At 38.4% G+C, this 288,358-nt stretch overlaps 6 protein-coding genes, 1 long non-coding RNA gene and 3 pseudogenes across 8 annotated transcripts in view; 2 read left to right on the top strand and 8 right to left on the bottom strand.

The window, feature by feature from the left end:
- The window catches only part of LOC103001112 (olfactory receptor 10AD1-like), a 10,159-nt gene extending 3,793 nt beyond the window's left edge, over positions 1-6,366 (bottom strand). The window contains exon 1 of the mRNA XM_057557547.1: positions 6,349-6,366. Coding sequence (XP_057413530.1) covers positions 6,349-6,366 — 18 coding nt within the window. The remainder of the gene's footprint in view (positions 1-6,348) is intronic.
- Positions 6,367-26,520: 20,154 nt separating this feature from the next.
- LOC103001397 (olfactory receptor 10AD1) lies at positions 26,521-27,477 on the bottom strand. Its single transcript, XM_007179786.2, has one exon. It carries the CDS (start codon positions 27,475-27,477, stop codon positions 26,521-26,523), a length of 957 nt encoding a protein of 318 aa, XP_007179848.2.
- Positions 27,478-87,263: 59,786 nt separating this feature from the next.
- LOC103001668 (olfactory receptor 10AD1-like) lies at positions 87,264-142,177 on the bottom strand (annotated as a pseudogene).
- Positions 142,178-144,054: 1,877 nt separating this feature from the next.
- Positions 144,055-145,278, top strand: LOC103001926 (testis-specific H1 histone). Its single transcript, XM_007179787.2, has 2 exons — positions 144,055-144,175; positions 144,260-145,278. The coding sequence occupies exons 1-2, from the start codon at positions 144,055-144,057 to the stop codon at positions 145,276-145,278; spliced, it is 1,140 nt and encodes a 379-aa protein (XP_007179849.2).
- A 7,150-nt stretch (positions 145,279-152,428) lies between these two features.
- ZNF641 (zinc finger protein 641) lies at positions 152,429-162,957 on the bottom strand. Of its 2 annotated transcripts, none has more exons than XM_057557389.1 (6): positions 162,829-162,957; positions 159,953-160,161; positions 159,233-159,324; positions 157,913-158,042; positions 157,004-157,117; positions 152,429-156,133 (listed from the first exon to the last, which is right to left on the bottom strand). In XM_057557389.1, exons 2-6 carry the CDS (start codon positions 160,134-160,136, stop codon positions 155,379-155,381), a joined length of 1,275 nt encoding a protein of 424 aa, XP_057413372.1. In that variant the 5' UTR covers positions 160,137-160,161; positions 162,829-162,957; the 3' UTR covers positions 152,429-155,378. The 2 variants fall into 2 exon arrangements, with proteins under 2 accessions (XP_057413372.1, XP_057413373.1); XM_057557390.1 differs by lacking the exon at positions 162,829-162,957 and adding an exon at positions 162,767-162,817.
- A 19,948-nt stretch (positions 162,958-182,905) lies between these two features.
- Positions 182,906-235,942, top strand: LOC130709256 (uncharacterized). Its single transcript, XR_009009772.1, has 3 exons — positions 182,906-182,985; positions 220,392-220,478; positions 235,805-235,942. It is a non-coding gene; the product is annotated as an uncharacterized LOC130709256 (long non-coding RNA).
- LOC130709255 (olfactory receptor 8S1-like) lies at positions 184,537-185,466 on the bottom strand. Its single transcript, XM_057557211.1, is given in 1 exon segment — positions 184,537-185,466. A coding segment is annotated over 1 exon segment (930 nt).
- A 3,376-nt stretch (positions 235,943-239,318) lies between the features above and the next one.
- Positions 239,319-241,502, bottom strand: LOC114237624 (olfactory receptor 8S1-like; annotated as a pseudogene).
- A 19,165-nt stretch (positions 241,503-260,667) lies between these two features.
- Positions 260,668-261,519, bottom strand: LOC103002203 (olfactory receptor 8S1-like; annotated as a pseudogene).
- Positions 261,520-275,612: 14,093 nt separating this feature from the next.
- LOC103002470 (olfactory receptor 8S1-like) lies at positions 275,613-276,626 on the bottom strand. The gene is given in 1 exon segment (XM_028165808.2): positions 275,613-276,626. A coding segment is annotated over 1 exon segment (1,014 nt).
- Positions 276,627-288,358: the final 11,732 nt, after the last annotated feature.

Here is a 288,358-nt window from a genome sequence, read left to right as displayed (position 1 = left end):
TGGTAAGGAGAAAAGAATAGGGAATGAATTTTCAGCTGTGCTCTAGACTGACTTCAGATTTCATTTAATTAACTTACTGTTCTGATCCATTTTAGAACTGTTTGCAAGCAAAATAGAACTGCTGAAAAGCTCCAAGAGCCTTTCAACAGAGCAATGATTTGTATTGGAGGAGCAGCCACATGAAGGCTGAAGTAGGACTGTCTTGATACACCACACCCCTGGTTAACCAAAGACTCAATGGGGCAAGAGAACATAATGTTAGATATGGTTAGAGGTGGGTAGGGTGGGGAATAACTTCTTCTATATTCCTGATGTTTCCTTCCACGTGAAAGGAACTATAGTAGCACCATACTCCTGACCCTTCCCTTCTCCTTCATTCACACCATCTCCTGGGAGATGGAGTGGTTACCTGATTTTAGAAGGAAAACCGACCACATGTATCTGTCTCTTTCCTCCAACCTTCCCCTTGGGGGTGAGTGGCATTCTTAAGGGCAGGCCCTACCCCTGTTTGGGGAGGCAATGTTCCTATAGCTGCCAGCTACAGGGAAATAAGTCTGTTTAACTCTGTGTTTTGGCATTAGGAAGTCCAATTGCTCAAATTTCTGCATTGGTATTAATAAAGTTGATATTTTACCCTCCATTTGCAGACTCTACCTTATTTCTCAGTTGATTAAGAAGTGAAGGGAGGAGTAGTGTTATTTACTGGACCCATCAAAGTCCCAATAATTAGTAATATTATCACATACATGGAAATAAAATTGTAAACAAAGAAATATGATAGAGCTTTGGGTATAAAAAAAGAAACTGTGAGTCACAATGATGTCTGGCAGATCCTGAGAGGGAAGAATTCTGCTTATACACATATACTGAATTCTCAAATAACAGTGCTGGTGAGTTGAGAGAAGTCTACATTACATGACCACAGGAGCACCAATGAACAGAGTGTGCTACTGTAGACTAGACTGATGGGAAAATGTCTCATTATAAAGTAAGACTCTGACTCCTGTCATATTTACCAAAGGGGCCAGGACACTTTTGAATAATTCAACAGTTAGCCACTATGTTTCTGTTGCCTTCCTAGCATGCTATGACCACAGGAAAGAAAATATACTTAGCATCGTATTGCTTATTTATTTTGTAGAGTACGTTTGTTTTAGGGATGAGGTTAGTTCACTCATGTTGTAAGGGAACTCACCAGACTTGTTTAAAATCATGTAAGTTCTTCTCTTAGAAAGTTTCAGCCTCTGTGAGGCTTGAATATCCTCTTACAGGTCTGCTTTAAATAAAACGGGCTTCTAGTAATTTCAAATCTTACCAGCTTGAAATCTGGTTCCTCTTCTGTATACTCTAATTCTTTACTTTTTGGATTAAATACTCATTTCATGGGCTTCCCTTGTGGTGCAGTGGTTAAGAATCCGCCTGCCAATACAGGGGACACGGGATTGAGCCCTGGTCCGGGGAGATCCCACATGCCGCGGAGTAACTAAGCCCATGCACCACAACTACTGAGCCTGCGCTCTGGAGCCCACAAGCCACAACTACTGAGCCCGTGCGCCACAACTACTGAAGCCTGTGCGCCTAGAGCCTGTGCTCCACAACAAGAGAGGCCACCGCAATGAGAAGCCCGCGCACCGCAATGAGGAGTAGCCCCCACTTGCCGCAGCTAGAGAAAAGCCCGTGCGCAGCAAAAAAGACCCAGTGCAGCCAAAAATAAAATAAATAAAACAAATAAATTAAAAAAACAAACACCATTCACTTACAAAAAAAAAAAAACTCATTTCATGACCTTAAAGCAGAAAAGCATCATTTTTCTGGGTGAAAAACCTTATGGTAGATATATTCATACTTGGGTTCATGGACCCAAGGGAATCAATAGATATGTTTCAGAATGTCCACTCATGCATCTCTGAAAGGTTATAGGAAATGTTGTGTGTGTGAGAACTATTTTCTTGCAAAGTCCACCGTTTAATCAACTTCTAAAAGGCAGCTGGAACTCACAAAGGGTGAAAAAACTTGTGATTTAGAGATTTAAAGTCACTGAAGTCCCATAGACTTCTCTTCTTTAGACTGAACATGAAAGCACTCTTTCATCTCGCAGAACTGTTTGTTTCCTCAAAAGTGTCTTCTGGGGCTTCCCTGGTGGCACAGTGGTTGAGAATTTGCCTGCCAATGCAGGGGACACGGGTTCGAGCCCTGGTCTGGGAAGATCCCACATGCCGCGGAGCGACTAGGCCTGTGAGCCACATTTGCTGAGCCTGCGCATCTGGAGCCTGTGCTTCGCAACAAGAGAGGCCGCGACAGTGAGAGGCCCGCGCACCGCGATGAAGAGTGGCCCCCACTTGCCGCAACTAGAGAAAGCCCTCGCACAGAAATGAAGACCCAACACAGCCATAAATAAATAAATAAATAAATAAATGAAATTTATAAATAAATAAATAAAGCAAATAATTAAAAAAAAAAAAAAGTGCCTCCTGTGCAGAGTGATTGAGTGATGGTTGAGCACCCAATTCCACTGCCAATAACCTCTTGAGACTATAGCTACCTCCAAGATGTCTTAAAGAAGTCCAGGCAAACAGTTTGTTACTGGCTGGGGCTTTGGCTCCCAACCATCTGTTGAGGTACCCTAGCTGTCATGTTTGAGGGGGACCACTTGGTAAGCTTTTTTTCCTGGGCCACTCGGTAGCCTAAGGCCTACAATGCCTAAAGTAGCTGAGAAGCCTCCTTGTTGCTCTTCTCCAGACCTATACTGCAATCTTGCTTTCACAATTAAAAGGAGACTAAAATGACCTACGAGCATAGAGAACTGAGTTGAGGTGGTGAGGAGAATGCAATAAGATGAGTAATTAAATAGCATATTTATTACATAAGTTCAGAAAATGACATTCTAAATCACCACGGAGGCAGTGCCTCTGGCCATATGAGTAACCAGATCTTACCCAGAGAGAATATTAATATTTTTAATTGGGAGTAGAAGTGGGAGGAGGTGATGGAAGGAAAAAAGCACTAAAATGGAGCTTCAAGGCACTTAAGGAAGTTCATCCTGGGGAATCCCTCTATGGTGGCCAGTGGTTTCCCATTTCTTTCAAGGTTAGGGCATGCAGATATGGTAGCTAGAGGAACTTCCTGTCCCAAAAGTGCTTTTAAACAATAATATGACTAGCTAAGGGGCGTAATTTCCTGCTCTGTAGGTTTTTGAGAATATTTCTATAAAAGTTTCAGTGTGTCAAGTCTGGTTTAGATTTGGTCTAGTAAAAGACTAAGGACAGATAGCAGTCTGCACAGTTATCAGTGCACCTAGGAGCATGGATGGCTCTTTGTATTAATCTCCTCCTTAGTTAACAGTATTAACTGAACCCTTAGTAACCTAAATCAAAAACCATGAAGTCACTTTCCACTCCCCTCTTTCTAACCTCTGTATTATATTGCTATTAAGTGCTGATAAATACTCTTTATCTTCCCCTACTCTCCCACAGACACCCTATACCCCAGCTACAACTTTTGTTTCCCAAATACACTGTAGTTTCCTAAGCCTCCAAGTCCCAGCTAGTCTTCTTTCTGGAATTCAGTCTTTATATATTTTCTCCATTTCACAAACTCTTGCTTCTACAAGACCAATCTCAAGTCTTGCAACCATAGTGAAATCTTCAGTAACTCTTCCCATGTCAGCCTATTTGAAGTTGCACTTGTTCCTGAGCTCCTTAACTGTAGAGATTTTACATCCCTATCTCCTGGCACACTGCCTAAGACATAGTAGTTGTTCAATATATTGAATATGTATGCTGAAGGAATAGTGGAGTAAATGACCATCTGAGCTCCAATTTTCTACATTATTTAATGTTGTCCATGACAAAACCTTAAAAATCAACTCCTACAAACCCGTTTTGTCATCTGTAAAATGAAGAAAACTATATTTGTCTGTGTAGTTGTTGTGAAGATTAGGAGGAAATTATTCACTCAATCAAAAGATATATTTATATAAAAATATACGTGTAAACCACACAGAACAATATCTACAATAGGAAAAGTGCTCAACAAATTTTAATCTACTGTTCCCTTTTGTAGGTCACTGATTAAATGAAAAATATTAATTAGGGCATTCATGTTTTTAAATGTCTGTAATCCTCAAATTCCTAAAGCCTTTTAAAAACTGAATCTGCATATTAAAAATGCGTTTCTCAAATACTGTTAAGTTCTGGCAGAGCATGCAGTACAGTTGAGGGCAGGGATGTTTTACAAATTAAATGTAATATGATATGGTTAAGAGCTCTAATAGGGCTTCAATAAAATATTGGGGGATCTGAAGAATAATGAAATAATAAAGTACTCAGGAAAAAATGTGCACAAGAAGAAAAAATATCAGATGCAAAAAAAATATTTGCTAATGACTGACAGATTAAAAAAGGCTGTTCTTGGAAAAAGGCATCTTTGTAAAAGAAAAAATGATCACTCTAAGTGAGAACCTGAGTTAAGCCCAAAATGTTTCAAATTAGGTATAAAACTGAAATTACATCTAAATTTTGAAAAGACTTTAAGAGGCAGAAAGTAGCCATAAAAAGATGTTCTTTTAGTAAATTGAATTGTTAGTGGATATAAAGCAGTTTCTCTTCAATCTTTATTAGGGAAGATAGAAATTCCTGCTCCCAATTCGACAATGTGTGAATAGATTATAGGTTCCAAATTCCATAATGGCCAATATGCAATAATTTTGAAATCAAATACATACAATAAAAAGTGTAAACTAATTGGGGCTTATTTGAGGATTGAGTGAAGATTGCCCTTGCTTCTCAAGGCTGGGAACTAAAAGCCTGCTCTTAGTACTTATAAGGCTTGTATTCCCTCTTCCAACTCTGAAAATTCTCCTAATCAAATAGGAGTAGATCAACAGGCAACCTGCAGGAAGAAGGCAAAGGCATCCACCCATCTGATTCCAGCTCAGAGAATGGGTAGTTCACCCTAAAGTGGCTAATCAATTTCTCTTTGTTAACTAAGAGTGAGAGAACATAACTTTTTACTAAATAGGAAAACTAAGAGAATTTAGAAATCAGATTTAAAAATGTAATATAGGGCCATTCATCATTTAAAAATACAGACATGATGATAAGCCCCAGAAATCAATGAGGGATGAGCCCTGAATTAGCCCTGTTAAAATAGAAGGGCAACCAGGATCTACAGAGATCCTTGTTAGTGAGATCCCAGTCGTCCACAACCAGAGATCAGAGAGAATGCACAATTGCAGGGCTGTTTGGAAGATTTTGGTAAGTGCACAGGAAGAGAACCAAATAGTTGTCGCACAGCAGGAATGTCAGAAAGAGAGGAAACTACAGTGGGTCCTTTCACTAGGAGCAAAAAGGAGAGAAATTAGAAAGACCTTGTGAGACCAGATCCCTTGTTCTCCAGGCCTCTCTGACCCTGCATCCTATTGCACTAACCCCATCATTATAAAGACAGGCCAGGCTCTTACCAAATCCTTAAATGGTCGGAAAAGAATAATTGTTTTCCCTGCTTATTTCACATATTATTCATAATGCCCTGGAATTATGGCATTTTTAAAGGTTTTAAAATGTGACATGTAACTTTGGAACTCAATGATTTTCACTAACACATCTACATGAACTTTGAGGAATTTAGGAATCATATTGGGAGGTAATAGGAAATAAAATTTTGCCACGTATTACTTAACAAAGTTGTGTAGACAAAATCATATGGATCCATGATGGAAAGATATTTTGAGGACAGATGTAAATGACTTTTAAGGAAGGACAACTAATTGTTAGTGTGAGTCCCTGGAGGCCTCTGCTGGTAACTCTGTTACAACTTAGCAAGCTATCCCAATGTCTTAACGAATTTACTTAGAAGTATTTCTATAGGCCTATCTGTTTCCTCTCTTTTCTATATTAACTTTATTCCCATTTCCCTTTTCTTAAGCAAGATGGACAATGCTCTTTTTGCTCCTCATAGTGCCTTGCTAATAATCGGCTTGCAACAGAGATTAATCCAATTGAGTTAAATTGTAGAAATCTTCTAAGTTCTCTTGTCTCTCTCAGTCTTCTGCCTTCTTTTTGCTTCATCCTCCTCCTTGCTACTGGATCCACTTCAGTTTCTCTATTTCTTTCTGAAACAGGATCTCTGAAGTACCTGAACGCCCTGATGATGGCCTGGCCAGGACTAAGTGTTATAAATGCACCACAGCTGGGCATTTCAGATGCCTGTGATGACCAGATCCCTATGATGTCCAAAGGTCCATGTAGGTCACAAATTCTCCCAGAAGACCATTCATGTAGATCTGCACTAATGGGAGATACCATAAATAATGGAAATACTGAAAATAACCTCAATTTCATTTTATACCTGAGGTTTTAACTCCATATTGTACCTCCTTCCATCTCTTGAAACTTGATCTCCTTCCATCATCCCTGTTCATTCTCCAGCTGACCCCTAAAGTGAATTCACTATTCCAGTAGAAGCTGTAATGAAACCAGACTAGATCTGTTGCTCCTCTCCCTTCTCACAGTCACCTTCAACATGGAGACTTAAACAAAGAGTAAAACAACTAGATAACCAAGGAAAAGAGACAGGAAATGATACACAGAAGTATCCATAATGATGTTCCTATGAATATTCAGAGCCTGTGTATAAGTCCAAAGATGTATTAATAAGAAATCTGGGAGGAGGGACTTCCCTGGTGGTGCAGTGGTTAAGACTCCATGCTCCCAATGCAGGGGGCCCGGGTTTGATTCCTGGTCAGGGAGCTGGATCCCACGTGCATGCCACAACTAGGGGTTCATGTGCCACAACTAAGGAGCCCATGAGCCACAACTAAGGAGCCCACCTGCCGCAACTAAGGAGCCCACGTGCTGCAACTAAGGAGCTGGCAAGCCGCAATTAAGGAGCCCTCAAGCTGCAACTAAGGAGCCTGCTTGCTGCAACTAAGACCCAGCACAACCAAATAAATCAAGGAGGAGAACTTAGTAATCAAGGAGAATTATTGAACATCAGTGGATTGGATAACTTCAGCTATTCCATGTCATTGGTTAATCTCAGCTATTTTGGTACTTAAAGTGTGTGAAAAAAAATTTGCAATGACTCTAATTAGCTTCGAGAAGGGAATAAAGAGAGAGAAAAAGTGAGGGATAATGAGAGAGAGAGAGAAGGAAAGGGAGAGGGAGAGAGTGAGATGTGTACCAACACAATAGAAGAGAAAAAAGCTGAAACTCAGAAAGATTCTTAGACTAAGAAATAAATGATTTTGAGAGGTGAACAGATATATTTAGAGATTAAAAAACATGATCTTGGGGGAGCTTCAAGATGGCGGAAGAGTAAGGCATGGAGATCACCTTCCTCCCCACAAATACATCAGAAATACATCTACATGTGGAACAACTCCTACAGAACACCTACTGAACGCTGGCAGAAGACCTCAGACCTCCCAAAAGGCAAGAAACTCCCCACGTACCTGGGAGGGCAAAAGAAAAAAGAAAAAACAGAGACAAAAGAATAGGGATGGGACCTGCACCAGTGGGAGGGAGCTGTGAAGGAGGAAAGGTTTCCACACACTATGAAGCCCTTTCGCTAGACTGCGGGTGGCAGAGGGGGGGAGCTTCGGAGCCACGGAGGAGAGCGCAGCAACAGGGGTGCGGAGGGCAAAGGAGAGAGATTCCTGCACAGATGATGGGTGCTGACCTGCACTCACCAGCCCGAAAGGCTTGTCTGCTCACCCGCCACGGCGGGCGGGGGCTGGGAGCTGAGGCTCGGTCTTCGGTGGGATCCCAGAGAGAGGACTGGGGTTGGCTGCGTGAACACAGCCTGAAGGGGACTAGTGCACCACAGCTAGCCGGGAGGGAGTCTGGGAAAAAGTCTGGACCTGCCTAAGAGGCAAGAGACTTTTTCTTGCCTCTTTGTTTCCTGGTGCGTGAGGAGAGGGGATTAAGAGCGCTGCATAAAGGAGCTCCAGAGATGGGCGCAAGCTGCGGCTATCAGCACGGACCCCAGAGACGGGCATGAGACGCTAAGGCTGCTGCTGCAGCTACCAAGAAGCCTGTGTGCAAGCACAGGTCACTATCCACACCGCCCCTCCTGGGAGCCTGTGCAGCCCGCCACTGCCAGGGTCCCGTGATCCAGGGACAACTTCCCCGGAAGAACGCACGGCGCGCCTCAGGCTGGTGCAATGTCACACCAGCCTCTGCCGCCACAGGCTCGCCCCGCACTCTGTACCCCTCCCGCCCCCCAGCCTGAGTGAGCCAGAGCCCCCGAATCAGCTTCTCCTTTAACCCCATCCTGTCTGAGCGAAGAACAGACACCCTCAGGTGACCTACATGCAGAGGCGGGGCCATATCCAAAGCTGAACCCCAGGAGCTGTGCGAACAAAGAAGAGAAAGGGAAATCTCTCCCAGCAGCCTCAGGAGCAGCGGATTAAATCTCCACAATCAACTTGATGTACCCTGCATCTGTGGAATACCTGAATAGACAACGAATTATCCCAAATTGAGGAGGTGGACTTTGGCAACAACGATATACATATATTTTTCCCTTTTTCTCTTTTTGTGAGTGTGTATGTGTATGCTTCTGTGTGTGATTTTGTCTGTATAGCTTTGTTTTTACCATTTGTCCTGGGGTTCTGTCTGTCCTTTTTTTTTTTTAGTATAGTTTTTAGCACTTATTATTGGTGGATTTGTTTTTTGGTTTGGTTGCTCTCTTCTTTCTTTTTTTTAATTACTTAAAACAATTTTTTTAATAATTAGTTTTTATTTTAATAACTTTATTTTATTTTATTTTACTTTATTTTATTTTATCTTCTTCTTTCTTTCTTTCTTTTTTTCGCCCTTTTATTCTGAGCCGTGTGGATGACAGGCTCTTGGTGTTCCAGCCAGACATCAGGGCTGTATCTCTGAGGTGGGAGAGCCAAGTTCAGGACACTGGTCCACAAGAGACCTCCCAGCTCCATGTAATATCAAACAGCAAAAATCTCCCAGAGATCTCCATCTCAACACCAAGACCCAGCTGCACTCAACGACAAGCAAGTTACAGTGCTGGACACCCTATGCCAAACAACTGGCAAGAAAGGAAACACAACCCCATCCATTAGCAGAGAGGCTGCCTAAAATCATAATAAGGCCACAGACACCCCAAAACACACCACCACACGTGGACCTGCCCACCAGAAAGACAAGACCCAGCCTCATCCACCAGAACACAGGAACTAGTCCCCTCCACTAGGAAGCACACACAACCCATTGAACCAACCTTAGCCACTGGGGACAGACACCAAAAACAACAGGAACTACCAACATGCAGCCTGCGAAAAGGAGACCTCCAAAACAGTAAGTTAAACAAAATAAGACAGAGAAACACACAGCAGATGAGGGAGCAAGGCAAAAACCCACCAGACCTAACAAATGAAGAGGAAATAGGCAGTCTACCTGAAAAAGAATTCAGAATAATGATAGTAAAGATGATCCAAAATCTAGGAAATAGAATGGAGAAAATACAAGAAACGTTTAACAAGGACCTAGAAGAACTAAAGAGCAAACAAACAGTGATGAGCAACACAATAAATGAAATAAAAAATTCTCTAGAAGGGATCAATAGCAGAATAACTGAGGCAGAAGAACGGATAAGTGACCTGGAAGGTAAAATAGTGGAAATAACTACTGCAGAGCAGAATAAAGAAAAAAGAATGAAAAGAATTGAGGACAGTCTCAGAGACCTCTGGGACAACATTAAACCCACCAACATTCGAATTACAGGGGTCCCAGAAGAAGAAGAGAAAAAGAAAGGGACTGAGAAAAAATTTGAAGAGATTATAGTCGAAAACTTCCCTAATATGGGAAAGGAAATAGTTAATCAAGTCCAGGAAGCACAGAGAGTCCCATAGAGGATAAATCCAAGGAGAAACACACCAAGACACATATTAATCAAACTGTCAAAAATTAAATATAAAGAAAACATATTAAAAGCAGCAAGGGAGAGGGGCTTCCCTGGTGGCGCAGTGGTTGAGAACCTGCCTGCTAATGCAGGAGACACAGGTTCGGGCCCTGGCCTGGGAGGATCCCACGTGCCGCGGAGCGGCTGGGCCCGTGAGCCACAGTTGCTGAGCCTGCGCGTCTGGAGCCTGTGCTCCGCAGCGGGAGAGGCCGCGATGGTGAGAGGCCTGCACAGTGCGATGAAGAGTGGCCCCCGCTTGCCACAACTGGAGGAAGCCCTCGCACAGAAACGAAGACCCAACACAGCAAAAATAAATAAATAAATAAATCTTCTAAAAAAAAAAAAAAAAAAAGCAGCAAGGGAAAAACAACAAATAACACACAAGGGAATCCCCATAAGGTTAACAGCTGATCTTTCAGCAGAAACTCTGCAAGCCAGAAGGGAGTGGCAGGACATATTTAAAGTGATGAAGGAGAAAAACCTACAACCAAGATTACTCTACTCAGCAAGGATCTCATTCAGATTTGACGGAGATGAATGGATAAGGAAGATGTGGCACATATATACAGTAGAATATTACTTAGCCATAAAAAGAAACGAAATTGAGTTATTTGTAGTGAGGTGGATGGACCTAGAGTCTGTCATACAGAGTGAAGTAAGTCAGAAAGAGAAAAACAAATACCGTATGCCAACACATATATATGGAATCTAAGAAAAAAAAAAAAGTCATGAAGAACCCAGGGGCAAGACGGGAATTAAGACACAGACCCACTACAGAATGGACTTGAGGATATAGGGAGGGGGAAGGGTAAGCTGGACAACGTGAGAGAGTGGCATGGACATATATACACTACCAAACATAAAATAGATAGCTAGTGGGAAGCAGCCACATAGCACAGGGAGATCAGCTCGGTGCTTTGTGAGCACTTTGAGGGGTGGGATAGGGAGGATGGGAGAGAGGGAGACGCAAGAGGGAAGAGATATGGGGACATTATAAGTATAACTGATTCACTTTGTTATAAAGCAGAAACTAACACACCATTGTAAAGCAATTATACTCCAATAAAGATGTTTAAAAAATAAATAAATAAATAAGAGTTCCATTTCTACTTCTCAAAAAAAAAAAAATCTTTACAGACAAGCAAAAGCTAAGAGAATTCAGAACCACCAAACCAGCTTTACAACAAATGCTAAAGGAATTTCTCTAGGCAGGAAACACAAGAGAAAGAAAAGACCTACAATAACAAACCCAAAACAATTAAGGAAATGGTAATAGGAATGTACATATTGATAATTACCTTAAATGTAAATGGATTAAATGCTTCAACAAAAAGACATAGACTGGTTGAATGGATACAAAAACAAGACCCCTTCAAAAAGAGTCATGTACCAAAATGTTCATTGCAGCTCTATTTACAATAGCCAGGACATGGAAGCAACCAAAGTGTCCATCATGAGATGAATGGATAAAGAAGATGTGGCACATATATACAATGGAATATTACTCAGCCATAAAAAGAAATGAAATGGAGGTATTTGTAGTGAGGTGGATGGAGTTAGAGTCTGTCATACAGAGTGAAGTAAGTCAGAAAGAGAAAAACAAATACAGTATGCTAACACATATATATGGAATCTAAGGAAAAAAAAAAGGTCATGAAGAACCTAGTGGCAAGATGGGAATAAAGACACAGATCTACTAAAGAATGGATTTGAGGATATGGGGAGGGGGAGGGGTAAGATGTGACAGGGTGAGAGAGTGTCATGGACATATATACACTACCAAATGTAAAATAGCTAGCTAGTGGGAAGCAGCCGCATAGCACAGGGAGATCGGCTCGGTGCTTTGTGACCACCTAGAGGGGTGGGATAGGGAGGGTGGGAGGGAGGGAGATGCAAGAGGGAAGAGATACGGGAACATATGTATATGTATAACTGATTCACTTTGTTTTAAAGCAGAAACTAACACACCATTGTAAAGCAATTATACTTCAATAAAGATGCTAAAAAAAACCCAAACAAACATAAAAAAACAAGACCCGTATATATGCTGTCTACAAGAGACCCACTTCAGACCTAGGGACACATACAGACTGAAAGTGAGGGGATGGAAAAAGATATTCCATGCATATGGAAATCAAAAGAAAGCTGGAGTAGCAATTCTCATATCAGACAAAATAGACTATAAAACAAAGATTGTTACAAGAGACAAAGAAGGACATTACATAATGATAAAGGGATCAATCCAAGAAGAAGATATAACAATTGTAAATATTTATGCACCCAACATAGGAGCACCTCAATACATAAGGCAAATACTAACAGCCATAAAAGGGGAAATCGACAGTAACACAATCATAGTAGGGGACTTTAACACCCCACTTTCACCAATGGACAGATCATCCAAAATGAAAATAAATAAGGAAACACAAGCTTTAAATAATACATTAAACAAGATAGACTTAATTGATATTTATAGGACATTCCATCCAAAAACAACAGAATACACATTCTTCTCAAGTGCTCATGGAACATTCTCCAGGATACAGCATATCTTGGGTCACAAATCAAGCCTCAGTAAATTTAAGAAAATTGAAATCGTATCAAGTATCTTTTCCGACCACAATGCTATGAGACTAGATATCAATTACAGGAAAAAATCTGTAAAAAATACAAACACATGGAGGCTAAACAATACACTACTTAATAACCAAGAGATCAATGAAGAAATCAAAGAGGAAATCAAAAAACACCTAGAAACAAATGACAATGAAAACACGATGACCCAAAACCTATGGGATGCAGCAAAAGTAGTTCTAAGAGGGAAGTTTATAGCAATACAATCCTACCTCAAGAAACAAGAAACATCTCAAATAAACAACCTAACCTTACACCTAAAGCAATTAGAGAAAGAAGAACAAAAAACCTCAAAGTTAGCAGAAGGAAGGAAATCATAAAGATCAGATCAGAAATAAATGAAAAAGAAATGAAGGAAACAATAGCAAAGATCAATAAAACTAAAAGCTGGTTCTTTGAGAAGATAAATGAAATAGATAAACCATTAGCCAGACTCATCAAGAAAAAAAGGGAGAGGACTCAAACCAATAGAATTAGCAATGAAAAAGGAGAAGTAACAACGGACACTGCAGAAATACAAAGGATCATGAGAGATTACTACAATCAACTATATGCCAATAAAATGGACAACCTGGAAGAAACGGACAAATTGTTAGAAATGCACAACCTTCCGAGACTGAACCAGGAAGAAATAGAAAATATGAACAGACCAATCACAAGCACTGAAATAGAAACTGTGATTAAAAATCTTCTAACAAACAAAAGCCCAGGACCAGATGGCTTCACAGGCGAATTCTGTCAAACATTTAGAGAAGAGGTAACACCTATACTTCTCAAACTCTTCCAAAATATAGCAGAGGGAGGAACACGCCCAAACTCATTCTACGAGGCCACCATCACCCTGATACCAAAACCAGACAAAGATGTCACAAAGAAAGAAAACTACAGGCCAATATCACTGATGAACAGAAATGCAAAAATCCTCAACAAAATACTAGCAAACAGAATCCAACAGCACATTAAAAGGATCATACACCATGATCAAGTGGGGTTTATCCCAGGAATGCAAGGATTCTTCAATATACGCAAATCAATCAACGTGATACACCATATTAACAAATTGAAGGAGAAAAACCATATGATCATATCAATAGATGCAGAGAAAGCTTTTGACAAAATTCAACACCCATTTATGATAAAAGCCCTGCAGAAAGTAGGCATAGAGGGAACTTTCCTCAACATAATAAAGGCCATATATGACAAACCCACAGCCAACATCGTCCTCAATGGTGAAACACTGAAACCATTTCCACTAAGATCAGGAACAAGACAAGGTTGCCCACTCTCACCACTATTATTCAACATAGTTTTGGAAGTTTTAGCCAGTTTCTTCAGAGAAGAAAAAGAAATAAAAGGAATCCAAATCAGAAAAAAAGAAGTAAAGCTGTTACTGTTTGCAGATGATATGATATTATACATAGAGAATCCTAAAGATGCTACCAGAAAACTACTAGAGCTAATCAATGAATTTGGTAAAATAGCAGGATACAAAATTAATGCACAGAAATCTCTTGCATTCCTATACACTAATGATGAAAAATCTGAAAGTGAAATTAAGAAAACACTCCCATTTACCATTGCAACAAAAAGAATAAAATATCTAGGAATAAACCTACCTAAGGAGACAAAAGACCTGTATGCAGAAAATTATAGGACACTGATGAAAGAAATTAAAGATGATACAAATAGATGGAGAGATATACCATGTTCTTGGATTGGAAGAATCAACATTGTGAAAATGACTATACTACCCAAAGCAATCTACAGATTCAATGCAATCCCTATCAAACTACCACTGGCGTTTCTTACAGAACTAGAACAAAAAATTTCACAATTTGTATGGAAACACAAAAGACCCCAAATAGCCAAAGCAATCTTGAGAACGAAAAACAGAGCTGGAGGAATCAGGCTCCTTACCTTCAGACTATACTACAAAGCTACAGTAATCAAGACAGTATGGTACTGGCACAAAAACAGAAATATAGATCAATGGAACAGGATAGAAAGCCCAGAGATAAACCCACGCACATATGGTCACCTTATCTTTGATAAAGGAGGCAAGAATATATAGTGGAGAAAAGACAGCATCTTCAATAAGTGGTGCTGGGAAAACTGGACAGCTACATGTAAAAGAATGAAATTAGAACCCTCCCTAACACCATACACAAAAATAAACTCAAAATGAATTAAAGACCTAAATGTAAGGTCAGACACTGTCAAACTCTTAGAGGAAAACATAGGCAGAACACTCTATGACATAAATCACAGCAAGATCCTTTTTGACCCACCTCCTAGAGAAATGGAAATAAAAACAAAAATAAACAAATGGGACCTAATGAAACTTAAAAGCTTTTGCACAGCAAAGGAAACCATAAACAAGACGAAAAGACCACCCTCAGATGGGAGAAAATATTTGCAAACGAATCAACAGACAAAGGATTAATCTCCAAAATTTACAAGCAGCTCATGCAGCTCAATATCAAAAAAACAAACAACCCAATCCAAAAATTGGTAAAAGTCCTAAATAGACATTTCTCCTAAGAAGATATACGGATTGCCAAGAAACACATGAAAGAATGCTCAAAATCATTAATCATTAGAGAAGTGCAAATCAAAACTACAATGAGATATCATCTCACACCAGTCAGAATTGCCATCAACAAAAAATCTACAAACAATAAATGCTGGAGAGGGTGTGGAGAAAAGGGAACCCTCTTGCACTGTTGGTGGGAATGTAAATTGATACAGCCACTATGGAGAACAGTATGGAGGTTCCTTAAAAAGCTAAAAATAGAGCTACCATATGATCCAGCAATCCCACTACTGGGCATATACCCTGAGAAAACCATAATTCAAAAAGAGTCATGTACCAAAATGTTCATTGCAGCTCTAATTACAATAGCCAGGACATGGAAGCAACCTAAGGGTCCATCGACAGATGAATGGATAAAGAAGATGTGGCACATATATACAATGGAATACTACTCAGCCCTAAAAAGAAACGAAACTGAGTTATTTGTAGTGAGGTGGATGGACCTAGAGACTGTCATACAGAGTGAAGTAAGTCAGAAAGAGAAAAACAAATACCGTATGCTGACACACATATATGGAATAAAAAAAAAAAGTTCTGAAGAACCTAGGGGCAAGATGGGAATAAAGACACAGACCTACTAGAGAATGGACTTGAGGATACGGGGAGGGGGAAGGGTAAGCTGGAACAAAGTGAGAGAGTGGCATGGACATATATACACTACCAAAGGTAAAATAGATAGCTAATGGGAAGCAGCCGCATAGCACAGGGAGATCAGCTTGGTGCTTTGTGACCACCTAGAGGGGTGGGATAGGGAGGGTGGGAGGGAGGGAGATGCAAGAGGGAAGAGATATGGGGACATATGTATATGTATAACTGATTCACTTTGTTATAAAGCAGAGACTAACACACCATTGTGAAGCAATTATACTCCAATACGGATGTTAAAAAAAAATCTGGGGACAATTAAAAAATGGGCAGAAAATCTGAATAGACATTTTTCCAAAGAAGACATACAGCTGGCCAACAGGCACATGAAAACATCCTCAACACCACTAATCATCAGGGAAAAGAAAATCAAAACCACAATGAGATATCACCCTTATACCTGTCAGAATGGCAATTATCAAAAAGAGAACAAATAACAAATGCTGGGGAAGATGTGGAGAAAAGGGAACCCTCACACACTGTTGGTGGGAATGTAAATTGGAACAGCCACTATGGAAAACAGTATGGAGGTTCTTCAAAAAACTGAAAATGGAACTACCATGCGACCCAGCAATTCCACTCCTGGGTATTTATGCAAAGAAAATAAAAACACTAATTAGAAAAGATATATGAACCCCTATGTTCATTTCAGTATTATCTACAATAGCCAATATATGGAAGCAGCCTAAGTGCCCATCAATAGATAAATGGATGGAGAAGATGTGGTACACACACACACACACGAAAACCTGATCTCATCACTTTATAAGGAGGCAGTGAAGCACGGGGTAAAGTACAGGGACTTTGGAGGCAGGCGTACCTGAAATTCAGCCTTGATGTTGTCACTTACTATAATGTGGAGTTTGCTAACTGATTCTCAAGTTTTTTCTACTATAAAATGAGGATTAATTAAAATAAGATATAATTAGTGCTGGTACAGATTGGACAATAAATAAACATTAGTTGTGATTTCTGTTTTCTCTCCCTCTCCCTGTGGTTTCACTTCACTTGTGAAAGAAATACTGTAAAGACTTGGCCAGTGTCCCAGTTGGAAGCCAAACTGGCCCTGCAGAAACCTGAAGAGAGGAGAAGATCTCATTCACAGTTTATAATCCGTCTTAATGGTTTCTGCTTCTCCCTGTCAGGAGGGTCATTCCATTTAACACAGGTTTTCCCCCTGATATTAAAGTCCCACTTTCTCTTAATCTTGCTCCTCAAAACACTGCAAAAAATATGGACCTCAGCTCTGTATCACAACCTCTGAAAGAGAATCATCCTAGAGTCACTTCTAAGCTTCCTTTTCTCCAGGGAATAAGAAAGAAAAATGTTAGATAACTAGAAAATGCCAACATGCACAAACATGAAGAGGAAGGTTGAAAAAGAAAGAAATGAAAAAAAGTACTCCTAGAGATAGGATTTTCTCCTTCTCTGCAGCAATGGGTGACAGGCCTTTGTCACTGTCATGAGCATGAAAGAAAGCTCAAAATCATTAATCATTAGAGAAATGCAAATCAAAACTACAATGAGATATCATCTCACACCAGTCAGAATTGTCATCAACAAAAAATCTACAAACAATAAATGCTGGAGAGGGTGTGGAGAAAAGGGAACTGTTAACCAGAAGGGCCCAGTCAGACACACCCAAGCCATCTGCCCCTCAGCCAGAGCTGGGAGGGCCGGTGGGCAGTCTCTGAGAGCCTGATGGAAACTTGGAGGGGAGATCTAGAGAACAGACTAGCTGGAGAGAGTTGGAAAAGCAGAGACAGGTGTCTAGAGAGGGAGAAAGGAGCAAGGTGGAGGTTAATGGAGTCAAGATCTGTGACATCTCCTCCATGGCCACTGTGTGCAGAGTCCTGGTGTGATCTAAACACAGGTGGTCACTGAGGAACCCAGGGATGTTTATCTCTGATGGATGCCAACAGAGTCAGGGTCAGCTTTCACTGGAGAAGTGAACACATTTACCGACCTTCTGCATTGACTTCGGCATACCCTGCTGATGACATTGGCTATGCTGATCTCAGGCCCAGAGGAGGGATCAATAGGCATAGAGTGAGGGTGCAGTGAGTTCTGCTGCAAACCAGCTGCTCATTTATAGGGTAGGGAGTATGGGCTCCTTGCACACACACACACACACACACACACACACTCAGGCAGGCATGAGCTTCTACCTGGTTACTGTTGGGAGCCAAGCGTAATAAGGCCAACTATCTCATCTTGAAGTCTTACCATTTTAACTGGACCCCTGGTCTCACAAGGGTATGAGACTATGTCCATGGTAAGTGGCCTGGAAGGTCTAGAATGGTCTCAGGGTTTCCCAGGAAAGTTCTGTTCCGGTTATAAGACGAGCTGATATTTAAGGGGCCCTGGCAAGTGTCATTATCCTGTGTCCTTAGCTTCAAATCTTGGAGCCCTTTAACTCTTGACCACCTATTTCGCAATTTTATTTTGAATTAATTTTTTAGTTAGGGTTTCTTATGACTTAGATATCATTCCTTGTGCCCCCAATTCAATATTTTTTCATATCATTATACTATGTTCAACACAACAATAAATATTGGCTGAACACACAAATGAAGCAGTCACCTTATTAAATGCTGCCGATAGGGTGATAGACAGTCAAAAGTGCTCCCTGGTGGAGCACACATATTTGATAACATGCTCCCCTCCAAACCTCCATCCTCTACCTTTTCATTATCACAATTCTATTCTTCAAATCTCAAATAACCTTCTTCCCCTTAATTCACCCACTGTTCTCCCCAAATCCTGCCTGATACTGAATTAGATTATGCATAACTCCAAGAACTTCTCTCACTCCTTCAATCCTCTGCAGCACCGGTCTCCAACATTTTTGGCACCAGGGACCGGTTTTGTGGAAGACAATTTTTCCATGGACTGGGGTGGGGGATGGTTTTGGGATGATTCAAGCGCATTACATTTATTGTGCACTTTATTTCTATTATTATTACATTGTAATATATAATGAAATAATTATACAACTCACCATAATGTTGACAGGAGGCGGCGCTCAGGCAGTAATGCAAATGATGCAGAGCTGCTGTAAATACAGATGGAGCTTTGCTCGCTCGCCCGCCGCTCGCCTCCTGCTGTGCGGCCTGGTTCCTAACAGGCCACGGACCAGTACCGGTCTGTGGCCCGGGTGTTGGGGACCCCTGCTCTGCAGCTCCTCTTACTACTTTTGGAGCACTTGGATTCCTATAAAGTTGAAGTTTATGCTGCTTGTGCCCTGACTCATTCTAATTGTGTAGGATGGTTTCACCCCCAGCTTCACCCTATAACATATATCTCAAGCACCATCTCCAAGTGTGGGTCTTGGGGAAATCTAATACAATTGGAGTATTTTTGTAACATAAATGAGTTTGGAGGAAAGTTCAATGTTTAAGCATAACGCACAAAAGTTAAGCTTCAGGAAACTGACCTCTGCAGTAAAGATTTTTGATGATCCTTCAGATATCTACTCAGAAACGTCTGAAAAAAAGTGAACTTGTCAAGCTCTTTTAAAGCACCTATTTCTACATCATTCATTGGCATGCTAAGAAGGAAGCTCATTGGTCTCCTCACTTCCTTATCACAACTGGTCCATAGTATTTATTGACACAATTCCAACCCAAACATGATGTGCAATTCAAATGTGGGTGGAAAAATAATTATACCAAAAATGAGCAGTCCAAAAGTGGTATAACTTCAAGAGTCATTAGGACAAAGAGTATATCTATCGATGTTATGTGTTAAGTCTCTATATATTTCCATTTATTTAGATTTTCCCTAGTGACAGTCCATAAATTTACATGCATCTTTCCATGAAGGATTGCCCTATTTCATTATGGTTATTCCCAAGTACTTTTACATTTTGGATATTATTTAAAATGGTCTTAAAATTTATTTTTCTATTTTGTTTGCTGGAATATAGAAATGCAATTTGATCTTTGCATATTGATTTTGTATCTAGTAAACTTGTTAAATTCTATTAATTTAAATAAATTATCTCTGCCTTCTTTTAGTTTTTCTATGAAGATAATCATGCCATCCCTAAATACAGTTTTCCTTTTTCATTGCTAGTTCTTATACCATTTATCTACTTCCCTTGCTTTATTGTACTGTCTAGGATTGTCAATACAATCTTGAATAAAAGTAGGGATAATGGTTACCCTAGGTTTGTTTATAATCTAAAAGTAATTTTAATGTTTCACTATTAAGGATGATGCTTGCAGAGATTTGGTATATGATCACTTTAATAGCTTAAGGAAGTACATATCTATTCCTGGTTGGCTGAGATTTTTTTTTTTAATATTATAAACAGGTGTGAATTTTCAGTAAAATCGATGCCTTTCCTGCATCTACTAAGATTATCATGTGGTTTTTCTTCATTTGTCTGTTAATGTAGTGATTTATATTAATTCATTTTCTTATGTTAAATAAACTTTGAATGTACTGGGACAGACTCAATTTTGTTCATGATATAAGGTATTATCTTTTTAACACATTGTAGGAGACAATTCTGTTTAGGAATTTTGCAACTCTGTTCATGAGTGAGATTAGATTATTTTGTCTTTGTCAAGTTTTGGTTTCAAAGTTATTTAAAAAGTTGAGGTCTTCCCTTTTTTGTTTGTTATATTCACTAGTTTATTTTTTAGATTCCACGTGTAAGTAATATCACAGAGTATATATTTTTCTCTGTCTAACTTATTTCGCTTAGCATAATACACTTCAAGTCCATCCATGTTGTTGCAAATAGCAAAATTTCATTTTTTTTATGCCTGAGTAGTATTCTACTGTTTTTAAATATACCATATCTTCTTTATTCATTCATCTGTTGATGGACACTTAGGTTGCTTTCCTATCTTGGTTATTGTAAATAATGCTGCTATAAACATTGAGATGCATCTATCTTTTTGAATTAGTGTTTTCTTTTTCTTTCGGACATATATCCCAGAGTGGAATTGCTGAGTCATTTGGTAGCTCTATTTTCATTTTTTTTTTGAGGTCTTTCCTTCTTTTCTAGTATACAGGCATACCTCCATAATATTGCGTGTTCCATTCCAGACTACCACAATAAAGCGAATATTGCAATAAAGCAAGTCACACAAATTTTTTGTTTCCCAGTGCATATAAAAGTTATGTTTACACTATTCTGTAGTCTATTAAGTGTGCAATAACATTATGTCTAAAATACAGTGTACATATTCAATTAAATAAACTTTATTGCTAAAAAACGCTAACCATCATCTGAGTCTTCAGAGAGTCATGGTAGTAACATCAAAGATCACTGACCACAGATCACCATAACAAATATAATACTAACTAAATATTGCAAGGATTACCATAATGTGACACAGAGACACAAAGTAAGCAAATGCTATTGGAAAAAATGTGCAGATAGACTTGCTCAATGCAGAGTTACCACAAACTTTCAATTTATAAAAATCGCAATATCAATTGGGAGATTGGGATTGACACATATACACTACTATACATAAAATAGCTAGCTAATGAGAACCTACTGTATAGCACAGGAAACTCTACTCAGTGCTCTGTGGTGACCTAGATGGGAAGGGAATCTAAAAAAGAGTGGATACCAGGCACCCTAGAGCCCGTGCTCTGCAAGAGAAAGCCACTGCAATGAAAAGCCTGTGCACTGCAACGAAGAGTAGCCCCTGCTCACCACAACTAGAGAAAGCCCACACACAGCAACAAAGACCCAACCTAGCCAAAAATAAATAAAATTAATTAATTAAAAAAAATTTTGGTGCTACACTGGTATGATTAGATAAATATTTAAAGTGGATCTTATAAAATGTGATGGCTTATTTTCTTTCTTATAAGCTTGTTTTATTCCTACATTAAAAACAGCCTTCTTTAAAAAGAAAAACAGAGTGGATATATGTGTATGTATAACTGTTTCACTTTGCTGTACAGCTGAAACTAACACAACATTGTAAAGCAACTATACTCCAATAAAAATTAATTAAAAATCGCAGTATCTGTGAAGCACAATAAAACAAGGAATACCTCCATCTAAAATTAGAATTTTTTGTTGTTGTTGGCAGTATTTGCCTTAAAAGCATATGTCTGGCTCTTTATAGAGAAAAAATTTTAACTACTGATTTAAATTCGAGCATATAGGTGTGTTCAAGTTTTCTATTTTTTCCTCTGTCAGTTTTGGAAAATAATATTTTTCTAGTGATTTTCCATTCATCTAAGTTAGCAGATTTAATGTCATAAATTTTTCCATAGTATTCTCTTAGAATTTTAAAGACTTGTATTAGTTTTCTATTGCTGTGTAACAAACTACCACAAGTTCAGTGGCTTAAAGTAAAACAAACTTATTATCCTTACAATTTCCTTGGGTCAGGAGCCTGGGTATGATTAGCTGAGTCTTCTGCTCAGGACCTCACCAGGCTGAAATCAAGGTGTCAACCAGGCTATGATTCTCATCTGTGGTTCAGGGTCCTCTTCCATGCTCACTGGTTATTAGAAAAATCCATTTCTTTGAAGTTGTACTACTGAGGTACCTGTCTACTTACTAGCCATCAGCCAGGTACTGCTCTCAGCTCCTAGAGGCTGCCCACGGTTCCTTGACACATGGCCCCATAGGTGGTTCACAGCATGAATGTTTGCTCTCTGCCCCACCATCTGGAGCATTTGTTTTGACTTCCAACTATCTCTAGTCTGCTATGATGTAGTTTTATATGAGATAAACTTTATACCTTGACTTTCATTGTTGAGAAGAGAGCTTTCAGTCTAATTGTGATTCCTTTGAAAAGACCCTCTCTTTTTATTTAGGTGGCTATTGTTCTTTTTTCTTTGTCTTTCATTTTCAGAAGTTTTAATGGTGTGACCAGGTGTGTTTTTCTTTTTATAAATATATTTTGGGGGTACTTAGGACCTCTGTAATCTGTGGACTGATGTCGTTTTTTTTTTTTTTTTTTTTGACTTTGGAAAATTCTTGGCTATTTTCTCTTCAAATTATTGTCATTGCTGTAACCATTCTTTCTTTCATCTTCTTTATGACATATCTCCCACTTTACCAGTTCTGTAAACACACATTAAATGTTCCTGTATCTTGGCCCAGAAAGTCTTCACAGAATTTTTAGTGCTTTAATGCATTCAAGAAGATCTTTTAAAATAAGTGTCCAGCTTTTGATTGTTCTTAGTGAGATAGTTGTTCCAAATTACCTAGTCCATCTGCATTAGAAGCAGAGGAAAATTTTATAATTCAGTCTGCAACATCTGTAATCATGTGCTCCTTTCATTCTTAGTATAGTTTGTTTGTTTATTTTTGGTCAGTCACAAATTATCAATCCCTTCTAACTCTATTAATTTAATCAAGCTTTGGATTGGTTGAACAAATCATATGCATTTTCTCCTGCTTTCCTGTGTAATCTATTAATCTGTGATTAAATTGGTAGTTTACTACATTTTAACTTTTTTTTCTAATAAAAGAAAGTGCTGCTCTAGCTACATCCTACAAAATTGTATGTAGATCCATCACTATTTTGGGGTTTGTGAAATTTTCTATTTTTTATCATAATTGGCTCTTTTGTTAAAAACTAGACACAAGATATCAGGTAAAAGGAACTGAGGTAGATAGGCCTTTAGTGGGGGGTTTATGTTGATCTTGTTAGGTGTTAGGTGGTGTTTAATGTTTGCTGTAGCTGTGGTGTCAGAGGCTAATATTTCCTCTGCTGTCCTTGTTTTTGTCTCCTCTGTTGTCTTTTTGTTTCCTTAGAGACGCCTTCCTAAATAGGGACTGAGGGTCACAGGTCTTTCAGCTGTAATCCTTGAAATCCTCCAGCCCTACTGAGGTGGTGGTAAGGTGTGGGGGGATTCTATGTTCCTATGATTAGATCTCAGTCTTCTAGTGAGCCTGTGTCCTTGGGCTGTGACTTTCACAAGTGCTTCTCAGATTTTCTTTTTCTTGGATCCTTCCCCAGGTTGGTTAGGTTCTCATATGATAGATTTCCATGAAAATAGTCTGTTAAGGAGAACAGAGCTCTCTGGGCTTATTTCAGAATGGTTATTTTCTTTTCCCACTGCTGAAGTATAAGAGGATTTTTTTTCTGATCTTTATCATGAGAATCTGGTGGGGATGCTGGAGATAAAACTCACGGAACTATGAAGACTTCCCTAAGGGTGAGCCTCCAGGAGTTTTTTTCTATGAAGCTAGTCCATGCTCAGTCTTCAGTAACTAGTCAATTTTCCTTTAAGTGTTCTGACCAGGCTCTAGCTGCAGCTTCTGTTCCTAAGGAAGCTGTGATTCTCTGTGTTCACCTGTCTTCCAGTTTTTGGGGTGGTGGTTTGCCCTGTGACTTCAATTTGCTGATGGATCTAAGAAGTGTTGTTGATTTTCAGTTTGTTCATTTTTTTTTTCTTTTTCACTGATGAGGGTGGAAGTGACAAGTTCCAAGCCCTATACTCTTTCCATGTTAGACTAGACTTATAATTCATTCTTTGCTTTGCAGGAAAAAAGAATTATGTTTCTTAATTTCCAAACATATGTGTTTCTTTCCAGTTACCTTTTTGATACTGATTTCTAAGTGAACCACATTATGATTGTAATAGAGCGCTGCAGTGCACAGCACTTAGCACTCGGCCATTGCTGTGCACCGTTACCCCTCAACCCATTACCAGGCAATGGTTACCGGGTGGGACGGTTAGAGCAGCGTTGGAGACAGGAAAGTAAACACACTCACTCACTCTCTTCCTGCCTTCCTCTATCCTACTAAGACACTCATATTAGTTGAACCCAACCAGAGCCTAGAAGGTAATGAAGCCCATTGAGGCAGTCAACAAAGGTTTTTCTACCAGGACCCAGATCAGGTGGAGAAGGTGTATATTTAGTTCTAGAGGGGCAAAAAAAAAATCCAGCATACATGAAAGGTAGAGAAGACCCTTCAGGATGGGTGGAGTATACGGGTGGGGAAATATAAGCATTGATAAAAGAAGGAGATTGGTAAAGGGGATGAGAAAAGTGTCAAAATTCTAGGGAGTATTTCCATAAGAGGTTACATGGCTTCCACAGGTTGCACTAAATGGCATTTGTAAGAGTCCCACTGCAAACAAGCAGAAGTGATGAAGGGTAAGACTGAGCTAGGCAAGAATGTGAGATTGGTGGGAACAAGGAAAGGATGGATGTTGGGTGGATGAAGTTTGGTTGGAAGTAACTAACAGAGGAAAAGGGCAGAATTTAAGTAGGAGTCCACACTAGCGATAGACAGAAGGGCATGATTGAATAGGAAATTCCTATAACTTGAAAAAACTTGGGGGGATGGATGGGGGTAAGCTCAAATAGAGACAAACACAGAGGTTTTAGGGAAGGTTTTATTACAAGTACTTACATAGCCTGTTACCATGGCAGTGCCAGCAGAAATCCTGCCCACAGTCCAGCAGTAAATGACTTTGCAGATAGAATTCTGTGTTCTAAATTTTCCTTGGTTTCCTCCTCTCTCTTCACTCCCCAGATCAATAACTCTCGTCTTTATGATTCTGCCCTTTTAATACCTCATCTCTAGATCAGGAATACTCAACCTTGGCGTTATTGACATCTTGGGCCACACAATTCTTTATTTTAGGGGCTGTCCTGTGTATTGTAGAATGTTCAGCAGCATCTTTGGCCTCTACCTACTAGATGCCAGCAGCATACTCTTTCTCCAGTAGTGACAAGCAAAAAATGTCTTCAGATAATGCTAAATACCCCTGGGGGGAAAATCATCCCCACTTAGAACCCCTGCTCTAGACTTTCGGTAATGGAATAGTGGTGCAGAAGAAAGAAGGTAGAGGTGGCAGTAGAGTCTCAGGAAATAGAGTATATTATAGGTAAAGCAAGAGATAGGAAGGGATCTTCATGAAAAAAAAAGGATACATTTAAACTGCACAAACTGCATCCAGGCTGGTGACAAAATTTACAAGTGGAAGCAAATAAATGTGCAAATAGGTCAAAGTGCACTTTTTATATTCTTGTACAATGCAGATGTCACTCAAACCTTCCCTGACCCTAGGAGATTTTGACCTATAGCTCCCACCCCCAGTTTACAACCTGGGGAAGTGGGTGCTCTCCTCAGACTTTGTTCTTGCTTTTGCCCTTCCTCCTCCCCATCAATAATCCACATGTATTTGGCATACAGCTCCTCCTCTTGCTACCTCTGAGAAGTAATCCTATTAATCAGTTCTTATATGGGGGTACAAATTTCATGGGGAATGTTGAGGCCACCATACAGGGATGGTGTCACACACCTTATGGCATATTTCTCCCACTCATTGCCTTTTTCCTATCTTCCACACATCCTTTTGTTTCCCTGGTGGCTCTCAGTCTGCTCCTTTCCCAATCCTAAGTCTCCTACCAATTGACTTTGCCCTGGAAAGAACTGCTCTGGGAAGAATGGACTGGTCATCCTCTTCACCGACTTTCTCTAGAGGACCATACCACCTTTCCCCAAATTTTGGAATACACTTCTCCATTTCATTACACTTGCCCCTCCAATCATGAAAATGAATAACTAAGAGAAGTTTGAAAGGATCAATCTACGGTGGAAGTGAAATCAGATAGATGAGCATTATTAGACATCAACAGGATCTTCCAGGTCTGATACTAGTAGAAAGGAAGCCACGAGTATGCTTTCCTGGAGACTGTCAGCTAGTGAATCTCCTACCTGTGTGGGCTGAGGGAGGGGAAGTCAGGGGAAGTAGCTGCCCCGCCAGGAGTCTTCCCACTAGACAGACTCTGCCTGGAAAAGGCTGCTCCTCCCAAGGGCCCTCACCACGGCCCCTTTCATTTCTTTATTTCGAAAACTGTAGATGATGGGGTTGCACATGGGGGCGATGAGGGTGTAGAGGAGAGAGAAAGGCTTGTCTTTGTCAGGACCGTGTGTGCTGCGGGGGTTCATGTAAGAGAACATGGCTGAGGTGTAGAGAAAAATGACCACAGTCAGATGGGAGGCACAAGTAGAGAAGGTCTTCCTCCAACCAGAGGAGGAGGATCTGCCCAGGATGGAGGCCAGGATGCGGGCATAAGAGATGACAATGAGCACCATGGGGCTGAGCAGCACCACGATGGCATCGGCAAAGATGACTCTCAGACTAAACTGGGGGTCTCCACAAGAGAGGGTGATCACTATGGGGGCCTCACAGAAGAAGTTTTCTATGTGGTTGTCTCTGCAGAAGGGATTCCGGAATGACATATACTCAAGAAAGATGCCGTTGATCAGCCCGAAGAACCAGGCAGTACTCACCAGCCTCACACAGACCTGCTGGCTCATGATCTGGGCATAGCTAAGTGGGTGGCAGATAGCAACATAACGGTCATAGGCCATGAAAGCCAAGAGGATGCACTGAGCCACACCCACACAGAAGACCAAGTACATCTGGGTCACGCAAGAGACAAAGGAGACAATATGGTTCTTCACCATCAGGTGGATCAGCATCTGTGGGATGGTGGTGGTGATGAAGCAGACATCCAGGAAGGACAGGTGGCCGAGGAAGAAGTACATAGGGCTGTTGAGCCTGGGGTCTGTCCAGGTGATGAAGATGATGAGGCCATTCATGGCCATGGCAAGGCTGTAGAGGGCTAGGAAGAGGACAAAGAGCAATGCCCGAGTGGAAGGGGAGCTCTGCTCAAAGCCCACGAGGATAAACTCTGTCACTATGCTCTCATTCCTTGTGTCTACCATCTGGGGCCTGCTTGAGAAAAGAGGACAGATAAAGCACAGATAAGATAGTTGTGTATAGGTTTTACCCACTTGTATAAAAATAGATTAAGGGAAAATGCATGAAAAAGATGGGAATTTCAGTAAACTCGATGCGAGTCAGCAGTGTCATGGGCACTGAAAATGTAATACTATTGTAGGCAGCAATAATGGAACCATATATGAAACAAGGGAGACTCTATTGTTCTTTGTGTGAATCAGGCTGTACCTGAAATACTGTATCCTCTTCTGACCTCTATTTTAAATGATTATCCACCAAAGGGATTATGTTCAGAGACAGAAAAGATGGTGAATGATCTAGGAACCACGTGACAAACTTTTAAAGGAAACTTTAAAGGGAAGACTTAGGGAAACTCTGAGAGGTCCCTTTAAATGTAGATAGGTTTTTCATGTAGAAGAGAGAATTTACTCTTTCTGTGTAACCTCAATGAGTAGGACTCAAGCCAGAGAGTAGAAATATTAGAGAAGAAAACGACTGTTATTTCTAATTACAATTTTTTTTGTTCTTTTAACTATAAAACTAATGCTTGCTCATTGTAGAACATCTGGAAAATACCAAAAAGCAAAAGCAAAATAAATAAATAAAAAGAATCAACCAGAGGGAAACCACATCTATACTTTAGTTCATGTCTTTTCAGTAGTTTCTTTTTTTCTATGTTTATATATTAAAATCTTTTAAGACCAACACAAAGCCTGAGTAGAACCTTCCAGAGCAACTTAAGTGAGGGGGAGAAGTATATTTTCAAGAAGAAATGCAGTATTTACAGTTGATTCCAGGTTGGGGGATGCAATACAAGTCGAATAGGGAGAAACTAAAAAAGGATAAGAATTCATTCTTCATTTGAATGGGGGAACTGGGAACAATTGCACTCCGCTTCACTTTACAGTCAAAAATGTTTTATTCATTTAATAAATGAAAGCCTACTGTATTCAGACATTGAGCTAGGTGCCAAGGATATTCAATCATGCATGAGAACTTCCTCACTGACCTCATGGAGATTATACTATATCTTAAGACATTAGGTCAAGGGGTAAGAGTATAGATAATCCATATAAAATACGGATAATATTAACCAAAAAGCACACATTTATAAGTAGATATATTTCAAACTTCATTGCCTCCATACAGGGAATATACCTTTTTGAAGGGTCATGGAACACTTGCAACATATTATTGGTATATTAGAGTATAAAAAACTCTTAAACGAATTCCAAAGATCCAAAACAGTTCAGACCATATTCACTACACTAAAACTAGGTACTGAAATCCTTAAATTTCCATATAGAGGCGACTTTTTAAAATTCTATTTATTTTCTCCCCTTGATGAGAGAAAAAGAGCACAGGTGTCAGCTTGTGTATGGGGATTTCCTTAGGAATATTGTTTATCATCACACTGCACACTTTAAATATCATAGATTTTTTTCAATTATACCTCAATGAAGATGAAAAAAACCCTGTCAAATCCAAGTGGGAAAAAAAAGGAATGTTTTTTGCTTATTATTTTTTTACTTCAAGAAAAGAAGTAAACTCTTACTGAATATTTAAATTAAAAAGAATTTTTTTTTTGGCTTCATTGGGTCTTTGTTGCTGCGCATGGGCTTTTCTCTAGCTGTGGCAAGTGGGGGCTACTCTTCGCTGCCCTGCATGGGCTTCTCATTGCGGTGGCTTCTCTTGTTGCGGAGCACGGGCTCTAGGCGTGCGGGCTTCAGTAGTTGCAGCACACAGGCTCAGTAGTTGTGGCATGCAGGCTCTAGGACGTGCGGGCTTCAGTAGTTGTAGTGCGGCGGCTCAGTATCTGTGGCTCACGGCTCTAGCACACAGGCTCAGCAGCTGTGGCACACAGGCTTAGTTGTTCTGCAGCAAGTGGGATCTTTCCGGACCAGGGATTGAACCCATGTCCCCTGCATTGGCAGGCAGATTCTTAACCACTGCACCACCAGGGAAGTCCTGAATATTTAAATTTGGAATGTATTGCTTTGATAAATTGTAGATAACATTCTTTTGATCAGCAGGGCTGCCAGGAGTGTTGTACCATTGTGCACTGTACAAAGGCTCCTGAAGGGAAGAGTGGATGCTGAAGTCCAGCCTTTGCTCAACTTACCATGCTGTGCACCCTGGTGAGGGGCTGTGTGAATTCAGAGGAAGTGGTGCCTGTCTTCTAATCCTTCCCTGAGAGGGAGTGACTTTTTTAAATTAACCCAAATGTACCAGATATGTTAGGTAGGAAGATCTGGCCATGTGAATATTTAAATTTCACCACTGAATTTTTTTCGTGCCACTTGTTTTTCTGTTTATTAAACTTATACCAGTTGCTTTTCCTTTTTAAGTGCCTGGTGTTATACATGTTCAATTAAGATCAAGCAGATGTTTTAGAAGGATTGTCTAACTAATTCAGAAGGGATTTTGTGACAACAATAAAACTAGACATGATTATGAAAAACACCCCACCTACTTGAAAATTGGAAAAGAAAAAGTCCTCTGAAAACAACTCTTAGATCAAACAGGAAATCAAAACAGTAATTGCAGACAATCTAAAAAATGATAATAAAAGGTAGCATATATTAATAAATATATACACAGATATTTGTTAAAGGAAAAGTTAATAGCCTGAAATACTTGTATTAAGAAAAAGAAATAGAGATAAATGAAATGAAATAAAATGAAACGAAATGAAATAGCTCAAGAGATTAGAAGCAAATAAACAAAATTAACATAAGGAAGACCAGAAAGGGAATATATGGAAAGATCAAAGGAGAAATTATTGAATACCAAAACAGAAAAAAATAGAGTTAATAAATAAATTCAGGAATTGGTCCTTTGAAAAAACCAATAAAATAGACAAACTATTATTTATGTAATAACAACAACAAAAATGAGATGGGAGGAAGAAAGCATAAATATACAAATTATAAACAGAAAAGTTGAAATAATAACAGCCACAAAGGAAATAAAAATAATTATGCAACAATACTTTGCTAAACACTATGACAATCTGTTTGAAAGCCTGGAAGAAAAGATAACTTTCTAGGTAAATGTCAATCACTAAAATTCATTAAAGAAAATACAGAAACCAAATTAAATTAACATCCTGAATGAAACGCAGCAGTTCTGAACTTTGGCTTCACATTATAGTCACTTGAAGAAAATGTCCCCATGCCCAGGCTGCATACCAGACATAATTAAAACAGAATGTACTGAGAGGGACTCAGGCCTCAGTGTTTTTAAAAGCTTCCCAGGTGATTCCAATGTTGTAGCCAAGTTTGAGAACTACTATTGATAAAATAGAGAAAGTTGACAAAGAGCTATGCCCCAAATAGCTCCAGGCCCTGATAGCTCCCTAAGTGAGTTGTTTCTAATCTTGCAGCAATCAGATATATGTGAAGGCTACTGAAACTGTTTACAAGGACAGAAAAAATAATGGCTCCCTGGTTACTTTTACAAAGTCATCAAACCATTGATACCAAAACCTGAAAAAAATACACAAAAGAAAATTGTAACTAAGATAATTTATTAATAATGATGAAATAGGCAAAGTTAACTATTAGTAAATGGAATTAATCAGTGCATTCAAAGAATACTGCACCATGACCAAGTGAAATCCATTCCAATGATTTAAGGATCTGCTTATATTAGGAATTTTAGTACTGTAACTACCATAGTAATATGTCAAAGGTGAGAAAATTCTGATCAATGAGATATTAAGGCATTTGATAAAATTCAGTAGTGACACCTGATTTTTAAAATTTCTTAGTATTATAAAATAGTACTTTAAAGAGGATTCCATGTCATAATTTTAAAATTTATCTAAAGTAAAATAATTGATATGTACTATGTGTTATGTCTTGTTTGTTCTGATGTGTTATAGGTAGTAAGTTTTTAAAGTTTCAAAACCATACATGGAGAAGGTAGTCTTTCTTTTATCCTCATTTTACAAATACACAGAAAAGGTCAGTAGTTTGCCCAATGTCACACAGGGAGTAAGTAGTGAAGCTTGAATTCAAATCTGAGGAGTCTGATTACACAAGCTGCACTGTCAACTATCCCCACAGCTTCAGGCTTTTGGATGCCCTACAATTACTAGCCAAAGCATTCGACAAATGAATTAAAGGAGTAGTAAGTTGGTACGTGTTTAACAGATGGCTCCAATAGGGTCACCTGATTTGTAGCATTTGCCAATCTCCATGGTATAAATACTCCCACTATGACCTATTTCACTAGAAATGTGATACCACTAAACGTGGAGTTAGGAAGGGATGCACATTAGGTCACTATTGTATGGTTTTCCAACCATATAGACACAATAGATGTAAATATATAACCTTGAGAACATAGATAATAGTAAAATGTAGTGAAAAACTTAGGAAGTGATGAATTTTGAGCATTACCTTTGTTTTATATTTAGTAGTTAATTAAAATTTGTTTATAATGTCTGTGTTTAACAACCAGTTCTTGAAATTCCTCAAAATTTAACACTTGGTTCTTCAGAGCTGGTACCAAATGGGTTCGGCATACCACCGGAATGAAAAGGAATGGGCAGAATTATTTGCAGAAGGTATTTTAGGATTAGGGTGAATTTCTTCCTCTCTCTTTATGTTTCTGCCACAACCTATAGGGAGGCCAGATTTTCTACTTAGGAGGGAATAGAATAATGTTACAGAAAACACTTATGACCCCACTGTTCATCTTTGCTCTAGAAATAACTTAAATATCCCTCAATTGGGCACTGGTTATATATATTATGGTACAAACATAAAATGCGAAAATCTTACCTCATTCTGCTGCTATAGCTGGAAATGGAAGTCATGTCTTACCTCATTCTGTTGCTATAGCTGGAAATGGTCTGTTTGTCATCAAGTCACTTCAACAGGTAAGAAAGATAGTCTCATGGAGGCTGCGGATGAGCTGGCCCAGGGAGGACATCTGACGTTGGGGTCCTCTCTGGAAGAGATGGTACCCCGTTAGCTTATATCCCTTACATGAAATTTCTCAAATCATTACAGATGAATGTCTACTCAGATAAAATTTCTTTACTCATTTACAGCAATTTACAGCTTACAAATCATATTCACATATATTATCCCATTTAACTCTTACAAAAACCTATGAAGTAGATACTATCTCTATTTTACAGATGAGGAAAACTGAAGCTCAGAGAGCTAAAGTAACTTGCCCAAGGTCATACAGCTAGTAAATGAAAGTAATGAGATTTAGACCAGGCCTTTTAAGTTCTTAGACTACCTTTTCCACCAGATACCAAGGTGCCTAGGGCAGAGATGTCACTACCTCCTGTACGTTATACAATTGATTAATGTCCCATTTCAGTCAGGAATACACACACACTATGCACACCCACATATGTTATAATCCATATTTCATTATAGTTATAGGCTTCATTCTTTGAAATTAGTCCCTAATATTATGAGGGGGGAATTCCCTTTGAGATTTGGGTATAGTGATTAACCATTTTAGCCTTTTTTCCTTAGGCTAAACATTCACAGGCCCTTTTACCATGCCTTGCTATCCTTATTTCCTCATTACCTTTAAAGTTTCCAGAAATAAGGAAAGAAACAACTAAAGAAGACATGATTGGAGGCATGGAGGAAAGTATAAGAACTAAAGAAGTGCATAAACTTTGTATTAAAAAAATACAATGTATATGATACCCTTGGCCAACCGGCTGATCAGATCATCCTTGAAAAAGATGGCCAACTGGCTGATCAGATCATCCTTGAAAAAGAATATATTATGGAGGGCGTTAAATCAGAAGAACACTGAAAAGAAAGATTTAAGAGGTTAAGAAGGAACATTCTGGGAGATACCCCTATTCAAATATGGTGACCAGCTCTTCTCCAACTCTTGCAAGACAGAACAATAGGAAATGGAGGTAAGTACAACAAGAGTATTAGGTTAGACTAAAGGAATATTTTACTGATTTTAATGAGGAATTTGAAAGCATCAAAGTGACTGACCAAGGAGTAATGAGAGATCTTTTCTGTGGTCTTTGCAAAAAAGACAGATTCCAGTGCATCAGGTCTCATTTCGGGTCAAAATGGTGCAAAAGCAGAGTGGACTGGAGCCTGTGCTTCCTTCTGTGTTTGCTTCTGTATTTAATAGCATCAAGATTCAGCCACTGAGGGTGGGAGGGAGACGCAAGAGGGAGGAGATATGGGGATATATGTATATGTATAGCTGATTCACTTTGTTATAAAGCAGAAACTAACACACCATTGTAAAGCAATTATACTCCAATAAAGATGCTAAAAAAAAAAAAGATACAGCCACTAATTTAAGTGGGACACGGAGTGATCTCTTTCACTTCTCCGTCACTCATCTCCATACCCAATTAGCATTTCGTTCTCTCATTTCAACCTCCTCTACCTGTTTTATGCACCCTACACTCCATTTACTATTTACCATACACAAACCCATTTATTTATTCATTCAGTTTTTATTTGGTGCCTACCATGCACACACTCCACTCCTTGACTCCACACTTTTACACATACTGGTCGTTTTCTATGTAATGCCCTTCACCCCTATTGGCATCTGGTGAATTCTTTCTCATCTTTTGTGATGCAAATCATACACTGCCTCCGCAGCGAAGCCTTCCCCAAACCTATCATCTCCTCCCCACCTTTCTTTTAGTGAAAAATCACTTAATTTTTTTAGAAGTAAGCTTTTTTGATCCCATTAGTTGCTCTTTCAGCCACAATTGTTGTGAACAGTTTATACAAGGGTCCCAAAATAATCAGAAGAATTAAATTAGCTTTATAACAGACAATTCTGGCAATAGACCGATACTGAGATATTTAACAATTTTATCATGGATTAGCTAAGAAATAAATACCAAATATAACTGAGAGAAATAATCAATACAAAATAAAACTGAAAATGGGTAAAACTGTATGTGGTAAGATTTAGATCTATAAATTTTGACTTGGGAAAATGGGACTGGATAAAAATAATGCCCACAAAACAAATCTCATAGTAGCAGAAGCTATTATGGTAAAATTGATTTGGACAAAAGACTGATAGAACTGTGTTAATAAGTTAAACATAAATGAATTAGTCTGGATCAAAATAATTTCAGTATTTTTATTCACATGACAAAATTGTAAATATTTTAAGTACTATACTAGACAACTGATCAAAGAATTAATTTGGGTTAATGGAATTATTAAGAGTAATTCATGTCAATAATTCATTGGTGCTGGTATAATTCTGACTTAAATGCTTTTATTCACTAACATAAAATCAATCCCAGGGCCAAAACAGTGAGAGAAAAATAACTATAGAATCATAATAGTGGAACAAAAATATCTACTGGTTCTCCAGCACAAAGTAAGCTCTCGATTAATGGTTTTTGAACAAATAAATGAATATTTAAACAGCATGATTTTTGTTGATCACTTTCTAACTATGTAACCCACTAACTGAAATCTCTCTGAAATTCATATTTATCAAATTTGCAATATTTAGTACATAATTAGATTGTTTTAATCTGAAAAATTTGCATTACTTTGTGTACTTCTCCCTTTCTATTTAGCTTTCTTTTGAGCATATCAAGGAGTTTTAAATTCCAATTGATCTATGTATCCTCCTGCCTTAATTTTAAACAAACAAAAACATATTCTATTAATCAGGAAATGAGAACATTCAATATAAGTCCATCATATAGAGAAAAAGGGACAACTGTTCCTTTAAATTAGAGAAACCACCATAATAATGTTTAATATTTCTTCATTACTTCATTGATCCTTCTGCTTTCGAAGAACAAAAGAGAGAAACTTGAGGGCAAGGGAACAGGACTGAGAAATGTAAATTAATCTTTTCTTTAGTTTGTTTTAAGCTTCACACCACAACTTAATTATAGCTGTATAAAATTTTGAATATATTTCAAAAGCTCACAGAAAACTGGAAGAAAATAGAACTGAATTTTGAATGAAGGGGAACTTCTGTGCCAAAGGTGATAAATCATCAGTCTTCTGGCTCACACAGATGTGTTTTATTAAGCCACAGCTTCCCTCTGAAGGACATCGCACATAAAACTCTAGATGCTAACTTCTAAGGGAAAAACAATCAGAAGATCTTGCTGCACTGTGCCTATTCTCATCAACAACTAGTGGAGTTCAGTGATGGTCTCCCTGTTTGGACAAGCCTCTAGTCCTTCCCAGTCCCAAGACTCCTAATTGTCACTCAATTGCAGTATCTGACTCCTATAGGAATTCAGGCTTTTCCTAAGTCACACAAAAAATCATGAAGAATCAAACAGAACACTTTGGTAGAACAACAAAAACAAAAAAAGCAAATATAAGAGGCAATAATATATTAAATTTATTTTTAAAGAGCTTATCAAAACACCAAAATCTTAAGAGATAAAAAGACAAGCACTAATAATTCATAAAAGTGGAAAACCATCCAAAAGTGTTCAAACTCATTAATAACAAACAACAGTTTTAAAACAATTAGGTACCATTTCTGATCCATTAAATTAAAGAAATTTTAAAATTATAACATCAGTGCTGGTTAAATGGTATTCCATTCTTGGCTGGAAAGCAGTTTGGCAAGATGTACCAAAAGCTTTAAAAATGTTCATTCCTTTTAATGTAAGGTCTTTTTAATAATACAGACCCCAGAGTCCAATTATCTGGATTAAAATTCTGGCTTCAACACTTACCAACTGTGTAAACTTAGGTGACTTAAATGAACATGGCTCAGCTTCCTCATCTCTAAGATAAGAATTATAATGACAGTACCTACATTATTGGATCATTATGAGGATTAAATGGATCAATACATGTGAAGTTTTTGGTCTAGTGCCTGGCACATAGTGCTAAATAAGTTTTCTAAATGTGAATAGGATCAACTATTTAAAAAATTTACTCCAAAAAATTAATTACCAGAGCTTTATACACAAAATTGCAAATCATAGCATTATTTATAACAGCAAAAAATAACAAGCTATAATAGAGAAATGGTTAACTATACCATAGAAAATTAAAGTAATGAAATATGCAGTCATTAAAATTATGTTTTGTAATTACATTACAACTCTGTGTAATGATGTTGAAATACTTATAATTTTAAGTGAAACAAAAAGCAAAATATAAATCAGCATATTTGGTATACTCATGACTGCATTAATTAAAAAGAAATTTCCTTTGCATTGATAAAAGATCAAAGGAAATTCACCAAAATGTTAAAAGTGGTTCCTTGTACTTTTATATGTTGCTTGATACACATTTTTAAGGTATAAAGTGATATTATGCATAATAATATTATTTCGCTATGACTTATAAAGTGCACCAAAGATAAACAGACTTCTCATTTACCCATTGCATCTTCTTACTCTTAGTGTTTAAAATACCCTTCTTAAACTGAATAAATATTGTGTATAACTAGTTTGTTAATAAATAAATAGTTACATGTGTATGTAATTAAAATATATTAGATATATTAAAAAGGAATAAACAACTTAATAAATATCTAATTTATTCATTCACTCAACAAATATTTATTAAGAACTTATTGTGAGCCAGGCCCCGTTTTAGACACTCGGGAAATAGCAAGTGATCAAGATTATTGTCCTCATGATGCTTCCATTCTATTGGAACTAAGAAAATAAAGTGGGAATGGCTTTGCTAAAAGAATCTTGAAGTGTCTAAAAATACACATCTCAAAGGACCAAAAAGGATTTAGAAGGGTTAAACTCACGGTATTATTAACCAAAGTCTATCAAATTTAATAATTCCTAGACATATGAACTTCAGACAATCATATTCTGCGATGATTTCCTTGGATGTTAAAATTAAGAGAAATACAGACCCCTAAGCAGATGCAAAACTAGAAAACTCTTAAAGAGCCGAGATCATTTAACTACATACAAGCTGTTATGAATTTATTAAATGTGAATTTTAGGTGAATCTGTCATTGTGAAAATTAATCATTAAGCTTACAGGAGGATTGGTTTTAGGACACTTAGTTTACTCCCTTTAGGCTATGGTGGAATTAATATCTAAATAGCTTCTGTGATTTTTATGGGAATTAAAAGGAATATTGCTATCAAATACCTGGCTAGGTCTAACCTACAACTATTATAGAGCAATTTATGTTGTCATAGCCTCAGCAAAAAATAAGGTTTATGTTCAATCTTTTCTTTACCATGTAGCATACAAATATTACAAATTTGTTAAATTATAATATTTTCTATTATGTTATCTAGACATTTTTCAAGGTAAATGTGGCTTATCCCCCTTACTCTGTCTCTTCTAGATTTATAGTTAGATCCACTGCAAAGTCTCCACATTTCTGCAATTGAGGGACCCTGAACTATGCTTCATATCTCATGTTGGTCTGATTGACATTGTGAGGGCCCTTGCTTGGTATGACAGATCTTTACTACTATGGACAAGATGGAAGCACAGGCTGCATTCACAAGGAAACTTCTGGCATCCACGAGTGAGATGTGATTTTAGATCTTTCTCTCAATCTACTTTCTTAATTCTAGATGGATCTCAAATCCACTTATCCTTTCCACTTGATAGTTGTTCATCGTTTCCTCTACAGAGACACAATCTAAGCTATAAAGCAAAAATCAAATAAAACCTCCTGACAATAGCCACCCTGGAATGGGGTTTAAATAATTTGGAAAAAAGTCCACCCATGAAAAAAACCCCTCCTTCCAACCATCTAAAAGGTAGAGGGAAAACAAGATGAAAAGGTGACCAGTTAATCCACTTTTAGAATGATTAGTCCCTGAATATTAAGGGTTTGGCTATTTGCACAAGATGAGGTTGCTGGAAATTATACAGAGGTACTTTGTGATTGATGAGGTCAAAACTGAGCAGTAGATTGGCTCTTTTCTGCATTTTTAGGGCCACAGTTAATGTAACTACAGTGTCATTTCTGCTGTCTTCAAAAATTGTACTGATTGTAAAAAGAACCAGAAATACAAAGATAGGGAGATTAGGCAGTTACATCTGAAAGTCTTGGAAAGAACTAGAGAGTTATCTGGTCAATGACATACATAGTATTTAGGGGTGACATAGCTACGTTTTTGAAATCTAACATCCACATGTGAAATACACACATATATGGCAGATGTATAGAAAAAGCTTAGGGTTTGGAATTAGGTAAACTTACTAATAGCATTTTGTCGATTGGTGTAAAGATTAATTGATAAGGAAAATACTATACTCAATGTGACTGACAAACAGTAATTGCTTAGTACACATAGATTACCTTCTTCACTTTTGTTCTCCCTTCTTTTCTTCTTTGCACTTCATATGTTGGAAGAGATCTTTTAAGGTCTTGAACCAATATTCCACTGCCATGGAAAATTCCTGGGTAGAAACTATGGTTTTTAAAAAATCACTGTTCTGGATGAGGAAATTCTTTTGTATATCAGATTAAACTCCTGTCCTATCTTGACTCCTTGCCCTACCTCCTTTTAAATTTATTTATTTTGTATATCTTAGAAAAAATGGGAAAAGGCAAATTTTCATATTATTTGTCTTATTTTGTAATACATTCACAAACCTCTTTGAGAGCCCTCAGCCATCTTTTCTCAAAGGAGCAGGAAAGAAAAATGCACAGATAAACAGGAAAACTATTCATGCAGGCAAATGAATTGAGAGAAAAGCACAAATGAGAAAGGAGGAAGAGAAATACATTGTGAGGCAGATAAAAGAAAAAAGGTGGATGGACAGAAAACAGAAGATGAAGTCAAATTGGGGAATAAAGTGAAAATTAGAAATAAGACAAGAAAAGATTGTGAAAACATAATTGCAACAATCCCTTCCACTTCTGTGACTCTCCATGGTTTGGATTCTCTCACATATGCCTCACAACAACCTGGGAGGAACTTCATGCTCTAAAAAGGTGTCACTAACAGGACTTTAAAGTGGGGAAATGGAACCTCAGGAGAGTAAGTGACCTGACTTGTCAAGTAGCTAGAGAGAGATAGAGGCAAGACTCTAATTGTGGCCTTTTAGTACTCAAAACCCCTGTGGATCAAGGCCATTTATCAATAAAATATGAATACCAAAAGAAAATTTCTGGTCCTGGGACAGTGCCCTTTCTGCTACTCATGCTGAAAGAGAATGGAAAAATTACTAAAGATGGGGATCGAGAGAGAAGGAGATGAAGGACATGGTGAAGGCAGACAGAAGCGAGAAAAAGACAGAAAAAACTCTCAGAAAGATGAAAAGCCAAATAGGAAACAGATGGAGAGGCCCACATAAGCATAATGGTATATGTCCTTGGATGGTATAGAACCGAACCCTTAATCTAGGAGTTTGGAACCCTCTCACTTCAACCAGGTGACTCAGAAGAACTGGGGTCTCTGGGCTCTTTCTGCCTTGCAGATAAGTCACCTCAAAACCAGACCAGCCCTCTCATCCAAGCCATCTGCCCCTCAGCCAGAGCCAGAAGGGCAGGTGGGCAGACTCAGAGAGCTGATGGAAACATGGAGGGGAGATACAGAGGAAGAAGCAACTAACCGGAGAGAGTTGGGAAAGCAGACATAGCTAGGCATCTAGAGAGGGAGAAACAGAGCAAGGGGTTAACTGAGTCAAGATCTGTGACATCTCATCTATGGCCACTGTGTGCTGAGCCCTGGTGTGATCTGAACACAGGTGGTTTCTGAGGGAGACATATAGTGTTCATCTCTGATGAATACCAACAGAAGCAGAGTCAGTTTTCAGAAGCGAATACATTCACTGACCTTCTCCATTGGCTTTGGCATACGCAGGTGAGGACATTGGCTGTGCTGATATCAGGCCCAGAGTGAAGGTGCTGTGAGTTCTGCTGTAAACCAGCTGCTCATTTATAGAATGTGAGCTTCTGAGTCTCTACTCCCTCTGACAGTACGGTACTCTCCATGCTGTCTCTCTCTCTCTCTCATCACACACACGCACACTGATGTAGCAGGACATCCAACAGGCTCTCAACATCAGGGAGGTAGAGGTTGCTTCTCACTGGCTACTGATAGGAAACTTACTGTAACAGATAAAGAATCCATTTTTGAAGTCTGTCTTCATCTGACCAGGTCTCAGGAGTTTAAGCAGATCAGAGCAGTCCTAGGATCCTCAGGGAGACTTCTCCACTGGCAAACGGCCCTGGAATTTCTGGGTGAGTTTCAGATTTCCCAGGCAGAATCTTTTTTTCCCCACCCAATTCTGCTGTTTGGAAGAACATGATATTTGGAAGGTCATGATATTTCTGTGTTTCTTGTCCCCTTATGCCAGACATAGAATCCCCATCCCCAGAGGTAGAACCTACTTAGAGCGTGTCACCATCACACCCAACCCTAGGGATTTAGGAAGATCCAGTCCAATGTGGGATGCAACGAAATGAAGAGGTTAGTATGTTTTCTTTGGAAAAATGTTTATTCAGAGTAGTTCCTAAGTGGAATCAATTATCTAGTCATGTTTGAAATTTCCTTCTTGTCTTGTATACTCTTTTTTTAATAGTTGGTTTGTTAGAATGAGAATCCAAACAAGACCTAGTACTTATAAGCAGCACAGCACAGGACAGAGTGGGCCATGTCAATAAGACTAATTTTGCATACCTCTGCTGGCAGAGGGGAGGTTCTAATTTCCTCCCTTGCCTTGTTCAGATGGGCTTAGCAACTGCACACACATACACACACACACATACACACACACACACGTATATATAATGGAATATTAGCGACAAAGCCAAATGAAATTCTGCCATTTGCAGCAACATGGATGGACCTAGAGAATATCATGTTTAGTGAAATAAGTCAAAGATAAATACTATATGAATCACTTATCTGTGGAATATAAAATATAATACAAATGAGTGTATATGGAAAACAGAAACAGATTCACAGAAAAAGAAAACAAACGTGGTTATCAAAGGGGAAAGGGAAGGAGGAGAGACAAATTTGGGGTATGGGATTTACAGGGACAAACTACTATATATAAAATAGATAAGCAAAAAGGATATATTTTATAGCATAGGGAATTATACCCATTATCCTGTAATAACCTATAATAGAATATAATCTGCAAGAATACTGAATCACTATGCTGTATACCTGAAACTAACACAATATTGTAAATCAACTATACTTCAATTTTTAAAAGTCTACAAATAACAAATATTGGTGAGGATGTAGAGAAAAGGGAACTCTGATACACTGTTGGTGGGAATGTAAACTGGTGCAGCCACTCTTGAAAACGGTGTGAAGGTTTCTCAAAAAACTAAAAATAAAATTACCATATGATCCAGCAATTCCAATTCTGGGTACATATCTGGAAAAAATGAAAATACTAATTCAAAAATATACACACACCCCAATGTTCATAGCAGTACTATTTACAATAGCCAATATATGGAAGTCACTCAAGTATCCATCAACAGACAAATGGATAAAGAAGATGTGGTATTAGATATGGAATGGAATACTACTGAGTCATAAAGAAGAATGAAATTCTACCATTGGCAGCAATATGGATGAACCTAGAGAATATTATGCTTAGTGAAATAAGTCAGACAGAGAAAGAAAAATACTGTGTAAGATCACATATGTGGAATCTATGTGTGTGTGTATATATATACATGCTACGTGTGTATATGTATACACACACACACACACCCCACTTAATCCAATCATCTGTTTTTGTCGTTGTTTTTTGGCCATGCTGTGTGGCTTGTGGGATCTTAGCTCTCCAACCAGAGGTTGAACCCAGTCCCAGGGCAGTGAAAGCACAAAGTCTTAACCACTGGACCACCAAGGAATTCCCCCGATCATCTGTTGATGGGCACTTTGGTTGCTTCCATATCTTGGCTATTGTAAATAATGTTACTATAAACATTGGGGTGCATGTATACTTTCAAATTAGTGTTTTCATTTTTTCTGGATATATACCCTGGAATGGAATTGCTGGATCATATGGTAGTCCTATTTTTAGTTTCTGAGGAAATTCCATACTGTTTTCTATAGTGGATGCACCAATTTACATTCCTATCAACATTATATGAGGGTTCCATTTTCTCCACATCCCCTCCAACTGTTGTTACTTGTACACTTTTTGAGGATAGGCTTTCTGACAGGTGTGAAGTGATACCTCATTGTGGTTTTGATTTGCATTTCTCTAATAATTTGTGATGTTGAGCATCTTTTCATGTGCCTGTTAGCCATCTGTATATCTTCTTTGGAAAAGAAGGTCTTCTGCCCAGTTTTTGATTGGATTGTTGCTGTTGTTGTCTTGATATTGGGGTGTATGAACTCTTTGTATATTTTGGATATTAACCCTTTGTCGGTCACATCATTTGCAAATATTTTCTCCCATTCCATAGGTTGTCTTTTCATTTTGTTGATGGTTTCCTTTGCTGTGCAAAAGCTTTTAAGTTTAATTAGGTCCCACTTTTTTAGTTTTGCTTTTATTTCTTATATTTGCTTTTATTTCTTCTGCCTTAGAAGAATGATCCAAGAAAATATTGCTATGATTTATGTTAGCATTTTGCCTATGTTCTCTCCTAGGGTTTTTATGGTTTCATGTCTTATATTTAGACCTTAAGTTTTAAGATTATTTTTGTATATGTTGTAATGGAATGTTCTACTTTCATTGTTCTACATGTGGCTGTTCAGTTTTCCCAGCATGACCTGTTGAAGAGACTGTCTTTTCTCCATTGTATAGTCTTGTCTCCCTTATCATAGATTAATTGACTGTAAGTGTGTGGGTTTATTTCTGGGCCCTCTCTTCTGTCCCAATGATCTATGTGTCTGTTTTTCTGCCAATACCATGCTGTTTTTATTTATTTTTATTATTTTTTTTTCAGAGCTGCACTTTCTGGAGACTTTAATAAGGATATAACATGCTGTTTTTATTACTATAGCTTTGTAGTATAGTCTGAAGCCTACTCGGATGATACCACCAGCTTTGTTCTTTTTCTCAGGATTGTTTTGGCAATTTGGGGTCTTTTATGATTCCATATGAATTTTTGGATTATTCATTTAGTTCTGTGAAAAATGTCATGAGTATTTTGATAGGAATTGTATTAAATCTATATACTACTTTGGGTAGTATGGCCATTTTAATAATATTAATTCTCCCAATCCAAGAGCATAGGATACCTTTCGGTTTCTTTGTATCATCTTCAGTTTCCTTCATCAATGTTTTATAGTTTTCAGCGTATAAGTATTTCACTTCCTTGGTGAAGTTTATTCCTAGGTATTTTTTTTTTCAGTTTTAAATGGCATTTATTTTTTTTACTTTCTCTTTCTGATATTTCATTATTAGTGTAAAGAAACACGATTTTTGTATGTTAATCCTGTATCCTGCAACCTTGCTGAATTCATTTATTAATTCTAATAGTTTTTGCATGGAGACTTTAGGATTCTCTATACAGAGTGTCATGTCATCCCCAAGTAGGGATAGTTTTACTTCTTCCATTCCAATTTGGATACCTTTAATTTCTTTTTCTTATCTGATTGTTGTGGCTAGGGCTTCCAATACTATGTTAAATAAAGGTATCGAGAGTGGGCATCCTTGTGTTGTTCCTGAATTTAGTGGGAAGGCTTTCAGATTTTCACCACTGAGTATGATGTTGGCTGTGGGTTTGTCATAAATGGCCATTATTATGTTGACATATGTTCCCTCTATACTCACTTCGTTGAGAGTTTTTATCATGAATGGATATTGAATTTTGTCAAAAGCTTTTTCTGCATCTATTGAGATGATCATGTGGTTTTTGTCTTTCCTTTTATTAATGTGGTGTATCACAACTTGATCATGGTGTAGAATCCTTTTTATGTTTCATTGGATTATGTTTGCTAATATCAATAATTTGTTGAGGATTTTTGCATCTATATTCATCAAAGATATTGGCCTCTAATTTTCTTTTTTGGTAGTGTCTTTGTCTGGTTTTGGTATCAGGGTAATGGCCCAATAGAATGAATTTGGGAGTGTTCTCTCTTCTTCAATTTTTGGGAATAGTTTGGGAAGGATAGGTATAAGTTCTTATTTACATGTTTGGTAGAATTTCCCTGTGAAGCCATTCTGTCTGGGGCTTTTGTTTGCTGGGAGCTTTTTAAATTAAAGATTCAATTTCACTTCTAGTGATTGGTCTGTTCAAATTACCTGTTTCTTCATGACTCGGTCTTGGCAGCCTATATGTTTCTAGAAATTTGTCCATTTCTTCTAGATTATCCCATTTGTTGGCATATAACTGTTCATGGTACTCTCTTACAATTTTTTGTGTCTCTGTGGTAGTGGTTGTAATTTCCCCTTTCATTTCTTATTTTGTTTATTTGGGTCATCTCTCTTTTCTTCTTGGTGAGCCTAGCTAAAGGCTTCTCAATTTTGTTTATCTTTTCAAAAATCCAGCTCTTGGTTTCATTGATATTTTCTATATTTTAATCTCTATTTTATTTATTTCCTCCCTGATCCTTATTATTTCCTTCCTTCTTCTGACTTTGGGCTTTATTTGTTCTTATTTTTCTAATTCTTTCAGGTGGTAGGTTAGGTTGTTTATTTCAGATTTTTCTTGTTTCTTGAGGAAGGCCTGTATTGCTATGAACCTCCATCTAAGAAATGCTCTCGGTGCATCCCATAGATTTTGGAAAGTTATGTTTTTATTTTCATTTGTCACAAGGTATTTTCTGATTTCCTTATTGATTTTATCATTGACCCATTGGTTTTTTAGTAGCATGTTGTTTAGTCTCCACGTTTTTGTTCTTTTCCCATTTTTCTTTCTGTAGTTGATTTCTAGTTTAATACCATTGTGGTTGGAAAAGATGCTTGATATAATTTCTATCCTCTTAGAAATTTGTTGTGGCTTGTTTTGTGAACTAGTATGTGATCTATCCTGGAGAATGTTCCATGTGCACTTGAAAAGAATGTGTATTCTACTTATTTTTGGATGTAGTGTCCTGAATTATCAAATAATTCCACCAGTTTATTGTGTTATTTAGGACCTCTGTTGCCTTACTGATTTTATGTCTGGATGATCTGTCCATTGATGCCAGTGGGGGGTTAAAGTCTCCTACTATTATTGTATTACTGTCAGTTTCTCCTTTTATGTCTGTTACTATTTTTTTATATATATTTAGGTGCTCCTGTATGAGTGTGTATATGTTAATGAGTGTAATAGCCTCTTCTTTGATCCCTTTATTATTATATAATAGTCTTCTTTGTCTTTTGTTATAGCCTTTATTTTAAAGGCTGTTTTGTCTAATATGGGTATTGCTATCACCACTTTCTTGTCATTTCCATTTGTGCGAGATATCTTTTTCCATACCCTCACTTTCCTCACTTTCCATCTGTGTGTGTCTTTGGTTCTGAAGTGAATCTCTCATAGGCAGCATATAGATGGTTGTTGTTGTTGTTATCCAATCAGCCACTCTATGTCCTTTGATTGGAGGATTTAGTCCATTGACATTTAAAGTAATTATTGTTAGTTTTGTACCTATTGCCATTTCACTATGTGTTTTCCAGTTGTTTTTGTAGTTCTTCTCTGTTCATTTCTCTTCCTTTTTGTGTCTTCCCTTGTGGCTTGATGATTTTCTTTAGTAGTATGCTTGTGTTCCTTTCTTTTTACTTTTTGTGTATCTCTTGAAGGTTTTTTATTTATGGTTACCATGGGCTTCATATATGTTGACCTATAACTATATCTATTTGTTTTAAACTGGCAGTCATTTAAGTTCAAACACTCTCTAAATGATCTACAATTTTTACTCCCCTTGTCCTCATTTTGTGTTTTTGATGTCATATTTTACATCTTTATCTTTACCTCTTAACTGTTTATTGTAGTTATAGCTGCTTTTACAATTTTTTTTGTCTTTTATTCTTGTACTGGCTTATTTGAGTAGTTGATTCTCAGTCCTTCCTATATATTTGCCTTTCCTAGTGTGATTTTCCCCTTCCTATAGATTTTTGCTTCTTTTCCACTTAGTGAAGATCTTTTAACATTTTTTGGAGGGTAGGTTTAGTATTGGTGAACTCTTTTAGTTTTCCTTGTCTGAAAAGTTATTTACCTCTCCTTTGATTCTAAATGATAATCTTGCTGGGTAGAGTATCCTAGGTTCCAGGTTTTCCCCTTTTAGCACTTTGAATATATCATGCCACTCCCTTCTGGCCTGTAAAGTTTTTGCAGGGAAATCAGCTGATAGCCTTATGGGGATTCTCTTGTGTATGACTCGTTGTTTTTCTCTTGCTGCCTTTAGAATTCTCTCTTACTCTGCCATCATGATCAATCTCTCCTTCCTTCATTAATTATTTTTTAACATCTTTATTGGAGTATAATTGCTTTACAATGTTGTGTTAGCTTCTGCCGTATAACAAAGTGAATCAGCTATATGCATACATATATCCCCATATCCCCTCCCTCTTGCGTCTCCCTCCCACCCTCCTTTTCCCACCCCTCTAGGTGGTCACAACGCATTGAACTGATCTCCCTGTGCTATGCAGCTGCTTCCCACTAGCTTTCTATTTTAAATATATATGTCAATACTACTCTCTCACTTCGTCGCAGGTAACCCTTCCCCCTCCCGGTGTCCTCAAGTCCATTATCTGCGTCAGTGTCTTTATTCCTTTCCTGGCCCTAAGTTCAGCAGAACCTTTTTTTTTTTTAGATTCCATATATGTGTGTTAGCATATGGTACTTGTTTTTCTCTTTCTGACTTACTTCACTTTGTATGACAGACTCTAGATCCATCCACCTCACTACAAATAACATGATTTCATTTCTTTTTATGGTTGAGTAATATTCCATTTTTCATATGGGGCACATCTTCTTTATCCATTCATCTGTCAATGGACACTTAAGTTGCTTCCATGTCCTGGCTATTGTAATTAGAGCTGCAATGAACATTGTGGTACATGACTCTTTTTGAATTATGGTTTTCTCAGGGTATATGCCCAGTAGTGGGATTGCTGGGTTGTATGGTAGTTCTATTTTTAGTTCTTAAGGGACCTCCATACTGCTCTCCATAGTGGCTGTATCAATTTACATTCCCACCAACACTGCAAGAGGGTGCCCTTTTCTCCACATCCTCTCCAGCATTTACTGTTTGTAGATTTTTTTTTAAACATCTTTATTGAAGTATAATTGCCTTACAATAGTGTGTTAGCATCTGCTTTATAACAAAGTGAATCAGTTATACATATACAATATGTTCCCATTTCTCTTCCCTCTTGCATCTCCCTCCCTCCCACCCTCCCCATCCCACCCCTCTAGGTGGTCACAAAGCACCGAGCTGATCTCCCTGTGCTATGCAGCTGCTTCCCACTAGTTATCTATTTTACATTTGGTAGTGTATATATGTCCATGACACTCTCTTACCCTGTCACATCTCACCCCACCCCCTCCCCATATCCTCAAGTCCATTCTCTAGTAGGTCTGTGTCTTTATTCCCATCTTGCCACTAGGTTCTTCATGGCCTTTTTTTTTTCCCCTTAGATTCCGTATATATGTGTTAGCATACTGTATTTGTTTTTCTCTTTCTGACTTACTTCACTCTGTATGACAGACTCTAACTCCATCCACCTCATTACAAATACCTCCATTTCATTTCTTTTTATGGCTGAGTAATATTCCATTGTATATATGTGCCACATCTTCTTTATCCATTCATCTGTCGATGGACATTTAGGTTGCTTCCATGTCCTGGCTATTGTGAATAGAGCTGCAATGAACATTTTGGTACATGACTCTTTTTGACCTATGGTTTTCTCAGGGTATATGCCCAGTAGTGGGATTACTGGGTCGTATGGTAGTTCTATTTGTAGTTTTTTAAGGAACCTCCATACTGTTCTCCATAGTGGCTGTATCAATTTACAGTCCCACCAACACTGCAAGAGGGTGCCCTTTTCTCCACACCCTCTCCAGCATTTACTGTTTGTAGATTTTTTAATGATGGACATTCTGACCAGTGTGAGGTGATACCTCATTGTAGTTTTGACTTTCATTTCTCTAATGATTAGTGATGTTGAGCATCTTTTCATGTGTTTGTTGGCAATCTGTATTATCTTCTTTGGAGAAATGTGTATTTAGGTCTTCTGCCCATTTTGGATTGGGTTGATTTTTTTTTTGATATTGAGCTGCATGAGCTGCTTGGATGTTTTGGACATTAATCCTTTGTCAGTTGCTTAATTTGCAAATATTTTCTCCTATTCTGAGGGTTGTCTTTTCATCTTGTTTATGGTTTCCTTTGCTGTGAAAAAGCTGTAAAGTTTCATTAAGTCCCATTTGTTTATTTTTGTTTTCATTTCCATTTCTCTAGAAGGTGGTTCAAAAAGGATCTTGTTGTGATTTATGTCATAGAGTGCTCTGCCTATGTTTTTCTCTAAGAGTTTTAGAGTGTCTGGCCTTACATTTAAGTCTTTAATCCATTTTGAGTTTATTTTTGTGTATGGTGTTAGGAAGTGTTCTAATCTCATTCTTTTACATGTAGCTGTCCAGTTTTCCCAGCACCACTTATTGAAGATGATGTTTTTTCTCCACTGTATACGCTTGCCTCCTTTATCAAAGATAACGTGACCACATGGGCATGGGTTTATCCCTGGGTTTTCTATCCTGTTCCATTGAACTATATTTCTGATTTTGTGCCAGTACCATACTGTCTTGATTACTGTAGCTTGTAGTATAGTCTGAAGTCAGGGGGCCTGATTCCTCCAGCTCCGTTTTTCTTTCTCAAGATTGCTTTGGCTATTCGGGGTCTTCTGTGTTTCCATACAAATTGTGAAAATTTTCATTATAGTTCTGTGAAAAATGCCATTTGTAGTTTGATAGGGATTGCATAGAACCTGTAGATTGCTTTGGGTAGTATAGTCATTTTCACAATATTGATTCTTCCAATCCAAGAACATGGTATATCTCTCCATCTGTTTGTATCATCTTTGATTTCTTTCATCAGTGTCTTATAGTTTTCTGCATACAGGTCTTTTGTCTCCTTAGGTAGGTTTATTCCTAGGTATTTTATACTTTTTGTTGCACTGGTAAATGAGTGTGTTTCCTTAATTTCTCTTTCAGATTTTTCATCATTAGTGTATAGGAATGCAAGAGATTTCTGTGCATTAATTTTGTATCCTGCTACTCTACCAAATTCATTGATTAGCTCTAGTAGTTTTCTGGTAGCATCTTTAGGATTCTCTATGTATAGCATCATGTCATCTGCAAACAGTGACACTTTTACTTCTTCTTTTCTGATTTGGATTCCTTTTATTTCTTTTCTTCTCTGATTGCTGTGGCTAAAACTTCCAAAACTATGTTGAATAATAGTTGTGAGAGTGGGCAACCTTGTCTTGTTCCTGATCTTAGTGGAAATGGTTTCAGTTTTTCACCATTGAGAACGATGTTGGCTGTGGGTTTGTCATATATGGCCTTTATTATGTTGAGATAAGTTCCCTCTATGCCTACTCTCTGGAGGGTTTTTATCATAAATGGGTGTTGAATATTGTCAAAAGCTTCGTCTGCATCTGTTGAGATTATCATATGGTTTTTATCCTTCAATTTGTTAATATGGTGTACCACATTGATTGATTTGCGTATATTGAAGAATCTTTGCATTCCTGGGATAAACCCCAGTTGATCATGGTGTATGATCCTTTTAATGTGCTGTTGGATTCTTTTTGCTAGTATTTTGTTGAGGATTTTTGCATCTATGTTCATCACAGATATTGGCCTGTAGTTTTCTTTGTTTGTGAATCTTTGGTTTTGGTATTAGGGTGATGGTGGCCTCGTAGAATGAGTTTGGGAGTGTTCTTTCCTCTGCTATATTTTAGAATAGTTTGAGAAGGATAGGTGTTAGCTCTTCTCTAAATGTTTGATCGAATTCACCTGTGAAGCCATCTGGTCCTGGGCTTCTGTTTGTTGGAAGATTTTAAATCACAGTTTCTATTTCAGTGCTTGTGATTGTTCTGTTCATATTTTCTATTTCTTCCTGGTTCAGTCTTGGAAGGTTGTGCTTTTCAAAGAATTTGTGCATTTCTTCCGGGTTGTCCACTTTATTGGCATATAGTTGCTTGTAGTAATCTCTCATGATCCTTTGTATTTCTGCAGTGTCCGTTGTTACTTCTCCTTTTTCATTGCTAATTCTGTTGATTTGAGTCTTCTCCCTTTTTTTCTTGATGAGTCTGGCTAATGGTTTCTCAGTTTTGCTTATCTTCTCAAAGATCCAGCTTTTAGTTTTATTGATCTTTGCTATTGTTTCCTTCATTTCTTTTTCATTTATTTCTGATCTGATCTTTATGATTTCCTTCCTTCTGCTAACTTTGGGGTTTTTTGTTCTTCTTTCTCTAATTGCTTTAGGTGTAAGGTTAGATTGTTTATTTGAGATGTTTCTTGTTTCTTAAGGTAGGATTGTATTGCTATAAACTTCCCTCTTAGAACGGCTTTTGCTGCATCCTATAGGTTTGGGTCATCCTGTTTTCATTATCATTTGTTTCTAGGTATTTTTTGATTTCCTCTTTTATTTCTTCAGTGATTTCTTGGTTATTTAGTAGCATATTGTTTAGCCTCCATTTGTTTGTATTTTTTACAGACTTTTTCCTGTAATTGATATCTAGTCTCATAGCATTGTGGTAGGAAAAGGTACTTGATACAATTTCAATTTCCTTAAATTTACCAAGGCTTGATTTGTGACCCAAGATATGGTCTATCCTGGAGAACGTTCCATGAGCACTTGAGAAGAAAGTGTATTCTGTTGTTTTTGGATGGAATGGCCTATAAATATCAATTAAGTCCATCTTGTTTAACGTGTCACTTAAAGCTTCTGTTTCCTTAGTTATTTTCATTTTGGATGACCTGTCCATTGGTGAAAGTGGGGTGTTAAAATCCCCTCCTATGTTTGTGTTACTGTCAATTTCCCCTTTTATGACCATTAGCATTTGCCTTATGTACTGAGGTGCTCCTATGTTGGATGCATAAATATTTACAATTGTTATATCTTCTTCTTGGATTGATCCCTTGATCATTATGTAATGTCCTTCTTTGTCTCTTGTAACAATCTTTGTTTTAAAGTCTATTTTGTGTGATATGAGAATTCCTACTCCAGCTTTCTTTTGATTTCCATTTGCATGGAATATCTTTTTCCATCCCCTCACCTTCAGTCTGTATGTGTCCCTGGGTTTGAAGTGGGTCTCTTGTAGACAGCATATATGTGGGTCTTGTTTTTGTATTCATTCAGCCAGTTTATGTCTTTTGGTTGGAGCAGTTAATCCGTTTACATTTAAGGCAATTATCGATATGCATGTTCCTATTACCATTTTCTTAATTGTTTTAGGTTTGTTTTTGTAGGTCTTTTCCTTCTCTTGTGTTTCCTGCCTAGAAAAGTTCCTTTAATATTTGTTGTAAAGCTGGTTTTGTGGTGCTGAATTCTCTTAACTTTTGCTTGTCTGTAAAGGTTTTAATTTCTCCATCAAATCTGAATGAGATTCTTGCTGGGTAGAATAATCTTCACTGTAGGTTTTTCCCTTTCATCAGTTTAAATATGTCTTGCCACTCCCTTCTGGCATGCAGATTTTCTGCTGAAAGGTCAGCTGTTAACCTTATGGGTATTCCCTTGTATGTTATTTGTTTTTTTTCCCTTGCTGCTTTTAATATTTTTCTTTGTATTTAATTTTTGATAGTTTGATTAATATGTGTCTCAGCGTGTTTCTCTTTGGGTTTATCCTGTATGGGACTCTCTGCTCTTCTGGGATTTGATTGACTATTTCCTTTCCCATATTAGGGAAGTTTTTGAGTATAATCTCTTCAAATATTTTCTCAGACCCTTTCTTTTTCTCTTCTTCTTCTGGGACCCCTATACTTTGAATGTTGGTGTGTTTAATGTTGTCCCTTAGGGGACAGGTCTCAGGTCTCTGAGACTGTCCTCAATTCTTTTCATTCTTTTTTCTTTATTCTGCTCCCTGGCAGTTATTTCCACCATTTTATCTTCTAGCTCACTTATCCATTCTTCTGCCTCAGTTATTCTGCTATTGATTCCTTCTAGAGTATTTTTAATTTCAGTTATTGTGTTGTTCCTCACTGTTTGTTTGGTCTTTAGTTCTTCTGGATCCTTGTTAAATGTTTCTTGTATTTTCTCCATTCTGTTTCCAAGATTTTGGATCATCTTTATTATTACTACTCTGAATTCTTTTTCAGGTAGGTTGCCTATTTCATCTTCATTTATTTCATCTTGTAGGTTTTTACCATGCTCCTTCGTCTGTAACATATTTTTTTTGTCATTTCATGTTTTTTGTTTTTTGGGTTTTTTTGTGATGGTGAGGCTGAATTCCTGTCTTACTGGTTGTTTGGCCTGAGGTGTCCAGCACTGGAATTTGCATGCAGTTGGTTAGAGCCTGGTCTTTGTGGTGAGATGAGGACGTCCAGGAGGCCTTACTCCAATTAATATTCCCTGGGGTCTGAGTTTCTCTGTCAGTCCAGCAGTTTGGACTCGGAGCTCCCGCCACAGGAGCTCGGGCCCGACCTCCAGCCTGGGAACCAAGATCCCACAAGCTGCGTGGCATGGCAAAAGAAAAATAAGAAGAAGAAGAAAGAAAAAAGGAGTACAATATCAAAGAATAAAAAACAAAATAAAATTAGAAAAAGAAAAAATATAATAGGAAAAATAAATATATAATTGGAACAACTGGTCGCTGGGTGTTCCTCCTGTCTCCTTAGGTGTCTATGGTCCCCCACCGGTGCCTGGTAGGTGCCTTAGTTGTGTGGAGATGCGAATTCTGTGTCCTCCTAGTCTGCTATCTTGACTCCCTTGTTCATTAATTTTTACTTTTATCTTTATCCTGTATTCCTTATGCTTTTTTTTTCTTTTACTTTGTTGTTTTAGTTCTTTAAGTTAGGAATTTAATTGATTTTTTCATTCTTTCATTATTTTTGATTTGTGGTTAAGGCCATGAAGTTTTCTTTGATCACTGCTTTAAATGTACTCTATAAGTTCTCAAATGTATGGTTTTCATTACAATTACTTTTTAGAAATTCTATCATTTCGTTGTATCTAAGTCACTTGTCATTTAGGAGTTATTTAATATAAGGTTTAAAAATTTTCTGGTGGAAAGATTTTATTAAACATTAGTTATTTCTACTTGTATTGATATCAGAGAGTACTTTTTATGTTCCTACTTTATAGTATTTTAATAATAATTTTTTGTGATCTAATATATGAACAATTTCTGTGAATTTCCCTCTGTACTTGAGAAAATGTATTCTCACTATCAGAATGTACTTCAGTGTATATACATATTATATAATTTACGTTATATAAATACATGTAAGTTGTGTAGGTCTTTTATATCCTTGTTTATTTTTTGTCTGCCTGAGAAGAGTGTTAAAATCTTCTCTTATTATGGGTTTCTATGTTTCCTGTAGTTTTTATAAGGGTGGTTGCTATGTTATTTGTTCCATAGATATTTATAATTGTCATATTTACACACAAATCGTAGCTTTGCTGTTAAAGAACATCTTTCTTTTTCACATTTAATGCCTTCTGGTTTGAATTATATAATTATATATCAGGAACACAATATTGCTTTCTTCTTTTTTCTACTTGCTTGGCATATATTTTATATCCCTTTATTTTTATCCTTTCTAAAACATTTTGTTTTAGGTAGGTCTCTTATATACAGCATGGAATGAGGTCTTGTTTTGTGATACAATTTTAAAATATTTCCTTTTAATAGATGATTTAAGCCCATTCACATTTATTAACAAGGTTGATAAGGAAATTATTTGTGTCATTAATGAGTATTGTTTCTTTTCCTACATACTGTGTTTTCTTTGCTATTATTTGAAAAAAATTATTTAACCTTTATTATACATATATATTTTTTTCAGTTTTTAATGGCATTATTTGACTCTTAACTATTACCTGTGCAATTATCAATGAACTTATTTTACTGCCTTTTATCTTTTATCTTTCTCCTTCTCCTCTCATATCTTAGCATTATTCTTCTACCTTCGTCCTTCCCTTGTTTTGTCCTTAGTTTTACAATTAAATATATTAAAAGCTCATCATCAATTATTTTGCTGATACTTTACCATTCATCTTTGGTTGTACAAATCCATCTTCTAGTAGATTTCTCACAAAGTACTTTTGTATAGTACCACCTGAGGTTTTTGCATGTTCAAAGTATTTTTTTGATTGATACTTAGTACTTGAAGCATAACTTGGTTGGATATAAATATTAGCTCACAGTTTCTTTTTTGAGTTTTTTTTGAAAATGCTGCTCAATTTTTGCTTTTATTTGTATGTTGCTCTTGAGAAATGTGACGCCAGTCTAATTTTCTTCCCTTTACAGGTTTTTTGGTCTTCTGTCCCTTCTAGAGACACTGAGTATTCTTCATTGACCTTTAAGTTTGCAGTAGGTAACCATTTGGTTGCTTTATTTTTAGGTACTCTATAGGTTCTTTTATCATGTAAATTCAAGCTTAAAAAATCTAATATGTTTTCTTGGACTATAGTTTAAACTAAGTGTTCTATTTAAATAATTTGTTTTTGCTTTCAGACTCCATTATATGAATGTTGAATCATCTTTGCCTGTATTTCATTTCAATCGTTTTCTAGTTCTATTGAATTTTTTCTTTAATTAATTTTTATTCTCTTGGCTGTTTCTTTGATTTGTCCCTTATTTTTTCATTTATTCTTTTATTTTTTAAATTCCACATATAAGTGAAAACATACAATATTTGTCTTTGCATGATTTACTTCACTAAGCATACCCTCCAAGTCCATCCATGATGTTCCACGTTTTTGTGGCTGAGTAGTATTCCATTATGTATACGTACCATGTCCTCTTTAAATATTAATCTGTTGACGGGCACTTGGATTGCTTTCATATCTTGAGTATTATAAACAATACTGCTATTGAACTTTGGGCTGCATGTATCTTTTTGAATTAGTGCTTTTGCATGTTTCAGATATATACCCAAAATTTGAATTGCTGGATCATATAGTAGTTCTATTGAATATTTTGAGTTTTTTTGAAGTACTCCAATTTCCACATTGACTGTACCAATTAACATTCCCATCAACAGTGTTCCAGAGTTCCCTTTTCTCCACATCCTCACCAACGTTTATTATTTGTTGCTTTTTGACCATTCTGACAGGTGTGAGGTGATATCTCATTGTGGTTTTGAATTGCATTTCCCTGATGATTAGTGATGTTATCATCTTTTCATGTGCTTGTGTCCATTTGTATGTCCTCTTTATTCAGGTCTTTTGCCCATTTTAAATCAGGTTGTATGATTTTTTTCATACTGAGTTGTATGAACTCTTCATATATTTTAGATATTAACACCTCATCAGACATAACATTAGCAAAAATTTCTCCCATTCAGTAGGCTGTCTTTTGTTTTGTCAGTGGTTTCCTTCGATGTGCAAAAGCTTTTAAGTTTAATTAGGCTCCATTTGTTTATTTTTCCTTTTATTTCTTTTGCCTTAGGAGACAGATCCAAAAAAATATGTCTATGATTTATGTAAAAGAGTGTTCTGCCTATGTTTTCCTCTAGGAGTTTTATTGTATCTGGTCTTACCTTTAAGTCTTTAAACCATTTTGAGTTTACTTTTGTATATGGTGTTGAGAATGTTCTAATTTCATTCTTTTACATGTAGCTGTCCAGTTTTCCCAGCACCAATGTCTTTTCTCCATTGTATATTCTTGCCTCCTTTGTCCTAGATTAATTGACTGTAGGTACATGGGTTTAATTTCTGGGGTTTAATTTCTGGGCATTCTATACTGTTTCACTGATCTTTAAGTCTGTTTTTGTGCCAGTACTATGCTGTTGTGGTTACTGTAGCTTTGTAGGATAAAAGCTGGGAGGGCGAAACCACCAGATTTGTTCTTTTTTTTTCAAGATTGCTTTGGCAATTTGGATTCTTTTGTAATCCCATATGAATTTTAGGATTATTTTTTCTAGTTCTGTGAAAAATATCATGAGTATTTTGATAGGGATTGCATTAAATCTGTAGACTGTTTTGGGTAGTATGGACATTTTAACAATATTAATTCTTATAATCCAAGAGCATGGGATTTCTTTCCATTTCTTTGTATCATCTTCAGTTTCCTACATCAATGTCTTAAAATTTTAAGTGTACAGGCCTTTCACCTATCTGGTTTAGTTTATTCCTAAGTATTTTATTCCCTTGGTGCAATTGTAAACGGGATTGTTTTCTTGCTTTCTCCTTCTGATAGTTCATTATTAGTGTATAGAAAGATTTCTATATTTTAATATTGTATCCTGCAACCTTGTTGAATTCATTTATTAGTTCTAATAGTTTTTGGGTGGAGACTTTAGGGTTTTCTATATATAGTATCATGTCATCTGCAAATAGTGACAGTATTACCTCTTCCATTCCAAGTTCAATGACATTTCTTTTCTTGCCTACTTTCTCTGGACAGGACCACCAGTACTATGTTAAATAGAAGTGGCATCAGTGGGCATCTTTCTCATGTTCCAGAATTTAGAGGAAAGGCTTTAAGTTTTTCAACATTGAATATGATATTAGCTTTGGGTCTGTCTTGAATGGCCTTAATTATGTAGAGATATCTTCCTTCTATACCAACTTTGTTGAGAATTTTTATCACAAATGGTTGATGAATTTTGTCAAATGTTAGTTTTCTGCATCTATAGGGATAATTATGTGATTTTTCTTTTTTTGTTTTGTTAATATGGTGTATTATATCGATTGATTTGTGGATATTGAACCATCCCTGCACCCCTGAAATAAATCCCACTTTTTCCATGCTGTCTGATCCTTTTTATATGTTGTTGAATTAAATTTGCTAATATTTTGCTGAGAATTTTTGCATCTATATTCATTAGGAATATTGACCTGTGATTTTCTTTCTTTTTGGTGGTTTTGTCTGGTTTCAGTATCATGGTAATTGTAGTCTCATAGAATAAATTTGGCAGTATTCCCTTCTCTTCAATTTTTTGGAATAGTTTAAGAAGAATAGGTATTAACTCTTCCTATGTTTGGTAGAACTTCCCTGTGAAGTTATCTGGTCCTGGATGCTTGTTTGTTGAGAGCTTTTTGATTACTGATTTAATTTCAATACCAGTACTCAGTCTTTTCAGATTATCTATTTCTTCCTGATTCATGATTGCAAGATTGTATTTTTCTAGGAATTTATCCATATCTCCTAGGTTGTCCAATTTGTTAGCATATAACTATTCACATAATCTATAGGGTTGGCCAAAAAGTTCCTTCAGTTTTTAAGTAAAAATAAAAGACACATTTTTCATTTTCACCGGGAACTTTATTGAACAACGTGTTCATCCTTTTGTTCCACTACCTTCTGCCATTTTTCAGGCAACTTCATAATTCCATCTTCCCCAAACTTTATCTTTTTGAGCAAAGAACTCTTCCAGGTGTCTTTTACAGTATTCCAGGGAATTGAAATTTTTTCCATTAAGAGAATTTTGTAAAGACTGAAATAAGTGGAAATCTGAAAGTGTAATATCTGGTGATTATGGCAGAGGAAACAGAATTTCCCAGCCAAGCTGTAACAGTTTTTGCCTGGTCATCAAAGAAACAAGCGGTCTTGCATTATCTTGATGGAAGAATATGAGTTTTCTGTTGACTAATTCTGGACGCTTTTCATCAAGTGCCATTATCAGTTGGTCTAATTGGGAGCAGTACTTGTTGGAATTAATCGTTTGGTTTTCTGGAAGGAGCTCATAATAGAGGACTCCCTTCCAATCCCATCATATACACAACATCACCTTCTTTGGATGAAGACTGGCCTTTAGTGTGGTTGGTGGTGGCTCATTTCAATTGCCCCATGATCTCTTCTGTTCCACACTATTGTACAGTATCCACTTTTCATCGTCCACCACAATTTGTTTTAAAAACGGAATGCTTTCATTACATTTAAGTAGAGAATGGCATGTGGAAATACGATCAAGAAGGTTTCTTTTCACTTATGTGGAACCCAAACATCAAAGCAATTAACATAACCAAGCTGGTGCAAATGATTTTCAACGCTTGATTTGGATATTTTGAGTATGTTGGCTATCTCCCGTGTGGTATAATGTTGATTGTTCTCAATGTCTCGATTTGATCACTATCAACTTCAACTGGTCTACCTGACCATGAAGCATCACCCAGTGAGAAATCTCCAGCATGAAACTTCACAAACCACATTTGATCAGTCACAGCACCTTCTCCATACACTGCACAAACCTTTTGTGTGTGTGTGTTTCAGTTGCATTTTTACCTTTCTTGAAATAATAAAGCATAATATGTTGAAAATATTGCTTTTTCTTCCATCTTCAATATTAAAATGGCTACACAAAAATTCACCATTTTTGATAAGTTTTTTTTCTTAAATGCAGGCTGATATGATGGCTGTCACAATACAATCTAACAAAATTGTTTTGAGTGAAGTTAAAGACAATTAAGTGCTACTAGGGCCATCTTACGGAAAAAACTGAATGAACTCTTTGGCCAACCCAATATTATTGTTTGTATTTCTGTGATATTGGTTGTAATATCTCCTTTCCTTTCTTATTTTGCTTACTTGGGTCCTCTCTCTTTCCTTCTTGGTGAAACTAGCTAAAGGCTTATCAATTTTGTTTATCTTTTTAAAAAACCCACTCTTGGTTTCAATGATGTTCTCTCTCTCTCTCTCTCTCTCTCTCCTTCTCTCTCTTTTTGGTCTCTATTTTATTTATTTCCTTTGATCTTTATTATTTCCTTTCTTCTGCTGACTTTGGCCTCTGTTTTTTTTTTAATGAATTTATTTATTTATCCTTGGCTGTGTTGGGTCTTCATTGCTGCATGCAGGCTTTCTCTAGGTGCAGCAAGTGGGGGCTACTCTTCGTTGCGGTGCGTGGGCTTCTCAATGCAGTGGCTTCTCTTGTTGTGGAGCACAGGCTCTAGGAGCATGGACTTTGGTAGTTGTGGCATGTGGGCTCAGTAGTTGTGGCTCACAGGCTCTAGAGTGCAGGCTCAGTAGTTGTGGCACACGGGCTTAGTTGCTCCACGGCATGTGGGATCTTCCTGGACCAGGGCTTGAACCTGTGTCCCCTGCACTGGCAGGCAGATTCTTAACCACTGCGCCACCAGGGAAGTCCCAGCTTCTGTTTGTTTTTCTTTTTCTAATTCCTTTACATTATAGGTTAGATTGTTTATTGAGATTTTTATTATTTCTTGAGGTATTCCTGTATTGCTATAAAATACCCTCTTAGAAATGCTTTTGTAGTGTCCCATAGATTTTGCAAAGTTGTGTTTTTTTCATTTTTCTCAAGGAAATTTCTTATTTCTTCTTTGATTTCATAGTTGATCCACTGCTTTTTTTATTATTAGCAAGTTGTTTATTCTCCACTTGTTTGTGTTTTTCCAATTTTCTTCTTGTAATTGAATTCTATTTTCATACCATTGTGGCTGGAAAAGATGCTTGTATACTTTCTACTCTCTTAACCTTGTTGAGAATCGTTTTGTGGCCTAACGTGTGATCTATCCAGGAGAATGTTCCCTGTGCACTAGAAAAGAATGTGTATTCTGCTGTTTCTGGATGGAATTTCCTGTAGATATCTATTAAATCCAACTGGTCTAATGTGTCATTTAAGGCCACTCTTTTACTCATTAATTTTTTGTCTGGATTATCTGTCCATTGTTGTAAGTGGTGTTAAAGACCCTACTATTATTGTATTATTGTCAATTTCTCCCTTTATATCTGTTAATAATTACTTTCATATTTATTGTTTCTACATTAGATGCATTTATGTTTACAAACATTATATCCTCTTTTGTACTGATCCCTTAATCATTATACAATGCCCTTTTTTTGTCTTTTATTAATAGACTTTGTTCTAAAGTCTACTTTGTCTAACATGAGTATTGCTACCCCAGCTTTCTTTTCATTTCCGTTTGCATGGAATATCTTTTTCCATCCTGTATCTTTCAGTCTCTGTGTGTCTTTAGTTCTGAAGTGAGTCTCTTATAGATAGCATGTAGATGGGTCTTGTTTTTTCATCCAATCAGCACCCTGCATGTTTTGATTGAAGCACTTAGTCCATTGACAGTTAACTTGATTGTTAATAGGTATTTACTTATTGCTATTTTGTAATTTGTTTTCTGGTAGTTTTTGTGGTTCTTCTCTGTTCTTTCCTTCTGTTTTTAGTCTCTGTGCTTATTGTTTGATGATTTTATTTTGTGTTATGTTTATATTCCTTTCTCTCTAGTTTTTGTATATCTACTGTAATTTTTTGATTTGTGGTTACTATGTAGTCCATATATGTTGGCCTATATCTACTTGTTTTAAACTGGTAATTGTTTAAGTTCACATTCTAAAGTCTCTACTTTTTTACTCCCCCAACTACATTTTGTGGTTTTGATGTCATATTTTACGTCTTCATGGTTTTTTAAAATTAATTACTTAATTTATTTATTTTTGGTTGCATTGAGTTTTCGTTGCTGTGCATGGGCTTTCTCTAGTTGCAGCGAGAAGGGGTTACTCTTCGTTGTGGTGCATGGGCTTCTCATTGCAGTGGCTTCTCTTGTTGTGGACCATGGGCTCTAGGTGCATGGGTTTCAGTAGTTGTGGCATGTGGGCTCAATAGTTGTGGCTCGTGGCCACTAGAGCACAGGCTCAGTAGTTGTAGTGCACGGGCTTATTTGCTCTGTAGCATGTGGGATCTTCCCGGACCAGGGCTCGAACCCGTGTCCCCTGCATTGGCAGGTGGATTCTTAACCACTGCACCACGAGGGAAGTCCCTTCTTCATGCTTTTCCCTTAACTGTTCACTGTAGTTATACTTGGTTTTACAATTTTTGTCTTCTATCCTTGGTACTAGTTTATTTAAGTGGTTCATCCACAGCCTTTGCTATATATTTTCCTTTCCCAGTGTGAGTTTTCCTCTTCCTATAATTTCTTATTTCTTATTGGAGCCTTTTATTTTTAACTTAAAGAAAGGCCTTTAACATTTCTTATAAGGTTGGTTCAGTGTTGTGAACTTTTATTTTTTGCTTGTCTGAGAAGCTCTTTATCTCTCCTTCAATGCTGAATAATAATCTTGCTGGATAGAGTATCCTAGTTTGTAGTTTTTTCCCCTTTAAGCACATTAAATATATCATGCCACTCCCTTCTGGCCTGCAAAGTTTCTGTTGAAAAATCAGCTGATAGACTTCTGGGGGCTCCCTTGTGTGTGTCTCTGTTTTTTGTTTTTTTCTTGCTGCCTTAAGAATTCTCTCTTTATCTTTAACTTTTGCCATTTTAATTATGATATGTCTTGTTTTTGGTTTGTTTGGGTTCATCTTATTTGAGACTCTCTGTGCTTCCTGTATCTGGATATCTGTCTCCCTCTTCAGGTTCAGTAAGTATTCAGCCAGAATTTCATCAAATATATTTTTACCCCTTTCTCTGTCTTTTCTCCTTCTGAGACCCCTATCATGTGAATGTTAGTATTCTTAATGTTGCCTCAGAAGTCTCTTAAACTATGCTCATTTTTAAAAATTTGGTTTTCATTTTGCTGTTTTGATTGGGTTATTTCCAATATTCTATCTTCCAGATCGTTTATGTGTTTTTCTATATCACTTATATCTGCTGTTAATTCCCTCTAATATATTTTTTATTTCAGTTATTACATTCCTTAGCTCTGACTGGTTCTTTTTATATTTTGTAGTCTTTGTTAAAATTTTCACTGTGTTCATCTAGTCTTTTCCCCCATTCAGTAAGCATTCTTATTACTATTGCTTTGTACTCTTTATCTGTTTCATTAGGGTTTTTTTCAGGTTTCTTTTCTTGTTCTTTCATTTGAAACATATTCCTCTGTCTTCTTGTTTTGTTTAACTTTCTATGAAATTAGTTATAACACTTATCTATCCAGGTCTTGAATGCTAGTTCTTGTGTTGGAGCATGCCTATGCAGTGTGTATGTGCACATTGGTTTTTAGGGAGAGCTGCATCTTCCCCTGGGGTATGTTAGCAGCCACCACTATGGTCATAGCTTGGGCTGGAGTTGGAAGGGCTAGAGTCATGGTGGTGTGAGCCAGGGCTTCTCCTTTGTTCAGTGGCCAGCACCACCCTACTGGGGGTACTAACACATGCTCTGGCAATGGCTGCCTGTGTCTTGGTGAAGCAGTCTGGGTCCAAGCTGGCCTTGTTCCCGCCAAGTGTGTGCACTGTTGACAACAGCTGCTTCTGCTTAGTGTGGAGCAATGCTGGAGTAAGAGGGTTTGGAGCATGAGTCAGGTTCAAGCTGGGGAGCATGCTGGGGAAGTCCTGGCAAGCTGTTCAGAGATCTAGGCAGTTTTCAACCCACTGCTTCCATGATGTGACTGGGAATAAGCAAGTCTCTTCACACACTCTTTTTTTTTTAATTTTTGAACTTTATTTATTTTTTTTACAGCAGGTTCTTATTAGTTATCTATCTTATATATATTAGTGTATAATGTCAATCCCAATCTCCCAATTCATCCCACCACCATCACTCCACCCCCACTACTTTCCCCTCTTGGTGTTCATACGTTTGTTCTCTACATCTGTGTTGCTATTTCTGCCCTGCAAACCAGTTCATCTGTTTCATTTTTCTAGGTTCCACATACATGCGTTAATATACGATATTTGTTTTTCTCTTTCTGACTTATTTCACTCTGTATGACAGTCTCTAGATCCATCCACGTCTCTACAAGTGACCCAATTTTGTTCCTTTTTATGGCCGAGTAATATTCCATTGTATATATGTACCACATCTTCTTTATCCATTCATCTGTCGATGGGCTTTTAGGTTGCTTCCATGACCTGGCTATTGTAAATAGTGCTGCAATGAACATTCGGGTGCATGTGTCTTTTTGAATTATGGTTTTCTCTGGGTATATGCCCAGTAGTGGGATTGCTGGGTCATATGGTAATTCTATTTTTAGTTTTTTAAGGAACCTCCATACTGTTCTCCATAGTGGCTGTACCAATTTACATTCCCACCAACAGTGCAAGAGGGTTCCCTTTTCTCCACACCCTCTCCAGCATTTGTTGTTTGTAGATTTTCTGATGATGCCCATTCTAACTGGTAGGAGGTGATACCTCATTGTAGTTTTGATTTGCATTTCTCTAATAATTAGTGATGTTGAGCAGCTTTTCTTGTGCTTCTTGCCCATCTGTATGTCTTCTTTGGAAATATCTATTTAGGTCTTCTGCCCATTTTTTGATTGTGTTGTTTGTTTTTTTAATATTGAGCTGCATGAGCTGTTTATATATTTTGGAGATTAATCCTTTGTCCATTGATTTGTTTGCAAATATTTTCTTCCATTCTGAGGGTTGTCTTTTCATCTTGTTTGTAGTTTCCTTTGCTTTGCAAAAGCTTTTAAGTTTCATTAGGTCCCATTTGTTTATTTTTGTTTTTATTTCCATTACTCTAGGAGGTGGATCAAAAAAGATCTTGCTGTGATTTATGTCAAAGAGTGTTCTTCCTATGTCTTTCCCTAAGAGTTTTATAGTGTCTGGTCTTATATTTAGGTCTCTAATCCATTTTGAGTTTATTTTTGTGTATGGCTTTAGGGAGTGTTCTAATTTCATTCTTTTACATGTAGCTGTTCAGTTTTCCCAGTACCACTTATTGAAGAGACTGTCTTTTCTCCATTGTATATCCTTGCCTCCTTTGCCATAGATTAGTTGACCATGTTCACGCATTCTTTAAGAACAGAGTCTTGGTTTCTTATAGGACTCTGGTAAGCCCCACTGGTTTTCCAACCAGCTAAGGGGCTCATCTTCTCAGTGCTGGACCCCAGAACTGGAGTGCCTAATATGTGAGTTGATCCCTTCACTACTCAGGGAGGATCGCTGAGGCTGTGATGTCCCCTTCCTCTTCTGTGTCTCCACTAGGGTTGTGGGTCCCAATCATATCATGTCTCCTTCCTTCCTGCCGTGCTTATTGTGGATATTTCTTTACAGGCTTGGTTGTAGAAGAGCTGTTATGTTAGTCCTCAGGTTGATTTCAGTGAGAGTCACTCTATTTGTACTTCTAGTTTTGATGTGTTTGTTAAGGGAGGTGTGTCCATTGTCCTTGTATACTGCCATTTTGATCTCTGTTTTATTTTTTTGTTTTTTTTTAATTGAGGAAGGAGAATTCAGTTAAAATTCAGTTATCAAAAGGTATACAGAACTTGGGTTTACTTCATTGTACAGGATCTGCTAGAAATGGTATCTGTTTTAGCATTAGTTAGTTGATCAAATTAGGTTTTGCAAGAGTGATAAGGAGGAGGTGATGTCAGCATCATGGAGGTGTGAGATGTGTCCTTTGTCTTTCCTCTTCAATCTACAACTAGTAATATATCCATAACTCAACGAAGATTACTCTGCCCAAAATATCAGGACTCCAGAGAGATTCACACAACTGTACATCTGAAGGTGGGTGTATGGGAACACACAGAGGAGGTGAAACCTGGGTAGGGGATCCTGTGTTTGTGAAACCAGCTACCCCTCAGCCACAGCAGGTGAGCCTACAGCCCCATCTAACCCAGTAGGCATAGTGAAGACAGCGCACATGACTCCCACCACAAAGCCACTGAGGTGTACACAGGCACAGGGAACTGGGTACAGTATTTGCAGGTCCCATTATGCCAGTACTTTCAGCTGTGATGGTGTGAATGAATCCAGTCCCCCTTCCCACAGTAGCAGTGCCCTACAACCTGACTGCCCTGGATGCAGAAGGGGCACCTGTGACTCCAGCTCCCCCTCTACCCTACACACCTCCCCCACCATGGTGGCAGTGCCTGCAACCTAGGTGACTCCAGATGTGGTGGAGGTGCCAGTCATTCCAGTACCTTTGGCAGTGACACCAGAGAGAGAAGTGACACTAGCAGCAGCAAGGCACCCGTGATTTCAGAGGCAAAAGCAATTGACACTGAGGGCACTGGTGACACCTCTGGCAGAAGCAGTGTTGGGCAGAAAGTGTTGATTCTCAAATACACCCAGAAGTAGCTCAGGTAAGAGAAACCAAAAACTTGTGCTGTAGTGTCACGTACTTAAAAACAACAGTTAGGTCTCTAAATGCCAACTTGTTGAAATATTAGAATCAAAGTAAGCAAAGCTTTACCTAAATATGAAAGGTATTTGCTACTTCAAAAGTGCTGACAGAGTAACAACTCATAAGCACCATGAAAAACCACAGTGACATTGTATCACAAAAAGAAAATGACAATTCTCCAGAAACCAAACATAGTCATGAAAGACTGTGATCTAAATGATAGAGAATTCAAAATAGCTTTCATGAAGAAACTCAGTGAGCTAAAAGAAAACTCAGAAAGGCAGTTCAATGCACTCAGGAACAAAATTTATGGAAAGAAGGAATACTGTACCAAAAAGATGGAAACTCTAAAAAAGAACCAAAGAGATTTGAGATTCTAGAGCTTCAGAACTCAAAAAATGAGATTAAAATGCATTGGAAAGCATTGGAAACAGATCAGACTACAAAGAAAAGAGAATAAATGAGCTTGAAGTTAGAAATCTAGAAATGATACAGGTAAAAGAGGAGAGGGAATGAAGTTTTCTTAAAAATGAAGAAATTCTATGAGAACTCTCCAATTCCATTAGAAAAGGCAACATAATAATAATGGATATCCCATAAGGAGAAGAGAGGGAGATGGGAGAAGAGATCTTAGTTAAAGAAATAATAGTTGAAAACATCCCAAACCTGGGGAAGGAACTGGATATACAAGTCAATGAAGCTAATAGGATGCCTAATTAATTCATCACAAAAGAACTTTTTCCAAGACACATTATATTAAAACTGTCAAAAGTCAATGGTAGGGACTTCCCTGGTGGCACAGTGGTCGAGAATCCACCTGCCAATGCAGGGGACATGGGTTCGAGCCCTGGTCTGGGAAGATCCCACATGCCGCGGAGCAACTAAGCCCATGCGTCACAACTACTGAGCCTGAGCTCTAGAGCCCACGAGCCACAACTACTGAGCCCACATGCCACAACTACTGAAGCCCACTTGCCTAGAGCCTGAGCTCCGCAACAAGAGAAGCCACCACAGTGAGAAGCTTGAGCACCACAATGAAGTGTAGCCCCCCACTCACAGCAACTAGAGAAAGCCCGTATGCAGCAACGAAGACCCAGCGCTGCCAAAAATAAATAAATTTTAAAAAAAGTCAATGGTAAAGAAAGAATTTGAAAGACAGCCATGGGAAATAATACAGTAACCTTAAAGATACCCCTGGTAGGCTATCAGCAGATTTTTCAGCAGAAACTCTACAGGTCAGATGAGACTGAAATGACATACTCAAAATATTGAAAGATTAAAAACGTCAAACAAAAATTACTCTATACAGCAAAGTTATCCTTCAGATATGAAGGATAAATAAAGGTTTTCCAATACCAACCAAAGTTGAGGGAGTTCATCACCACTTAATTACAAGAAATGTTGAAAGGAGCTCTTCTACCTTAAATGAAGAGGCAACATTATACAAAACTTTGCGTAAGGTGAGAAGCAGACAGACAGAATCAGAAAATTCCAATTCTATATCAGAATAGCTTGTTAAACATTTAATTATATCATAAAGGTTAAAGGGAAAGAAGCATTAAAAATAACTACAGTTACTTCAATTTGGTAATAAACTCACAACATAAAAAGGGATAATTTGTGACAACAATAACATAAAAGGGAAAGAGGAAAGGATAGAACCTGTAGAGGCAAATGAACATATAAGATGCTATGAGCAGAAAGAGATACCTATGAGATACTTTATACAAACCTCATGGTAACCACAAAACAAAAATCTAGAGCAGAGACGTGAAACATTAAAAAAGATGAAATTAAAAAAATCATAGAAAACCACCAAACTAAAATGACAGACAGAAACACGAGGAAAAAGAAACAATGGGGAGGGGGAGAGAAGATGGTGGAAGAGTAAGACGCGGAGATCACATTCCTTCCCACAGATACAGTAGAAATACACCTACACGTGGAACTGCTCCTACAGAACACCCACTGAACACTGGCAGAAAACGTCCGACCTCCAAAAAGGCAAGAAACTCCCCCCGTACTTGGGTAGGGCAAAAGAAAAAAGAAATAACAGAGACAAAAGAATAGGGACGGCACCTGCACCAGTGGGAGGGAGCCGTGAAGGAGGAAAGGTTTCCACGCACTAGGAGCCCCTTCGCGGGCGGAGACTGCGGGGGGCGGAGGGGGGAAGCTTCAGAGCCACGGAGGAGAGCGCAGCCACAGAGGTGCGGAGGGCAAAGCGGAGAGGTTCCCGCACAGAGGCTCGGCGCCGAGCAGCACTCACCAGCCCGAGAGGCTTGTCTGCTTAGCCGCCGGGGCGGGCGGGGCTGGGAGCTGAGGCTCGGGCTTCGGTCGGATTGCAGGGAGAGGACTGGGGCTGGCAGCGTGAACACAGCCTGAAGGGGTTAGCGCACCACAGCTAGCCGGGAGGGAGTCCGGGGAAAAAGTCTGCAGCTGCCGAAGAGGCAAGAGACTTTTTCTTGCCTCTTTGTTTCGCGGCGGGCAAGGAGAGGGGATTCAGAGCGCCGCCTAAATGAACTCCAGAGAAGGGCGCGAGCCGCGGCTATCAGCGCGGATCCCACAGCAACAGGGGCGCAGAGGGAAAATCGGAGAGACTCCCGCACAGAGGCTCGGCGCCGAGCGGCGCTCACCAGCCCGAGAGGCTTGTCTGCTCCCCCGCCGGGGCGGGCGGGGCTGGGAGCTGAGGCTCGGGCTGCGGTCGGATCGCAGGGAGAGGACTGGGGCTGGCGGCGTGAACACAGCCTGAAGGGTTTAGTGCACCACAGCTAGCCCGGAAGAAGTCCGGGAAAAAGTCTGCAGCTGCCGAAGATTCAAGAGACTTTTTCTTGCCTCTTTGATTCGCGGCGGGCAAGGAGAGGGGATTCAGAGCGCCGCCTAAACGAACTCCAGAGAAGGGCGCGAGCCGCGGCTATCAGCGCGGATCCCACAGCAACAGGGGCGCAGAGGGAAAATCGGAGAGACTCCCGCACAGAGGCTCGGCGCCGAGCGGCGCTCACCAGCCCGAGAGGCTTGTCTGCTCCCCCGCCGGGGCGGGCGGGGCTGGGAGCTGAGGCTCGGGCTGCGGTCGGATCGCAGGGAGAGGACTGGGGCTGGCGGCGTGAACACAGCCTGAAGGGGTTGGCGCACCACAGCTAGCCGGGAGGGAGACCGGGAAAAGGTCTGCAGCTGCTGAAGAGGCAAGAGACTTTTTCTTGCCTCTTTGTTTCGTGGCACGCAAGGAGAGGGGATTCAGAGCACCGCCTAAACGAACTCGAGACGGGCGCAAGCCGCGGCTATCAGCGCGGACCCCAGAGACGGGCGTGAGCCGCAGTTATCAGCGCGGACCCCAGAGACGGGCATAAGACGCTAAGGCTGCTGCTGCCGCCACCAAGAAGCCTGTGTGCGAGCACAGGTCACTCTCCACACCGCCCCTCCCGGTGGCCTGTGCAGCCCGCCACTGCCAGGGCCCCGGGATCCGGGGACAACATCACCGGGAGAACGCACTGCGCGCCTCAGGCTGGTGCAACGTCACGCCGGCCTCTGACGCTGCAGGCTCGCCCCGCCTCCTCTGTACCCCTCCCTCCCCGCGGCCTGGGTGAGCCAGAGCCCCCGAAGCAGCTGCTCCTTTAACCCCGTCCTGTCTGGGCGGGGAACAGACGCCCTCAGGCGACCTACACGCAGAGGAGGGTCCAAATCCAAAGCTGAACCCCAGGAGCTGTGCGAACAGAGAAGAGAAGGGGAAATCTCTCCCAGCAGCCTCCGAAGCAGCGGATTAAATCTCCACAAACAACTTGATGTGCCTGCATCTGTGGAACACCTGAATAGACAACGAATCATCCCAAATTCAGGAGGTGGACTCTGGGAGCAGGAGATATTAATTTTTCCCCTTTTCCTTTTTTTTGTGAGTGTATATGTATATGCTTCTGGGTGAGATTTTGTCTGTATAGCTTTGCTTTACAATAGCTTTATTTTACTTCACTATATTATAGCCTCTTTCTTTCTTTCTTTCTACTTTTTCTCCCTTTTACTCTGAGCCGTGTGGACGAAAGGCTCTTGGTGCTCCAGCCAGGCATCAGGGCCGTGCCTCTGAGGTGGGAGAGCCAACTTCAGAACACTGGTCCACAAGAGACCTCCCAGCTCCACGTAATACCAAACGGCAAAAATCTCCCAGAGATCTCCATCTCAACATCAAGACCCAGCTTCACTCAACGACCAGCAAGCTACAGTGCTGGACATCCTATGCCAAACAACTAGCTAGACAGGAACACAACCCCATCCATTGGCAGAGAGGCTGCCTAAAATCATAATAAGGCCACAGACACCCCAAAATACACCACCAGATGTGGACGTGCCCACCAGAAAGACAAGATCCAGCCTCATCCACCAGAACTCAGCCACTAGTTCCCTCTACCAGGAAGCCTACACAACCCACTGAACCAACCTTAGCCACTGGGGACAGATACCAAAAACAACGGGAACTACGAACCTGCAGCCTGTGAAAAGGAGACCCCAAACACAGTAAGATAGGCAAAATGAGACGACAGAAAAACACACAGCAGATGAAGGAGCAGGCTCAAAACACACTGGACTTAACAAATGAAGAGGAAATAGGTAGTCTACCTGAAAAAGAATTCAGAATAATGATAGTAAGGATGATCCAAAATCTTGGAAATAGAATAGACAAAATGCAAGAAACATTTAACAAGGATGTAGAAGAACTAAAGAGGAACCAAGCAATGATGAAAAACACAATAAATGAAATTAAAAATACTCTAGATAGGATCAATAGTAGAATAACTGAGGCAGAAGAAAGGATAAGTGACCTGGAAGATAAAATGGTGGAAATAACTACTACAGAGCAGGATAAAGAAAAAAGAATGAAAAGAACTGAGGACAGTCTCAGGGACCTCTGGGACAACATTAAACGTGCCAACATTCGAATTATAGGGGTGCCAGAAGAAGAAGAGAAAAAGAAAGGGACTGAGAAAATTTTTGAAGAGATTATAGTTGAAAACTTCCCTAATATGGGAAAGGAAATAGTTAATCAAGTCCTGGAAGCACAGAGAGTCCCATACAGGATAAACCCAAGGAGGAACACGCCAAGACACATATTAATCAAACTGTCAAAAATTAAATATAAGGAAAACATATTAAAGGCAGCAAGGGAAAAAAAACAAATAACACACAAGGGAATCCCCATAAGGTTAACATCTGATCTCTCAGCAGAAACTCTGCAAGCCAGAAGGGAGTGGCAGGATATACTTAAAGTCATGAAGGAGAAAAACCTACAACCAAGATTACTCTACCCAGCAAGGATCTCATTCAGATTCGATGGAGAAATTAAAACCTTTACAGACAAGCAAAAGCTGAGAGAGTTCAGCACCACCAAACCAGCTTTACAACAAATGCTAAAGGAAATTCTCTAGGCAAGAAACACAAGAGAAGGAAAACACCTACAATAACAAACCCAATACATTTAAGAAAATGGGAATAGGAACATACATATCGATAATTACCTTGAATGTAAATGGATTAAATGCTCCCACCAAAAGACACAGGCTGGCTGAATGGATACAAAAACAAGACCCATACATATGCTGTCTACAAGAGACCCACTTCAGACCTAGGGACACATACAGACTGAAAGTGAGGGGATGGAAAAAGATATTCCATGCAAATGGAAATCAAAAGAAAGCTGGAGTAGCAATTCTCATATCAGACAAAATAGACTTTAAAATAAAGACTATTACAAGAGACAAAGAAGGACACTATATAATGATCAAGGGATCGATCCAAGAGGAAGGTATAACAATTGTAAATATTTATGCACCCAACATAGGAGCACCTCAATACATAAGGCAAATACTAACAGCCATGAAAGGGGAAATTGACAGCAACACAATCATAGTAGGGGACTTTAACACCCCACTTTCACCAATGGACAGATCATCCAAAATGAAAATAAATAAGGAAACACAAGCTTTAAATGATACATTAAACAATATGGACTTAATTGATATTTATAGGACATTCCACCCAAAAACAACAGAATACACATTTTTTTCAAGTGCTCATGGAACATTCTCCAGGATAGATCATATCTTGGGTCACAAATCAAGCCTTGGTAAATTTAAGAAAATTGAAATCGTATCAAGTATCTTTTCCGACCACAATGCTATGAGACTAGATATCAATTACAGGAAAAGATCTGTAAAAAACACAAACACATGGAGGCTACACAATACATTACTTAATAACGAAGTGATTACTGAAGAAATCAAAGGGGAAATCAAAAAATACCTAGAAACAAATGACAATGGAGACACGACGACCCAAAACCTATGGGACACAGCAAAAGCAGTGCTAAGAGGGAAGTTTATAGCAATACAAGCCTACCTCAAGAAACAGGAAACATCTCGAATAAACAACCTAACCTTGCACCTAAAGCAATTAGAGAAAGAAGAACAAAAAAACCCCAAAGCCAGCAGAAGGAAAGAAATTATAAAGATCAGGTCAGAAATAAATGAAAAAGAAATGAAGGAAACAATAGCAAAAATCAATGAAACTAAAAGCTGGTTCTTTGAGAAGATAAACAAAATTGATAAACCATTAGCCAGACTCATCAAGAGAAAAAGGGAGAAGACTCAGATCAATAGAATTAGAAATGAAAAAGGAGAAGTAACCACTGACACTGCAGAAATACAAAAGATCATGAGAGATTACTACAAGCAACTATATGCCAATAAAATGGACAACCTGGAAGAAATGGACAGATTCTTAGAAATGCACAACCTGCCGAGACTGAACCAGGAAGAAATAGAAAATATGAACAGACAAATCACAAGCACTGAAATTGAAACTGTGATTAAAAACCTTCCAACAAACAAAAGCCCAGGACCAGATGGCTTCACAGGCTAATTCTATCAAACATTTAGAGAAGAGCTAACACCTATCCTTCTCAAACTCTTCCAAAATATTGCAGAGGGAGGAACACTCCCAAACTCATTCTACGAGGCCACCATCACCCTGATACCAAAACCAGACAAAGATGTCACAAAGAAAGAAAACTACAGGCCAATATCACTGATGAACAGAAATGCAAAAATCCTCAACAAAATACTAGCAAACAGAATCCAACAGCACATTAAAAGGATCATACACCATGATCAAGTGGGGTTTATCCCAGGAATGCAAGGATTCTTCAATATACGCAAATCAATCAACGTGATACACCATATTAACAAATTGAAGGAGAAAAACCATATGATCATCTCAATAGATGCAGAGAAAGCTTTTGACAAAATTCAACACCCATTTATGATAAAAGCCCTGCAGAAAGTAGGCATAGAGGGAACTTTCCTCAACATAATAAAGGCCATATATGACAAACCCACAGCCAACATTGTCCTCAATGGTGAAAAACTGAAACCATTTCCACTAAGATCAGGAACAAGACAAGGTTGCCCACTCTCACCACTATTATTCAACATAGTTCTGGAAGTCCTAGCCACAGCAATCAGAGAAGACAAAGAAATAAAAGGAATCCAAATCGGAAAAGAAGAAGTAAAGCTGTCACTATTTGCAGATGACATGATACTATACATAGAGAATCCTAAAGATGCTACCAGAAAACTCCTAGAGCTAATCAATGAATTTGGTAAAGTAGCAGGATACAAAATTAATGCACAGAAATCTCTTGCATTTCTATACACTAATGACGAAAAATCTGAAAGTGAAATTAAGAAAACACTCCCGTTTACCATTGCAACAAAAAGAATAAAATATCTAGGAATAAACCTACCTAAGGAGACAAAAGACCTGTATGCAGAAAATTATAAGACACTGATGAAAGAAATTAAAGATGATACAAATAGATGGAGAGATATACCATGTTCCTGGACTGGAAGAATCAACATTGTGAAAATGTCTCTACTACCCAAAGCAATCTACAGATTCAATGCAATCCCTATCAAACTACCACTGGCATTTTTCACAGAACTAGAACAAAAAATTTCACAATTTGTATGGAAACACAAAAGACCCCGAATAGCCAAAGCAATCTTGAGAACGAAAAATGGAGCTGGGGGAATCAGGCTCCCTGACTTCAGACTATATTACAAAGCTTCAGTAATCAAGACAGTTTGGTATTGGCACAAAAACAGAAATATAGATCAATGGAACAGGATAGAAAGCCCAGAGATAAACCCACACACATATGGTCAACTTATCTTTGATAAAGGAGGCAAGCATATACAGTGGAGAAAAGACAGCCTCTTCAATAAGTGGTGCTGGGAAAATTGGACAGGAACATGTAAAAGTATGAAATTAGAACACTCCCTGACACCATGCACAAAAATAAACTCAAAATGGATTAAAGACCTAAGTGTAAGGGCAGACACTATCAAACTCTTAGAGGAAAACATAGGCAGAACACTCTATGACATACATCACAGCAAGATTCTTTTTTACCCAGCTCCCAGAGAAATGGAAATAAGTACACAAATAAACAAATGGGACCTAATGAAACTGAAAAGCTTTTGCACAGCAAAGGAAACCATAAACAAGACCAAAAGACAACCCTCAGAATGGGAGAAAATATTTGCAAATGAAGCAACTGACAAAGGATTAATCTCCAAGATTTACAAGCAGCTCATGCAGCTCAATAACAAAAAAACGAACAACCCAATCCAAAAATGGGCAGAAGATCTAAATAGACATTTCTCCAAAGAAGATATACAGATGGCCTACAGACACATGAAAGAATGCTCAACATCATTAATCATTAGAGAAATGCAAATCAAAACTACAATGAGATATCATCTCACACCGGTCAGAATGGCCATCATCAAAAAATCTAGAAACAATAAATGCTGGAGAGGGTGTGGAGGAAAGGGAGCACTCTTGCACTGTTGGTGGGAATGTAAATTGATACAGCCACTATGGAGAACAGTATGGAGGTTCCTTAAAAAACTACAAATAGAACTACCATACGACCCAGCAATCCCACTACTGGGCATATACCCTGAGAAAACCATAGGTCAAAAAGAGTCATGTACCAAAATGTTCATTGCAGCTCTATTTACAATAGCCAGGACATGGAAGCAACCTAAATGTCCATCGACAGATGAATGGATAAAGAAGATGTGGCACATATATACAATGGAATATTACTCAGCCATAAGAAGAAATGAAATGGAGGTATTTGTAATGAGGTGGATGGAGTTAGAGTCTGTCATACAGAGTGAAGTAAGTCAGAAAGAGAAAAACAAATACAGTATGCTAACACATATATATGGAATCTAAGGGAAAAAAAAAAAAAAAAGGCCATGAAGAACCTAGTGGCAAGACGGGAATAAAGACACAGACCTACTAGAGAATGGACTTGAGGATATGGGGAGGGGGTGGGGTGAGATGTGACAGGGTAAGAGAGTGTCATGGACATATATACACTACCAAATATAAAATAGATAGCTAGTGGGAAGCAGCCGCATAGCACAGGGAGATCAGCTCGGTGCTTTGTGACCACCTAGAGGGGTGGGATGGGGAGGGTGGGAGGGAGGGAGATGCAAGAGGGAAGAGAAATGGGAACATATTGTATATGTATAACAGATTCACTTTGTTATAAAGCAGATGCTAACACACTATTGTAAGGCAATTATACTTCAATAAAGATGTTTGAAAAAAAAAAAAAAAAGAAAAAATAAATTACTTTCAATCAGAAAAAAAAAAAAAAGAAACAATGGAGATATAGAACAACCAGAAGACAAAAGATAGAATGGCAGTAATAAATCCTCATATATCAATAATCACCCTAAATGTAAAAGGATTGAATTTACCAATCAAAAGATGCAGAGTGGCTAGATGGATAAAAAAACTAGGACTAACTAAATGCTACCCCTAGAAGACTCATCTCATTTCTACAAACAAACATAGGCTCAAAGTGAAGGGATGGAAAATGATACTGCAAGCAAATGGCAGCCAAAAGAAAGCAGGTGTAGCCATACTTATATCAGACAAATGGGCTTCAAGCCAAAAAAAGGTAACAAGAGACAAAGATGGACATTATATAATGTTAAAGGGGACAATCCATCAAGAAGACATAATATTTATTAATATATATGCACCTAACATGGGAGCACCAAAATATATAAAGCAGTTATTAACAGACATAAAGGGAGAAATTGATGGCAACACAGTAATAGTAGGGGACATTAACATCCCACTTAAATCAATTGATTGATTATCCAAATAGAAAGTCAACAAGGAAACAGTGGTCTTCAATGAAACATTATACCAGATAGACTTAATAGATTTATATAAAACATTCCACTCAAATGCAGTAGAAAACACATTCATCTCAAGTGCACAAGGAACATTCTCAAGGATAGACCATATGTTGTAATGCAAAACAAGCCTCGCTAAATTTAAGAAGATTGAAATCGTATCAAGTATCTTTTCCAACCACAGTGGTATGAAACTAGAAATCAACTAGAAGAAGAATGCAGGAAAAATCACAAATATATGGAGGCTAAACAACATGCTACTGGGTCACTGGAGAAATCAAAGGTGAACTGAAAATAAAAATACCCTGATGACAAATGATATATGACATACCAAAATATGCAGGATGCAGCAAAAGAGGTACTAAGATGGAAGTTTATAGCAATACAGGTCTACCTCAAGAAACAAGAAAAATCTCAATCTATCCTTACACCTAAAGGAACTAGAAAAAGAACAAAGCCCAAAGTCAGTAGAAGGAAAAAATAATAAAAGTCAAAGTAGAAATAAAAATAAAATAGAGACTAAAAAGACAATGGAAAAGATCAATGAAGTTAAGAGTTGGTTTTTTTTGAAAAAATAAACAAAATTCATAAGCCTTTAGCTAGGCTCACCAAGAAGAAAAGAGGACCAAAATAAATAAAATAAGAAATGAAAGAGGAGAAATAACAACAATACCACAGAGATATGAAAAATCATAAGAGAATACTAAGAACAGTTATATGCCACCAAATTGGACCATCTAGAAGAAACTACTAGAAATATATAGCCTGCCAAGACCGAGTCAAGAAGAAACATAACTTGAACAGACCAATCACTAGAAGAGAAATTGAATCTTTTTTTTTTCTTTTTCTTTTTTTTGAGTGTTTGTCTAGGTGAATGTGTGTGTGTGTGTGTGTGTGTGTGTGTGTGTGTGTGTGTATTTTAATCCTCAAACTCATTTCAAGGTGCTGAAATTATTTAAAGGGTCAGTAACAGAAATTGAATTTTGCAGGCTGTAAGTTCTGTCTATACAGAGGTGAGTGTGCCTTCTGGTAATAAGTAGCCATAGATATTTACACAGTGAAGTCACTAAGCTAAACATCAGAGCTGGTTTGAAGACTAGCCAATCCATGTGGAACAAAGAAATCAAATGCCATATTTTAAAGTGCTATTGAGAGTTTTATAATCAGTATTTCACCTTTCCCTGTTTCATGTGGTTTTCCCTCTATGTTTTCCTAACATTGAAATTATGTGTGTCTTAAACCATGAGCATTTTGATCTGTGCTGCCTTGTACATGTGTGAGAATCAAAGTTTTCATAATAATAGCTTATAACACATGCCAATTGTAATCCTCAGGGACCTGTCACATGTGCTGTGTCATTTGCCTTTCACCTCCCTGAGGTATTAATGGGGAAATTGTTGGGTCCTCAGAAATTGAATCTTTAAAAAAAAAAAAACCCCAGCAAACGAAAGTCCAGGACCAGATGGCTTCACAAGGCAATTCCACCAAACACACAAAGAACTTATACCTATCCTTCTCAGACTATCCCAAACATTAAAGAGGAGGGAATACTTCCAAATTCATTCTATGAGCCTACCATTATCCTGATACCAAAACCAGACAAAGACACTACCAAAAAAGAAAATTAGAGGCCAATATCTTTGATGAATATAGATTCAAAAATCCTCAACAAAATATTAGCAAACAGAATCGAATAAAACGGGGGCTTCCCTGGTGGCGCAGTGGTTGAGAGTCTGCCTGCCAATGCAGGGAACACGGGTTCGAGCCCTGGTCTGGGAGGATCCCACATGCCACGGAGCGGCTAGGCCCGTGAGCCACAACTACGGAGCCTGCGCGTCTGGAGCCTGTGCTCCTCAACAAAAGAGGCCACGATAGTGAGAGGCCCGCGCACCGCGATGAAGAGTGGTCCCCGCTTGCCACAACTAGAGAAAGCCCTCGCACAGAAACGAAGACCCAACACAGCCAAAAATAAATAAATAAATAAATAAATAATTAAAAAAAAAAAAGAATCCAATAAAACATAAAAAGGATCCTACACCATGATCACGTTGTATTTATTCAAAGGTCATAAGAATGGTTTTACATTTGCAAATCAATCAAGGTGATACACCACATTAACAAAAGGAAAGATAAAAATCACATGATCATTTCAATAGATGCAGAAAATGCATTTCACTTAATTCAACATCCATTCATGACAAAAATTCTCGACAAAGTGAGTATAGAGGGAACATATGTCAACATAGTAAAGGCCATTTGTGAAAAACCCACAGCCAACATAATATTCAACAGTGAAAAGCCCCTTCACTGGTTTCAATATGAAATATGAACTTATCAGGCATTTAAAGTTTTTTACTGTAGATTGAATTAAAAAAAAAAAAAAGACGGGGGAGTGATCACAAGGAAAGTTCCCAGTGAGGAGTTTATGCCTTTGACAGGCTCCTCTACCCTATCCTTCCTTTACTCCCTTCCTCCTCCTTCTTGCTGCAGAATAATAAGCAAATTCTCTCATTTTGAGAAAAACAGTTTCTCTCACATTTAGACCCTTGGGTTGGGGAAATTTACCTTATTTCTACCCCAAGTACTATAAAAAAAGTGTAGTCTACTTCTAAGAGGTTTTACAGTGAATAAATATTATGTCATTGCATGTAACTAAAGAAATAGATGGGACGACATGCTCAGGTTTGCATAGTCAATGACAGCTGTAGGACCAGAACCCTATTCGTCTGAATCACAGATCAGGGATTTTTTCCTCATTAAATAGTACTGCATCTTACTCTGCTATAAGTGGTTATTATATGCTACAGGTGTACATATAATCAATACTTACAGTGGCTTGGATTCAGCTTTGAGAATAAAAAGTGGATTCAAAATTCCTTTTAGAGTAGGTGAATAATTCTTGTAAGAATGATGGAAAAAGACATCTAATAAGATCTAATAAGGGAACCATGACTGAGTCAATCTGCCAGCAAGTATTTACCAACTGCCTACTATGTCTCATGGAAGGTGATAGGCAGTGGAGCAGACTCCAAGAAGTCATGGTCCCTGCCCTTATGTTGCTCTCAGTCTAATGATGAGGGAATTAGACAGAGTGCTTCTCAAGAAGATTGAAGGGAAAAATCTGTTTTCTGTGAGCATTGTCAACTGGATTGAGTACTTCAACTTGAAAATGGGAATGGTTTGTGTCTGGTAGGAGTCAGTGGGAGGGTGGGGTTGACAAGATAAAATGGAGAGGACAACAGTGAAAAAAAGGCTGAGAAAACCCACAGAATTTTATACTACAGAGGACATAAAGTATGATATTGGAAGAAAAGCAGTAGCAGGGGTGGCATCCCATAATTCTCTGGAAACAGTAAGTGGAAAGAGGTTGGGGAAAAAAGTACTTATGCCTTCTACACTGATTCACAAAGTACAGGTAATATAAAAATAGAACTTAAGGTTTTATACAATGAGGAAAATAAAATGTCACAAATATAAAGAAGTTTGGTAGGATGGGATTCATGCCTGAATCCAAGAAGGAAACTGCAGGGCCTTCTCAGGGGCAAACTCTCTCCAGCCCCATGTCCCCTGCCTCTTGTTTAAAACAGTAGACAAGCGTTAGCCTCCTAGGCCTTCCCTGAATTCCAAAGAGCAAATTTAATTATAGAAGTGAGAAACAAAGGAAAAGAGTCAAGCAAGATAAAATAATAATAGTCTAGCCATAAAACAAAGTCAAGAACCTTTAGTTCCTCTTTAAGGGCTGTAGATGATGTCCTAAGCCATATCCTTGAGCTGTTTTAATAAAACCCCCACCAGATGGAAGAAGTTGACTGCATGCTGACCATAAGCATGTAGATTCTAGACTGGTTGGAACCAGAAGTTGATGATGTGGACTCCTGATATACCACCTGTTACCTCACAACCACCGAGTCAGAGTCAGAAGGATGTACATGAGCTAATCACGTACCTCGAGGCCCTCTCCCTCACCCTGCCTTTAAAGACCCTTCCCTGAAAGCTAAAAGGGAGTTCATATCTCTTGAGCATTAGCTTGGCACCTTACAATAAAGGCTGCACTTTCCATCACCACAACCTGGTGTCAGCAGATTGGCTTTTCTGTGCATTGGTGAGTGGATCCAAATTTGGTTCAGTAGCATGCCTGGAACATGGTAGTGAAAAAAAGGTGCAGTACATTCTTCCAAAGAAACAGAATTGGGTTCTGATGTGCAACTGGAAAGGAATTGCCAGTCACATGACATACACCAAATGATGGTGGGGAACCTGCATTTGGTACAGAAGCAGTTTCCTTGCTGTGATCTACAGAAAGACAGCCCTGGCCCTAAGCAGTTGTAAAATTCAGAAAGGAAAGGAGGAAGAAAAAGGGCAGGGTGAGAGGGAAGGAAAGAGACACAAGGAAATAAGTAGAGGGAATAAAATAAAAACAAAAGAAACTGATCGAAGGAAAGTCAAATAAATACTTTTTGTTTTTTTTACATCATGAAGATAGAGACTCGTATGGAATTTTATATCCTTGAGAGGAGAACCAAGAAAGGAATTATTCAGGTGAGGATAAAAGAGAGGAAAAACATAATATCATTATAAAAATGTGCTAGAGTCTGTCAGAACAGGTAAACTGTATTACAGGTCCCAGGACAAATCATGAAATGGCACAAAGCCAAGTTCCAGAAGTGAGGAGAATGTTGATTTAGTGTAGTCTCAACCTTCATAAGGAAGAGGTTGGCAGAGTAGAGATTGCAACTCTGGGTCTAATTTTGACCAACAAAGATGGAATTGACTAGTGGAATGGGACTGAGGAAAATCTTGAAAGACAGTAACTATGGTGATTTGGTTCTCCCTGATAGCCAAGGAGATAAGGTGAGATGTGTGTCCAGGATTATGGGGAAATTGACTTCAAATAGATAAAAGATATGTTTCATAGCCTGAGATTCTATGGAGGAAAAGGCTCAAGGAAGATGTGATTCTCTTAAGAATGAAACTCAGTCAGTGCAAATACTTTGGAGTCCAATGAAGAGGAGTAGATGCAATGACTACAGGGACCACTCCAGGAACTCAGAGTTAGAGACGCCAGGCTGAGAGTAGGCATAACTAAGAGAGTAGTCCACACATTTCAACACTGTCAAAAGCATAAACCATATGGCAAAACTGAGGAATTCGATTACAAAACAAAGATTTATGTTCTATAAACAGCACCATGGACAAAGTTAATAGGCAGATGGCAAAATGCAGAAAATATTTGTCTAAAACTGACAAGGATGTATATAATCCTAAAATATGCATGGAACTCTGGCAAATGAACAGGAAAAAGACAGCAATCCAATAGAAAAAAAGGGTACAAATAATATCAATAGGCAATGTACAGAATTGGAAAAACTAATATGGATATGGAAATTTGATCAAAACCATTATTAATCAAATGCAAATTAAACCAACGATGAGATCAGTTTATATCTATAAAAACAGCAAAAATTAGAAATCTAGATAATTACTAATGTTGTCAGGAATGTGGAAATGTAGAAACTTGCACTGCTGTAAGACTAGTTCCACCACTTCTGGAAAGCAATCTGGCAAAACTTGGATACATTAAATAGATTCATACCCTATAGCCCAGCAATTCCTCCCCTAAGAAATATAAAACAAATTCTTTACAAGTCCAGCAAGGGACTACTAGGAGGATGTTCTTTGCAGGGTTACTTGTAGTGGTATGGAGCTGGGGGCAATGTGGGTGTTCATCAATGGAGGAGTGGATAGATGCAACACTGTGAGTGAAGAGTGCACACCATGGAACAGCAGGCATCAAAGTGAAGCAACAGATTAAATGTTAGCATCTGGCAATGTGGATGGAGAAGAAAAATGGTGCTCAGTGTAAAAAGTAAGGCACAGAATGAGACATATAACAGTAGCTTTGGAGTACATTTAAGAATACATGCCTACAAAATAAAAACTATTTTTTGAGAACACACTTAAACCGAAATATAGACTTTAAGCACATTAGAAAATTGTCTATTGTTGCAGCAGGGGGAGGGGGAGTGGAGACAAAGGGTATAAAGATAGAATAAAGAAATAAATAAAGACATAAAGCAAGAGGGTCTTTCCTTGCAGGGACTAATGATGGTGTGTCAGGAAATGAAGAGTATGATTAACTCAATTCTTCCAGGAACAAAATTTTCAAAACAAAACATATCAAAACACAAACATAAATATATCAGCACACAGAACATGAACAGAACAGCATTTGAAGGAGGAAAAGGTGGAATGATGAACAACTTGCAAAAATACTGACAGAGAAATGGGCTTTTCATTCCAAATAAGAAGTACAAAAAACATATAAGTCTGATTCTCAGACACATGGGGTGCCACTTACAGTTGGAAGGGAGAAAGTAACATTTTGGAGGTGCTGATTTAGATGTTTGAAGTACTTTATCTCATTTATCATTTAGTCCTTACAGCCACATTGAGGTAGATATTATCTTAGTTAAGACTTTTTTGGTTGCAAGAAATAGAAACCCATCCATAATAGTTTTGAGGAAGAATGGAGTTTATTATAAGGATGCAAGGTTATTCACAAAACCCAACAGCAAGACTGCAGGTGGGTCTCCAAAGCTGACCAAAACCTGGACAGTCATTATCTTAGGCTCGTTGTCTGGAGACATGTTATCTTATCTCTGCCTCCCTCTGTCCTATGACTTCAACCTGTTCTCCCTGTCAATATTTTTTTTGTCTTTAGGTACATGGTAGAAGACAATTGCTCCATAGCTTGAATGTCCGCTTGTTCCAGGTCAGAAATGATTATACTTACTGCATACTATTCCAAATTCCCAGGAAAGAGGACTTAGTTGATCCAGCTTGACTGCACTGATTGTGGTGATGGTGGGGGAGGGGTGGTGTCCCATGGTAAATTGGTTGCCAGGGCTCACCCTGTGGGAGGAGAAGAGGGTTCTTGGGGAATGGGCTGTGTGCATAGAAGATACTCTCTAAAATCTCTACCACAACTAATAGGACTGAGCAACGCCTGCCAAATGAATGAATGATTGAATGACATGAAACTTAGGTTTCTCCAACTTCGAAGCCCGTGATCTTTCTAATACATTATATAGCCTTCAAATGTTTGCATGTGAGATAACTGTTCACATTACCTCAGTAAAAGAGAATGGTCTTGTATAAGGGCATACCCAGTAAATAGATGGCATACTCAGATTACAATAGTTTGAGGAGTTTAATAAAGGATTATTTACAAAGGTGTGGGCATGATGAAGAGAGAGCACAAGGGCGGTGAGCAGTTCCCAGAATCTAGTATTAGAGGGGCTGAGCCTGAAGAGGTAATGGGAGATGGTGGTTCAAACTTAGAAACAGAGAGCTAGGTAGAGGGAGTCACATGGCAGGAGTGAGATCTTAGCAAGGGGACTCAAGTGAGTCCACAAGCCTCATAGGGAAACAGTCAGAGGATTAAATACCCCAACCTCACACTCCTACTTCCCTCTGATATTCTGCCTGTGCTACTCACTGGCTGAACCTAATAGAAAGCCAGGGAAGTAAGGGAATCTGTTGATGTGGTCCATACAGGTTAGCCTCAAAGCCCAGAGCTGGGTGAAGAGGATAAGGAATTAAACCCCAAAATGAGATTTTTTAAGGGTGTTCCTACAAGCTCTATATATGTTTAATTTTCATGTCCTGGGTAAGCCATATATATTAAACTGATTACTTCAGCTGAAGTCACTAATTATGGTGCCTCAGGGGCTTCCTTGGAGGTCCAGGACTCTGGACACTCCCTCTCCACTCCTATCAGAACAGCTTTGCTTTTATTTGGTTAATACAACAGGATTCTGCTTAAGATTTCATTGAGGAAACAGCGCTATAGCACCACCTATAGTCAGGCAATGTGCTAAGGACTCGAACCACAGACTAGTGGGGAAGACAGAAAAGTAAGTAGCAGTATAGTGTTAGGAAAACGCACAGGTGATGAAGGGTTAAAGAAAGTCCAGTGAACCCAGAAGGGGCGAGGGATCAAGGAAGGCTTCCTGGAGTCGGTAACTGGAAAGGGAGTCAAGGAAGCTCAGAGAACATTGCCGTTGTCCAAAAGAGGGAAGAGGAGCCCAACAGTATGCAATTCACTGAAAGGGGGAGCTATCACCTGTAAAGAACTAGGATACAGATCCGTGAACAAGGCTAGCAGCTACCGTGACTCCACGGGATAGGCAAAGATCTCCGTTCAGACCTGCCTCCAGCTTTGCTCCGCCCCCATCCCATCCAGTCCTCCGCCAAAGGGGCGTGGCATTTCAAAAATTGCACTCCGCTGGGAGGGTATCCCAAGCCCGAGGTCCGCATCACCACCGGGGGCGGATGTCTGCAGAGTCTCTCAGAATAGCTGGTGTCTCCCAGAGTGGTCTGATTAGGGCTCTCCTGCCCGGGCTGGGCAGCCTAGGAGAAGACGCTCATTCGTTGCCATAGCGGCAATCCGAGAGGCTGGGGAAGGCTGACTGGCCGCCGGTTCTTGGAGCGGACCACGTCCACCTGCCCGGCCAGCTGTGATCCGGTCAGGGCCTGAGGCCTCCTGGGTAGTTTAGCGGTGCGGCGCAGAACCGGGCTGGGAAGCATAGCGCCGGCTTTAGACGAAAGGAGCATAGGGCCAGGGCACGGCCTGAGGTCGGGCTGAGCCCGGACTCGGGGTAGAATTACTGGGTTTCTTTCCCCCGTTTTCGGCCCCTGGGCCGGGCTGTCGTATCCCCCCCCCCCCCCCCCCCCCACACAGCCCCATGCGTCGGTTCCTGCCTGGCGCCAGGTACTCCCGGGAGCGCAGGACCTTGCAGAAGTGCGTGGCCTTGAGAAGACAGTTCTAGGTCACTCAGCCTGATTTTCCAGCATTGCCGACCATACTCGCTCTTCGCCATCTACGGTGAACGTACCGTTTTTACGATGAATCAGGCAGTTCCTCTTGCCTGGAATTACCAGTCCCTGCCAATGCCACAACTCGCCCCATTTTCTACGTTTAATTCACTGATTATTCTTTAAGGCTTAATTCCAATATCACCTCCTCAGTATAAAGCCTGCCGCATTCTTCAGGAAAGTATTCGATTACCTCTTAAGGAATGCAGGCTCTGGGCTGTTGCCCAAGTTAGAATTACATCTATGCCATTTGAAATGTGATGTGATTTTGAGCAAATTAACCTATTTGAGCCTCAGTTTTGCTTCTTAAAGTGGAGGCAGTACTAGTGCTTACAGGGTTTAGTGACGATTGAATGAAGCTGTTAGAACCTAAGTGCTTAATAAATGTGAGCGCTATTATTATGTCTTCTCATGTACCTTGTATAGGCCTGTTATGTTTGCCCTTTGTACTACCATTATTGGTTCTTATCTGCCCTATTAGACTTAGGGCTTAAAAGCTGGAACTGTGTCTTGTTTATAATGTCAGTATGCCACAGTGCTGAGGAAGTGTTAAATTATTTCTCAGAAGACTTTTTAAAAACACACTTTCCTCTCCTTTCCCTTTTCTTCTTTCTTCCTTTTTTCTCTATCCTTTACTTATTTATTTTAACTTTTAAGGCTTTTTTGAGACAGGAATTTTCAAACTTGGAGAAGGAGCTGAGATCCTGAGGCAAGAATAACCACTTCTTTGTTCTCCATGGTAACCAGGAAGGCCTTAACATTTCCCTTTCCCTTGACTACACTTAGGACAAGTTTCTTCTTGACTATTGTCCCCTGATCTCTTTTTTCTCAGAGCATTTACTTTAGAAACTTGCAATTACAAATTCTTTCTCTGCCCCTTTGAAATGTATAGACATCTCCCTAAAAGCCTCTTGCCAGTTTTAAGACCCAGGGAATGTCTTTCTCGAGGACCTGGGAGCCATCCCTTTGAAATATAATCCTCAAGGAAGATAGCACCCCTATTTCCTAGTCTCTGTGGGAGGGTAGGAGCCTAACTGTAGTGGGTGTCTTGCTCCAAATTGTAAACTACAGCATGTAAGCTGACTTTTCTTTGGGTAAGAGCAATTACCACCCACAGGTGGCCTAAGATCTCCCTACTGCAGCTCTTAAAAACTCTCCAGCCACTTGTTTCAGCAGAGTTGAATTTGGTCTCCTTCCTATTGCAGTAGCCTTAAATAAAGTCTTTCTTGCCTGCTTAACTTTGCCTTCGTGTAGTCTTTCTTTGATAATGTAAATGTTTAGGTTCTGTGCTTATTGTTTCTTCTTGATTACAGTGGTGTCTCATTTCCTCCTTGATGACTGAGTAGTGCTTCTCACATGTTCTCTGATATCTAGAGATTCACCAATTTGGACTGAAAAGAGTGAGAGCTTTGTGAAGTGAAGCTACTGCTTCAATTTACTGCAGAGGGTAGTAGGTGATGTGCAGAATGTGGAAAGGGTAGTACATCTATTTGAGGGCATCCCAAGTGAGGTGTGTTCATCTTATGGAAGTAGCACCAGAAAACAAAGCACAGGCCTATGCCCTTTCCTTTCCTGTCTATTATGAAAGGAGCATGAGAAAGATGTAATTTTCAAAAAAAGAGAACAGCTGAGAATATAATGCCCTTTCAAGGGACACTGGGTTTTGTTAAGAAGAGAAGCTAAGCCAGAGAGGAAGCGTTGCAAATAGAAAGCCTTCTGCAGTGGTGGAGGTAGTGTGGAGAGATGTTCCTTAAAGTACAGGGAATTAAGTGGACCCATTTACGATGAGGAGGTAAAGTGGAATAGGGCTGAATTGGAATGAAATGAAAGATGGTTGAGAAAAACAGGCCGTAGGGAGAGGGGAGTTAACTAGGAGTATGGGTAACAGGGAAGGAAACTGGTAGTCCGAGAAGCTTGGTAGAGGTACTTATTAGTTGGATCTGAAGGGAAATATCAAATAGTCATGTACTTAAGAAACTAGAGGACTTAGGAAGAAGGGGTTTGACACCTGGCCTCTCCCCCTTGCCCTTCCCCAACACACACAAGCATAAACATACATTGAATGCAGTGTTGATTATTTAATGCCACCACAAATTCTCCCTCGTGGCCTAGTGGAGGCAAACAAGATGAAGCTCAGGCTGCTGATCCTTAGTTTTTCTTTTTCTTCTTTTCTCTAACTGACTTTTCTTAATGTCAACACTGCTCCCTAATTCCCTTTTTCTTACTTCTTCCTCTACTGTTTCTCATATAGGAGCAGGGTGGATGAGGGCAGATTCAGGAAGTGAGAGTGAAGTGTGACAAAGAAAAACAGATTAATATGATAAGTTGAAAGAGAAAAAAGTTTACTCCTAAATGTATGTGCAGAACTCAGGCTAGGAAGAGCATGTATAGAAAGAAAATGAAATGGACTTAAGTGTGCTTATAGATCCTGTTGTGGTAACTTAGAAGAAAATCACTCAGGAAAGTCTTAAATTCTCCTGAGGAAGGTCCAAGAGAAAACAGTGCTTAAAGTTACATCAGACAGATGAGCATTAGACATCAATAGGATCTTCCAGGTCTGATGCTATTGCAAAGGAAGCTATGAATGCTCTTTCTTGGAGCCTTTCAGCACTGGAGAGTTACCCAACTGTCAGGGTTGGAGGAGGGATCTTCCTCTCCAGGAGTCTTCCTACTAGGCAGACTCTGCCTGGGAAAAGCTGCTCCTCCCAAGGGCCCTCACCATGGCCCCTTTCATTTCTTTATTTCAAAAACTGTAGATGATGGGGTCGCATATGGGGGTGATGATGGTGTAGAGGAGAGAGAAAGGCTTGTCTTTGTCAGGACCATGGGTGCTGCGTGGGTTCATGTAAGAGAACATGGCTGAGGTGTAGAAAAAGATGACCACAGTCAGATGGGAGGCACAAGTAGAGAAGGTCTTCCCCAGACCAGAGGAGGAGGCTCTGCCCAGGATGCAGGCCAGGATGCGGGCATAAGAGATGACAATGAGCACCATGGGGCTGAGCAGCACCACGATGGCATCGGCAAAGATGACTCTCAGACTAAACTGGGGGTCTCCATAGAGAGAGCAATCACTATGGGGGCCTTGCAGAAGAAGTTTTCTATGTGGTTGTCTCTGCAGAAGGGATTCTGGAATGACATATACTCAAGAAAGATGCCGTTGATCAGCCCAAAGAACCAGGCAGTACTCACCAGCCTCACACAGACCTGCTGGCTCATGGTCTGGGCATAGCTAAATGGGTGGCAGATAGCAACATAACGGTCATAGGCCATGAAAGCCAAGAGGATGCACTGAGCCACACCCACACCAAAAACCAGATACATGTGGGTCAAGCACGAGGCAAAGGAGAGAACACAGTTCTTGACCACCAGGTGGGTCAGCATCAGCATTCCACCAGGTGGAATGGTGGTAGGAACGAAGTAGATATTCAGGAAGGACAGGTGGCCAAGGAACTGCGTGGGGCTGTTAAGCCTGGGATCTCTCCAGGTGATGAAGATGATGAGGCCATTCATGGCCATGGCAAGGCTGTAGAGGGCTAGGAAGAGGACAAAGAGCAATGCCCGAGTGGAAGGGGAGCTCTGCTCAAAGCCCACAAGGATAAACTCTATCACTGTGCTCCTATTCCCTATATCCACAATCTGAGGCCTGCTTGAAGAGGGAGGACAGCAAAAGCACAGACAGGATAGCTGTGTACAGGTTTTATCCACTTGTATAAAAATAGATTAAGGGGAAAAGGGTGAAAGAGATGGGAATTTCAGTAAACTCCATGTGAGTTGGCAGTGTCACGGGCACTGAAAATACCAGTTCTACTGTAGGCAGCAATAATGGAAACATATTATGAACCAAGAGAGATTCTGTTCTACCTCGTATGAATCAAGTTGGACCTGAAATACTGTATCCAGTTCTGTGATATCTATTTCAAATGATTATATACCAATGGGATTATCTTCAGAGACAAAAAAAGATTGTGAATGATCTAGGAACCACGTGACAAACTTTTAAAGGAAACTTTAAAGGAAAGACTTAGGGCGAATCTGAGATGTCCCTTTAAAAGTCAAGTGGTTTTTCATTTGGGAGAGAAATTTACTTCTTCTGTGTAACCTCCAATGCTTAGAACTGAAACCAGAGATTATAAAAACCACAAAAAATAACAGATATTTCTAATTATAAATTTTCTTTGTTTTCCTAACTATAAATGTAATGCTTGATTATAGAACATCTGAAAAGTACCAAAAAGCAAAAGCAAAAATAAATAAATAAAAGGACACAATCAGAGAGAAACCACACCTGTGTTTTAGTTCATGTCTTTTCAGTAGTTGTTTTTCTTTGTTTATACTTTAAAAGGTTTTAAGACTAATACAAAACCTGATACAACCTTCCATAGGAACCTAAGTGACGGGGAGAAGTATATCTTCAAGAAGAAAAGCAGCAGAGGCCCTGGATACACATGGACCCGAGCTGCTCGCAGCCTCCTTGGAGGCTCCATGAGGGCCAAACCCACTTTGGGGGAGTAATCAATTAAGGGTTCACAGACAAAGGGTCCACTTATGATAGCAGGAAAAGTGACACATGGCAGCATAGAAGTGCTTGAGCTCACCACCTCCCACAAAAACACCAAAATCACAACTAACTGCTGAACAACCATCAACAAAAAAGACTGGAACCTACCAAAGAAGATATTCTACATCCAAAGATAGAGAAGTAGCCACAATGAGAAGGTAGGAGGGGCACATTTGCAAAAAACTCAAATCCCATAACCACTGGGTGGGCAACCCACAAATTGGAAAATAATTATATCTCAGAGGTACTCCCAAAGGACTGAGAGTTCTGAGCCCTGCATCAGGCTCCCCAGCCTGGTGGTCTTGCATTGGGAGGAAGAGCCCCCAGAGCATTTGATTTGAAGGCCAGTGGGCCTTGATCACAGGCACTCCACAGGACTGGAGAAGACAGAAACTCCACTCTTGGAGGGCACTCACAAGGTCTTGTGTGCACCGGGACCCAGGGGAAAAAGCACTGACTTCATAGGAGTGGGGGCCAGACCTACCTGCTGGTCTTGGAGGGACTCCTGGGGAGGCAGGGGGTGGCTGTGGCTCACTGTGGGACAAGGACACTGGTGGCAAAGATACCAGGGAGTACTCAATGTTGTGAGCTCTCCTGGAGGCTACCATTTTGACACCAAGGCCTGACCCCCCCCCAACAGCCTGTAGGCTCCACTGCTGGGACGCCTCAGGCCAAACAGCCAACAGGGTGGGAACACAGCTCCACCCATCAGCAGACAGGCTGTCTAAATCTTCCTGAGACCAAATTCACCTCTACACACACCTTTGACACGGCCCTGCCCCCCAGAGGGACAAGACCCAGCTCCACCAACCAGTGGGCATGCACCAGTCCCTCCCACCAGGACGCCTGCATAAGACTCTTAGACCAGCCTCAACCACCAGGGGGCAGACACCAGAAGCAAGAGGAACTACAATCCTGCAGCCTATAGAATGGAAATTGCAATCACAGAAAGCTAGAGAAAATGAGATAGAAGAGGAATATGTTCCAGACGAAGAAACAAGATGAAACCCCAGAAGAACAACTAAGTGAAATGGAGATAGGCAATCTACCTGAAAAAGAATTCAGAGTAATAATAGTAAAGATGATCCAGGATCTTGGAAAGAGAATGGAGGCACAGACCGAGAGGATACAAGAAATGTTTAACAAAGAGATAGAATATATAAAGAGCAAAGAGAGTTGAACAATACAGTAACTTAAATGAAAAATACACTAGAGGGAATCAATAGCAGAATAAATGAGGCAGAAGAACAGCTGGAAGACAGAATGGTGGAAATCACTGCCACAGAACAGAATAAAGAGAAGAGAATAAACAGAAAAGATGACAGTTTAAGAAACTTCTGGGAAAACATTAAACACACCACCATTCGCATTATAGGAGTCCCAGAAGGAGAAGAGAGAGAGAAAGAGCCTGAGAAAATATTTGAAGAGATAATAGCTGAAAAATTCCCTAACATGGGAAAGGAAACAGTCACCCAAGTCCAGAAAGTGCACAGTCCCATATAAGATAAACCCAAGGAGGAATACATGGAGACACATAATAATCAAAGTGAAAAAATTAAAGACAAAGAGAAAATATTAAAAGCAACAAGAGAAAAGCAACAAATAACATACAAGGGAATCCCCATAAGGTTATCAGCTGATTTTTCAGCAAAAACTCTGCAGGCCAGAAGGCAGTGGTACAATATATCTAAAGTGATGAAAGGGAAAATGTACAACAAAGAATACACTACCCAGCAAGGCTCATTCAGATTTGATGGAGAGATCAAAAGCTTTACAGACAAGCAAAAACTAAGAGACTTCAGCACCACCAAATCAGCTTTACACAAAATGCTAAAGGAACTTCGTAGGTGGAAATGAAAAGGCCATGACTGGAAACAAGAAAACTATGAATAGGCAAGCTCACCTGTAAAGGCAAACATACAGTAAAGGTATGAAATCATCCACACACAAATATGATATCAAAACAAACAACCGTGAGAAGAGGAGAGTACAAATGCTAGATATTGGAAATGCATTTGAAACTAAGTGACCAGGAAAAAACAATCTTGTGTATATATATAGACTCCTATATCAAAATCTCATGGTAACCACAAACCAAAAATCTACAATAGATACACACACACAAAAGAAAAAGGAATCCAAACACAACACTAAAGTTAGTTACCAAATAACAAGAGAAGAGAACAAAAGAGGAAGGGAAGAAAAAAGACCTACAAAACCAAATCCAAAACAATTAACAATATGGCATTAAGAACATACATAACGGGAATAGGGCAAGATGGCGGAAGAATAAGACACGGAGATCACCTTCCTTCCCACAGATACATTAGAAATACATCTACACGTGGAACTGCTCCTAGAGAACATCCACTGAACGCTGGCAGAAGACGTCAGACCTCCCAAAAGGCAAGAAACTCCCCACGTACTTGGGTAGGGCAAAAGAAAAAAGAAATAACAGAGACAAAAGAATAGGGACGGCACCTGCACCAGTGGGAGGGAGCCGTGAAGGAGGAAAGGTTTCCACGCACTAGGAAGCCCCTTCGTGGGCGGAGACAGTGGGTGGCGGAGGGGGGGAAGCTTCAGGTCCATGGAGGAGAGAGCAGCCACAGGGGTGCGGAGGGCAAAGCGGAGAGATTCCCACACAGAGGATCAGTGCCAACAGGCGCTCACCAGCCCAAGAGGCTTGTCTGCTCACCCGCCGGGGTGGGCGGGGGCTGGGAGCTGAGGCTCGAGCTTCAGTCGGTCGGTTGGATCCCAGGGAGAGGACTGGGGTTGGCGGTGTGAACACGGCCTGAAGGGGTTAGCGCACCACAGCTAGCCGGGAGGGAGTCCAGGAAAAAGTCCGGAGCTGCCGAAGAGGCAAGAGACTTCTTCTTGCCTCTTTGTTTCCTGGTGCGCAAGGAGAGGGGATTCAGAGCGCCGCTTAAAGGAGCTCCAGAGATGGGCGCAAGCTGCGGCTATCAGCGCGGACCCCAGAGACGGACATGAGACACTAAGGCTGCTGCTGCCACCACCAAAAAGCCTGTGTGCAAGCACAGGTCACTCTCCACACCACCCCTCCTGGGAGCCAGTGCAGCCTGCCACGGCCAGGCTCCCGTGATCCAGGGACAACTTCCCTGGGAGAACACACGGTGCACCTCGGGCTGGTGCAACGTCATGTTGGCCTCCGCCGCCGCAGGCTTGCCCCGCATCCATATCCTTCCCTCCCCCTCGCCTGAGTGAGCCAGAGCCCCCGAAGCAGCTGCTCCTTTAACCCCATTCTGTCTGGGGGGGGGGAACAGACGCCCTCAGGCAACCTACATGCAGAGGCGGGTCCAAATCCAAAGCTGAACCCCGGGAGCTGTGCGAACAAAGAAGAGAAAGGGAAATCTCTCCCAGCAGCCTCAGAAGCAGCGGATTAAAACTCCACAAACAACTTGAAGTGCCTGCATCTGTTGAATACCTGAATAGACAACAAATCATCCCAAATTCAGGAGGTGGACTTTGGGAGCAGGATATATTAATTTTTCCCCTTTTCCTTTTTTGTGAGTGTATATGTGTATGCTTCTGGGTGAGATTTTGTCTGTATAGCTTTGCTTTATAATAGCTGTATTTTACTTCATTATATTTTATCCTCTTTCTTTCTTTCTTTCTTTCTTTCTTTCTTTCTTTCTTTCTTTCTTTCTATTTTTTCTCCCTTTTACTCTGAGCCGTGTGGATGACAGGCTCTTGGTGCTCCAGCCAGGCATCAGGGCTATGCCTCTGAGGTGGGAGAGCCAACTTCAGGACACTGGTCCACAAGAGACCTCCCAGCTCCACGTAATACCAAACGGCGAAAATCTCTCAGAGATCTCCATCTCAACATCAAGACCCAGCTTCACTCAATGACAAGCAATCTACAGTGCAAGACACCCTATGCCAAACAACTAGCAAGAAAGGAACACAACCCCATCCATTAGCAGAGAGGCTGCCTAAAATCATAATAAGGTCACAGACACCCCAAAACACACCACCAGACGTGGACGTGCCCACCAGAAAGACAAGATCCAGCCTCATCCACCAGAACACAGGCACTAGTTCTCTCCACCAGGAAGCCTACACAACCCACTGAACCAACCTTAGCCACTGGGGACAGATACCAAAAACAACGGGAACTACAAACCTGCAGCCTGTGAAAAGGAGACCCCAAACACAGTAAGATAAGCAAAATGAGAAGACAGAAAAACACACAGCAGATGAAGGAGCAGGGTCAAAACACACCAGACCTAACAAATGAAGAGGAAATAGGTAGTCTACCTGAAAAAGAATTCAGAATAATGATAGTAAAGATGATCCAAAATCTTGGAAATAGAATAGACAAAATGCAAGAAACATTTAACAAGGACGTAGAAGAACTAAAGAGGAACCAAGCAACGATGAAAAACACAATAAATGAAATTTAAAATTCTCTAGAAGGAATCAATAGCAGAATAACTAAGGCAGAAGAATGGAAAAGTGACCTGGAAGATAAAATGGTGGAAATAACTACTGCAGAGCAGAATAAAGAAAAAAGAATGAAAAGAACTGAGGACAGTCTCAGAGATCTCTGGGGCAACATTAAACGCACCAACATTCGAATTATAGGGGTCCCAGAAGAAGAAGAGAAAAAGAAAGGGACTGAGAAAATATTTGAAGAGATTATAGTTGAAAACTTCCCTAATATGGGAAAGGAAATAGTTAATCAAGTCCTGGAAGCACAGAGAGTCCCATACAGGATAAACCCAAGGAGAAACACGCCAAGACACATATTAATCAAACTGTCAAAAATTAAATATAAAGAAAACATATTAAAAGCAGCAACGGAAAAACAACAAATAACACACAAGGGAATCCCCATAAGGTTAACAGCTGATCTTTCAGCAGAAACTCTGCAGGCCAGAAGGGAGTGGCAGGATATACTTAAAGTGATGAAGGAGAAAAACGTACAACCAAGATCACTCTACCCAGCAAGGATCTCATTCAGATTTGATGGAGAAATTAAAACCTTTAAAGACAAGCAAAAGCTGAGAGAGTTCAGCACCACCAAACCAGCTTTACAACAAATGCTAAAGGAACTTCTCTAGGCAAGAAACACAAGAGAAGGAAAACACCTACAATAACAAACCCAAAACATTAAAGAAAATGGGAATAGGAACATACATATCGATAATCACCTTAAATATAAATGGATGAAATGCTCCCACCAAAAGACACAGACTGGCTGAATGGATACAAAAACAAGACCCATATATATACTGTCTACAGGAGACCCATTTCAGACCTAGAGACACATACAGACTGAAAGTGAGGGGATGGAAAAAGACATTCCATGAAAATGGAAATCAAAAGAAAGCTGGAGTAGCAATTCTCATATCAGACAAAATAGACTTTAAAATAAAGACTATTACAAGAAACAAAGAAGGACACTATATAATGATCAAGGGATCGATCCAAGAGGAAGGTATAACAATTGTAAATATTCATGCACCTAACATAAGAGCACCTCAATACATAAGGCAAATACTAACAGCCATAAAAGGGGAAATCGACAGCAACACAATCATAGTAGGGGACTTTAACACCCCACTTTCACCAATGGACAGTTCATCCAAAATGAAAATAAATAAGGAAACACAAGCTTTAAATGATACATTAAACAAGATGGACTTAATTGATATTTATAGGACATTCCACCCAAAAACAACAGAATACACATTTTTCTCAAGTGCTCATGGAACATTCTCCAGGATAGATCATATCTTGGGTCGCAAATCAAGCCTTGGTAAATTTAAGAAAATTGAAATCGTATTAAGTATCTTTTCCGACCACAATGCTATGAGACTAAATATCAATTACAGGAAAAGATCTGTAAAAAATACAAACACATGGAGGCTACACAATACACTACTTAATAACGAAGTGATCACTGAAGAAATCAAAGGGGAAATCAAAAAATACCTAGAAACAAATGACAATGGAGACACGACGACCCAAAACCTATGGGATGCAGCAAAAGCAGTGCTAAGAGGGAAGTTTATAGCAATACAAGCCTACCTCAAAAACAGGAAACATCTCGAATAAACAACCTAACCTTGCACCTGAAGCAATTAGAGAAAGAAGAACAAAAAAACCCCAAAGATAGCAGAAGGAAAGAAATCATAAAGATCAGATCAGAAATAAATGAAAAAGAAATGAAGGAGACAATAGCAAAGATCAATAAAACTAAAAGCTGGTTCTTTGAGAAGATAAACAAAATTGATAAACCATTAGCCAGACTCATCAAGAGAAAAAGGGAGAAGACTCAAATCAATAGAATTAGAAATGAAAAAGGAGAAGTAACCACTGACACTGCAGAAATACAAAAGATCATGAGAGATTACTACAAGCAACTCTATGCCAATAAAATCGACAACCTGGAAGAAATGGACAGACTCTTAGAAATGCACAACCTGCCGAGACTGAACCAGGAAGAAATAGAAAATATGAACAGACAAATCACAAGCACTGAAATTGAAACTGTGATTAAAAATCTTCCAACAAACAAAAGCCCAGGACCAGATGGCTTCACAGGCTAATTCTATCAAACATTTAGAGAAGAGCTAACACCTATCCTCAAACGCTTCCAAAATATTGCAGAGGGAGGAACACTCCCAAACTCATTCTATGAGGCCACCATCACCCTGATACCAAAACCAGACAAAGATGTCACAAAGAAAGAAAACTACAGGCCAATATCACTGATGAACATAGATGCAAAAATCCTCAACAAAATACTAGCAAACAGAATCCAACAGCACATTAAAAGGATCATACACCATGATCAAGTGGGGTTTATTCCAGGAATGCAAGGATTCTTCAATATACGCAAATCAATCAACGTGATACACCATATTAACAAATTGAAGGAGAAAAACCATATGATCATATCAATAGATGCAGAGAAAGCTTTCGACAAAATTCAACACCCATTTATGATAAAAGCCCTGCAGAAAGTAGGCACAGAGGGAACTTTCCTCAACATAATAAAGGCCATATATGACAAACCCACAGCCAACATTGTCCTCAATGGTGAAAAACTGAAACCATTTCCACTAAGATCAGAAACAAGAGAAGGTTGCCCACTCTCACCACTATTATTCAACATAGTTTTGGAAGTGTTAGCCACAGAATTCAGAGAACAAAAAGAAATAAAAGGAATCCAAATCGGAAAAGAAGAAGTAAAGCTGTCACTATTTGCAGATGACATGATACTGTACATAGAGAATCCTAAAGACGCTACCAGAAAACTACTAGAGCCAATCAATGAATTTGGTAAAGTAGCAGGATACAAAATTAATGCACAGAAATCTCTTGCATTTCTATACACTAATGACGAAAAATCTGAAAGTGAAATTAAAAAAACACTCCCGTTTACCATTGCAACAAAAAGAATAAAATATCTAGGAATAAACCTACCTAAAGAGACAAAAGACCTGTATGCAGAAAATTATAAGACACTGATGAAAGAATTAAAGATGATACAAATCGATGGAGAGATATACCATGTTCTTGGATTGGAAGAATCAACATTGTGAAAATGACTCTACTACCCAAAGCAATCTACAGATTCAATGCAATCCCTATCAAACTACCACTGGCATTTTTCACAGAACTAGAACAAAAAATTTCACAATTTGTATGGAAACACAAAAGACCCCGAATAGCCAAAGCAATCTTGAGAACGAAAAATGGAGCTTGAGGAATCAGGCTCCCTGACTTCAGACTATATTACAAAGCTACAGTAATCAAGACAGTTTGGTACCGGCACAAAAACAGAAATATAGATCAATGGAACAGGATAGAAAGCCCAGAGATAAACCCACGCACACATGGTCACCTTATCTTTGATAAAGGAGGCAAGCATATACAGTGGAGAAAAGACAGCCTCTTCAATAAGTGGTGCTGGGAAAATTGGACAGATACATGTAAAAGTATAAAATTAGAACACTCCCTGACACCATACACAAAAATAAACTCAAAATGGATTAAAGACCTAAGTGTAAGGCCAGACACTATCAAACTCTTAGAGGAAAACATAGGCAAAACACTCTATGACATAAATCACAGCAAGATCCTTTTTGACCCAGCTCCTAGAGAAATGGAAATAAAAACACAAATAAACAAATGGGATCTAATGAAACTTAAAAGCTTTTGCACAGCAAAGGTAACCATAAACAAGACCAAAAGACAACCCTCAGAATGGGAGAAAATATTTGCAAATGAAGCAACTGACAAAGGATTAATCTCCAAGATTTACAAGCAGCTCATGCAGCTCAATAACAAAAAAACAAACAACCCAATGCAAAAATGGGCAGAAGACCTAAATAGACATTTCTCCAAAGAAGATATACAGATTGCCAACAGACACATGAAAGAATGCTCATCATCATTAACCATTAGAGAAATGCAAATCAAAACTACAATGAGATATCATCTCACACCGGTCAGAATGGCCATCATCAAAAAATCTAGAAACAATAAATGCTGGAGAGGGTGTGGAGAAAAGGGAACCCTCTTGCACTGTTGGTGGGAATGTAAATTGATACTGCCACTATGGAGAACAGTATGGAGGTTCCTTAAAAAACCAAAAATAGAACTACCATACGACCCAGCAATCCCACTACTGGGCATATACCCTGAGAAAACCATAATTCAAAAAGAGTCATGTACCAAAATGCTCATTGCAGCTCTATTTACAATAGCCAGGACATGGAAGCAACCTAAGTGTCCATCATCGGATGAATGGATAAAGAAGATGTGGCACATATATACAATGGAATATTACTCAGCCATAAAAAGAAATGAAATGGAGGTATTTGTAGTGAGGTGGATGGAGTTAGAGTCTGTCATACAGAGTGAAGTAAGTCAGAAAGAGAAAAACAAATACCGTATGCTAACACATATATATGGAATCTAAGGGAAAATAAAGGTCATGAAGAACCTAGTGGCAAGACGGGAATAAAGACACAGACCTACTAGAGAATGGACTTGAGGATATGGGGAGGGGGAGAGGTAAGATGTGACAGGGTGAGAGGGTGGCATGGACATATATACACTACCAAATGTAAAATAGATAGCTAGTGGGAAGCAGCTGCATAGCACAGGGAGATCAGCTCGGTGCTTTGTGACCACATAGAGGGGTGGGATAGGGAGGGTGTGAGGGAGGGAGATGCAAGAGGGAAGAGATATGGGAACATATGTATATGTATAACTGATTCACTTTGTTATAAAGCAGAAACTAACACACCATTGTAAAGCAATTATACTCCAATAAAGATGTTTAAAAAAAAAAATCTCCCAACAAACAAAAGCCCAAGACCAGATGGCTTCACAGGCGAATTCTATGAAACATTTAGAGAAGAGCTAACACCTATCCTTCTCAAACTCTTCCAAATTATAGCAGAGGGAGGAACACTTCCAAACTCATTATCCAAGGCCACCATCACCCTGATACCAAAACCAAAGAAGTCACAAACAAAGAAAACTACAGGCCAATATCACTGATGAACATAGATGCAAAAATCCTCAACAAAATACTAGCAAACAGAATCCAACAGCACATTAAAATGATCATACACCATGATCAAGTGGGGTTTATCCCGGAATGCAAGGATTGTTCAATATAGGCAAATCAATCAATGTGATACACCAAAAAATTGAAGGAGAGAAACCATATGATCATCTCAATAGATGCAGAAAAAGCTATCAACAAAATTTAACACCCATTTATGATAAAAACCCTCCAGAAAGCAGGCATAGAGGGAACTTTCCTCAACATAATAAAGGCCATATATGACAAACCCACAGCCAAAAACATTCTCAATGGTGAAAAGGTGAAACCATTTCCTCTAAGATCAGGAACAAGAAAAGGCTGTCCACTCTCACCACTATTATTCAACATAGTTTTGGAAGTTTTAGCCACAGCAATCAGAGAACAAAAAGAAATAAAAGGAATCCACATTGGAAAAGAAGAAGTAAAGCTGTCACTGTTTGCAGATGACATGATACTATACATAGAGAATCCTAAAGACACCACCAGAAAACTACTAGAGCTAATCAATGAATTTGGTAAAGTAGCAGGATACAAAATTAATGCACAGAAATCTCTTGCATTCCTACACACTAATGATGAAAAATCTGAAAGACAAATTAAGGAAACACTCCCATTTACGAGTGCAACAAAAAGAATAAAATACCTAGGAGAAAACCTACCTAAGGAGACAAAAGACCTGTATGCAGAAAACTATAAAACACTGATGAAAGAAATTAAAGATGATACAAATCGATGGAGAGATATACCATGTTCTTGGATTGGAAGAATCAACATTGTGAAAATGACTCTACTACCCAAAGCAATCTACAGATTCAATGCAATCCCTATAAAACAACCAATGGCATTTTTCACAGAACTAGAAGAAAAACTTTCACAATTTGTATGTAAACACAAAAGACCTTGAATAGCCAAAGCAATCTTGAGAACGGAAAATGGAGCTGGAGAAATCAGGCTCCCTGACTTCAGTCTATACTACAAAGCTACAGTAATCAAAACAGTATGGTACTGGCACAAAAACAAAAATATAGATCAATGGAACAGGATAGAAAGCCCAGAGATAAACCCACGCACATTTGGTCACCTTATCTTTGATAAAGGAGGCAAGAATATACAATGGAAAAAAGACAGCATCTTCAATAAGTGGTGCTGGACAGCACTGGGAGAACTGGACAGCTACATGTAAAAGAATGAAATTAGAACACTCCCTAACACTGTACACAAAAAAACAACTCAAAGTGGATTAAAGAACTAAATTTAAGGCCAGACACCATAAAACTTTTAGAGGAAAACATAGGCAGAACACTCTATGACATAAATCACAGCAAGATCCTTTTTGACCCACTTCCTAGAGAAATGGAAATTAAAAAAAAACAAAAAAAAATGGAACCTAATGAAACTTAAAAGCTTTTGCACAGCAAAGGAAACCATAAACAAGGCGAAAAGACAACCCTCAGAATAGGAGGAAATATTTGCAAATGAAGCAACTGACAAACGATTAATCTCCAAAATTTACAAGCAGCTCAATATCAAAAAAACAAACAACCTGGGCTTCCCTGGTGGCGCAGTGGTTAAGAATCCGCCTGCCAATGCAGGGGACACGGGTTCAAGCCCTGGGCCGGGAAGATCCGACATGCCGCGGAGCAACTATCCCCGTGTGCCACAACTACTGAGCCTGCGCTCTAGAGCCCATGAGCCACAACTACTGAGCCCACGTGCCACAACTACTGAAGCCCGCACGCCTAGAACCCGTGCTCTGTAACAAGAGAAGCCCCTGCTCGCCACAACTAGAGAAAGCCTGCACACAGGAAAGAAGACCCAACGCAGCCAAAAATAAATAAATTTATAAAATACAAACAAACAACCCAATCCAAAAATGGGCGGAAGACATAAATAGACATTTCTCCAAAAAAGATATACAGATTGCCAACAAACACATGAAAGGCTGCTTAACATCACTAATTATTAGAGAAATGCAAATCAAAACTACAGTGAAATATCACCTCACACCAGTCAGAATGGCCATCACCAAAAAATCTACAAACAATAAATGCTGGAGAGGTTGTGGAGAAATGGAATCCTCTTGCACTGTTGGTGGGAATGTAAATTGATACAGCCACTATGGAGAACAGTATGGAGATTCCTTAAAAAACTAAAACTAGAACTACCATATGACCCAGCAATCCCACTACTGGGCATATACCCTGAGAAAACCATAATTCAAAGAGTCATGTACCACAAAATTCATTGCAGCTCTATTTACAATAACCAGGACATGGAAGCAACCTAAGTGTCCATCAACAGATGAATGGATAAGGAAGGTGTGGCACATATAAAAAATGGAATATTACTCAGCCATAAAAAGAAATGAAACTGAGTCATTTGTAGTGAGGTGGATGGACCTAGAGACTGTCATACAGAGTGAAGTAAGTCAGAAAGTGAAAAATAAATACTGTATGCTAACACATATATATATAGAATCTAAAAAAAAAAAAAAGGTCTGAAGAACTTAGGGGCAGGACAGGAACAAAGATGCAGACATAGAGAATGGACTTGAGGACACGGGGAGGGGGAAGGGTAAGCTGGGACGAAGTAAGAGAGTGGCATGGGCTTATATATACTACCAAATGTAAAATAGATAGCTAGTGGGAAGCAGCTGCATAGCACAGGGAAATCAGCTTGGTGCTTTGCGACCACCTAGAGGGGTGGGATAGGGAGAGTGGGAGGGAGACGCAAGAGGGAGGGGATATGGGGATATATATGTATATATAGCTGATTCACTTTGTTATAAAGCAGAAACTAACACACCATTGTAAAGCAATTATACTCCAATAAAGATGTTAAAAATAAATAAATAAAAATTAAAAAAAAATCCTTTAGCCAGATTCACCAAGAAAAGGAGAGAGCCCAAATAAATAAAACCAGAAATTAAGGAGGAAAAAATTACAATGGACACTATAGAAATACAAAGGATTATAAGAGTATACTATGAACAATTATATGCCAACAAATTAGAAAGGCTGGAAGAAATGAATAAATTCCTAGAACCATATAATCTTTAAAGCCTGAGTCATAAAGAAATAGAAAATCTGAACAGACTGATTACTAGTAATGAAATTAAATCAGTAATAAGAAAACTTGCATCCTAAAATTCCAGGTCCAGAACACTCCACAGGTGAATTTTTGCCAAACCTATAAAGAAGATTTAATACCTATCTTTCTCAAATTATTCCAAAAAATTGAAGAAGAAACATATTCAAACTCATTTTATGAGGACAGATTACAAAACCAGACAAGGACAATGCAAAAAAAATTAACACCAAAATCCTTGATGAACTTATTTGCAAAAATTCTCAACAAAATATTAGAAAACTGAAGTTAACATTAAAAAAACCCCATACACCATGATCAAGTGGGATTCATTTCAGGGATGCAAGGATGATTTTACATCTGTAAACTGATCAATGTGATACATTATATTAACAAAACAAAGGATAAGGGCTTCCCTGGTGATGCAGTGGTTAAGAATCTGCCTGCCAATGCAGGGAAAAGGGGTTCGAGCCCTGGTCTGGGAAGATCCCACATGCCACAGAGCGGCTAGGCCCGTGAGCCACGACTACTGAGCCTGCGCATCTGTAGCCTGTGCTCCGCAATGGGAGAGGCCGCGACAGTGAGAGGCCCGTGCACCGCGATGAAGAGTGGCTCCCGCTCGCAGGAACTGGAGAAAACACAGAAATGAAGACCCAACACACCCAAAAATAAATAAATAAATAAATTTATAAAAAAAAAAAATCCCGCATGCCTCAAGGAAGATCTCACGTGCCGCAACTAAGACCCGATGCGGCCAAAACTAAATTAAATAAATAAATAATAAATAAATTAAAAAAAAAAAACAAAGGATAAAAGTCATATGATCATCTCAGTAGATGCAGCAAAAGCATCTGACAAATTCCCATTCATGTATGATAAAAACTCTCAACAAAGTGGGTGCAGAGGGAACATATATCAACATAATAAAGGCCAATATGACAAACACACAGCTAACATCATAACTTAATTCTCTAAGATTAGGAACAAGACAAGGATGCCTACTCTCACCACTTTTATTCAACATGGTATTGGAAGTTCTAGCCAGAGCAACTAGGCAAGAGAACTCAAAAATTCAACCAAACTGGAAAGGAAGGCGAAAAACCTGTCACTATTCGCTCATGACATGATACTATATATATAAAATTCTAAAGACTCCACCAGAAAACAATTAGAACTAATAAGTGAATTCAGTGGAGTTGCAGAATACAAAATTAATATACAGAAATTTGTTGCATTTCTATACACTAATAATAAACTATCAGAAAGAGCAGTGAAGAAAACAATTTCAATGACAGTTGCACCAAAAAGAATAAAATACTTAGGAATAAATTTAGCCAAGGAGATGAAAGCCCTGTACTCTGAAAAGCATAAGACACTGAGGAAAGAAACTGAAGATGACACACAAATGGAAAGATATACTGTGCTCATGGATTGGAAGAATCAATATCATTAAAATGTCCATACTACTCAAAGTAATCTACAGATTCAATGCAATCCCTATCAAAATACTAATGGCATTTTTCACAGAACTAGAACAAATAATCCTAAAATTTGTATGGAGCCACAAAAGCCAAAGCAATCTTGAGAAATAAGAACAAAGCTGGAGGTATCACATGCCCAGACTTGAAACTATACTACAAAGATATAATAATCAAAACAGTATGGTACTGGCACAAAAACAGACACATAGATCAATGGAACAGAACAGAGAGCCCAGAAATAAATCCACACTTACAGGGTCAATTAATATTTGACAAACGAGGCAAAAATATACAATGGGGAAAGGACAGTCTCTTCAATAGATGGTGTTGGGAAAACTGGACAGCTACATGCAAAAGAATGAAATTTGACCACTTTCTTACACCATGTACAAAAATGAATTCAAAATGGATTAAAGAGTGAAATGTAAGACCTGAAATCATAAAGCTCCTAGAAGAAAACATATGCAGGGCAGTCTCTGACATAGTTCTTAGCAATATTTTTTTGGATCTGTCTCTTCAGGCAAGGGAAACAAAAGCTAAAATAAACAAATGGGACTCTATCAAACTAAAATGTTTTTGCACACTGAAGGGAAACACCAACAATATATAGAAGATAGCAAATAGCAGATGTTTGCAAACTATGTATCTGATGAGTGGTTGATATCCAAAATACATAAAGAATTCATACAACTAAAAAAAATTAAAAATTGGGCAGAGGGCCTGAATAGACATCTTTCCAAAGAAGACATACAAATGCACATGAAAAGATGCTCAATATTACTAATCAAAAGGGAAATGCAAATCAAATCCACAGGGATGGACCTTTAGGGTATTATGCTAAGTGAAATAAGGCAGACAGAGAAACTCAAATACTGTACTATTTCATTCACATGTGGAATCTTAAAAATCAAAAGAAATGAGCAAACAAGACAAAACAGAAAGAGACACATAGATGGAGAGTATAAACTGATGCTGGCCAGAAGAAAGATGGGTGCAGGTGAAGGAGATTAAAAGGTACAATCTTCTAGCTATAAAATAAATAAGTCATGAGGATGTAATGTACACATAGGAAATAGAGTCAATAATATTGTAACAACTTTGCATGGTGCTTGATGGTAACTGGATTGATTGTGGTGACTATCTCATAATGTATAAAAATACTGAATATATATACTTTGTTGTACATCTGAAACAAATATAATATTGTATGTCAAGTATAACTTAGTAAAAAAACTCCAAAATAACTGAGGCAAAAGTAAATAAAACTAGGAGAAAAAGACTACAAAATTACAGAGATGTTGCAGTAATCAATTCTACAAGTAGATGAAGTCCCAAAATATAATAGATCTGAACAACTCTATCACTCATGTTAACCAAAGTGACATTTACGGAACACTGAACCTAGCATTAACAATATAAATACCATGTCCTTTCCAGATGCACAAGGAGAATTCACCAAGATAGACGTTACTCTGGGCAATAAATAAGGAATTTTAAAGAACTTAAATCATTCAAATTATGTTACTTGATAATAACAAAATTATATTAGAAATCAATAACATAAAGATAGACATTTAGGTTGCCTCCATATTTTGGCTACTGTAAACAATACTGCTATGAACATTGGGGTGCATGTATCCTTTCAAATTAGTGTTTTTGCTTTTTTCTGGATGTATACTCAGGAGTAGAATTTCTGGATCATATAGTAGTTCTAATTTTAGTTTTTTTGAGAAACCTCCATACTATTTTCCATAGTGGTTGCACCAATTTACATTCCCACCAACAGTGTACAAGGGTTTCCTTTTCTCCACACCTTTGCCAGCAGTTATTTGTATACTTTTTAATGATGACCATTCTGAAAGATGTGAGGTGATATCTCATTGTGGTTTTGATTTGCATTTCTCTAGTAATTAGAGATGTTGAGCATCTTTTCACGTGCATGTTAGCCATCTGTATGTCTTCTATGGAAAAATATCTATTCAGGTCTTCTGCCCATTTTTTGATTGGGTTCTTTGTTTTTACGATATTGAGTTAATATGAGCTGTATACATATTGACACTTTATTGGTCATATCATTTGCAAATATTTTCTCCCATTCAATAGGTTATCTTTTCATTTTGTTAATGGCTTCCTTTGCTGTGCAAAACTTTAAAATTTGGTTAGGTCCCATTTGTTTATTTTTGCTTTTAGCTATCTCGCCTTAGGAGACAGATCCAAAAAATATTGCTATGATTTATGTTGGAGGGTGTTCTGCCTATGTTCTCTTCTAGGAGTTTTATGGTTTCATGTCTTACATTTAGGTCTTTAAACAATTTTGAATTTATTTTTGTATATGGTGTGAGGAAATGTTCTAATCTCATTCTTTTACATGTTGCTGTCCAGTTTTCCCAGCACCACTTGTTGAAGAGACTGTCTTTTCTCCATTGTATATTCTTGTCTCTGGTGTCATGGATTAGTTAGCCATAGGTGTGTGAGTTTATTTCTGGGCTCTTTGTTCTGTTCCATTGATCTATGTGTCTTTTTTTTGGTGCCAGTACAATACTGTTTTGATTACTATAGCTTTGTAGTACAGTCTGAAATCTGGGAGGACTATACCACCAGCTTTGTTCTTTTTTCCCAAGATTGCTTTGGCAATTTGGGGTCTTTTGTGTTTCCATATGGATTTTAGGATTATTTGTTCTACTTCTGTGAAAAATGTCATAGGTATTTTGATAGGGATTGCATTAAATCTGTAGATTGCTTTGGGTAGTATGGATATTTTAAAGATATTAATTCTCTTTTCTTCTTGAAACAACTGACAACAAAAGTTCTTTGTGACTATGAGATGACCTCGAGGATACTAGCATTCTATCACTTCTGCCTACATTCTATTGGTCAAAGAAAGCCACTTAGTCAAGTTAGATTCAATGGGTAGAAATGTATAGTCGCATGATAATGGATAGGGATTATTATCCTATTGCAAGGAGATAGAAACTAGTCTATTAAATCAATCTATGCAATTGCCATTCCAGAAACCTAGGAGTCTCCTTTGATTCCTCCATTTTCCTCACTCCTCACATCTACTCCATCAGGACATCCTGTTGAATCTTTTGTCAACGTACATAGAGTCCATACATTTTCTTTCTGCCATGCTAATCTAAGATACCATCATCTCTTGCCTGGGCTCCAAGAGTCTCCTAATTGGTCTTCTCACTTTTACTCTTACACTTCACCTATCAATTTTCCTCACTGCAGCAAGACTGATCTTAAGATGTAAATCAGTTTGCATTGTTCACTCACTTAAAAAAAGACTTTCTATTGTACTTAGAATAAAATTTAAACTCCTAACAGCATTGGAAGCCACGTATTATCCTCCTTCTGCCTATCTCTCTAATCTCATCTCATTCTGGTTTCTTCTTTTATTCACTATATTCCAGCCACAAGAGTCTTATTTCAGAAAAAAATTTCCAAGCTCTTTCCTGTATCATTCCCTTTGCATATGCTGTTAAATCTCTCTCGAATGCTTTTTTTTTTTTTTTGCTCATCATCATCCCTTAAGTCTTAATTTATGTATCATTTTCTCAGATAGGCCTTCTGTGACCCTCCTCTCTAAAGTTTGTCCCCCTGCTATTCTCTACCTAGCTCTTTGTTTGATTCTATCATAATTCTTATTTGTTGGTTTACTTATCTCAACTAGAGTGTAAGCACAATGAAGGCAGGAACCATTTCTGTGTTGCTCACTGTTGTATCCCCACACCTGGCCTTGACCCTGGTACTTTGTAGGTTTAAAAAAAATGTTGAATAAATGAGTGTATTAATGAATAAATGAAATAATGAAGTTGTTATCCAGTGCAGTGGCCATGGGGAAAGAAAAGAAAGAATATTTGAAACTTTTTAGACCCAGGTTAAATGTCCAATCCTTTCTGAGGCCTCTCCTTATCTCTCTATTAAGAAATTGAGTATAGTGTTCCATGGCTGAACAATCTCTGATTTTTGTTTGTGCCTAATTTGTGGTACTTAACATTCTCTAACTCTTGTAGTGATTGTTTTGAACAACTACTCTCTCCTGTCAGATTTTTACCTATCTTAAAGCAAAGACTATATTTTATTCATCTATCTCCCATAATATGCAGCACCTGACTTGGCAAATAGTAGACTGAATATATGTTTTGAATGAAAGGATGAGGGGATGATCTGAACATTTTCCTGTTCTAGGATGAGGGGAGGGAGGGGCTCATGCTGCTTGAAAGTTTTCCAGTCTCATTACAAAAGTTCTTTGCCCAGGGCATGAGCTTGCCATGCTTCACTTTCTGAGGGAGACCAAAGAAAGATACAAACAATGGATTGACCTTTCTCCAGAATTAATAATCTTGAGTAAAAAGCCTGTTATTTCCCAAATGATTATAATACAGAGCATTTCCCAGCACAACCCAGTAAGGGCAATAGAAATTACTTTGAACTTGCAAACTTTTCTCCCTGGGGAAACCTGGTAATAGTCTTGAACACACTCTGAGGAGGCACTTGGGTCCCAGACAGTCTCTTTCCTCCTTTGGTGTGTGTGGGAATAGGTTTAAGGGGAAGAGAAGGTAGATTCAAACTGAGACCCTCAGGGCCTCATTAGCATTTGTTACTTAGAGATTCCCAGAGGTTCCAAGTGTGGACATCCCAACAGGCAGCTTTACTTCAGACCAGTTAAGGCCAGACTGAGTTTTGCTTTTACTCTAAATGAGTCTCAGGAGGTTAGTTAGGAAGATGCCTACAGGAACTCCCTGAGTGACAGCCTAAAGAGGATCAGGAGCAGCTGGGATTTATTAAAGGAGTGAGCAAAGGGCATACGTCCAGGAGATGTCCCTACAGATCTTGTTCTGAACATTCTGAGTAGCCTGGCAACTCCAGGGCCAACTGTCCCTGCTAAGTAACTTAAAGACTGTTCCTGGAAGACTCTCTCTACTCCCACCACAAATCTTTCCTTTGCAGTCTCTTTTGGATTAGTCAGGAAAGGCTGATCTCTGATTTTGGGACATCCCTGTTAACTGTGCATTTCTCTAATCCATCCCAATCACCAATAGACAGATTAAATTCCTTCTGGAAACAAGACTTTCATCTTATTTACCCTGTATCACAGATTGTTTGCAATAACAAAAGTATTTTGTAAAATACTTTGTAATAAATATTTTGTAAAAGCAATCCAATTATTCAACAATAGATAAACTTAAATAAAATATGGACTACCTATATAATGATATTTTATGCAGTCATAAAAATATTTATAATGAGTTGTTTACTCCATGAATACCTATTTACCTATAATTTTAAGTGAAAAGTCAGGATGAAGAATTCTATATATAATATGAAAAGGCTATATAAAATCACATTTAGGCAAGGAATAAATGGAAATATACCAAAATGAGAACAATGGAAGTATTATAGATAATATTTCCTACTTGTTATTTTTCTTTAAATGTTTCTATAATTTCAGTAGCATGTATTACTATCATAATAAGGAAAAACACATTAAAATGGTAATGGAGCCATTCAGCACAGAGTTATGATTGTCTCACATAACACCAAAGAAAAATCACTGAACAATGTATTTGTTTCCTAGAGCTGCCATAACAAATTACCACAAACTGGGTAGTTTAAAACAACAGAAATTTATTCTCTCATAGTTCTGGAAGCTAGAAGTCCAAAATCAAGGTGTTGGCAGGGTTTGTTCCTTCTGGAGGCTCTGAGGGAGAATTTGTTCCATACAGCTCTCCTTCTGGTGGTTGCTGGTAATCCCTCGCATTCTTTGGCTTGTAGAAACATTACTTCATCATCACATGGCCTTTTCCCTGTGAGTTTTTGTCCAATCTCCCTCTTATAAGGACACCAGTCATTAGATAAGGGTCCACCCTCATCCGGTATGACGTCATCTTAACTTGATTACATCTGCTAAGACCCTATTTCCAAATAAGGTCACATTCACAGAGATGTTGCTGGGAGAATAAATACCCAGACTTTACTCTGTTCTATCTCCCATCTCTAGCCAAATGGTAGAAACTAAATGGAAGCCAGAGGGCAAGGAAGCCTATGATGGAGACCGTACACATCATCCTCTGGGAGCACTGAGCAGAGTGAGGAATGGAGTTGTAAGGGCAAAAGGAAGCTATCTAGAACACTGGATATTTATTTAGTGTCATGAATGTTTGTATGTTTGACCTGAGGTCTCAGTTCCTCCCTAGTACTTGTTGGGAGGCTGTTCCTTGCCATGTGGGCCTTTTACATTTCTTCATCAAAGTAAAGACTCAAGAAGATCCAGAGAGAGAAAATCCCAGCCAGATGGAAGTTGGAATCTCTTATAACCTAATCATGGAAGTGACACACCATCACTTTTCCTGTACTGTATTCATCAGGAGCAAGTCAGTAGGTCTAGTCCACACTCAAGGGGAAAGAATTAAATAAGAATGTGAACAACACGGCCCCCTTCATTCTCTCTAATAGAGTGCTAACTTTGTTCCCCTCTTCCTAACAACCAAATGCTTCAGAGGTAGCTGGGTCCCTTCCCAGCTCCAGGGGGTCAATCTTAATTAGCCTAAACCAATCATGGTTATCCTATTTCCTTTGCCAAGGGTTACTTTAAGTATAAGTGTATGATACAATTCTGGTAAAAAATATGTGAGGCTAACCTTCTGGGAGGCTTCTGAGAAGATCACCCTCATTCTTAAAAGGGACACAAACACAGGGACACTTCCTGCTCCTCTGAATGTAGTTTTTTTGCATCTGATGACTGGAACCATGTCAGCCATCTTGGAAGCATGTGGGCATCCAGACTAAGAAGGCAAACCAACACTAAGTGAAGATGGCAGAGCAGAAAGATTTAGCAAACACCTGGGATTCTGATAATGTTGCTGAGTTGCTGAATTAACCAACCCCAGATCATCCATCTGTATAGTCCTTGTTATGTGATTTAACAATGTATTCATTATTGTGTCACTTTTGGTTGAATTTATATTAAGTTCAACTAAAAGTATCCCGACAGACAATACTGTGACTTATTTGTTAAACAGTAGCTATGCCACACTGAGTATCTAACTCTTATTAAAGTCTGTGACCTTGGGCAAGTAATTTAATCTCTCTTACTTCAGTTTTCTTATCTGCAAAATGGGACTAATAATAATACCTATGTCATATATCTCTTGTGAAGATTAAATCCATCAATGTATATAAAGTAAACAATGACTCACATATTACAAGGGTGCAATAAATGTGAGATATTATTATTACTGTTGTTATTATTTATGTCAGACATTAAACTAGGCAACTTACACAGTCATTATTTTCTTTCCAGGTAGATATTACTACTTTTATTTTACTGGTGAAAAAATGAGATCAAGCAGAGAGAAAAAATGTATTCAAAGTCACACAATAACTGTATTAGGTAGGGATTAGTGTATCTCTATTTTATAGATATGGAAATTGAGGTTTAGTCACACATCTAGTAAACAGTAGAGCAAAAATTTGAAGACAGACTTTCTAGCTCCAGAGCCCATGCTTTTAACCACTGTTCCATGTACTGCCTCCATAGATGGATCATAATTTATTGAACCATTCTCCTATTGTTGGATAATTAGTTTTCTAAACTTTCACTGTTACAAGTAAATGAACATCTTGAACACATATCCTTGACACAGTTAAACAAACAACTATTTCTGTATGATAAATTCCTAAAAGTAAAAGAGGGTCTGTTTGCCTTGCAAAATCAGAACAAAAATTCAGAAATTAATAAAAACTTTTTAACATGATCTAGAGCAAGGCATCTGAATTGGAGAGGAGAGAGATCCTTGCATATTTTTTTTTCACTTTTGAAAATCAATAATGGTTTTTATTAGGATACAAAAACTGCTGCACATGCCCATTAAAATTCCATTTAGCATCCATTTTATTCGAGATTCAATGGGGCACCATTTTATTTTATTTTTTTTAAACATCTTTATTGGAGTATAATTGCTTTACAACGGTGTGTTAGTTTCTGCTTTATAACAAAGTGAACCAGTTACACATATACATATGTCCCCATATCTCTTCCTTCTTGCATCTCCCTCCCTCCCACCCCTCTAGGTGGTCACAAAGCACCGAACTGATCTCCTTGAGCTATGTGGCTGCTTCCCACTAGCTATCGATTTTACGTTTGGTAGTGTATATATGTCCATGCCACTCTCTCACTTTGGCCCAGCTTACCCTTCCCCCTCCCCGTATCCTCAAGTCCATTCTCTAGTAGGTCTGTGTCTTTATTCCCATCTTGCCCCTAGGTTCTTCATGACCTTTTTTTTTTTTTTTTTTAGATTCCATATATATGTGTTAGCATACGGTATTTGCTTTTCTCCTTCTGACTTACTCCACTCTTTATGACAGACTTTCAGTCCATCCACCTCACTACAAATAACTCAATTTCGTTTCTTTTTATGGCTGAGTAATATTCCATTGTATATATGTGCCACAACTTCTTTATCCATCTGTTGATGGACACTTAGGTTGCTTCCATGTCCTGGCTATTGTAAATAGAGCTGCAATGAACATTTTGGTACATGACTCTTTTTGAATTATGGTTTTCTCAGGGTATATGCCCAGGCCTGGGGTTGCTTGCTCTAGTTCCTCCTCCAGCTACTCTCACCCTAAGCAGCTTCTTCTTTCTCATAGAGGACAGGGCAGCTTCCTCCACCACCACCCCAGACAAGTGAGGAGGGAGGTCCCAAGAAAACCTCCAGTTAGTTTGGGGGGCTGTATTTAGAAAAGGGAATCAGGTGTGTAAATCCCTGATTGGATGCTCACAGAATGGTGGAATTGATGAGATGCCATCAAATTTTGTAGGGATCTTGTCATATTACATGTTCCTAAAGATGTGTGCCTACATTTTACCTTGAAATGTCTGATTGTAAGAGGCTTGCTGCGGTAACCTGAGCTAGTAGGGTAATAGGGGGCAATGGAAGTATGGTTAATTTTATGTGTCAATTTGACTAGGCCACAGGATACCCAGATATTTGGTTAAATGTTATTCCTAGGTGTGTCAGTGAGGGTGTTTCCAGAAGAGATTAGCATTGGAATAAGTATGCTGAGTAAAGCAGATTGTGTTTTCCAATGTGGGTGGGCATCATTCAATCTGTTGAGGGCCTGAAAAGAATAAAAAGGCAGAGGAAAGGAGAATTTGTGCTCTCTGACTGCTTGAGTTTTGGCATTGGTCTTCTCCTGCCCTTATACTGGGACTTACATCATTGGTGCCCCAGTTCTCAGGCCCTTCGACTTGCACTAGAACTATACCACCAGCTTTCCTGGGTCTCCAGCTTGCAGATGGCAGACTGTGGGATTTTTCAGCCTTTATAATCATACAAGCCAGTTCCTCATAATAAACCTCTTGAGATATATAAAATTTATACTGTTAATCTTTCTCCCGGCCTTCCCCAAAGGGACTTATGGCCTTTTATCAGAGTTACTGTGCACTGAAGAAAATGAAATAATCAGACCTTTCAGGGACTACTGGACACTGACTCTGAACTGATACAAATTCCAGGAAACCCAAAATGTCACTGTGGTCCACCAGGCAGAATACAGGCTTATAGAGGTTAGGTGATCAATGAAGTTTTAGGTCAGATCCATCTCAGAGAGGGCACAGTGGGTCACCAAACCTATTGTGTGGTTATTTCTCCATTTCAAGAATACAGGCTTGGCAGAATCCCCACATTAGTTCTCTAACTTGCGGAGTGAGGGCTATTATGGTGGGAAAGGCAAAGTCGAAGCCACTAGAGCTGCCTCTACCTAGGAAAATCATAAACCAAAAGCACTACCATACTGCTGGAGGGATTGCAAAGATTAGTACCACCATCAAGGACTTGAGGGATGCAGGAGTGGTGAGTCCCACTACATCCCCATTCAACTCTCCTATGTGGCCTGTGCAGAAGGCAGATGGATCTTGGAGAATGAGAGTGGATTATCATAAGCTTATCAGGTGGTGACTCCAATTGCAGCTTCTGTACCAGATGTGGTTTCAATGCTTAACCAAATGCTTTTTTCTTGATACCTGTTAGTTAAGACCACAAGAAGCAGTTTGCTTTCAGTTGACAAGGCAAGCAATACACCTTCACTGTCCTACCTCAGAGATATAGCAACTCTCCAGCCCTACTTCATAATTTAGTTTACAGGGATCTTGATCACCTTTTCCTTCCACAATATATTCCACTGGTCCATTAAATGGATGCTGTTATTGCAAGTATTCATCATCAGTGAAAAAACAGCCTGTTTTCATGTTTATGCATGAAGCTTTAGAAACCGTGGAAATTATATAAGCTCTAAAGGCCCCATGCATCTTCTTGCCTTCTTGCCTCTGCTGACCTTAGTCCCTAGGGGGCAGGCCAGCTACCCTTATTAACATTTCTCTTCCACATAGAGCTAAATGCATAAGTGGACTTAGGGTTCCTCTTGGGGAGCCACACTATTTTTTTTCTCTTTGCAAGCACACCTGGGAGTATAGGTCCCAAAATTTAGAGCTGGGGATCAGAGAAAAGAGGAAGCCTTCATTTAAGGCTTGAGCCTAAGCAATACCTGCTAACTCATAATTTACCAGAAAGTCCTATACTAGGAATTTTTAGACACTGACTCAACTAATTAACGATTCCCATTCTGTCACTTCTTATTTCTGAGTCTAGGATAAGGTCAGTCATGAATAGGCCCAATGAAATTTCAGAAGGAAGAACAATATTAGATAAAGTGCCAGTCTAGTACTATCCTGCAAGATTTACCATTCATTCCCCCACATGAAGTCTGCCCATAATCTTGGTAGTATCCTATTTAAAAATTCCTCACTTTTTCTTTCCTTAGCTGGATGTTTTCTTCAAATAGTAGAAAGGCAAAAATCTATAGAAATTTTTTAAATGCACAAAGATAAGTAAATTTGAGATTTAATACTTGAGGAATGTGGTAGTATTTCCTGACTCCTGCACTGTTTAACAGAGAAACCAAATCTCTCTTTATAACCCAAGAAGTTATTGTGTAAGTGATGGAAAGGGGTCTAGTTAAAAGGAAAAGAGTAGGCAACAAGCAAAAGAGGTGAAAGCCAAATAGAAGGTAAGAAGACTTTTAAGGAAAGACAGAAGTGAGCAGAAGGGGCAGAGACTTCCTATTGGCATAGACTTCCTCTTAATGATAAATCACTGCTCAAATATTTCCAGTAAATTCTTGTAATTCCTTTTCTACTTATGGGCCATTCAATCTGATTTATATAAAATTAAAGTCAGCTCTTGCTTAATTAAAAAAAGCCAGCACAAATCATTATCCAGTGAAACAATATCTCAGCAGGTCTCCTGCTTGAGTCCCTCTTGTTCTGATTGAGAAATTTTGCTCCTCCATTCTTTCTGGAAGAAAGATACACTTAAGCCTTCACACACTGTTATATGTGTGTGTCATATGGGTTCCTCCTTTGTCCATGTATCAGGGGGCTTCTAGACCACTGTATTCTAGAACTTTAAACATTTGAGATTCAGCCTCATATTTATCGAGCATCTACTATGCTCCAGACACTCTTTCAGATGCAGGAGATGTAGCAGTGAAGAAGAAAGACAAGTCCCTTGCTCTTATGGATTGTAGATTCTAGAGGAAGAGGAAGTTAACTATCAAATCAATAAGTAAACAAACAGGATATTATTCAGATAATAATAAATGCTATACTACTTTATATTGGGTGTTCAAGGAATGACCCGAGAAAAGAATGATATGAAGGAGCAAGTATGAAGATTTTGGAACAGAGGGTTACAGGCAGAAAGAACGAAAGTGCCGAGTGTTAAGATGGAAATAAGAAAGACTAGTGTGACTGGAGCAGGGTGAGCAAAGTGGAGAGGAGTGGCACAGGTGTCCAGAGGACAGTTCATGCAGGGAGTGTAGGTCAGGGAAGGAGTCTGAATTTCATTTTACATGTATAGGGAACAAAATTCTCTATAGTAGGATTCATAAAAACTTCATCATAGAGAAAGTCAAATGAATAAGTTTCTGGCTGAACTTTTCTTTTTGCTTTCAAGATAGCTTATTATATCTAGCATCAATTATGAAATAATCTGCTGAGAAAGACTTCTTAAACAAGAATTTAAAAATGCATAAAAAATAAGGATTTCTGCCCAAAGAAGAACTTTATTGGCATTATTATATAATAATAAAACATTAATATTCTATTAATAAGAATTTTTCAACAAATACTTTTATCCTAATAAATAGAATCTACTTAAGTAATTATTAAAATATACTCATGAAAAATATATTCTTAAATAAAATCACGAGAAGTCTTCATATTCCAGAATACATTCTTATTACTCTACTATTTTTATGATCTTTAATCTCTTCCTCTATCTGTCCCTCAAAATCTAGCTATAGTAGCAAGAGATGGGGTAAAGAAAACAAAACATTATTTAAAACGCTGTTAGGCAACAAATAATTTTTGTAAAGCTTTAAATAGTAGTATATAGTTAAAATAAAGAGGTAAATTTGTTGAAATGATGAGTTGGTGAATTGACAATTTGGCAAACTGGCCATTTGCTTTTGTTGAACCGGCATTCTACATATTGTTAGTGCATTAACTGAGGGCCAACGAGAGAGGTCAAAGTTTATGGGAGCCAGAAGAGTGTAATCTGAACACAAACATCTAATTTTGCTCTCTCCTAAACCCTGCATAAACTATAGGAAAGAGGGTTTTGTTTTTTTTTTCAAAAGACACAAACCTACAGAGTAAACAAAAGATAAAACATCAGCAACAATATATTTTGGAAACTGAAGGTAGATAGATGTGTGGTATCTGATTTTGCAGAGCTAAGAAAGGTAAATTCCAGGCCAGTAGCTAGGCAGGGGTATGGAACTGAGAATAAACTGATGTGTACTGCAAAATCCTCTGGAATTGGGAATGAAAGGTATGAGGTAAAGGCTAAAATAGGAAGAACTGGTTGAAAGCTACCTTAAAAACTTTTCAATCCTTTCATCCCTTTCCCCATTGCACACTGTTGTGAGACCATCTCTCACTCACCCTAGCAGAAAATTGGGAGTTTATTCTTTGCAGAGAAGAAGCAGTGATTTGGTCTCAGACACACTAGGTCTACTTGAAAGCATTAATATTATGCTTAAAATAGGGGGGATTAAAGAAACATATGCTTCCTAAATGCTAAGAGGCCCAGATCTCTTTCCCACCTTAACTTCCAGATGCTGGCAGCCACGTCTTAAGCCTCCAGGTAGAAGACTGGAAGAGTCTTCTCTGAGGAGTCAGAGCAGCCTAAGAGGAAAGGCCTAAATGTATTGACATCAGGGCTTCCTAACCAAAGACCCAACCAAATTAAACAATAAAAAAACCCTCAAAGTCGACAAATCCCACCAAAGAACTTGGAATTTCATCCATATTTTACTCTTCCACTGTAAATGTGAACAGGCAACAAAGTATTACTAGGCAAATGAGGAAAGCTTTCAATATGAAAGATAAAGACCAAATCAAACTAATAGAAAAAAAAAAAAAGAACAGCTAGAAGAAACAGACAATATGCAGAGAGAAGAAAACCAAAAGTCAACACCCAGACAGATGAAATGCATCCATGAAGCAAGTATAAAAAGGAATATTTAGAAAACAAAGAAAGGGCTCTTAGCATTAAATATGATAACAGAAATGAAAATTTCAATAGAATTGGAAAATAAAGTTAAAGATATCTCCCAGGAAGTAAGGCAAAGAGCCAAAGAGGCTACCACGTGGGAGAAAACCATCACCATGATAATTAATATTTTTTTCTTAGAACCTAACAGTTTCTTACACTGCATGAATTTTCAGATTGAAGGGTCCAAAAATGCTCATTGTGATAAAGAAAATAAAGAAACACTGAAGTACACCACTGTAAAATTATAGTACAGTGGGACAAAGAAAATTCTATAAGCTTCCAGATAGATAGATAGAAATATGGAAAAATAGAAAGATAGAAATAATAAGGTAAAAGGAATCATAAACCAAAAACGGTTTTGTACTTCTCAAAAGTTACTCCAGAATCTAGAAAACAATGGATAAATACCAAAGAAAAATAGTATTTCCAACCTAGAATACTGTATCCTGTGAAACTACCAATCAAATGAGAGGGTATAATAAACACATTTTTGACATGCAAGTTCTTACATTTATCTTCCTTGCACTTTTTCTCAGAAGATACTAGAGGATAGTTTACTTCAAAAAAGGGGAGTAAACTAAGAGGAAGATATGGGATGCAGAAGACAGGAGATCCAGCAGAAGTGAGAGGTGAAAGAAATCCCCAATGATGAAGAGATATCCTAAAATGAGAATTATGTACCAGATTAGAGCAGTCCAACTCAAAAAAATACATATTAAGGGCTGTCATCCCCATTCCCTGTCATTATTCCATTTTTTAATCTTCACAAAGCTACTAGTAAGTGTACTTCCCCCCAAAAGACAAAGGCATGAGATCCAGGAAACAGGGAATCCAAATCAGAAGAAAGCCAAAGGGAATTCCTAGGACGGCAGTAAAAGGAAGTCCCAGGATCATAGTTTCAGAGCAAGACCAAAAAGCAATCAGGGCAGAATGAATCTCTTGGAAGAGTCTTAAGTGTCTGTCTCTCTGTCAATCCCCCATAGACTCACACACACACACACTCTGGAACTGATATATTAGCTGATAAAATTGCTCTTGTGGGAAATTATAGTGAGAGATTATTGGAAGATATGAGAAGAAATAGCAATCGGTAAAAGAAAAATTATGTAAAAACTGCAAAAAAAAAGAGTCATTATTTTTTTAACATCTTTACTGAAGTATAATTTCTTTACAATGTTGTGTTAGTCTCTGCTTAACAAAGTGAATCAGTTATATGTGTACATATATCCCCATATCTCCTCCCTCTTGCGTCTCCCTCCCACCCTCCCTATCCCACCCCTCTAGGTGGTCACAAAGCACTGAGCTGATCTCCCTGTGCTATGCAGCTGCCTCCCACTAGCTACCTATTTTACATTTGGTAGTGTATATATGTCAGTGCTACTCTCTCACTTCGTCCCAGCTTACCCTTCCCCCTCCCCGTGTACTTTAGGGAAAGATGTAAGAATGTAATCCTAGTACCTTACAATAATATGATAGAAATATCTGGACAGACAATAATCATATAAATACTAAATATTGATCAATAAAAAACTATACTATAACTCCACTGGGAGGATGGGGAAGGGAAAGCCAGAGAGGATGGAAGCACACCAGCGCTAAATCCTCTCTCTACCATTCCTATCTACCAAAATAGGATGTCAAAGAACAATGTCAAAAATAAATGAATGAACAAGATTAGAAATTTGGAGATAAGTAAATGGAGATGTATAAAAGCCAGAAGACACAGCTAGAAAAGGAGTCAGAAGTTGTTGCTTCTGAGGAGGAAGACTTGGGGAAGCAAAGAGGAGCGGGGTAGTCACTATATTTACACTAAATCTTTCAGTACTATTTGATAACTCTTTAAACTTAGTGCATGTATTATGTTAATCAAAATCAAAAGTAATATTTAAAATTCCTGGGTTCCAAGAGAGGCCATAATACCTGATTTTGGCCTATATATAAATTGGATATTCACTCTGAATATCCAGCTTGCTCTCCCCTTGTAAATGCCCACAGCTTACACTCCCCTCTTTATGTCCCAAAATGCACAAAGAAACCTCATGGACATAGAATATGGGTGGGCAAACTATACCCCTTAGGGAAAATCAGCCTGCCACCTGTTTTAGTATGACCTATGAGGTAAGAATGGCTTTTACAATTTTAAGTGGCTGAAAAAAATCAAAAGAAGAATATTTTATGACATAAAATTATATGAAATTCATATTTCGGTATTCACACACACTTGTTTATTTTTTGTCTATGGCTTTTTTTTTTTTTTTTTTTTTTTTTGCTACTAGGAGAGCTGAGTAGTTGTGACAGTGACTGTGGCCGGAAAAGTAAAGAATATTTGCTATCTGGCCCTCTACAGAAAAGGTTTGCATACTCATGACCTGGAAGCTTAGTATCACAGGATGGGTACACATAGGACCATCCTTCCTCTTTTAGCACTTTTCTGAAATCATATTCCAGAAATACATGCACATATAAGCAAACACACACTCTAAACTATCAGAAAATCATCTCCTTTAGCTTCACTACTGAAGCTTTTTGTCAAATTTCATCACCGAAATTTCATGGCAGTCCCCATTTCCCAGCACTATGATTCTGGAATCATTAACTTAGTCTGTCATCTTCTCAATTAAGAACAGAGAAAAACTGAGGACCTGACTGTAAGAAAACTAGGGATGCCATATTCCAGTCTAGTATTACTGTCAGTAGGAAGAGAGGGAAACTAGGAAGGTGGATGATCCATAAAATAATTAGAAAAAAAGCAATATTCTGATTTTTTTCATTACAAGCGGGTCTATCTCCCCAAAGGTAATACTACCAGCAAGCCTAAGAAAATGAAAACTGAAATGTAGTTTTTTTATCATTAATTTGAAATTTAGATCCACTCTCCATAAAATTGATTCTAGAAAGTTAGTTTCGTTGGTCTCAATCTGAATATGCTTCTCAGAAAGTGAGATTAAAAAGTTTTGGGTGGGGACAAAGGATAGAGGTCATAAACAGTTCTCTGTCCCGTGAGTCCATATCGGGCTTCAACTTCTGAAACTTCCACTCACTTACCTAGGCCTTCCCTCTTTCTCTAATCTGGGATACAGATGTTGTGACTCCTCTTCTTCTTCAGGTTATGGTACAGTTTTCACTACTGGGGAACTCAGTGATGCTAACTCCACCAAAATAACTCCCTGGTCCTATTTCTGGATTGTGACCTGAACACCATTCCTTGTTTGCTGTAGCATTCAGGATTGAGGCTTCTTGAAAAAAGTGGCCTGACTTTTGCATAGAATAAGAGAAGGGAAAACAGAAAATAAAGTCCTGTGTTCAGGGGTTGTTAAGGAGAATAAAGAAATTTCCAAAAACCTCTGGCCTAAAGCTTCAGCTAGGATCTACTGAGATATACGGTAATGAGAGTTAGCAGGACCTTCCAGTCACTACTCTACTTTGTTGCCCTCTAGTTTCATTCATACCTATCATGACCTCTGCTGTGCTTCAATATTTAATAACTTCAAGCAAAGAAACAAATCAATACTGGGGGTTAATGGGCCTCAGGAAAGAATCGCTAACCTCTTCTCTCAAAAGATTAGGGGGCCAAAAGAAATACAAATCTTCGTAACATGAAGGAAGGGTAGTGGCCCAAACATAAACTCCTTCCTCTCTGTTCATTGTTTTCCTTTCTGGCAGAAAATTCTCAAAAACATTTACAAGTATTCTACATACTGTATTTGTATGTGTCCTTACAGAAAACAAAGAGGCAATGAGCTCCATTCCTTTTCTCCAACTCTGCCCTTCTAGCCCCCCCCCTTAATACGAGTACCCCATTTCATCTACTGTGTGAGCCCCCAGGATTCTTTCTGCAAGTTTTCTCTTATGTCATGGTCACAAATTCTTCACCACATTTTGGATGCTGCTACTGAACCCAGGACTAGATATTCTTGGGCAGAATCTGTTCCTTGGTGTGGTTCTGACCTGAACTCCTTAAGGCATAGCTGCCAGAATCTTTTTTTTTTAATTAATTAATTATTTTTTTTTTATTTTTTGGCTGTGTTGGGTCTTCCGTTTCTGTGCGAGGGCTTTCTCTAGTTGCGGCAAGCGGGGGCCACTCTTCATCGCGGTGCGCGGGCCTCTCACTATCGCGGCCTCTCCTGTTGCGGAGCACAGGCTCCAGACGCGCAGCCTCAGTAGCTGTGGCACACAGGCCTAGTTGCTCCGTGGCATGTGGGATCTTCCCAGACCAGGGCTCGAACCCATGTCCCCTGCATTGGCAGGCAGATTCTCAACCACTGCGCCACCAGGGAAGCCCAGCTGCCAGAATTGAGTCAGAACTAATCTAAAGAAGCTATGGCAGGAAATACTGGGGCCAAAAGAGTTCCCACTTAGGCTGAACTTCTGATTCCATGGGGGCAATGTTCCTGAGTTTCACTGCAGGGTACCCTTCTGGCTCCAATGCCTGGCCCTAAAGGCATTATCTAGCTCAGAGAACAACTTCAGGCCAGGGGGAAGCCAGCTTTTTTTTAAATTTTTTTTTTTAATTAATTTTTATTGGAGTATAGTTGCTTTACAATGTTGTGTTAGTTTCTACTGTACAGCACAGTGAATCAGCTATACATATAAATGTATCCTCTCTTTTTTGGATTTCCTTCCCATTTAGGTCACCACAGAGCACTGAATAGAGCTCCCTGAGCTATACAGTGGGTTCTCATTAGTTATCTATTTTATACATAGTATCAACAGTGTATATATGTCAATCCCAATCTCCCAATTCATCCCACCCCCCCTCCCACCATGGTGTCCATACATTTGTTCTCTACTTCTATGTCTCTATTTCTGCTTTGCAAATAAGTTCATCTGTACCATTTTCTAAATTCCATATATAAGCGATTTTATATTTGTTATTCTGTCTTACTTCACTCTGTATGACAGTCTCTACATCTATCCACGTCTCTGCAAATGGCACTATTTCTTTCCTTTTTATGACTGAGTAATATTCCATTGTATATATGTACCTCATCTTCTTTATCCATTCCTCTGTTGATGGACATTTAGGTTGATTCCATGTCCTGGATATTGTAAATAGTGCTGCTATGAACATTGGGGTGCATGTGTCTTTTTGAATTATGGTTTTCTCTGGGTATATGCCCAGTAGTGGGATTGCTGGGTCATATGGTAGTTCTATTTTTAGTTTTTTAAGGAATCTCCATACTGTTCTCCATAGTGGCTGTATCAATTTACATTCCCACCAACAGTGCAAGAGGGTTCCCTTTTCTCCACACCCTCTCCAGCATTTATTGTTTGTAGATTTTTAATGATGGCCATTCTAACCAGTGTGAAGTGATACCTCACTGTAGTTTTGATTTGTATTTCTCTAATAATTAGTGATGTTGAACAGCTTTTCATGTGCTTCTCGGCCATCTGTATGTCTTCTTTGGAGAAATGTCTATTTTGGTCTTCTACCCATTTTTTGATTGGTTTGTTGTTTTTTTTTTTAATATTGAGCTGCATGGGCTGTTTGTATATTTTGTAGATTAATCCTTTGTCTGTTGTTTCATTTTCAAATATTTTCTCCCATTCTGAGGGTTGTCTCTTCGTCTTGTTTATGGTTTCCTTTGCTGTGCAAAAGCTTTTAAATTTCATTAGGTCTCATTAGTTTATTTTTGGTTTTGTTTTCATTACTCTAGGAGGTGGGTCAAAAAAGATCTTGCTGCGATTTATGTCATAGAGTGTTCTGCCTATGTTTTCCTCTAACAGTTTTATAGTGTCTGGTATTACATTTAGGTCTTTAATACATTTTGAGTTTAGTTTTGTGTATGGTGTTAGGGAGTGTTCAAATTTCATTCTTTTACATGTAGCTGTCCAGTTTTCCCAGCAACACTTATTGAAGATACTGTCTTTTCTCCATTGTATATCCTTGCCTCCTTTGTCACAGATCAGTTGACCACAGGTGCATGTGTTTATCTCTGGGCTTTCTATCCTGTTCCATTGGTTTATATTTCTGTTTTTGTGCCAGTACCATACTGTCTTGATTACTGTAGCTTTGTAATATAGTCTGAAGTTAAGGAGCCTGATTCCTCCAGCTCTGTTTTTCTTTCTCAAGATTGCTTTGGCTATTTGGGGTCTTTTGTGTTTCCATACAAATTGTAAAATTTTCTGTTCTAGTTGTGTGAAAAATGCCATTGGTAATTTGATAGGGATTGCATTGAATCTGTAGACTGCTTTGGGTAGTATATTCATTTTAACAATATTGATTCTTCCAATCCAAGAACATGGTATATCTCTCCATCTGTTTGTGTCATCTTTGATTTCTTTCATCAGTATCTTATAGTTTTCTGCATTCAGGTCTTTGGCCTCCTTAGGCCTCCTTTATTCCTAGGTGAAAAGAGGTACAGACTTCAGAAGTGCAGCCCTGTGAATACAGGAGCTATATGGAAATTGAACACTATCTCAGTCTATGTGATACCTTTCCAAATTTCTGTTATACACTGTTCCCTCAGGAAGAAAGATCTTCTCCCAGGATTTCCTCTAAAAGCTTTTATTTGTGTATCTTGCTTTTCTAGTTCTTCAACTATAATTCACGGACATTTGGGGACCAGAGAGAAGCCAAGTTCAAAACCTTTGAAACCAATGTGCTTTCCACCGTGTGTTAGTGCTTTACTCTGATAAAAATCTCATTTGTGAGGTTTTTTTTCAAGACTATCTACCACAGCCTTATGAAGTATTTGTATCCCCATTTAGTAGATGAGAAAACTCAGAGAAGTAACTTGATTATGTCAGATTTAATGATAGACCTGGAACTTGAGTCTAGGCTTTTCTAAGACCAAGGCCTCTGTTCTTTCCATTTCCCATGTTGGGGGTCATCACTCAATTAGAAATTCAATATCTAAATTTATCTAGGAAAGATAGAATGAAACTCTCTAACCCCATCATTTCAGAGGTTAATTTAGAATTGATAAGAATCATTAGGAGGAGGAAGAGACATGAAATGGAAAGGATAATCTAGTTTAGGCCAGACTGTATGATACAACTGAATATGTCCACTTTACCAATTTCATGTGTCCCAGGCTCCTTGTCACTGGGGATTCAAACAGTTAATCCTCCTGTCCTGAAGCTCAAAGCAAGGGTAAGCTCTCTTTGTAGAGCCAAGCTACACAACATATTCCCTAGGAGCAGGAGGCTTCCATTCGTCTAGGCAGAAAACCCAGATTCTAACATTACCTTTCCCTGACACTGCCTGCCTGGCCTTTATCCACCCCCAGAGGTGTGAGAAGCTGATTTCCATACTTCATTGGCTCACTTAGAGCTAAATCATTGGAGGCAGAGCCCTGGGTACTAGTTTCAATGTTTTTGCTATACAGTGGTAGAACCCTGGGCGGGGCCTTTTATCTCTGTTTTCTCTTCTGTGAAATGAGAGAGCTGGCCAAGACCTACTGTCAGTAGTCAAGTAATGGACAAGGGCAGATCCATGGAGCCTCTGACCCACACCATATATTGCTCCCTTCCAAGTTCCTAACCCATAATGGGTAATACTTTTATTCCCAGAGCCCTTTACCATATTAGATTCAACAAACACCAACATCTACTAGCTTCTTTGTGCCAAGCACTGTGCTGAGCATCTTCACATATATGGGGCTTTCCAATTGGCACTCTCGTGGAGAAACAAAAACTAAACACATCCCCAACTTCCGCACCCTAATGCTTGGGTGAACAAAATAAAAGTCCTAGTCAGATTCTGGAACACTCCGCAGTTCCAAGGCAAGAGACTGAAGGAGAGTAGGGTCTGTTCAGGAGGGTGAAATTTAGGAGGCTGCCAAATTCTACTCCAGATTGTCTATAGCTATCTTTTTACCCATTTCTTATTCTTCTATGTCTCATTAATAAGGAGCACAACAGCCTTTCTCCTTCAGAGGCAAATGACCACGACAGCATCTTGAGGCTTAGCGGCCTCTCAGGCTCCACATTAGACTCAGGACACAGGAGGATCTGAGACTACATTTCCCAGAAACCACTGTTCCGCGTGTGGTCTCAGAACAGCCTTTTGAGGGGGGCGCGCATGCTCTGACCATTAGCACCAGATTCTCCTCCACCCCCTATCTCCCCCAACCCCGCGATTGGAGTATTGACAAGTTAGACCCACCCAGCCTTCAGAGTACCGGAAAGGGGTGAGCAACAAGACCGGAGCTTTTGGCTTTCACCCACTCCAGGCACCCAGTCTTTCTCCACCTCTTGTGGTAGTCCCGGGACCCCACATCGTCCCTCTTTTCGATGCCCGTCGTCCTTTGAGGACGGGAGTCTGCTGTGTGCGTCCCCTCAGCCTTAAGACAAGAAGGAGGAGCCAAAGCCCCACAAAAGGGGCTTTGGCGAATCTTCATGGAAATTATTCCTGCAGCTTGCATAATTTTAGTTTTAAGTGTAGTAGGTGGGGAGAAAATTGTTAACAAGAATGCGATAAGCAGTCAATTTTTTATCCAATTGTAATGCACAAGTGCAGTTGCAGGCCTGAAAGGCCCGCCCCGTTACCAAGGCAACATAAATAGCCCAGGGACAAAAATTTCTCTTTTCTTTCATTCTCAGATCAACAAACACTGGTAGAGGCCCATCAAATAAGATCTGGCCCTTGTTCTCTAGGAGACGAAGTAAAGATGACAGTCAATCGATAAATATTTATTAAACTCCTATGTCGGCAACACATTAGACACGGAGGTAAAACAATAAATAAAGTGCTGCCCTTGCTCTCCTGCAAACTATTCTAAGACAGAAGCGATGATTGTTGTGATGTGTGGTATGGGAACAAAAGGCAAAGACTCCTAACCCAGACCATTAAAATGGAGGGGGAGAGAGTCAAAGAAAGCCGTTCAGAGAAAGTGATGGATGGGAATTAAGTTCTGAAGTGACCTATATTTGTAAAGAACTTCAATCCTCATTATCTGTACACAAAATTAAAGTCCAAAAAAAAAATTAAAGTCCAGATGATTAAAGAGCTAAACATTAAAAAAAAAAAGTAAAAGTATTAAAAGAAAATATAGGATACTAATACTCTTTCTATGATCTAAGGCAGGGAAACAAGTCACAAAACTAAGAAGTCATCAAGGAGAAGACTGATAAAACTGACAACATAGAACATACTGTATAGCACAGGGAACTCTACTTAATGCATGTGGTGACCAAAATGGGAAGGAAATCCAAAAAAAAGGGGATATATGTATATGTATAGCTGATTCATTTTGCTGTACAGTAGAAACTAACACAACATTGTAAAGCAACTATGTTCCAATAAAAATTAATTTAAAAAAACTGACAACATAAAATTAGAAACTTATCAATAACAGAAGATACCATAAACAAGGTTAAGAGACAAGAGAAAGACAAGGAAAAAAATATCTGTGTCATGCATGACAGCAATGAACATCCACATGTTTGTGCCCACCAGCCAAAAGTACCAGGAAACACAACAGTAGGCAAGCAGAGTTGAGTCTAATACTTACTGCAACAAGGAAGACTGCACACCATGGGCAACCAGTGGGACATTTCCGTAAGACGGGGTTAAGAGGGGATTGTTCTGTGATTTGGGCTTGTGTTACATTTGCAGAGAGTCTGTCAGAAATCGGGGCAATTCTATGATTGGATATCTTAATTTTTATCTAGGAGGTGAGAGAAACCGAATGGAGCTAAAGCTGTAATTGGTAAAGCAGCAGCAGGCCCTCCTGTTCCCTGGGAGAAGGGGATGTTTGGTCATTTTTTGCGATTTGTACAGTGTTCTTGTTTTTATCTGTGCTCAGACATTTCAGAACGGTTGTATTTTTGTCCTGCTCCATTGGCCAACACAATAAAACATTAGGGAAGGATAAGAACAATAATTCACAAAAGAAAAAATAAAAATGAATAATTAAACACATGAAAAGATGCTCAACTGCACCAATAGGAAAATGTAAATTAAAACAGTAAAACACTGTTGGTGTTAATTTAAATTGGTCCAGGCTTTTTGGATGGCAATTTGACAATATCTATCAAAATATTATATGCAAGTACCTTTCAACCAGGAATTCCATTTCTTGAAATCTCTCCTAGAGAATTATTGCACATGTACACAAAGAGGAATATAAAAGGATATTTACTGTAGCATGTTTATAATAGTAAAAACTGGAAAACCTAAATAACTGGCAAAAAGGAATAATTAAATAAACTCTAGAATATTTCACAGTAGTTTAAGTTTGATCTTATTTAACCTTCTGTTATTTAATTTAAAAAAAACACTTGAAAGTCAATATTTATGGCTCTAAGTAGCAACATAGGAACACAATTATACCATAACATTTAATAAAGAAAGCAGCATTCATAGTTATACATCAGTATGATTCTATTTTTAAAAAAACTTTCCAAAGGAAAAAAAAGATTTAGGAAATACTCCTAAATACGAATAGTATATTTAGATGGCGGGGCTATGGGAAGTTTTTTCCCTTCTTTCTAATTTTCAGTATTTCCAAACTGTGATTAATTAGTATGCACTTCTTTTAGAAATGAACAGGAACATTTAAAAAATGTAGCGGTCTACAACATGTCAGCAAGTACTAATCCAGACTAGCTGGACTGGCTAAATGACTGTCAAAAAATAGTCCCTATACAGAGAAGAGTTCACAAGGGAAAACAAGATTTTCCAAAAGTACCCAGACTCCATGACCCATTTTAAAATCTGGTTGCTCTTATGCACACGTGCTGCCATGTTCCAAACTGATTTAGTGACCCTGGTGACATGTTAATACTGCTTTATAAAGCTTTTGTTATTTTTACTTACCAAGCATCAGGCCCTCTTATTTTTATCACTGAGCCTTACCCAAATCCTTGGCTTTATTCCAATTCTGAGCTTTGCCAAATAGGGGCAAGGACTGGGTGAGATTTCAGGAATGAGGTTAGGGAAAAATGTGTAACATACTGATAGGATATATATCTATTCATGATAAAATATTTAAAACTGTTTCTATATGCTTAACTTTCACTAAAGCTTAATTTTCATATTTTCACCTTCTGGAATATCTCTTTTTATTAACTCAAATGCAAAATGCTCAAAACCAAATATATCATTTCCTCTCACCATGAGCCATTATTTAATAATTAACACAGAACTTTGAGAAGAATATGATCAAACTCCAGGCCTTTTAAAATTTTGACAAAAGTGTATCCCACGGTTGCAGATCTCATCTGAGCTTATGCAAGTAATTCCACCATAAATAAGAAGAGAATAGAAAATGTAGCCAAGAAGCAAGTCTAAGGAAGTCCAACTGGTAAAGAGGAGAAAGAGCATGGCTCACACATATTTCAGGGTTATGGTGTGGTAAGGGTCAGGCTCCAAGTGAAACTGCCACATAGACTTTGAAATGGTTTTATAGAGAGGGGTAAGAATAAGTGCTTCAGTGGGTTTGCTGAAGGAATTCACTATATAACACTGTGATGACAGGTTAAACTTGATGGTAGAAAGCTTACGAGCATAATCAAAAGTTTAGACCCAATTAGAAGATATAAGCAAAGTACAGCTGCTGTAATATGACTGGATCCAAACAGTATCATAACTACATTGCTGGTACAGCTCTAGAGAGTGAGATAAATGGGCAATTTCATTTGGGTAAAAGGATATTCTCATAGCCTCATGGGAATAATAATAGTGATAACAATAAATATAATAACCAACAGTTTTGAATGCTTAATATGTTGTAAGGCCATGATAAGTGCTTTACATTCAATCATTTAACCAATATTTATTGAGCACCTAGTATGTGCTAGTAGGCACTGTGCTAGTGAGAATAGGGTGGTTAACAACTTGGACAAGATTCTTGCTCTCATTGGGCTTATTTTCTAGCAGAGCTCATGAGTTATATAATCCTTCCAACGATGTCTCATAGGTATTATTAAACCTATTTTATAGATAAGGAAACCTGATGAACAGAGAAATTAAACAACTTTCCAAAAATCACAAAGCCAGCAAGTGTCAGAGTTGAGAAATAAACCTAGATGGCCTGACTCCAAGGTCACTTTAAAACCTTTATGTTACGATCACCATTAATTAATCAAGGGCAAAAAAATATTTCTATCTACATGTATATCAAGGAGTTCTTATACTGCTCAAAATGCAAAACTTTTGAGGGGAGAAGAAAGTTCCCAAAAGGAAAAATTTTTCTTAGGTCCAAGACCAATTAGAGAGCCCTCCAACACCTATTTGTGATAGCCTAAATCTTAGAGTTCAACAACAAGAGCAAAGCAAAATTACCTTTTATAATTTTTGAATTAGAAACATCAAATGAGGTTTTTATAAGTGAAATGTGGTGAGAAAGAAAAAAAAAACTACCCTTAATATCCAGGAACTGATTTGATACAGCTAAGCTATGTTGTCCCTGGACGTAAACAATCTCACAAGAACATCCACTTCAGATAAGATTATTCTACAACCCCACAAAATACCAAATATTTCCCTGTCACCTAAATGAATGATTGCTTCTTCTTTACCATTATAGCTTTATCTTTGCTCGAGTTTGCTCTCCCTATAGATAAAATTTATTGAGATATCCAATCATAGTGTTGTCCCTGCTTTTTGACACCACCAAATCTAGAATGTCCGCTTCCTTAGACTCTCCCCAAAATTATCAAAGTCAAAATCCCAGAATAAGTTTTTGCTAACATCCTCTTACTGAGACACCACACAGCTTCCCATGGTGTATGTTCTCCCTTTCTATAATGAGTAATAGATTCAACTAATTTAACTGCAAGTGTTCCTGTAGCTTTTGGCTGAAGAGCATAGACGGCATAAATATAAAAGTAACTGGTGATAAATTCCACTAGACATTTATTGACCCTATATTATATGCAAGGTAATGTGTTAGGTTCTAGGGAGTATTTGTGCCAAGGAGCTTATAATATACTGAGGGACAAAAGGAGCACACAAATGAGGCACAAAATGCTTGAATTTTAAGCAGAAGCAAAGGTTATATTATATTGAGGGAAATCAGAACAACTTCATGAAGAGGTATACTTTGAAACTGGTCTCAAAGTAGAGGAGGATTTATGATTTCCACATGTTGAAATGAGAAAGAGGATATTAAGAGCTAAGGTAAAAGACTACTGTATTTGCTTTCTTAAGTGATAACACTGTCTATAAAGCACTGAGTGCTCTACAACTATTAGCCTTATCTATTCCTCAAAATATCTACATTTTGTAGATGAAATTGAGAGGGGTTAAGTCACTTCGCCAAGGTCACACAGCAAATAAGTGACAGAGCTGTGATTCCAACCGAAGTCGGCCCGACTCCAAAGTCTATGCTCTTAACCATTACAACAGTGCAAGCCAGGCTTTGTGGCTGAAGTTTGTGTTCTGACTCTTTGAACTGGGCTCCAGATCCCAAGCAATGTGTTGATATAAACTGAATTTCATTTTTCTGAACTCCATTTTCACTTCTCATTCCTATTTCATCTCTGGGCCAAAGTAAAGAAACAGAGATATCTATGGAATTATCCTACAGACTCAAGCCTTGGTCAAGCCAATTATAACTGATGTAGTACAAGTTTCCATAACCTTATGTCAGCACTAAGCCTATAGGAAGCCAGACCTTCAGAGAATCATAGTATTAGGAAGAATAACCTTGAAAATCAACCATTTCTGGGATGTCAAGCCTGTGGTCTCCAAACCTGTAGGAATTCATAAGCAATTTTCAACATTTCAAATGGTCTCATAGAAATCACATAGCTACCTAAATAAAACTAAATAAAACCTTGTTTTTTGGTTTTGACTGACATAGCAACTCAGGGTGGCAATCATGTTTATCTTATGCTAATCAGAAACAAAAATGTCTTTAATTAATAAGAAATAGAAAACAAATAGTTTCTTAATAAATATGGTATGTACCTTACAAGACAGAATCTTTCAAAGCATGAGACCCAAGGAGGAAAAATAGTAACAAGTTAGGGTTCCTGATGGTCTCACTGCTGTAGTCAACCTGCCCATTTTGAGGATACCTAGGCTTGGAGAGGTGAAATAATTTGCCCAAAGCTACTCTCCTAGGGAACACAGTTCAGCAAAGATATGTAAACAAATGTTTTTTACTGTGTTAAAATATACATAACATAAAGTGTACCATCTTAACCATTTTTAAGTGTACAGTTGAGTGGTATTATATATACATTCATTCACATTATTGTGCAGCCATCACCACCATCCAACCCCATAACTTTTTCATCTTGTAAAACTGAAACTCTATCCCTGTAAACAATAACTCCTCATTCTCCCCTCCCACTCACCCCTGGCAACCACCATTCTACTTTCTGTCTCTATGCTTTTGACAACCCTAATAAGTACCTCATATAAGTGGAATCATACGGTATTTGTCTTTTTGTTACTGGCTTATTCCATTTAGCATAATGTCCTCAAGGTTCATCCATGTTGCAGCATATGTCAGAATTGCCTTCCTGCTTATGGGTGAAAAATATTCATTAGATATATATACCACATTTTGCTTATCCATTTATTCATCAATGAACATTTGGATTGCTTCCATGTTTTAGCTATTGTGAATAATGCTGCTATGAACATGGGTGTACAGCTATCTCTTTGAGACCCTGCTTTCAATTCTTTTGGAAATATACACAAAAGTGGAATTGCTGGATCATATGGTAATTCTATTTTTAATTTTTTGAAGAATGATACTGTTTTCCATAGCAGCTATACCATTTTATATTCCCACTAACAGAGCACAAGGGCTCCAATTTTTCCACATCACTTGTTTTCTGCTTGTTTGTTTGCTTGTGTTCAGCAGTAGCCATCCTACTGGGTGTGAGGCTGTATCTCATTGCAGTTTTAATTTGCATTTCCCCAATGCTTAGTGATGTTGACCATCTTTTCATGTGCTTATTGGCCATTCCTATATCTTCTATGAAGAAATGTCTATTCAAGTCCTTTGCCCATTTTTGAATCAGGCTGTTTGCTTTTTTGTTGTTGAATTTTAGGAGTTCTCTGTATATTCTGGATATTAATCCTTTATCAGATATATGATTTGAAAATATTTTCTCCCATTCTGTAGGTTGCCTTTTTACTCTGTGGATAGTGGTTTTTGATGTACAAATTTAAACAATTCTTGTAAGTCCAATTTGTCTATTTTTTCTTTTGTTATATGCCTTTGGTGTCATATCCAATAAATCATTACCAAGTCCAATGTTGTGAAGCTTTGGTCCTATGTTTTCTTCTACGAGTTTTATTATTTTAGGTCTTACATCTGGGTCCTTGATCCATTTTGAATTAATTTTTGTATATGGTATTAGGTAAAGGTCCACCTTCATTCTTTTGCATGTAGATATACAGTTTTACCAGCGCTATTTGTTTAAAGACTATCCTTCTCTAGTCAATGATCTTGGCACCCTTATTAAAAATCATTTGACTGTGTATGGGAGGGTTTATTTCTGGGCTCTCTATTCTGTCCCCGTGGTGTATATGCCTGTCTTTATCTGCACAGGTATTTTAAACCATAGGGCAATAGTGTTCTGTGACTGCTTATTCTTTAGATCAGAGAAGAATGTGAAGCTGGTGGCTGGCCTGAAGGTGGAGAGGTGTGTTTTTTGTAAACTTCAGTAGCCTTCTCTGAGAATGAATAATATCAGTCATTATGTTCAGTCAGGTTTCTTCTGCTATTAGAGAAATATTAACCCCTATCTGTTATAGTTTTGATAAGAACTGCATGTAAAATAAACCACTCATTTAGTAGAATGCCTGAAATTCAGTAAATTCTACCTATTAGATATGCTAGACAAGTAGTTCTCAAAATGTGGTCCCCAGAACAGAAACAGCATCAGCTGAGAATTTATTAAAAATGCAAATTATTAAGACATAAAGATGGCTAACAGGTACAGAAAAAAATGCCCAACATCACTAATCATCAGGGAAATACAACTCAAAACCACAATGAGCTATCACCTCACACCTGTCAGAGTGGCCATTATCAAAAACACAAGAAATAATGAGTATTGGCAAGGACATGGAGAAAAGGGAACCCTCGTGCACTGCTGTTGGGATTGTAAATTGGTGCAGCCACTATGGAAAACTGTATGGAGGTTCCTCAAAAATTACAAATAGAACTACCATATGTTCCGGCAATACCACTCCTAGAAATTAATCTGAAGAAAACAAAAACACTAATTAGAAAAGATATATGCACCTCTAATTTCATCACAGCTTTATTTACAATAGCCAAGATATGGAAGCAACCTAAGTGCCCATCAACAGGTGAATGGATAAAGAAGATGAGGTATGTACATGTGTACACACACACACACACACACACACACACACACACACACAATGGCATATTACTCAGCCATAAAAAAGAATGAAATCTTGCCATTTGTGACAAGCATGGATGTGGAAGGTATTATGCTCAGACAGAGGAAGATAAACACCATATGAGCTCACTTATCTGTGGAATCTAAAAAAAAAAGCACAAGCTCATAGCTACAGAGAACAGACTGGTGGTTGCCAGAAGTGGGGGGTGCGGGTGGGTGAAATAAGTGAAGGGGGTCAAAATGTGCAAATTTCCAGTTATAAAATAGCTAAGTCATGGGGATGTAATGTACAGCATGGTGACTAGAGTTAATTATACTGCATTGCATATTTGAAAGTTGCTAAGAGTAGATCTGAAAAGTTCTCATTATAAGAAAAAAAATTTTGTAACTATATATATAGATGGTAACTAGACAATATATACAAATATAGAATCACTATGTTGTACACCTGAAACTAATATAATGCTATATGTTAATTATATAAAAACAAACAAAATGCAAATTCTTGGGCCTAATCCTAAATGTACTAAACCAGAAACTTCTGGAGTAGGACCCAGCAATGTTTTTTTAACAGGCTTTAACAGGCTTCAAGTGATTCTAATATGTATAGCCAAAGTTTGAGAATTAGTTCCCAGCATGACAAAAGCAAACACCGAAATTCTCCTGAAGATATATTTACAAGTATCTTGTTTATCATTTATCCATTCTCAAAGGCATAAACTAGCAGTAACACTGGGAGTTAATTTTAATAACATTGCTGGTCAAAACTTGCTGATGGGCAGGAGAATGAGGTAAAAAGAAAGCCTGAGTGCTCAAGGCCACTACAAGCACGCTAAATGGAGAGCCTGTAGTGGGAAAGAACATCAAAAGGCGGAGGAAACGCAGGAAGGGAAAGGGTATTTTCGTTAATTATTCAGAAATCTCTAAGCGCTGGGGAAAGGCCGTCTCCTGGCGCTGCCCACGCCATTCATTCTGACTAAATGCCTTGTTTCCGTTTCTCTGCCCAGCCTAGCCCTTTGATAAGCAACTCTTACTCACCTCAGGAGTCTCCTCAGCGGTCCACTTGGCCAGCGTGTTCCTCTCCCCGGCCTAGCGAAGTAACCTTTGTTCTCTGCGTTCCTTTTGCTCTTTGGCCTTACCCTAATAGAGACTTTTCACGCCTTAACTGTTTGTCTTTTTTCCTCCGGGTAGCCCTCTCAGCACGTGCTCTTCGCCAGTGGTTACCAATTTCCTTCACAATTCCCGGGCTAGGCTCTGAGGAGCCTCCTCCCTCGCGCCTCGGGGCAAAGGGTGGGAACACAGCAGGGGCGGGGCCAGGGGAAATCTGCTCTCATTGGCCAACGTTTGCTTCCCCGCCCCCCCACCTCTGGGGAGGGGGGCGTTCCTGGGAGGAGAAGCACTGCCCTAATTACTGGGCTTCACTGCTATTGGGCGCATGGTTTCCCGGTCCTCAAGGCACTGGGTTACCTTCCTCTGTGGGCGGGGCAACTCTGGGAGGCTTTACCCTCTCTCTGAAGGAGGTTTTCTGGAAACCGTCGTTTTAATGTGGACTGCTCTGAGCTTCTGAGGGCCCCGCAACGTCCCTGGCAGGCCTTCTGCCTACATCACTCACAGGACTTCCTGCTGTGACCCCCTCACTTCTGGAGGTGCGAAAGATTAAGAATTTTGGAAACCGGTATTTAGAAGACCCGTTAATGGAGGTTTTCTGACGGTTTTTTGATGTTCTTTCCCACTATAGGCTCTCCATTTAGCGTGCTTGTAGTGGCCTTGAGCACTCAGGCTTTCTCTTTACCTCATTCTCCTGCCCATCAGCAAGTTTTGACCAGCAATGTTATTAAAATTAACTCCCAGTATTACTGCTAGTTTATGCCTTTCAGAATGGATAAATGATAAACACACTATGGAAGGAATGGAAGAGGCAGATGGAGATTCATTATGTAATCAGTGCGGGTAAAGTGAACAGGAGGAAGATTCACTTTTTTGAGAAAATTTCTCAAATTTTGTTTGAGAAAATTTCCCTGTCTTTTATGGATTGAAAACCCCTACATTTTTGTGACCACGGGAGGAGCAGTCCTCCTTGGAGTCTTAATTTATTTGGGCATTCTTTCCCTGTCCTTAATTTTCTCTTTCTAAAAAAGGCCTGCCCTAACTTCTTCAGAGTAGATGCTTTCATTTTTAAGGCTCCTTTAGGAATACTCTTATTTATTTATCTATTTTTATAAATTTATTTATTTTTTATTTTTATTTTTGGCTGCATTGGGTCCTCATTGCTGCGCACAGGCTTTCTCTGGTTGCGGCGAGCAGGGGCTTCTCTTGTTGCGGAGCACGGGCTCTAGGCGTGCGGGCTTCAGTAGTTGTGACACGTGGGCTCGGTAGTTGTGGCATGCGAGCTCTAGAGCACAGGCTCAGTCGTGGCGCACGGGCTTAGTTGCTCTGCAGCATGTGGGATCTTCCCAGACCAGGGCTCGAACCTGTGTCCCCTGCATTGGCAGGCGGATTCTTAACCACTGCGCCACCAGGGAAGCCCCTATTTATTTATTTATCTGTAGCATTTTTTGTATTTTCCACAGTCTTAACAATGCACCTATATGAATCAGAAAAATAGGATATAAATATTATTTGAAAAGAAAAATAACTGTTGAAGTTCAGAGGCTGCAGACAGGGCAGAATTAGTTTATCTAACATATTGTTTCAATTTTTTAGGACCCAAGGTGCCTTCTTCAACCTTATCCAACTACAGGCACAAAGAGACTTGGTACTGTATCTTAAGGATCTTAAGGCAACTGAATCCTGGCGAAAGGACCCAGGTGAGGAACATATGAAGAATGGCTAGATAAAAGCAACTAGTAGATTAGGAAAAAGGAGCAGCTGTATCTGAAAGTTCTTAAAATGCCGAAATAATAGTTCTTAGCAGACTAGGTATTTTATCTGTAGTCTGGTCCTTTTCTTCTGGAAAGTCATATTTTAGAATTCTGATATATGAAATGAATGTGATTTTACCCTCTTTTGGATAATTAAGGCCTTTGGATACTAATCCTGAAACCTAACTTTTTTTGCTGATGTTTAAACATACTATATTGACAGAGACCCTAGAGGCTTTTTCCCGATTGGTTTTAAAAATAGTTAAAAAATAAGTTTAAACCATAACTTTAATTTATTCTTTTGATGGTCGAAGGAGGAAGCATATAAGAAAGTGGGACAGGAGCTATGAAGGGGAATGTTTCCCAAGCATCCAATAAGGGAAACTGGAAATGAGTGGCAAAGAAAGAGTATCTCGGTTTTCCTGAAATCTATGAAAGGTGGAATCTGATAGGCCAACAGGAATCCAGTGTAAGAGGAAAAACTTGCCAAGTATTTTATATATGAAAACTTTGGGTTGATTTTAAGTTGGAGTTATCCTTGAGTATTGGACCATCATACCTGTTGTTTTAGAAGAGCAGTCTAGTTGTTGAAGGACAAAACTACTTCTGGTGGTGATGAGGGTGGGGATTGAAATATGTGGGATTTGTTTCCAGCACGTGCTGTTTTGTGTCAGTTTATGCTAGATAACTGATTCTCTAGCACATAATATGAAGAGTAGAATTCTATGTTTTTAATAGTATAACTTCTGAATCAGTTTAAGTGCTTTGTAAAGTTAGTTCTTTAATCTGTTAAGTTTGTAGCCGTCTTGCAGTTGTAGTATTGGTAAATAATCCAGATTTCTAGCCTAGGTCCACAGGTCCATGTATTTATTTCTTTTAGTATTTGTAGAGAAGATTGCGCCTCTTTTTGGCATATTTTTGTATATTAGTGTCAAAGGAGACTTTTTTGTATAATACTTAGCTGTAAAAATAATTTCAGAACTCTCATATATATTGATATAGAGAATTTGTCCCCAAGAGGCAGGGGGTGGTATGAGGCAAGACTATGCATGAGCTTCCAGGCTTCCAGCTCATGCTTAATTGTCCCATACAATTTCACTTACCAGACACAAACTCAAAAATAAAGTTATTAAGAATTTTAAGATAGCAACCTCAGTATTAAACTTCACGCATGGAGCCCTGTGTGACTGCACTAGTCACATGCCCAAGAACCTGGCCCTGCTAATTACATTAAAGAAATTTTCTCCAGTGTAAAAGATGAGGGATACACATTCCTTATGTATTCCTGTTGTGTTATTTACCTTGTGCAAAATAGAAGGCTCATTCACACTGATGACATTCAAGGTGTTTCTCCGTGGTGTGACTGCTCATCCATTACCTAAGGATAGAGAAATTGCCCCCTACTCATTGGTAACATTCATAAGATTTCTGTCCAGTGTGAATTCTCTTAGGTTGTCTAAGGGATGAAAGATCAATAAGTGCTTTTCAACACTCATTGCATTCATAGGAATTCTCCCCACTGAGAACTCTCTTATGCACAGTGAGCAAAGAACTTCAGTGGAAGGATTTTCTGTACTGATTACATTCACAGGGCTTTTCTCTGATGTGGTTTGTCATGTTTCCTAGGGGATGAAGTAGCACTGAAGGCTTTCCCATAGTCACTGAATTCCATTTTGTGTTCTGTTGTACACAGTAAGGGAAAAGCTACTCCTGAAGGATTTTTCATATTGATTACAAACATAGGGTTTTCTCCAGTGTGAGTTCTCATGCGTGCTTCCTGAAGATTGTTCCACAATCATGGCATTCATAGAGTTTCTCACCAGTCTTATGTGTGCAGTGCAGGTAGAATTTACACTGAAAGCCTTTCCATATCAATTACGTTTATAGGGATTGTCCCCAGTATGAATTCTCTTGTGCCCTCCAGGGACAGATCTAATGCTAAAGACTCAAAAACACTACTTATGTTCATAGTGTTCTATTCTAGTGTGAATTCTCATATGTATCCAAAGGGATGAGTGATAACTAAAGGCCTTCCTATAGTTCTTACACTCTTAGGGTTTCTCTTCATTATGTATTCCCATATGCATAGGAAGTTAAGAGTAGTACTGAAACATCTTCCACATTAATTACATTCACAACATTTCTCACCAGTAGGAATTTTTTTTTAAACATCTTTATTGGAGTATAATTGCTTTACAGTGGTGTGTTAGTTTCTGCTTTATAACAAAGTGAATCAGTTATACATATACATATGTTCCCATATCTCTTCCCTCTTGCATCTCCCTCCCAGTAGGAATTTTCTTGTGTTGAGTAAAGGAGGAAAAACCCTTTCCTCCTGCAGTGTCTCTCCAGTGCCCTCTACTGACAAGGCTTAACATCATGTCAGCTGGAAAAGGAAAAATATTTAAAAGGCCCAGATCCATTTTCACATATCCGGCAACAAAGGGTGAATTTGGTGGAGAAGCAATAAACTGGTAACTGGAATAGCTAGTATGGTAGAAATTATGGTAGGAAAAGGAGAATATGTATTGCTTGTTCAAAGCTTTGATTAGTGAGATGATATAAGAAAAGAGAGATGGTGCTGCAATTTCTCTTCCCTAGGTGGAAGAGGAAAATTTGAGATCCTTGTTGGGTTTACTTGTGAGGTGTGGAGAATTCTCATTCTGAAATTTTTCTTTTATACACCATTTACCTTCTCATCTGTAAATGTGAATAATATTATCCACTTTTCAGTGTTGTTGAAAGAATTAGTGATAATTTATAACTAATTATAATGCCTGGTCCATAGGCCTTCAATAAATAGTAGCTCTTCTTCCCTAGATGGATCAAAGGCTGACAAAAATCCATGGGAGAGTAGTTGTGTTAAAATTTTAAAATGGGTATTATTTTCCCAGGAAATGGAGAATTAAGTGTTTTTTGAACTGAAATATTTAGAACTGGAATTTTGAAGAAAAAATTGGGAGAAGTTATGCAGTATAATACAAGAACGTGTATTGTTAAATGGGAATGCAAATAAAGCCTGCTTTTGGCTGTATTCTTTAGCATGGACATTTATTTACATGGTTACTCAGTTTGGTGGAAAGCAATTTTTAATAAGTGAATTCAATTTTGTGGAATTTTAGGTGTTTAGAGATTAGGATAGAAATAAAGTTCTTCATGGTGGGATTGGTATATCAAATTGGGCATGTAGGTATGGGATGTTTTAATTCTCAGACTATAGGAGTTAACATATACATGGTAAATGATTGCTACTTTGCAAATTTCTGTTTCTGCTTTGGCTTCATTTGTACAATATTCTGGGAATTTGAAAAGGGGTGGATGGCTGGGAATTATGATAACAGAATTGAATGATGCCCAGAATGTAGTGTTATTGGGGGGCTGCAGCATGACTGTGTCTTGGGATTTCCCAAGCCTCATGTTGAAAGTATAAATCCTCAGAGAAATGGGTTTTCAGCTTGAGATTTAACTGACTGTAGTAGAACAGTTCTTAGACGTCCCATATTTTTTTTTTAAAAGGAATTCCTTTATTTTTATTTTTATTTATTTATTTATTTATGGCTGTGTTGGGTCTTCGTTTCTGTGCTAGGGCTTTCTCTAGTTGTGGCAAGCGGGGGCCACTCCTCATCGCGGTGCGCGGGCCTCTCACTATCGCGGCCTCTTCCGCTGCGGAGCACAGGCTCCAGATGCGCAGGCTCAGTAGTTGTGGCTCACGGGCCCAGCCGCTCCGCGGCATGTGGGATCTTCCCAGACCAGGGCTCGAACCCGTGTCCCCTGCATTGGCAGGCAGACTCTCAACCACTGCGCCACCAGGGAAGCCCCCGTCCCATATTTTAGACTCATGGAAAGACTTAACTATTAATAAGCCTTGGATGAAAGGCTTAATTTGTATAGCATATCTTTGTTTGGGTTAGGATTTTAGTAATACCAAAGCCCATATTTCTTTCTTGCTGTCATTTTTTGGGGGATATAGATTTTATGTATGTGGGGCTGGGTATGCTTAGAGCTTCTTGGGAGGGGTTAGGGAGACCAGATCTTCATATCTGCAGGCCAATTGCTGAGAGGTTTGCCTGGTCCTCCAGTAAGATCACCTGGATCTAGATTCTCTGTACTCCCTTCTGAACAGTTGTGCTGAGGATTAAAATGATGAATGTCCAATTGCCAGACTGTCTCCATGCTTTTGAGGAATCTTGATATTTTATCTTCACATTCCTTTTTGTGAAACCACTTTAGTCCTCCCGAAAGCCGTGAGTGGACTAGTGGGCTTATTTGCTCAGATGACTGTTGTGGGGTTATTTGCATTAAAGTGGAAGGCACAATAGTAGTTCAGGAGAGGAAAAGGGTTTTAGAATATAAAACAAAATGAGATGACAAGTTACTTTTGCAAAAAAAGAGCTAGCAGTTTAAGGTCAGTTGTAATAGATTGTTGAACAGGTTTCTGTCATTCAGTTTGGGGAGAGATAAATCAAATCAGTGCAAGATAACTGAGTCAGAAAGACCTAGCCCCTGGGAACCCCAGGCCTGTGGATCAGGGAAGGGCAGTGAGATATAGATTGAGGTTAGATCAGAGTGTGCTAGTAAATTTTGCTGTGCTCTGACATGGAGTTATCCTTGGTGAAGTTAGAGTTATATAACTCTGTATGAAGGAATGAGATTAATAAAACCTTGATGTTCTTAGAATTTAGTATAGTAATTAGAGGTTGCTTATTATCTAAATCAATGAAGATACTCTATAGACACCTCACAGAGGTATGACTACCCTAGAGGAAGTGTCTTGTTTTCAACCAAGGACAAAACGATCTTGCTCTGGAACTTGAAGCAGAAGGATTACGACCAGACATTATTCCCAAGTATGCTTTTTCCTCTCCCCCCACCCGCTGCCACCTCCAACCCCCAGGACTTCCAGAAATTAAGAGCTATTGCTCTTTCTCACAACAGGGTGGTGCTGTCCTCTCTAGGTGATAACTTCTGGTTTGTAATCATAGACTATTAAAATTGGAAGGGATAGTTCAGTCTTATATGTCTGGAGCTGGGGTTGGTATTTCCTGATTGGGGGTATGATGTTGGTTTGCACTGACTCTTTTCCTGAAGAAATCGTTTTTTCCTGAAGTATCTTTTCCTTTTGGGGTGTCAGATGATGGGGGCTGGCAAGGAGATTAAAGAGGAAGGGATTGGTGCCATGGAAAATGTCAACTGGCTTTCTTGTCCTCTGAACCAGCTGAGTGGTGGTGGGGCATTTGTCTCCTACCTCCCATTTTTGGTTATTCCGCTATTACTTACAACATATTTATACAGAAATCTATGTGAAATGAATGGTTATATATAAATCAAAATGTTTGCTCTTTTTTGCCATAGGTGTTTTTGATCTTTTTTTCATATATTTCTTTTCCTTTGATTTCAACCTCTCCCAAAGGTTTCCAATTGGCCTCCTTTCTAATCACAGGGGTATCAATAAACATGGTTGTTTGATCTGGTTCTTGTCTTTCTTTTGTGATGATACCATTATGTGCAGCCAACCTGTTTTTACCTGGAGTCAGCTGATTTGAAGGTCAGACTTCATTTATTTTCCTCCTATTCTCAAAGCAAACGCTTTTGTTTCTTTTTTTCTCTGGTGGTTGCCCCATCCTGTGACCACTGGCCTATGCAACCATGAAGAATAGCCAGACCAAGAGACTACACAGATGGGAGAAATCAGCACCATGTGGTTCTGCCTCTCCATCTGGCAACTCTTCCTTGATACACTGTCCCTGTGCTGATGTGTTAGCCCCTGCCCCTGGAGAACCTCAGCCTCACAGTACTCTGCCCTGACTGAAAGACTGGGAGAAGGTACAGTGAGTGCTTATAGATACTCTTGATTCTGAGCTGTGATTATAAACTTCCCTCTACTCTATAATGGAGATGTATAAGGGGGTAGGGAGGGTCAACCTTGGAGAAAAGGAAACCTAGCATAGTAGTTTTAAGAGCTCAGGCCTTAGAATTAAGTAGACTTAGGTTTAAATCCAAACTCTACCACTTACTACTATGTGACCACTGACATCTGTGTCATTATTATTGTATCTGTCCTTCACACCTTGGCCCTAACTCACCTTTCCAGCCTCATCTCCCGCCACTTCCCTTCTCATTGTCTACTCTCCCCCACCCCCCAACACTTGTGTTTTAACCAGGAACTACCTGGGAGCTTGTTGGAAAGGTAAAATCTCTGGATCCATCCCAGATCTAATGTATTAGAATCTGCACTTTATGAAGTAAGTGCACATTAGAGTTTAAGAAGCACTGGTCTAAGCAACTTCCTGGAACTTTGATTCCTGGAAGAAACAGTGCCACAGTCTAGCCTATGACTGCTGATTATATGTGAATGTCCTCTGGAAAAGTATGATATGCTTTGCAATTTGAGGTATTCTTTGAATTATTCCCAGCTAAACTGTGTCCAAAATAAGAGGTCCTTGAGCAACTAGCTTCCTTGGTTGCCTTCATTTCCAGTCCTTTGAAATTCATCCTGCTCTTTTCTCCTGATTTTCTGGGAGTTTCCTTCTGAATCCAGAGAAAGCCTCCTCACCAGCAAGGAACTTAAGCAGACTCAATCAAATGCCTGCTATATATAATGAAGGATAGTGTTACGTACAGCATGGGGCATAGAAATTCAAAGACTGTCTGACTCTCAGGGACCTTTTTATTTAGTTGGAAAGACATAAACATTCAGAGTAAAATAACTTTATGCTAATTTTATGCTTTATATTTGAGTAGCCCTTTGTTATCTACCATCACCTCTTTTGAATCTTTGCAATAATTCTGTGATATTGGTAGGAAGGGATTATTAAGCATTTTTATTTTTGTTTTTTAGATAAAGAAGTAGGATTAAAAAATATTAAGGGATTATTAATGTCATATGGCTATTAAAGAGCTAGGATATGTATCCATATTTTCCAGCTCCAGGTCCAGGTTTTTTTCTTTTTTTAAATATGGTGCCACATTGTACCATCTAATACCAAATTAATTTAAAATAAAGAAAAAACAGGGGCTTCCCTGGTGGCACAGTGGTTGAGAATCTGCCTGCCAATGCAGGGGACACGGGTTCGAGCCCTGGTCTGGGAAGATCCCACATGCCGCAGAGCAGCTAGGCCTGTGAGCCACAACTACTGAGCCTGCGCATCTGGAGCTGGTGCTCCGCAACAAGAGAGGCCGTGATAATGAGAGGCCCGCGCACCGCGATGAAGAGTGGCCCCCACTTGCTGCAACTAGAGAAAGCCCTCGCACAGAAACGAAGACCCAACACAGCCATAAATAAATAAATAAATAAATAAATAAATAAATAAATAAATACATACATAAATACATACATACATACAGAATCCTGGTCAAAAAAGGTGATGATTTACTTTCTTCTAGAAATAGAAAAGGAGAAATGCCAAAAGACAGTACCAGAGTAAATCATCTTTAAAAAAAAAAAAAAAGAAAAAGAAAAAGAAAAAACAGTATAGGATTGCAGAAGTAATTGTGATAGTTAAAAGGAGAGAAATTATTTGACTGAAAGAGTCTGAGGAGGCTTCAGTGACGGAAGCATTTAGTAGGACTGAAAGATGAGCAGGATTTCTGCACGGGGAAGGGATAGGCAATCCAAGAAGAGGACAAGAAGCAGAAAAGCACAGAGTCTGTTCAGAGAATAATGATTAGACCAGTGTTCTTAGGCTATTTGGAATCTGGATTGTTCCAATCCAATTGAATGAAGCATCTAACTTCCTAGGTGTGGGAATTATGTTTAGGATAGAGGGACCACAGTGGGTTCTTCCTTTGTTTCATACTCTTGCAAAAAATCCACCGTGCAGAGACTCAGGGAGATATGACTGCATATATCTATCTGGTGGGACCTAAAAATGGGAGTTTCTCGGCTGGGTTGTGTTTTATAGACTACTACACCTACTTTCTAAAGGCATCGTATTACTTGTGGATGGTTGGGAGCAACTTCTCACACTTTGGGGAATGTGGGTAGATGGCGTGCAGGACCACGGGAAAAATAGTGACCTTCAGAAAGCGGCCGAGATCAAGATCAATGAGAAGTATGAACATAAGAGCAGGAAACAAAACCCTGGACATTATGAAGGTGATTCTTTAGGTCTGCATAGGCTCTGAAAGTCCGGATTGGTTTAGACCTAGAAGGAAGTGGCGTCTGATTGGTTATTCAAAGTGAGAAAGACCGGTTACCTGGGTGGGATCTGCCGCCCTCTTACTACGACGTGCCTTACCTACCTTTGTGACGTGGCCCAGCCGGCCTCAGCCTTAGCTCACACCTTGGTGAGTGAGGTCCAAAGCCAGCGGCCCAGCGGAAGTGGGAGCGGGGCCATGGCTGAAGGGGCCGAGCCCGTGGGCCAATCCCAAGGTACTGAAGTTAAAACCCAGCAGCCCACGGAAAATGTCCTCGGGGGACCGCCGAGGCAGGGCCCGCTCTCCGTGCTCAAAGTGTCCCAGCTGTTGCTCCGAGCCATCACTTCGCACAAAGGGCTGACTCTGGCAGCTCTCAAAAAGGAGCTCAGAAATGCCGGCTACAGAGTGCTCAGGAAGTGCGGCCGCCACGCGCGCGAAGGGTCCAGGTCCCGTGTGAAGGGCGCTCTCCTCCGGGTCAGTGGCAGCGACGCCGCCGGCTACTTCAGGGTCTGGAAGATTCTGAAGTCGAAGAGAAAGCCGGGACGCTCGAGGTTGGAGGAGGGTGTCCGCTCGCCCAGGGGAACCCCTCTCGGGACGCGGAGCCCACGCAGGCGCTGCGGGAGACGCAGGGCGGCCAAGAAGGCCCGGGAAGCGTGGAGACAGAGCTCGAGGGCACACAGGAGGATGAGGAGGTTAAGGCCAAGGGCCAGGGAACCGGTGAGTTCCAGAGCCAAGGAGGAAGGGAGGACCAAGGCAGTGGACGAGGGGAGAGGACGGACCGAGAAGGAAGACATCAGGCCCAGGACCCGAGACGAGAAGAGGCCACGCTCAAAGCCCAGGGAAGAGAAGAAACAGGCCCAGGAGAAGCCAGTAAAATTGACCATCCAGAAGCCAACCTCCGTTAATACCGACGGGGCTTCGAATAGGCAGGGGAAGACTCATGACCCAAGGGCTGCTCGCACAAAGACTTCCATTCAATCTGAAGGTCCTCAGAATGCAGCCGGGAATCCACAGTGTGGGAGCAACTTCCCTTCCTCCAGGCACAGATGCCTTTCCCCATAGGCTCCAATGAGAGCAGCTCCACACTCATTGAAATGGGCAAAACTATTTACATGACCTTTCCACCACATTGTGTCTGTTTCCTCTCTGCCGCACCTGGAAGGGAAAGGGTGGTTATTGAGGTGAGACCTGTAGCAGAAGCATGACAGGTGAAGAGAGAAAAAGGAGTTGAGATTCGGTTCCTGTTGCAGGAGCCAAGAAAATGCCTTTCAGAAGGAAAGAAAACAGGTAGAAGAAAGCCAGCAACTTCATGGGATTAGATGAAGTGTTGAATTAATGTCAGATACCCTAGCAAATACATATTGAGTTCTGGGGGGACGGGCATGTAAGGAGAGAAGTGTGGGCATCACTGGGGCAAGAGAAGAATAGACAGCCTTTAGGCTAAGTGGTCCCACTGATCCAAAGTGTTCTTACCTGAAATTCCTTTTAGGAAAAAGTCCCTTCTCCCAAAATTGATTGTAATGGGTTTGTAGTTTTTGCCCTGATTTGATAATTGTTTTAACTTAGAAAATATGTCTTATATGTTAATCCTTAGTTAAATAACAGTGTGTGTGAAAGCTAGCGCAAGGCTTGACACATGGTAGGTGCTTATCACAGAGAGTTAAATATGAGTATAAATAATTCGTGATGGAGTGATAATGTGCTACAGCAGAAAACTACACTGGATCAGTACTTAATGAGACCAGGATTCTAGTCAGAGTTCTGCCACTCTGACCTTAGCTGAGTTATTCACTTAATCATTCGTGGTCTTGGTTTCCTTCTCTGTAAAAAAAGTTGGAATTGGACTAGGATTATTTTAGGTGATATTAAGTGTCAGTAAAATGATAAGAGGGACTTAGACATCATGGTATATGCTTTGATTGACAAAATTCATTAAGGGAATTATCAACTGGGAAAGTAATAGCTCCTAGAGAGGAAACTATTAAGATATACAGAATGCATATCAGCAATATAAGACGGAGAAGGCTAAATAATGAATAGCTAGGTCTTTGCTCTTCTTAAAAAAACAACATGTACTAAGCATTATATACCAAATTGGAGCAAATGTATGATTTCTTTTGGTTCTGAAAGCAGGAGGGGTTAAGCACAGTGTGAGAGTAGTTCTCAGGCCATAGGCCATGACAGGACACAGAAATGATGCCTAGGGAAGTAAACATCCGTGTTTTTTTAGAGTATACCTGACCAATCTTTTCCCAGGAATGTCTGATATCTTCTACAAGGGGGAACAGGATTTGTATTTAAAACAAACAGACTTAAGTGATGCTAATATTCACTCTCACACCCTTAAATGGGAATCACTGCTTTAAGCCTATACAGTGTAAGAGCAAAATGCTTGCAGTGTATCTCATCAATAGATGATTTGAACTTTGAAATCTGCCCCTGCTGTAATTAGGTTTATTGTGCACTTGAATTGTCTGTGAGTGGTGGAATGAAGCAAACAGTCAGAAAATAGACACCTGAAAAGAGGCAATGAGAAACATTGTCTATTGAACACAATTAGAACAAAATTAATCAAATGTTCTTACGATAGCCAGATGTATTGCTCCTTTATAGTCCCAGGATGTTTTTACCTAAAGAACAAGGTGGTCTAGAATTAGAAATCCTTTTCCCCTAAGTTAGGATGGGAAGGACACTGGCAACAATTTGTTTTCTAGATTTCCTAAGAATCTTCATGCTTCTGTTTATATTATGATGATTTCTTCATTTAAGCAAACTTCATTCACTCAGTAAACTTATCAAATCTGTTAAGTGCCAGACTTAAATAACTTACATAGCTAACAATGGTCATTTCAGATTATTTTTCATTGATAAGCTTTAGGGTGGTTCTGATGAAATATGAGAAATGACCTTAACTCATAGGTAGGCAATCCAGATTATCTAGACCATACTTCTGTGGAAGAAATTCCCAAGAATCGCTCATCTCATCCCTGTTCACAAATGACTAAGTGTCTGCAAGATTCTCAACCCTTTGCTGGGAATAAAGATGGATAAAACATAATCCCCACTTTTCAGTGCTCACATTCTAGTGGCATATTTGGGTATTTAACCTTGGTCAGAGCAAATAGAACATCCCTGACATCAATTCTTTGCTCTCCTTTTATCTCAACTGCCTAGTGTAACGATGATCAGAAAATTGTTGGACTTTAGAGTTGTAATGCCCTCTAGCATCAAATATTCAATAGTTGTTGAAAAAAAAAATACAAATGGCCTTTAAAAATATGAAAAAAGTATAACTTTACTCATACGGGAAATGCACATTAAAACAATAAGACAGCATTTTTAATCTAAAATGTTTAAGAACCTACTCCATTGGTGAGGCTGTGGGGAAACAGGCACTCACATACAGTGCTAGTGGGAGTGTAAATCTCCATGACCCCAGTGGAAGAAATTTGGCTTTCAGAATTACAAATTCAAATGTCCTTTGACCCAGTGGAACCACTTTTAGGAATTTACCTTTTAGATATTAATGCATTTGTGAAAAGACTTATGTCCAAGGTATTTAGTGCAGCATTGCACTAAATGATATTAATGGAAATATCACTAGGGGACTGGTTAAACTGTGAAACTTCAATACAGTGAAACAGCATACAGCTACAAAAAGGGGGAGATTCTCTATGTATTGTTATGACAAGCTCCCCAAGATAGATTAAGTGGAAAAAATTCAAGACATTGAGTATACCAAACTACCTTTTGTGTAAAATGAAGGAAAATATATCTCTTTGCAATTGTATAAAGAAACTCTGGAAGATTACACAAAAAAATCTAAGTGGTTCTGTATTGTGAGGGAAGGTGATGGGAATTGTAGGAAACACATAGAAATGTGTTTCATTTAACACATTTTCAGATTCGTATAAATTGTAACTTGTTCAAAAATAAGGTAGAAATTTCCACATAATTGTCAGTTATAGTTTTTTCGTTTATAAGGTGGTTTACACTTTTGCATGCACTATTTCATTTTACTTCACTATAATCTCTTAGATTTTAAATTAAAAAGCTAATGTTTAGAAAATGTACAATTTAGAAATTGACTTTTAACTGCAAATCCAGTGCTCTCTTCACTACAGTTATAGATGTTGAGTGGGGCCTCACCATCTACTCATTAACTCTACATCTTTTTTTATGTAGGGAAAGGTCAGAAGTTTAGAATTCATTTATACACTTGAGTGTTTTAATAATTTAGTGGTTTCTTGTAGGGAAAGGTGTTCTCCAACACATTGGGGGCAGTGTGTTTTCAGAACATGAAAATATTTCCGTTTGTCAGTGGTCTCAAAGCAATAGATTTCTCCTATTCTTCTTTCTCCTCTGAGGACTTCTAACATGGCAAGGCTGTCTGGTTGGGCTGCAGATCCAGCCAAAACCTAAGTGCCTAGCAAGGACAGGAAGACAGGTTGCTCGGGGAATTAATTGAGGGACACCATGCTGGAAAGGACTTTAAAAAAGCCAAAGGATTTGGAAGAGAGGAACTGAAGACTGACGGGGTGTCAGCATGAGTCCTGTCAATGCTAGAAAAGACACTGATAGGAGAGTAAGAAGAAGGAAGTCAGGATTTCAGTCGTCCACTGGAACTGGCTGAGAGAACAGGTCCATCAATGAACAGTCACAGTTGTGTTTCTCCTTCCTCTGTCAGTTCCTTCCCTCTTCCCCTTTTTGGTTAGGGGAAAGACCAGACATGTCAAAAGTTTTACTCCAAGTGCCTGGGGGGGAAGTAAGAGTGAACGCAAGAAAATTGTGAAACATATGCAGTACGAGGCAGGTGGCAAAACAGGCTGGCTGGTGTTAAGAACGCTGCAGAGGCAGATCACCCCCTAAGCAGTAGGATTGAAGCTCTTGAAGGCAACTCCCATGAAGAAGAGCAAAGCCTTTGGGCTGCACCCAGTGCCTGCAAAGTGATTCCCCCTCCCCACCCCAGTGAAGTTCCATGGGTGAGAGGCCATGTCAGTGGGTCACAGGCTGGTGGTTTTACCCAGGCCAGGTTTCCATGTTTTTTCCCCACACTGTTTCTTACCCTGTCCTCTTGATACCCTCTACCAGATGCCCATCCTCTTCACCCTCAAAGGTGAATGCATCTGGTGGACCCAGTTCCTGTCTAACCCCATCTGTGCAGGTTTCCTCTGGCTCCCCCCAAACTTCCAATAATTGCACATTTGTCTAGGGGGTCAGTTCAGTCACCACCACCACCTCAGGCTCCAGACTCAGGCTCAGCACTCTAAGGGTCTCTCAAGAGTGGATCAGCACTTAAACGACCCTGAGATGGAAGGCCTCCTTAAGTTCATGTGCTAGGCCCTCACTCACCTCACCCTTGGCCCGGCCTGCTCAGCACTCTGCTCCCTGAGTCTCCAGAACGGGTTGCCTCCCTAGCTGATGGGAGTGACATCTGGGAGCCAAGACACTAGGAGGGAGGTGGGGAGGCCTAACTTGTGGTATCTTGAGGTGTGTGTTTTGGGAGGGGCAGCGAGGGGCCCCTGCATGGCTGCATGACTCCCCCTGGAGCTGTCTGGTGTTTCCCACTCTGCTGCAGCCTTTTTATCAGGAGAGAAGAGCTGAGAATGGAGGGGAGAGGAGAGGATGGAGAAAGGCAGTCAGCGACACAGCCAATACATCCTTTATTCAACTGACAGGGATCATACTGTATTAGAGATCTCGAAAGATACAGATGAAGGTCCCTGGTGGGGTAATCCTTGGGAAGTTCACTGTCCATCAGAGGGAACCAAGTCAGACAATAGCTAGAAATCTGGCAGGCACTAGGCTGTTGGGCTGGATGGCAAGTGGGCATACACCCCCAGAGTTGCCTGGAAGAGGGTCCCTTGGCGCATAGTATCCTGAGGTGTGGCAGGAGAGTGGTGGCAGTGGAGGGGTCGGCTGAGGAACATGCTAAGTACAGGGGCCATCACCATACTCAGTCTCCCAGGCCTGGGACAGCCAGTGCCTGGGACGTAGTAAGCACGCAAAAAATGGAAACTTCATCAAGGGAAGAAGAGCCTGTAGGGAGGGAGTAAAGAGCCTGGATTTGGCAGTACAGGCAACCTTGGCCAAGTCCAGATGTGGGGAGATGTGTATGAGAGAGAGAGGCAGAGTGGGGAGATGGCAGCTGAGATGCTACAGCCAAGCCAAGAATCTGAGGGAAGAAAGTGGGAAATATGAGGAATGGACTCTGCTTAGTAGGCTTGATGACAGAAAATAAACTGGACAATAGGCAGAGGGACAGGTAGCAAGTGGGCTCACGATGGAATGGAACTGGCTAGAAACTTGAAGCGAGAAACTACAATGGAAGAAGGATAGGAATTGGGAAGAACAAATACCCTTGGAAAGGTGTGGCATTCCCCAGGCAAAACAAAACAGAAAGCCAAATCAAACCAAACCAACTGAAAAAGAGAAGTGGGAGTGAAGAGTGGAGGAAGAGCTCTGCTTACTGGACGGAGGCTGTGGCAGGAAAGGAGAGAGGGAGAGCCTGAGGCCTGGAGTTGAAGAAAGCTGTAGCCAACCTTCTCTGCCTTAGGAGACGGGTTGATTGCCTCCTCCGAAGAAACCTGGGTTCACTCTAACCTTTTGACCTTGTAGAGCGCCACAGAGGTGGCAGGTTTGCAACTGTCCTCATGGGTATGTCTAGGAGAGGGGGTGGAGGAGGTATCAGGGCCAGGGCCTGCAAGACAGATCCCTTCCTGTAGCCTGAACTGGACAGAATCTTCAAAGCAGGAGGATGCAGTTTTGACATAGGCACCATGGCTTAATTGGTTACAACCTCTACCTAGTAAACAGAGTCTAGGTTCAAATCTTGCTTGTGTCATATCTTACTAAATGAGCCTGGTTTCCTCTTATGTCCTGGGGGCTCTCTAATCCTCCTGCTGCCCTTGCCCATGATTTGGGTTGGCCAAATCACAGTTAGGAATCCTCTGCATGGCCCCTTATTGGTCTCCAGTGCAATTGTGGGGTAGGAATACTTGGGTCCTTAGGGGCTTGAGACAGATGGCCTTACTCTCTACCTTTGTGCTGAATGCCCACCCCGCCTGCCTCCAGGGCAACTTATTAGGCCTGAAAAAGGACCAGATAACTAACAAAAGAGGACCATTTCTTTGGATTTTTCAGTTTTACATTGGATTTACCTTCTTTGAGGTGTCTGCTTTTTGTCTTTTCAGATTTCTAGACCCATGAATTCTCAATACCCATTTAAGAAGCTCCAGCCCCAAACCCAACCAATTACAACAGCTTGGTGGTTACCCCACCACAGTTTCTGAAATTGGTGACTAACCCAGTTCTTTCACTGACTTAAGGGTGGGGGAATAACTTGGGACCCAAGAGGAATTGAACTGAGGAGCAACTAGCCTAGGATTTTGCAGAAAATAAATCTGAGAACAGGGGTGTGAAGATTCCATCTCTCCCTATTTGAAGATGGTGAGGAACCACTGATTAAAATGGAATTTGAATCTCGTAGCCAGTAGTTCTTAAACTTGAGCCTACATCAAATACCCTGGTAGGTATGTTAAAAGACCGATTGCTGGGTTCCATCCCCAAAGTTTCTGATGTAATAGAAGTAAACTTTGCCATCTCAGGATCTCTAAGGGGCCTAAGGGAATAGATTTCACTTTTCCGTTGTTGCCCAACCCCACTCACCCCCATCCAGTGCACTCAACTGAATAGAGATGGAAAGAACTTGTCTTCTGGAACCTCTGGTTCTGAGTCAGGGCTCACCTTGCCCTTGATGGAAATAGGAAACAGTGGTTTGATTGTAGGAGTGCTGGAAAGGGGAGGATTTTGTCCCAAATTATCACCCATTTGCTCCCTGAAGGCATAACATCACTTTAACAAGGGGAAATCTTTTCCTTTTTCCACTTCCACTATCAGAACTACAGCTTAAAATGTAGATAGCTCTGAGAAAGCTAACCCTTTGGTTACAATCTCCATTGTAACGGTTTCTTTGCAGAGATACTCTGATGGGGTGGAAAGGCAAGGATACTTGGGCTCTGAATAGGGTAGAGGCACCACACAGAGGGAAAAAGGTGACAGGTTCCTAAATATGGACTTCCCTATTTTACATTTTGCTCAGAGAGAACACGGAGATATTTTTTATTTAAAGGGGATAGGATAGGGTAGACATGTGGCAGAGGCAGTTGGGAGGAAGATGGGAGTGTTCCCTGTGGAAAAAACCACTCAAATCTCTTTGCCCAGCTGATGGCTGTTGCTTATTTTATTTTTCGTCCAAGGGAAGTGGTGTTGGACGGAGGTAGAGAAGACAGCAGTACAGTAGAAATGACCTAAAGGGATGCCCCTTCGGCAGAATGCCCTTAGATGCCATGTTGCCTTTCAGTTGGGTGCTATGAGCGCACCTACACTTCGGGGGCTTCACTTTCTCACCTTACAATTACTAAAACAGATCAAAGGCTGGAGGTTAACACCTGGTTATTAAGAGGCATGATCCGATGGTATGGACAGTCACCTCATACAAGTCTTTAAAACAAGGTTCGTGAGGAGCTGGATTTGTCAGCATGTCATATGAATTTTTTAAAAAACATAGAGTAGAATGTAAGCAATACACTTCAAGTCATTAAAGACTAGACACTCCTTATATCCTATCGCCTCTGGTATCTTAGTCCTTAAAATGTTTAGTGATCCTTGCCTTGTAATTCTTGACACAAATATATAATGACCATATTGGGTCAGGGTGACTCCTTTCTTTGACCCCCGTTTAGTGAATCCATGGATGGGCTCTGAACCTGTTAAATGTGTATGCAAAACTGAGTGAATTACTAATATCTTTTTTTCCTCAAAAGTGAGTTTATGGTTTTTTGTCAGATTCTCAAAAGGGCCTGTGATCCAAAACAGGTTCTGAACCATTGCTCACATAGAGCTGATTTGTATTAATGAATGAGGCATAGTGGGAGGGTAAAAGAAATGGCATAGTCCAGTTTTGCCAGTGGAACCCAGTATTTTCCTGTGCCCTGGGGCATCTCCTAACACTGATCCTAAAATGCTCCTGTCTCTGAGGACCTGGGACAAGGATGCCTTACAAAGAAAGGGCTGGCCATTTTGCTCTATTCATAGGAACATAAGCAAGAGAAGTACATTCTAGGCAAAGAGGGAAGGCTGCTCTGAGCAGAAGGGAGGTAGGGGCTGGGTTGCTCAAGTCATACCCACTCTAAGAAGCCCAGTGAGCAAAATGACCCTATTTTTGGCTCCATTTGGGCCCAGGACTCTAAGGAGCTATGATTCACCCACTTTTTCCTAAGCAAGTGGAACAGTCATTAAACTAGACTGTTGCAGCTAACTTCCTCTTGCCTCTCTGGTTAATTCCACCAACTGTGGTTGAGAAATGTGTGTTAAGGAAAACCCAGAATCTAAGCATTAAAGAGAAAATATCCCACTTCCATCCTCTTTGCTTTTCTCCCTCCCTAACCCCAAACTGCTCTTACATACAAGGTAATTTTTAAATGATAAGATTGGTATTAACACATCATCAACAAAGAGAAACAATGACCAACTCATCAACTAATGGATGCTAGAATACTTATGCAAGTTCTGGAGTTGGAGAGTCTTAGGGCAGACACCTTTCCAGAATTGGGAGGAAAACCAACCAGAAAGCTCATTACCCTGCATCAGCTGAATAGCTAAGCCACAGCCATTTCCCCTAAAATTCTGTTTAGGGGAATGAGATCCACAAGAATAACTCTGCCCCCTTGATGAGGCAGTCAAGGTCAAACAAGAGTGGTGATAACAACCTGCAAGCACTGTGACTCCTGCCTTAATTTCCCAGCACTTAAAACAAGACCAAAATATCCACTAAGCACAAAGCTTCTATATGTACCTTGCTTGAAATCAGTAAGAAACAGCTCACCTCACTGAGGGTGTCTCTTTCTCTCTCCACTTTGGCAAAAAGAATCTGTGGCCCACAGATTCAGACCTAGACTTAAATATCCACAGTTGTCTTGATGTCAGTGATACTGGGGAAGGCTTTATACCTCAACTCCCACAACTTGACCCTTTCCACTAGGGCTCCCTTGATCACTCAGCTTACTTACTATCTTGAAACAAAACAAAAAAACCCTTACAATCCCCACTACCCTCATCCCCAGAACATAGCCCCTAGAAAATCTAGCTTATACAGTTTGCACTTTGCATGCTCTCTTCAAAGACCCTGCCCACAGATACACAGACACATAAAGACACTGTCAAGAGGAAAGGGGTCTGTTCAAGGGGATAAAGTATTTTTCTTCTGTGTGGGCCTGGGTTACTTGGGGGTATAAGGTCCATCTCTTAGCACTGTAGTGTGGTGTCTCAGCTGGATATATGTATATGCAGTGTGAAGGGAGCAGGAACAGGGGTGAGAAGGTTATTGTTTCTGTTTTTCAGCAGGTTGGGTGAGAGGTGTGGATGTATATTCAGATGATCGGTGTAAGGATGATGGGCCCACACAAGAATGAGGTCTGCCCCTCAGCTTTCATCTGGATAAAAAAGGGGGCTCTGGGTGCCTAATCACTATCTCTTTCCTGTTTCCTCGTTACTCTCTAACCCAGTGTTCACCAGTATGTTTCATGGAGTCACCAGTTCTGTGGGATGTGAGATAAAAAGGATACTGAAGTCAAATAAATTGAGGAAACACTGCATTAAAAGAGGCTTAACCATTTGCTCTACTGCATAAATTTTCAGAGCCTTTAATATGCCAATATGGTCTTTCTCTTCATATATATATATATATAGAGAGAGAGAGAGAGAGAGAGAGAGAGAGAGAGAGGGAGAGAGAGAGAGAGAATAGTTATACTCAAAATATTTAACGACTGGTATGGCATAAGCTCCAACCAACCAATCCAAGCAGTTTGGGCCTTAGCCAAAAACTGCTGGTACCACTGTACCCTGGAGAATGGGCTCAGGCTGAATATCAGCCCATGCAGTAGGCACTGTTTCCCAAAAGTTTTGCCCAAAGAACTCTACTTTATGTGGCATCTCATAGAACTGGTGAGAAATACTCTGGCCAGTGCTGGAACCTCATCTTTCTAGGGACGGACTGGGACTCATGACTCTGGCCACGGGGGTGCAGGAGAGGGTCAGCTCTGGCAGAGACTCCTGGTAGCACCGGTTGAAAGATGTGACCACAGCTGCAACAGAAACAGATTTCAAAAGACAGATGTCCCTCTGTCCCAGCTGCTCCGGGGACTCTGTCCCTGGTGGGTCAGCAGGTGCCTGTCCAGGTGGTGTTTACGGCCGAAGCTCTTCTCACAGCGCGGGCACTGGAAGGGCTTCTCCCCGGTGTGCGTCAGCCAGTGTCTCACCAGGTGGTGCCGTCGGCCAAAGCTCTTCCCACACTCAGTGCACACGTGGCACTTTGGCACTGGCGGAGCGCGCTCCCGCTTCCGAGCCCCAGGGCTCTCTCCAACCTCTTGGCCCTTGCAGGGTTTGCCTTCTGCGTGTACTCTCTGGTGGCTGGCCAGATGGGAGTTGCATCGGAAATTCTTGCCACACTCAGAGCACTTGCTGGGCTTGTCATGTAGGTGGGTTTTCTGGTGTCGAATCAGGTGATGTCTTCTCCCAAAGCTCTTCTCACACTTGAGGCAGCTGTAGGGCCTCTCCCCAGTGTGTGTTTGCTGGTGCCTGGCAAGGTGGGAGCCCCACACAAACTGTTTCCCACACTGGGGGCATGTGTGCGGTCTTAACAGGGAATCCATTTCTGTGCTACACAGAAGGTTTGAGAAGCTATCTTCCTGAAGAAACGGTGGGCCAAGGAGCATGCCTCTGGAGCTCCTGGGCATGGAATCCCAGCTCTCATCCTGCTCTGGGTTCCAGAGAACGGTATCTTCAGACACACTAGATAACATTCTGGGAGGTTCTGCTTCTAGTTCAGGGGTATCCCCTTCGTGCTCACTTCCATCTCCTGTGGAGAAGGGAAAATACCGACCCCAAGAGGGGAGTCACAAGGGAGTACCCCAGGACCTGAGTCATAGGTGAGGTTGTATGATGCCTATTAGGGCCTAAACCTCACCCCATAAAGGCTGAGAGAACAGATTTTAATGTTGTATAAGACAGTGCAAGAGGTACAGAGGTTAAAAGCCTAGCCTTAGGAGACAGATACCCAATTTTGAATCTCAGCTTTCCCACTTAACTTCTGTAGGCTTTCCTTTCTTCTTCTGTAAAATGGGAATCATTATAAGATAGATGTTATAAGACAGATAGGATAGTACCTGCATATAGTAAGCACTAGTAAATGGTCTATGCTATTGTTGTTATTTATTACTGTTATTTATTTAGCACTTAAAAAAAAACTATTAATCACCATCTTCCTGCCTAAGCATAGATGGAGAGAGTTAAGAAATGTGCTACAATCATCACTGGCTGGGTGACCACCTGTCAGCACTAGAGACATTGTGGAAGGCATTTCCACAATGGGTGGCAGGTTGAACAACAACAACAATTAACATTTATTGAGTGCTTATTATGTGGCTGGTACTGTTCTACTATGGTTACATATTTAAATCTCACAATAATTTATAGATGAGGAACCCAAAGATAAGTTAATTACTTTTCCAAGGTTCCACAGGTATGGTCCTGGATTCAGATCCACAAAGTTTAGCTCCAGAGCCTGCCCTCTAAACCATTGTGTTACACCGTCTTGCTTTTGAAGAAAAAGATCTCTAAACCTTTCAGTACTATAACTCTCTGAGGCAGAGGAGGGATTAGAGGGACATGTAATGATGAAACTCCAAAAGGGGTGAAGGCCGTGGCTGAGTGTATTCTACGTCATTACCTGTATATGTGACCTTCAGAATGTCCCTCTCTTCTAAGTCCTGGGGGTCAGGAACCCATTGTTCTTCCCCTCCTTCTAGTTGAGAAAGCATATCCAGTTTGGGGATTGGAAATCCTGCCCATGGGAAAGGAAAACAGAGATGTCAATTAGTTCAACTGTAATTCTCATTTCTGAAAAAAGCTGTTTCCTAGATTATTCCTTGGAACTCTATAGATAGAAAAGGCCAGGGGACTTCCCTGGTGGTACGGCGGTTAAGACTCCATGCTCCCAACGCAGGGGGCCCGGGTTCGATCCCTGGTCAGGGAACTAGATCCCGCGTGCCGCAGCTAAGACCCAGCGCAACCACATCAGTAGAGAAATATTAGAAAAAAAAAAGATAGAAGGCCAGATACAAGCCTTTCCCTCTTCCCCCCTCCCGTTTCTGTTCAGTCCCTCTTCTTTCTTTCAGAAAATCATACTTTCTTCCCAATGAGTGTTCTCTTCCACTCAAAGTTCAAATACTTCCAGTCCAACTGTCTTTTCTGGTCATAACTTCACTTAATTAACCCTACTGCAGCTGTCTCACCACCTACACTCCCATCTTTCCCTAGGTGGTTTCTGAGTTTCCAAGGACTCAGTTCCATCTCTTAGGTGTCCTTCTCTCTGCTTTGAAAGAACCTCCCAATTCCCAACCACGAAGAGCCTAAAGTTCTCTTCTCTAATAATTCACATCATATTGTTGTTTTTAAAAATATGACACTTTACTTCCTTTCCCTTTGAATTAACTCTAGCGTTCTTTCTCTAGTGGAAGCCTAGACAGATTCTCTGCCTAGAAAAGAACCCCAAATAGACGCTCTCCAACAGCCCTGGAGCAGATGACTCCATTCTCCCAGAGTACAGTCATTTAGTGGCTGGGAAGGTCATGCTTACTTAGAGAGACCACTATCCCACAGTTTTCCTGCATGACGTATTCTCCATAAAAGTCTGTCTGAGAAGGGTCCAGGCTCCGCCACTCCTCCTGAGAGAAACACAGTGACACATCCTTGATGGTTACCAGGCCCTGAAACAAAATGTAGCATCATCTGTCAGTAGCTGTTCCTTAAGGAAAACGGGTTCTCAGTATAAAAGGCTGAGGTAGTAGTAGAGGGGAGAGGGCAAGAGAGTGTCTAGAAAAAGAACTGCCCAGAGGTCCCTGGGCAGGGCACATGGTTTTGGTGAAGAGGAAATGAGGAAAGGGGTAAAGGTAATGGTCCGTGAATGAGCGAGGATAACGGCTGTAGAGGAGTTTCCCAAATTGGGACCATGAGAAGTTGGAGGCACCACAAACTCTTTGGTCCCTCTGTTTAGTTATAGGTGTCTGCCCAGTCTCTTCTCACCGGCCTTATTCTTTTCCTTGTAGAAACTGTGTACTAGCTTCTCCTTTCTCCACTTGACCTTTCCTTTCCTATCAGCACAAAAGAAAATAGATAAAATATTCTTTCTTGCCCCCTTCCCCTATTATGCCATATCCTTATCTTTTAAGGCAGCATAGTGTGGCAGTTAGGAGCCCAGATTCTGGAGCCAAATGACTCCTAGCTCTGCTGCTTATTAGCAGTATGACCTTACACAAGTGCCTTAATCTTTTCCTGTCCAATTTTCTCATCTGTAAAATGGGGATAACTGAGTTTCTCTCAGGGTAAAATGAGTTAATATACATAAAGCACTCAGACAACAGCAAGCATGGTAAGCACTTTGGGAGTATGGATACTACTACTACTATTATTACTGTCTTCCCATGGCTCTCCCCTTGCCTTCTGAATCTAAACCTGTTTTCTCTCTCTGGCTCTGCCCCTTTTTACATCTTTCTATCTTCTATTCTTTTCCATAAATGCTCTATCATCCACCCAATCCTGTCTACTTTATGTTCTTCAAAGCTTCCTTCAGGTCCTCTTTTCCTAATCTTTCCAGATTTATTTCTTAAAGGACATTAATGAATTGTTCTTAAATTCCCCCTGTGGATAGCACAGCCATCCATTAAAAAACAAAACAAAACACCTAACCTCTAGGAATTCCCTTCTTCTCATCATGCCTCCATTCATTTTTTAAAAGGGTATTATGAGCCCCTTGGAAAGGGACAGAATCTGTTCAGACATAAAATGGACATATCATTAGTGGTCATGTGAAATGACAAATCAATGGAATGACGCAAAGGCTGTAGAAAGGCAGCGTTGAGAAAACCCTGAGAGAGGCCAAGGGAAGAACACAGCCCACCTGTGATCCAGCTGCAAGAAGTGCAGCAGCCATCTCCCAATCTCCAGTGCTCCCTTCCTGGGGAATGGCAGGAACCCAGGGAGCCGACTGAGCTGGTGAGGGGAGAGAGGAACCGTTAGAGATGGAGCATCCATCCTTTCCCACTTAGAGCCTGGGCCCTATTTTAGAGGGGCTTAAGGGTCACATTTTTGTTTTCTGTATTTTTACCCATTGGTAAGACTCAAATGCATAAATGTAGTAGAAAAGACTCTCCCTCAAAATATCCTGAAAGGGTACTGAGTGGTTGTTAGTAGAGCATTTATCTCATCCATTTCTACTCGACTAGCTGTGCTCTTTGAATTTATATTATTTGAATGTAATTTTCATCTTGTAAAGTGCATTTTACTGAGTGTGTTTTCCAACAGCAGTCAGTGTTTCTGTCACTTCCTTTGTCTCCCATATTTGTTACCACTAACCATGTAGCATGTGGAGGGAGTGATTATGCAAGAAACGGGAGAAGCCCAGTTACATGGTTTGCAGAATCCAGGTGTTCATTATATTAATATTTCTGTGACCAGAGCCCATAAGTTCCTTGTATTTCTGTGACCTAGTCCTGGTACTGACTATGCTGTTCAGTCAGTCCATGGCAATTTGGGGATTTTTAACTCTACTTTTTCAACAGAGATTAGAAGACTATTCTCTGCACTGTGCTTCCCACACACACCCTCTCCGGGCTCTCACCCTTCTCCTGAAGCGACTGTGGCTCCTCTTCAAGGTCACAGCACAGGTGCTCCAGTGGCCCTGGTGCTGTTCTCCATGGCCCCTCTTCCTGGCTTCCCCTTTCCACCTGGGGCTCTGCTCCATCCAGCTGAACACTCATTGATTCCCATCCTGTCCCCAGGGCTGCTGTCTGTTCTGAAAGCATTTTTGCTACAAACCCAAATTGTGACCTGGAACAAATTCATATCAGTTATGCCCATGAAAATGGAAAGGGGTGATATTCCTAAGGGAGTTATGGAGAACAGCCCAGGGAGAAAAGATGACACTGGATAGGAGGAGCTTGATGAAAGATGAACTTTAAAAGCTTGATGTGTTCCAATCAATTGAACCTGAGCCAGAAAAGAGCAGGTGCTACATAGCAAAGTCACAAATGTTTATTTTGGGGCTGGAAGAACTTCATTAAAAAAAAAAAAAAGAACAATCCTGGAAATTCAAAAGCTATCAATTAGTTTCAACAACTGAAAATACTTAACTGGAAATTTCAACCACTGAATGTAAGCAATCTGGAAATATGCAGGACGGGATGCAAACAGACTTGCACTCAACAAAAACAGATGTAATTACACATAAGATTTTCTGCCACAAATCCCATTCTCATCAGTTAGTCTAGAATGAAATGATTACTATACGTAGAAGTCCTAGTCAAAGGGTGTATTTTTTATGAGGCTGTACCAAATGGTGCCTTACTTAGGACAAGCCTCAACAAACAGACATATAACTTGTCACTCTGTTGTAGAAAAAGAGAACTGGTAGTAAATATGGTAGAAAGATCAATAACTTGGAAAGCAGGTATAAGACTCTAAAGCAACCCTAAAAGATAAGAGAAACTGTTGGTCAGTTAATGTCTGATTGAGAAAAGAAAAAAAGAACAGAAAGGGTTTGGACTAGGTAGAAAAAGGGGAAGCAGGTGCTGCTAACATGACCCTGGGGTGAATTAACAGCCCTGTGATTTAAGACACAAGAAAGAACCTGAGACACAGGATAGAACCAGTCAGATCTCATTATAAAAACGTATTCAATTTTAAAGAAGCGTATGGTGAAGCCAGAGTGTGTTCCATCAGAAGAAACAAAAGTGAAGAAAGGGATGGGAAATATGTACATTGGGGGAAAGTTGAAAACAATGGACATAGTCTTCTCTTGACTAGGGAAGAAGGCTGATGAATGATGCTGCCAATGAATAAAAAGAGAGATGTTTTCTATCTCTATGTAGATCTCTTCTCTTGATTGCAAGAGAAGAGATTTAGGTTAGATTAAAAAAAAATTCCTAATAATCCTGCAGTGCATAGGACCTGGTTGAAGGCTTTTTGCTCTGGACATCTTAGGAGCAGGACAGGTTGTATTGTGATAGCGGTCTCCCTGCCTTACAGCAGGGAAATAGTCTATGAGACTGTTAAGAGTCCCTTTTTGGTTGGCAACATCATATTTTTGATTCTTACTCAATGCCCAAGCAGTCAGAGCCAGTGAAAGTCTTCCACAAACAGGTCAGAACCTTGGTAACTGTTCTGGCTCACTCGTATCCATCCAAAAACATTTGCAAGAATCCAGGAGCCCAGGATAGGTAATGACAACTGTCAAGTTGTTCATTTTCTTGCCTATTTGTCTTCGACAAAAGAGGTAGGTGGGAACTCTAAGCTCAATGCACAGGAAGGGAACAAATTTCCCTTTCATCTCAGAAGTCCAGAGATGTCTCAGGGCCTCATGGGAGCATCCTGGACTGATTCCCAGCTTACAAGGTTTCCTTTTCAGAGACTTCTCATGAGAAAGGAAAATTCCCAATAAAGCAATAAAGGGAAAGTTCCATTTTAGCTTTTCCTCTCACTTCCAGCCCCTGTATTCACTTCACTTTTAACATGTAAAGCATGGATTCCCCCTCTTCACCAGATGTCTTCCTCATTCTCTAGCTCCGTTGGAAAGTCCTCCTTCAGGACTTTACCTCTAGGTAAATATCTGGACACCTGAGACCCACTTCTCCATCTCTCCAGCAGCAGAGTCCCTTGATAGGAAGCCTCTTTCGCAGGCCAGATGTGAGCCTCTCCAGACCACTGACAGAAAACCTGTGGAAGTGCTAGCAGAAATATCAGCAAAGGAGGGGACAGGTACTTGTCCTCAGACTGCATTTGCTAAAATATATGCTCTCTCACAGCCAGCACCTGGGCAGTTAAGGTGTCAGCCCTAACCTGGTTTCTCCCTGCTCCAGGATGATCCCAGGCCTACTGGAGTCGGGGTTCTAAGACTTTCACTTCCCGCTTTTCCTCACATATCTGGGGGGCATGGCACCTGTAGAAGTTGGTTTCTGCAGCGAATGTTGTTGGATAGAGAAAGGGCCATGCTACCGAAATGAGTAGTCCAAGGACACAGGGACAGTCGCGCTGTTAGAGAAGCCTGGCCCCTGCCCCGGGCGGGGCGTGGGCGGGACGGGCGCCCGCTCCGGAGTAAGGTTGCTTCTTCCCTCCTTGTCACAGTGCCCCTGGAGAGGGTCAGATTTCAGAGAACCCGAGAGAGGCAGAGCTGGAGCAGGGGAAGTGAGGTCAGAAAACAGGTTTCTCGTGAACTGGGGCATGAGCAAGTGAAGAAAAAGGAGCCGCGGGGTGACCTGCGCGCGGTGACAGCGGCGGGAACCCGCGGGGCCTGACAGCGACGATGTGGGGACGGGGAGACAGGAGAGGGGCAAGCACAGAATGTCAGTGTGGCCGACGCCCGCCCCCCAGAATGGCAGCGACCCAGAGGCCGCGACGACCCTCCTCCCCGCCCCCACGGGTGACCGGCCCCACTCACCGCCCCGGGAAGCCAGGCGTCCCTCCCTCCAGCCGCGACTCCCTCCGCCCGGCCCCACTCACCCCGGTCGTCTTGGCCTGCGGCCCGGTGCCTCCCTCCCGGGCGCCGCCTGCCCCTCCCCTCCGCCCTCGCTTCCTCGGAGCCGGCGGCCGCGGAGCCAGCGACAGGCGGAGACGGCGGCCCGGCGGGCGCGGGCGGGGCGGGCACAGGAAATCCCCGCCCGCTTCCGGGGCTCGGCGGCCGCGGCGGCGCCGAGGTGGGTGGGGGCCGGGGCGGGGGACGGGCTGCGGCTCCAGGGCCCCCAGGTGGCCCGGCCCCGCATCTCGGCGCCCGCCGCCCCTGGACGCCGCGGGCCCAGGCGCCAGGATCCCGGCCGACCTTGGCGGCTCGCCCCCGCCCTCTCCCTGACTGACCATCTTCCGTCCCGGCCACGCGGCCTCCCGCGGGGTCCTTTGCACACAGTTTCATTAATTACCTCGACATTTAACAACAGCTCCTCACATGCCAACGATCTCTGTGAGAGAGATTTCTCGAGACAACGGTCTGGAATTCCTCAAGGAACTCACCTTCTAGGTTTCAAGATAGCCAGGGTGATGACAAGGGACTGGAGAGAGCGTTGAGGAGGAATCACTAATTCTGAACGAGGTTGACTTCACCAAGACGTGTGTCTGAAGTCGGCCTTGCGGCTGCATTGTCCGATTTGCGGGAGCCACCAGCCTCCGGATTGAGGTGTGTTGTAACATACACACCAGATTTAGAAGACTTAATTAACAAAATGTACAATAGCTAATGAGCAATATTTTGAATATGTTCGGCTAAAATGTATTGTTGATATTCACTTCACCTACTTCTTTCAACTTTTTTTTTTGTATTTAGTAATCTTTTATTTATTTATTTTTATATTTATTCTTGGCTGTGTTGGGTCTTCGTTTCTGTGCGAGGGCCTTCTCCAGTTGCGGCAAGCGGGGGCCACTCTTCATCGCGGTGCGCGGGCCTCTTCACTATCGCGGCCTCTCGTTGCGGAGCACAGGCTCCAGACGCGCAGGCTCAGTAGTTGTGGCTCACGGGCCCAGCTGCTCCGCGGCATGTGGGATCTTCCCAGACCAGGGCCCGAACCCGTGTCCCTTACATTAGCAGGCAGATTCTCAACCACTGCGCCACCAGGGAAGCCCCAACATTTTAAATATGGGTACTAAGGTGTTTAAATTATATTTGCGGCTTACATTATATTTATACTGGACAAAGCTACCTCGAAGCATTAGACAGATTTGACTGGAAAAGATGAGAAAGGGCCTACAAAACAGAATAAACAGATTACTATTAGAATCTGTTTATAATCTACAAATCACATTCATTACTTCATCATCCGAACAATTCTGTACAATTTTATTTTATAGACTTAAAAAATAAGTGACTCACTTAAGGTCATAGGTTACAAACATTCCTTTAATATATATTTATTTTTTGCTATGTGCCAGGCACTGTAACTAAATCCTGTAAGTCAAAGGGCCCAAAGGAATTGCCTGTCTGTGGATTCAAGAACTCAGTCCGTGGAAACATATGTCAACAAATATCTGCAATAAAATGTGACAAATGCTAAAGTGGAGGAATATACTTTGCACTAGGAGCAAAGAAGTTAACATGTATGGGTGGGAGGTCAGAGAAGGCCTGACAGAAGTCTTGAGGGAGGGAAGAGTGGGGAGGGCCCCATTAATGAAAAAGAGGAGAAAGTGCTAGACATGCAGTTGAGAAAGGGTATAGACCATGTTCTAGAGCAGATCATAGGGTATTTGGGGGAGGTGGTAAAGCCAGGATTTGTATCTCAGGTCCTGGAACTAAGTCCAGGGGTTCTTTGCATTTATGTTTCCACAGGTGAGAAATACAAGGTATGTTAATCTGGGTATGTTAACAATACCGGTGTCTCAGTGGTTTAACATAATAAAAGCTTATGTTTCACATAAGTCACAGTGTGTAGCAGGCTTGTTGGAGCCAGTGGGTGGGGTGTCTGCTCCTTGCAATCATGGAAAGACCAGGTTTCTTCTATCTTGTGGTTCCACCATCCCCTGTTGCCTTGGAATCATCCAATCTGTGGGCTTCAGGTAAGGGAGGAAAGCTGCGGCTGACTTATTGGAGATATCAGGGGCCAGCCCTGGAAGTGCTGTACATCATTTTCACCCATTTCCTTAGCCAGAATTCATGACTAAGGTGCATGATCATACGGCTCCACCTAACTGCAGGGGTGGCTGTAAAGTGTGTGCACCCCAGTAGAAAAGGAAATGGGGTTTGATGAACAATTAGCATTGCCTCTGTCACACATATAATTAAATTAAATTAAATAACCAAGCTGACTTTACTTGAAAGAGAGATTTGGGGAGAGCTGCCAGATTATATCAAAAAAGGAAAGAAAAAGGAGGCAAAATAGTCATCTTTGGCCTGATGGCACAATAATGGGTCATTAATATTTAATAAACATCTACTTTATGTGAGAACTTTGTTTTTTAACATCAGAGGGAAAAAAATATAAAATACCTTTATATTTAGCTTATTAGCTTTAATGTGCCATCTCTTTAGCTTTCAATCGGCAAACTGTAGATATTATCTCAGCATGGGTTTAGGAGCATTCAGTGAGCCAAAAGGCAAAATTAGGAATTGAACCCTGGCCTTAGACTTACAATCTGGTGCACCTGTCACCAGAGTGGTACTTTACCTTTCACAGTAATATATGGACAAGTCCAAACTCCTGTGTAAGGTGGGGTAATTAAATATTCAGTGAGTAGCAGGCAGGTGATTCCATCTTTTTAAGACTTTCTGGTGGAAGAGTTTCAAGATCAGCTTTGAAGGCAAAATGTAGGAACAGCATCTTGGGCAGAATCAGAAGGCAGAAGTGTACCTGCTGTGGGGTGAAGAACACACAGGTGTGGACATGCCTATCTAGAGTAGAGAAGAAATGGGGAAATTGATAGAAAGATTAGAATAGTAGGTCAAGGATTTTTAATTTGCCATGTCAAGTAATAGAGAGTCACTATATTTAGTGTTATAAGGAAGTGATATACCTGGTGGGTCCAATTATATCATTCTAAGGAAACTTGGTCATCCAGGGCTGCCCTGTTGATAGAGTTCAGAACGACAGAATGGGATGAGTTGGACCCAAAGCCAGATTCTAGTGTGTGGAGTACAGAGTTCCTCAGGACACAGCAGTGTTCTTCCTGGGGCTCAGGGAGAGGTCACAATCATTTAAGGTTCCAAGTTCTCCACTGGACTTCAAAAGACCTTAAGAGACTCAGTCTCTTGCCTATCAGCCTTAGCTCCTTCATTTCTGAACTCTTGTTCTGCTGTGGTTTGAATAAAAACGTATAATGCAGGCGTTCACCAGTTTAGTATTGTGTTATAAGAGTTTCTTTATTAGTCAGTTGATTGCAATGAATTAGCAGCTTGGCTTACAAAAACCTTTTCCGCTATAATAAACCATACCTCCAATTGCTAATTAGAGCCTAATCACCATTTATGACACTGCTTTTCTTCCATTCAAAGTTTTGAAGCTTGATGTCAGAGATGAGTTTTCTGCCAACAGGGCAGTGCAGCTGTTTGCGTTCTCTATGTCTAGGACTATAAAAGAAAGAGGAAGGTTGAGGGAAGTGTCAGGTTAGGATTCCTGTGGAAAGAAAGGGTAAGGGTCCCCTAGTCAGTAGTCAATAATTAAAACTGGTATTTGTAGAGCACTTCACAATTTACAAAGCGCTTCTGTGTACATGTCATCTTCACAACTCAGGGAGATAGATAAATTATCTTTATCTCTAGTTTATGTTTAAGGAAATAGTGGTTCAGACATTTAAAATCGTAGAATTTCACTTTTTATTTTTATAATCCTGGGCAGATTTATATAGATATACCTGTTTCCTAATTAATAAAATGAAAATCATTATACCTACTTTGTAGGGTTGTTGTGAAGAGTAAATGAGATGATGTAAATTGCCACCTTAAAATTGTCACTCGCCATCTGCCTCTACAAGGATTAGGTCACTAGCCACTGTAGTTGCTGACCTTCAACACACCCTAAAAGGAGTTCAGGGTGGAGGTCAGGAATGAGGCACTCTGTGCTCTGGGAAAAACTGACAGAACAGGCCTTCAGTTAGTTAGATATTTTCAGGAGAAGTTTTTATGAGCCCAATTTCTTGCATCTTCTCATATCTAGGAAAGCACTAAAATCATTAATGCAGACATCTACTCCTTGTGACTATGAGCAACCTTCTTGTGACCAGCAGTAACCTTCTGCCAAAATGTGTGCTTGATTGCACGTATCGCCCTTCAACAAAATCACATATATACTGACCTCCCCCCCAACCTCTTCGAAGCAATTCCTCAGAGCTATCCGAGCGGCTGTCTCCCAGGCTATAGTCCTCATTTTGCCCCAAATAAAACTTAACTCACAACTCTCACATTGTGCATTTTTTTTCAGTTGACAGAATAGACAATTTAATACATAGTAAGAATATAGTAAATGATAAGACCTAGGAACTGAAGCTGTATAATGGGTGAAAAGAAGACTTTAGTAGGGTGGGACAGAGCAAAGATGGGATGAAAGATAAATTTTATTCCTGAGTCTCAGTGAGGTAGACAAATTGGTTGAAGCTGAAGGTGTAGGTGGCAGAGTAGGATGCTTTAACTGGAGATTAGGATGGGGGTTGCAGTTGTTGGTAATAACTAGATATAGGGTATGATTGTGAAAGTGGGTGACTGAGGTGGTGGACAAGATCATTTAAGGTAAGAAAAAGTCAAGGAACTGAGAGGCTTGGTATTAGCAGGGATAGTAATCAAAATATTTAACTGCCAGTACTAGGGTGGGCATGGATCCATCAAAATGAATGTAGCCTATTGTGCTGTGCAGGGTCTCGGAGGCACTAGTGGCTATGAAAATGTTTCAGTATTTTAATGATCATACTTGTGCAGTCGAACCCAGGCCATAAGATGGATCGTCCACATGGATATTACCAGAAATGATGATGGGGTTATGGAGAGTGAGATAGGAAGCTAGTTGAGGGAGTCTTTAATGAAAGAAGGAGAATGACCAGGACTATGGTAGGTGATAATAACAAGGAAGGGTGTGGAATGGCTTGGAATGTGTGGAATGGCTTGATGTCTCAAAGGATCAGGACATTATTTAGGGAGGAAGGAGGAAAGTGGTACTTGAGGCAGCAATGAAGAGCAAAGAGAATATTTACTCTACTTCTGACCCTAGAAGGTGTAAAGCAGTGGCTTTCAAATTTCATATATTGTATATGAAAAAATATTTGAAAAAAACATATATTTGAAAGTCATCATTTATTATAACTGAAAAAAATCTTTCATGGAACAATACTCACCTTAACCACATGCAGTATATGCTGATGTTTTCTATTACTTTATTTTTAAAGTTTTCTATTTCCTACCCACTAAATCGATTTCATAAACCATAGATGGGTTGCAGTTTACAATTTGAAAAGCATTGGTATGTAAGTTGTAGGAGAAAAAATAGCCACCCCCTTGAGAGGACTGCAAAGGAAGCATGCTTTTTCCTCAAGAGGTAGCCAGGTTTCAGTTAGATAAAGGAGGTGAAAAAAACATCTATCAAAGAGGTTGAAGGATATAGGAGTATCTTAGTCTGTTCGGGCTGTGGCAACAAAATACCATAGACTGAGTGGCTTATAAACAATGAACATTTATTTTCACATTTCTGGAGGCTGAGAAGTCTAAGATTAAGGCACTGACAGATTCAGTGTCCGGTGAAAAATGCTTTCTGGTGTCTTCTTGCTGTGTCTTCACATGACCAAAGGGATGAGGGAGCTCTCTGAGGCCTCTTTTATAAGGACATTAATCACATTTATGAGGGCTCTGCCCTCATGACCTAATCACTTCCCTGAAGGCTGCACATCCAAATGCCATCACATTGGGGATTAGGTTCCAATAAATGAATTTTGGGAGGGCACAAGCATTCAAGCTATAGCAAGGGGATTTTGTTGATGACAGATCCTGCATTCCAGAGGTCACAGTGGAAGGAGTTAGATGTTATTTTGGGGGTTAGAGTCTAATTCAAATTAGGCAGTGTAGAGGACTGTGATAGGGTAAGAATCTCTATGATGAGGAATGATCTGGAGGCCAAGGATTCTTGTGTTGTAAGCAGAGATATAGGACATGAGGGGATTAGTAGTCTCAGGGATAGGTGGATAATCAGTTCTAATTATAGCCCCCTTCTTGGGACTGGTCTAGTCATCTTGTCAGTGGTGAGGTGAGGTATAAGGGTTGGCTGGGAGTGAGTTGATGAGGTGTGTGTGGTAGAATGAGGATCTCACTAGAAGTGTGCTGCACTTGTGGACCCTCTTTCAATCCTACTGTGGACAGAGTTAAGGCTAGAGGGGCTGTCTTTCCAGAAGTGCCAGAGTTCCGAGGTCCCTTAAATCATGCTTGGCAATGGTGGTGATGGTGTCAAGGCTTAGGGAGTTCTGTGGCTTACCCTTAAGTCCTATTGTCCTTGATACTGAGGGGGAGGAAAGGAGTGGCCTTACAAGGAGTTAACAGTTTCTTGTGTACTCTTTTTTTTTTTTTAAATGGATGGCTAAATGGGTTTTTATTTATTTATTTATTTATTTTTGGCTGTGCTGGGTCTTCGTTTCTGTGCAAGGGCTTTCTCTAGTTGTGGTGAGTAGGGGCCACTCTTCATCGCAGTGCGCAGGCCTCTCACTATCGCGGCCGCTCTTGTTGCGGAGCACAGGCTCCAGACGCGCAGGCTCAGTAGTTGTGGCGCACGGGCTTAGTTGCTCCGCGGCATGTGGGATCTTCCCAGACCAGGGCTCGAACCCGTGTCCCCTGCATTGGCAGGCAGATTCTCAGCCACTGCGCCACCAGGGAAGCCCCTCTTGTGTACTCTTTAAATAGGAAAATTTTAATTTAAAAGACAGTGCTAAATTGAATGGTGCGCACGAAGTTGTGCTAGAAATAGCACTAAACTAAGAACCAGAAGATTTGTTTTTAGTTCCAGCTTTGCCTCTGCGTGACAGATCAGAACCTTAACCTCATCAGTCAAATTGGTGTAATGTCATGCCTTTTTTTCCTTAAAAGCTGTTGTGAGGACTAAATTAAGTAAAAATATAGGCATATGGTGTAAAACTTATAAAGCACTATTTAAAGGCAAGAAGTTGGCAATTGGCGCTACTTGGCAGAAATAATATGTAGTCAGTGTAAATAGTGAACCAAGTACAGGCAGCTGTCAGTTAGTGACAGCTGGTGTTGCAATCAGGGTAAGATTAGATGTTTTATAAGATTTAAATTTTTTTGATGGTGGGACACAACTCAAAGACAGATGAAAGGCAGAACTCTGTTACTTATAGCTCCAAACCAGACAAGGCTGTCACACAGGGCCACACAGGAATTTGCACCCAGGGACAGGTAACAGGAAGCTGGAACTGCAGGAAATGCTTATGTATGACAAACAGGATGCAGTAGCTAGGTTTCATAGGCTTCTAGGGTATTGGGTATTTTGAATAATTCTTCAGGCCTAAGAAAGAAGGGGCTGTCCCTTGGTATAGGTATGGAGAAGGGGGCCTCTGGCAGTTAGGTATATATGTATTATAACCCAAGAGTGGGCACTTCCCTGGTGGTCCAGTGGTAGAGAATCTGCCTTCCAATGCAGGTGATGCGGGTTCATCCCTGGTCAGGGAACTAAGATCCCGCATGCCGCGGGGCAACTAAGCCAGCGTGCCACAACTACTGAGCTCGTGCTCCTCAACGAGAGAGCCTGTGTGCTGCAAACTACAGAGCCCACGTGCTCTGGAGCCTGCATGCCACAAGCTACAGAGCCCATGCACTCTGGAGCCGATGCGTCACAACTAGAGAGAGAAAACCTGCAGGCCATAACTAGAGAGAAGCCTGCGAGCCACAAGAAGATCCCGCAGGCTGCAACAAAGACCCCTCAGGCCGCAGCTAAGACCTGACACAGTCAAAAAAATAAAGAAAAAGAAATAACCCAGGAATGTTAGAGCCTGATAAGGGAAGTAGTTGGGATGGGGGTTTGACAAATTGCAGGTTAAGTGGAATAGAGGGTTTCAGTCATGGCAGGAAGACTGGGTCAAGACAGCACTTGTTTTTTTTTTTTTGGCCATGCTGCGAGGCTTGCAAAATCTTAGTTCCCTGACCAAGGATCGAACCCAGGCCCCCTGCAGTGGAAGCACGGAGTCCTAACCACTGGATCACCAGGGAATTCTAGCACTTGTGAAATATCATGTTATAGGCAGACGGCTTCAAAGTGGTGTAATCTCAAATTGCCATTATTTTAGACTGCAAAAACTTACTCTAAGCAGATTTCTCATTGACATAGTATAGTTTCTTAATTTAGTTATTTGTTGTTTTTTCTTAAGTTGAAGTATGGTTGATTTACAATATTATATTAGTTTCAGGTATACAGCAGTGATTTAATATTTTTATAGATTATACCCCATTTAAAGTAATTATAATATATTGGCTATACTCCCTGTGCTGTACAATATATTTGTGTTGCTTATTTAGTTTATACCTACTAGTTCGTACCTCTTAATCCCTTTCCCCTATCTTGCCTCTCCCCTCACCCTTCTCCTCACTGGTAACCACTAGTTTGTTCTCTGTACCTCTGAGTATGTTTCTGTGTTGTTACATTCATTCATTTGTTTTATTTTTAACCATTCCACATATAAGTGAAAACATACGGTATTTGTCTTTCTGTCTGCCTTATGTCACCAAGCATAATACTCTTCAGGTCCATCCATGTTGTTGCAAATAGCAAATTTTCATGCTTTTTTTTATGGCTGAGTAATATGCCATTTTGTGTGTGTGTGTGTGTATGTATGATTATATATATATATATAATCACAGCTTCTTTATCCATTCATCTGTTGGTGGACACTTAGGTTGCTTCCATATCTTGGCTATTGTGAGTAATGCTGCTATGAACATTGGGGTGCATATATCTTTTCAAATTAGTGTTTTTTCGTTTTCTTTGGATGTATAACTAGGAGTGGAGTTGCTGGATAATATGATAGTTCTATTTTTATTTTTGAGGAAATGCCATACTGTTTTCCACAGGGGCTGTACCAATGTACATTCCCACCAACAGTGTACTAGGGTTCCCTTTTCTCCACATTCTCACCAACATTTATTATTTGTTGTCTTTTTGATGATAGCCATTCTGACAGGTGTGAGGTAATAACCCATTGTGGTTTTGATTTGCAGTTCCCTGATGATTAGTGATGTTGAGCATATTTGCATGTGCCTGTTGGCCATCTGTATCTCTTCTTTGGAAAAATGTCTATTCAGGCAATCTGCCCATTTTTAATCAGGTTGGTTTTTTGATATTGAGTTGTATGAGCTTTTTACATGTTTTAGATATTGCCCCTTATCAGACATACCAATGTAAATATTTTCTCCAAATTCGGTAGGTTGTCCTTTTGTTTTGTTGATGCTTTCTAAGCTTCTAAGTTTAATCAGGTCTCATTTGTTTGTTTATTTTTGCTTTTGTTTTTCTTGCCTAAGGAGACAGATCCATAAAAAATATTGCTAAGACTTATATCAAAGAGTGTACTGCCTATGTTTTCCTCTAAGAGTTTTATGGTTTCTGGTCTTACATTTAGATCTTTAATCCAAATTGAGGGGGTTTTTTGTATATGGCATGAGAAAATGTTCTAATTTCATTCTTTTACATGTAGCTGTCCAGTTTTCCTGGCACCAGCTATTGAAGAGACTTTTTCCCATTGTATGTTTTTTCCACCTTTGTCATAGATTAATTGACCACAAGTGCATGTTTATTTTTGGGCTTTCTATTCTGTTCCACTGATCTATGTTTCTGTGCTTGTGCCAGTACCATACTGTTTTGATTATTGTAGCTTTGAAGTATAATCTGAAGTCAGGGTGCATGATTCCTCCAGTTTTGTTCTTCTTTCTCAAGATTAATTTGGCTATTTTAGGGTCTTTTGTGGTTCCCTATAAATTTTAGGATTGTTTGTTCTTGTTCTGTGAAAATTGTCATGGGTATTTTGATAGGGATTGCATTACATCTGTAGATTGTTTTGGGTAGTATGGCCATTTTAACAATATTACTTTTTCTAATTGTAATTCATGAACATGGGCTGTCTTTCCATTTATTTGTATCATCTTCACTTTCCTTCATCAATGTCTTATATTTTTCAGAGTACAGGTCTTTCACCTCCTTGGTTAAGTTTATTCCTAGGTATTTTATTCTTTCTGATGTGATATTGAATGGGTTTTGTTGCTTTCTCTTTTTGATAGCTTATTATTAGTGTATAGAGAAGCAATGGATTTCTGTATATTAATTTTGTATCCTGCAACTTTCCTAAATTCATTTATTAGTTCTAAATTTTTTTGGTAGAGACTTTAGGGTTTTCTATGTATAGCATCATGTCACCTGCAAATAGTTACAGTTTTATTTCTTCCCTTCCAACTTGGATGCCATTTATTCCTTTTTCTTGTCTGATTGCTGTGGCTAGGACTTCCAATACTGTATTAAATAGAAATGGTGAGAGTGGGCATCATTGTCTTTTTCCTGATTTGAGAGGAAAAGCTTTCAGCTTTCACCATTGAGAATGATGTTAGCTTTGATTTTGTCATAAATGGACTTTGCTATTTTGAGATATGTTCCCTCTATACCAAATTTGTTGAGGTTTTTTATCATTAGGGATGTTGAATTTTGCCAGATGCCTTTTCTGTGTCAATTGATATGATCATGTGATTTTTATCCTTTGTTTTGTTAATGTGGTGTATCACATTGATTGATTTGTGAATATTAAACCATCCTTGCACCTTTGGAATAATCCCACTTCATCATGGTATATGATTCGTTTTACATATTGTTGAATTCAGCTTGCTAATATATTGTTGAGGATTTATATATATTAATCATGGATATTGGCCTATAGTTTTCTTTATTTTTGGTAGTGTCTTTGTCTGGTTGTGGTATCAGGGTAATGGTGAACTCATAGAATGAATTTGGTAGTATTCTGTCCTCTCCAGTTTTTTTGAATATTTTGCAAAGGATAGGTATTAGCTCTTCTTTATATGTTTGGTAGATTTCCCCTGTGAAGCTGTCTGGTCCTGGACTTTTGTTTCTTAGGAGTTTTTTTCATTACTGATTCAATTTCAATACTAATAATCAGTCTGTTCAGATTATCTGTTTCTTCCTGGTTAAGTTTTGGAAGATCATATGTTTCTAGGAATCTATCCATTTCTTCTAGTATGTCCAATTTGTTGGCATGTAATTGTAGTATTTTCTCATGAATACTACATTGCTTGTAGTATTTGTATCTCTGTGATATTGGTTGTAATTTCTCCTCTTTCATTTCTTATTTTATTTGGGCCCTCTCTTTTTTTTCTTGATGAGCCTGGCTAAAGGCTTATCAATTTTGTTTATCTTTCCAAAGAACCAACTCTTGGTTTAATTAATCTTTTCTATTCTTTTGGTCTCTATTTTATTTATTTCCTCTCTGATCCTTATTATTTCCTTCCTTCCCCTGACTTTGGGCTTTGTTTTTTCTCTTTTTTCTAATTTCTTTAGGTGGTAGTTTAAGTTGTTTGAGATTTTTCTTGTTTCTTAAGGTATGCCCATATCACTATAAATTTCCCTCTTAAACTGCTTTTACTGCATCCCATAGACTTGGAAAGTTGTATTTTTGTTTTCATTTGTCTCAAGCTATTTTCTAATTTCCTCTTTGATATCTTCGTTGACCCATTGGATTTTTAGTAGCATATTGTTTAGTCTTCACTTGTTTGTGTTTTTTCCATTTTTCATCCTGTGATTGATTTCTAGTTTCATGCAATTGTAGTTGGAAAATGTGCTTGATATAATTTCTATCCTGTTACATTTGTTGAGACTTGCTTTGTGATCTAGCATGTGAGGTATCCCAGAGAAAGTTCCATGTGCACTTGAAAAGAATACGTATTCTGCTGTTTTTTGATGGAATGCCCTGTGGATATCTATTAAGTCCAACTGGTCTAATGTGGCATTTAAGGCCATAGTTTTCTTATTGACTTTCTGTCTGGATGATCTGTCCATTGATGTAAGTGGGGTGTTAAAGTCTCCTCTTATTATTGTATTATTTTCAATTTCTCCCTTTATGTCTGTTAGTACTTGTTTTATATTTTAAGTGCTCTTATATTAGGTGCATATTTGTTTATGAGTGTTATATCCTCTTTTTGTATTGATGCCTTTATCATTACATGATGCCCTTCTTTGTCTTTTGTTTTAGACTTTGTTTTAAAGTCTATTTTGCCTGACATGAGTATTGCTACTCAAGCTTTCTGTTTCCATTTGCTTGGAATATATTTTTCCATCCCTGCACTTTCATTCTGTGTCTTTATCTCTGAAATAAGTCTCTTATAGCAGCATATAGATGGGTCTTGTTTTTTATACAAATAACCCATCCTGTTTCTTTTGATTGGAGCATTTAGTTCATTGACATTTAAAGTGATTATTGGTAGGTATGTACTTATTAACATTTTGTTAGTTGTTTTTTAGTTGTTTTGGTAGTTCTCCTCTGTTCTTTTCTTCTTTTAGTCTCTTCCCTTGTGGTTTGATGATTTTCTTTAGTGGTACGCTTGTATTCATTTCTCTCTAGTTTTTATGTATCTATTGGAGGTTTTTGATTTGTGGTTACCATAGAGTTCATATATGTTGACCTATTATAGCTTACCTACTCGTTTTAATCTTGTTATATCAGTTCAAACACATTCTAAAAGCTCTACATTTTACCCTCCCCCACTATGTTTTGTTTTCAATATCATGTTTTACATCTTTGTGTCTATCCTTTAACTGTTTATTGTACTTATAGTTGATTTTACAATTTGTCTTTTAATCTTTGTACTAACTTATTTGAGTGGTTGATCCACAGCCTTACCATATATTTGCCTTTACCTGTGGGATTTTTCCTTTCCTATAATTTCTTATTTTTGTTGTAGTCTTTTATTTTTCAGTTAAAGAAGACCCTTAAACACTTTGTAAGGTCAGTTTAGTTTTGATTAACTCTTTTAGATCTTGCTTGTCTGAGAAGCTCTTTATCTTTCCTTTAATTCTGAATGATAACCTTGCTGGTAGAGTATCCTAGATTGTAGGTTTTTCCCCTTCAGCACATTAAATATATTATTCCACTCCCTTTTGGCCTGCAAAATTTCTGCAGAAAAATCAGCTGATAGCCTTAAGGGGGTTCCCTTGTATGTGACCCTTTGTTTTTCTCTTGCTGCCTTTAAAATTATCTCTTTAACTTTTGGCATTTTAATTATGACATGTCTTGGTGTGGGTCTTTTTGGTTTCATCTTGTTTGGGACTCTCTTTGCTTCCTGTACCTGGACATCTATTTCTTTCTTTAGGTCCAGGAAATTTTCAACTATAATTTCATCAAATACATTTTCTACCCCCTTTTTTCTCTCTCTTCTCCTTCTTGGTGTATGTATGTTTGATGTTGTCATAGAGGTCCCTTAAACTATCCTTATTTTTTTTAATGTGTTTTTCTTTTTGCTGTTCTGATAAGGTTGTTTCCATTATTCTATCTTCCAGATCACTTGTGTGTTCTGTACCATTAAGCTGCTGTTAATTCCTTCTAGTGTAATTTTTATTTCAGTTACTGTATTCTTCAGCTCTGACTGGCTCTTTTTTTATATTTTCTAGTTCTTTTTTAAAATTCTTGCCGTGTTCATTTTTTCTTTTCCCAAGTTCAGTTAGCATTCTTATTACTATTGCTTTGAACTCTTTATCAGGTAAATTACTTATGTTTGTTTCATTAGGGTGGTTTTTTTCTTATTCTTTTGTTTGAAACATATTCCTTTGTCTTCTCATCTTGTTTTTAACTTTCTCTTTCTTTATGAAATTAGGTGAAGCAGTTACCTATCTCGGTCTTGAAGTCATTTCCTTGTGTGGGAGCATCCCTATGTAGTCTGCATGTGCCCAGTGGCTTTGGTAGGAGAGCTGGATCTGAAGTGAGCATGGGCCACATCTTACCCTGGGTTCTTCTGGCAACCACCACCTTGGTGGGAAGCAGGGATGGATTTGAAGGGCTAGAGCCAGAGCCAAGTGTGACCAGGACTTTTCCTATGCTTAATGGCTATTACCACCCTGTTGGAGGCAGGTTTGGGGCCCAAGGTGCTGGAGCAGGACCCCAGAAGCAGTTGTGTTTCTCCTGGGTGTGATGGTAGTCTTTGCCTTGGTTGGGGTTATGGCTGGGGCCTGAGGGACTGCATTTCTATGCTGGTTTCACTTTTTCCTCTGTGTACACGCCTTAGTTAGAGGCTGGGTTGGGGCCTCAGTGCCTGGTGCTACACTATTAAGCTGTTTTTTCTCCTACAGGCTTTGGTGGTCTCCACCCTGGAACTAGTTTTGCTCTTCCCAAATGTAGGCAGGGACACATACACTGGAAAGGTTGCTTCTGCCCTGGTCAGAGGCAGGTCTGGAGTTCAAGTCAGCTCTGTTCCCTATATGTGTGCACACTCTTATTGGCAATGGCAGCCTTTGCCTTAGTTTAAAAGTAAAAGGATGGGAAAGGATATATTATATACAATTATAAGAAAGCAGAAGGCGTTATAGAAATCTACGGCAAAGTATACTTCAGAACAAGCCATACTACTAGGGATAAATACAGACACTTCATAATAATAAAAAAAATCAATTTTCCAAGAAGACACAACAGAACTTCAAAATAATGAAGGAAAAACTGATGGAATTGAAAGAAAAAATAGACAAATTCACAATGATACTTGTGAATTTATTTTAACTCTCCTTTCTCAGTAATTAATACAAAAAGTAGACAGAAAATCAGTAAGGATATAGAAGACTTGAATAACATAACCATAAACTTTATCTAGTAGACATTTATAGAACACTCCATTCAACAACAGCTGAATACACATGGAACAGTCTCAAGCTAGAACTGTGATTATCCATTAAGCAAATTGATCACAATGGAACTAAATTATAAATCAATATTTGAAAGTATCTGGAAAATCCCAAAATACTTAAATGTCAAACAACACACTTTCAAATAACCTCAGAGGTCAAAGAAGAAACCACAAAGGAAATAGTAAATTATTTTTTAACTGAATGAAAATGAAAACATCAACATTTGTGGAGTACAGCTAAATTAATACTTAAAGGGAAATTAAATGCTTATATTAGAAAAGAAGAAAGGTCTAAAATCCACCTTAAGAAGTCAGAAAAAATCAACTTAGACTGAAAATAAATATAAAGAAACAATAATGAAAAGTTGAAGTCAACAAAATAAGAAACAACAAACAATAAAGAAAATGAATTAAACCAAAAACTTTTTTTTTAAATCAGTAAAGTCAGTAAATCTCCATTAGATTGATTAAAAGAGAAAAAACAAATTATCAGTATCAGGAATAAAAGAGTGTATCACTACAGATCCTTCACAGACTTAAAAGCTAATAAGAGAATGTTATGAACGATTTTATGCCAATGAATTTGACAATTTAGTTGAAGTGGACAAATTCTTTGAAAGACACAAATTACAAAATTACAAGAAAATATAGGAAACCACAGTAGTCCCATATCAACTAAATAAATTGAATTTGTAACCATAAATCAGAAGGAAACCCAAGGTCCAGGTGGTTTTACTGGTGTATTTGATCAAGCTTAAACAAAAGGATAGTAATTCTATAAAAATTTGTTTTCAGAAATTTTTATTCAGATCTTGTTTTATGACACTAAATATAGTTTTAGTCATACAAATTCTATACCTGTTTTGGTTAAATTTATTACGAGTTATTTTATGATTTTGTTGCTAATGTGAATGGATTTTCTCCTATTTTCAGTTCAAATTGATTATTAATAGGATAGTGAAAGACTATTTTTGTGTATTTATTTTTTGTGTTGCCAACTTAATCTCTCTTATTAATTCTCATTCTTCCCCCCAACCCTCAGCCTATTGATTCCAAGAATATAATCATATCATGTGCATACAAAATAAGTAATTTGATATTTTATAATTATTCTAAGTATTTCATCTTCATGTCTATTACATTAGTTATAACTTTCAAAACAATGTTAGGAAATAGTGGAGAAAACAGGCATCTCTGCCCAATATCTGGTTTTAATAGAAATTATTTTAGTATTTCACCATTTATCTTGTTGTTTACAGTTTATTCAAGAAAATAAAATATGCCATATATACTGAACAGTACACACAACATATATGTACAATTTAACAAATAATTGTAAAGCAAAAATCTATGTGACCACTGTACACGAAAAAATTTTAAAGGTTAAGAGATAGTACATTACCAGCACTGGGAATGTACACAACTCTGCTACAAGAACCCTGTTCCTTCTCCTCTTAGTGGTAACACAGGTTGCCCTAACATTCTTACTGATTTCCTTACTTTTTTAATAGTTTTATCATTTATATGTGCAACCCTAAATAATATAGTCCTGTTTGCCTTTATTTGAACTTTATATGAATGGAATAATGTTTTATGTATCATTTTGTTCAATATTATATCTAAGATTGATCCATGCTACTTCATGTGAAAAGGTTTATTCATTTTCTTTGGTTGTATTCACTTCACAGTATGGATATATCAAAATTTATCTTTTAATTTCTATTGTAGGTGTCCATGAGTTATCTCCTATATTTGGTTATTACAAACATGGATACCATGAACATTTTTGTACATTTCTTTTAGTGCAATGCGTATGAGTTTCTCTAGGATAAATCCCTAATAGTAGAATTTTGGGCCGAATTAACTTTACTACATAATGGGTAACTAAAACTTTTTCCCAAATGAGAGTTAATATTGTTCTACATTAATGCTCTAACCAAAAGACATAGACTGGCTGAATGGATACAAAAACAAGACCCATATATATGCTGTCTACAAGAGACCCACTTCAGACCTAGGGACACATACAGACTGAAAGTGAGGGGATGGAAAAAGATATTCCATGAAAATGGAAATCAAAAGAAAGCTGGAGTAGCAATTCTCATATCAGACAAAATAGACTTTAAAATAAAGACTATTACAAGAGACAAAGAAGGACACTACATAACGGTCGAGGGATCAATCCAAGAAGAAGATATAACAATCGTAAACAAATATGCACCTAATATAAGTGCTGTTTTCTACAGCTGCTGTACCAATTTACATTCCCACCAACGAGTAGACGGTTCCAATTTCTCCAGATCCTTGACAACACTTTTTATCTTTTGTTTGTTTTTGTAATAGTCATTCTAAAAGTTTGAGGTGATATCTCACTGTTTTTGATTTGCATTTCCCTGATGATTACTGATACTTAGCACTTTTTCATATACTTGTTGACCATTTGTATGTTTTCTGTGGAAAATGTCTATTCAATTCTGTTGCCCATTTTTTAATGTGGTTATTTACTTTTTCTGCTAATCTCTTTATTTATATTAGCCAGTTAAGGTTTTCTATTTCTTCTTTTGTTTTTCTGGAAGACTTTATCTTGGCTTTATTTCTAAGGGACAGTTTTACTGGGTACAGTATTCTTGGTTGTTAATTTTTTTCTTTCAGCACTTTGAATATATCATCTCAATCTTTCCTGGATTGACAGGTTTCTGCTGAGAAATCCACTGATAGCCTTATGGGGTTCCCTTATATGTGATGAATTGCTTTTCTCTTGCTGCTTTCAAAATTCTTTCTTTATCTTTGAAAATGTGATTATAATGTATCAGTATAGACTTCTTGGTTTCTTCTATTTGACATCCTTTGGCATCCTGAATATGGATGCCCATTTCTCTCTCCACATCTGGGAAGTTTTCAGCCATTAGTTCCTTAAATAAGCTTTCTGCCCCTTTCTCTATCTCTTCTATTTCAGGACTTCTAAAATGTGTATATTGGTTCAGTTGATGGAGTTCCCTGAGCCCTTTAGGCTTTCTTCACCTTTTTCATTCTTTTTTCTTTTTGATCCTCTGGCTGTATAATTTAAATACTCTGAGTTTATTGATTCCTTCTTCTGTTTTTTTTTAAGTCTGCTGTTGAATTTTTCATTGCAGTCATTGCACTCTTCAGCTCCAGTATTTTTATTTTATTTTATTAGTTTCTTTTACAGGGTATGGCAGATTCTATTTTCTAAAGATGATGCAATATCTCCTTTGACATTCTCACTGATTAGTGGATCTGCTCTTGACCTCAAATCTGAGTGGGCTTAGACTCACTTGTAATCAGAGTGAAGTAGAAGTGATGCTGGATGACTTCCTAGGTAAGGCCAGAAAAGGCCATGCTACTCTTACCTTCTTCTCTTGAACTCTCATACTCAGAGCCCAGGAATGCCATGCATAAGTCTGACTATCCTAAGGGTACCATGCAGTGATGAAGCCAAACCACTCTGATGGGCATTCTCTGTCGTCAAGTCCTCCCAGGCTATGTGTCAGATACTGTGACTGAAGGAGCACATAGGTAATCTCAGCTCCCAGCTGTTGAGTCACCCCAAGCCTTTGACTCCTCCTAGCTGAAGCCCAGATGGGGTGAAGCACATAAAAGTCATCCTTGCTGTGCCCTTTCCAATTTCTGACCCACAGAATCCCTCTTTCTGCTGTGTTGTTTCTGGGACTTGTTTCTGAATTAAAGGAGAGATAGATGCTAATGAGATTAGGTGATGGAAGAGAAGGTAAATAATAGCCACCTCTCTGGCTCAGTAGGTGTTTGTTTATGGTCAGCAAAGTACCTGCATACTGGAGTTAAATGCAGACAGTGTGGGTGGGGGATGCCAAATTTTCCCTGTGTTTTTACATCATCTGACATGTTTCAGAGGGAGGGGCTCATGGAAAGTAGTTTAAAAGTATGTTTTCAGTCCATCATCAATAAAACAGTTAGTTGAAATTCCACCTGGACTTTAGCAACTGTTCCTCTCTCATTTTAAATCCATAGTGTCATTGCCAGTTTTTCTCCTTTTCTGTATCTTTATGGTCATTTTTTAAATGATGAGGTTTGTTTTTTTTTAATTGAGATATTGACATATAACATTGTATTCGTTTTAGGTGTACGACATAATGGTTGATATATGTATATACTGTGAAATGATCACCACAATAAGTTTAGCTAGCATCCATCACCACACATACTTACGTTTTTATTTTTCTTGTGATGAGAACTTTTAAGGTTACTCTCTTAGCAACTTTCAAGTATACAATAGAGTATTGTTAACATATTCGTCATGCTGTACATTACATCCCCAGGACTTATTTATTTTATAACTGGAAGTTTGTACCTTTTGACACCATCACCCATTTTATCTAACCCCCATCCCCCACTTCTGGCAACCACCAATCTGCTTTCATCTCCAGTATTTCTGAGTGGTTCTTTTTATTGTTTCTGTCTCTTTATTGATGTTTTTCATTTTGTTCATATATCATTTTCCTGAATTCACTTAATTGGCTGAGTTCTACTGTAACTCACTGAGCTTCTTTTAGAAGATTGTTTTGAATTTTGTCAGCAAATTCATAGATCTCTATTTCTTTAGGGTCAGTTACTTGAGATTTATTTTTCTCCTTTGATTATGTTATATTTTCCTGATCAGTCGAGTCCCTTGTAGCTTTGTGCTGATGTCTGCATTTTTTGAAGACACAAACACTCTAAATTGCTCCAGATGACCAGCCTTTTTTTTTTTTTTTTTTTTTTTTTTTTAAATGGAGGCTGTAATCGCTTATTCTCTCTGGTGTCTAACTTTGCTGGTTCTGTCAGCACTTGATATGAGGCTACACAGAAGCTGGTCCCGTGGGTAGGACCCTGAAAGGTAAGGACATTGGAGGCATGCCCTACTCCTCTGCCTCCCTTCTGAGGGAGAAGCCTCAGTTCTGCACATTTTCCCAATCTTGAAGATCCCTGCTAGCTGTAGGAAGCCACCCTCTGCTTTTCCTTTGTTCTTAGCTGCCCCAGGCATCTGGACTATGCTAGTTCCTTCAGCACTTGGTGTGAAGTGAGACAGGACCTGACCCCTTGGGGAGTGAGTGCACTGAAAGGCTGGGAGGCTGAGCGCACACTCCATTCTCTTTTCCCCACCATGGGAGAAGTCATTGGCTGAGGAGATCTCTCCTGGCCCTGGGCTGTGCAGTTTGGGAGGAGGGGCTAATGCAGTTAAAGTGAAATTGCTCTTCTTACCTGTTTCAACGTGGCTGTTCTTGGTTTTTGTGCTTATCTGGGGTGCTGAAACTTCTTATTTGGAATCTGGAATTCTCATAAAGGTATTTTGGTTCATGTATAATTTTTACATCGCTGCTTCTATGGGGGAACAACGATTGAGTCTTCCTATTTCTTCATTTTGCTGATCTCACTTGCAGTTTAATCTTTAAGGAACAGATTATTTAGTGATACTGTGGTGGAATATGTGTAGTGATGAATTTAGCCAGGGTAGATACAATGACTAGTGGGACAGTGTGCATCTTCATTTAGGGGAAGGTGTAAGAACTTCTTCACTTATAATAAGAGTGGTGTTTTAAAACCTGTATGATCATGTTATAACTCTTAATATTGATGCATATAACTAGATTGATATGAAAGGTTTAGCTAATAAAATAAAGCATGGTCAACAATGTATACACATATCTGTGTGCCCATTTTATCACTGTATTTCTTGATATTTCTTTATGTTTGTTAAGATAAATATAAAAATAATGCTCTCTTGATGTTTTAATTTGCTTTAATTTACTTCTGCTTTTTTTTGTTTACAGTATGTTTATACATCAAATACAAATGCTGCATTTTATAATGTATGCCTTCAGGCAAGAGGCTGTAGCAGAATGCAAAATCAATTTTTAGCATAACAATGTGTTCAATCTTCTTATATATATATTTATTTATTTATTTTTATTGTGGTAAAAAACACAAAACATAAATTTTACCCTCTTAACAAATTTTAAGTGTACAGTATTGTTAACTATATGCATATTGCTGTGTAGAAGATCTTCAGAACTATTTTTATCTTCATGACTGAAACTCTATACCCAATGAGTAGCAACTTTCCAGTTCCCCCTTTCCTCTAGTCCCTGGCAACCACCATTCTGCTTTCTGCTTCTATGAGTTTGCTTTAGATGTCTCATATAAGTAGAACTACACAGTATTTCTCCTGTGACTGGCTTATCTCACTTAACACAATGGCCTCAAGGTTAATCTATGTTGTCACACATTGTAGAATTTCCTTCTTGTTTTAAAGCTGAATAATACTCCATTGTATGTATATATCACATTTTCTTTATCTATTAATCTGTCCATGGACATTTAACATGTTCATTCTTTGTGTTCACTATTCTTTGACTATTTGCAGGCACACATGCCATTTGATGCCTATGGTGCCACCAGGTCAGGTGAATGGAGGGTGCTGATCTGTCTTATCCTGGAGCATTGTCTGTGTCTAGTTTACTTGTTCTGTGCCCTTCTACTAATGGGCTCCTTTGTGTAACTCCACAGGTAAAAGTCCTGGGCTCAGAATCTTAGTTCTTGTCAGGGTCTTTGTTCTGGTTCAGCCTCCTCAACTGCAGTGAAGTCATTCTTTCTGGATTAGTTTCCAAAGGCTATGGTAGGAGCTGATGTCTGTGAACCTTTCCCCTAAGACCCAGGATGGGCCAAATACTTCTCTGACTATATTGCTTAGCTTTTGGAAGTTACTTAACTTTGAATAAGAAATCAATACAGTTGAATTTAATTAAAAATCAAGTTATACATGAGCTCTAAGCTTACAAAGTTTTCAGCCCTTGTAGATTGGTTCTCTTATAGAACAAACATCATGTTGCGGTTTCTTACCCTGAGACACATATTTGCTGCCTCAGCATCCTCTGCAGAGCTGCATTCACCTCCTGGTTCTTGAAGCTGTAAATGAGGGGGTTTAATAAGGAAGTGATCACACCATACTGTACAGAGACAACTCACTACAGGACTGATCCTGAAGAGGGGCTGATGTACCTGAATAGAGCGGTCCCATAGAACAAGAGCACCACAGTGAGATGGGAGTAGCAGGTGGAGAAGGCTTTGCCTTGGCTTTTAGAGGAAGAGATATTTAGAATGGCAAGAATAATTTTTGAGTAAGAGAAAAGAATCAGGGGAAGTGTCACAAGTCCTAGAAATGCAGAAAACCTAGCCAGCAGGATGGTGTTAGGTGTGGTATCACTGCAGGACACAGGGAAGTGAGAAGGCAGTTCACAACTGAAATGGGAGATGATATTGGGACCATAGAACTGTAAGTTCTGACCACAAAGATTATTCACTAGTGAGTTCAGAAACCCCATCACCCATGCTGTACCGACCACTGCAGTGCAGAGAGGTCTATTCATGACCACGGTGTAGAGCAGAGGGTGACACATGGCAGCATAGCGGTCATAGGCCATAGCAGAGAGCAAGCAACTCTCAGTGACTCCAGAAATCATGAAAAAGAAACTCTGGGTAATGCCGCCCCACACCAAAATGGTTTTCTTCTGAGACAGGAAATTATGCAGCATCTTGGGCACAGTGACTAAAGAGTAGCATATGTCTAGGAAAGATAAATGTCCAAGGAAGAAGTACATGGGCATGTGGAGGTGAGAATCAGCCCTGATCACCAGGATCATCATCAGGTTCCCTATCAGGGTCAGGAGGTCAATCCTCAGAAAGAGAACAAAGAGCATGGTCTGGATATCTGGGTCACTAGACAATCCCAGCAGCACAAATTCATCAATAATGCTAAGATTTGTCATGGTTTCTTAGATATCCTATCCCTGGAGAGAGACAAATACTTATTCATTTGGTGGGACAATGATCTGAGTCACACTCAGTGAATAGGACTTTTTAATCTATAAAAGATCCACTCTTTTGCTTCAAGCCAGAAATTGAACCCGAGGATAAAGAAGGATCTGACCATTCTATTACCCTATTAAATACTGCAACTTTCCTTCTCCTGGTTAAGTACTCTTTATCAAATTCAAATTTTTTCCCTATGACACATAACAATTTCTAACATATTGGATAGTAGACTTATTTAGTACATTAAAAAATTATCTCTTCTGCTAGAATTTATATTATACACAGGCAAGGATCTTTGTCTGTTTTTCCCCCCATGGATGTATTCCTAAATGCCAATAATTGTCACTGGCTTCATAAGTTTTGAGTAAGAAAAGAGGATCAGGAAATTGTTACAGTCCTAGAAATTCAGTACACCCAGCTAGAGGGCTCTAAATAAACATTTGTGGAAGGAAAGAATGAATGCTTCCTCAGCTACAGTGTCTTGTCTTAACCCTCCTTGCTACCATCCTCTGACTTCTTAGATCGTAGACCCTCACAGTCTCTATCCTCTCATGCTCTTCCCCAGCCTTTCCTCAGCACCTGATATCATCCAAGACCTGGTGAACCCTTTCTGCAAAAGCAGAAAGACACCCATTGGTGAAGCAAGAGACATCCCTTTGTGGGTGACCGCTTTTCAATTATAGCTTAAATTCCTAGTACATCTCATTGACATGTCAACCGAGACCTGTTATCTGACATCATATTTTTAGACGAGGACAATGTGGGACAGAGGGGTAATATGACTTCCATCCTAACTAGATGGCTCAGAGCCAGGACTGAGCCAGAGTTTCTGATTTCACAACCAATTCTCTTTCAGGTGCTTCACACACAGACAGTAAATATTTGTGGATTTAAGGAGTTTGTGGTTGAGACTGGTGTGGTTTGGGAGTTACAGAAGTGACCCCTGCTTTCCTTGGTCCTGTGAATTTGCAATATGCCGTAAGGTTCTACAGCAGCTTCTGTAATGGTACAATGAGCACTGGACTCAGAGTCAGATTGTCCTTGCTGATTACTGGCAGTGAAACCTATTCAAGACATAACCTACTCAAATGAAAATTGGAAAAAAATGAGGTGAAATGTCGTAAAATCTTTATAGTCTATGAAATAATTTATAAAAATTAAAAACTTCTATAAATGCAGAAGAGTGAAACAGTTTATGGTAAATGAAAATTTGTGATCTGTTGAGTGTTGTTTATACATATTTTGTCCTAATTAAATATTTCACCAATGCTGTAAAATTATTTTCACTAAATACATTTTTTAAAGTAGGAAACATGCTTTCTGGTTCCCAATTCCTTCCAGCCTGATTTCCAAGAATTCATTTTTTTCTCTCCTGACATTCTTTCTCTGCTCCTGGGATATACTGACTGCTTGCATTTTTATATTGAAACCTATCAGCAATAAACTTACTTCCCATTCTTACTTCCCTCTCTCCCCAAACCTCATGTCATACATGTTCCTTCCCACCGCCATCTACTTACATCTACACTCATATGATAATAACTTATTTAATGCATAATTTATGCCAAACACTATAACAAGGGCTTGATCTCATTTATTCCTTATACAACCTTGTAACAAAGATATTACTGATCCCATTTCTGTGGGTCGGAAAGGTTAAGTGACATACACAGGCATAGACTTTAAAAGTCATGGAGGGACTTCCCTGGTGGCTCAGTGGTTAAGAATCTGCCTGACAATGCAGGGGACATGGGTTTGAGCCCTGGTCCGGGAAGATCCCACATGCCGCGGAGCAACTAAGCCCGTGCGCCACAACAACTGAGCCTGCGCTCTAGAGCCCGCGAGCCACAACTACTGAGCCCACGTGCCACAACTACTGAAGCCCATATGCCTAGAGCCCATGCTCCACAACAAAAGAAGCCACCGCAATGAGAAGCTGGTGCAACACAACAAAGAGTAGCCCCCACTCACCACAACCACACAGCAACAAAGACCCAATGCAGCCAAAAATAAATAAATAAATTTACTTAAAAAAAAAAAAAGTCATGGAGTTGGGACTCACATCCAAGGTCCTCTGATTCCAAATCCCATATTCTTCCTACTTTGCAACACTGCAAACCTTTGCTTATGAGAAAATCTTTCCTGGTTTGGAGATTATACTTTCTCCTGAGGGAACTTGGGAACCCAGACAGGAATGTGAGGTTGCCTTGGGAGTTTGGGCCACTAACCATGTCTGAAACTTCTTACCCAGGATGTCCTGCTGCTCCCAGACATACTGGTATCAGGGATTTGACCTCTTCGACCAGAGATGGGGTCTTCTGGGCCAGGGAAAATTCCAGGAAGAGAAGTCTAAGGAAAAGCCAGATTGAGGACTAAGATCAATTCAGGCTGAAAGAAGCAGCACTCTACAGATCTGAGGGGATTAGGGTAGCAGAAATGGCCCTTCTAGGTTTCCCTCCCCTGTTTCCCTACCTGAAGCAGCTGAAGAAGTCCTGGCACTGATGCATCAAGTAAGTGATTGTAGACATGAAGGATTAGGATTTATTCATGCAAAGAACTATTCTCTTCTTGTCCTGTTTCCTAAAAACAGCAGCAAATTTGACTTAAAAAATATCTTTCACACCCTTATTACACTCTTCCAACAGCTACAATGCTTACATTTTGATCCCATCTGGAGGCAGAACACTGGTCAATGAATTTAGGAATCCCCAAGATCCCAAACTCTAGTGAAAGTTTTCTAGAGTCTTTTTTGGGCTCCTTGGAGCCCAAATGTGCTGCCCCAGTGCTTCACGGGCCACTGAAGTCACTGAGAGGCTAGTAGGATATGTGGGTCTCTCCCCATCCCCATGTACTATGATCACCATAGCTTTTCATTAATCTGTTTAATACATATGTAGCTTTTTAGTGGACTTTTAAAAAAGTAAACATAATATTTAACTAATAAAATAACTTTGAAAACAAATGACATAGGGAAACCTTGAAAAGAGGTAGGGAGAAATAGTCTCTCTGGTCTCCATATTTACTTCACTCCACCCATCCTCCTTCTTAAAAAGCAACTTTTTTTTTTTTTTTTTTTTGTCCAGTTCCCTAGTATAAGAAGAAAGAGAACAGAAACAAATCCCAATTTGGCAAATGGGTAGAGAGTTCGAATTTGTAGGACAGTTACGACTTAGTTTTCTGACTTTGAGCAGTAATCTTCTCTGTGTTGGGTTTAGTTGCCAGTTCTAATAAGAAATTTAGAACTGGTGCCCATTAAGGTCCTTCCATTTAGGTGTATATCTAACTCACTTACCTTCCACCTGAGCAGGTCTGTTCTGGGTCCAAAACACTCTCCACTTTGAGTCAGGCTGTCAACTGCCTCCAAAATAGGACTCTCTCTCTCTCTCTCTCTCTCTCTATCTATCTATCTATCTATATACATGGAGTGGGTGTGTTCTGCAGAGGGCTCCAAAGCAGATTTAGTTCCCAATCAATTCTAGGTCTAGAGTCATGTTCAGACGCAAAGCAGCTGACCTCAAAGTCACTTCTGGGTTAAGGCTAAAGTGTCCCAGCATCCAGTTGCACTGATTTGAGTCTCCTGGTCTCAGCTAAGAGAATCTGGTACTCTTCCTTATCATTTTACTCTCCTTTTGTCTCCCTCAGTCCTGAGGACAGCGCCTGCCCAGTTTGTGTGACTTATATCTCTTTATTCATCAACTCGTTGGTAATCTTGTGCCAGCTGAGCCCTGGAGACAGATGTTGAATAAGAACCGTTGGGAGCCAGAACCAGTTCACTGCCCCTGGGAGAGGCAGCAGTAGCCAGAGCCAAAATGGTTCTCAGTCCAGAGAGGGACAAGCTACTAGTCCTGCTGTGGCCAGTGGAGGACACAGGACTGCAGAATGCTCCTAGCTATAAATGGCTTTGCTATTAGGGGACCAGGTGAACTCCAATGTGTGAGACTCTGCATAGAGTCTTTATTCCCTGATAGTCCTAGCATTCTGAAAACACACACACACACACACACACACACACACACACACACACACACACACACACTCTCTCTCTCTCTCTCTTTCTCTCTCTATTCAACCAAGTACATATACTCTCCTTTCTCACTGTGACAAATTCAGTCATTTCATTACTCTCTTGAAGCTACCTACTCCTTTAACCTCACACTCCTAACTCTCAGCTGATAATTGGCAGAGGACATGTTCCTGTTATGGGCGATCTCTAACTCCCTAATTCCCACACATGGAGTTATTCTTCTTTTCTCCCCTCCAGCTTGGGAAGGAGGCCCTTCTCCTTCACCTCTGGTGAGTGCTTCTCTCTGCTCTGGATTCCCTCTTAACCCTTCTCTTTGAGCATCTCTCTGAATCAACCATGCTCTTTCACTTCCCTTGTCTCTCCCTTTCCATCGAGCATATCCACTCAGTTTATATGTAGAACTACTCACATTTATCCATTTAAAATAGAGCAGAAACAATTAATAACCTTCTTTCTTCCATAAGAAGCCTTAAAAATATAATAGAATTTGGCGCCCTTCCTTGGGTGATAAAATATATTGCCTTTAAACTTTTCTACATGTAAAAACACTAAGACTTAGATAACTTTTCGTTTGAGACATAAAGTCCACATTAGTGAAAATTTTACTCACCCATCTAGATTTTAGTATATTTCTGATGTTACCCCAATCCTTCAGAAAAAATTTATATGGAATATACCACATATTATATAACACCTCTGCTGCACCCTGTAGTCAAACACATTACTATTTCTATAATGAAACTTCTGAGTACCCCTTCTACATGGGATTTTAAGAGTCTACAAATAGCCTCATATCAATTAACTTCCAGTGTTTCCTCCAAACTAGTCTGGAAAAAAAAAGTTTGGCTTTTACAGATTTTTGGAGATTTTGGAAAAGGAGATGAGAGCTTATAAACCTGTCTTAAATTTCTGTATTCACTAGCTTTTATTTCTAGGTTTCCTATTCTATTCCTTGATGTGTCTGGTTTTACAGTAGTGCCACACTCTCTAATGATTGTAGATACGGTATATGCTTTAATACATAATGATGCCAGTTCCTAATGTTTATACTTTCTATGTTATTTTTTCATTTATTCTTATAATTTCACTTCATAATTGAATTTTTAGTTTGAAAAATTCCTGTGAGATTTCAGCTGGAGTTGTTTTTTCACCAAGATGTCAATATTACTTTGGCAGTAAGCTTTACAATTAGTTCTACCTTTTCTTTGTTTGAGCCTTTTCTTTTTGCTTACAGTGTAATTTTTTATTTTCTTCACATAGGCCCTAGGCTTTTTTTGTCTGTGTATTTTTTTTATACAGCAGGTTCTTATTAGTCATCAATTTTATACACATCAGTGTATACATATCAATCCCAATGGCCCAATTCATCACACCCCCAACCCCACTCCCAAGCGGCTTTCCCACCTTGGTGGCCATACGTTTGTTCTCTACATCTGTGTCTCAGTTTCTGCCCTGCAAACCGGTTCATCTGTATCATTTTTCTAGGTTCCACATATATGTGTTAATATACAATATTTGTTTTTCTCTTTCTGACTTACTTCACTCTGTAAGACAGTCTCTAGATCCATCCATGTCTCAACAAATGACCCAATCTCGTTCCTTCTTATGGCTCAGTAATATTCCATTGTATATGTGTACCACATCTTCTTTATCCATTCGTCTGTCAATGGGCATTTAGGTTGCTTCCATGACCTGGCTATTCTAAATAGTGCTGCAATGAAATTGGGGTGCATGTGTCTTTTTGAATTATGGTTTTCTCTAGGTATATGCCCAGTAGTGGGATTGCTGGGTCATATGGTAATTTTATTTTCAGTTTTTTAAGGAACCTCCATACTGTTCTCCATAGTGGCTGTATCAATTTACATTCCCACCAACAGTGCGAGAGGTTCCCAATTCTCCACAACCTCTCCAGCATTTGTTGTTTGTAGATTTTCTGATGATGACCATTCTAACTGGTGTGAGGTAGTACCTCATTTTAGTTTTTTTTTTTTAATTTTATTTATTTATTTATTTATTTATTTATGGCTGTATTGGGTCTTCATTTCTGTGTGAGGGCTTTCTCTAGTTGCGGCAAGTGGGGACCACTCTTCATCGCGGTGCGCGGGCCTCTCACCATCGTGGCCTCTCCCGTTGCGGAGCACAGTCTCCAGACACGCAGGCTCAGCAATTGTGGCTCACGGGCTTAGTCGCTCCGCGGCATGTGGGATCCTCCCAGACCAGGGCTCGAACCCGTGTCCCCTGCATTGGCAGGCAGATTCTCAACCACTGCGCCACCAGGGAAGCCCCTCATTTTAGTTTTGATTTGCATTTCCCTAAGAATTAGTGATGTTGATCAGCTTTTCATGTGCTTCGTGGCCATCTGTATGTCTTCTTTGGAGAAATGTCTATTTAGGTCTTCTGCCCATTTTTGGATTGGGGTGTTTGTTTTCTTAATATTGAGCTGCATGAGCTGTTTATATATATTGGAGATTAATCCTTTGTCCCTTGATTTGTTTGCAAATATTTTCTCCCATTCTGAGGGTTGTCTTTTCATCTTGTTTATCATTTCCTTTGCTGTGCAAAAGCTTTGAAGTTTCAATAGGTCCCATTTGTTTATTTTTGTTTTTATTTCCATTACTCTAGGAGGTGGATCAAAAAAGACCTTGCTGTGATTTATGTCAAAGAGTGTTCTTCCTATGTTTTCCTCTAAGAGTTTTATAGTGTCCGGTCTTACATTTAGGTCTCTAATGCATTTTGAGTTTATTTTTCTGTATGGTGTTAGGGAGTGTTCTAATTTCATTCTTTTACATGTAGCTGTCCAGTTTTCCCAGCACCACTTATTGAAGAGACTGTCTTTTCTCCATTGTATATCCTTGCCTCCTTTGTCATAGATTAGTTGACCATAGGTACGTGGGTTTATCTCTGGGCTTTCTATCTTGTTCCATTGATCTATGTTTCTGTTTTTGTGCCAGTACCATATTGTCTTGATTACTGTAGCTTTGTAGTATAGTCTGCAGTCAGGGAGTCTGATTCCTCCAGCTCCGTTTTTTTCCCTCAAGACTGCTTTGGCTATTCAGGGTCTTTTGTGTCTCCATACAAATTTTAAGATTTTTTGTTCTAGTTCCATAAAAAATGCCATTGGTAATTTGATAGGGATTGCATCGAATCTGTAGATTGCTTTGAGTAGTATAACCATTTTCACAATATTGATTCTTCCAATCCAAGAACATGGTATATCTCTCCATCTGTTCGTATCTTCTTTAATTTCTTTCATCAGTGTCTTATAGTTTTCTGCATACAGGTCTTTTGTCTCCCTAGGTAGGTTTATTCCTAGGTATTTTATTCTTTTTGTTGCAATGGTAAATGGGAGTGTTTCCTTAATTTCTCTTTTAGATTTTTCATCATTAGGGTATAGGAATGCAACAGATTTCTGTGCATTAATTTTGTATCCTGCAACTTTACCAAATTCATTGATTAGCTCTAGTAGTTTTCTGGTGGCATCTTTAGGATTCTCTATGTATAGTATCATGTCATCTGCAAACAGTGACAGTTTTACTTCTTCTTTTCCAATTTGGATTCCTTTTATTTCTTTTTCTTCTGTGATTGCTGTAGCTAGGACTTCCAAAACTATGTCGAATAATAGTGGTGAGAGTGGACATCCTTGTCTTGTTCCTGATCTTAGAGGAAATGCTTTCAGTTTTTCACCATTGAGAATGATGTTTGCTGAGGGTTTGTCGTATATGGCCTTTATTATGTTGAGATAGGTTCCCTCTATGCCCATTTTCTGGAGGGTTTTTATCATAAATGGGTGTTGAATTTTGTCAAAAGCTTTTTCTGCATCTATTGAGATGATTGTATGGTTTTTCTTCTTCAATTTGTAAATATGGTGTATCACATTGATTGATTTGAGTATATTGAAGAATCCTTGCATCTCTGGGATAAATCCCATTTGATCATGGTGTATGATCCTTTTAATGTGTTGTTGGATTCTGTTTGCTAGTGTTTTGTTGAGGATTTTTGCATCTATATTCATCAGTGATATTGATCTCTAATTTTCTTTTTTTGTAGTATCTTTGTCTGGTTTTGGTATCAGGGTGATGGTGGCCCCATAGAATGAGTTTGAGAGTGTTCCTTCCTCCACAATTTTTTGGAAGAGTTAGAGAAGGATAGGTGTTAGCTCTTCTCTAAATGTTTGATAGAATTCATCTGTGAAGCCATCTGGTCCTGAACTTCTGTTTGTTGGAAGGTATTTAGTCACAGTTTCAACTTCATTACTTGTGATTTGTCTGTTCATATTTTCTATTTCTTCCTGGTTCAGTCTTGGAAGTTTATACCTTTCTAAAAATTTCTCCATTTCTTCCAGGTTGTCCATTTTATTGGCATAGAGTTGCTTGTAGTAGTCTCTTAGGATGCTTTGTATTTCTGCAGTGTCTGTTGTAACTATCCTTTATCATTTCTAATTTTATTGATTTGAGTCCTCTCCCTCTTTTTCTTCATGAGTCTGGCTAATGGTTTATCAATTTTGTTTATCTTCTCAAAGAACCAGCTTTTAGTTTTATTGATCTTTGCTATTGTTTTCTGTGTTTCTATTTCATTTATTTCTCCTCTGATCTTTATGATTTCTTTCCTTCTGCTAACTTTGGCTTTTGTTTGTTCTTCTTTCTCTAGTTCCTTTAGGTGTAACGTTAGATTGTTTATTTGAGATTTTTCTTGTTTCTTGAGGTAGGCTTTTATAGCTATAAACTTCCCTCTTAGAACCACTCTTGCTGCGTCCCATAGGTTTCAGATCGTCGTGTTTTCATTGTCATTTGTCTCTAGGTATTTTTTGATTTCCTCTTTGATTTCTTCAGTGATCTCTTGGTTATTTAGTAATGTATTGTTTAGCCTCAATGTGTTTGTGTTTTTTACATATTTTTCCCTGTAATTCATTTCTAATCTCCTAGCGTTGTGGTCAGAAAAGATGCTTGATATGATTTCAATTCTCTTAAATTTACTGAGGCTTGATCTGTGACCCAAGATGTGATCTATCCTGGAGAATAGTCCGTACGCACTTGAGAAGAAAGTGTAATCTGCTGTTTCTGGATGGAATGTCCTATAAATATCAATTAAATCTATCTGGTCTATTGTGTCATTTAAAGCTTGTGTTTCCTTATTTATTTTCCTTTTGGATGATCTGTCCGTTGGTGTAAGTGAGATGTTAAAGTCCCCCACTATTTTTGTGTTACTGTCGATTTCCTCTTTTACAGCTGTTAGCAGTTGCCTTATGTATTGAGGTGCTCCTATGTTGGGTGCATATATATTTATAATTGTTATACCTTCTTCTTGGATTGATCCCTTGATCATTATGTAGTGTCCTTCCTTGTCTCTTGTAACATTCTTTATTTTGAAGTCTATTTTACCTGATATGAGTATAGCTACTCCAGCTTTCTTTTGATTTCCATTTGCATGGAATATCTTTTTCCATCCCCTCACTGTCAGTCTGTATGTGTCCCTAAGTCGGAAGTGGGTCTCTTGTAGACAGCATATATATGGGTCTTGTTTTTGTATCCATTCAGCAAGCCTGTGTCTTTTGGTTGGAGCATTTAATCCATTCACGTTTAAGGTAATTAGCGATATGTATGTTCGTAGGACCATTTTCTTAATCATTTTGGGGTTTTTTTTTTTTTGTAGGTCCTTTTCTTCTCTTGTGTTTCCCACTTAGAGAAGTTCCTTTAGCATTTGTCGTAGAGCTGGTTTGGTGGTGCTGTCTCTTAGCTTTTGCTTGTCTGTAAAGCTTTTGATTTCTCCATCAAATCTAAATGAGATCCTTGCCGGATAGAGTAATCTTGGTTGTAGGTTCTTCCCTTTCATCACTTTAATTATATCATGCCATTCCCTTCTGGCTTGTAGAGTTTCTGCTGAGAAATCAGCTGTTAACCTTATGGGAGTTCCCTTGTGTGTTATTTGTCATTTTTCCCTTGCTGCTTTCAATAATTTTTCTTTGTCTTTAATTTTTGCCAGTTTAATTACTATGTGTCTTGGCATGTTTCTCCTTGGGTTTATCCTCTATGGGACTTGCTGCACTTCCTGGACTTGGGTGGCTATTTCCTTTCCCATGTTAGGGAATTTTTTGACTATAATCTCTTCAAACATTTTCTCTGGTCCTTTCTCTCTCTCTTCTCCTTCTGGGACCCCTATATTGCGAATGTTGTTGTGTTTAATGTTGTCCCTGAGGCCTTTTAGGCTGTCTTCATTTCTTTTCATTCTTTTTTCTTTATTCTGTTCCGCAGCAGTGAATTCCACCATTCTGTCTTCCAGGTCACTTATCCGTTCTTCTGCCTCACTTATTCTGCTATTGATTCCTTCTAGTGTAGTTTTCATTTCAGTTACTGTATTGTTCATCTCTGTTTGTTTGTTCTTTAATTCTTCTAGGTCTTTGTTAAACATTTCTTGCATCTTCTTGATCTTTGCCTCCATTCTTTTTCCGAGGTCCTGGATCATCTTCACTATCATTATTCTGAATTCTTTTTCTGGAAGGTTGCCTATCTCCACTTCATTTAGTTGTCTTTCTGTGGTTTTATCTTGTTCCTTCATCTGGTACATAGCCCTCTGCCTTTCCATCTTGTCTTTCTGTGAATGTGGTTTTTGTTCCACAGTCTGCAAGACTGTAGTTCTTATTGCTTCTGCTGTCTGCCCTCTGGTGGATGAGGCTATCCAAGAGGCTTGTGCAAGTTTCCTGATGGGAGGGACTGGTGGTGGGTAGAGCTTGTCTGTGTATTATATATAGGTTTTTTTGCTCTTTTACTTATGAACTTTGCAATTGAGGCTCCCAACTACATAGCTTTGTGGAGAAGTAGCAGCAGCTTCTAGGGCTTGAGCTCCATACTCTTATGGAGAAATTTGATTTTATGTGGGCATATGCTGCCAGATAGGGTACACCAGGAAATATTATTCTGGCCTCCAGTACTTATTGTTCTTCCCTGACATCATCAGCCAAAGGGAGGCACTCTCTTCTTCCCAAGCTCTGGTCCTTCAATGAAACATGTCACCCAGTTCCAGTTGCCTGTCTGATGCCATGTGTATTTGCTCATGCATTACTCCAACCAAAGTTCCTATTGGTACCCTTTTACTTTCCCCTCTTCCTGGCTTCTACTTGTCCAATCAGGAAACTTTCAGATTTTTCTCCTACTTTTTTGTGTTGGTACTTTTCTGTTGACCCCTGCATACTTTCAAGTTACCATTTCTCTCTTTAGTACCATCAGAACTGCTTTCAGTTTCTCAGTAACTACTTAATATCTGGTCTTCTAAGTAATCACCCTTTTGATTTGACAGTAGGTAAATTCACTTAAAACCCCTCTTTAATATTTTTCCATGGTTTGTTTCTTAAAAGAAATACTGCATCATATGCTCAGTAGACCATTTTATAATCAGAAGGTCACAAGCTATATGTTCCAATTCACTAGAGATGATAAAACAATGAAGCCGAGAGAGAGTGAGAGAGAAAGGGAACGAGATTGGTCATGAATTTGCATTTTGTACTGCAGAAGTATTGGACATCACTCCTGACTCCATCGCTTACTGGCTAAGTGACTTAGGCAACTTAATGGTCTCAGACACACTCAGTAACTTCGTTTTTAAAAATGGAACTTCTGGGGCTTCCCTGGTGGCACAGTGGTTCAGAATCTGCCTGCCAATGCAGGGGACACGGGTTCGAGCCCTGGTCTGGGAAGATCCCCATGCCGTGGAGCGACTAGGCCCATGTGCCACAGTTACTGAGCCTGCGCGTCTGGAGCCTGTGCTCCGCAATAAGAGAGGCCACAGTAATGAGAGGCCCGTGCACCGCAATGAAGAGTGGCCCCCACATGCCGCAACTAGAGAAAGCCCTCGCACAGAAACGAAGACCCAACACAGCCATAAATAAATAAATAAATAAAATTTTTTAAAAAAATGGAACTTCTACCTTACAAGGTTGTTATAATGAATAAATAAAGACTTTTTTTAAATAGTATACAGAATACTCCTGGCTGATAGCTTGATAAACTGTAGCTCTTTTGTCTATTTTTATGGCAAAAATAAAAGTAGTGAAAGGAAGTTTACAACAAAAATGATCAAATAAGACAGTTGAATAAATTAAACCCATAATTTATGACAGTGTATGTAAAAATCACAGTGGTACTAAATACAAAGTTTTAAGTATCCTCATTAAAAGGCACAGATTTAAGAAACAAAAATCTAATGATATGCTGCTTAAAGTGTATAACAAAATGATACAGAAACATTAAAGCTGCCATGATGGGCAAAGATATACATGGTGGCTTCTAAAAAAGAAAGAACAAGGTGGAAATATTAACATCACAGAAAGTGAAATTCAAAGAAAAAACATTAAACTATAAAAGAGTTCCATTTTATAATATAATGATAAGAGGTATAACCCACAGTGAAGACAAAACTATCATGATCTTTTAAGGCTACAAAATTCAGTTTCAAAATAAATGAAGCAAAAACATGTTAATACCGTGAAATACATCTAGAGGCACAATGCTGGTGTCAAACTTATACATATTTTTTCAGTCTTTGACAGAAGAAATGAAGTGAAAGTCAACAACATTGCAAACGATTTGAGTGTATGATAAATAGAACAAGGACATGATGGTGGAGTAGAAGGACTTGAGCTCACCTCCTCTCACAAAACACCAAAATCATAACTAACTGCTGAACAACCACTGACAAAAAAAGACTGGAACCTACCAAAAAAATATTCTACAACTAAAGACAAAAAAGAAGCCATAATGAGATGGTAGGAGGGGTGCTTTTCACAATATAATCAAATCCCATACCTGCTGGATGGGTGACCCACAAACTGGAAAATAATTATATGGCAGAGGTTCTCCCACAGGAGTGAAAGTTCTGAGCCCCATATCAGGCTTCCCAGCCTGGGGGTCTGGCATCAGGGGAGGAGCCCCCAGAACATTCAGCTTTGAAGGCCCCAGAACATTCAGCTTTGAAGGCCAGTGGGGCTTGAGTGCAGGAGCTCCACAGGACTGGGGGAAACAGAACTCCACTCTTGGAGGGTGCACACAAGGTTTCACATGCACTGGAACCCAGGGCAAAGCAGTGACTCCATAGGCGCCTGAGCCAGACCTACCTATGGGTCTTGGAGGTTCTACTGGGGAGGTGAAGGTTGGCTGTGGCCCATAGTGGGGGCAAGGACACTGGTGGTGGAGGCCCCAGGGAATATTACTCAGTATGAGCTCTCCCACAGGTTGCCATTTTGGCACTGAGATCTGACCCCACCCAACAGCTTGCAGGCTCCAATGCTGGGATGCCTCAGGTGAAACAACCAACAGAGTGTGAACAGTGCCACACCCATCAACAGACAGCCTGTGTAAAGTTGTCCTGATCCCACAGCTACCTCTAGACATGCAACCTGACATGGCCTTGCCTACCATAGGGACATGAACCAGCCCCACCCACCAGTGGGCAGACACCAGTCTCTCCCACCAGGAAACCTGAACAAGCCCCTGGACCAACCTCACCCACCAGGAGGCAGGCACCAGAAGCAAGAATAACTACAATCCTGCAGCCTACAGAATGGAGCCCACAAACACAGAGAGTTAGACAAAACGAGATGGCAGAGAAATATTTTCTACATGAAGGAACAAGATAAAAACCCAGAAGAGCTAATAAGTGAAGTGGAGATAGGAAATCTGCCTGAAAATGAATTCAGAATAATGATAGTGAAGATGATCCAAGATATCAGAAAAAGAACAGAAGCACAGACCAGAAGATACAAGAAATGTTTTTTTGGCCACACTGCACAGCTTCTGGGATCTTTGTTCCCTGACCAAGAATTGAATCCAGGCCCTCAGCAGTGAAAACACGGAGTCCTAACCACTGGACTGCCAGGGAATTCCCCACAAGAAATGTTTAACAAAGAGCTACAAGATTTAAAGAACAAACCGAGAGTTGAGCAATACAATAACTGGAATGAAAAATACACTAGAAGGAAACAATGGCAGAATGAATGAGGCCTAAGAACGAATAAGTGAGCTGGAAGATAGAATGGTGGAAACCACTGCTGTAGAACAGAATAAAGAAAAAAGATTGAAAAGAAATTAGGACAGTCTAAGACACCTCTGGAATAACACTGAATGCACTAACATTCACATTATACGGGTCCAAGAAGGAGAAGAGACAGAGAAAGGGCCTTAGAAAATATTTGAAGAGGTAATAACTGAAAACTTCCCTAACATGAGAAAGGAAACACTCACTCAAGTCCAGGAAGTGCAGAGAGCCCCATACAGGATAAAGTCAAGGAGGAACTTGCCGAGACATTTATTAATCAAAAATTAAAGACAAAGAGAAAATGTTAAAAGCAACAAGAGAAAAGCAAAAAATAACATACAAGGGAATCCCCGTAAGGTTATCAGCTGATTTTTCAGCAGAAACTCTGCAGCCAGAAGGGAGTGGCATGGTATATTTAAAGTGATGAAAGGGAGAAACCTACAACCAAGAATACTCTATCCAGAAAGGCTGTCATTCAGATTTGATGGAGAAATTAAAAGCTTTACAGAAGAGGATAGCTAAGAGAATTCAGCACCACCAAACCAGCTTTACAACAAATGCTAAAGGAACTTCTCTAGGTGGAAAAGAAAAGCACAGAACTAGAAACAAGAAAATTATGAATGGAAAAGCTCACCGGTAAAGGTGAAAATACAGGAAAGGTAGGATATTATCTGCAAACAAATATGGTATCAAAACTAACAATCATGAGATAAGGAGAGTACAAATGCAGGATATTGGAAATGCATTTGAAATTAAGAGACCAGCAACTTAAAACAATATTGTTTATATATAGAATGCTATATCAAAACTTCACGGTAACCACAAAGCAAAAATCTACAATAGATACGTACACAAAAAATAAAAAGCAATCCAAACACAACACTAAAGATAGTCATCAAATCACAAGAGAAGAGAACAAAAGTGGAAGGGGGAAAAAAAGACCTACAAAAACAACTTCAAAACAATTACAAAATGGCCATAAGAACATACATATCAATAATTACCTTAAACACAAATGGATTAAGTGCTCCAACCAAAAGACATAGACTGGCTGAATGGATACAAAAACAAGACCTGTATATATGCTGTCTACAAGAGACCCACTTCAGATCTAGGGACACATACAGACTGAAAGTGAGGGTATGGAAAAAGGTATTCCATGCAAATGAAAATCAAAATAAAGCTGGAGTAGCAATAGTCATATCAGACAAAATAGACTTTAAAATAAAGACTGTTACAAGAGACAAATAGGACAGTACATAATGGTCAAGGAATCAATACAAGTAGAAGATACAATACTTGTAAATATATATGCAGCCAACATAGGAGTAACTCATATGTAAATCAAATGCTAACAGCTATGAAATGAGAACTTGACAGTAACACAATAATAGTGGGGGACTTTAACACCCCACTTACATCAAAGGACAAACTCCTGAAAAAAATCAATAAGGAAACACAGGCCCTAAATGATACAATAGACCAGATGGACTTAATTGATATCTATAGAACACTCCATCCGAAAGCAGGAGAATACACATTCTTCTCAAGTGCACATGGAACATTCTCCAGGATAGATCACATGCTGGGACACAAAGCAAGCCTTGGTAAATGTAAGAAAACTGAAATCACATCAAGAATCTTTTCTGACCACAATGCTATGAGATTAGAAGCCAACTACAAGAAAAAAAAACCTGTAAAAAACACAAACACGTAGAGGCTACACTATATGTTACTAAAGAATCAATGGATCACTGAAGAAATCAAAGAGGAAATAAAAAAATACCTAGAGACAAATGAGAATGAAAACATGACAATCCAAAACCTATGGGATGCACCAAAAGCAGTTCTAAGGGGGAAGTTTTTAGTGATACAATCTTACCTCAGGAAACAAGGAAAATTTCAAATAAACAACCTAAGCTTACACCTAAAACAACTAGAGAAAGCAAAACCCGAAGTTAGTAGAATAAATAAAGTCAGAGGAGAAATAAATGAAATAGAGAAGAAAACAATAGAAAGATCAATCAAACTAAAAGCTGGTTCTTCGAAAAGATAAAAAGGTTGATAAACTTTTAGGCAGACTCATCAGGAAAAAAAGGGAGAGGGATCAAATCAGTAAAATTAGAAATGAAAAAGAAGAAGTTACAGCTGACATCACAGAAATACAAAGGATCATAAGAGAGTACTACAAGCAACTATATGCCAATAAAATGAACAACCTAGAAGAAATGGACAAATTCTTAGAAATGTACAATCTTCTAAATTCTTAGAAATGTACAATCTCCAACTGACCAGGAAGAAATTGAAAATATGAACAGACCAATCACAAGTAAATACTGAAATTGAAACTGTGATTATAAACTCCCAACAAACAAAAGTCCAGAACCAGATGACTTCATAGGCAAATTCTATCAAACACTTGGAGAAGAGTTAAAACTATCCTTTTGAAACTATTCCAAAAAATTGCAGAGGAAGGAATACTCCCAAGCTCATTGTACAAGGTCACCATCACCCTGATACCAAAACCAGACAAAGATACCACAAGAAATGAAGATTACTGGCCAATACTACTGAGGAACATAGACACACAAATCCTCAGCAAAATACTAGCAAACTGAACCTAACAATACATTAAAAGGATCATACACCATGGTCAAGAGGGATTTATCCCAGGGATGCAAGGATTCTTCAATATCCACAAATCAATCAGTGTGATACACCACATTAACAAACTGAAGAATAAAACCCATACAATCATCTAAACAGATGCAGAAAGAGCTTTTGACAAAATTCAACACCCATTTATGATAAAAACTCTCCAGAAAGTGGAGAGGGAACAAACCTCAACATAACAAAGACCATATATGACAAACCTACAGCTAACATTATACTCAACAGTCAAAGGCTGAAAGCATTTCCTCTAAGATCAGGAAAAAGACAAGGATGTCCACTCCCACCACTTTTATTCAACATAGTTTTGGAAGTCCTAGCCATGGCTATCAGAGAGGAAAAAGAAATAAAAGGAATCCTAATTAATTCAAAATTTTAAAAATACCATCTACAGTAGTACCAAAAATAAGTGAAATACTTAGGTATTAACCTACAAAACTTGAGCAGAATGTATATGCTAAAAACTACAAAAGACTGATGAGAAAAACCAAAGATCTTAAAAAATGCAGAGACATACAGTATTCATGAATTGGAAGATTCAGTATTGTTAAGAAGTCAATTCTTCCCAAACCAACCTATACAGTCAAGGCCATCCCAATCAATATTCCAGCAGGGCTTTTTTTTTTATAGATACAGAGAAGCTGACTTAAAATTTTATATGAAAAGTCAAGGGAACCAGAATAGCTTAAAAATACACAAACAAAAATTAGAAAAAGAACAGAGTTGGAGATCTCATACTACCTAATTTCAAGACTTATAGACAGTATGATAATGTCAAAAGGATAGGACTATAGATCAATGAAGCAGAATTGAGAGTCCAGAAATAAACCCTTGTATTTATGGTCAGTGGATTTTTGATAAAGCTACAAAACAGTTCAACAGAGAAATTATGGTATCTTTTAAGAAATGTGCTAGAACATTTGGACATTTAGAAGCAAATAATATATGTATTATATATGTGTGTATGTGTATACATATATATATATATATATATATATACACACATTTGTATGTATACATAGATAAGAAAGACCTTGACCAATACCCCATACCTTATGCAAAATCAACTCACAGACCCAAATGTAAAATCTAAAACTAATAAAATTCTAGGGAAAAAAAACTGTCACTGTTTGCAGATGACATGATACTATACATAGAAAATCCTAAAGATGCTACTGGATAACTACTAGAGTTCACCAATGAATTCAGCAAAGTTGCAGGATACAAAATTAATACACAGAAATCTGTTGCATGTCCATACACTAACAACAAAAGATCAGAAAGAGCAATTAAGGAAATAGTCCCATTTACCATCATATCAAAAAGAATAAAATACCTAGGAATAAACCTATCTAAGGAAACAAAAGACCTGTACTCTATAAACTATAAGATGCTAATGAAAGAAATCAAAGATGACAAAAACATGGAAAGATATATCATGTTCTTGAATTGGAAGAATAAATATCATCAAAATGACTATACTACCCAAGGCAATCTACAGATTCAGTGCAATCCCTATCACATTGCCAATGGCATTTTTCACAGAACTGGAACAAAAAAATTTTTAATTTGTATGGAAACACAAAAGACTCTGTATATTCAAAGCAATCCTGAGAAGCAAAGTGGAGCTGGAGGAATCAGGCTCCCTGACTTCAGAGTATAATACAAATCTACACTAATCAAAACAGTATGGTACTGGCACAAAAATAGAACTACAGATCAATGGAACAGGATAGAAAAGAAAGCCCAGAAGTAAACCCATGCACATATGGTCAATTAATCTATGACAAAAGAGGCAAGAATATACAATGGAGAAAAGACAATCCTTTAACAAGTGGTGCTGGGAAAACTGGACAGCTACATGTAAAAGAATGAAATTAGAACATTCTCTAACACCATCCACAAAAATAAACTCAAAATGAATTAAAGACCTAAATGTAAGACTGGATACTATAAAACTCCTAGAGAAAAACATAGGCAGAACACTCTTTGACATAAATTGCAGCAATATCTTTTCCAATCTGTCTCCTAGAGTAATGGAAATAAAAACAAAAATAAACAAATGGGACCTAAGTAAACTCAAACGCTTTTGCACCGCAAAGGAAACCATAAACAAAACAAAAAGACAATCCACGGAATGGGAGAAAATATTTGCAATTGAAGTGACTGATGAGGGATTAATCTCCAAAATATACAAGCAGCTCGTGCAGCTTAATATCAAAAAAACAAACGACCCAATCAAAAAATGGGCAGAAGGTCTAAACAGACATTTCTCCAAAGAAGACATACATATGGCCAAAAGGCACATGAAAAGATGTTCAATGTCACTAATTATTAGAGAAATGCAAATCAAAACTGCAATGAGGTATCACCTCACACCGGTTAGAATGGTCATCGTCAAAAAAATCTACAAACAATAAATGCTGGAGAGGGTGTGGAGAAAGAACCCTCCTACACTGTTGGTGGGAATGTAAATTGGTACAGCCACTAAGGAGAACAGTATGGAGGGTCCTTAAAAAACTAAAAATAGAACTACCATATGAACCAGCAATCCCACTTCTTGGCATATATCTGGGAAAAAACGTAATTCAAAAAGATACATGCACTATTTACAACAGCCAAGACATGCAGCAACCTAAATGTCCATTGACAGAGGAGTGGATAAAGAAGATGTGGTACATATATACAATGGAATATTACTCAGCTATAAAAAAGAATGAAATAATGCCATTTGTAGCAACATGCATAGACCTAGAGATTATCATACTAAGTGAAGTAAGTCAGACACAGAAAGACAAATATCATATGATATCACATGTGGAGTCTAAAAAAATGACACAAATGAACTTATTTACAAAACAGACACAGACTCACAGACTTCAAAAACAAATTTATGGTTACCAAAGGGGAAAGGTCAGGAGGAGGGATAAATTAGGAGTTTGGGATTAACATATACACACTACGATATATAAAATAATCAACAAGGACCTACTGTATAGCACAGGGACCTCTACTCAATATTCTGTAATAACCTACATAGGAAAAGAATCTGAAAAAGAATGGATATATGTATATGTATAATTGTATCACTTTGCTGTATACCTGAAACTAACACAACATTGTAAATCAACTATACTCCAATATAAAAAATTAAATTGAGAAAAATAAATAGGTTAAGACAATCTAGATACTGAAACCTAAATATCACTTTTAATTATAAATATATGTTAACACTTCTCAAATACATGTTAATTTAATTTAATGGTTTATGAAATGGTATATCAATTAATAGGTTTTCTCATGGAATGTAATGATCCTTTAATATTAGAAATTTTTATAATTGGTCCAACAAGAAGAAATATATAATAATCTCAATAAATTTTGAAAATCTACAAAGTTCAATATCTATTTTGATAATATCTCTTTACAACTAAAATGGATCACTATAACTTGATAAAAACATGGGCTATATGCTGACATCTAACATCATACTAACAGTGAATTATCAGAGGCTTTTTTATTAAAATTAGAAACTAAACAAGACTGACCACTCAAACTATTATTCTTTTCCTGTTATTATGGAATTATTAGTGTATGTTAAAAGATAGGAGTAAGAAATGGACATTTTAAGGATGAGAAAGGAGGACACCTAACTTGCTTTTTTATTGATAATATGATTTATATCACATTATGGTCATTAGGGACAAGGAGAATGTCAGATTAGTTTAAGAAAAAAAGAGAGGTTGTTGGATTGGAATTGGAGTACATTCAGATTAGAGGCAGCCCTAATCCACTTTCCTCATGGATATTATTTCTCTAACATTGAGCCTATGACTTTATCTTTAGTGTCCATAAATTAGGAGACTCTAATTAGGTTGTTTAATCACCATTTCAACTGGAGTATTCCTATCAGCAGCTCCTAGATCAGGTATTTTTCTCTGGTCTAGTGGATATTTCTGTATTTCCTTACAACAACTTTTAATTGTTTTCACATCAAAACAATATAAAACTATTTTAATTGTAAATCATTTGGATAGTGGAATCTGATTTTAGCACCTGATTTGCATTCTGATTCATTATGGCAAGGATGCCAAATTAAAGTGAAAGCAATTAAATTTGATGTCCTATTTGGTAATGGCAGACTAGTGTATTGAAGACCAAGTTCCCTCCCCAAAACAACTTTAAAAATTAAGCAAATGTAAATATATAAGTATATACTTTTTTGAATTTTGATAGTACCAGAGATGTACCAAAACAGCTGAAATTTGAGGGATCAATATAACTGAAGAGAAGTTATGACATTTAATACTGCTTTCTGCCTTAAGTCATTCATTGATTTTTAACGCAAAATCAGAAGCAGAGTAGTTAAAAATCGGAACAGTAAGTGGCATCTGAGAAACTGAGCAGAAATGCTAATTGTCCTATAAGTCTGAGGGGACAAAAATTGGCACTTAACACCACCAAAGAAGAGAGGATCTGGTAAGCACTCCAGATTTTTAGTTAGGACCTCAGAAGAACTACATGCTAAGAGTAAGTGTAAACTGGAAATAGACCAGCTATCATTAAAGGCTGATGGTCAGTTTCAAAGCAGCATAAATCTGATTGGATTAAGGTTATCTTTCATCTACCTTCATTGCTATATCTTCTCTGAAGAAAGAAAATATCACATAGGATACAATTATTTCTATAATTTGTTAAACAAAATGCTCAGAATTCAGTTTAAAAAAAGAATCAGGGATGCCAGGAGGCAATACCACATGATTGGAAAATAATAGGAAAATTAGAAAGAAATAGATCCATAGGAGATCCAGATATTGAAGTGATCAGACATGGACTCACATATAACTAATTAATATGTTTAAGAAATTTGATGACTAAACGGACATTTTCAGAAGAGACTTGAAATCTATAAAAAAATAAAGGGCTTCCCTGGTGGCGCAGTGGTTGAGAATCTGCCTGCTAATGCAGGGGACACGGGTTCGAGCCCTGGTCTGGGAAGATCCCACATGCCACGGAGCAGCTGGGCCCGTGAGCCACAATTGCTGAGCCTGCGCGTCTGGAGCCTGTGCCCCGCAACGGGAGGGGCCGCGATGGAGAAAGGCCCGCGCACCGCGATGAAGAGCGGTCCCCGCACCGCGATGAAGAGTGGCCCCCGCTTGCCGCAACTGGAGAAAGCCCTCGCACGAACCGAAGACCCAATACAGACAAAAATAAATAAATAAATAAATTAAAAAGAAAATCTTAAAAAAAAATAAAAATAAAAAAAAAAAATAAAAACCACATTTGAGTTTTAGAACAGAAAACAAAAATAACTCAAATTAATAATTTAATGGATATGTATAAGAGCTATTAGATATAACAGAAGAGAGATTTGATGAAGATGGGTTGGAAGAAAATATCCAGACTTAAGTAGTGAGAAAAACATGACAGAAGATATAGAGAAGAGCATAAAAGACATGTAGCTAATGGTGGAAACATCTAATGCACAGAAGGAGAGGGAGGAGAGAATTAGGCAGATGCAATATTTAAAGATTATCCCAATCTGACACAAGCTGCCATCAAGCTACTGATTTAAGAAGAGCTCTAAACTCCAAACCAGATTAATACAAAGAATTCCACAACAAAATACATAATGAAATAGCTGACCAAGAGCAAAATAACAAAAGCAACTAGAATAAAAAGATATAGTACCTTCTAATTAGCAATACTAAAACTTAGAGCTAACCTCTCAGTGGAAGCTGAAGGACAAAGTCATGTGATCCTCAAAGCACTGGGAGAAAATATTTGTCAAGAATTCTACAGCCAGTAAAAATATTCTTTAAAAACAAAGGCTAAAGAGAGATACTTTTAGACAATCAAAAAATTGGAGAATTTGGGGCTTCCCTGGTGGCACAGTGGTTGAGAGTCTGCCTGCCAATGCAGGGGACACGGGTTCGAGCCCTGGTCTGGGAAGATCCCACATGCCGTGGAGCAACTGGGCCTGTGAGCCACAATTACTGAGCCTGCGCGTCTGGAGCCTGTGCTCCGCAACAAGAGGGGCCGCGGTAGTGAGAGGCCCGTGGACCGCGATGAAGAATGGCCCCCGCTTGCCACAACTAGAGAAAGCCCTTGCACAGAAACAAAGACCCAACACAGCCATAAATAAATTAAAAAAAAAAAAACCCTAGCAGCACAAGCCACACCTTAAAAAAAAAAATTGGAGAATTCATCACCAGCACATTTAATAACAGTCCTTCAGGAAAAAGGACAATGAATCAAGCTAGAAGCAAGAGGGAGTAAAGATCAATAAGAAAAGGTAAATACCTAGAGACAAATGAAAATGAAAACATGATGATCCAAAACCTACAGTTTGCAGCAAAAGCAGTTCTAAGAGGGAGGTTTATAGTGATATAGGCTTACCTCAGGAAACAAGAAAAATCTCAAACAAACAACCTAACCTTATGCTTAAATCAACTAAAGAAAGAAGAACAAACAAAACCCAAAGTTAGTAGTGGAAAGAAATCATAAGGATCAGAGCAGAAATAAATGAAATAGAGAAGAAAACAATAGAAAAGATCAAAGAAATTAAAAGCTGGTTCTTTGAAAAGATAAACAAAATTGATAATCCTTTAGCCAGACTCATCAGGAAAAAAAGGGAGAGGGCCCAAATCAATAAAATCAGAAATAAAAAAGAAGTTACAACTGACACCACAGCAATACAAAGGATCATAAGATACTGCTATGAGCAACTATACTCCAATAAAATGGACAACCTAGAAGAAATGGACAAATTTTTAGAAATGTACAATCTCCCAAGACTGAAGCAGGAAGAAATAGAAAATATGAATAGACAAATTACCAGTACTGAGATTGAATCAGGGATTAAAAAACTCCCAACAAGCAAAAGACCAGGAATAGATGACTTCACAGGTGAATTCTACCAAACATTTTGAGAAGAGTAAATACCTATCCTTCTGAAACTAATCCAAAAAATTGCAGAGGAAGGAACATTTCTGAACTCATTCTATGAGTGCACCATCACCCTGATACCAAAACCAGACAAAGATATCACCAAAAAAAGAAAATTACACGCCAATATCACTTATGAACATAGATGCAAAAATCCTCAACAAAATACTAGCAAACGGACTCCAACAATACATTCAAAGGATCATACACCATAATCAAGTGGGATTTATCCCAGGGGTGCAAGTATTTTTCAATATCTGCTAATCAATCAATGTGATAACAAATTAAAGAATAATATTAACATTAACAAAATGAAGAATAAAAGCCATATGATCATCTCAATAGATGAAGAAAAAGCTATTGATACAATTTAACATAAATTTATGATAAAAACTTTCCAGAAAGTGGGCTTAGAGGGAACGTACCTCAACATAATAAAGGCCATATATGACAAACCCACAGCTAAGATCATACTCAACAGTGAAAAGCTGAAAGCATGTCCTCTAAGATCAGGAACAAGACCAGGATGCCCACTCTCACCACTTTTATTCAACATAGTTTTGGAAGTCCTACCCACAGCAATCAGAGAAGAAAAAGAAATAAAGTGAATCTAACTTGGAAAAGAAGAGGTAAAATTGTCACTGTTTGCAGATGACATGATGCTATACATAGAAAATCCTGAAGATGCTACCAGAAAACTACTAGAGCTCATTAATGAACTCAGTAAAGTTGCTGGATACAAAATTAATATATAGAAATCTCCTGATTTTCTATATACTAACAAAAAAATAGGAAGAGAACTTAAGGAAACAATCCCATTTACCATCACAGCAAAAATAATAAAATACCTAGGAATAAACCTGCTTAGGGAGCAAAAGACCTGTACTCTGAAAACTATAAGATACTGGTAAAATAAATTGAAGACAAAACAAACAGATAGAAATATATACCATGTTTTTGGATTGGAAGAATCAATATTGTTAAAATGACCATACTACCCAAGGTAATCTACAGAATCAATGTAATCCCTGTCAAATTACCAAGGGCATTTTTCACAGAAGTAGAACAAATTTTTTTTTTAATTTGTACGGAAACACAAAAGACCCCAAATAGCCAAAACAATCTTGAGAAAGAAGAATGAAACTGGAGGAATCATGCTCCCTGATTTCAGACTATACTACAAAGCTACAGTAATCAAAACAGGATGGTCCTGGCACAAATACAGACATATAAATCAGTGGAACATGATGGAAAGCCCAGAAATAAACCCACACACTTATGGTCAATTAATCTACAACAAAGGAGGCAAGAATATACAATGGGAAAAAGACAGTCTCTTTAATAAGTGGTGCTGGCAAAAGTGGATATGTAAAAGAATGAAATAAGAACATTCTCTAACACCATATACAAAAATAAACTAAAAATTGATTAAAGCTCTAAATATAAGACCAGATATTATAAAGCTCCTAGAGGAAAACATAGGCAGAACACTCTTTGACATAAATTGTACCAATATTTTTTTGGATCTGTCTCTTAGAGTAATGGAAATAAAAACAAAAATAAACAAATGGGACCTAATTAAACTTAAAAGCTTTTGTACAGCAAAGAAACTGTAAACAAAATGAAAAGGCAACCTACAAATTAGGAGAAAATAGTTGCAAATGATGTGACCGACAAGGGATTAATTTCCAAACTATCCAAACAGCCCATATAGCTTAATATCACAAACAAAACAACCCAATCTAAAGATGGCCAGAAGACCTAAACAGACATTTCTCCAAAGAAGACATACAGATGGCAAACAGGCACATGAAAAGATGCTCAATATTGCTAATTATTAGAGAAATGCAAATCAAAACTACAATGAGGTATCACCTCACACCAGTCAGAATGGCCATCATTAAAAAGTCTACTAATAATAAATGGTGGAAAGGGTGTGGAGAATAAGGAACCATCCTACACTGCTGGTAGGAATGTAAATTGGTGCAGCCACTACAGAGAACAGTATGGACGTTCCTCAAAAAACTAAAAATAGAGTTACCATGTGATCCTGCAATTCCACTCCTGGGCACATATCTGGAGAAAACTCTAATTCAAAACGATACGTGCATCCCTGTGTTCATAGCAGCACTATTTACAATAGCCAAGACGTGGAAGCAACCTAAATGTCCATTGACAGATGAATGGATATAGAAGATGTGGTGTATATATGTATATACAAAGGAATATTACTCAGTCATAAAAAAGAATGAAACAATGCCCATTTCTTCCAGGTTGTCCATTTTATTGGCATAGAGTTGCCTGTAGTAATCTCTCATGATCGTTTGTATTTCTGCAGTGTCAGTTGTTACTTCTCCTTTTTCATTTCTAATTCTATTGATTTGAGTCTTCTTTTTTTCCTTGATGAGTCTGGCTAATGGTTTATCAATTTTGTTTATCTTCTCAAAGAGCCAGCTTTTAGTTTTATTGATCTTTGCTATCATTTCCGTCATTTCTTTTTCATTTATTTCTGATCTGATCTTTATGATTTCTTTCCTTCTGCTAACTTTGGGGGGTTTTTTTGTTCTTCTTTCCTTAATTGCTTTAGGTGTAAGGTTAGGTTGTTTATTTGAAATGTTTCTTATTTCTTAAGGTAGGATTGTATTGCTATAAACTTCCCTCTTAGAACTGCTTTTGCTGCATCCCATAGGTTTTGGGTCATTGTGTTTTCATTGTCATTTGTTTCTAGGTATTTTTTAATTTCCTCTTTGATTTCTTCAGTGATCTCTTGGTTATTAAGTAGTGTTAAGTAGTAGTAGTAGTATTAAGTTTAGCCTCCATGTGTTTGTATTTTTTACAGATTTTTTCCTGTAATTGATATCTAGTCTCATAGCGTTGTGGTCGGAAAAGATACTTGATACGATCTCAATTTTCTGAAATTTATCAAGGCTTGATTTGTGACCCAAGATATGATCTATCCTGGAGAATGTTCCATGAGCACTTGAGAAGAATGTGTATTCTGTTGTTTTGGGATGGAATGTCCTATAAATATCAATTAAGTCCATCTTGTTTAATGTATCATTTAAAGCTTGTGTTTCCTTATTTATTTTCATTTTGGATGATCTGTCCATTGGTGAAAGTGGGGTGTTAAAGTCCCCTACTATGATTGTGTTACTGTTGATTTCCCCTTTTACGGCTGTTAGTATTTGCCTTATGTATTGAGGTGCTCCTATGTTGGGTGCATAAATATTTGCAATTGTTATATCTTCTTCTTGGATTGATCCCTTGATCATTATGTAGTGTCCTTCTTTGTGTCTTGTAATAGTCTTTGTTTTAAAGTCTATTTTTTCTGATATGAGAATTGCTACTCCAGCTTTCTTTTGATTTCCATTTGCATGGAATATCTTTTTCCGTCCCCTCACTTTCAGTCTGTATGTGTCCCTAAGTCTGAAGTGGGTCTCTTGTAGACAGCATATATACGGGTCTTGTTTTTGTATCCATTCAGCCAGTCCATGTCTTTTGGTTGGAGCATTTAATCCATTTATATTTAAGGTAATTATCGATATGTATGTTCCTATTACCATTTTCTGAATTGTTTTGGGTTTGTTATTGTAGGTCTTTTCCTTCTCTTGTGTTTCCTGCCTAGAGAAGTTCCTTTACCATTTGCTGTAAAGCTGGTTTGATGGTGCTGAATTCTTTTAGCTTTTGCTTGTCTGTAAAGGTTTTAATTTCTCCATCAAATCTGAATGAGATCCTTGCTGGGTAGAGTAATCTTGGTTGTAGGTTTTTCTCCTTCATCACTTTAAATATGTCCTGCCACTCCCTTCTGGCTTGCAGAGTTTCTGCTGAAAGATCAGCTGTTAACCTTATGGGGATTCCCTTGTGTGTTATTTGTTGTTTTTCCCTTGCTGCTTTTAATATTTTTTCTTTGTATTTAATTTTTCATAGTTTGATTATTATGTGTTTTGGCGTGTTTCTCCTTGGATTTATCCTGTATGGGCTCTCTGTGCTTCCTGGACTTGTGAAACAATGCCATTTGCAGCAACATGGATAGACCTAGAGAGTATCATTTTAAGGGATGTAAGTTAGAGGAAGACAAATATCATATGACATCACTTGTATGTGGAATCTAAAATATGATGAAAATGAACTTATTTACAAAACAGGAAAAGACTCACAGACATAGAAAACAAACTTATGGTTACCAGAGGGGATAGTGGGGAGAGTGGGGCAGGGAGGGATAAATTAGGTGTTTGAGATTAACATGCACATACTTCTATATCTAAAATAAGTAAACAAAACAGACCTACTGTATAGCACAGGGAACTGTACTGAATATCTTGTAATAACCTATAAAATGGAAAAGAATCTAAAAAGGAATATCTATATATATATATAAATAACTGAATTAGTTTGCTGTACACTTGAAACTAATACAACATTGAAAATCAACTATACTTCAATAAAAAAAGAAAAGATAAATACATGGGTAAATCTGAAAGAATACTGACTGCATGAAATAACAACAGTAATAATAAAATAACAACAATATCTTGTGATATTTTATATATATGTATATATATACAGTTATATACATACCTACATACTGAAGTTATATACATATGTATATATGTGTGTGTGTGTGTGTGTGTGTGTGTGTATATATATATATATATATATATATATATATATATATGTATATATATATACAGTTGATCTTGAACCAAGAGAGAGTTGGGGCACTGACCCTCCGTGGAGTGGCAAATCCACATATTACTTAAAATCAGCCCTACATATATGCAGTTGGGTTCCTCCACATCTGCTGTCCCGCATCCCTGGATCAACCAACTACAGATCGCTTAGTACTGTAGAATTTCCTATTGAAAAAAATCCATGTATAAGTGGACCCACACAGTTCAAACCCGTGTTGTTCAAGGTTCAACTGTTTATAAATAATATATATAATCAAAATATATGCTAGCCGTAGAATAAAAGGAAAAAAAAAAGAAATTCAGTTAAAAGGTTCTAGGGTCCTTCTGCTATTTAGAAAGTAACAAAAGTACTACTCTACATTAGACTTTAATAAAACAAGAACACATGTTATTTCTAGAGCCACTCCTAAAAATAGTGGAAAAAATTTATATCTAACAAGTTAGTAAAGGGGAAAAACAGAATAATAAAAATTCTTAGTAAATTGAAAGGAAGGAAATAAAAGGATAGAAAAAGGAGCGTAGAACATATGGGACTTAAAGAAAACAGTCAGATAGTCAACTTAAACCAGAATGTATGAATAATTATATTAAGTGTAAATCTACTGAACACTCCAATTAAAAGATAAAGATGATCATATTGGATTAAAAAACAAAACTCCAGTATATGCTACTTATAAGGGACATGTTTGAAATATAAAGACACTTAGGATGACATTAAAAGGATGGAAAATGATATATCAAGCAACACTAACCTAAAGGAAGTTGGTGAAACTATATTAATATCAAAGTAGAATTAAATCAAAAAAAATTTACTGGAGATAATAAGACACATTTAAAAATGATAGAAGAGTCAATCCAATAAGATCATATAAAATTGCTAATTGTAAGCACATGTGGATTAGATCACTGTTCAGCAAATATCTACTACTTAACCCTTCCTCACCACCTCCATAGAGAAATACACTTCTCTATCCCATTGAAGTTGGGCTTGTCCATGGGAATGAATTGCTTTGTCCAATGGAATGTAAATAGAAGTGCCAGATTGCCAGCTCTGAGCATGGGCTTTGAGAGGGAATGCATATTTCCATTTGTCTTTCTGAGAGTTTCTAACCTCTATGATGAAACTAATAGCCCCAGGAAGGCACTGCCCCTTCAGCCTATGGCCCAGAATGAGACATTTGGAACAGATTACAGCCAGGAACCAAGCCCAGCCAATCTGCAGCTGTGCTACCTCAGCTGATCTGTATGCCCATGAGTGAGAACTAAGTAGTTACTGCTGTATGCCACTAAGATTTTGTGGATGCTTGTTGTGCAACAACAGATGACTGATAGATCACCTAATAACAAAACTTCAATATATATACATAAATATATAAAGTAAAAATGTAACTAAAAAAAGAAATAGACAAACCCCACCCTTAATAACCATCTGACAGAAAAGTAGACCAAAACCCAGTAAGTATGTGAAAGATTGGAAAAGAATGAGTAACATCTTGACTTCATTGACATACACAAATCATTGCAGCTCACAACTGCAGAATGCTCACTGTTTTCATTCTTATGCACAGGAAACATTTTCTAAAGTTCACCATAAGCCAGGACACTGCTATATTTAAAATAGATAACCATCAAGAACCTACTGTATAGCACAGGGAACGCTGCTCAATACTCTGTAATAACCTAAATGGGAAAAGAATTTGAAAAAGAATAGATACATGTATATGTAAAACTGAATCACTCTGTGTACACCTGAAACTAACACAACATTGTTAATCAATTATACTCCAAAATAAAATAAAAATATTTTAAAAATCTAAATAAATTTCCAATGGATTGAAATCATACAGAGCATGATGGTCTCTAAGTTAAGTACAAATCAATAAAAATAGCTAGAAAACCTTAAATGTTTGGGGGAAAAGCAATATAATTTCATGTAACCCACAGATCAGAGAAGGAATAACAATGGAAGTTAATTTGATATGTTAAGCACTCTGGCAGCCATTAGGTTTGCATGTTCAATGTAGAAACCCTACAGTAATCCTCTCCCATTGTTTTATTCATGATTAATTATTTTCATAATTACTAGTTAGAATGTGTTCCTCTGTTACAGTGCTAATTTACAGTTAAAAGACTTTTCCACAGTGAGGGGATATTTTAATTGTTATAGGCAATCGAGAGAAAATACTGATGACTATTCATTTCTTGGGTGAAGTGAAGGGTGAAATACATCACAGTGCAGTGAAAAAGGTAATTAGCAGTAACTCCATTATTAAATATTAATGAAAGTCTTTTAATTAAACAATGTTGTTTATTCAGTATTTCACTGAAATAACATTAAACTGACTATTTAATCAAAATAGCACATGGAGATAAAAAGAGTCAATTGTTAAAAAGAAAAATAATGATAATTACAGTGACTCAAATGATAAACCATTATGCTTAGAATCAAATGAATAAAATTGGCCAGTCAAACATAAAGCAAGCAAATACAGCAAATGATAGTATCCATCCCATTAAGGTAGTTACTTGGAGTTTTATGAGTCTTGTAATATTGTGCATGTTTAATTTATATGTTTGATCTGGTTTCACAGTGTATTATATGTTATAAAGGTAAGGAAGTTATATTTCCTCTTGTTTGAACATATTTTTAAATGTTATAATAAAATAATGCAGGAAAAGATTGATAATATTGAAAGATTTTTTTATTTAAATGGGTATGTACACTTTTTGAGTTAGAGAAACAACGCCGTGAAAATGAGTGTGTGTGTGTGTAATAAATACTTGTGAAATAACAAATACATAGTATATGTAATATGTACATTATATATATTGGTCTGCCCCCATGTTTCTACGAAAATTTGGTTTTGACCCCAATTACTAATATAAGGCTCTTAAACACTTTCCATGGGGAATAAGTTCCAGGAATTCCAGTGGATGCCTGAAACCCCAGATAGTACTGAACCCTAAATATACAGTTGACCCTTGAACAATACAGGCTTGAACTGTGGTGGTCCACTTATACGAGACTTAGTTTTCAATAAATATGTATTATAGTACTACAAAATCTGCAGTTGATTGGTTGAATCCATGGATTTGGTATTGCAGATATGCAAGGCTGATGCAGATTCTTTTACTGTGTGGGGTCCATGCCCGTAGTCCCTTCATTGTTCAAGGGTCAACTGTACTATGATTTGTCCTATACTAATGGGCTGGTAGTGTATACAGCATGGACAAGTTTGACAAAGGCATGATTCATGTCCTGGCTGGGACAGAGCAGAATGGCACGAGATTTCATAATGCTACTCAGAAAGGTGTGCAGTTAAAAACTTATGAATTGTTTATTTCTGGAACTTTCCATGTAGTATTTTTGGACCACAGTTGTTTTTTTTTTTTAAGTAACTTTTTATTTATTTATTTATTTATTTATTTATTTATTTATTTATTTATGGCTGTGTTGGGTCTTCGTTTCTGTGCGAGGGCTTTCTCTAGTTTTGGCAAGCGGGGGCCACTCTTCATCGCGGTGCGCGGGCCTCTCACTGTCACAGCCTCTCTTGTTGCAGAGCACAGGCTCCAGATGCGCAGGCTCAGCAATTGTGGCTCACGGGCCCAGCCGCTCCGCGGCATGTGGGATCTTCCCAGACCAGGGCTCGAACCCATGTCCCCTGCATTGGCAGGCGGATTCTCAACCACTGCGCCACCAGGGAAGCCCATGGACCACAGTTTAATGTGGGTCACTGAAACCATGAAAAGTGAAACCACAGATAAGGGAGGACGACTGTAATTTCTTGAGTGATAAGAGTCTGATACAGAGCTCCTAAATCTCTTACAATTTCCTGACTCATAGGAGTGTCAACTCTTGGTGGGCTCCTGGATGAGGGATGGTCATTAGACCAAACCATGATTAGAAGCTTGTAACTTTCAGCCCTACCTACCCAATCCTCTGGAGAAGAGAGAGGGGCTGGAAAATGAGTTAATTGATCATGCCTACATGATGCAATCTCCATAAAAATTCCTAAAGTATGGGGTTTAGAGAACTTCCAGCTAACTAAACTTGTGGAGATACCTGTGGGTGGCCTCCAGAAGGGCATGGAAGCTCTGTGCCACTTCCCACATGCTTTGCCCAATGCATTTATTTCATCTGCCCATTCCTGAGTTGTATTCTCTTATAATAAACAAGTAATCTAGTAAGCAAAATGTTTTCCTGAGTTCTATGAACTGCTCTAGCAAATTATCAAATCCAAGGAGGGGGTCATGGGAAACCCTGATTTATAGCTGGTTGGTCAGAAGCACAGGTGACAACCTGGATTGTGATTGATATCTGAAGTCATGGTGGAGGGCAGTCTTGTGGGACTGAGCCCTTAAACTTTGGAGTCTGTGCTAACCACAGGTAGATAGTATCAGAATTGAATTGAATTGTAGGACAGCTGACTGGTGTCAGAGAACTGGTCAGTGTGGGGAAAACCCCACACATCTGATCACAGAAGCGTGAGGGTAAGAGTAAAGGAAAACACCGAACATTTCCCCAAGACACTACTAGTACATATATATTTGTCAGTGTATCAGAAATATCATGTATATGGTATCACTGTTTTCACTATTATATATTCTGTTTTCCAGTAACAATCACTGGAAATACAATCACAATAACAGAAAAATAGATTCCATTTATATAATCTGTAAAAAAAAAAAAAAAACAACTAAGACTAATCCTGAACAAGAAACATGTGGAATCAATATGAAGAAAAACCACCTATTTCTGTCCTAAGTAGAAGATCTCAGTGAGTAGAGAATTTCACTTTTCTGGATCAGAATACTGAATATTGCAAAATATTCTCAGGCACTGACATCAGTGGTAGTGGTTTAGGGCCATTTCAATAGCTCCCATGCAACTGCTCTTGGAAGTTTATGGAACTTGGGAGGACATGCTTAGAGAACCAATAAACACTCCCGGGGTTTCCTGTAAATGTAGGCAGGTCAAAAGGGAGGGAACACATATCTAATAGCAGCTCATGAAAGCAAGCATCCCTCTGCCAAATCCTTGCAAATAGTTTATGTGACTCCATCTTTCATGCCCAGGTATGGCCAGGAGCAATGTGGATATCATGTTAAACAATTTGAGCTGGTGATTCTACTTCTGGGACTCTTTTTAAAGCAAAGAACCTAAAATACAGACCAGTATTTAGGCACAAAGATGTCAAGAACAATATTAAACAGAAAAACCTGACAAAAAGTCTAATAGTTCCACAATTATGAAAGAGTTCATATTAACCCAAATCAAATTAAAGCATGCCAGATTCTTGCTTTTCCCTCATTCATCAGATCTAATGGGTTATCAAGTTGTCTTAATTCTACTTTCTAAGTATTTCTCAGATGTTGGCTTCTTAAAGATGAAGTTCTAGGGAAATCAGATATTCTAAATAAGATATGTGGCTGGTTATGTTTTTTACCAAGACCGTTTATCTCTGAAGGAGTAAATTTGTTACCTCCAAAATAAATAAGGAGCTGACACCAAAGGATTAATTTCTATTTTTGAAAAAATTAGTATGAGTATCATAATTCAACATAATGCAGTTATTGATTTCTTTGTTTAATTAAATTGTTTTATTGAAAACGAGGTTCTGATACATCTTAATATAGTATAAAATACTGAAAATGTCAGTGTCAAGTTTGGAAGCCAGAAGACACCTGGCCCAGAAATTGGCATGGTAGGATTAGAAAGTATCAAGAATTATTGACTGAGGAGATGACTTCTACTTCTGACAATATAGTACATTAATTGACTCAAACAATGTTTTTGGTTTAAATAACTAACAAGCTGAATTTTAAAAAATTAATGTGTTGCCAAGATGACATTTTTAGCTCTTCACAGTTCACAAATGAAGTGGAAGCAGAAATCCTAGAAGTTAAGCATATACCCAAACCAGCTAGATGCAGGGGCAGAAGATAAAACCTAGAGACCATCTAGGCTAATGAGTCTAATAGGAAAATTCTAATAGAAATGATCCTAATAGGAGAACTCCAACAGTGAGAATGATACACATTCACTGGAATGAATCCAGAAGCATTATAGCCTAGCAGTTAAGAGCATAGATTCTGGGTCCAAACTGCCTGGGTTTAAATCCCAGCTCTTCCAATGACCTTGAAGAAGGCACTTTTCCTCCCTGTTGATCAGTTTCTTTATCTGTAAAATAAGGATAATAATGTAACTATCTCATATGGTTGTTCAGAGCATTAAATTAGTTAATATATATAAAGATCTTAGAGACGGGGAGTGGAAACAAGATGGCAGAGTACAGGGACATAAGCTCAACTCTTCTTATGAGCACACCAAAATCACAACTAACTGCTGAACAACCATCAACTAAAAACACCAGAACCTAACAAAATGATACTCAACATCCAAAGACAAAGAAGAAGCCACAATGAAATGGTAGGAGGGGTACAATAACAATAAATCAAATCCATTACCTGTTGGGTGGGGGACTGACAAACTGGAAAATAATTATATCATTTCATCCCACAGGATTGAAGTTCTGAGCCCCACATCAGGCTCCCCAACTTGGGGGTTTGGCAGTGGGAGGAGGAGCCCCCAGAGCATCTGGATTTGAAGGTCAGCAGGGTTTGATTGCAGGAATTCCACAGGACTGGGGGAAATGATATTCCACTCTTGGAGGGTGCACACAAGGATTCATATGACTAGAACCCAGGGGAAAAAGCACTGACCTCATAGGAGCATGGGCCAGACCTACCTGTTGGTATTGGAGGGTCTCCTGCAGAGATGGGGGGCAGTTATGGTGCACTGTGGGGACAAACACACTGGTGGCAGTAGTTCTGGGGAGTACTCATTGGCATCAGCCCTCCTGGAGGCTGCCATTTTCTCACCAAGTCCTGGCCCCACCCAACAACCTGTAAGCCCCAGTGCTGGGACACCTCAGGCCAAACAACCAACAGGGTGGGAACATAGCACCAGCCATCAGCAGACAGGCTACCTAAACTATTCCTGAGCCCACAGCTACCCACTAGACACACACCTTGACACGGCCCTGCCCAAAAGAGTGACAAGACCCAGTTCCACCCAACAGTGGGCAGGAACCAGTCCCTTCCACCAGGAAGCCTGCACAAGCCTCTTAACCCAGCCTCATCCATCATGGGGCAGACAGCAGAAGCAGGAAGAACTACAACCCTGCAGCCTGTGAAATGGAAACCACAATCACTGAAAGGTAGGCAAGAAGAGATGGCAGAGGAGTATGTCCCAGATGAAGGAACAAGATAAAACCTCAGAAGAACAACTAAGTGAAGTGGAGATAGGCAATCTACCTGAAAAAGAATTCAGAGTAATGATAGTAAAGATGATCCAAGATTTCGGAAAAAGAATGGAGGCACAGACCGAGAAGATACAAGAAATGTTTAACCAAGAGCTAGAAAGTCTAAAGAACAAACAGAAAGAGATAAACAATACAATAACTGAAATGAAAAATACACTAGAAGAAATCAATAGCAGAATAAATCAGGCAGAAGAACGGATGGGTGAGCTGGAAGACAGAATGGTAGAAATCACTGCTACAGAACAGAATAAAGAAAAAAGAATGGAAAGAAATGAGGACAGTCTAAGAGGCTTCTGAGATAACGTTAAATACAACAACATCCACATTAATAGGGGTTCCAGAAGGAGAAGAGAAAGAAAGGGATTGAGAAAATACTTGAAGAGATAATAAGCAAAAACTTCCCTAACATGGGAAAGGAAACAGTCACACAAGTCCAGGAAGTGCAGAGAGCCCCATACAAGATAAAGTCAAGGAGGAACTTGCCAAGACATTTATTAATCAAAAATTAAAGACAAACAGAAAATATTAAAAGCAGCAAGGGAAAAGCAACAAATAACATACAGGGGAATTCCCATAAGGTCATCAGCTGATTTTTCAGTAGAAACTCTGCAGTACAGAAGGGAGTGGCATGATATATTTAAAGTGATGAAAGGGAAAAAACTACAACCAAGAAGATTCTACCCAGCAAGGCTCTCATTCAGATTTGATGGAGAAATCAAAAACACTGCATGCAAGCAAGGCTAAGAGAATTCAGCATCTCCAGACCAGCTTTGCAACAAATGCTAAAGGAACTTCTCTAGGCAGAAAAAGTAAAGCCCACAACCAGAAACAAGAAAATTACAAATGGGAAAGCTCACTGAAAAAGGCAAAAATACACTAAATGTAGGAAATCATCCACACACAAATATGATATCAAAACCAGAAATCATGAGAAAAGGAGAGTACAAATGCAGGATATTAGAAATGCATCTGAAATTAAAAGACCATCAATTTAAAAAAATATTGTTTATATATAGACTGCTATATCAAAACCTCATGGTAACTGCAAACCGAAAATTTACGATAAATACACACACAAAAAAAGAAAAGGGAATCCAAACACAGCCCTAAAGTTAGTCATCAAATCACAAGAGAAGAGAAGAAAAGAAGAAGGGAAGAAAAAGGACTTACAAAAACAAATCCAAATCAATTAACAAAATTGCAATAAGGACATACATATCAATAATTACCTTAAAATTAAACAGATTACATATTCTAACCTAAAGACATAGACTGGTTGAATGAATACAATAACAAGACACATATAAATGCTGTCTACAAGAGACCCACTTCAGACCTAGGGACACATACAGACTGAAAGTGAGGGGATGGAAAAGAATATTCCATGCAAATGGAAATCAAAAGAAAGCTGGAGTAGCAATTTTCATATCAGACAAAATGGACTTTAAAATAAAGACTATTACAAGAGACAAAGAAGGACCCTACATAATGATCAAGAGATCAGTCCAACAACCCTCAGAATGGGAGAAAATATTTGCAAATGAAGCAACTGACAAAGGATTAATGTCCAAAATTTACAAGCAGCTCATGCAGCTCAATATCAAAAAAACAAACAACCCAATCCAAAAATGGGCAGAAGACCTGAATAGACATTTCTCCAAAGAAGATACACAGACTGCCAACAAACACATGAAAGAATGCTCAACATCATTAAACATTACAGAAATGCAAATCAAAACTACAATGAGATATCATCTCACACCTGTCAGAATGGCCATCATCAAAAAATCTACAAACAATAAATGCTGGAGAGGGTGTGTAGAAAAGGGAACCCTCTTGCACTGTTGGTGGGAATGTAAATTGATACCACCACTATGGAGAACAGTATGGAGGTTCCTTAAAAAACTAAAAATAGAACTACCATATGACCCAGCAATCCCACTACTGGGCATATACCCTGAGAAAACCGTAATTCAAAAAGAGTCATGTACCAAAATGTTCACTGCAGCTCCATTTACAATAGCCAGGACATGGAAGTAACCTAAGTGTCCATCAACAGATGAATGAATAAAGAAGATGTGGCACATATATACAATGGAATATTACTCAGCCATAAAAAGAAATGAAATTGAGTTATTTGTAGTGAGGTGGATGGACCTAGAGACTGTCATACAGAGTGAAGTAAGTCAGAAAGAGAAAAACAAATACCGTATGCTAACACATATATATGGAATCTAAATTAAAAAAAAAAGTCATGAAGAACCTAGGGGCAAGATGGGAATAAAGACACAGACCTACTAGAGAATGGACCTGAGGACACGGGGAGGGGGAAGGGTAAGCTGGGACAAAGTGAGAGAGTGGCATGGACATATACACACTACCAAATGTAAAATAGATAGCTAGTGGGAAGCAGCCACACAGCACAGGGAGATCAGCTCAGTGCTTTGTGACCACCTAGAGGGGTGGGATAGGGAGGGTGAGAGGGAGGGAGACACAAGAGGGAAGAGATATGGGAACATATGTATATGTATAACTGATTCACTTTGTTATAAAGCAGAAACTAACACACCATTGTAAAGCAATTATACTCCAATAAAGATGTTAAAAAAATAAATAAAAATTTTAAAAAAAGAGAGATCAGTCTAAGAAAAAGATATAACAATTGTAAATATCTTTGCAGCCAACATAAGAGTACCTCAATATATAAGGCAAATGCTAACAGCTATAAAAGGAGAAATTGACAGTAACACAATAATAGTGGGGGAATTTAACACCTCACTTTCATCAATAGATCACCCAGATACAAAATCAATATGGAAACAAAGGCCTTAAATGACATATTAGACTACAGATGCACTTAACTGGTATTTATAGAGCATTACATCCGAAAGCAGCAGAATACACATTCTTTTCAAGTCCACACAGAACATTCTCCAGGAGAGATCACATGCTGGGACACAAAGCAAGCCTTGGTAAATTTTTTTTTTAATTAATTAATTTACTTTTGGCTGTGTTGGGTCTTCGTTTCTGTGCGAGGGCTTTCTCTAGTTGTGGCAAGCGGGGGCCACTCTTCATCGCGGTGCGCGTGCCTCTCACTATCGCGGCCTCTCTTGTTGCGGAGCACAGGCTCCAGACGCGCAGGCTCAGTAATTGTGGCTCATGGGCCCAGTTGCTCCGCAGCATGTGGGATCTTCCCAGACCAGGGCTCGAACCCATGTGCCCTGCATTAGCAGGCAGATTCTCAACCACTGCGCCACCAGGGAAGCCCAAGCCTTGGTAAATTTTTAAAAATTGAAATCATATCAAACAACTTTCTGACCAAAATGCTATGAGATTAGAAGTCGAGTACAAGAAAAAAAAAAAACTGTAAAATACAAAAAGACATGGAGGCTAAGCAATATTCTACTCAACACCCAATGGATCACTGAAGAAATCAAAGAGGAAATTTTAAAAAAATACCTAGAGAGAAATGAAAACAAAAGCATGATGATCCAAAACCTATGGGACACAGCAAAAGCAGTTCTAAGAGGGAAGTTCATACCAATACAATCTTACCTCAAGAAACAAGAAAAATGACAAATAAACAATGTAAGCTTACAATAAAGCAACTAGAGAAAAAAGAACAAACAAAACCCAAAGTTAGCAGAAGGAAAGAAATCATAAAGATCAAAGCAGAAATAAAAATGGCATAGAATCCAAGAAATCAATAGAAAAGATCAATGAAACTAAAAGGTGGTTCTTTGAGAAGATAAATAAAATTGATAAACCTTTAGCCAGACTCATCAAGAAAAAATGGGAGAGGGCTCAAATCAATAAAATTAGAAATAAAAAAGGAGACCTTACAACGGATATCAGAGAAATACAAAGGATCATAAGAGATTATTACAAGCAACTATATGCCAATAAAATGGACAACCTGGAATAAATGGGCTAATTTGTAGAAAGGTACAATCTCCCAACACTGAAACAGGAAGATATAGAAAATATGAACAGACCAATCACAAGTACTGAAATTGAAACTGTGATTTTAAAACTCCCCAAAAGTCCAGAACCAGATGGCTTCACAGGTGAATTCTATAAAACGTTTAGTGAAGAGTTAACACCTGTCCTTCTGAAATTCTTCCAAAAAATTGCAGAGGAAGGAATACTCCCAAACTCATTCTATGATGCCAGCATCACCCTGATGCCAAAACCAAAGACACCACAAAAAAAGATTACTGACCAATATTACTGATGAACATAAATGCACAATTCCTCAACAAAATACTAGCAAACCGAATCTAAGAATACATTAAAAGGATCATACACCATGATCAAGTGGGATTTATCCCAGTGACGCAAGGATTCTTCAATATGCACAAATCAATCAGTGTGATACACCACATTAACAAACTGAAGAATAAAAACCATATGATCATCTCAACAGCTGCAGAAAAAGCTTTTGACAAAATTCAACACCGATTTATAATAAAAACTCTCCAGAAAGTGGGCATAGAGGGAACAAACCTACAGGTAACATCATACTCAATGGTGAAAAGCTGAAAGCATTTCCTCTAAGATCAGAAAGAAGACAAGGATTTTGATTCTCCCCACTTTTACTGAACATAGTTTTGGAACATACTATACTTAGAAAATCCTAAGGATGCTACCAGAAAACTACTAGAGCTCATCAATGAATTTGGTAAAATTACAGGATACAAAATTTATACAGAGAAATCAGTTGCATTTTTATACACTAACAACAAAAAAATCAGAGAGAGAAATTCAAGGAACAATCCCATTTACCATCACAACAAAAAGAAAAAAAAACCTAGGAATAAACCTACCTAAGGAGGCAAAACTCCTGTACTCTGAAAACTATAAGATGCTGATGAAGGAAATCAATGGTGACACAAACAGATGGAAAGATATACCATGTTCTTGGATCGGAAGAATCAATATGGTCAAAATGACCATACTGCCCAGGGAATCTACAGATTCAGTGCAATCCCTATCAAATTACCAAGGCCATTTTTCTCAGAACTAGAACAAAAAAATCTTAAAATTTATACGGAGACCCAGAAGACCCCAAATAGTCAAAGCAATCCTGAGAAAGAAAAACGGAGTTGGAAAAATCAGGCTCCCTGACTTCAGACTATACTGTAAAGCTACACTAATCAAAACAGTATGGTACTGGCACAAAAACAGACTTATAGATCAATGGAACAGGATAGAAAGCCCAGAAATAAATCCACACACCTATGGTCTATTAATATACGGCAAAGGAGGCAAGAATAATACAATGGAGAAGAGACAGTCTCTTCAAAAAATGGTAGTGGGAAAACTGGACAGCTACATATAAAAGAATGAAATTAGAACATTCTCTAACACCATACACGAAAATAAACTCAAAATTGATTAAAGACCTAAAAGTAAGACAAGACACTATAAAACTCTTAGAGGAAAATATAGGCAGAACACTCTCTGACATAAATCGCAGCAATATCTTTTTTATCTGTCTCCTAGAGTAATGGAAATAAAAACAAAAATAAACAAATGGTACCTAATTAAATTCAAAAGCTTTTGCACAGCAAAGGAAACCACAAACAAAATGAAAAGACAACCCACAGAATGGGAGAAAATATTCACAAACAATGTGACTGACAAGGGATTATTCTCCAAAATTTACAAACAGCACATGCTGCTCAATATCTAAAAAACAAAGAACCCAATCAAAAAATAGGCAGAAGACCTAAATAGACATTTCTCTAAAGAAGACATACAGATGGTCAAGGGGCACATGCAAAGATGCTCAACATCGCATATTATTAGAGAAATGCAAATCAAAACAACAATGAGATATCACTTCACACTAGTCACAATGTCCATCATCAAAAAGTCTAAAAACAGTCATTGCTGGAGAGGCTGTTGAGAAACATGAACCTTCCTACACTGTTGGTGAAAATATAAATTTGTATAGCCTCTATGTAGAACAGTATGGAGGTTCCTTAAAAAACTAAACATAGAGTTACCATATGATCCAGTAATCCCACTCCTGGCCATATATATGGAGAAAACCATGGTTTAAAAAGATACCTGCACCCCAATGTTTATAGCAGCACTGTTTACAATAGCCAAGACATGGAAGCAACCTAAATTTCCATTAACAGATTAATGGATAAAGAAGATGTGGTACATATATAGAAATGAATATTACTCAGCTATTAAAAAGAATGAAATAATGCCATTTGCAGCAATGAATGGATGTGTACATTATCATACTAAGTGAAGTAAGGTGGACAGAGAAAGACAAATATCACATGATATCACTTATATGTGGAATCTAAAAAAAATGATACAAATGAACTTATTTACAAAATATAAACAGACTCACAGACTTAGAAAACAAAGTTATGGTTACCAAAGGGGAAAAGAGGGGGGAAGAATAAATTGGGAGTTTGGGATTAACATATACACACTACTATATATAAAATAGATAATCAACACAGACCTACTGTATAGTACAGGGAACTCTACTCAGTATTCTGTAATAACCTAAATGGGAAGAGAATTTGTGGAAGAATAGATACATGGATATGTATAACTGTATTACTTTGCTGTATACCTGAAACTAACACAACATTGTAAATCAACTGTATTCCAATATAAAATAAAACATTTTTAAAATGCTATACAAATATAAATATATCAAACATTAAATAAAATAAAGTTCTTAGTATGCCTAGCAGATAGCAAGAACTATATAATTGTTATAAATAGGGACAACAACATGTGTGTAATCATAAATAAGGAATAATTCACCATGTGGACAGGGGCCATGATAAAATTGGGTCTTTTGACATTGGAGTTGGTTAAATGAAGAGGAGGGTATTTCTTGAAAATTCATAACTACAGCTGGTGCTCAGACAAGTTTGAGGTCTGAATTCATGCCGTGGTTTTTTTTTTTTGTCTGAAACCCCTCAAGCAGGATGATATGTGGAATCTAAAAAATCATGCAAACGAATATAAATGTAAAACAGAAACAGGTCACAGGTATAGAAAACAAACTAGTGGTTAGCAAAGGGGAGAGGGAAGGCGGGAGTGGCAAATTAGGGATTGGGGATTAAGAGATAAAAACTACTATGCATAAAATAGATAAGCAACAAGGATATATGGAATAGCACAGGGAATTATAAGCATTATCTTCTAATCACTTTTAATGGAGTATAGTCTGTGAAAATATTGAATCACTATGCTGCACACCTAAACTAATATAGTATTGTGAATCAACTATACTCCAATTTTAAAAAGTGGGGCTGACACCCAGGTAACAATTAGAATGAAATAAATATCCTTTCTGTGAAAATAGAAACTTCAACTCAGACCACAACATTGAATTTTATGGCCAGAAAAATTATCTTTCAGGAAATAAAGTCATTTTCAGGCAAACGAAAACATTTCTTTACTGAGAGATGGATACTTAAAGAGAATTCTAAAGGATCCAATTTAGACATGAGAAAATGATCCCTAATGGAAGATTTGAGATGCAAAAAGACATAGTGAGTTCAAGGAGCCTGCCTATATTTTATAAGGTCTCATGTGGAGGTGGGCTGGTATTGCATTTGTCACTTGTACCCAAAATGATATTCAATATTTATGAAGTGTTTTGAGTGCCTTCTATAAAAGATACATACAGATCCCAAGTGTTATGGTTTAATAAAACAATACCAAAATTACTGATAAATATTATCAGAAAAGTCAATATTTGTAGTTTGTAATTCTATTGTTAGCATTTCATTTCATTGGCATGCATAGGCAATATTGATATAAATAACTTTTAATTGTATACTCTAATAAATAATTGATTTTTTAATTTAATAAGTTATGTGATCTATAGCATGTATAGGGAAAATCACATCATATAAAGTCTCCTGTGTTTTTTCTATATGTTGTAAAACATCATTATGGTGCTGTAATAATTTGTATTTTGTTTGTAATTGTACCTTCATAAGTATAATTGTCATAAATCAAGTTTCTTCAGCATTCTGTAAGCACCACATAAATAACAACCATATTACAGTATTTTTAAAAAGAAAGGGCAAGCAATGATATGGTAAATATCTGGGCATATCTAAACAAAACTGACTGAATAAATAAAATAGTGATAATATCTAATTTAAGGGGGGGAAAGGAAAAACTAAATTACTGGATTGAAAGGGCATATAAATTGGGGATGATGTTGTTTTGAGTTAAAGTGTTTTATGGCCTTCATATTATCTTGAAAGAAGATAAAGATACTAATTTTAGAGAGGAGATCAAGATGGCAGAGTAGAAGGACATGGAGCTCACCTCCTCCCAAAAATACATCAAAAATACATCTACATGTGGAACAGTTCTCACAGAATACCTACTGAACGCTGGCGGAAGATATCATACTATCAAAGCTGCAAGAAAGGTCACTGCATAACTGGGTAGGAAGAAAGGAGAAGAAAAGGAATCAGGATGGGACCTGTGGCCCTGGGAGGGAGCTGTGAAAGAGAAAGGTTCTCTCACCCTGGGAACCCCCTTCCTCTGCTGGGAGATCAGCTGGGACAGACAGGGAGCTTCAGAGACTCAGAGGAGAGTGCAGCAGCCAGATTGTGGCAGGCAGAATGGAGAGAGAGCAGCACAGACAATCTGGCCACCTCGCTGCACTCCCCAGCTTGAGACACGCATCTGATGGTGCATGCAGGGGCTGGGTGCTGAAACTCATGCTTCAGCAGACAGACCCAGGGAGAGGACTGGGGTCGGTTGCATATAGACAGCCTGAAGAGACTGTAGTTCAATCTGGGCCACAACCAAGAGTGTACACAGGACGGAGCTCGGGTCTGCCATAGAAGCCCCATTGTTAATGGGTGTGTGAGGTGAGGGGTGGGGCTCCACCACCGCAGCCTCACTCTCACCTTGCTCACAGTGGGCACGGCTCCACCTCTATGAGCTCTGGGAGTGTGCAAGTGCTGGTGGGTGGCCCACATGCAGAGGTAGGACTGAAATTTGGGCTGTGTCCCAGAGGCTGTTTGAAGTCAGTGGATTTACACCACTGCCAGTGGCTTTGTAAGCTCAGGGCCTGTGGGACATCCGAGAGGATTACTGGTGCTCCAGTGGCTGGGGTGGGTCCAGTGTTAGCAGCTGTGGGCTTTGCAGGCACGTGCACATGGAGGTGGGGCTGGGGTCTGGGCTGATTCCATAGCTCCCACAGATGGGCCCAATGCCTGAGTTCCTCAGATCTGTACTGGTAGATTTGTACTGGTGGTTTGTGAATACAGCGCCTGAGGGACATCTGGGCCTATTGCCTGTGTTCCCATGGTTGAGGTGGGGCTGAGGTCAGTGCCAACAACACTGTACTTTGTGAGCCTGCACATCAGATGACAGGTGACACCACAAAGCACTTCGCTGTGGACAGCTCCTGCAGAGGAATACTCAGTGGCTTCTTTCTCAGTGGGAGTACTCCAGTTGGGCCTATCTCATGCCACAGCTCAGAAAAGGATCTGGGGGCTTCTACTCCAACTGGGGAGCAGACCCTGCCACCAGCAGGGCTGTGAAAACCACCTAGCAAAGAGGAGGTGCTGCTTAACATACAGTGCAGGCTCTGGTCACCACAACACCAATCACACCTCCTATCAAGGGGATAACAGCCAGCACACACTGAGGAAACACGTGGCAGGCATCCATATCAAAAACAGCCCTCACACCAAAAATATTAGACTCATGCAGGCTACGCAGGGATGCTCCCACATAAAAAGAGCCCTTCAAGACCATAGTAGATAACGGTTTCTCCAAAATTCATAGAGTCAGACAAATATAAATAAAACGAAGAAGCAGAGGAACCATTCCCAATTAAGAGAACAAGAGAGTCCTCCTGAAAGAACAAACAATGAAACAGACCTATCCAGTCTACTAGATTTCGAGTTGAAAAAGGAGGTAATAAAAATACTGAAGGAATTAAGAGGGGCTATCGATAGAAATGCAGATCACTGTAAAAAGGAACTAGAAACTATAAAGAGGAGCCAATTAAAATTTTAAAACTCATTTGCTGAGACAAAAGCTGACCTAAAGGCAATAAATAGCAAACTAAATAATGCAAAAGGACAAATAAGTGATCTGGGAGACAGAAAAATGAAAATCACCCAATCAAAACAGCAGACAGAAAGACAAAAAGAAAAAATGAAAGCAAGATATTAAACCTATGGGATAATATAAAGCATGCCAATCTATGCATAATAGGGATCCCAGAAGGAGAAGAAAGAGAAAAGGGATAGAAAATGTATTTGAAGAAATTATAGCTGAAAACTTCCCAAACCTAAAGAAGGAAACAAATGTCTAGGTACAGGAAAAACAGAGGGTCCCAAACAAGGTGAATCCAAACAGACCTACACGAAGACATATTATAATTGAAATGGCAAAAGTTAAAGAGAGGATTCTAAAGGCAGCAAGAGAAAAACAAAGAGTTAATTATAAGGGAAGCCCTGAAAGGCTATCAGCTGATTCCATACAGAAACGTTGCATTCAAAGCCCTGAAAGGGAAAAACCTGCAACCTAGGATACTTTATCCAGCAAGTTTATCATTTAGAATAGAAGGGAAGAGAAAGAATTTCTCAGACAAGCAAAAATTAAAAGAATACAGCAATACTAAACCTATCTTAAAAGAAATATTGAAAGGTCATCTTTAGAAAAGAAATAAGAATCTATAGAAAAGAGAAAATCACAATTGGAAAATAAATCACTTAAATAAGCCAGTACACAGATTTAAAAACAAACAAACAAACAAAAAACTTGTGAAAGCAATGATAACTACAATGAACAGCAAAAGGATAAACATGAAGATGTAAAAGAGGACATCAAATCATAAAATGTGGGGGAGGTGAGTACAAATGTAATTTTCTTTTTCTTCTTTTTTTTAGAATGTATTTGAGCCTATATGACTACTAGTCTAAAGCAAGTAGATATAGTAATGGGTTGACTTACTTGAAAAACAGGGTAACCACAAATCAAAAACATACAATAGATTCACAAAAACCAAAAAGAAGAGAACACAAGCATAATACAAAAGAAAACCATCAAACCACAAAAGGAAAAACAAAAAGAAAAAGAAAGAAACCATCTAGAAGAAATACAAATCAAGTGGAAAACAAGGTTTAAGATGGCAATAAATACATATCTATCAATAATTATCTTAAATGCCAATGGACTAAATGCTCTAATCAAAAGACATAGAGTGGCAGACTGGATTAAAAAAAATAAGAGCCTACGATATGCTGCCTACAAGATGCCACTTTGGGCAAAGGACACACATAGATTGAAAGTGAGGGAATGGAAAAAGGTATTTCATGCAAATGGAAATGACAAGAAAGTGGAGGTCACAATACTCATATCAGACAAAAAAAAAAGACTTTAAAACAAAGGCCATAAAGAAAGATAAAGAAAGACACTATATAATGATAGAAAGATCAATACAAGAAGAGGATACTACACTTGTTAACATATATGCAACCAATATAGGAGCACCTAAATATATAAAGCAAATATCAATACACTAACAGACATAAAGAGAGAAATTGACAGGAATACAATAATAGTAGGAGATTTTAATACCCCACTGACATCAATGGACAAATCTTCCAGGCAGAAAATCAGTAAGGAGATAGAGATCCTAAATGACACAATAGAACAGTTAGGCTTAATTAATATTTTCACGACATTACATCAGAAAAAACCAGAATGCACATTCTTTTCAAGTGCATATGGAACATTCTCTAGGATAGACACAAAACAAGCCTCAACAAAGTTAAGACGATAGAAATTATTTCAAGCATCTTTTCTGAACACAATAGCATGAAACTAGAAGTAAACCACAGAAAAAGAAATGAGACAAAAATGATTACTTGGAGACTAAATAACATGCTACTAAAAAACCAACGGGTCAACAATGAAATCAAAGAGGATATTAAATAATACCTTGAGACAAATGACAATGAGAACACAACCATACAAATTCTGTGGGATGATCATAGTATATGGGATGCAGTAAAAGCAGTCCTAAGAGGGGAGTTCACAGCAATACAGGCCTTCCTCAAAAAACAAGAAAAAAATATCAAATCAACAACCTAATCTACCACCTAGAAGAATCAGAAAAGGAAGAAAAAACAAGACCTAAAGTCAGCACAAGGAAGGAATAATAAAGATCAGAGAGGAAATAAATAAAATAGAGATTAAAAAACTAGAAAAATAATCAATAAAATCAAGAGCTGGTTCTTTGAAAGGGTAAACAAAACCGACAAACCTCTGGCAGGGCTCACCAAGAAGAAAAGAGAGAGAACCAAAATAAACAAAATAAGAAATGAAAGAGGAAAAATGAGAACTGATACTCAAAATACAAAAACCCATAAGAGAATACTCTGAGCAATTACATGCCAACAAATTGGGCAACCCGGAAGAAATGGACAAGTTTCTAGAAACATACAGCCCACCAAAACTGAATCAAGAAGAAATAGATAATTTGAACAGCTTATCACTAGAAGTGAAGTAGAATCTGTAATTTTAAAAATCACCTGCAAACAAAAGTCCAGGACTAGATGGCTTCACTGGGGAATTCTACCAACCATAAAAAGAAGAACTTACATTGATACTTCTCAAAACAAAAACCCCCAAAACCAACCAACCAAACAAACAAAAAACCAAAAGAATTTCATCATCAATTAGATGATAGGGTAAAAGGAAGTGAATAAAAAATGATTCTCAGGTTTCTGTCTTTGGTGACTGAGGGGTCCCATTGATTAAAAAGGTGACCTGGGAAAACAAGTATGTTTGAGGGAAAGATGATAAACTCAGTTTTGAATATATTGTGTTTGATGAGCCTATGAGACAGTGATGAGACATCCAGGAGGCACTTGAAGCTAGAGTCCTGAAGTTCAGGAAAATTATTTGGGCTGAATATATGAGTTAAAGAACCATCAACAAGCTTACACAGAGAGAGCCCACTCATAAGAGAAGATGCTCTAGGACAGAGTTTCATATACCAGAAAAATTTAATGAAAAGAGAGGAAGAGAAACTCACAAAGGGTCCCTGCACTCATTCAGCATGGTCAATCATGCACCTGTGCCTCTCTGATCTGAAGGGTCCACTGGAGGTCATGAGGCCCAATGCCCTCTGTTTATAGGTGAGGAGACTGGGTCCCAAAGAGGGAAAAGTGACCTATAACTCCTTCCTCTAGCTCCATCACTCACTAACCCACCCATCATCCCTATTTCTCTTTTTCTTCCTAACCTGCTAAGAACCATCATGTCTCAGTTCAAGGGTCATTTCCTCAGGGAAGCCCTTGCTCTCCATCCTGACACAGTAATTTTCTTTTGGTATACTTGTTTCTCTTTTATTATGCTAGTTATAATTGTAAAAAAAAAAAAAAAAAAAAAAAAAACTTTTTTAGAGTATGTAAGAAAGTTTTTCCCATCCTCCCTCAACCTGTCCCCACTCCCTGCAGACTACCTCTGTCTTATTACCCTGCTTTGTCTTCACAGCACTTACCAGCACCTGCTATTTTAAAATACATTTATTATCAATTTTCTCTTCTACTGAAACATAAACTCAAAGATTTTGTCTGTTTTGGTCATTACTCTATTTCTAGCACACAAAAGAGTGCCTAACATATGAAAAGGGCTCAGTATATATTTACCGAGTGACTGAATGCATTTGTTTCACATCTGTCTGATTTTTGAGTAAGTTCTGTGAAGACAGAGACTATGTCAGTATTTTTCATCATCTCCTCAGAGCTTAGCACAGTGCCTGGCACTTAGTAAAGGTTTATAGAATAAACGCATGAAAACACCATAAAGCTAGATTTTGCATAAGCTTGTTCTATTTTTAATGCACCACACATAGGAGATCATAAAAATATTTTTGGTTATTGAATAAGTAAAAGAATTAATGAAATAAATAATCATATGATCCACAGGCAACCCCACTGGTAAGACCATAAGTTGCATTGGCAGTGAGATGTTACATACACTCTATGGCCTGTGTCCTCTTTGAAGGAAGGGGCTAGTTTGAGGTCTCTGTATCTTTCTTGAATGGATGGTAATGGGGCTGTAGAGAGTCAGAGGACCTTGACGTGAGCCTCAGCTACTGTGCAGGCCATCAGACTTTGGGCAAGGAGGAAAATCTGAATCTGAATCTCTGTTTTCTCATTTGAGTTATCTCCCAAGGTCTACATGACAAACTATATAGAAATAGGCCTTAAAGTCTAGTTTCTGGTCCTAATTCCAACACCAGTTGGTTTAGTTTGGGAACCTTGGATTTGTCAGTTCACTTCAGAGAGGATTGGTTACATTGTTGGAAAAAATAGGGATAACAACATGTCCATAATGGAGTAAAATTTATTAGAAAACAAAAGTAATTTGCTAATGTATGAACTCTATTTCTGATGAGAACTAACTTACGTAGTTCATGGTCTTTAAAAAGCCAATTGATTCTTCTTGGTTTAGTCTAAACATGCTGCTGGGTACAGGGTAGTCTCCCCAGTTTCTACCTAACATATTTTGTTATTTTAATTGTCTTCTCAATATTTAAAAATTTCCCTCTTTCCATATCCTTCTACAGTATTTACCCTTTGGGATTCCTCATCTGGCACTGAACGACTCTAGAAGCTTTCTGTATCCTGTCTGTATGCAGGTTCTCTCTGCCATGGTTTCAAGCTGCTGCAATTCCTCGGACAAAATTAAAGTGGTGAATGCATAAGTAGCCTAAAATCCTATGCATATACTAGAAATATATATGGGAATCCTCCACTCTATTTGCAAATTAAAGCCAGATGATGATACTGTTCTACATCTATTTATATGGAAATCAACTATTTTAAATTGTAATACCCAGTGCTGGCAAGATTTGGTGAGTCTTATATGACCTTATACATTATTGGTAGCATTATATTTGGTACAATAATTTTGGCAACATGAAATCTAAGTTCTCTCTTTTGGAAATTTATCTTAAACAAATGATTCAAAGAAGAGAAAAAACTGTGTAGGAAAATATATATTCCAGGGTTATTTTCAAGACAGTGACACAAGGATCAACCTAAAAGATCTAATAACTGGAGAATAGCTACTTTATTTTTGTAGAAACAAATGACAGAATATTATCTAATGATTAAAGTGATAATTATAGAGGAGAGACAGAAGGAATATATTCATGATATCTAGTAAAAAGATCAGAATACATGATTAGTATAAATTCATTAAATTATGTAAAAATATGCACACAATAGGGGCTTATGTGGAATTAACAATGGAAAAATAAACAGCTGAGTTGTTTGGGTAGTAACAGAATGGTCAGTTGTCTTGATTTTACATTTTTAAAAATTTTTTTTATATTTTCAATGAAAAATATCTTTATGGGGGGTAATATGCAATCCAAGTTCTACCCTTTTGCTTCAAATTCAGCAATTAATTAAGCTCAATCCAACAAAATATATGCACCTCTTCCTCTTCCCATTCTATTTCTACCCTGTATATTCTCTAACAAGATTGAACTTGGTCTGAGAAGCCATTTCTTCAAGAAGGAGTCTTAAATGCTCAGCTGGAGAATGGAACTGGCTCAAGTAGTTTAATTTTTCTCTTAGTTATTCTGCTTTATTCTTATTTCTGTTCCTTGTCTACTAGCTCTTTAATCCCAAGTTTGTGGTCTAGGAAATGTGGCTGGAGGATACGGTCTTGAGGCCACTGGGAAGGTTGAAGGATATCGAAAGTTTCCTGGTAGAAAAGGAAAGAAAGAAGCTTTTTAAGGGAAGAGAAGGTCTTGAAGTGAAGACAAGAGGAGCTGTGCTCTGGTGTAGTAGGAAGAAAGGGGTATCAAAAATGTCCTTTTTTCGTCTCCATTTCTTACCCTAGTTGCAGACTTTGTGGTCTTCCTGAGTAAATCTTTGTAGACACAAGGTGTTTAGACTTTTAGATAATGAAAACTTTCAAAAAATCTTGCTTTGTGACAAGAATGTAAAAGAGAGTTACAGATTTTGCTTTATCTCTGAAAAATTCTAAGAAGCTGTGCAATTAAGGCTGTGATTTCTACCGATTTGGTCTTGCTTGGAGATGGGCCCTGAACTAAATGACCTCTCAAATTACTTTCACTTAAGATCCTGGCATTTATCTAGGAAATCTTCAACCAGAGAATACTCCAAACTCGCTCCATAATTCAGAAATGCTCCATTCAGCTGCCCCCCCCACTGAAGTTATAGCCCCCCCCTCTATTATATCCCAAAGGAATCTTGAACTTCATCTTATAAATGAAGGGAAAGGACAGATTACAGATTAATAAAGTGGCAAATTGCTCAACCTCATAAATATCTCATCCCAGCTCTGTCATTACCTACTTTTGCCAGTTTGGCAAGGCAGTTTTTGCTTCGTCTTCTTGAGCTCAGTTCCCTCTGCTGTGCAATGAAAGTTTTGGAACCTAGTAAGATTACTCACATCTCGTGGGATGGGAAGGACCAAGAAGGACTGTTGAGTCTCACTCTAACATGGAGACCTGAGTCGTTGCCTTCTGTGTCACTTTGAGAGTGAATGATGTGCAATGCTCAAAGAACTCAGACTTCAGGAAAAGCTGGTTTTCTTTCCCAACCAGTTGAAAACTGTGTTTAATGCAGTTAAATAGTCACCTTGTGTTTAGTTTTGGATAAAGCCTAAAGTGTTGGTATGCATGGGCTCTGGTTTGAGTCAGTACCTATTAAGAAGCTTTAGCCATCCTCCTTTTCTTCCTTCTTCTTCCTCCTTTATCACTTTTGGTTGTAAGGAGGGCTCCTGGCCAGTTTGTGTGACTTGTATCATTTTTCTCTGGTCTCTCTCTACTTGGTACCCATACACCAGGCTGGTTCTTAAAGAGTGAGAGGGAGTAATGAGGGCCCCAGGGAGCTGGGAACTAATCAGTACTCATGGGGAAACAGCAGTAGCCAGTTAGCTGGACCCCTGGCACTCCTGCCTCTATTGTGTTCCTGAGAAAGAGGAGGATATGGGGTGGACACTGAGGGCCTATAAACCCTTCTGCTAGCCAGAGACCAGCCTGGGGCTTCCTCAGGTTTGACAAAACTCGACCTCAATGTACACTTACATGCACATATGCTCCTACCCACACTCTCTCACATATATGCAAACAGATAAGCCTTTTAGAATCACAGGAGTCTATGGAGCATAAAGGATCACATGGATCATTTTATTTCAATCTCCAATCTGATGCATAAGTCCCATACAACATGCCCCGTAAGTGACCATCCAGCCTCTGTTTGAACTTCCTCAGGAACTCTCTTCCATCAGCTAAAGTTTCTTTGCCTCCATCCTGATCCAAATCTTGATATTATATTACCTATGTGACCATTTCCACAAACACCTAAACAAGCTTTAGTATCTCTTCTCAAAAACAAAACAAAATCAAAAGCAAGAAGCAAAAACAAACAAAAAAAACCCTTGACTTTCCTTAAACCTACTGCTCCATTTTCTCAATCTCCTTCACAGCAAAACTTCTCAGTAAATTTATCTATGGTTGCTCTTTGTACTTTTTCAGTTGCCATTCTCTCCTCATCTTATTCCAGCTAGCTGAAACTTCTCTTGTCAATATTGTCAACCCCTTTAAAACCAATGTTGCAAAACCCAATGGTAACTTTTCTGTTTTCTTCTTATTTGAATTTTCAGTGGCATCCAACACAGCTGACCTCTCTATCGTCCTTGTAGCATTCTCTTTCCTTGGATTTTGTGACACAAAAATTTCCTGATTTTCTTTCTTACTTAATGGCTGCTGCTCCTGTTTCTCTTGCTGGGTCATTCTCAGCTTGAACTAGAAATGCTGGACTGCTCCAGATCTCATTCCCAGGACCTCCTCTTCACTTCATTTTCCTTAGATGTTCTATGCTAATCTTATATCTCTAAATACCACATATACGCCAAATATTAGCCCTGACCTCTCCCCAGAACGTCAAAATAATATGTACAACTTGACATTCCACTTTAATGTCTAATAAGCATCTTAAGCAGTTTAGCCAAAATGCAAATAACCAAACAGCCAAACTAACAAAAAATCAAATCCTTAATTTTCACCCTTCTATTGTGCATTTCCCTCAATCATGCTGATTTTAGTAAGTGATGCCACCATTTTTACCCAGTTGCTCAAGTGAAAATCTAAGACTTAGACAAGATACTACAGTGAGGTAGGAGGAACAGGCAGAGAAATCCTTGCTTTTGCTTGTGGTGGAGTTGATGCTCAGAATGGTGGACACAATGCGAGCATAGGAGAAGAAAATGAGGAGGACAGTTCCAAGGCTATGTGTGACATAAGACCAGGCCAGGACAGTGAGACTGGTGGAGCAGGCTAGAGGGAAGAGGGAGGGCAGGTCACAACTGAAATAGGAGACAGTGTGGGGCTCACAGAACTCTAAATTGCCAGCTCCAAAGATATTGATGTGATCATCCAGAAAACCCAGGCCCCACTAGGCCAACAGCAGTCCCACACACAGTTGGTTTCTCATCACCTGACTGAATAACAGAGAATGAAAAATGTCAACATAGTGGTCATGGGCCATTGCTAGGAACAGGAAGGATTCAATGCCCTCAGAGGCAGATACGAAGAAGACGTGGGCCATGCAACCCACTACTGAGATTGCTTTCTTTTTAGACAAGAGATTTTCCAGCAACTTGGGCACTGAGACTGAGAAGTAGCAGATATCCAGGAAGGAGAGTTGTCCTAGGAAGAAGTACATAGGTACATGGAAACGGGAATCAGCACTGATCACCAGCAGCATCACCAGATTCTTCATCAGGGTTAGGAAGTAAACCCCAAGGAATAGCACAAAACGCAGAGCCTTGATGTGGGGGTCAGCAGATAACCTGAGGATGGTGAACTTGGTGATGGTGCTGCATTTCTCAAAAAGAAGAAACTTTCCCTTGGAATAAAACTAGCATTTTGAACCTCATTTTTTGCCTCTCTATTTCCTCTGGGCCTTAAATCCTTTCTCTATACACATTCTTTCTTGACTCTGGGATCCAAGTTCAAGTTTTGAACCACCTTCACAAACTCTCTAGACTCAATATTATCTTTGATTTTCTTATATTCTACGCCCTCAACTCTAGATCAAGCTGATGCTGCTCAGTCTTTAATAAAATATTTAGATGGATGATAGATTACAGCATTTGCAGATGCAGAGAGAAGTTGCTAATGTAGGTGGAAGGGCTGAATTTGTTGAAAGGGGAATGTCAATAGGATCCAGAGAATGAGTGGAGGAGTTTACCTTGGGAATAGGGATGCTTGATCCATTGTAAGAGGAAGGAAAGTAAAAAGTGTGGAGAAAGATACAGGGAAGTTTTTGTATCTGGAAGGGAAGGGGGTTTCCTATTTATAGCCTCTATAATGTCAATAAGGTGAAAGGTAAAGTCATCAGTGGGGGTATGCAGGGGGGAGACTGGTGTTTGAAATAAGTACTTTGGATTAGTTGCAGTGGCAAAGTCTAGTCCAGATTTTTGGTTATAAACTTGAGTCCAGTGATCACTCTTATGTGATTTTTCTCGTGTTTGGTATATGTGGAGAGTAAGTCAGTCATTGCATTTATGTCAGACATGTGATGTAATAAAAGGAGAGATGGGTTATGGAGTTAAGAAATTTCCTTCATGATTAAGTGAATGAATCTTGCCTGTGTAATGAGAGAAGTAAGGATATGAGCGGTATGAAATGAAAATGTGGTCGACATAAAGGATTAGTGTTCTCAATGCATGTGAAAAATGGTTGGTGTAGGAACACTAAATTAAATGAATCAGAAATAGAGGTGACTGTGGTAGGAGAGTGTTTGAAACAGGTTTTTGAAGGTGCTGGCTGAATGTGTGAAGGAAAACATCCTTGGATGGAGGGACACATGGAAACCAGAGACTTGGTACTATTTTAATTAAGATGAGAATTTTTTTGGTTATTTTTTCTTCTTCTCCTAGAAAAGTCACGATGTTAAAACATTTAAAAGTATGTTAAAGTTTTAAAATTTAGAAATTAGAGCACAAGGAAATTAGTCCAGAGATACCCCAGATGTTCTACTGTGGAAAGGCACCTGTCTCAGTGGGTCATGATTACTTATTCCCCTCTACAGATCCATAATTAAGTTCTATTTAAGAGTGTTATATTCAGACCTTGCTACATTCTGTGTTCTCATACCAGATTTAGCTAACTTATGCTAACCTAGAACTTGCCCAGGTTCACTTGCTCTGACCTGACACTGAGACACAAACTCAGCCTCAAGATCACTATTCAAACTTGTTGGCTCAGTCAGCTGGTTCATTCTGGCCTTCCTGTCTTATGGCTGATGCAATTAATTACTTAAGGGAGACTGAGACTTTTCTCCTATTGTTTCTTCACCCAGCAATCAAGCCCTTGTTAGCTACCAAGTCCAAATTAACCTGTGAACATAATCCAATGAACCAATCAGTAGACAAGTTGGCAGAATTCATTCAGATTCACTGACAAAGATGTTTAATTGGCTTGTAAAATATGCTTTGAGAACTGCCAGTAAGGAGCTGGCTGAGTGTATTGTTTATATTTTTAATTTTTTGTATAATGTGATGTTTTGACATCTTAAACTTTCTGGCTGTGGAGAGTCTGCCTCTCACCAGGGATAGCTAATTCTTAGAGATAGCAAAGGAATCAGCAGGGAGAATGCCTTTATTATACACACTAACCAATTCACAGCCATATCTCCTCTATGTAGCCCTCACAAGCCAGGAAGCAATATTCGTCTGCCTTAACCATCCCAGAGCCAGGTACCAGGCAACTAGGGACCACCCCTATAGCACAGAGCCTCCCAAATTATTCAACCTAGCCAGTTCCAAACTGTTCCTGCCCTGCCTTGCCAGGTACCAGGTACCAGGCAAGGTACCAGGCAACTCGGGACCACCCCTATAGCACAGAGCCTCCCAAAATTATTCAACCTAGCCAGTTCCAAACTGTTCCTGCCCTGCCTTGCCTTCTAGTGAAAACCCCAGTAAAGGCGCTAGGCCATGCTCCCTCTCTCTCCCCTTCTGCCTCTTCACCAATGCTGGTGCTTCCCCACATGGCCCTGTGTGGTGTGCCATGCCTACTGTTTCTAGTACCTGTGAGTACAATAGATTTCGTTTTTCTGAACCTCTCCTGTGTCTCTTCCTATGGCCTGAGACATACCTGGGGTCAAGTCATCAAGTCCTAGTTCTGTTTCTTACTAGTTGTATGATCTTTGGAAAGTCTTTAAGCCTTCCTTATCTCAATTTTCTGATCCATAAAATGGCATATAGTAATACCTCTCTTACATTGTTTTAAGAAGTTATTTATATAACTTATGTGTGTACGTTGGTTATGATAGACTTATTTGTTATTCATTGCCTTAGTTTTAATCCCTCAATATTCTCAAGGAGAGGACAGGAGTTAATTTTGAGGGCAGATCAGAGCATGTTCGTAAATAGAGAAATAAAAACCAGATCAAAGAGGGAGAGACGGAGATGGATGGGGGAAGGATGATCTCACTGTAAGAGCAGAGTTGCAGGAAAGCTCAAAGTACAGAGCAAAGGAGACATAGAGAGGAAGAGATGAAGAGTAGAGGTAAGTGGCCCAGGAGATATCAAGGCAGACCTAGCTCTCCTCTTCCCCAGTGGAGAGAACCCTCTAGGTGCTCTGACCTGTTAACAGAATGTCTCAATAAACCACGCAGGTGGAAAACAGCAACAACTCTTTTCTCTGAAGAAAAGCTCTTGTCTATCTACATGACAGTATTAGGGGAAAAAAGAAAGGATATTAGTGTATGTGCCAGGAGTCTCCCTGGCTAAGATTTCAAAATCCTTTTTTAGATTCTTATAAACTTGGGCTGCTCTGAATCCTAAGAAAAGTATATAGAAATACAATTTTGAAAAGTTCTGATTCTCAGCATATAAATATTTGAGCAACTACTCAGACCATTTCAAAACCAATTACACAGTTGTTTTTCACTATTTTCTCTTATTGCTCTAAATAGTTTCCCAAGGGTATTATGCAAATAAAGCCTCCTCAGATCTAACCATTCAGAAGAATGCCTAGATTTAAATAGCCAGCGGGTGGGTACCTGATCACGCAAGCCCAGGATACAGCTGAGTTGATTCCTTGAATTCCTTGGAGTTCAGCCAGAAGCAGATTTTTGACCTCATTATCTTAGAAGTTTCCTTATATGCATGTATGTGTGTGTTGACAAATATAATCTTAATGACTAAACCTTAAATAGGTTTTTGACTAAACTTTAGTCAGCTTGACTAAACCTTAAATAGGTTTTTCCTGAATATAGGTCCCTGATCCCCCTTTTCTTAGAGCATTTGCTTTAAAAAACTTGAAATTGTAAATTCTTTCTCTGCCTCTTTAAAATGAATGTAAATCTTCTCTCAGCTTCTTGCCTGTCTTTCTCAAGATCCTGAGAACTATCTCTTTGAAATGTAAACATTGAAGAAGATAGTACTCCTAGCTCTCAGTCTCTGTGGAAGGACAGGAGACTAATTTACATAAACAACAATTAGTAAATACTAGTAAATATGGATGGCCTAATCACAGAGAAAAACATTTGCAAACTCAGGAATAACTCAGTGAGCTTGACATCCCATTGATTGACCATAAGGAACACGCACACATACATGCTCTACTGAGTTGTAAGTAGCTACCACTCCCCCTGAATTAGGCTTATTTATGCATCCCATCATAGATAGCACAGGTTAACATACATGTCTCAACAGGGTGAACTTGCTCCACTAATTTTATCACATGGCCAAAGGAATAAACTAGCATGTACCTTCTCTATGGATAAATGGGAAAGAGGAGAAAGGTGGGGTTGAGCAATGCTTCTTCTCCCTAACTCACCAATCGGGTAACAACTTGCCCTCTGGTGGGGTTGGAAAGATTGATTGAGGGGTAGATAGTGTCTTAGGTTGGGATCCTGAGAACCAGAAACTGAGACGGATGTTCATATGTATATAATTTAAAGGAGAAAGCTCTCAGGAGGAATCAGTAAGGAAGTAAGGGGAATCCATTATATCCAGTATAGGGTAGGATTTGTACAAGACTGTGGTTTCAGGTAAAGTCTAGCCGCTGTATCCTAAGATGAAATCCAGTGGAATTTCTGAACTTTAGAAGCTGTTTAATCTCTCATAGGCTCCACTGTTGAATACTGTAAAGAATTAATAAAACCCATAAGATTATCAGAGCATCAGCCAAACACCTAAAATATTATTCGAAGAAACAATTGTGCTAGCACCAGGTAAGTTATTTCAAGCAAACTGAATAAACTCAATTCATTGTTCGATTAGAACTACATTACCATTGTCAAAGACCGTAACAGAGACATACAGGGGCCTGGGGGAAGGTAAGCAGATGGAGCAAATTTTGCTTTTATGGTAACCAGGATACCAGTCACTCTTTGCTTGTTGCCTGAAAGACATGACTTGTTAACTAAGACACAAATTAGAAAAATAATCTGTCAAGAAGTAATTTTGGCCCTAAGTTTTGCCATATTTGTTGGGCCAAAGCCATATATACACATGGATGCATCTCTCAGAAAGTGATATTTAAAATATTGCTGTCTTAGAAAGAGTAAACATTTGCAATAGTGGTAGTCCCAGTCCCTGGGATAGTTACTGAAGTAAGGTACTTTCTTTGCCTCTCAGAGTATTCAAAATATTTTAATTTCTATTTTGTTCTAGCATTTGTTTCTGACACCACGTTAGATCAAATGTGGGCTCTGTCAGGACAACCTGTACCTCAATGTTAAGAAGGTAAAATCTGAGGAGTTGTGAGTGAAGCACCAAAAATCCCTGCTTTATCTCTTACTCCTGATTAATCATATCATCTTCCTTTATCTTTTAATTTCCCTCTTGTTTTGATGATAAGACATGAGCATATTTTTTAAAAATAAATTCAAGTTTTCCTTTTGATTTTAGGGGAAAATATTTCAAAAGACAGCATGTTCCAAGCACGTTGTTGTTGTTATTGTTTTTTAATTACAATTTTAAGGTTGTAACTATTTTATATCAAAATTGAGAAGATAGCATAATTATTTCACAGTAAAGTATCCTTGTCTTCTTCTTTTGTTTATTAATAAAACATTCTTAGGGTGAAGATTCAGTGTATTACTTTGGGGACTATTAATATCTTCACAATATTGAGACTTCCAACACTTGAACATAGGCTATTTTTTAACTTATTTATTCTTTATTTCAATAATTTTTGTGACTTTATATTTTAGCGTATTTTCAGGTTCACAGCAAAATTGAGAGGAAGATACAGAGATTTTCCATTTATCCCCACCCCCACTCATGCATAGCCTCCTCCACTATCAATATCACCCACCAAAGTTATACAAATGTTACAACTGATGAACCTACAATGACACATCATAAACAACCAAAGTACACAGCTTACCTTAAGGTTTACTCTTGGTGTTGTACATTCTATGGATTTGGACAAATGTATAATGACATGTATCCATCTGTATTATACAAAGTAGTTTCACTGCCCTAAAAATCCTCTGTATTCTACCTATTCATCCCTCCCCTACCCTAGCCGCTGGCAATCACTGATCTTTATACTGTCTCCACAGTTTTGCCTTTTCCAGAATGTCATACATTTGGAATCAAAGTATGTAGCTTTTCCAGTTTGGTTTTGTTCACTTAGTAATATGCATTTAAGGTTTCTTCATGTCTTCTCATGACTTGCTAGCTATTTTTTTTAGCACTGAGCAACATTCCATTGTTTGGATGTTCCACAATTTATTCATTTCCCTACTGAAGGACATCTTGAGTACTTCCAGATTTGGGGAATTGTTAATAAAGCTGCTATAAACATCCATGAGCAGGTTTTTGTGTGGACATAAGTATTTAACTCCTTTGAGTAAATACCAAGGAGCATGATTGCTAGATTATGGTAAGAGTATTTTTAGTTTTGTAAGAAATATCAAACTGTCTTCCAAAGTGACAATCCCATTTTACATTCCCACCAGTAGTGAATGAGAATTCCTGTTGCCCCATATCCCTACCAGTATTTGGTATTGTCAGTATTTTAGATTTTGCCAATTCTAAAGGATGTCCAATGGCTTCTTATTTTTGTTTTAATTTGCATTTCCCTGATGACATACGATGCAGAACACCTCATCATGTGCTTATTTTCTATCTGTATATCTTCTTTGCAAGGTGTCAAAGTATTTGGCCCATTTTTTAATTATTTTTTTTAATTGTTGAGTTATAGGGATTTCTTTGTATATTTTGGATAACAGTACTCTTTCTGATGTGCATTTTGCAAATATTTTCTCCCAATCTGTGACCTATCTTCTCATTCTCTTGACATTGTTCACAGAGAAGAAGTTTTTAATTTCAATAAAGTCTGGTTTATCAATTATTTCTCTCATTAATCCTGTCTTTGATATTGTATCTAAAAAATCATAGCAATATCTAAGGTCTTCTAGATTTTCTCCTATGTTAACTTCCAGGACTTATATATTTTGCACTTTACATTTAGTTCTGTGATCTATTTTGAGTTAATTTTTGTGAAGGGTGTAATTTCTGTGTTTAGATTCTTTTTGTTTTTGTTTTTGTTTTTTTGCATGTGGATGTCCAGTTGTTTCAGTGCCATTTGTTGAAAAGGCTATCTTTGCTCCATTCTATTACCTTTGCTCCTTTGCAAACATCAGCTACTATATATATGTAGTCTATTTCTGGGCTCTTTATTTCTATTCCATTGATTGACTTGTCTGTTCTTTCACCAATACCACACTGTCTTGATTGCTGTAGCTTTATAATAAGTCTTGAAGTCAGGTAGTGTCAGTTTTGGTTCTCTAACTTTGTTTTTCTCCTTCAGTATTGTTTCCGTTATTCTGGGTCTTTTGCCTTTCCATGTCAACTTTAGAATCAGTTTGTCAGTATCTACAAAGTAACTTTCTGGAATTTTGATTGGGATTGCACTGAATCTATTTATCAAGTTGGAAAGTACTGACATTTTGGCAATATTGAGTCTTCCTATCTTTGAACATGGAATATCACTACATTTATTTACTTCTTCTTTGATTGTGTTCATCAGAGATTTGTCATTTTTATCATACAGATCTTGTACACATTTTGTTAGATTTATACTGAAATATTTCATTTTTTGGTGTCAATGTAAACGGTATTGTATTTTTACAACTGTTGATATGAACAATCAAATTCCAATTGTTCATAGCTGGTTTTTAGAAAAGCAATTGACTTTTGCATATTAACCTTATATCCTGCAAATCTGATGTAAATTCCCATTAGTTCCAGGAGTATTATGGTCAACTTTTTGGATTTTCCACACAGATGATCATGTCATCTGTGAGCAAAGACAGTTTTATTTCTTCCTCCCTAATCTGTATATCTTTTATTTCTTTTTCTTGTCTTATTGTATTAGCTATAACTTCCAGTATGATGTGGAAAAGCAGTGGTGAGAGGGGACATTCTTGCCTTGTACCTCATCTTAGTGTGAAAACTGAGTTTTTCAGCATTATGATACTATCTGTGTCTTTAACTCATCAGAGACTATCTATAAATAATATTATACAGCTTCATATATAGTACACTACACTTCCATTTCCCCCTTTCTGTCTCATGTGCTATTTTTGTCATACATTTTAATTCTACACATATTATATGCCCCCAAATACACTATTACTATATTTGCTTTAAGCAGCCAACTATGTTTTAAGAAGATTAATAAATGAGATAAATGCCTTTTATACTTACCTACATGTTTTCCATTTTGTGAAATTTTGTGTATATCTAAATTTCCATCTGGTATCATTTGTCTCCTGCTTGAAGAACTTACTTTAACATCCTTGTAGTAAATTCTACTGACAATGAAATTTTTCAGCTTTCCTTTGTTTGAAAAACCCTTTATTTCATCTTAAGACATTATCAAGTGTCCCCTTAGGGGAAGAATTATCCCCTTTTGAGAAACTCTATGCTAGAACTAAGGTAGAACTAACTAAGAAAATAGTTCAAAACACATGTCAGAAAAATAAACAAAAGAAACAAAGTAGAGCACTAGAAAATTATCTACCTAATACAAAAGAAGGTAGAAAAGGATGAAAAGAGAAACAAAAAAGACATGGGATATAGGAATAAATGACAAAATGGCAGATTTAAGTCTAGCTATATTGATAATTATATTAAGAGTAAATTGATTAAACAGTGCAAGCAAAAGTCTGATATGGCCAGACTGGATTTTAAAAATTAGGTCTAGCTATACGCTGTCTACAAGAGAAACACGTTAGAGTAAAAGACACAAACAGATTGAAAATTAAAAGGTGAGTAAAGGTATACCTACAAACAGTAACAATATGAGGACTAGAAGTACTGATACATGCTATTGCATAGATGAAACTCAAAACATATGCTAATGGAAATTACACAATCAGAATAGCAACAACAACAAAAAAGAGAATAGTTGAAGGGACCTCCAGGACAATATCAAGCATGCTAAACGTTTGCATTTTAGGGGTCCCAGAAGGAGAAGAGAGAAAGTGGTAGAAAATATATTTGATCAACATATGGATGAAAACTTTTGGAACCTGAAGAAGGAAATAGATATCCAGGTACAGGAAACACACAGAATCCCAAATAAGATGAACCCAAAGAACCTATGCCAAATAATATCATGATTAAAGTGGCAAAAGTTACAGATAAAGAGAATTTTAAAGGCAGCAGGAGAGAAAAATGTCACATATAAAGGAACCCCCATAAGGCTATCAGCTGATTTTTCAGGAGAAACTTTGCAGGCGAGAAGTAAGTGGCATTATTTATTTATTTATTTATTTATTTATTTATTTATATTTATTTTTGGCTGCGTTGGGTCTTCATTGCCGCACGCAGGCTTTCCTAGTTGAGGCAAGTGGGGGCTACTCTTCATTGCGGTGCATGGGCTTCTCATTGTGGTGGTTTCTCTTGTTGTGGAGCAAGGCTCTAGGTGCGTGGGCTTCAGTAGTTGTGGCGCACAGGCTTAGTTGCTCCGTGGCATGTGGGATCTTCCCGGACCAGGGCTCAAACCCGTGTCCCCTGCATTGGCAGGCAGATTCTTAACCACTGCACCACCAGGGAAGTCCTGGCATGATATATTTAAAGTGCTGAAAGGAAAAAAACTACAACCTAGGATACTCTACCCACAAGGTTAACATTCAAAATTGAAGGAGAGATAAAGAGCTTCTCAGACAAGCAAAAACTAAGAGTTTATCAATATGAAACTGACCTTACAAGAAGTGTTAAATAGTCTTAAGTGAAAAAGAAAAGCCTACAATAACAAATAAGAAATTATAGGCAGAGGAAAATCCCACTGGTTAAATAGTCTTAAGTGAAAAAGAAAAGCCTACAATAAGAAATAAGAAGTTATAGGCAGAGGAAAATCCCACTGGTAAGGGCAAATATATAGTAAGGCTGTGGATCAACCACTTAAATAAGCTAGTATGAAGGTTCAAATACAAAAAATATAAAATGAACTATAGCTAAAATAAACATGTAGGGATAAACATGAAGATTTAAAATAGGACATCAAAAACACAAAACGTGGTGAGGGGAGTAAAAAATCTAGAGCTTTTTGAATGTATTTGAACTTAAATGACTGTCAACTTAAATCAAGGAGATATAGTTATAGGTCAACATGTATGAACTCCATGGTAACCACAAATCAAAAACCTACAATAGGGCTTCCCTGGTGGCGCAGTGGTTGAGAATCTGCCTGCCAATGCAGGGGACACAGGTTCGAGCCCTGGTCTGGGAGGATCCCACATGCCGCGGAGCAACTGGGCCCGTGAGCCACAATTACTGAGCCTGCATGTCTGGAGCCTGTGCTCCGCAACGGGAGAGGCTGCGACAGTGAGAGGCCCGCGCACTGCGATGAAGAGTGGCCCCCGCTCGCCGCAACTGGAGAAAGCCCTCGCACAGAAACGAAGACCCAACACAGACAAAAATAAATAAATTAAAAAAAAAAAAAAACCTACAATAGATATACAAAAACTAGAGAGAAAAAAACACAAACACAACACTAACGAAAATAATCATTCTCAAGTGTACATGGAACATTCTCCAGGATAGATCATATCTTGGGCCACAAATCAAGCCTTGGAAAATTTAAGAAAATTGAAATAATAACCAAGCATATTTTCCAACCACAACACTATGATAATAGAAATCAATTACAAGGAAAAAAAACTGTAAAAAACACAAATGCATAGTGGCCAAGCAGTATGCTACTAAACAACCAGTGGATCACTGAAGAAATCAAAGAGGAAATCAAAAACTACCTAGAGGCAAATGAAGATGAAAACACACCGATCCAAAATCTAAGGGATGCATCAAAAGCAGTTCTAAGAGGGAAGTTTATAGCAATACAATCTTAGCTCAGGAAACAAGCACAAATAAACAACCTAAACTTACACCTAATGCAAGTAGAGAAAGAGAAACAAAAAAACCCAAAGTAAGTAGAAGGAAAGAAATCATAAAGATCAGAGCAGAGATAAATGAAATAGAGATGAAGAAAACAATAGCAAAGATCAATGAAACTAAAAGCTGGTTCTCTGAAAAGACAAACAAAATTGATAAACCTTGAGCCAGAAACATCAAGAAAAAAAGGGAGAGGATTCAAATCAATAAAATTATAAAGGAAGAAGAAGAAGTTACAGTGGACACCACAGAAGTACAAAAGATCATAACAGACTACTAAACGCAACTATATGCCAATAAAATGGACAACCTAGAAGAAATGGACAAATTCTTAAAAAGGTACAACCTTCCAAGACTGAACCAGGAAGAAATAGAAAATATGAACAGACAAATCACAAGTACTGAAATTGAGACAGTGATTAAAAAATTTCCCAACAAACAAAAGTCCAGGACCAGATGGCTTCACATGTGAATTCTATCAAACATTTAGAGAAGAGTTAAAACCTACCCTTCTGAAACTCTTCCAAAACATTGCAGAGGAAGGATCACTTCTGAACTCATTCTATGATGCCAGCATCACCCTGATGCCAAAACCAGACAAAGATACCACAAAAAAAGATTACTGACCAATATTACTGATGAACATAGACGCACAATTCTTCCACAAAATACTAGCAAACAGAATCTAACAATACATTAAAAGGATCATACATCATGATCAAGTGGGATTTATCCCAGGGATGCAAGGATTCTTCAATATCCACAAATAAGTCAGTGTGATACACCACATTAACAAACTGAAGAATAAAAACCATATGATCATCTCAACAGATGCAGAAGAAGTTTTGACAAAAATCAACACCCATTTATGATAAAAACTCTCCAGAAAGTGAGCATAGAGGGAATCTACCTCAACATAATAAAGGCCATATATGACAAATCCACAGCTAACATCATTCTCAACAGTGAAAAGCTGAAAGCATTCCCTCTAAGATCTGAACAAGGCAAGGATACCATTGTTGCCACTCTTATTCAACATATTTTTGGGAGCCCTAGCCACAGAAATCAGAGAATAAAAAGAAATAAAAGGAATCCAAAGTGGAGAAGAAGTAAAACTGTCACTGTTTGCAAATGACATGATACTATACATAGAAAATCCTAAAGATGCTACTGGATAACTACTAGAGTTCACCAATGAATTCAGCAAAGTTGCAGGATACAAAATTAATACACAGAAATCTCTTGCATTCCTATACACTAACAACAAAAGATCAGAAAGAGAAATTAAGGAAACAATCTCATTTACCATCACATCAAAAAGAATAAAATACCTAGGAATAAACCACACAAGGAGACAAAAGACCTGTACTCTGAAAATGATAAGACGTTGTCAAAAGAAAGCAAAGATGACACAAACAAATAGAAAGATATACCATGTTTTTGGATTAGAAGAATCAATATTGTCAAAATGACTATACTACCCAAGGCAATCTACAGATTCAATGTAATCCCTTCCAAATTACCAAAGGCATTTTTCACACAACTAGAACAAAAAATTTTTTAATTTATATGGAAATACAAATACCACAAATAGCCAAAGCAATCTTGAGAAAGAAAAACGGAGCTGGAGGAATCAGACTCCCTGACTTCAGACTATATGACAAAGCTACAGTAATTAAAACAGTATTGTACTGGTACAAAAACAGAAGTACAGACCAATGGAACAGGATAGAAAGCCCAGAAATAAACCCACAAACCTATGGTCAATTAATCTATGACAAAGGAGGCAAGAAAAAACAATGGAGAAGAGACAATCTCTTCAATAAGTGGTGATGGGAAAACTGGACAGCTACATGTAAAAGAATGAAATTAGATCATTCTCTAACACCATAAACAAAAATAAACTCAAAATAGATCAAAGACCTAAATGTAAGGCCAGACACTATAAACCTCTTAGAGGAAAACATAGGCAGAACACTCTGTGACATAAATTGCTGCAATGTCTTTTTTGACTCACCTCCTAGTGTAATGAAAATAAAAACAAAAATAAACAAATGGGACCCATTTAAACTTAAAAGCTTCTGCACAGCAAAGGAAACCATCAGCAAAACAAAAAGACAACACACGGTATGGGAGAAAATATCCGCAAACAAAGAGACTGACAAGGGGTTAATCTCCAAAATATAAAAACAGCACATGCACCTCTATGTCAAAAAAACAGAGAACCCAATCAAAAAATGGGCAGAAGATATAAATAGACATTTCTCCAAAGAAGACATAAAGATGGCCAAAAAGCACATGGAAAGATGTTCAACATCACTACTTATCAGAGAAGTGCAAATCGAAACCACAATGAGGTATCACCTCACATTGGTCAGAATGGCCGTCAGCAAAAAGTCTACAAACAACACATGCTGGAGAGAGTGTGGAGAAAAGGGAACCCTCCTATAATGTTGGTGGGAATGTAAATTGGTACAACCACTATGGAGAACAGTATGGAACTTCCTTAAAATACCAAAAATAGAACTACCATATGATTCAGCAATCCCACTCCTGTGCATATCCAGAGAAAACCATAATCTGAAAAGACACACGTACCCCAATGTTCATTGCAGCACTATTTACAATGACCAAGACATGGAAGTAACCTAAATATCCATTGACAGAGGAATGGATAAAGAAGATGTGATACATATATATAATAGAATATTACTCTGCCATAAAAAAGAATGAAGTAATGCCATTTGCAACAACATGGATGGACCTAAAGATTATCATACTACAAAGACAAATATGATATCACTCATGTGTGAAATCTACATTAAAAATGATACAAATGAACTTATTTACAAAAGAGGAACAGATTTACAGATATGAAAAACAAACTTATGGGTAAGTGTCAGGGGGAGGGATAAATTAGGAGCCTGGGATGAACACACAAACACTAACATATATAAGATAGGTAACCAACAAGGACCTACTGCATAGCACAGGGAACTCCATTCAATATTCTGTGATAACCTATATGAGAAAAGAATCTAAAAAGGAATGAATATATGTATATGTATAACTGAATCACTTTGCTGTACACCTGAAACTAACAAAACATTGTAAATCAACTATACTACAATAAAATTAAAATAAAAAAAGAAAACCATCAAGCCACAAAGAGACTAAAAGTCGAAAAGAGAAGAACTACAAAAACCACCAGAAAAAAAGTAACAAATTGGCAATAACTATATACCTATCAATAATCACTTTAAATGTCAAAGGACTAATGCTTCAATCATAAAAAAAAACCAAAACGCAACCCATCTACATGCTGCCTACAGAGATTCAGTTCAGAGCTAAACACACACATGGACTGGGAGTGAGGGGATAGAAAAAGATATTCAGTGTAAATGGAAATGAAAAGAAAGCTGGGGTAGCAATACTCACATTAGAAAAAAATTAGACTTAAAGTCTATAATAAGATACAAATAAGGGTATTATATAATGATATAAGGATCAATACAGGAAGATTCTATAACGTTTGTAAACATATACATACCTAATATAGGAGCACCTAAAATATAAAGCAAATATTAACAGACAGGGATAAATTGACAACAATACAATGACAGTAGGGAACTTTAAAACCCCACTTACATCAATGGACATATCACCCAGACAGAAAATCAATAAGGAAACAATGATCTTAAATGACACATTAGTCCAGTTGGACTTAATAGGTGTCTACAGGACATTCCATCCAAAAACACCAGAATACACATTCTTTTCAAGTGCACATGGAATGCCCTGCAGCATAGATCACATGATAGGCAAAAAAACGAGTCTCAACAAACTTAAGAGAGTAGAAAGTATGCAAGCATCTTTTCCAACCAAAAGGGTATGAAACTAGAAATCAATTACAGGGAGAAAAATGTAAAAAACACAAAAAAGTGGAGATTAAAAAAAAATGGGTCAAAGAAAAAACCAAAGAGGAAATCAGAAAATATCTTGAGACAAATGAAATTAAAACACAACTTTCCAAAATCTATGGGATGCAGCAAAAGCGGTTTGAAGATGGAAATTTACAGTGTTATGGTCATATCTCCAGAAACAAGAAAAAATCTTGCTTTTCTTGAAGAATAAAATACCTAGGAATAAACCTACCTAAAAAGATAAAAGACCTATACTTGGAAAACTATAAGACACTGATGAAAGAAATTGAAGATGACATTAACAGATGGAAAGATATACCATGTTAATATGTTGGAAGAATTAATATTCTTAAAATGACCATACTAACCAAGGAAATCTACAGATTCAATGCAATCCCTATCAAATACCAAGAACATTTTTCACAGAACTAGAGCAAATAATATTAAAATTTGTATGGAAACACAAAAGACCCCAAATAGCCAAAATAATCTTGAGAAAGAAGAACAAAACTGGAGGCATCACGCACCCTGACTTCATACTATACTACAAAACTACAATCATCAAAACAGTATGGTACTGGCATAAAGACACATAGGTCAATGGAACAGAATAGAGAGCCCAGAAATAAACCCATGCACTTATGGTCAGTTAATCTTTGTATAGATGTCATAATCTACAACAAAGGAGGAAAGAATATACAATGGAGAAAAGACAGTCTCTTCAATAAGTGGTGGTAGGAAACCTGGACGGCTACATGTAAATGAGTCAGATTAGAACATTTTCTCACACCATATACAAAAATAAACTCAAAATGTACTAAAGACCTATATGTAGGACCAGAACCCTAAATCTCCTTGAAGAAAACGTAGGCAGTACACTCTTTGACATCAGTTTTGGCAATAATGTTTTTTGTATCTGTCTCCTCAGGCAAGGGAGACAAAATCAAAAAATAAACAAACAGGACCTAATTAAACTTACGAGCTTTTGCACAGCATAGGAAACCATCAATAATAATGAAAAACAACCCATTTAATTGGAGAAGATATTTGCAAATGATATCTCTGATAAGGGGGTTAATATCCAAAATATATAAAGACCTTACAGAACTCAGTATCAAAACAAAACAAAACAAAACACAACCCTTTTAAAAAATGGGCAGACAACCTGAACAGACATTTGTCCAAAGGAGATATACAGATGGCCAACAGACACAGGAAACGATGCTCAACAACACTAATCATCAGGGAAATGCAAATCAAAACCACGATGAGATATTACCTCATACATGTCAGAATGGCTATCATCAAAAAGACAAGAAGTAATAAATGTTGGGGAGGATGTGGAGAAAAGGGAACCCTATTTCATTGTTGGTAGGAATGTATAGTGGTATAACCACTGTGGAAAACAGTATTGAGGTTCCTCAAAAAATTAGAAAGAGAACTACCATATGATCCAGCAATTCCACTCCTTGGTATATATCCAAAGTAAATGAAAACACTAATCGAAAAGATTATATATATATATATTCACACATACACATAATGGAATATTACTCATCCATAAAAAGAATGAACTTTTGCTATTTGCAACAACATGGATAAACCTGGAGGGTATTATACTTAGTGAAGTAAGTCACACAGAGAAGGACAGATACTGTGTGTTTTCACTTATATGTGGAACTAAAAAATAAAACAAACAAATGAATATAACAAATCACAAACAGACTCATAGATATTAGAGAACAAACTAGTGGTCACAAGTGGGGAGAAGGGTGGGAGGATGGGCAGTATAGTGGAAGGGGTTAAGAGGTACAAACTACTATGTATAAAGTAAATAAGATACAAGGATATAATATAGTACAGGGACTATGTTCAATATTTTATAATAACTTTACATGGGGTATAATCTATAAAAATATCAAATCACTATGTTGTACAACTAAAACTAATACAATATGGTAAATAAACTATACTTCAATAAAAAAGAATATGTTGATGAAAACAAACAAGCAAAACAAAACAAAACAAACAAAAAAAAAAGAGATTCTAAGTAAAAGAAGCTAGACACAAAAGAGCACATATTGTATAGTTCCATTTAAATGAAATGTCCAGAAGAAGCAAATCTGTGTCTGGAGGTGCCTGGGTCTGAGGATGAAAACAAGGAGTGACTGCAAATGAGTACAAGGGATCTTTGGGGGATATAAAAACATTCTAAAATTGAACTGTGGTGATGGTTGCACAACTCTGCAGATGTACTAAAATCATGGAATTCACACTTAAAAAGAGTGAATTTTACAGTACATAAAATTTTATATATTAATTTTATAGTACATATAGTATACTTTGATAAAGCTGTTAATAAAAGATAAATGAGGGATGTATGAAACAGCCTATGATATTTCAGATTAATCAATGTAAAATTATAATTGGAAAAGACAAATAGATGATTGACTCAGCAAAGAAACCTCAGATATATATCACAGAATTTAATGTATAGCATACATTATTTCTATTCAGTGGGAAAGAAAGTAATATTTAATAAATATTGTTCTCTAAGTGGCTTTAAATTCATAAAACAATACATCTAGGGACTTCCGTGGTGGCACAGTGGTTAAGAATCTGCCTGCCAATGCAGGGGACACAGGTTCAATCCCTGGTCTGGGAAGATCCCACACGCCACGGAGCAACTAAGCCCGCGAGCCACAACTACTGAGCCCGCATGCCACAACTACTGAAGCCTGCGTGCCTAGAACCTGTGCTCCACCACAAGAGAAGCCACCGTAGTGAGAAGCCCGTGCACCACAATGAAGAGTAGCCCCCACTTGCCACAACTAGAGAAATCCCAAGTGCAGCAACGAAGACCAAAAATAAATAAATTAAAAAAAAGAACAATACATCTAGACATCCATATTACACCCATAAGTAAATTCCAAATGATTAAATAGTTTAATGTAATATAAACCAAGGAAAGTTAAGAGATAATATGTACAGTTGAGTAGTTAGAGAAATTCTTAAATAAAACAGGACAGCTACACGCTATCAGGTAAAAGGCATACATATTTGACTATGTAAATAGTTAAACTTTTATATGACAAAATAAATAGACAAGTAATAGATTATCAATATTTGCAATATAGATTACAAACTACTATTAATATTGCTAATTATAAAATAGCACTAATGGACAAGAAAAAGACAAACACAAAAGAGAAATAGGCAAAAGATATGAATGAGAAACTTACAGGAGAGTAAATCCAAATGGTTAACAAACACAGGAAAAATCAGTAACACTCACCAGTAGTAAGGAAAATGTAGAATAAGCTAAACAAAGACACCACTTTGGACCCACCAGAAGGCAGAAAGTATTTTTTTAATGTTTTTTCATTTTTTTTTAATTGAAGTATAGTTGATTTAAAACATTGTGTTAATTACTACTGTACAGCAAAGTGACTCAGTTTTATATATATATATATATATATATATATATATATATATATATATATATATATATATATATATGTTCTTTTTCATAAGTTTTAAATGATCTGTAACAACTGTATCTGGAGAGTATGTAGGGGAAAACTACACCTATTCACTACTTAGAATGTGTGAACATTCCAGAAGGCAATCTAGCAACATATATTCAAATTAAAATACGTATCCACATTGATTTTAGAATCTCATTCCTGAGAATTACCCCCATATAAATAAAAGCATCCAAAGTTTAAGGATTTATATACAAATATGTTTATTGAACTATTACTCATTATGACAAAAATCTGGAAGCAAAGGTAATGCCCAACTAAAAGATAGTTGTATCAATTATAGCATATCCTTACCATGGAATATTAGGCTACGATTTGAAAGACTAAATTAGAACTAAACCATTTGACCTAGATTAATATGCCCCTGGTATTGCTGAATGAGAAAAACAAGATAAAACCTACATATTTAAAGGGAGTTTAAAAAACAGAGAAGCCATGTATATGTAAAAATGAATGTGTATGTAGAAATGAATATATGTGTATATGTATATATGAGCACTTATATATGATTATATGAGCATGGAGAAAATTATGAAGGAAAATACTTTTAGTTAACATGGGTTCATGGAAAATGAGGTGATGTAGTTGGAGGCAGAATAGAAATTAGGGAAAAGGGAGGTAAGTAAAAAAGAAAACAATAAGACTGGACTACCATGAAGCACTATACATGAAATGATCTCATAAAATTATGTATGTGTCTTTATGTATATAAAGATTTAAAAATTAATTTTAAAATGTCAAGTCCACACTCCTTGGCCGAACATACTTAAAATAATTTTTCACAAATTATCTCCGTATTTTTGAAATAGAAATTAGTGGGTTATTATTGTTATTTTAAATTCAAATCCCCTAATTATCTTTTCTGATTCTTCATTTCAGCCCAAGTCATGTTAATTTTGAGTGCTGGAAACTAATAGAGTAACAGGAAGGGATGAGCATGAGAAGAATTATGTGTTTTTTCCAACAGGAAAGGAAGAGCTTGGGTGAGGAGAGCACTGTGGAGGTAGTTTTGAGTGGTTTGGAGGTTCGGTATGCTGTCCTCAAATCCTCCCAGGTATAAGTGTTCAACTCTTGATCAGTTCTATATGCAGCCCAATATTATAGTTCATTCTCACAGGGTTGTAATTCAGCAAGCCAGAGAATCAACCTCTGACTTTGGCTTTAGGTCGTCTCTGAGCCGCAAGCAGTAAGGTCAAAATTTCCAGATTTGAACTTGTCTTGCTTGAAATTATCCTTCGTTCTTAATATTTTTATCCCCACCATATCGAATGACAGCAGCAGCTTCTTAATTACTATAGTTTCATTCTCGGTGGGTGCATGATTTTAGGTAATCACAGGTGGTAAGTATACATTTGCCATTGAATAGCGTGGTGTATATGTTCCCATCAGAGAATATAAATAGAAGATTTGCTATCTTTTGTACCTCCTTGTATATTAATTAATCAAAAATAATCCCACTGGGGGTCAAGTGAAGGACATAATTCAATTTTTAGTGCCAATTTGAGTACAAGTTTGACTTCTTTGTTTCCAACCAACATAATTAGAATTTGGTTCACACTAATAAAGAAAAGGATGTTCTGCAAAGTACCAGACGCAAGAAAGGGTTTATGAAAATGGACTCTGGATTCAGACCTACTGGTTTGAAATTCCAGTTCCCTTCACCTGTAGGCAACTTTTCTGGTTCTCAGTTATTTATTTGTAAAACAGGAGTAATAGTACTTAGTTCATACAAGGTTGTTGAGATAAAGAGGATTATATGTGTAAAACACTTAAGATAAGGGTCTTTATTAAAAGTTTGCTATTGTTATTTTGCTTATTGAAAAACCTCCTGGGAGGAAGCCCACTGGGCATGGAATCACTGGAAACCTCAGTAGCAGGAGAGCCTGGGCAGTCTCTTGTTAGGAGGCAGGTGTAGAATGATTGGCGTTTCGTGGGTCACATGATCTCCTTGTGGTGAGTGTGGGGACACGGGGCACCATGGGGAATCCCACTGGTCTACACAGAAGGGGAAGTGTTAATTTCCCTAAGCAAGAGTGGTGTGCAGTTAAAGTAGGAAGGATAAACTCATGCTGGGTAGGCAAAAGTAACAGGTGTTTTCTACAACACAAATATATAAACAATATGTTGTAAAATTACCTGACCCACTTCTCATCCTCTGAAGAGGGCTGACCATTAATCATCCTATGAATAGAGCTTGCTGCCTTCTTAAGCATGTATTAAGATTCTGACACATATATATCTTTTAACATCTGGTATGATGGTCAATCAAGAAATAATCCCTTGTTTCTAAGAACACTACTTGCAAGCTGTGATCAGACCAGTATTATATCAGTGAATGGAAGTCATCCTTCAATACAATCCTCATGTATTGAAGGATTTAAGAACACTTCTAATAAAGATGTTTCTAAGAACACTAAAAAAAACTTAATTTCCAGTTACGTATTTTGTTACAGAGTAGTTTAGCTTCTCCATGGTCCTGTTCCTCTGGTCCTCTATGTGAAAAAGTTAACATATCTTCTTAACATTCTTCCCATAGCTGCCTTCACCTCCTTGTTCTAAAGGCTATAGATGAGGGGATTCAGCATGGGAGTGATCACACTGTATTGTAAAGGGAAGATCATCTCCAGGGGGAACCTGAGGTTGGCAAAGAGATAACTGAGGAAACCTGAGCCATAGAACAGGATCACTGCAGTGAGGTGGGAGGAGCAGGTAGAGAAGGCCTTGCTTCTGCCTGAGGTGGAGCTGATGCTCAGGATGGTGGAGACAATGCAGATATAAGAGAAGAAGATTAAAATTAAGGTTCCAAAGTAATGGAAGACAGAAGAGCAGAGCAAGAGTGTGAAATTGGTGGAGGTATCAGAGCAAGAAAGATGGAAGAGAGAAGACAGCTCACAGCTGAAGTGGGGAATAGTTTGGTCCTCACAATAGTCTAAATTGACAGCCAGAAGGATGTTGATGACAGCATCAACAAAGGCCAGGCCCCAGGAACCCTACACCAGCCCAATACAGAGCTGGTTGTTCATCACCTGGCCACGGAGCAGAGGGGAGCTTATGGCTACATAGCGGTCATAGGCCATCACAGCCAGCAGACATGCCTCAGTGCCCCCGGTGGCAAACAGAAAGAAGGCCTGAGCCAGGCAGCTCTCTACAAAGATGGTTTTACTTTCAGAAAGTAGATTCTCCAGCATCTTGGGGAGTGTGACAGATGAATGGCAGATGTCCAGAAAGGAGAGCTGTCCCAAAAAGAAGTACATGGGCATGTGGAGGTGGGGATCAACTCTGATAACCAGCAGCATTACCAGGTTCCCCAACAGGGTCAGGAGGTAAATCATCAGAAACAACATGAAGAGCAGAATCTGGGTCTGAGGGTCAACAGAAAACCCAAGGAGGATAAACCCACTGAACATGCTGTGGTTTCCCAGTGATAAAAAGATTTACCCTAGGAATCCAAGAGAGAGAGACATTAAAACTCCTTTTGCGCCTCCCAATTACCCCACTGACTTAGCCCTCTTGTTCATATGCATCATTTCACAACTGTACTGAAAACCATGTTCACATATTCCTAAACTCACTTCCTAATCATCATGATAACTTTGATATTGCTGGATGGCATTCTACCACCCCTCTATCAACTCCCTATGTAAATTTGTAGACCCTCATCTTATGTCTCTAGAGGTTTCTTTTATTTTTAAGATGGGTATTAATACAAAGAACATTTTGTATAGTCAGTGGAAATAGAGAATTTATTGATGCAGCAGAGTAAGAGGTAAAGAGCAGAAGTGTAGTCCTTGAGAAAGGGAAAAGGAATGAGATCCAGACAGCACAGGTGGAGTTTTGTCCATAGACAGGAGGAGAGGCTCTTTATCTTTTGTAAATAGGAGGGAAGTTATAGAGAGTGGGGACTGAGGCAGCTAGCTTGGAGGATTTTATGGCTGAGATATGAGAGACTTTCTGATTGCTGCAAAGTTTTTGAAGAACTGTGAGATGAGACCATGAACAGAGTTTGCCTATCTATCTGTCTACCTATCTATCTATCTATCTATCTATCTATCTATCTATCTATCTATCTATGTATCTGTGTGTGTACGTATGTTGTGTGGTTTTAGCGAAGTGGCGATGAGGGATTTTGATGAACCAAGAATACAAAACTCACGTATACCAGGTGGAAAACTAATTTACAGTAGGATTAACTGGTGATATATTTGCCTATTTGAGATTCTGGGACCAATTTGGACAAGTGTGTGGTTGTCACAGTATTATTTAGCTGCTTAAGCACATGTGTGGAGCAGGCGGATATCTGGCTTTAAATGGGGTTTGTTTTTTTCCAGGCACATGCAGTGATAAAGAAAAAAAAAAGAGGTAGGGAAGAAAAGCATGCTTACAAAGTGAATGAATCACAGAAACAAGGCTGTGCAAGGAATTAAATGGGTGGCCAAGCAGAGGATTATGGCTAGGGCAAAAGTCATATAGTCACTGGTTTGGGTTTGAAGAATTGCTTATGTAGGAACACTAGGTTAAGCAAATTTTAAGATTTGGAGATAGTTGTTAGATAGAGGGATGCTTGAAATTCAGATTTTGTAAGTATAAATACTCCTGATGACAAAGTGATGGGCATTATTGTGGGAGTAGGTGGCTAAGTTGAGGTAGAAGATTCAGTCTCTGGCACCGTAGAGGACAAAGTCTAGGTTGCTGAGTTAGTGTGGTGAGGATTTTTTTCCTGTTTTGTTTTTGTTTTTTAATTTTACTGCAAATTTTACTGCAAAATTAAATCTGCAATTATTTGAATTGCAGATTTAAGACTGTGGTTGATGAGGAGAGAGTTTAAGGCATGAAGAGTGGGAAATGTGTTCCTAATGTCCTACCATATCCATATCTGGGCTGCTCTCAGCTGCTCCAAGATAAAACACAGGCTTTATGCCTGAGGTTCAGTAAGTGCAGTGGCATGTTGCCAACATCCTGCAATTTAGAGACAGACATGTGTTGTATAACCCAGTTGTGTCACTTACCATCTGTTTAACTTTTGTGATATTGTTTGTTCTTTTAAATCATAATTTTTCCACATGTAGATTGAGTAAACTTGGGGGAAGTAATATATATCGTACATTTGGAAGGACTGAATTAGCTTATACATAAAGAGCTGGAAACAAGATTTCTGACATACTGTAATTATTAATGCATACCAGAAAGAGGAAGAAGAAGGGCATTTCAGAGGAGTAGATCAAAGCATGTTAGGGAAGAGATAATATGAAGCCGTATTGCAGAAGAGCTGTCCCTAGACCTGGAAGCAGTGTTTAGCTGGAGAACAGTGAGGAGATGAGTCTTCAAAGGGAAGCTAAGTCTCTTAGGAAGCAAGAAGAGAGGAAGGGAGTATAGGGAAGAAAGAAATACCTCAAGGAGTAGGTTAGGAGGGGACAAAGCATCAGAGGATTCAGTAGAACATTTTCATGCTCTTGGCTTCTCTTGGTGGAAACAGTATCCTGGAGCTTTGAGTCAATAGGTGAAGAGATCAGAGATCAAGTGATATTCATAAGAAAAAGATGTAGCATAACTTCCCAACTCTGGGAATAGACATAGTTTTCTTTCTAGGCAGCTGAGAGGGGAGAAAAAAAGAAATACATTAGCTCAGCCTCCAAAAGCATGTTATTTGTAGAGAAAGTGTTCAGAATCTTATTTGAACTCTTACCCCATCATGACTTTGAAGAAAAGAAAAGAGAAATATCTTGAAAATTTCAAGTTCTTGACAGGTTGTACTAATTTCTCTCATAGTGTCTCAAGCTTATGTGAGTCAGTGAGTACAAGATCATGAGTTCACACATTTTCCTCAGTGACTCTAAATATGTTGCTGATAGTGTTATCTGAACAAAGGATTCTGATGTCTAGACAATTAAAAGAGCAGTTGGTTTAGGCTGAACTAAGGAACCCAGAGGACTGGTTCAATAATCTATATCCCTAGAAGTTACAGCTTGAAGCTAAAGTCTAGACTCATTTGCTAAGAAGCTTGAACTTTTAAAAAGACATAAGGGATTTTCTCATGTGTGACCTTTGCAACTTGTGAACTGAAACAATCAACTTGAACTCCTAGATGAGCTTTCCTGCTAGTCTGCTGGGAACCGAAGAGAGGAAGGGTAGGAGAAGGGAATTTGGAACCTGCGAAGAAAGCCAGAATTTTCCCTTAGGGACATACAGGCCATGTGGACCCTCATAGAATTCACTTGGGATTTGAAACTAGACTCACAGCTAACCTCCAGGTTAGCTTCTCATGTGTATGAGAAATTCAACTGGATTTAATGTTAATCAGTATTAATATTAATCAAGTGAGGTAACTTTTAAAAATTAGTATTGTATTATGCAAGAAATAGATGATGATGGTAAAGTATACAAGCTGAACATAAGCTTCAATAGCTTTCCTGTGATTTCCCCTATTCTTATTTCTCATAGATCAGGGAGCCAATAGGAGAGAAGTATCCAGCTGTTAAAGATATCTGGTCTAACTATACCCAGAAAATATCCATAGGAATCAGAATGGTGCTAGCTCTATGAAGTACAGGAACAGCAATGACATTTTTTGATGCCAAGGAATTACTGTTATCTCAAGGGCTAATATTAAGTAGATGTCAAGAGGTTTTCATAATTTACTGTATGCGGTTACCTGGGTAAATGGCCACATGTCACTTTAGTAAGGCGGGAAGAAAGGTTCATGTGTACATCTGTGTAAAAGTATTCATTGGGACACCATTTATAATAGCAAAGAATTGGAAACACCACAGATACCCATAAGTAGAGACTGGACACTCACACGATGGAGTACTTTTAAGCTGTAGAAAGGAATAGGAAAGATCTCTATGTGTTGCTATGGAGCGATATCCAGGATATATTGTTAAGTAAAGAAAGCAAAATGCAGGGTGGTCTAAATAGTATGCTAACTTCTGAGTAGCAACCACACACCCATGTGCATACAATACACACAGTTTAATTTTCAAAAAAGAAACACTGGAAGTATAAAATAAAAACAAAAATGATTACATGTAGGAGGATGGAGAAAACAAACAGGGTGGGGGAAACAAGGATGAAAGTGACACCGCTTTGAATGTACTTTGTTTTATAGTATTGACTTCTGAGTAAAACTTCTGAATTTTATAAAATAAAAAAGATTAAATTTAAAAATCCTAAAATTAAAAACTAAAACAAATGAGCTTAGCTGTATATCAAAGTACTGACATAACCACAGTGGAAAAGAATTATTTCAGCTGACCTTAGATTGTAGAATTTTGACTGGGCTGACTCAATGAGAGATTATTTCACTCAGTAGCATTATTATTGGTAATAATATTGGTATTGTTTTTGAAACTATTAGATGTACATTTGAAAGATAAAACAAATATTATGCTAATATTGTTAGGAATATATATTTCAGCACAAGAACAACGTGAGACAATATAAAATCAAATAGAGTTTTTGTAATCTTAAATTTGAGTTTGAAATATTTATGAACTTGCTACATTGTTTTCTGCTTTAAAAGGCTCTGCCCATTGAAAAAGCCTAGAAGTTATGATACAGTAGTAGTGATCACCTTATGGTACCCTGAGTTTGTTTTCCAAATACTATTAAAGGAACTAGGATTCCTTAGAAAAAGGGCTGATTACAGGTTTAGGACAGGAAGTGCACATAATAAATCTGGGATTTGTGTGTGTGTGTGTGCCAGAAAGTAAGAAAGGCATCAAAGCCTATTATCGTCATCAGAAGGTCACAGCAACCAGCCCACGGGCCAAAAATGGAGTATTCTAATGAAAGTTAATGACTGAAATTGATTAAAACACATGAATATGTAAAAAGACATGATTTAATGACAATGTAAAATCAATCATTCAATTAATCAATTGATTAAAGAACAGAAAGAGAAAACTCATTGGACATCAATGGAGGCTGCACTGAAAGTTTATAATTTAAAAAAATGAAATAAAGTAGTTGTCATGACTTCTGGTATGAATCACATTTCAGAGTAATCAAAGAAACTCTAATGGTTATGAAAACTTACTTTTATTCAGATGAATTCCAGCCAATAAATGCAGAAGAAATAATAAAATTAGAAAATTACCATTTTGAAACTTCTAATGAAATAACTGCTACAGGCAATGGTCATAAATGGTTTATAAATATATAAGTAAATATCTAAGTAAAAGAAGATTGGGGAACTTTACAATTAAGAGATGTGATTATCATCACCTGAACCCACAGATCAATTCTGTCATCAAAATAAGTAGAATAACCAATATCATATTTCTCTTGATGTAATGCAACATGAAGTACACAACTCCACTTATGAAGATTTTTAAGAAAGGACTCAAGTCTTAAGACAAAGTGTGTGACAGGACAAAGTAAATAACACAACAATAAATCAAATCGGCTAAATCCAGAATGTACATATTCTGCAGGAAAACTGTATGGATTTCTCCAACAAATAGCAGCAGTCACAGTTTTCAAATCTGCTCAGAAACTGTGAAGACTCCTGCCTTGGCAGTGAAGTAAGCTTGTTGTAGCATGCATTACAGCCCTGGTTCTCCTCTTTAGTAGGGTCTCCTGAATCCATCACCTTCTCTAGTATCTGGCTCTGCTCTAAGGAATATTCCTTGTCCATTATCCTGCACAGCCACATCTGAGATGAGCACTGGAGAGAATGTCCTTCTTAGCAGCTGCAGAGCTTTCACTGCTTGCTTTTTATTGACACCTGGTGCTTCAACACCTAGAATTTTCTTTAGGGATTGATCTAACACTGGTTTTTGTAAGGCAAGCTTCTAGTCCCTGTATAGGTAATCATAGCTCTAAATCTTGAATAGACTTGATTTTTAAGTCTGAGGACCCTATTATCTTAATTTTACTTAGCAAGTATGATCTGCATCACCTCCCCATACTCTTCTTAGTTGGGCCCTTGAGGCAATCTGTTTCAACAGGCTTAAGTGAGAAAGTAACGCTCAAACCTTGTTTTGCCAGTAGGTTTTTGTCTTTTTTTTCCCATTGGGGTATAGTTGCCTTATAATGTTGTGTTAGTTTCTGCTGTACAATGAAGTGAATCAGCTATAGCTCATGCAGCTCAATATCAAAAAAACAAACAACCCAATCAAAAAATGGGCAGAAGACCTAAATAGACGTTTCTCCAAAGAAGACATACAGATGGTCAAGAGGCACATGAAAAGATGCTCAACATCACTAATTATTAGGGAAATGCAAATCAAAACTACAATGAGGTATCATCTCACACTGGTCAGAATGGCCATTATCAAAAAATCTACAAACAATAAATGCTGGAGAGGGTGTGGAGAAAAGGGAACCCTCTTGCACTGTTGGTGGGAATGTAAATTGATACATGTTTTTGTCTTTTTGTGTGGAAGGAATTTAATCTTATCTCCTATTATGGCCATTGCACCAAAACCAATGCTTACCACTGTATCAGTTTCAGATAGAGAATTAACCAATATTTCACTCCTGCAAGACTCTAAATTACAGAACTCTCAGTTAATATGGATTAACTATAGGCAGAAATTAACTTGGTAAACTGTATTTCCTTCCATTTCTGTTTGCAGGCAGGAGTCCTAGCCAGAGTTTATTTCTCATAGTACTTTGCCAAAATTGGCAGAAGGCAGTCAACACCCACCAATATCTTATATTTTTACTATCATTTCCTCTAATGTTATGTCATCAGTCAGCATGTGGGCTCTGTCTTTCAAGCTGCCACAGATAAAACTTTGGTCGAATAATTTACTATAGCTTAACCAGTGTGTTGCACTTTCTAGTCAGCAGTCTCTAAATCTTTGCTGCCTGTTGCTTGACTGCTTGTGCCAAACCTATGACACATATTATAGGTTTTGTTACATGGAGCACTCCACTTCCTGAAGTCAAATTCTATATGCCTTAGGATAAAATTTACTTACAAGTATCTGAGACCAAAATGATAATAGCTTAAACAATATAGAATTTTATTTTTGTCATGTAAAAGTCTGAAGGTAGCAATTCAGGGTGGGTATGATAGCTCTATTGCCCCAAATCTTCAGCATCTCAGCAATTTGTATTTGTACATATATGAGTGATCTCCATTCCCAAAGTCATGTAGTGGACAACATGGGTATGCTAGCTTCTGCATTATACATGCAGTCTAGCAACAACAAGGAGAAGGTATAAGAAAGAAGTGCAGAACGGCAAGAGACAGCACTCTTTCAAGAATGACTCCTTGAAACTTTCACTGTATACCTCATTGGTCTGATTTTAATCACATTGTCATACATACCTGCAAGAAAGACTGGCTAAAGAATTATTCTGTATATACATGTGCCTGGATAAAGAACTGTAATAATTATGTGATGAGGCAAAAAAGGATAACAGATATTTGGTGACAACAAGCAATTTCTACCACAAACAGGGCATACTATTAATATAAAATGCAAAAAGATAACCAGAAAAGAAAACTATGGAATAATATCTATTATGAATAATGATGCCAAAATTCTGAGTAAACTATTAGCAAATGGAACATAGCAATGTATCAAACTAAAATTCAATAAGACGGAACAATGGTTAATGTCAAAATGTAAGGATGGTTCAATATCAGGAAGCTTACTACCAAAAACATGACATTGACCAAGATGGCCTTAATGTTTCCTTCAGTTTGACTAATCTTTAGATGAGCTGTTTCCTGCCTCTAGGCCCCTGACCTCCCTTTTCTTAGAGATTTTACTTTTGAAAATTTGTCATTATAAATCATTTCTCTGCCCTTTTGTGATATGAATATTTTAAAAGGCTTCTTGCCAATTTTACAACCCAGGAATGTCTGGGAACCCATCTCTTTGAAATGTAATCATCAAAAAAGATAAGCAGCTACCTCTCCATTTCTGTGGGAGGGTAGGAGCCTGACTTCTAGGGCACCTTGGTCTAAGTTGTAAATCGACCTCCTGTCATGAAGACACAAGAAAGTTCACTTTTCCTTTGTTAAAGCCAATTAGCAAACACAGATGGCCTACGATCTCCCAGTCACCCCAATTCTTAAAACCCTACTGCCTTTTGTTTCAGTGGAGTTGAGTTCAGACTCAGTTCTGGCCTCTCTTACGCTATTGCATTAGCTTTCGATACAGCTTTCTTTGCTTTTTTCCAATTTTTCTTTGACAACATCAATACATCAAAGAAGTAAAACTGTACGCCAATAGTAATAGGTGCTGAAAAGTAATTTGTAAAATTCAGCATCTATTGATAATAAACAGGAATAGAAAGAAACTAAAATAAAATAAAGATATCAACAATTACAGGAAATATTATTTTAAATATGAAACACTAAAACAATATCAGTTAAGTTCAAGAATAGGCCAGGGATTCCCATTGATACCACTATTAAATATTATTTTAGAAGTTTTCACAAAATAAAAACAGAAATGAAATTACTATATGAATATTGAAAAAGAAGACTATAAGGTATTTCTTTTTTTTCCTCCTGGTTGTATAGTTGCATGTCTAGGAAACTTAAGCAATTACAGTAAAAGAAAAACAAAAGAGTTAATAAGATTTTGGTACTCTGGCTTATTGCATCCATTGGGTTCAGCTGCAATCACAGAAAGAAATTTGATACAGGAATCAGCACTTACAAAATCATCAAGAAGGGCTGGAGGAGCCAGCATCAGGATGATCTCATAGTTAATAAAGTACCCAGCACCTAGAATCTCTCCTTTGCGTAACAGAAAAAGCTGCTGCCACTGATGCAGACAGCCAAGGAATCAGGAAAGTTCTGCTGCTGCAGTCGAGTGTAGAGTCATATCACTTTCAACCTAGCCAAAAGCTGTCTCTACTATTGTAGAAGCAGCTAAATCAGTGAGACTTCAACACAGTTATCGGCTGTAGAGCCATGCCACCTCTGCCATGATCTAGGTCAGCAAAATGAATGCCCCACATCTTGCTTCGCTCCTCCCGGGATTCAGGTTCAAATTATCATCTCAATGAATGCGTCTGATTGAAACCTCAAAAAAACCTTCTTGACACCTGATCCAGTGGAGTTTGCAAATACAGTTTTTACCTTGTAGTTTCTACACACTAGAATAAGATTGAAAGGGATGCAAACAAATGCATTCCACAGCATCTACCGCACTGGATACAGTAGTAAGTATATAAAATTTGCCAGCTTATCACTGTACTAACAGTAAGAACCGTAAAAAACAAAAAAGGGAAAACGTCTCATTTACAATAGTGACAGAAACTTTAAAAATGTATGGGTACATTTAATAAGAATGGCATGATAATCTATGAAATTTTATTTAGGGATATAAACGATATCTAACAAATTGAAAGAAATATTCTTGTTGTGAAAGTATTCTTACTGGGATGACTCAACATCATTAAAATGTCTACTATCCCCAAACTAGTTTTTAAATTTAAGGCCATTTAAATCGTAATCCCAAAATAGGACTTTTCTGAAACTGAATAAAGGATACAGGAGCTCATATAAAATAATGAGAAAGAATAATAGTGGTTGTGGGGGAATGTTGTTGAAGAAGACTTATCTTGCCAAATATCAATATAATATTTTAACTAAAAGATGAATAGAACATTGATTAAAAAATTAAAAACTAAATTTATCTCAGATTTTAATGTGTGACTCAAGTGCTATTTTAGTTCAGTTAGAAAAGAATAGCTTATTTATTAAATGTTGCTGTCATCATTGTTACCCATCATAACCTAATGTAGTTAGACATCTATTTCACACCAAGTAAGTATAAACATGAATTCCAAATGATTATAAATGTAAATGTAACAAATTTTTAAAACTAAGTCTAAGAAAGTATATCTAGGGAACTATTTTTAAATTCAAAGTGAAGTAGACCTTTATCTCAGTGGGTAAAGAGATTTATTGTTTGAAGAATATAAATTATGTATGAATATATAAAAACTAAGCTTCTGCATGGCAAAAGATACCATAAACCACAAGAACAAGTAGCAGAACGGAAAAAAAACACCTGCTGCATAGAATACAAATGTAAATATACATGAAATGTGAAATGCTCTAAAACTTTGATTAAAAACAGCAAACAAGCTGAAAAAAAATGAGCTGTGGATATAATCTTCACAAAAGATCAAATGCAAAGGACCAACTAATACGTGAAAAGATGTTAATATTGCCTAGTGTCAGAGGAATGCAAATTGAAATAAAAATGAAATAGCACTATGTAATAAACTATAACACATTGCAGGCTCAGTAGGGGTTAAAGCGCACTCTTTGCTGGTGGAGATGTGAGGTGTTATAGCATACCCAGAAAACAATTTGGTGACATCAATTAAAATTAGAAAAATACATACACTTTACAAGTCTATTTCTGGGAATCAATCCCAAAGACATAAACACATGTAAATTTCATGTTATGTACTCAAAAATGTCTACTGCAGCATTTTTGCAGTGGTTAAAAAATGGAAGCAGAGTGAGCCTAAACATAGGGGAATGGTTTGAGAAACTATGGCACATTCACAAGTAGAATTTTATGCTGACACACAAAAAAATGAATTAGAGCTATGGCATTTGAAGTGTAGTATGTTTTATAAATTATTAAAGAATGAAAAGCAAACGGAAGAAAAAGTGTATATTTATACAGTTTTTTTAGATTTTTATTTATTTTATTTTTTTTAGTTATTTCTGAGATATACATTTTAAAGTATATACAGTTTTTAAACAGAGATGGAAAACTTCTATATGTATACATATACATATATGTGTACGTAAGTTTGAATGTGACTATATAAACCCAGAGAAAGCTAAGAAAGACATATACTCTGTGATTAACATGGGTTACCTTGAGTGGAGAATAAGTAGGAGAAAATGTGGAAAGGATGGCAAGCCAAAAAAAAAAAAAAACAGGAAACAGATTGTATGATGTGATCCCATTCAGGTGTTTATGTAAAATGATGTCTGAATAAAAGAATATAGATAAATAAAAATGGTTCAAAAAACAACACTACATAGAAATTAAATTTACTCTCATTTGTTAAGAAGAAAATAAAATTTATCCCCAGAAATATTCTCTAGATTATTGGAGATAAAAATTCATCTATTACTATATTTTTTCCAATATGTAATTCTTTCCTTTTCTCATTCTGATCTCATCTTTCAGGCCATGTTGGTTTTGAATCCTAGACCTCAACAAACCAACAGGGAAGAATATAGGCTATGAGGAGTAACTAGCTTTATTCCATTAGGGAGTCACAGTATGCTGAGGCAAGGGAAACACGGTGGTTTTAGAGAGGTTGGAGGTTCTTAGTTCTCTAGTTCCTCCAAATCCATGATGTCACTATTCCACTATTCCATGATGCTGAGATGATGTAATTCCCTGGTCAACATCCATTTCTCCGATAAGCAACCTGCTGCTGTAGTGAAGTCACTGAGTCAGTCTCTGAGTTATTTTTGAATACTCTCTGCTCTACATCTATAAAAGGACAGGCATTCTTTCAGCACAGGGAAAGAAAGTCCCTGAACTTCATTCTGAACCTTAAGGTCAAAAATCAAGAAATGTTTTTTAGATGTTGTGTTGTATGAGCTGTTTATATATGTTGGATATTAATCCCTTGTCAGTCATATCATTTGCAAACACTTTTTTCCCAACAACCCGATTTAAAAATGTGCAGAAGAACTAAATAGACATTTTTTCAAAGAAGACATGCAGATGGCCAACAGGCACATGAAAAGATGCTTGACATCGCTAAATCATCAGGGAAGTGCAAATCAAAACCACAAGGAGATATCACCTCACACCTGTCAGAATGGCTATCATCAATAAGTCTACAAATAACAAACGCTGGCGAGGATGTGTAGAAAAGGGAAACCTTGTACACTGTCTGTGGAAATGTAAATTGGCACAACCAATTACTGTGGAAACCAGTATGGGGGTTTCTCAAAAAAACTAAAAATAGAACTACCATATGACCCAGCAATTCCACTCCTGAGTATACAGCCCAAAAAAACAAAAACACTAATTTGAAAAGATACATGCACCCTAATGTTCATAGCAGCATTATTTACAATTGCCAAGACATGAAAATAACTTGTGTCCATCAACAGATGAATGGATAAAGAAGATGTGTGTACACACACACACACACACACACACACACACAATATGGAATACTAAGCCATAAAAAAGAACAAAATTTTGCCATTTGTAGCAACATGGATGGACTTGGAGGGCATTATGCTAAGTGAAATAACTCAGACAGAAAAAGACAAATACTGTACGATATCACTTATATGTGGAATCTAAAAAATATAACAACAAAAAAGCAGACTCACAGAGAACAAACTAGTGGTTACCAGTGGGGGGGAGGGGTAACATAAAGGTGGGGGAGTGGGAGATGCAACTATTAGGTGTATTATAGGCTCAAGAATATATTGTACAACACGGGGAATATAGCCAATATTTTGTAATAACTTTAAATGGTAAGTAACCTTTAAAAATTGTATAAAAATTAAAAATTTAAAAATCAAGAAATGAAATAATTGTCTTGACAACAGAAGACCCTGTGGTCTTGGCATTCCACTTTCTCTTGTACTTGCTTAATTTTAGCAACTTTCCCTTACTGAAAGGCTTATTAGCACAGTGTCCATGGTCTCAGACAATGGATCTTAAGAGTGGCAATTACATATGATGAGCAGTAACTACGGACAGACGGCTCACTTCATTGTGCGTGTCTTAGCACAATCACGAATTCTACATATCCTCACTTCCCTGATATTTGTTGCCTACAAATCAATCTCCCAGTTCCAATTTCAAAACCAATCATTTTTCTTTGAAAAAAAACAGAAACTGACTGCAAATAACCTGATTAAAGAGAGAAAACACATTTTTGGAAAAAGGGATAGTTTACAAAATAGAAGAGGAAGGGCAGCATAGCGATTACTGTCTTTTCCCAAATCTTAACTAAATATCTAAATCTAAATACTTTGCATTTCACCAAAGTTCTGTTGCTTGAACCTCACCTTTGGTATTAATTACCATTCTTTGTAAGCAACTGAATCCAATAGCAAATATAATTATAGAAAGTATTTGCGAGCCTCATAGACTTAATGGAAGCAGCACTACAGTGATTGAGAGCATGGACTTGATTCAAACTGCATGGGTTAAAATTCCAGCTCCACCATTTCCTTGCTATGAATCGCTGGACAGCATACAACCATCCTGAGTCTCATTTCCTCATCAGTAAAGGAAAGCTAACAATAAACCTATCTCATATATCTGTTGAGATAATTAAGTAGGATAATAAAAGGTACTATATTAGTTTTCTATTGCTGCCATAACAAATTACCACAAACTTAGTGGCTTCAAAAGACACAAATACATTTTCTGATAGTTCTTTAGGTCAGAAATATGGGTGCACTCAACTGATTTTTTGCCCTGGGTCACATCACACAAGGCCAAAGTCAAGTCAGTAGGTCTTACCTGGAGGATCTAGGAGAGACACCATTCAGGTTGTTGGCAGAATTCAGTTCCATGAATTCCACGGACTAAAGTTCCTACTTCTTTGCTGGCTCTTGGCTGGGGGCTGTTTTCAGCTTCTAGAGGCCACCCACAATCTCTGGCTCATGGACCCACACCAGCAATGGTGGGTTGAGTCTTTCTCATGCTTATATTATCTCTGACCTTCCCTTTCTGCCTCATCATAACTGCCTACAGCTGGAGAAGTTTCCCTGCTTTTAAGGATTCATGTGATTAGATTGAGCCCACCTGGATAATCTATACTACTCGACCCCTTTTAAGGTCTATAACCTTATTCATCTGCCCAGCCCCTTTTGTCACATAACATATTCACAAGTTCCAGGGATTAGGAGATCATCTTCAGGGGGCCATCCTGTCTATCCCAGGAACTTAGCGCACTTTTTGACATGACTTAAGAAATGTAACAAATTAGCTATTATTACCATATCTATTTAAAATATGACCTCAGAAAGGACAATTGCCAGGGGAACAGGGTTTCATGGTCTCTTTAGGCACTACAGTCAGATTGACTTTATTCTGAATGATGGGTTTTTTGTTGCTGTTGTTGTTGTTTCTTCCTGCTCAATATTTGAATCTCCTAGAGAAGGATTCTAAATAACCTCACTTGGGTCTTCATTTCACACCTTGCCTCAATGCACTGTCGGGAGAAAGGGTAGAATGGTTAGTCTATCATGGGTTATAGGATCACCTCACTTTATGGACGTGTAAATTTGAGAAAATCAGTCTTCCTATGGACTTGAAGTGTAATTATATGAAGAAGCATGAAGAAGTAATAAGCAACAATAGCAATAGATGTCCACATAATATGAATAATAAATCAACATTTTAACAAAATGATCCCTTGAAAAAGAGGGTTATCTGATTCATTTCTCCTTTTCCAAATAAGACTGAACCTGAATCACCCTAAGATAAGAGCTTTCTGTCCTTTTCAGAAGTATTTCCAAGGAAATAAATGCCACTATGTTACCTGTAATATCTGGCAGCGTGGACAATCAAGAAACTCTCCTTAAAGTCCATTGTTTGATCATGTAGCGCAATAGTTCAGCTCCTCTTTCATTATCATTTTGTGTATACTGCAAGAGAGAATGAAAATATTTTCTAAACATTCTTCCCATAGCTGCCTTCAACTCTTTGTTCTGTAGGCTATATATGAGGGGATTCAGCATGGGAGTAATCACACTGTACTGCAAGGAGAAGATCATCTCCAGAGTGGAGCCTGAGGTTGGCAAGTAATAGCTGAGGAAACCTGAGCCGTAGAACAAAATAATAGTAGTGAGGTGAGAAGAGCAGGTAGAGAAGGCCTTGCTTCTGCCTGAGGTGGAGCTGATGCTTAGGATAGTGCAGACAATGCGGGCATAGGAAGAAACAATCATAATGAAAGTTCCAAAGAGATGCAAGACAGAAGAGCAGAGCAGGAGTGTGAAACTGGTGGAGGTATCAAAGCAAGAAAGATGGAAGAAAGACAGCTCGCAGCTGAAGTGGGGAATAGTTTGGTCCTCACAATAGTCTAAATTGACAGCCAGGAGGATATTGATGAGAGCATCAACAAAGGCCAGGCTCCAGGAGCCCCACATCAGCCCAATACAGAGCTGGTTGTTCATCACCTGGCTATAGAGCAGAGGGGAGCTGATGGCTACATAGCGGTCATAGGCCATCACAGCCAGCAGACATGCCTCAGTGCCCCCGGTGGCAAACACAAAGAAGGCCTGAGCCAGGCAGCTCTCTACAAAGATGGTTTTACTTTCAGAAAGTACATTTTCCAGCATCTTGGGGACTGTGACGGATGAGTGGCAAAGGTCCAGAAAGGAGAGTCATCTCAAAAAGAAGTACATGGGTGTGTGGAGGTGAAAATCAGCCCTAATCATCAGCAGCATTAAGAAATTTCCCATCAGAGTGAGGAGGTAAATCAGAAGGAACAGCACAAAGAGTACAGCCTGAGTGTGGGGGTCAATAGATAGTCCAAGGAGAATGAACTCACTGACAGCACTGTAGTTTTTCATTGCCATATAGAGAAGTGTTCTCTCTGGAAAACAAAAAAAAGAAGATCCATCAAAAGTCCTTTAATGCCTCTCAGTTACCCCAGCACCTAGATCTTATTCTGCATAAATGTTTTTTCATTACTGTCTCACAATGCACATTCAGATATTTAAAAGCTCACTTCCTGGTCATCATTGTACCATTGATGTTTTAAATCAACTATGTTATTATTTTTTATTATAATCTGTTTTTGAGCTAGAGTATTTTTATGTGGTTCAGAGTGATACATTTGAAAAGGAAAGTTTGCTGATATTAGAGAAATATGGAGAAAAAAATTTCAGGAGTGAATTACTTGAGAAATAGAGCATTAAATCTAGATGAAAAGGACTTAGGTAGGAGCAGAGGCACTTTGTCTATTCTATGTCTAGGAGGGAAGGTCAAGAGTGCAAGAAGTTAAGGGAATTTGCATTTGATTGCTTCCATTTGTTTTCAATAAAGTGTAAACGAATTCATTGGTTATGCATGTGTATGTGAGCATGCCCACATGCACACAAGAAATTATAAAGGCATGATAATGATAAAATTAAGTGTTCAGTCATGGGAATAGAGGCCAAGGTGAAGTGTAAGAAACCATTAGGGTGTAGGAGGACAATATGACATGAAGGAATTTAGAGACTGGATGTGGAATTAGATTGCTTTGGAGTTTTCTTGTTTTAAATTTCTCTCATTTTATTTAGTGGCATCATGTTGTCATTTAATTTTAAAATACAGTAATACAATTATAATAAATTTTTAAAAACTGGTAGCCTAGATTATCATGCCCAGTGATATTTTAGGTGGGTTTTTGTAGGCAATGCTATGATTACAATGAGTCATAAGAAGCTGTTCCCAGTAATAGAACAATGCTCTGGGTAGATACACCATGCTCACCCTAAAACCAATATACCCAATAATATATGTAGTCACCACACCTGTCTTAGCCATTCTGGCAGGTTTTAAGGTCCCACATGGTCATCTAAACTCTATCCTCACACTTTAAGACTTGTGTATATATTCCCACACTATCTTGATATTCTAGACTTCACCTGAGTCTCAATATAACTATTCAATACTCTGGCCTCAATATAGAGGCCCATCCTGGCCTTTGATGTTCTAATTCAACACTAGTTCATTTAGTTCATCATTGAAGACTCAGAAAGCTATCCTTTTGTCCATTCATTGACTAAATGGCTGAGTTTCCAAGCCCAGGTGAGGAATAAAACCCAATTACCTGAATTCTCAGTGGTACACTGGTTTGTAGCACTTTCAGATCCAGTAAGTGATAAAACTATTTAGCTTATGAAGTCAACATTGAGAATACCACTGTAAGGAAGAAATAGAAAATCATATTGAAAGTTAACATTTATGGTGGATTCAATACTAATAATGTAAAGTGATAAACTGTGGACAATATCTGGACATTTATTTACAGTAATTTGGCATCAAGATAAAGGAGATACTTTCTTAATTTCTTCCTCTTTCACTCTTGTGTATAGCAACATTGTTCATGGGGGCTCCCAGGGCTCATCCTGAGATCACCTCAGAACAAAGCAACTTGGAAGGGAACTCAAGTAAGGGTTCACAGTAGCCAGGGATGAGGCTTGTTTTTGTATGATTTCAGAGCCAACACACACTGGCAAATCCTACCAAATATTTAAAGAAGAATTAATACCAATCCTTCTTAAATGCTTCCAAATAATAGAAGAGGGAACACTTTCAAATTCATTTTATGAGTCCAGCATTACCCTGATTCCAAAGCCAAACAGAGGCACCACAAGAAAAGAAAATTATAGGCCAAGATCCCTGATGAACATAGATGTAAATATCCTCAACAAAATATTAGCAAATTGAATTCAACAGTACACTAAAAGGATTATTCACCATGGTCAAGTGGATTTATTCTTAGGATGCATGGATGGCTCAACACACACAAATCAATTAATCTGATACACCACATTAACAGAATGAAGGATGAAAACCACATGATAATTTCAATGGATGCAGAAAAAGCATTTGACAAAATTCAACATCATTTATGATAAAAATTCTCAACAAAGTGTTGAGGGAACATACCTCAACATAATAAAGACCATATATGACAAACCCACAGCTAACATCACACTCAGTGGTGAAAAACTGAAAACTATCCCTCTAAGATCAGAACAAGACAAGGATGCCCACTCTTGCCAATCTTACTCAATATAGTATTAGAAATCCTAGCCAGAGCAGTTAGGCAAGAAAAAGAAATAAAAGGCATCCAAATTGGAAAGGAAGGATTTAAATTGTCTCTATTGTTATATAATCAATGATATACATAGAAAACCCTAAGCACAACAAAAAACTGTTAGAATTAATAAATGAATTCAGTAAAGTTGTAGGATATGAAATCAATATAGAAAAACATTATATTTCTATACACTAACAACTAATTAGCTGAAAAAGAAATTAAGAAAACAATCCCATTTACAATAGCACCAAAAAGAATAAAATACCTAGGAATAAATTTAACCAAGCAGATTAAAGATCTTTATGGTAAAAACTCTGACTTTGATGAAGGAAACTTAAGAAAACACACATAAATGGAAAGATATTCTGTCTTCATGGATTGGAAGAAATAATATTTTTTAAATGTCCATGCTAACCAAAGTGATCTACAGAGTCAACACAATCCCTTTCAAAATACCAATGGCATTTTTCACAGAAACAGAACAAACAATTCTAAAATCCATATGGAACCACAGAAATACCCTAAATAGCTGAAGCAATTTTGAGCAAGAAGAAAGCTGGATGCATCACACACCCCCATTTCAAAATTTGTTACAAAGTTAGAATAATAAAAACAGTAAGGTACTGGCAGAAAAAACAAACGTATACACCAATAGGACAGAATAGAGAGCCCAGAAATAAACTCATGCATCCAAAGTCAATCTCCAGGAAGAGTGCCAAGAGTATGCAATGGAGAAAGGACAGTCTCTTCAATAAGTGGTATTGGTAAAACTATATATCCACATGAAAAACAATGAAATTGGATCCTTATCTTACACCTTACACAAAAATTAACTCAAAATGCGTTAAAAGTTTAAATGTAAGACCTGAAACTATAATACTAGTAGAAGAAAACACTGGGGAAAGCTTCTTATTATTGGTCTTGTCAATGTTTTCTTGAATATGACATCAAAGGCACAGGAAATAACAACAAAAATAGACTAAGTGAGACTATATCAAACTAAAAAGCTCTGCACAGCAAAGGAAACCATCAACAAAATGAAAAGGCAACCTAAGGAATGGGAGAAAATATTTGCAAACCATAGATCTGTTAAAGTGTTGATATCCAACATATATAGGGAACTCTTACAACTCATTAGCAAATCATTATCATCATCATCATCTGATTAAAAAATGGACAAAGGCTCTGAATTGACATTTTTCTAAAGAAGACATACAAATGGCCAATAGGTACATGAAAAGGTGTTCAACATCACTACTCATCAGTGAAATACAAATCTAAATCACAAGGACATATCACCTCATACCAGTTAGGATGGCTATTATCAAAAAGCAATAAGTAATTGTTGGTGAAGATGTGGAGAAAAGGGGAAACCTGGCATGCTGTTGGTAGGAATGTAAATTGGTAGTCACTTAGGAAAATAGTATGGAAGTTCCTCAAAATATTAAAAATACAACTACCACATAATCCAGCAATCATTTGGGTATATTTCCAAAGGAACTGAAATCTAGATCTTGAAGAGATATCTGTACAGATATCTGTACTTCCGCATTGCAACATTATTCACAGTAGCCAAGACATGGTAACAATCTAAGTGTCAATCAACAGATTAATGGATAAAGAAAATGCTATAAATACATAAAATATTATTCAGCCTTAAAAAAAGGAAATCCTGCCATTTGCAACAACATGGATGAACCTGGAGGACTATATACTAAGTGAAATAAGCCAGGCAAAGAAGGAAAAATACTACATGATACCACTTACATGAGGAATCTAAAATAGCCAAACTCATAAATGCAGAGGGTAGAATGGGGTTGTCAGAGTCTGGGAGGAAGGGGTAAGAGGGAGGTATTAGTCAAAGAGTACGAAGTTAATTATACAACATTAGTAAGTTCTAGAGATCTCCTGTACAGCATAGTGACTACAGTTAATAATGTTGTATTGTATACTTAAAAACTGGTTAAGAGGTTAGACCTTAAGTGTTATTATCACAAACAAAAGATCGCAATAATAATAAAGAGGGTGGAGGAAAGTTTTGGTGGTGATGGATATGTTTATGCATTGATTGTTTTGATGGTTTCACAGATGTCCACTCATCTTCAAATTCATCAAGTAATATAAATTAAATATGTATAGCTTTTTCTTTTTCAATCACATCTCAATAAAGTGCTTTTAAAATTATTTTTAAATTTCCATTTTTATGTGGCAGAAATATCACCATTATTGATTTATTTCTTCAAAATCTATTTCAAAATTTAAAATAAACAGCTTTGGGTACATAACATAATAGGTTTGTTTCTAGAAATTAACAGCCATTATGTGGAGAAAATTAGTTGGCTCCTGCCTAAAGAAAAATTCCCTGAGAAGAGTTCATTTCAGAATTAGACAAACAAAGGGTACCAAGCATAATATATAATCCATGTGTTGCTCAGAATGTAATAGTGAAAAACATGAATGAATGAATGAATGACACTGCTTTTGGAAGACAAGCCAATCTATGTAACCAAGACACAGGTTTTTAAATGGTCTGTATTAGCTTGAAGTCCCTTACTTTATGAGGGGCACTTGGCATTATGGGGAAAGTATAAAGTGAGAGGTGCCAAAGACAACCATCACCTATTTTTTTAAATGTGTCCTGATTTTGCTTTATGTGCTGCTCCTTGCTCAGTTAGATACCTCATATGCTCTGTGGTGGGATAAGGGAAGTGCTTTGTTAGGTTTTATTTTGCAAAGCTTTACTAAACAAACCTGGAAATCCATAGTATTACTACATAAGTTAGACTGTAGTAAAAATTACCTAGGATTTATATACAAATCATAATGAGTTCCATTGTGCAATCAATTGACAAGATTTTGAACAGTTCTCCACATGAGAACGAGCTGTATACGTCACACAGAAACTGAGATTACCTTATGGAGTTTCCAGTTCCAGCTCTCCAGGAAGAGCAATAAATGACACAAAATTGACAAACCTTGAGATGCAATGAGCAAGAAAAAAAAACTCAACAAAATCAGATATTAAAGTGGAGACATTTCTAACATATTACAGAAAGTTAAAAAATTGTAAGACAACACTATGAAAAACTGTATACCAACAAACTAGATAGTTTGCATAAAATAGAGAATTGCCTGAAAGCACACAAAATACCAAAACTTACTCAAAAAGAAAGAGAAAAACTGAACAGACCTATAACAAGCAAAAAGATTATATCAGTATTCAAAAGTCTCACCTAAAAAAATTCCAGGACCAGATGGCTTCACTGGTGAGTTTTACAAAATGTTTAAAAAAGAATTAATACTAATCTTTCTCAAACGCTTCAAAAAAAAGGGTGGGGGGGGGGGGAAGAACACTTCCTAACTCATTCTGTGAGAGCACCATCACCCTGATACTAAAGCCAGACAAAGACATCACAGGAAAGAAAACTTTCAACACCCTCATGATTAAAAAAACACCAAATACTCAACTATCTAGGAATAGAAGGAAACTACCTCAACATAATAAAGCCCATATATGAAAAGCCTACAGCTAACATCATACATAAGGTTGAAAGGCAGAAAATTTTCCTTCTAAGATCAAGAAGAATACAAGGACACCAGCTTTCATCACATCTGTTCAACATAGTACTGGAATTAAATAAATATTTTCGACTTTTGAATAAATTTTCCTCTATTAGCGACTGAAGTCACTGACGCTAGTCTTTCATGTGTATTAATAAACATGTGTCTTCATTTAAAATGTTATGACAATTTTCCCTATCACAACAGAGGTGAATAGTGCTCTCTGCTTTAAAGCAAAAGTTTCACACTGCCTGAATAGATGCTCATTTTGATTAAACACTTTCTTTCCAAAGATGAGGCTGCCTCCCCTAACCAGGTTCACTGACCTGAAGAAGGAGCCTGTGATTGCCCTTGTCATCCCAGTGTGTTTTGCAACACTGTTGTGTGAAATAAGGGTTTACAAGCGTGTCAGATGCAAATTGGATGGAGTCAATGATTTTTTTAACTAGTTTAATCATCATAATGTTCACACCAAAGGTGTCTAAAGACAGTTCATGTGAATACGGAAAATAAAGATGCCTGGTGAAATATATCTCACTATACACCTCCTTAGATAATTTCCAAATGGAGAATCCCTCCTAAGTGGACAATAAGAAAATACTACCCATCCTGCCTACTTTAAAGTCCACCAGACCCCAGGGTTTACACCTAAAGCTTCAACCCTAAAGTTACAAACGTTATACATGTGGGAATGCCCTAGGATGCATACAAACCTCAGTTCTTTGAGGTAATGCGTTTCAAGTTTGGCTTCAGATTGTGACCTCAGGTATAGTGCTCTCCTGAGCTTCTGCTGCTCTGTCAGCCAAATTACTGGCTTCCCTTCTGCTACATTATATCTGAACCTCACTTGCTTCACTGATATTCTTTGTCTAGTACATAAAATCACAAAGGCAGCTAAACAAAGAGAAGCCTCTGTGACTGAGGTTAGGATGACATAAAAGAAATCTCTCTTGAGCTCCTTTCAGAATCTTAATGTTTCTCACTGCATTTAATGAGTGAAAGTGGCAGTACCAAGACACATTTCAGATGATGTGTCCTCAAACTTCTCCATCTGAAATGGTCTACTTTCTTTCCATCATTTTGATTTGCAAAAAATTAATGTCTGTGCTTTCTGTAGTTAGGCTATAAAAAAGTTGGTTTCATGTGCATAGAGATCCCAGGACAAAAAATGACTTATATTATGGTAAGACCAAAACCAAAAGATGACTTTTGTGCCAGAAAAAGTCAGACCTTCATGATTTCTCTAAAAGTTCCCCTCATTCCCATGTGGGGCTACTAAGTCCTGATTATATCTTCTCTTTAGCCTTCCATGCCTGTCTCTTTCAGTCAACTCCTTTTACCTTTAGTTCTCACATTACTTGTGCTAGAAACTGAGTTCTGGACCCTTATGGCTTTATGGATTTTATCTATTGTGAGACTCTTTTCTTCAGCTGCTCTTATACTCTACTAATAAATCCTCTTTATGCTCTCTAAAACGTGTTGAGTGTACACTAACTATAAACTCTGCATTGATCTGGGAAGCTGAGACCAAAACTTAAGAGGTTCCTAGTCTAGGGAGGAGTGGGTAGAATAACATCAGAGTAGAAAGGTAGTGAGATTCAGTGACCTAGAGTCCTCCTCCTCTTCTAGACCCTAAATGCATGAGCTGAAAATAGTTTATTTTTCAGCTATTATTAACTATGCTGTCAACTCTGGTCAACAAAATTATTGGTAGTAAAAGAGAAGGGGGACGAGCACATTCAGACAAATTTCCAAGGCAGGTGTTAAGGTATATGGAGTTTGTTTTCTACGCACACAAGACCACAAGTATTGTGACCATTCTCTCCATTTCTGATGTTCCTGGGATATCCAGAGTTTTTAATATTCTTCTGACCTCTATTAGTTACTTAGACCATTTCTGCCTTGAAATAAATGTGACCAAAATACAAGTCTGAAAAAAAAAAAGACTTATCTTTAATTAATTTACCTATCCAGTCATTTATGCAATTAACTAATATTTTCGGTGTGATTAGAGATAGATAGAATAGATAAACTGTGAGATATTTCTTTGTGGATTGTCCTCAGTTATCTACCTCCATGGAAATTACATAAGATCATTGTATCTAAAGGAGCTAATTTATAATATCATTAAATATGCTTTGTCCTCAGAATTGATTTAATTTAAACTTTGGGCAGATAGTAATTTAAGTGGAATGGTTCCACAGTAGTATAAATTTACATATAAATCATAGGATGAAAGGTGATGATTATTTAGGATATTCTTACAATGATCCAGAAAATGCCATCTCTCACTCTACTTCTCTTTCAGATGATGTCTGACAGACATAAACAAGTTAGCAAAAAGTGACCTGTTTGACAAGTGCTGAAACACAGCTATCCAAGTTAACTGAAAAATTTCACACTTTAATAAGAGGATCTCACTGGGTCCCACTTTCTTTTCACCTGTTTTTCTCTATGTAAGCACCCAAGTCGCCCCTCTCTTCTCCTTTTATTGAATTTAGAAATAGGCATTTGACTTCAACATGTATTGAAGCAACAGTATTTCCTCTTGCAAGGTAAGCGAGCAGAATTTGGAATTAGTGTTGCCTGTCATTGCAAGATAGAAGTGAAGCCTTCTCTTCACTTGGTCCCACAGTCAGAGGATCTGTGCTGCAGGCCAGGATTAGAGGATTATAGAATCTCACAACTTGGGCTTCCACCTGCCTTGCTGATTGTGAAGGCACTTAGCATGGGAAAGAGGTTTTCAAATGTTGAATCTCTAGCTCACAGCTTCTTCAACATCCTTTGGATATGCTAGAGTTTACTCAGGCTGAGTGCTCAGGAACAAAAATGGGATAATATCCAGGTCTACACTGAAGGTTAAACATGGAAAAACTGGAGCAAATATCTAGCCCAGAACAGACAGTAAATTCCAAATGCAGAGAAAATTCTTTGCTACTGAAGAATACAAATAAACTATTTTATTTCAACAGAATTTTACAAACTTACATGTAAGAGAAAATGACTTTTTAATAACTGAATTTGGGTTCTGTTTTTCCCCCTTCCCCCACCACTTCCCAGTCTCCCTCAAGCTTGCTTATTTCTGAAACTGAAATTCAAGCTGGGGACATTTCATCAGAAAAGTTACACATGATATGTCTTATTTGCTTCATCATTTCATTCTCTCTATATTCAACAAATAATGATATGACCCATTATGAGTCTCTCATTCTCCCATGAACTCAGGATTTTAAATAAAATAAATGGTTAACAACACTGTATTATACATTTGAATGTTACTAGAAGAGTAGATCTTCAATGTTTTTACTACAAAATTTATAAAGGTAATTGTGTGTGGTGATGGAGGTTTTAACTAACCCTATTGTGGTAATCCTTTCATTATATATACATGTATCAAATAATCACATTGTACAACTTAAACTTATGTAATATTTTACGTTAATTATGTCTCAATAAAGCTGAGGAAAAATTTTAAAAATTAAAAATAAATAAATAGAATAAATGATTGGTTACCAACCTATACTCCAGGAACAGGGAACTTGATTGGACCAAAAAAGACTTACTATTCACCTCCTACTAAAAGACAGAGCCAGGTAGATATCCAAAGACAGCACAGAAATGTTTAACAGAGTAGGAGGTGAAATAGACAGAGTGGAGAGTAGCAGCTGTGTGTGTAAAAATTGGATGTCGGTCAGTCAGGGTGTAAAAAGCCAGATTTTGTAGCTCCACAGACCTGGGATAGATGTAAAATTTATGAACTAATTTACTATCTCAAAACCAGCATGTTACTATAACACTTTCACCTTCAATTTCCTTGTTATAAAATTTGGGATAATGCAGCCCTCAACAGTTTGTTAGTATCTTCAAATAGAGAAACGCTAAGTATTTTAATAATACCTACAACATAATTGACAACAAAGAAATTATGAGTATCATTATTTTCCATAATCTGGGCAGGCCTGGAAGTAAGTAATCAAGATAGGTGTAATGGAGGAGGTAAAAACTAAGGTGAAGTTTGAAGAATAAGTAGTTTTGGGTCAGAATTTGAGGGCTAAAAATTTCAGAAGAGTATCAGCTGAAGGCAAGGCACAGAAAAGGAGACTAATGAAAGCTTCAGTATAATTGTGGCCTGAAGCAATCCGTGCCCTGATGCTGCATCCTAGGTGTACATTGGAACCACCCAGGGAATTTTTAAACTATCCAACACCATGACCCAAACAAGACCAAATGAAACAGGATATCTGCACATGTAGATGTTATTACTAAGATTGGTTGATCCTTTACACCAACCAGAAAACTTTATCTTTATAAAGTTCTGGAGGAGCAGTAGAAACAGCACTATAGTTTAATAGAATAAGTTGTGGATATAGGGTCGTGCAGAGTGGATACAAATCCTGGCTGTTCAAATTGGAGATTTGAACACATTTTAGAAGGGTCTATTATCCAGAATAAATAAAAACTCTTACAACTCAATGACAAAAAGACCAAAAAAAAATCTAGTTTTTTAAATGGATAAAAGAACTTGAACAGATATTCCTCTAAAGAAGATATACAGGGCTTCCCTGGTGGCGCAGTGGTTGAGAATCTGCCTGCCAATGCAGGGGACACGGGTTCGAGCCCTGGTCTGGGAAGATCCCACATGCCACGGAGCAACTGGGCCCGTGAGCCACAACTACTGAGCCTGCGCGTCTGGAGCCTGTGCTCCTCAACAAGAGAGGCCGCGATAGTGAGAGGCCCACACACCGCGATGAAGAGTGGCCCCCGCTTGCTGCAACTAGAGAAAGCCCTCACAGAAACGAAGACCCAACACAGCCAAAAATAAATAAACTAATAAATTAATAAATTAAAAAAAATACAAAAAGTACAAAACTTAAAAAAAAAAAAAGAAGATATACAAATGACCTATAAGGACATGAAAAGACACTGAATATCATTAATCATTAGGATAATGCAAATGAAAACCCCGATAAGATTACACTTCATACTTGGTAGGATGACTAATTTTTAAAAAGGACAAAATAACTACTGTTTGTGACGATGTGGAGAAGACAGAACCATCATACATTGTTGGTGGGAAGGTAAAATGTCACAATAGCTGTAGAAAACAATTTGCCAGTTCCTCTAAGAATTAAACACAAAATTACCATATGACCCAGCAGATCCATTCCTTTGTTATACTCAAAAGAATTTAAAACAGGTACCTAAATAAATACTTGTACATGAATATTTATATCAACACTAGTCACAGGGACAAAAGGTAGGAACAACCCAAATGTCCATCAACAGCTGAATGGATAAATAAATTTGGTATTCCATAAAATGGAATAATATTCAGCCATGAAAAGAATATGAAGTACTGATACATACTACAGTGTAAATGAAACTCAAAAACATTATGCCAATAAAAGAAGACAGACACAAAAGGCAACATACTGTATGATTCCATTTATATGAAATATCCAGAATCAGTAAATCTAGAGAAAGAAAGCCTGTGACCGTGGGGGAGAGGAAAATGGAGAGTTACTACTTAATGTGTACAGGTGTTATTTTTTATTTTTTTGCAGTGATGAGAATGTTATCAGATACATGGTTTGCAAATAATTTTCACATTCTGCACATTGTCTTTTTATTTTAGTGACATTGTCATCTGATGTACAAAAGTTTCTTATTTTAGTGATACTGTCATTTGAGGTACAAAAGTCTCTTATTTTATTTATTTTTTCTTCTGTTGCTTGCTCTTGCGTCATTTCTAGAATCCATTGCAAAATCCAAGGTCATGAAGATTTACCCCTATTTTCTTATAGTGTTGGCTCATATTTAGGTGTTTAATAAATTTTGAGCTAATTTTTATAAAATGTTTGAGGTAAGGGTCCAACTTCATTCTTTTTGAATGTGGACATACAGTTGTCTCAGCAACATCTGAAGAAAAAACTA

This window comes from Balaenoptera acutorostrata, chromosome 11 (assembly GCF_949987535.1).
Source record: "Balaenoptera acutorostrata chromosome 11, mBalAcu1.1, whole genome shotgun sequence".
In the NCBI taxonomy this organism is placed as follows: domain Eukaryota; kingdom Metazoa; phylum Chordata; class Mammalia; order Artiodactyla; family Balaenopteridae; genus Balaenoptera; species Balaenoptera acutorostrata.
This window is presented reverse-complemented; position numbering and strand designations above follow the sequence as displayed.

Coding starts and splice junctions, on each gene's coding strand:
- LOC103001926 (XM_007179787.2), top strand. CDS start 144,055: ATGTGGGTAGATGGCGTGCAGGACCACGGGAAAAATAGTGACCTTCAG. Junction 144,176..144,259: donor AAACCCTGGACATTATGAAG/GTGATTCTTTAG, acceptor GGTTATTCAAAG/TGAGAAAGACCGGTTACCTG.
- ZNF641 (XM_057557389.1), bottom strand. CDS start 160,136: ATGCTTTCAGAACAGACAGCAGCCCTGGGGACAGGATGGGAATCAATG. Junction 158,043..159,232: donor TTCTTGCAGCTGGATCACAG/GTGGGCTGTGTT, acceptor ATTTTGTTTCAG/GGCCTGGTAACCATCAAGGA. Junction 157,118..157,912: donor TGGGATAGTGGTCTCTCTAA/GTAAGCATGACC, acceptor TCCCATGGGCAG/GATTTCCAATCCCCAAACTG.
- LOC103001397 (XM_007179786.2), bottom strand. CDS start 27,477: ATGGTAGACACAAGGAATGAGAGCATAGTGACAGAGTTTATCCTCGTG.